We start from the raw sequence: 219,384 nt of genomic DNA on the forward strand, positions 1-219,384 counted from the left end.
GTCAACTTCGTGGCCTATCTGCTGGGGTTACTCCCGGGGGGTGGAAGCCGCTCGACAGCAGCGGCAACCCGCGATAGGGACTCGCAGTCGGCCCGGTAGGATCGTGCCCGGTGCACTAGAGAGTGAGAGGCGCCAAGCGACACCCCCCAGTGGTCACTGCCCCGGCGGCGGCAGCTGCAGCGGCGGCAACTGCTCGCATCCCAGCCCCGGCTCGGGTTACCCCCCTCCTCCTCCAGCATCTCGGGCCAGACCGGGGAAAGCCTTGTTGAAGTTTGCGGCAAGTACTTCCCCGGTGCGCAAAAGTAGGGGTCTGGAAACGCGCGGAGACCGGCCTCCTTTCCCGCGGGTCCACCTCGGAGCCTGACCCTCCAGGTATCGCTCTCTTCTGGGACGTTACTTGGAGGCTAACTGCGCTATTGGAACAGATTTTGTTTCTCGGCTGGCGCTGGGTGAACGCCGGGCAGAAAGGGCTGTGCTGCAAGTCTCAGGATCCCGGGACCTGGGTAAGAGTTGGGCAAACTCACTTCTGGCACCTCCTGGACCTTGGCCGGACGCTGGCTGGTTTGTTACGGGTTGGGGGCTTATTTTCCTTTCGTCCGGAGACCCGGGTGTCGCGTGAGCTGGGGCGGGATGGGCTCAGTCTGTGTTGTTTACTTTGTCTCAAAGGTTTATTGTTACTGTTTACATTTGGTCTTGTTATTTGGGGATATAGGAACTTCCTGGAGTATTTTTTCCTGCAGAGACACCCCGATTACGCATTTTGTTTTGCATAATTACTGCCCTTGCATTGCCTTTTCTGTGTTGGTTCTCTGTTGACGAGAGTCAGAGCTGGATGTAGGGAGGTTCTGAGGGTGGAATCAGACTGGGAAGGAAAAGGAGTTTCAGCGGGACCCTTTCTTCACACCAGCTTCCCTTCTCTGGGACCTTTACTTATTTTCCAAACTTTTCTTTCTCCAGTACTTGATATTCACATTGGGCAGACAGGCTTGGGATGCTCCCTCTTCCTGCCTTCTCAGCGTCCTTTAGGGGTGTGAGGATCACAGTCTTAGACCAGACTTAGACTTAGACTTAGACCAGAGAGGTCTCTTCCTTCTTGGCATGGCTGGCTGCTCGGGGAATGTTGACAGGGGCGGTTCTTCAGACACAGAAAGATCTATCCTGGGGTAGTCCTGTAAAGAACTTGGACTTTGAGGCCTGATTTAAGGGAAACACATTGTCTTTGTAGTTCTTTCTGGAATTAAGGATGGTACTACGGAGTAAGTGAGGTGTAGTGATTTATCTGATGTCCCTTTAGATAATATCCTCATAGAAGGACCCAAATTCTTTAGGGGAAAGTTAAAGTTGGGGATTTTATTAGCCAAAAAGTTCTCAGGCAGTAAAATCCACGCAGAATGACTCTCCTTGTTGGCTCTTCTTGCCTCTCTCCTTTACATCTGGATCTCACATTGTGTATGGTCCTTCTCAACTGAAAATACCTCATTCCTTATGGATGAAAAGATAAGGATCCAGTCTTTTTATCCAAAAGTGTCATCTTCCTGACATGACTGCTCCAAGGGCTCAGCTTGCAGGGTACTTTTAGTTTAGCTGCTCTGAGATCAAAGAGTTTAGTAGAGGGTGAGTTTTGGGATCAGGAAACCTGAGGTTTGCTCTCAACCCTGCCACTTTCCAGTTGTGGGGTTTGGGGCAAGTTACTTAATCTCTCTTGTCTTCGTCTATAAAATCTGAATACTAACAATAATCCTTACACCAGAGGATTGTTAAAAGGATTTGACGAGTCAGTGCCCATGGAGTGCTAAAAGCCTGGCAGATAATTAGTTATGATGATGGTGTGGATACAGCTAACATTACTAACCTTCGTATCGCCATAATATAGCTGAGTGTTAGCTATTGTTTGTATTGGGGTGAGCTGTGAAGGCTGTGTTCGTGCGGGCTTCACAACCAACACGAGACGTAGTGCCAAATTTAACTCACACATGATCTTTGTATTGCTTTCTGCTGGGAGCCTTTCAGAGGAAAGAAAGGTGCATGTGGCAGGGCTGGGATTTTAGAGGAGAGGTCATGGTCAGGGGCCAAGGGGTGCTTGGGACAGGCTGGCAGGTGGGAAATCTACTGTCTTTTACACACTGCGCACTGCCTTAGAAACTCCTTGCATTAATATACCTCCTTTAACCTATTTCTTAGAGGTCATTCATTTGTTCAATAAATATTTATTAAGTGTCTGTTACATTTCCAGCGCTGGTCTGTGTTCCATATTATTTAAGTTCGTTGGCTTCATTTTAAAAATGCATGAGTATTTGCCTTGTGTCTCCCCTTCCTCCCACGTTATGCATTTGAGGGCATCATGTGACACTAGCTCTCCACAAATTAAATCCCAAATACTTTTTAGCTGTAATGATTTCAAGATCTGTTAAAATGAAGAGGATGTATCACTGAGGAATTGAACAAAATATTCAGTATAACCTCCAGCAGGTTACTTCTCTCATCAGCCTCCTCTTATGTAAATTTGTGTTGGGAGGCAGAGAAGGAGCTGGCTAATCTCCAGGGCTGCTTCTGTCTCTTCGGTCCTTAGATTAGCTGCTTTACCTCATTGGTCGTTTCTTTGAACCTCCTTTTTGTCTTTTAACATTTGTCTTAGGTGCATAAACTATGTCACTTCCATCGTTGCAGGCCAAGGGAGTAATGGGGTTGATAATTATTATTATTATTATTTTTTTACAAATAGTTTATTGTCAAATTAGTTTCCACATAACACTCAGTGCTCATCCCCACAAGTGCCCTCCTCCATGCCCATCCCTCCTCTCCCCCACATCCATCAGGCCTCAGTTTTTGTCAGCATTCAAGAGTCTCTCATGGTTTGCCTCTCTCCCTTTCCCCCACCATTTCCGCCCTTCTTCTCCCCCTTCTTCCTCCGTCCAGTTCCTCCTAATCCTCCTATACGGGCAAACATATGATATTTGTCCTTCTCTGCCTGACTTATTTCGCTCAGCATAACACCCTCAAGGTCCATCCATGTTGCTACACATGGCCAGATTTCGTTGTTTCTCATTCTCATGTAGTATTCCATGGTATAGATAAACCACATCTTCTTGATCCACTCATCTGTTGATGGACACTTAGGCTCTTTCCATGTTTTAGCTATTGTGGAGAGTGCTGCTATGAACCTTGGGGTACATGTGCTCCTATGCATGGGGTTGATAATTATTAAAGAGGAAAAGTATTCAGCTCTGCGCTCATATCCTCAGTTATTCTCAGCTTTAGTTAGACGGGGCTATGAGAAATGGCCAAAATTTCCCCATTTTGACCTATAGAAAATGGCAATTTCATACTGTTCAACCTAGTATAAATCCCAGCCCCCTCCACTTTGATCCACATGCAATAAGTCTTGGGAGATATGTGAAAAGTCTGCAGTTTTACAAGTTCCCTATGGCAAACCCAAGTCACATGCTCGTGTAGCCGCTGTGAGTATACCTTCTTGTGATTGTCTGCCCTGTCTAGTAGCATATTTCTAAAATACAAATCCGATCATGTCATTACCTTGTTTAAAAGCCTTTGGGAGCTCTCCATATGGAGAGCATCAGTGCCCCCAGGTGCTTAGTCAAAATGCAGGTTTCAGTGCTTCACGCCAGATGCGAGGGCCAGACATCTACATTTGAGCAGATCTCTAAAGGAATCTCGTGGAGGTGACCTAAGATCACAGTTGGACCAACCCCAGTGTCTAGCATAATACCTAGTATCTTTAACATGATACGCAAGAGCAACGTAGCACATTTTCTGTTTGCCTGTTCTCCTGGCCTCCTGCCCCACTAGTCTGGATCTTGTTCCTTTAAAAGAGACATTGCCTGCTCTTACTTCTCTGTACCCTAGCTGTGTACGCTGTTCTCTCTGCCAGAAATGTCTCTGTTCCTCTTTTGAGTCCAATCCCCTTACTACTCAGGTATCCTCTAAGATACAGTTCAAATAAGACTCTCCCTCTGATGCTTTTCCTAATTGTCTCTCATAAACTTGGCCATATCTCTTATGATTCCCAGTCTACTGTGTGGATAGCTTTGATGTGGCATCTCTCATATTGTGTCAGATGTATTTGTTCCTTGGATGTGTGTCCAAGTGATTGGTGCGTATACCATTCCTTATTTTAAGCCTCTATCTACATGGCTGCCATATAAGAGTTACGTAATAAATGCCCAAGGAATGTGGGGGAAGATGGAATGAATAAATGCTAGGTAACATTCCTTAAGCACACAAAGTGTTCGGGATAGTCACTATGTACGTACTAAGGGCTGTGGAGAAGCCAGGCAAGAACTTACAATTTGGCTAGACATAGTGTGCCGAGTTGGTAACCTAGAGTGGTAAATGGGCAAGACAGAATATCCTGAGACTTATGGAACACTAGATGCCATCGCGTTGATGATACGTGTTCAACACTATGGCAGAACTAGGATACAAGACCTGAGGGTTATTTATACCTGTGGGATGGTTTTGGTTGTGAATGACAGTGTTGGGGCCCTGGAAAAGCCAGTGCCAGTAAAACAAAGCACTTTTGCCCTGTGCTTGTCAATTTATACATCCCTTTGTATTTGTTTTCATATTCAATCATAAATATGTGACCGCTTTAGTACTATTTTTTCCTACTTTAGTATAGGATGCATTCCTAAAAATAGGTCCAAAGATTGATGGTGCAAAAGCCTACTTTTTTTCCTAATGTTTTATTTATTTTTGAGACAGAGAGAGACAGAGCATTCAAGGGGGAGGGGCAGAGAGACAGGGAGATACAGAATGTGAAGCAGGCTCCAGGCTCTGAGCTGTCATCACAGAGCCCAACGCGGGGCTCAAACCCACATCGTGAGATCATGGCCTGAGCTGAAGTCGGAGGCTTAACCAACTGAGCCACTCAGGTGCCCCCAAAGCCTATCTTTTTTAAGGGATGCTGGTCCTAGGAGCCACATAAATTACAAAATGTTTAATTATAGTTAGCCATTTACACACTCATTCAGGGTTTACTCCTTTTCTTAATTTATCTTTCTTTAAACAGTCTATAATTTTGATATTTCCCTTCCCATTTGAGCAACAGTTGATCTGTAAAAGTTCAACAAATGTCTTGATTCAGGTGAAAGATTGGCCATCTTTTTGCATGTCTAATAACTTCAGTTTTTGGCTCACTTATATTAATTTTCATGAGACAAAAACTTCTTTTTATTACTGTAGGTTTTTAATTGTTTCATTTCTCACTCATTTTTTAAAAATTTTTCAAAATGTTTTATTATTTAATTTTGAGAGAGAGAGACAGAGAGACAGAGCATAAGTAGGGGAGGGGCACAGAGAGAGGCAGATACAGAATCCAAAGTGGGCTCCAGGCTCTGAGCCGTCAGCCCAGAGCCCGATGCGGGGCTCAAACTCACGAACCGTGAGCTCATGACCTGAGCCGAAGTCAGACGCTCAACTGACTGAGCCACCCAGGTGCCCCATCTCACTCATTTTTTGTAATAATTGAAATAGGCAATAACATACGAATGGGTGAACAAGCATTGCAGGGTAATGACAAAGATGGTAATGTTGCAGAAACAAAAATTTTTGCTCATGGGCAGCTTCACCAAAAGATGAACCACAAAAAGTGTTCATTCATACGCTGATACGTTCAAATTCTGGTGACTTTGGGCAGCATCAGCTCATGGAGTACAAACATCCAGATTGTTTGGACTTCAAACAAAGCAGTATTAAGAACTGCTTGCCTCAGTTTCTCAAGGATGTGCACCCAATGTTCTGTGTTAAAAATTAGCTCAGTTTTTAGAATCAACTACAATTCACTGAATTTTGTTGATTTGTCTTCTTTTTCAATGCCATTTCCAAAATGAACTCTTTCTACCTTAGTTTAAGCTGGAGTCTGCATGTGCTTCTGTGAGTCTCTTACCTAGTCTCTTAATCTCTCCATTCATTCATTCACCCATTCATTCTCTCTGAATATCCCAAGATTTGGTATTTATCTCTAGACTCTCTTTTCTTTACAATTTAAGATTATTTTTCACAGTGATCATTCTCTTTTAAAGATAGTTATTGCAGAAGATTAACTTATAGCACTTAATGCGAGGATTTCTCACGCAATGAGGAAAAAAAGTACCAACCAGTGTTGTTTTACTTTATACACCTTTATTTGCAAAGCTATAGGTTGTCATGTGGATGTCATTTGATAATACATTTGATAATGCATACACTGCTGTTAGCCGGTCCGGAAAGTGTGAATGGGATCATCTATCCTGTTACGCCCATCACGATCATCTAGTGATTTCCTCTCGTTTCATTTGTAGTGATTTATGCTATTAGATAAAGAAACTATGTAAAGCATTTTAACCACCTCAGTTTCCGACTCAGAGGGCAATAAATTGTACCCTTCCCCCACTTCTGAGACAAAGAAAACAGTATTTCAGCATGGGAATCTCATCTTCATAGGGACATGTGCAGGATATTAACATCTGTTAAAAACATCTTATCTTTGAGAGCAAAGAGGCCCCCACCCTGGAAGTGACTGAGTCCCTTGTCATGAGCATCCTGGCCGATCTGATTGAGTTACACGCATGTGCTTAGTTCTCACACCTCGCCACAGGTGATTGTCCCACTCTGTACCATATAAATACCTTCTGGTAAAGAAGCATGTTTGTCTCCTTTAAAAAAAATTTTTTTTAATGCTTAACTGAAAACCAAAACACAAACTTAACATGTTCCTCCAGGAGCAACACAGAAGTTTAAAAATCTTCATTTGGGGCCCAGGGGGTTAATTTTGCCATCAGAATGAAAAATTTTATTTTATTTTATTTATTTTTTTTAATGTTTTATTTATTTCTGAGAGAGAGAGAGAGAGAGAGAGACAGCATGAACAGGGGAGGGTCAGAGAGAGAGGGAGACACAGAATCTGAAACAGGCTCCAGGGTCTGAGCTGTCAGCACAGAGCTCTATGCAGGGCTCAAACCCACGAACCGTGAGATCACGACCTGAGCCAAAGTCGGACACTCAACCAACTGAGCCACCCAGGAAAAATTTTAAATACCTACCTCCATTGATATGTTCAGAACGGTAATTTATTTATTTATTTATTTATTTATTTATTTTGGACAAAGAATTAATGACAAGATATTTTTGCATTCTTTAAAAAAGAAGTTGGTTTGAGTTTCATTTTTGCCCATCAGATATTTATCAGGTGTATAGGGCAAAGGGATCATTGTTATGTGGAATTACTGAGATACTTGCCTTAAGAAAAATAAAGATTAAAAGAATACAACTGACGGGGTAAGGGTGGGTGTCGTAAGGGCCAGTAGGCCGTTCTGAGAGCTTCTCAGAGAGTTCATTCTAGAGAGAGGGTTCAGTGTGCTCACCGAAATTTTCATGGCACCATGGGGCTTCAAAGAGAGAAGATTCGAGTGTGCATGCACATTTTAGATAAGGAAACTCAGCCAATATGTGGCTGTGGGCATTGCTAGATGTTTCAAGGAATAGTGGCTCAACCGTTCCACAGAAGTGGTGAGTTAACACACTGGAGACCCTAGGACCAGGTCTGCCTGCCCCCACAACACGATGGACGTGAGAGAAGCCCTGGCATTTCACTGCTACTATTTCATTATATAAACCAGATGTGGTTTGGGACACCTATCGGGATTCACATAAAACTGGAACCCCCATTCCATGAGAAGGTGTGAAACGAGGAAACTGTTAATTCATTCAACAACTACAGGGCTTCTTGGGGGTGGCCGTGGGGTCAGGGGCCATGTTTCTTCAAGCATCCTCTGATTGTGAATTCATATTTTCCCTTAAGATCTTCATTTTAGGGATTATTTTGCCACACTGCTGTGCTGTCTCTTTTCACGTGAAGTTGTCACTTCCTATTTCTTAAACTTTGCAGTGTCATCCAACATGTACTTTTGAGTAGCTGATCTTTAAGGCTTGGGACTGCAGAGGAAGTTAATCTCTTAAAACTTAAAGCTATTAAACCATTAATTCATTAGTTATTGTTAATGATTATATATTAATTATATCCTTTCATATATTTTTATTGGTTGCTATTATTAAATTATCAAACCATTCATTATTATTAACTATCATATATTAATTATAATTATTCCATATGTTATTATTGGTTACTATTAATTATTAAATCATTTAAAACTGAACATAAACCGGTTTTGTTTTAAAAGCCATTTGTCCCCAGTGCCCCTGGAACTTTCTTCTGGTCCATCTTTCGCTGAAGGCTCCAGCCTCATTTAGATGGCTGCTGTGTTTTCCTTCAACTTTTGTGCTCCTTGATGACCCTACCTCCAAATTCCTATTACCTTCTGACCAGCTGTTTTCTTTTCATTTCCAGTCTTACTCTCCACGTTCCTTGGTACCCCGATCATTCTCACCTATCTTCTCTTGGTGATTCCCTGCACTGAGATTTGGTACCCATGGTATAGAGTGTCTGCCATTCAGTATAGCTCCATCTCCTGTGCCTCCCTTGAGCAGAGAGGAGTGCACACTCAGCTCATTAGAGAGGGTAGCAGAGCTCATGGCCTCTGTGCAGCCTGTTTTCAAACAGAGGCCTGAAAATCACTGGCAGATACCAGCCGCCCTTCTAATGATCTGAACCCTGTTGGTGTGTTGTAGGGCCCAGGGATGTATATTTTTGACAGGATATTTTGTTACAGGTGGTCCCGGATGCACTACAATCTTTATCAGGGCTCTTTTGCTCCATTCAGAAGGCACAGCTTTTTTCTTTTTCTTCTTTTTGTAAAAAATATTTTAGTGACTTGGTCAGAGGGGGTCAGGGAGAATAGCTAGTCTGTGAGAACCCGTGCCTCTCCCTCTCGGCTTGGAGGGACAATGGCTGTAACACTACACTGTTCATGTGACAGCCAGAGAAAGGGGCCCATTGTTCCGGGATTGGCTGATGTTACATTCTGCTCCGGCCAGCCATCCAACTGAGCTTGGTAGCCCCAAGGAAACAGACACACTTGAATCGGAGGGACAAAGAAAGGAGGTCAAGGCCTTTCACAGTTAAACTACTTGCAGCAATGTGTCAGAGGTAGGATTTGGGAAGGAAGAAAGTAATTCTGTAGAAGCATCATTAATCTGGTTTGGACGCATGAGATGTGGCGTTAGGGAGACACAAGTCTGTTAGAACTCCCAGTTGATCTTTGGCCAATGAAGAACTGGCCATATTCTGAATACGTTCCACTGACTTACCTTATTGCAGGATTTTATTATTGATATGAAACATAAAAGAGATCTCTCTCTATCCATGACAGGTACAGGCACATTTCTCTGCCTCTTTTCCCTAGGCTCATCAAAGACAGGTATTTCATCTGAACATCCACTTAAATCAAGGCCTATGACCTCAAAGAACGATTCTCTGTTCAGTGGTATGGTTCCTGTGTATATGATGATATGTTCATAATCCTTCCGAATCTAGATTCAGATAATAAATTTTGAAGCCGAGAAGGTTTTTCTCTGATTGAAATACAGTTAAATCCATTAGAAAGTTATTGATGTGTTTGGACAGTTATGATGTCGGGGTATTCCCTATAATTTAGATACCACCCCTCACCCCCGACTTCCATACTGGATTCTAGCCCCGGAGGGAAAGGCTTGTAAACTTCCTGTAAAGACCTAATTCAGAGCTCAACAATTGGCTACATTCTTTGTGTCCGAAAATTCAAATTCAAGGTCATAGCCTCAGCATAGGTCACAGACTTTTCGCACAGGATTGTTCTTTTAGCCTGATTACTCCCTTTATGAAAAAGTATGTCATTCATTCAGCCTTTGCTTCTGAGGTTCCTTCAAAGGGAAACTTAGTCCCTAGTTCCTGTGGATATTTGTAGGAGGCTATTTTTTTTTCTTTTTTCTTTTTTCCTTCCTTTCTCTTTTTCTCTTTCTTTCATCCTCTCCTTCTCTCTCTCTCTCTCTCTCTCTCTCTCTTCCTTCCTTCCTTCAGCACAGAATACAGCCTTGAGTTAGGTAAAATGAGGAAAGCCTTCTCTGGATGTAGTGAGCTGTGGAGAGCCCTTTCACAAAGAGTGTTCAGGCAGCTGGTACTCATTGGCCAGTGGGAATCCTTTTGTCTCTGAGATAAGAGGTTTCCTGACTGGGAAGATTAGGCTTAAGGAGGTCTGTACCCAGGAGAGGGCAATATATGCTTTTCTTGAGGTCACTTGGAGCTCTTTGTAATTAAGTCTGTCATTGTACCTTGATGATAGACTATCATTGGAAATCCATTAAAGAAGGAGAAGCAAGTGGATTGTAGAGAGGCAAATGGCTTTATTTTCTTCATTATATTTCCATCCCCTCTTCTCTTGCAATTTGTTTATACTTTGCTAAGTGGATATTTGGTTTTACCAGTGATGTAGGTACCTTTGAAGTGGAGAAGGTGAAGGGAAGACTGTTCTTTGCAGGTGCCAAAAGATTGTGTTAAACACGCTCCTGATTAGGTAATTAATTTTCACTTCATTGTCATTAAGCCTGTTCATTTGGCTCCATTCCTGTGACTTGGAGAGGTTCACTCCTCGGTGCTATGAGGGATGACTGTGCTCTACTTGAAGTTCTGTGTTGATGCAGCTTTTGTTGAAAAAATAGGGAAGTGATATGTTGTCTTCTGTTGTGGTTTATGTACCAAATGGCATATTTTTGTACTAACTGCTTTTTTGGGCATCGGATGCTTGCTGGGACTTCATTTTGTGTCAAACTTAAAACCCTAGCTGAGGACGGCTTCTGAGATGCTGACACTGTTCTGTTTAATCTCGGTGTTGGTCATGTGAGTGTGTTCATTTTGTGAAAATGTATTGTGCTATTCAATTCTATTTGTATCCTTAATACAAATTTTTTTATACTTCAATAAATAGTTCAAAAAATTTAAAGCATAGTATTTCATATAGAATTAAGGCTATGGCAGTGATAGAAAACAGCAAACTTTGGGAACCCCAGCTGGCATATAATTTGGATCCTGGTGGAGCTAGGAGGGCCTGGAGCTTTAAATATCCACTTGCCTTTCTTTCCATGGTTGGTAGAGCTCTGTGTCAGAAAGCAATGTACCAGCACCAACAGAGTTGACTGTATGACTTTTCTAGGCAGAAAATCCAGTGCCTAGGAAGTCAACAGTGTTAGCAGAGCCCACTCTTTAGAATATAAAACATAAGCAACCCTTCTCGATTGGCCAACTAGCAAATCTCAATCCCATTATCCACCCTTCTCCTTCATTGTAATCTGTCAGGAAAATCAGACCAAGACTATAGATTGTGTATTTTTTTCTGAGTTTTAGATGACATCTTTCCTCAAGTCTAATATTGGAATTTTTTTTTTCTTCCGCATTTTGCTAACAGGGACAAAATGATAGGAGGTCTGAGGTCTTGGGTTCCTTTCTCTCATTTATTTCAGCCATCATTTCCTGAACTCCATGAGCAATACCTCTGAATGTCAAGCATCCCCATAGATGCTTTGGCACAAGAGTGGCCTGTGGTCCTATTTCTGTCCAGAGGACATCAGTTATCACCAGTGAGGGGCATCTCACCTGTAGAACATTCTACCTTGCTGTTACAATGTGGAGCTAGTCAACTGAAACAGAGAAGACAGGAGTGTTTTGTTTTTTGTGGAGTTTTTATTTTTGAAGGAGAATTTGAAATGGTTCTAGCATATCCATTTCTGTACACCTCTTTTAGGTATTGGGCTTAAAGGTTAACTGGTGACTTACACAACCACATGTGATTAAAATCGTGAATTAAGAGACAAGATTTCGATGGTCTGGGGCTATGGGTGGCCTTGTCATTTACTGTATGAAATGTGACAACCTGGTTCAGGATCCCATCTCTACCCCCTTGGACGTTTATGACCTTGGGCAGGCTGTTTTCGCTCTCCAGATCTCATTCCATCTCCCAGGAAATGCTAGCAGTATGTACTTCAAGAGTACATTTAGCACAGGGGTAGGTATGTAGTAAGCTTACCCCTGTGCTAAATGTAATTAATTAACAGGAATAAGGTTTGCTTATGCCTTTTATAAAAGAATCATCCAAATGTTTAAGTCAGATCCTGTTAATTGAATATAGAAGTTAGACACAAAACATAAGCTATAAGAAATTTAAAATATTCTGGAATAAAACAATAGTTAAATTTACTCATGAGCATGAATGTTTTTAATGAAGATAATAATGTACTAAAAGAAAAGTTTGATATCTACTATAGAATCAGGATGAGGCTTTTAGTTAATTTGTTCTTTGTTCTTTCCTAGTAAGTTATCAGCAGAATAGAAGTGTTCCAACCAAAGCTTATCCACAAATGTTTATAGCAGCGTTGTTCACAATAACCACAAGGTGAAAACAACCCAAATTCCCACTACTGACTGGAGAGCGGGTGAACAAAATGTCATAGATCCATACAATGGAATATTACTCAATCATTAAGAGGAATGAAATATGTTACATGTCATCAAGGACATGGGTGAACCTTGAAAACATAATGCTAAGTGAAAGACACCAGACGCAAATGACCACATGTCACATGTATAATCCCATATATATGAAGTGTCCAGAATTGGAAAACCCATAGAGACAGAAAGTAGGTTAGTGGTTGCACGGGCCAGGAGAGGAGGAAGCAGGGAGTGGTTGTGTCACAGGTAAGGGCTTTCCTTCTGGGGTGATGTAGAAGTTCTGGAACTAGGTAATGGTGATGGCTATGCAGTGTGGTTAAAATGAGGTCTTTTATGTCATATGAATTTTATCTCAGTGACATTTTTTCAACCTTTATTTAAAACAAACCCCACATCAGTAGATGTCGTGCATTTAATGTCTTTATTTATTTTTGAGAGAGAGAGTGAGCAAGCAGAGGAGGGACAGACAGAGGTAGACCCACAATCCAAAGCAGGCTCCAGGCTCTGAGCTGTTAGCACAGAGCCTGACACTGAGCTTGAACCCAGGAACTGTGAGATCATGACCTGAGCTGAAGTCTGACACTTAACCGACTGAGCCACCTACGTGCCCCAGATGTTGTACATTCAGATGAGACGTATTCTGCATCAATCGGTCAATCTCTATTCTTGATGTGTCTGTTATAAGCCAAGCCTTTACTGTATGTTGGGGAGAACACCAAAAATGACAAGGCATGGCCCTTGCCTTCTGTTTGTGGAGACAGGAAAGGATGAGGAAGCAGGTGATATGTTCTAGATGAATCCATCTCAGGAGGGGGAAATATCACTGTGAATCTGAAGATGAGAGAAGGGTTTTTGGAAGAGATTGGGCATTGAAAGATAAGTGAGCTTCATATAATTGGAGAAGAGGGATAGAATACCACAGTTGGTAGAATTGCATGAGGCCCAGCCGAGAGGGAGCAGGGGCAGGGGCCGGGGCAGGCAGCAGTGACCAGAGCAGAGTATTTTTATAATGGACTATCAGTGCATGAGGCTGGAAGGGTAGGGTGGAGCCAAGTTGGAAAATCTTTGAAAGCGTTTAAGTTCACCAGGGTGTGGGTAGTGAAAGATTGCCCTTGATGATAGGAGTAGAAAATCTGATAAAAATGGGGAAGGCAGTGAGAATATTGCAGTGATTTCACTGAATTTAACATAATCTGTTATTTGTTTATTCAGTAAATATTTACTGAGCACCTGTTACATTCCATGTGATTTACTGTGGTAGAGATGGGATGATACCTAAGATAAATGAAGTTCCTGCCCTTTTAGATTTGCATTCTAGTGTACGCTTCAAGCACTGACTGCTAGGTCCAGTGGACAAATGTATTTGAAAAGTTAAGCCCCAGGTATGCCATGATGTAGTGGTTTAGAGTGTGGGTTCTAGAACCAGACTTCCTGGATTTAAATCCTAGTTTGTCCCAGTGTTTACTAAATGTATGACCCTAAGCCAGTCACTTCAGACTTCAGTTGTTTGTTTGTTTGTTTTTTAATTTAAATTTTAGTTAGTTAACATACAATGCAGTATTGGTTTCAGGAGTAGAACTCATTGATTCATCACTTACATACAGCACTCAGTGCTCCTCATAACAAAAGCCCTCCTTAGTGCCCATCACCCTAATACTCATCCCCACCCACCTCCCTCCACCAACCCAGAATCTCTTGTGGTTTGTTTCTTTCTCTTGTCTTCCCCACTCCCACCTTCCTATATGCTCATCGGTCTTCTTTCTTAAATTCCACATATGAGTACAATCATATGGTATCTGTCTTTCTCTGACATTTCGCTTAGCATAATACATTCTAGCTCCATCACCGTCATTGCAAATGGCATGATTTCATTCTTTTTGATCGCTGAGTAATATTCCTGTGTGTGTGTGTGTGTGTGTGTGTGTGTGTGTGTGTACACCACATCTTCTTTATCTATTTATCAGTCATTGGACATATGGGCTCTCTCCACAGTTTGGCTATTGTTGATAATGCCGCTATAAACATTGGGGTGCATGTACCCCTTTGGATCTGTATTTTTATATCCTTTGGCTAAATACCTAATAGTGCAATTGCTGGATTATAGGGCAGTTCTCTTTTTAGGCTTAAATTTTTTTTAAGTGTTTATTTATTTTTGAGAGAGAGAATTAGAGCCTGAGCAGGGAGGGGCAGAGAGAGAGGGAGATACAGAATCCAAAGCAGCCTCAAGGCTCTGAGTGTCAGCACAGAGCCTGACGCAGGGCTCAAACTCAGAAGCCATGACATCATGACCTGAGCCAAAGTCAGATGCTTAACTGACTTAGCCAGCCAGGCACCCATACTTTTAGTTTGTTGAGAAACCTCCATACTGTTCTCCAGAGTGGCTGCACCTGTTTGCATTCCCACCAGCAGTGTAAGAGGGTTCACCTTTCTCCACATTCTCACTGACACCCATTTTTTCTTGTGTTGGTGATTTTAGCCAGTCTGAGAGGTGTGAGGTGATATCTCATCATGGTTTTGATTTGTATTTCCGACGATGAGTGAGGTTGAACATCTTTTCATGTGTCTGTTAGCCATCTGGATGTCTTCTTTGGCTAAGTGTCTATTCATCAGACTTCAGTTTCTTTTTCAGTTAAACGGGGGTAATAATAGACCTGTTATGCAGATTAATTGAGATAATAAATGGAAAGGACACTATCTGGCATACAGTAAATGCTCAGTAAGTTTTATTTGCTTATTTGTATCTGATTAAGTTCTACTCAAGGATTTGTTGTGGTCACTTCTCTTTTCAACACACTGAAGCTCTTGCAGAAACCTGTGTGATGTGGTGTGCCTCAGGTCTCAGGTGTTTAATATGCCATGTTATTTTGGATGTTGAACTTGTGAATTTAATTAGCATACAAACTCTGCTTGCTTTCTTCAGGAGAACAACAAAGTTGCTCTCTCTGACAAACTACAGTCCTGTTCTTGGCTTGGGCACAAGCTTCCATATAATGCTCCTCCTGCATTATGAATCAAGAAGTCTTTATAAACACATGGGGAGGTACTGCCCTGTCAGCACTGGGAGTAGGTGACGAAGAACATGTTTGATCCTCCAGACCTTAGCGTCTCAAGTCTCCCTTTGGAGACACAGCACACTTTGAATTTAATTTATGTGTGTTACCTCATCACAAGTGCTCCAGAGCACCTCGAATCTCTGTGCCTCTGTGTCTCTTTTTCTGAAGCAGAGTGAAATAGCCAACCACCTCCCAGAGGCACTGTTTTGGAATGTGTCTGGAAGGAATCCCTGGAGCTAGTGAGAAGAGACTGTATAAACTTTGCGGGCCCTTCTACTTCTAAAATAAATGGATTCCAGAACCTAAGCTCCTTGACCTGTATTATTACCTTTCAGCCCCTAATGGTCAAGTATAGTGCTATGGAGAGAATTGTATCTCTCATAAGTCATATGTGGAAGCCCTATCCTTCAATGTGACCATATTTCGAGATAAGGGCCCATGAGGAAGTGACAAAGGTTAAGTGGGGTCATAATGTGGGGTCCTAATTCAATAGAGCTGATGGTCTTTTAAGAAGAGGAAGAGACACCAGAGCACTCTCTTTCCATGGTGCACAAACACAGTGAGGAGACCATCTGTGAGTCAGGAGGGGGGCTCTCACCAGAAATTGAATTGGTCAGCACTTTGTTCTCGGATTTCCCAGCCGGCACAACTGTGAGAAATAAATTTCGGTTAAGTCACCCAGTCTGTGGTATTTCATTATGGCAGTCTGAGTAGACCAGGACATCCTCACTTTTTCTATTTTCTTCTTAAAAAAAAGAAATAGGAGCACCTGGGTGGCTAAGTCAGTTAAGCATTCGGCTTCAGCTCAGGCCACGATCTCATGGTTTGTGAGTTCAAGCACCGCATTGGGGTCTCTGTTGTCAGTGCAGAGCCTTCTTTGGATCCTATGTGTTCTTCTTTCTCTGACCCTTCCCTATCCATCCTCTTTCTCTCTCTCTCAAAAATAAAATAAACATTTAAAAAAATAAAAAAAATAGTCTAAAAACTTAAATCTTTATGGACTGGACCAATGTCAAGATTATTCAGAACTATAGGAATGTAAGAATCACATGAAAAAGCGAACCTGACTCACAGTCCTAATTTTCACTCAAATGGATAATCTTGACTTTGCCACCTGCCACAAACCACCAAAGGCCACAAGGTAGCGTCACTGCTTGATTCAAACTTCCTGGACATTCTATCTTTCCTCTACTGGAGGCACGTATAAGTGTTGAAAGAGCCAACAGAAAGTGCATACCATTGTCAGGAGGGCAGAAGATAAGGGAAGACACTGCACAGCTTCTCTTTGTATTTTCAGGGTTTAGACACTTGACCCCCTAGCTGTTCTTTCTGGGGATGCAGCAGGACTGAAGTGGACAGAATGTGAGGGAGGGTGAATAATGGCCATACCAGCAAGGCTGCATCTCACCTCAGCCAGGAGAGGCCAGGGGGTTCCTCACACCACAGAGGAGAGGTCCTCCAGGAAGGGCAATGACTACATTTGAGCCCAGCCATGGATGGATTCAGGTGCAGAGGCTTCCTCAGGAGAGCTGGCCAGATGGTCTACTTTTATTGTGGTGAAGACCAGCCTGGAGCAAAGGCACTTTTCTTCCGCCGTTCAAAAGCAAAAACAAAAAAGCTGATGATGTGGAGCTCTGCCAAGCTGCGACTGGGGGGGACAAATCCTTGCGTTTCTTTCAGGGCAGTATGTAAATGATGCTTTGTAGTTTTGTTTGTGCAGCCACCAGGGACCATTCAGAGGGCCTTCCCGTAGCCCGTCACTTCTGTAGTTTGTTTATGATCGTGATCATATCCCATGGGCCAACCCTCTAGGTCCCATTGTCACCTCCCAGCAAACATGTCTTTGGTTGAGGATGTTGTGTTGTGATGCAATCCAGAGATCCTCTGAAAGTGATCCCCTAAATTTGCTTTTAGAATTTCAAACACGTGCTTATGTGTAGCCCTCTCCCTCGAGGACCAAACACTGATCTTTCTGAATTTGTCCAGAGTTCAGCTGTGACAGACTCAGAGATGTTAACTCTCTATCCAAGAAGGATTGCTTGTAGCTTGACCTAAGGGAACTCCTGTCTAGCCAGAGAGTTTGGAAGAGCATTTGCTTTCTTGGCCAGGTTGTAACTGTTTGTAAAAATGCAACCATGAAATTAGGGTCCAGTGGCACATAGATTCATTCACTGGCACTTAAGGGAGACCACAGTGTTTTTGTGTGTTAGGGACTGACGTGTCCTCTGTCTTTCCTTTGATGGTGGCTGTGTCAGGCTCTACTGCTGAGCAGGATGGCAACGGAGGCCTGACAGGCAGACTTTCAGAACAAAGTGTCAGTGAGTAAAAGGACTGTGGAAGCCGTGAAAATTTTGTCACTGACTTCTAAGAACTGGTTCTTTGACACAAAAGCAGCTTTCCAATCTCTGGCTAGGAGTTGGATCCATCACAAGGAAGATGCCGGGCAGAGCAAACTCCCTTCGGTGTATGCCAGGAACCGTGGTGCCGTATGTTCCGTGGGGATGTGGGGAGGTGACCGGGCTCCTTCCTGGCTCTGGCCACTGTGCCCACAAAGAAGAAGCCACGTGTAGGGGCTGTCCCACCCATCCTTTTTGGCCCAGGGGTTGTTGACAGCTGAGCAGCTAGGGAAAGTGAAGATGCTTATGGGCTGTCAGTGTCAGGCTTCAGAATCATCACTGAAGAGCATATGGAAGGGGGAAAAAAAGAGAGAGAGGGAAGCAAACCGTAAGAGACCCTTAACAATAGAGAATAAACTGAGGGTTGATGGCGGGAAGTGCGTGGGGGATGGGCTAAGTGAGCAATGGGCATTGAGGAGGGCACTTGTTGGGATGAGCACTGGGGGTTGTATGAAAGTGATGAATCACTGATTATACTCCTGAAATCAATACTACATAGTATGTTAACTAACTAGAATTTATTTATTAAAAAATTTTTAAATATTTATTTTGAGAGAGAGAGAGGGAGAGACAGAGTGTGAGCAGGGGAGGGGCAGAGAAAGAGGGAGATACAGAATCTGAAGCAGGCTCCAGGCTCTGAGCGATCAGCACAGAGCCCAATGTGGAGCTCGAACTCATGAACTGTGAGATCAGAACCTGAGCCAAAGTCAGAGGCTTAACCGACGGAGCCACCCAGGCTCCCCTAACTAATTAGAATTTAGATAAAAATTTGGAAGAAAAAAATGTGACTTCTCAGAATACAAAAAATAAAATAAAAATAAAAAAAAAATAAAGAGTCATCACTGAAGGCTCAGTGGTGAACCCATGGTTAGAAGGCAAGAAGTCCAAATGAAGCAAAATGACTTAAGGAGAGATTGACTTTTGGGAAGTTTCACTCCATTGATTCCCTTCAAGCTTCACCTTCAGTGTGCTTTATCCTGAGTTATGAGAGGTGGTGGAATCACCCAAGGCCTAAATTCTAGCACGATTCATGAGTGTAGCTGCTCACTTTTAGAACTGTATCAATTCGAGGTAATTTTTGGAGTTTTCGAATCCTAGTGACAGTGAAAAGCATTAAGAGTGATGCAGATGTTAAGGTTCATGTCGCTAATCCATTAAATTTTTAATTCTTTTGGCATGCCCTGCAGTGAAACAAATAAATGTTTCTTGAGTGAGGGAGCCTGCTTTCTCCCCCTAGAACTCTATTAGGTAGCCCTGAGGGGTGGAAACAGTATCATGTTTAGTGACTAGAGGTCTCATCTTGAGATCTAGCTCCCTTTGTTTGGTATTCAGCAGCTAAAAAACTCTTTTGTGAGTGTCGCCTTATTTATAAGATGAGGAGGTTAAAAAGGCCTGTTCCAACCACATGAACTTGGCTAGGAAGCCCCTGGGACCATGCCTGGAGTGTGAGTGTGCCACTGAGTGGGCAGGTGAGAGTCGGGTAGGTGAGTGATGCAGGTAGGCTGGGTCCAAGGACCCAGGAGAGGGTCCTTGGTTTCGTGCAGGATGGAAATCAAACGCAAGCCAGAGAAAATGGAAACAGTTTGTTGAATAGTGTAAGTGATGGAGAATAGTAGATGGGATGTCTGGGAGGCTCAGAAAGGAAAGGAGAATGAGTCTCATCATTGCTTGGGGTTAGGGGTTTATCTTAGAAAAGACTCTAGGATACTCCAGGAACCCCCAGTAGGGCCCAGGCAAAGATGAGTGTCAGGTGAACAACAGGTGTGATTCCATAAGTTACCAAGAGTAGGGGTATTGATCCCCGCATCCGCCAAGGTTCCTTTGCAGCTCATGTCCTAGAACATGTGTGGGATCTGGCTTTTAGGTGTTAGCAGGTGTTTGGGGCCTGGGAGAAAACTCAGAGAATGATTAACCTGCTTGCTTCCCCCTTGAAATGTGAACGTGGCTTCTTTGGGCTATTCAAAGGCAAACTAGGGGTCATAAGTGAATGGGGCCTAGCAGAAAAACAGTGAGATGGAGCTTTTCTAACATGGAGTCCCTTCCGTTTCCATCCTTCACGAAGGCTCACTGCCCACTGCCCCTAGAGAAGAGCGACAGCTCCGCCCGAGCGGCCGTCTGGCGTGACTGCAGAGCTAGACACCAAATGGAGGAAGCACAACTGTGTGACAGAAAGGGCTTACCCTTTCTGCTCCCTTCTATGGACTCAGAAGCTGAGTATGAATTTCAGGACAGCTGTTTTCCTGGGGGGCTCTTTCTGTGTTGCCTCATGCCTAGAACACAGCCTCCCGCTGACATGTGGGATGCATTCCTCTTAAAGCATAACTTTAGTTAAGTCTCCAAATGTAGCTAACCTCAGACCAAGTCCAAACCTTCTCCTGTCCATGATGGATACATTTTCTTCCATTTCATCATGATAGATCTTTGGGAACACGTAAAAATGAATTGTTCTCTCTCTTTTTAAAACTTACACACCAATTTAAAAAAAAGAAAGAAAGAAAGAAAAGAATTGGTTAGCTTTTAAACATTGCACGTAGTCTCATATCTGCTCCCGTTCCCCAAGAGACCTCCTGTTTACAGAGGGAGTTAAACCCCGGTTCTGCCCCCCTGGGTAATAGAGGACCAGGGCTCTCTAATCCATGCCACATGCGGTGACCTGAATGGACCCTGGAGGACAACAGAGGTCTTGCTGTCTCCTCACAGAGCAGTTGCTCAGAAGCTGTGGTACAGCTGTGGCCTGCTCTGTGGGTAAGTGCAGCGGGCCTTGAGCTCTTAATCTCTCAACCCCGTATAGGTATTATAAATAACAACTGGTCCGAGGCAGTACCTGCCAGGGGGGATTGAGATCTGCATTCTGGACTCGAGAAGGCTTGTTTTCTGTCATCGTAACTTCACTGGCAATTAGAGGGGTGGGAGAATCAACCCCAAAAGCGAAGCAATTTTGTCATGACCCAGAAAATCCAAGGTGAGGAACTGAGGACAGAAATTGAGGAAGGCAAGCTCTTCCCAAGCCTCACATGCCTTAGCACTTCTCTTAGTAAGAAACACACCCAAGTCCAGATCTCAAAGGGCATTCGTTCCAAGTTAAACAACTGAGTCGGAGTTCAGGCCAGCAAGTAGCAAGAGCACCTGACATGTCATGGTGGCTTTGAAATGTTTGATGCCCTTTGGTTTCCATTTGCTTAACGTTGAGAGACAGTCAGATGGCTCTGTTTTGGTTTCCGTGGACGGGTTCTGGAGGAATTTTCATCTGTTTTACAGCTCTCAAGGAGAGCCGAGACGTGACATTCTGGCCCGGGAGGAGGCAGTGATGGGTCTGAGGCTGACAAAGGACCACACTGTTGTTCTTCCACTTGCTGACATTTGACCAGATTACAGGTCCATGGTGCGCCAGGGAAGAATGTATGAATGTTTTTTTTAACCATGCAGATGGGTCATAAAAAGAAGCAAACAGGAGTCCCCTACCTCTTGGGCAGACATCTGTTACCCCTCAGAAGTTGGTATACTCTAGATATTTCTTTTTTTTTTTTTTTATAGCGGTAGAATAACATTTAACAATATTTAAGTGTGGAGTTCTGCGGCATTAAGTACATTCACACTGCTGTGCAGCCATCACACCCCCTCCCATTCCCCCCACCCCGTCGCCAGAACTTTTCCATGTTCCCAAACAGAAATTCTGTATCATTAAACGGCAACTCTCCATTCTCCTTTGCCCCCTGCCTCTGGCAACCACCCTTTCTGACTCTATGAATCTGACCACTCTGGATACCTCCCAGAAGTAGAATCCTACAACATTTGTCATTTTGACTGACTGACCTAGTTCACTTAGCTTAATGTCTTCAAGGTCGATCCCTGTTGCGGCATGTGTCACAATTTCCTTCTTAAAATTTTAAGGCTCAGTTATACTGCATTCCATGTGTATATCGCATTTTGTTTATCCATGTGTCCGTTAATAGACGTTGGTGTCATTCCTCCTTTGGGGGTATTAGGAATAATGCTGTCGTGAACCTTAATTGTACGAATCTGTTCAAGTCCTTGCTTCAGTTCATTCTGAATATAGACCCAGAAGTAGAACCACTGCATCATGTGGGAATTTCCTGTTTTACATTTTTGGGCAACTGCCATACTGGTTTCCACAGAAGCTGCAGCATTTTATTATGTTTCCCCAGCAAAGCGCAGGATTCCGATTTCTCTACATCCTCACCAACATTTGTCCTTTTGGGGATTTTGTTTATTTTGGGTTTTGATAATAGCCATATTAATGGGAGCACAGGGCTATCTCCTTGTGGTTTCGATTTACATTTCCCTGATGATTAGTGATGTGGAACGTGTTTTCCTGGGCGTTCTGGCCATTACTATGTCTTCTTTAAAGAAATATCTGTTCAAGTCCTTTACCCATTTTTTAGTTAGGTTGTTGATTTTATTGCCGTCGAGTGTTGGTTTCCTTTTAATTTTCTGGATTTTTATCAGATTTATGATTTGAAAATATTTTCCCCCAGGATGTGGGTTGCCTCTTCACTCTGTTGATGGTATCCTTTGATACACAGTGATACACAGTGGCTTTTATTTTTATGAAGTCTGATGTATCTGTTTTTTTCTTTGGTTGCTTATGCTTTTGGCCCAGGAGGAGGCGGTGATGGGTCTGGGGCTGACAAAGGACCACACTGTTGTTCTTCCACTTCCACAAGGATATCCAAGAGATCCTTGCCAGTTTAGTTTTAAATATTTCAGTGTATAGCTCCTTTCTCTTTAATATCACAAAAACCATTCCGTGTATAATTTCGGAATTGGTTGACTTCGCTTTTGCGATGCTCTACCCATCTCTCTTCTCTTCTCAAGGGATCACAAAGGCTCATTTGTGGATAAAGAAAAAGGAGAGAATGATGGAAAGGCTTAGTTTGAAAAGAGCCTCAATCATGTATATTATACAGGCTGAGAAGAGAAATGCCAGATTTAAGAAGTCTGGGGAATATGAGAGGGCCCTTTGGTGATCATGACCGGCAGGAAGTGTATGACACCAAACTTGACTGCCATTTGTCTAGAAGGGTGAAATCTATTTCCTGAAGCTCTTTTTTTCCCTCTGCAGGCTGGGAAGATTGTTGAAAGGTGGGTAGACCTTAGGGGCAAACCTCTAGGGAGCTGACGTCTAATCTCTGTTCCAAAGACTGAAAGAGTTGTTCCATATACATTTCCTGAAGTGTATGGATAATGGTTTTTATAAAAGTTCATTCCTTTTTAGAAATCACCATATATTCCTTTTATTTTTATTAAATGCTGGTAAGACTCTTCTAAGAGCCCAGAAAATCCTTTACCTGTCATCTAATTTCCCATACTTTACTCATTATTTGTGGATTATCTTCTGTGCGCTAATCACCATTAACAGTAGCCACACACCCAAAATGCCATGGATATAGCTTGGGATAAAAGAGCAATTGATGAGTACATCATAAATTTATACACTCTCATCTTCAAGGAGCAAATTACATACAGAGAATACCTCCAGGGCTTTCTTCTTTTCGCTTGATTGTTCCAGAAGAATGTATTTACAAGGTATATATGTTTTAGCATTTCCTCCTGATGTATGTAGCAACCGTCTGTCACAACTTCCATAGCATTGGCTATTGTTTACTTTGGACAACCAGCGTTAGGTGATATTTGTGATTCCCTGCCTGGCGTGTGTTCATGTATGAGGTTGCTGTGACTTTCCTGCTCATAGTGTAGGACCTTGGTCGGGTCTGAAGAGTGGTTTTCTGGGCCAATGATTGTCAGTATGTTGCTGCTGCCTACATAGTAACTTGAGCTGTGTGCGTGTCGGGATTTTTGCATCTTGAAAAAGTTGGTGGCATACTTGATAAAGGCAACCCTTGTCTAATGAATTGCACTTTAGTTAGCGTATCCACACTTGTCTCTATGCTTGAAGGTCTCAGTGATTCGCTGTGAGGGGGACAAGGAATGATGGCAGGAAGTTTCTCTAATATGCATGTTACAGAATGAGGGTTAAATTCCCGAAATCAAATTCGGCGGTTTCTTCCTAGAGTCCGGGATCCTGAGAAACCAGCTTCTTGGGGTTGCATGTTAGCTCCACTTTTTAATGTCATAATTACCTCAGAAGCTGGAAAATGCTCTACACCTGCAGCATTGGAAGTCCTCATTTTAATGTCTGCCAGCAGGCATCTCAACAAAATCCCAGGTTGGCCCTTGGTCTCCCTGCCGCCTCGTTCCTTTGCTTCCTCGTGGTGCCTTCCTGGGCGTGTGTCACCCACTGTGGGGAAGTGTGGGGGAGTCCTGAGGAGGAGGAGAAGCAGAAGTCAGATCAGGCCAACTCAGGCCAGCAGCCATCTTAACTGGCATCAGGAAAAAGTGGTTTCAGCTGGCACGGGCGCTTGTGTGCTCCGGGCTTTGCTTGTTTGCCATGGAAATCCTGGTTGTAACAGAGAGCGATGCCATTCAGGCAGCGAGCGGGAAGCTGCTTTTATGGGGAGGCTCTTTTGGCACCGTGTCCGACATACACTCCAGTCAATCACGGTAAAGTGCCTAATAACAGATGTGGTAATTAAGCCTGAAGAACTCCGTCTCTATTTTTTCGTCTTTATTGCAGGGAACAACAAAGTGCCTCATTAAATCTCCAATCGTGCTGATTTTTGAATTGCGCACACCGATATTGTCCAAAATGTCATCTCTGCAAGGGCTTTCTTCCAAAGTCCTTATCGGCCCAGTGTACTGTGGGGAAAGGGTGGCCCGGGGTGGAGAGGGGGGGTAGGGAGGGGGACAGTTCTGCTGTGCTTTGCACTCCAGTTCCAAAGCATATGAAGATTCCGGGGGTACGGTCAGATTCCTATAAGTACCTTCCATGTAAACAGTTTTAGCTTCTACATGCTTGTGTGAATATAAAATGCCCCCTGCTTCTATTAGGCTCCAATTATACTGCTTATAGCAAGAAATTAACTTCGGTTTTCAATCTTCGAAAGGTTTCAGATAACCTGAAACCATGGTAAATTACCATATTTTAATAGGATAAATTATCTTGGAAAAAAATGTAATTACATCTGAAAAGGTCTGTCTTTGATTGTGGCGGTTTCTAAGTCTTCATTAAGGCTGTTTTTCCTTCTTTCTTTTTTAACGATGAACGTAAGTCTGGCTCATCATTAAAGAAAATGAATCTGAGAATTTAATGACTTGGGACAGGCAGAAAAAGTATGTGTCCTTGACAGGAAGAGAACATGGCTCGGAACTTTCTCTTGAGCTCCACTGACTAGTTCAGGGCTGGTTCTGTGTAATTGTGTTGCTCTTGGGAAAGAGCTAAGTGCTCCTCCCATTTCTGACATGGCTCAATTGGATAGTGTAGATTTGGAAGCTGCATTTATTTCACGGAGATATTTTTTTGTTTCCAGTCCATGGTGCCTATAGGCATAGAGATTTGTGTAGACATTTGTTTTAAACATTTTGAAAAGGCTCTAGTCCCCATTTTATGAAATTATTCATTTCGTTGTCTCATGATGCATGATTTTGAGTTTTTCAAGGTATTTCCACAAGGATTTCTAGTTGACTGTATTCTTAAGTTTAGCTTTTAATCTGACCCACGTGAAGCAGGTAATTCGTAGAGCATATTCAAGATGTAAACTCAATTCTTATATTAGTGAAACATAAACTTGACCTGCTTGTCTGATTAGCCCTGAATGAGTAATTTGAACGTACTTAATATTGTATATACACATTCGTCTAAAGGCATTACCACCCTTAATGTTACTCCGTATTTGTTGACTCATCTGACACCCAATATTTATAATTCACTTTTAACCACCTTTATCCATTTAGTCAACATTTTCCATCATTGATGTCAAGCAGATTTCTTGCCAAATATGAAAGCAGGCATGCTTAGACTCAGATTTTTACCGTGTGAAAATTTGTCTTAAGAACAAATGGGGTGTGTGGGTGGCTCAGTCAGTTTGAGCCTTCAACTCCAGCTCAGGTCATGATCTCACAGTTCACGAGGTTGAGCCCTGCGTTGGGCTCTGTGCTGACAACTCAGAGCCTGGAGCTTGCTTCGGATTCTGTGTCTCCCTCTCTCTCTGCCCCTCCCCCGCTCCTGCTCTGTCTCTCTCTCAAAAATAAATAATCATTAAAAACATTTTTTTAAAAAAAGGAAACAAAGATACAGTGGGAAAGTCCCATGGTTCAAGCAGAGACACTGTAGTCAGGATTATTCAGCTGCAGGATGAGCAAAGGCTTTCTTTAAATAAGATTCAGATTGGTTTTCTTATATTTTTCCTAAGAACGGCAAGATCTTCTGGGATAATACAGCTTATGCTTTAATTCTAGTTCTTTTTTTTTTTAAATTTTTTAATGTTTATTTATTTTTGACAGAGACAGAGAGACAGAGACAGAGAGACAGAGAGAGACAGAGCGTGAGTGAGGGACGGGCAGAGAGCGTGGGAGACACAGAATCTGAAGCAGGCTCGGGGCTCTGAGCTGCCAGCACAGAGCCTGATGTGGGGCTCCAACTCATGAACCGTGAGATCATGACCTGAGCTGAAGTTGGACGCTTACCTGATTGAGCCACCCAGGCATCTCAGTTCTAGTTCTATTGTTGGGCAAATATTCTATAAATTAACGATGAAGTGGAAACTTAGCCAACCAAGAGTCACTCTGGGTGAAAGCACCACCTGGTGGAATAGATCACATCAGGAATGCTTTCTTAAAGTTACTGGGGCTCCCAAATGATGCATTTGTTTTCCCCAGTATGGATGCCGTCCTCAGTTATTAATGTCCCACCTTAAGCCTCTGGACTCATGTCAACTACTTATGATTCACAGGGTGCAATCCCCTGCTTGCCCTTCAACCTCTTAGATCACTGCCCAGGATGATGTGAATGTCATATGCCCCATAGCCTTGAGTTTTGTTCTAGCTCAGTTAACAACCATTTATGGAGCCTCTGTTATATTCTTACAGATGTGAAGAGAAGCGGTAATCAGGGAGGAGGGCAGTGGAAGACAAGAGCAAGACATGGCTCTGCTTTCAAGGAGTTTATAGTCTAGTTGAGGAGTTAAGTCAAAAGATGACATGCAGCCTCGGGTAACATACACGTTATCAGATGAAGGATGTGCAGAGTTGGTCCCATCAGAGGTTTCTATGCAGTTTTTCATGAAAAGACTGAAGAAAATTTTTACTGAGGTCCTAGCACATCATTAACTAGATATTTATGAGAGAATAAATTATTGCAGAGAGCGGAATAAATTGGCAGGAAGCTTATGTAATGGTTTGAATTTCAAGCACTTAGTGAGGCTTACGTGTTGACCCAAGGGAACTAGAGACATGAATCATAGACCCTTGAAAATTAGTGGGGCAAGAAAAATATAATCTGTGCAGGAAAGCATTTCCATCCTCCACAGATTCTCCAATTGAGATGGTTTTTATGGATAGTTTAAATCCATTCGATTTTATTTTCCCATTTTAAATGAAATGATTAGAATGTTCAAAACCTTGAACAAATGACAGTGATACAGTTTATACGAACTGGTTTTTCATAAGAAGGAAATGGAAGCATTCAGTGTGATAGAGTCAACTTAAACTTGAATGCTTTCTGCTACCTGTAGTTTCTATTATTTATGATAAGGTGAAGATATTGCCATTAGAGATTTGGAAATTTAAAAAAAAAGAGTCAAGAGGGATTTATAATAAAAGCAAAAGGGAAATGACCTTTTTATTTTTTTAACCTTTATTCATTTTTGAGACACAGACTGTGGGGTTAGGGGTGGGGGAGGGGTAAAGAGAGAGAGAGACACAGAATCTGAAGCAGGCTCCAGGCTCTGAGCTGTCAGTACTGAACCCGACGCAGGGCTTGAACCCACGAACCGTGAGATCATGACCTGAACCAAAGTCAGTGCTTAACTAACTGAGCCACCCAGGCACCCCAAGGGAAATGACCTTTTTAAAAGAGCAAGAATAGAAGAAGGGAAGACATTAAACAAAATGTCCTAAATTGGGCCTGCGGCCCTCCAGAGTTCAGAGCTCATGGCTTCTTCGGTTCAAATAGCCCTTAAAGAGTTATCAAAGTCTGCTCAAGAGTGGAGGTGTTATTCATCGTGAAACCTGTAATTATTTTAATATTAATGTTATGAATAATTAATATAATTTTTAATACGAATATGTACTATTTAATATTAATGTGTGCTATTTAATGTTAATGTCATTTATTTATTTATTCTTACCATTATACTTGGCATGCATTTATGCCCACCTGTGGCATCAATACCCTTGCCTTATTTAGGTAATGTACAAACACTAATATACTTTTGGGGTCCAGTAAAATGTTCTTTTACTCTTAGTCACACTGTGACCTTTACCAAAGACCTTACTTAGTTGCTTCTCAAAATTAAGCCTTAAAATTACACAAACCCCTTTCTTTTCCTTTTTGCCTATATTTCAAGCATATATTTTAAATCACCTTATAATATATTTCCCTTTTCTAGATTATATTTGTATTACACTTCATGAACACATTGAAACAGGGCAGTCCTTTAGTTACTTACTGTGGGGTATAATACTCTGCTAATTATTGGGGAGTCATTGAAGGATAGTCCCAGGCTTTGTTTTTCAAGTCAAGTTTGCTGAGATGGGTCCCCATACCAGCATATACAGTGCACCCTAGGAATTGCGCTTTTCCACCAGGGGGACTCAAGTGTTCTTAGCATAGTAACAAGTTGCCACTGAGAGGTTGGTTCCATTGTTGCTTTGCCCCTGACTCCTGGACCTTCTACTGTCACTCCTATTGCCTGACTCCCAGCCTTTCCTGGACCATCCCTTTGCTGCTCCCAGTCGATGCTCATGGTCACTTCATTTTGCCCATAGCTGAGAGGAATTCCAGGTCCAGAAGAATCATGACTAAATGCAGCCATGTTTGAGCAGGGCCACTTACTGAGAATAAAGGAATGCCAATGAAAATAAAGTCTTAAATGTTTTTTGTGTTTGTTTTTTTCCTGAGAGAGAGAAAGTACGCATGAGCTGGGGAGGGGCAGAGAGAGAGGGAGAGAATCTTAAGCAGGCTCCATGCAATGCAGAACCCCACGGGGGATTCAATCCCACCACTCTGGAATCACAAGCTGAGTCAAAATCAAGAGTTGGATATGCACCTTACTGAGCCACCCAGGTGCCCCAAAAGCCTTAATATTTTATTTTTAATTTTTAAATTTTTTAAATTTTTTAAAATTAAAAAAAATTATTTAGTTTTGAGAGAGAGAGACAGAATGTGAGTGAGTGAGGGGCAGAGAGAGAGGAAGACGCAGGATCTGAAGCAGACCCCAGGCTCTAAGCTGTCAGCACAGAGCCCATTGTGGGGCTCAAACTCACTAACCACCAGACCATGGCCCAAGCCAAAGTCGAACACTTAACTGACTGAGTCCTCCAGGTGCCCAATTTTTTTTTTTAAAGTTTATTTATTTTTTAGAGAGAGAGACTGAGTGTGAGCAGGGGATGGGCAGAGAAAGAGGGAGACACAGAATCCGAAGCAGGCTCCAGGCTCTGAGCTGTCAGCACAGATCCCAACGGGGAGCTCAAACTCATGAACCACGAGATCATGATCTGAGCCAAAGTCGAACCCTTAACCAACTGAGCTACCTAGGCGCCCCAAGCCATAACTTTTTATTATTTAAAAAAATTTTTTAATGTTTTTTTAATTTATTTCTGAGAGAGAGAGAGAGACCGTGTGAGCAGGGAAGGGTCAGAGAGAGAGCGAGATACAGAATCTGAAGCAGGCTCCAGGCTCTGAGCTGTCAGCACAGAGCCCGACACGGGGCTTGAACCCATGAACCGTGAGATCATGACCTGAGCCGAAGTTGGACGCTTAAACGACTGAGCCACTCAGGTGCCCCTGCCTCAACTTTTTAAATGAATTTACAGAATAACTGATAATAAAGCCCTTGAAAGTGTCCATAGAATTTTCTTAAGAAAAAAACCCAGTTTTTTCTCTAATTGAACCAAATAATTTTCTAGCAAAACTTTCATTATTTTTCTGTATTTACAATCACCAGTATTGTAATCATCTAGTTTCAACTCCGGGATTTTCCTTTCAGTTTACCAATTCTGAACCTTGCTAGACTCAAGAGAGGTCTTACTGGGGGCACCTGGGTGGCTCAGTCTGTTAAGCATCCAACTTCAGCTCAGGTCATGATCACGGTTTGTGGGTTCGAGCCCCAAGTCTGGCTCTGTGCTAACAACTCAGAGCCTGGAGCCTGCTTCAGATTCTGTGTCTCTCTCTCTTTCTGCCCCCGTCCCCCCCCCCCCGCTCACACTCTGTCTCTCTCTCTCTCTCAAAATGAATAAACATTAAAAAAAATAAGAGAGGTCTTACTAGACCCAAGCTTTGTGTCTTTAATTCTTTGTTCAAATCTACATACTTAACTCCTCTCTAGTCTTAAAATTCATTCATTTCTTCATTCATCATTCATTTCTTCAGCCATTTATTTGCCCTCTTCTCTGCTAGGTGCTGTTCTAGGTGCCAAGGATAACAGAGAAAACCAAAAAGCATCATTGCACTGAAGAAATTGGGAGTTGTCTATTTTTCTTCAATCTTTTTGCAACAGCCATTAGCAAAACTTTTTTGAGGCTTATGTTTAATTTGCTCCCTCAATGCACAGATTAAGTAGACATAATTCATTGTGAGCTCCTCCTCCTTGAAATGAAAAGTATCATTCACAAGTTGCCTTGGACATTTCATCAATATTTATGTTAAACTTTTGTAAGAACCCTAGGACCAATAATTTGTATATTTATATTCTATTAAGACTGGCATCAGCCACGGGAAAAAAAATGTAATTGCATCTTGATTATCTTGGTGTGCAGCAATTCATAATATTGTGCAAGACAAACTGACAGGATCTTAAATTTGGGGCCAATATTAGCCTAAGGCGAAGCTACTTATGAAATAGCTCTGTGACCTTGGTCATACCCTGAATTTCACTGGGCCACAGCATCACCATTTGTAAAATTAAAAGTATTAGACCAGCTTCCCTTCCTGCTAAAGGCTATGTTCACACAAAACCCAGTGACTCTTAGGCATTCTGGAAATTTGTAAGAAAGACAAATGAAAAATACAGCTCTCTTTTTCAAGTTTGCTTGCCATTCAAGCTGTTTCCTGGCTGATATTTGTGTAGGGAAATAAAGCAGAGAAAGAATGAATGATGCAGCAGTGATCAAAGTCTGATGCCAAGCTAAACTAAAATTTACCTCTGTTGCTATGCTTTCCTGTCCCCATGGCTTGAGGATCCTGAATTACCATAAAAATGGCAGAGAAGACACATGCAGGGAAATCAGAAGAGAGAATTATGGATAATGTGAATGAAGGAAGTAGGATGGAGAATGGCCCTTAATTTCCTATCAATATGAGATTGTTCTCGAACCATTATTCAGGGTCAGACAGGGTCACTTTTTGAATAAAAGATCTGTGTAGATACCACAGGAAGTGGTGTTGCTACTTCAGCATGTGGCACTTTATCTACTAAAACAAAGCCCTATTTTAAGAGTCATAAAGTTGGGGTTTGGGTTGTGGCTTCTCATATTTGCATATACATGCAATTGGTAAGGAAGCGGAGGTGGGAGGGAAGACTGCCCAAGGATTTTGTCCTTAATGTCCTGGCCAAACCCAATTTTGAATAATTACGTCCTTCCGCCTCCTTACATTTCTTCAGCAGTTTCTTCACATTCTGCCTGAAATCTTCAAAGCTTTTGACCATGTGGGCTGAAAACCAAAAGGATGAAAGTGTCCAGACTCCTTTGTGGCCATGCCTGCTGCAAGAGATGTCTGTGGTCACTCTGCATCCTGGTCTGGATTTGTGGTTCAGAACTGAGTAACCCTTGGCAGTTGAGTCCCAATGTTACTGAATATTTGAAACATCTGTACACTGTAAATGTGGAAATACCTTTCATACTTTCCAATTCAGGTTCTCAGTTTTGACCAGGAAATAGCTTAGTCACTTGGAGAATCTAGCTTTTAATGAATTTACATCTCAAGAAGCATTTCTTGTTCGTTATACAGATGGAGTGTTATGGTAGAAAGACTATGGCTTGCTCACTGGGCAAAGATTTGACTGAAAGTAAAAGCCCTGAGGTCTAGGTTCCATTGTTAGACGGCTCACAAACTAGCTCTGTGATGTAGCTGAGTCACCATGACTTGGGACTCCAGTTATTTTTTCATAAAAACAAAAGGATTTCGGGGCACCTGGGTGGCTTAGTAGGTTAAGCGTCTGACTTTGACTCAGGTCATGATCTCCTAGTTCATGAGTTTGAGCCCTGCGTTGGGCTCTGTGGAGACAGCTCAGAGCCTGGAGCCTGCTTTGGATTCTGTCTTCCTCTTGCCATGCCCCCCCCCCCCCCCCCCCACACACACTCTCTCTGTCTCTCTCTCTGTCTCTCTCTCTCTCTCAAAAATAAAACATTAAAAAATGAAAGGATTTTGATTGGATACCATCAAGCCCATAAACTCCAACTTTCTGTTCTGTTTTTTGATTAAAGCTCTTTGGAGCCCAAGATAATGCATAGTGCCTTGGAAACTTTTTGGAGCCAAATAAGTGTTACAAGCATGTTATGAAGTATTTAAAAAAACAGAGGAATGGTGTGTGTGTGTGTGTGTGTGTGTGTGTGTGTGTGTGTTGGCCTTAATAAAATCTGGAAAGATACATTTGATAGGAAAATTTTCTAAAATCTTGGTTCAATGGAAATTCTTTCCTTCAAAGGGTCTTGGTTCCTCTGGGTTTGCTTATTTAAGAAATAGCCACTGAGGTGCCTACATGGCTCAGGTGGTTGTGTCCAGCTCTTGATTTTGACTCAGGTCATGATCCCAGGGTCGTGGGATTGAGCCCCACATTGGGCTCTGCACTGAGCATGGAGCCTGCTTGGGATTTTGTCTCTCTCTCTCTTCCCCCTCCCCCATTGGCATGTGTTCTTTCTCTAAGATAAAGTTAAATTAAAGTAAACTAAATTAAATTAAAATTAATTTAATTTAATTTAAAAGAAGTAAACTTTAGGTAAAGAAAGGCTCAACTCAGATTGCTCAGTTATGCTCTAATAGTAAGAATCTCAGAAATTGAGGGTTTGAGTAATGACCCACAGTTGGGAGACCTGGTGACATATGGGTGGCCCTTGCTTGTCATGTCAATGATGGGGGCAGAATGGGATTGTCATCCTTCCTACAATAGCAGATAGCAGTATGTACCACTGAAAAGGACCTTCCTGAGAGAGGGACCATGCAAACACTTAGGCTTCCCATTTTTATTCCTGTCCTCCCCCAGCCCTCATATGCAAGGAAAGACTTAAGATTTTGATGATCCTCAAGTATCCTGCTGCATGTCAGAGAGTTTCCCACTGGTACTTTGCCAGGGGATTGGTCAAAACTGTCCAATCAGCTTCCTTAGGTAAAAGAAAAAAAATGGCAAAAAAAAAAAAAAAAAAAATGGCAGTAGGCCTCCCTTTCTTCCTGGGCTGATCAAGTTCTATTTCCTAGTTGTTTCTTCTCAAACCCATTCATTCTTTGCCTGAGGTCTCATGAAGCATTCAAATATTTCACCTTGAGTCAATCTTAATCCGTGATATGCAGCACCATTCCTGACGTGGGTCTAAAATTCCCCTTCACTCACTCACTTTTCCACTCTGTGTTCCGGACAGTGGTGCCCATTCGCCTTTCCCTCTGGGAAGTTTCTTTCTCTGCCATTGCCCCTTGTGGTTCCTCTGGGGACAACCTCCCCTGGGGACAACCATCTACCCAGCAAAATCTTCAACGTGCTAATTCCTATGCCTACTCCCTAGGCGGGAATACTTTCTGAATGCCCATACTTATTTAGTAACCCCCTACGACTCTAATCACATTTTACATTGCCTTGTCACTACCATACACACGATGCTACTCTCATGTTCAGTTGTAAACTCTTTGAGGGCAAAGATAACCTTTGCCGATGTTTGCTGATTGAAAGAACAATTGTTCATTTGAAATTTTAAAAAATTTCTGTGTGACAGATTGTTAAAATAATTAGATGACAGTTGATGAAAATTGAATCAGGTCTCTGGATTAGATAGTAGTATTGCATCAATGCTAAATTTTTTTTTAGATAATTGTAATTATATATGTAAATGTCCTTGTTCTGGAAATGTACCTTGGTGTATTTAGAGGTATAGAGGCATGATTATATCTAAATTACTCTCAAATAGTTGAATGTATGTGTGTGTGTGTGTGTGTGTGTGTGTGTAGGTAGGTAGTTATAAAGTAAATGTGGCAAAGTGTTAGCAGCTGGTGAGTCTGGGTGAAGGGCATTCTTTGTTCTATTTCTGGAACCTTTAAATAAATATGAAATTATTTCAAAATAAAGAGTTCAAAAACAAAACCATAATTAAATTTGATTTTGTATATAAATTTTATTTAGATATATTATCAGAGATAAAGAAAATGACTTCAGATGCAGGTAAGTAAAAGGAACATTTATTTGTAGATAAAAAAGTATATTTTATATTTTATAAGGTACAGAGCACACGATGAGCTCTCCAGATTATCGTGGGGAAGGTCGGTTCCCCTGGATAGTCAAATGCTAACGATCAAGGATAAGTGGCACTATAATGTAGGACCATGCTTTGTGTGGAAAAGCAGCATATACACCTCAAAACACAGGCATTGTGAGGTCATGTCTATCAGCAAAATAACTGAAACTGTAATTAGAAGATGATGGACTCCTGCCGGGAGTCATAATGCAGGGAAAAGATCTCAAAATCTTCACAGGTGGTTTCTGCTGTGCGTTTCTGCTACTGAAGATGCCAACAACACTGTGAGCATTATTGAGAACCTTTTGGGGCTCCAACAAAATATTTTTGGTATAGATGTATTAAAATACAGACTCACGGGCTATCGATTGCTATGTAACAAATTACCTCAACATTTAGTGGCTTAGAACAGCAAACATTCATTACTTCATTTTCTCTGTGTCAGGAATTTGGGAAGAGCTTAGCTGGTCTCTCTGGCTCAGGGTCTCATGAGGTTGTAGTCAGTATGTCCGCGGGGGCTCTAATCACCTGAAGGCTAGACTGGGGCTGGAGAGCCCACTTGTATGGCTGCTGGTAGGAAGCCTCCATTCTTCACTTCGCTCCTTGAGTGTCCAAATGGCATGGCCGCTGGCTTCCTGCAGAATGGTGATCCAGAAACAAGCTGGAGACTGCAGACCCCCTGATGACTTATGTTTAGAAGTAATACTCTGTCGTTTTTGCAATATCCTATTGATGACACAGTGTATTCATTGAGAGATGGGCTTACACGAGGCAGGGATCATTGGAGGTCATCCTAGAGGTTGGCTAAAACACTAAGGTAATTAGGGCTGCCAGAGCATAGTTGTTGAAAAAGGAAAGAAAGCAAGGGTCAATTTTATAAAAGGGATAAAAGGAAAATAGGGCTTTTTTTTTTTTTTTTTTTTTTTGGTGGACAAGCCAAAAAAATTAGGACTCCGGATTGAGAAGAATGAGTGGGAATGTTATTGAAGAATATTAAATCGTGAGAAGTTTGGGGAAATCAGGATGATTTTATCCACTGAAGCCTGGAATGAGAAGGGGTGTTTGAAGTTTCTTTTTCTAATAATAAAAGAGAGGTATTGTTTCCCCCAATACGAGATGAGTAGACCGAACCAAGAAAATAAAACTGTGATTCATAATGGTTTAAAACCTCAACAGCTGTCCTTAATATCGACCCTATTTACTATTATTTCTCTCAGTCCTGCCAAATCTTTCTTTCACTGGTTTTACTCCCATACTTCCCACCCCCCACAGGCAGTTTCGCCCCATACCTGAATGCACTAACTTCCGCCCACTTTCTTTGCCTCCAGTGTCTGTTCCCTTACTGAATTTCCCTCGCCCTCTCTGTGTTAATCTCCCAAACACCTCTTTCATTAAATAATACACTCTGCTCAAAGACTTAAGTATATCCCCCTGCAGTCAGGGTAAAAGCATATGAACTCAGAAGCCTGGTGCTCAAGAGCCTTCAATATCGAGCTCTCTCTGCCTGTCTCCCACGGCTTCTCATGATTCCTTGTAAGATCTCTTGCTCTCCACCCTCAAAGCTTGGCTCCCACTTCTCCCTTGGCTTCATGACCTGTTGCCATTGGTTTTCATTTACTCAAGGCTCCTTTTAACCCAGATGTGATGCTATCACCAGATCACAGATGTGGTCATCATCAGCCAGACTGGTTCACATCTCTGCTGTTTTCGTTGTCTGATTTCCAGTGAAACATTCAATCTCAGCCAATGAGATTACATATGTGAGGTGCAAGGCATGAGGTTGATACTCAGTGATTTCTGGTTCATTTTCTTTTGAATGCTTCTGTTCAAGTTTGACGTCTTTCATGAAACTTTATTGGTCAGATTGATTTTTCCCTCCTGTTAAAACTCTGGCAGTTTATTTCTGTGTTGACTCACTTGGCAAAAATTGATATTTTATTTAGAACTTTTCTCCCTGGCAGATTTTGACCTGTTGAGGGCAGAGACATGCCTTATAAGTCATAGTGGTCCCCACGGTTGTTTGAATTTAGATCCTTCATGAGTATTGTTTGTGGGTTTTTTCCCATATGCTGGACTGGGATTCCTAGAGATGCTGTGGAGTACTTCCCAGAGTTGAGGACAAGTGGGTGACCAGGGCCTCTCCTGAACTACCCCTTAATGCCACCTAGACAACACCTATGGGTTGGGCTGGTTAAGTAGATGAGGCTGTACCTCTGTGTTCCCACAATAGCTTCTTCCGGTCTTAACCATGCCTGCATGGTGCTGTATTGAAATGGTCCATTTGTGGTCATTCTCCCTATGGCTAGTGACCTTCCTCGGGATAGCCCAGTGCCTGGCATCCTCAGTGCTTTGCCCAGTTTTTGTTTAATGTGAAGTGTCCAAGGAATGTCAGAACTGGTATTAAACACTCACTACATGCTAAATTTTAGGGATTTTTTTGGTTGTTTATGAAACCATGATAAGTTTATAAAATAGGAACTGATTAATTTATTTGACGTTAATGGCGACATTCATTTAACTTTTTTTTTTTAATGTTTTATTTATTTCTGAGACAGAGATACAGCATGAGTGGGGTGGGGGGTTCAGAGAGAGAGGGAGACACAGAATCTGAAACAGTCTCCAGGCTCTGAGCTAGCTGTCAGCACAGAGGCCAACATGGGACTCAAACCCATGAACTGCGAGATCATGACCTGAGCCAAAGTCAGAGGCTCAACCACCTGAGCCACCCAGGCATCCCTCATTTAACTTGTATTCCTAGAGTCTTCCAAAGAGTGCTGTGTGACTGCCAACATAAGATGATTTCATTTGACACAGAAGAATATCTCTGTTGTGCTGTTTGATGTGAGCAAAATGACATGAGAGCCTACACACACGAAATGTATATAGTACTTGTATTGCTTCAGATGAAGGGTTATGCTTGGTTAAAGTAATACACTACTAGAATAACTAGCTTTGGACTGTGAAAATGGAAATCACAATAGTGCCTCCTGGATCCTTTTTATCTGCAAAGTAGTGTTTCTGTGGAAATTTTTATTAGGACAACCAGTAAGAGTTATGTTAATTTTTTTTTTTTTTAAGTAAGCTCTATGCCCAATGTGGGGCTTGAACTCACAACCTGAGGTCAAGAGTCACATGAATAAGTGTTACACTTTTGACATCTTTGATGCCCCAGAGCTGAGCTTTGGTACTCTATACATAGGCATGAAGCTCCAGGAAGAACACAGGAGGCTACCTTCTGCCCCACCTGGGTGGCCTTTCTGAAGAAAAGCTAGTATATTCTTTATTAAATAACATGATGGAGTGAATAAAATAGGTGGCTTTTGATACCCAGAGAGGGGTGGGGATTGTGGAAATGTATCTGTCCTCTCTATCTTTTTTTTAAAGTTCATTTCTTTACTTTGAGAAAGAGAGAATGTGAGTGGGGGTGGGGGTGTGTGTGCAGAGAAAGTGGGGGAGAGAGAGGGAGAGAGAGAATCCCAGTTAGGCTCTGCACTGAGCTGTGCCTGGGAAATGCGGCTGTGCTTAATCAAAAATTTTCAGGGGCACCTGGGTGGCTCGGTCAGTTTAAGCTTCTGACTCTTGGTCTCAGCTCAGGTCATGATCTCACAGTTGAGGAGTTTCAGTCCCGCATGGGGCTTTGTGTTGGCAGTGCGGAGCCTGCTTGGGATTCTCTCTCTTTCTTTCTCTCTCTGCCCCTCCCCTGGTCGTGCTCTCTGTCTCTCCCTCAAAATACAGAAATAAACTTTAAAAAATAAAATAAAAATAAATAAATAGAAATTTATTTTCACTTAGAAAACTGTGAGATGGTTTTAGGAAAATGATCTTGAAAAAAAAAAACTGGGTGAGGGCACCAAAGTTATTTCTATGTGTGCACTTACTGATTCTAGGAAGGAAGTAGATTTTAGAACCAGAAAGGATTGTCTGGAGTCATTTATCCCTCTGTTGCTGCAAAAATAAATTAGCGAGTCAACGCCCCGTTATTTAGCACTCCCTAATACACTGATAAGGAAATGATTCCCTATCATCAGAACCTGGATTCTTCCATTGTGAGGACTGTATTCAACCTGATTATTGAGGTTTTTCTGAGAGTCAGCAAAGCCTACCTTCCTAGCAGGCATCAAGAGTTAATTCTGCCTGCTGTGTTTCTTTTTTCTAATAGGAGCACTTTAGCAATGCTAATCAGTTGTACTGATTTTCTGTTTTGATTTTTCCATAATAATTAAGTGAATGATATCGAATGCAATCAAGTTTGGCACTAGGGGGTTCATGCAAATGACTTCTTTCTTTCTTTCTTTCTTTCTTTCTTTCTTTCTTTCTTTCTTCCTTTCTTCCTTTCTTTCTTTTTTCTTTCATTTTGTTAAATGGAACCATAAGGAAAGTTATCTGAAGTGGGTGGGGGGTAGCATAACCCTTTATTTAGAGTTTTAAATATTTTCCAAATGTCTATTTTAAGGAAGCAAATCACTGTGTTACCTTTCTTTTTCAATTGAAATAATGCTATTTATTAAAGATTCTGTTTTGTTTTCATTTGTGCTCCAAGGTGGAAGATTATCTTGTAAGACAAGATGGCACAGCTTGAAGGAGAGAGATGAGGGAAAAAATGTATTGAACTTTCTTCCTTCGGGGTAGATAATGAAAGAAAAAGGGTACCCACATTTGCTCATCAAAACCTATAGAAGAAAAGAGAAATTAGGGAAAATGTTTACATAATGCCTCTTCACTTATTTGGATTGCCTCTCAGTACCTTGATTTTACTTTATCTTACCTTATTTTATTTTTAAAATATTTCTTTATTTTTGAGAGAGAAAGAGCAGGGGAGGGGCAGAGAGAGAGAGGGAGACATGGAATCCCAAAGAGGCTCTGCACTGTCAGTGCAGAACCCAAAATGGGACTTGAACTCAGAAACCATGAGACCATGATCTGAGTCAAGAGCAGAGGCTTAACCTGCTGGGCCACCCAGGTTCCCTTGCCTTTTGATGCCTTTATTCAACAAGAGAGAACAAAAAGAAGGAGCATCTATGTTTCTGAATATAGTGAAATGCTGCATTTCTGTAGTTTTTTACAGCTCATTGGCATATTTGTGAAATCTCCTCTCCCCTCACCATATAAAACATTTGAATTATTTTCTAAATGGTTTTAGCCTATATATGTGTTTGCATGATTCCTGCATCTTGATCTAGTGATTCTTTATGTTTTTGATGTTTTATACTTAATGTAGATTATTCTAGAATGCAGTTAATTTTTTAATTTTAATTCAGAAAATCCTTTGGGAATGCGACAAGCTGGCATATATATATACATTTTAAAAATGCACTTATATTTTCCTTTCTGGAAATGCCACCAGCAACTTTCAGCGCAGTTAGATTTTTCCCTATGCCAAATTTCAAAAGCAAAGGGAGGTGACCAAATTTTGCTTTTGTTTTTTTTTTCACTGCCATCCCTATAGAGAGGTCAAAGCCTTCACAGAGCCACACATCAAGTGCAAAGCAAGAAGGGCTACCAAAAGATTAGTGTTAACATTGTTACGTTGAAGAAAACACACAGCCTTTCTCTTTTTCTTGGCAGTTTGATTCACTGCTTGCAGCAATTTCTAACTTTACAGACTAAACACTTCTAATTGGGAAATGGATGGTTTGAGTCTAAGATGGTGACTCAGGATGTAATAAACTTTCCAATTTGGGGTAATTGTTGGTAAGTAGATGGCCAATTACTGCTGACTAGCAAACGTTTTTATCTTTGAGGAAAGAATGAAAGTTAATATACATACTTCACACTTCATTGAAACAAAACACTTATCCTGACATAGATAAAGCAATGAGACAAAGAGATATTTGCCATGCTTATCTGTTACAACTAAGTATCTTAAAGGTTTTTGGTTTTTGAGGAGTGAGGAAAACATTAGCAGTATATTGCCTGTCTTTAACTGTGAGATGGGATAATAAAAACACCACTTCTTGGGTAAATTACTGTGGGGGGGGAGGGGAGCTGGACGGATATGCACATCAAATGTTCAAGACCATGTCTGGGCACAGAGCGCTTGGTCAGGAAATGTGAGCTATTATTGCCTGTCATCATTATCACTTTTATCCATTCCTGTTAAGTGGAATAGCTTCTTTAGATGCATAATGTTCAGCTTCGGATTTTACAACTTCATGACAAACACCAATAATTTGAATTAATTCATAAGCCCTATTTTGGCTACCCATTTATGCTTTCTGTGTTAAAATACATTTTGTGATGTTCAAAACTCCCCTTTTTAAAGATATCACAGCCTCTTGTAGTGGCTTATAGTATCTTTAAATGATTCTACAAATTCATGATATTATTTCCTTATAACCAGTGTTTTCTTTAGTTTTAGCTTTTGTCCGCTTAGAGATATGTGACTTGTCACAAGAGACTTAATATCCTTAGAAACAGTCTTGCTTTGAAGGATTGAGTACTTTGTCACTTGATCTGTTCTCTTGAATTTGAAGGATAAACTATTTCCTATGACTGGGTTTTTGCTGGTATTGTTATTTACGCTTTTTGAAGATAAACTTACTCCTTTTTAAAAGTAATCTCTATACCCACTGTGGGGCTTGAACTCACAACCCTGAGGTTGAGTCACATGTTCCACCAACTGAACCAGGCAGACTCCCTGATAAACTTACCTTTTTAAACCCGCAAGGTTATTGTTGAATAAATTTTGTTCCCATTTGATTCCACACTGTGATGTGGAAAGTTAGTATAGCTTCTCAAAATGCCAGCTCTCTCCCGGAAAGTAACTGCTTTGGTCCCATAATCTGGCTTATTGTTACTAGTTTCTCTAGTTTACCAACAGGCCACTTAATACTGGTTCTCTTTTTAATTAGTATTAGGTTCCACTATTTATGTCTATTTTTCTAATGCTTATTTATTTATTTTGAGAGAGAAAGAGAGTGGGCAGGGAGGCTAGGGGCAGAGAGAGAGGATCCCAAGCTGGCTCTGCACTGTCAGCACAGAGTCTGATGTGGGACTCGATCTCACGAACTGCAAGACCATGACCTGATGTGTAATGTAGTCAGACACCTAACCAGCTGAACCACCATGTTTATTTTTATAATGATTCTTTAAAATCATTTTATATAAATGTGACAATTAAACATTTCCTTCTTACTAAGTGATAAGTTCCTAGAGGTAAGGAGATGGGTTTGAGTTCTAGGTACAGGCCATACTTGGTGTTACACACCCGAGCTGATGAGTACCTGGCACATAGTAGGTTCAGTAAATGCCTGCAGATGACTCCATTTGAGTATCTCATGCATGGGAACCTTAAACTTGGCGTATTTGAAACTGAACTAAAGCTTCTTCCTTCCAGAAGGGGAGGGTGTCTGTGCCTCCCATCTTAATGAAGAGCATGCCATTGACCCATGGAGCTATCCCAGGGGCCACTCCTTTCTTTTACTCCCAAATTCAGTCACCACGTTCAATGGATTCCAAGTCCTAAAAGTCTCTCAGTTTCACTCAGTTCCCTGCAAGAGCTGTGTTATTGCTAGTGAAGTTCACGTACTTTGCAATGGTGTATAAAACCCATTGTGATATGCTCTGTCTCTTTCTTGGCTAAATTAAACTGAACTTCCTAAAATGTGTCTGACCCTCCATTACTTCCAGTTCTCTCTGCATGGAACATTCTCCTTCCTCTTGATATCTCCTTTGCTCAGCCTGCTTTGCAAATATGTTGTTATTTGCTCTCCATTATGTTCCTTCTTCTTCTCAATAATGCCAGGATGGTTTTCTCCAACACCCACCTCTAAACAGCTTTAAACCTTTTTCTCTACACCTGTGAAGAGCCCTCTGTAAGGTGGGAATAGCTGGTTTTGTTTTGGTTGACCAAATGGGAAAACTGAAGCACTAAGTATAAGAGTTGTACATCATGATTATTAAATTATAAATGTCTCACTGGCCAGGGACAGAAACCATATCTGTATTTGATGTCCATTTTTTGCATGGTGCCTAGGATAGAGCAGACGTTCAGTGTGCGTTGAATGAATTATTGAATGAATCTCCATTTGGGCCCGAGGTTCCTCTCTCTTGACTCAGTGGAGCTTCTGTTTCATTGTTTATCCTCTGGGACAAATGAGGCCAGAGTCCTCTGTGAGCCCTCTTCTTCCAGAAGGAAAATGTGTCTGGTGAGAGAGCCTGGAAGCCTGCGTTGTTCTGAGTTGTTCGGGTAGATTCCTTTAAGGTCGGCTGGCGTGGATGAGAAGGGCTTTTGTTGTGGTGGCAATTAATGATGATTTGCACATTTTAGTAATTTACAAGATGGTGACCACCCTGCACAACACAAGAAATACCTCTCTCTTGGACCATGAAATCTGGTGACCTGTCTATTTAAACACATGGCTTGTTAGGCGTAGTTCATCCATAGTGACAACTGGATCCGAATGGTTGCTACCGAAAAGAATTATGTTTGGGTCATTTTAATGCGTCTCTAATTTGGAGGGGTTTTTTTTCCTTGTAGGTAGTTCTTCAGAAAAAATGGTGATTTCTTTGAACTCATGCCTGAGCTTCATTTGTTTATTGCTCTGCCTCTGGAGCAGGATGGCATCCTCGCTGAATCTTGAAGACCCTAATGTGTGTAGCCACTGGGAAAGGTAAGAATTTTGAAAGTAGTCTGAGAACTAATTTCTGATAAGGTTTTTTTTATATACTATCATTAGCAGTCTGATCTCTGAAATTAGGTTTCAGAAGAGGTGATGAAATTAGTTTTATGTAAAAATCAGTAGTTATAGTAATATATTAGATGGTGTTATTCACCTTGGTCTTCTGGAATATAAAGTGAAAGAAAACTTGATCTACAGATTTTAACACAGGAGCAATTGTATAATGTATGGAAAATATTACTCGCTCCCAAAAGATGATCTCCCAAACATCTTCTCCTTGCTCTAAGTCTATTTGCAGTAATCTCGGGGAGCTAGACTTATGCACAAGGAACCAATGTGTGAGCAGTGAAAGGCAGGATGAAATACTGTCCTGAAGTGTTGGAACGTATGGCATTAGAAAATTGGCCATTCTGTGGCCTGAAAAGGGAAACAAAGTTTCTGGAGGAACAGGCCAGGCTGAGATGGCCTCAAAGACTTGAGTAAGACAAGTGGATGGCGGTGATGGGGTGCAGTTCTAGGAATGGAAGGGAGCCTGAAACAGGGCTGCCCAGACTGCTGAGGGCCTTGAGCAAAAGACTAGGGGTAGTATGGTACCGCAGGGGGCATGATTGAATAGATTATAGCAAAGCAGAGGATGTGATTTGTGGATTAGGGCACTTTGCAGTAAGAAATACAGAGGAAGCACAGCACAACAGGTCATTGTCAGAAATCCTTCAGTCCGTTTTGGAACACACAAAGAATACAAACCATCCAGTGGTATTATAGTTCAGTCAAATGTAGTCTACGCCACTCTCCTGTGCTACCTGCCTTCCTAAGAAAGCATCTTTGTCTAAAAGTAGCACTGCACGTATCAGTTTTTCAAAGCGAAGGTGGCATCATTCTAGTATGCTCCAGTACTCAAGAGTAATGGGTATTTTGGATAGCTGCACATGCAATTTCATCAAACTGTCAATCTCTTGACCCCATTATCCTCGGCACTGCCAGTGGCACACCACAGGGCACACATTCCAGTCACCAGGTAAACACCAGTGCCACACTGTATGTTAACGGATTTGAATTTAAATAACACATGAAAAATAAATAAATACATGAAAAAAAATGAGCACAGGTCAGAAGCTTCCAAGCATAGCATTTGGGGTATTGGAGGGGCACACTGGTTCCTCATTCACAGCATTATTTTTCATTGAAGGTTTCCCCATCTCTATTAGCTCGATTACCATCAAGGTAACAAAAGCGTATCTCCCTGATCCATCAGTGGAGTTACATACCATTATGAAACTTTCAGCTGCAGAGGAAATAATGTGTACTTAATAACATTCTATGTATATGTGGTATTAACTATATTCCATAGAACTGAGGGGCAAGGACCCCCTATTCATTATCCTTATAATTGTCACAGCTCCTCCCGTAAGCATTTTGCTTACAAAGTGCATAGTAAACATCCATAAATGCAAAAAATAATGAGTCTGTGGATATAAGAATAGGTACATATCACATTTAAAATGGGAGCGGCCTTTGGCGGTTGAATTAGTGCGAGGATGCAAGCTTTGGAATAGAAGCAAAAAATCAAATTCGTAATATGCTGTGAAATAGGAATGGACACATCTTAATACATTGATTGTAGGATGTGAAGGAGGCAGGAAATGGGAGATTTACAACCTGCCTGTGAAAGAGTGGAGGGGTCATTGGTCATGTGAAAAAAATAAAAGGAAGAGACTTGATCTGAGAGGGAAGGGATTAGTGTGGTTTTGCCATGTTGTGTTCTTAAGATCGGTTTGAGGTGTGGGCCTGGCTGCATTTGGGAGTGCGGGCCTGGGGGTCTCCAGCATGATGAGGTTGAACAGGTGGGCTCTCTGAGGGAAAGGCTATGAAGAGAAGAGAACCAAGACTGAGGCACCCCAGCACCCACTCATACATGCACATTTTGCCCCGATTCCTTGTTCAATGGTTTGATGAAACCTGACAACACATAATTGTGTGATTTGACTGCCATTGATAATCCCCAGCTTCTAGAACACTGCCTTGCTCAGGGCTCGTGCTCAGGAGATAAGTGTTGATTGAGTACGCTCGCCTTCTGACAAGGAATGCAAGGACTGAATGTGGATGGGGAATTCGGTGGGGGAATGGGGAAAGGGGAGAGACAGACACACATCAAGGGGCACATTGGTTCTCTAAACCTAATGCAATCCCACTGTTGAAGAAGTGATTAGAGTAACCTCTAAAATATTAACTAAGGAGGAAGGCACATGAGGTGAAAAAGTAGGGAAATGATGGAGAGTTATTTCCCCTCAACTGTGTTTTGTTTCCTACGACCTATTAAAGGATGGACAGCCATAATCTTCTTATTGACACATTTCCCATTTTAAGGCTAGATGATGATTCTTTGAAGAAAGGTAAAAGAAAGTGGAATTGTCTGTCAAGAATGGAGACAGGAATGTACATTAAAATGGTCAAATGAAAGTGTGGGTGATGCCTTGTTCTGTATTTTCAAACACTTTCAGGCAGGGGTGCCTGGGTGCCTCACTGGGTTAAGCGTCTGGCTCTGTGCTGATGGTGCGGAGCCTGCTTGGGATTTTGTCTGTCTCTCACTCTCTCTCTCTGTCTCTTTGTCTCTCTCAAAAATGCATAAATAAACATTTAAAAAAAGTGAAATAGGGCTTGAATTGAAATGGGGAGAGAAAGATGAGTTTCAAGGACAGAATTCTTGGTAGTAGGGCCGAGTGGGAGCACATGAGAGCACATGAGCACTATCTGGGAGCCTGTCAGAAATGCAGACAGTCAGGCCCCGCCCCAGGCCTGCTGAATCATTTGTTTTCAGATAAAAGTAGGCCCCATTTTATTATTTATTTATTTATTTTAACTTTTTAAATGTTTCCTCGTTTATTTATTTATTTATTTTTGAGAGAGAAAGACTGAGCCTGAGCATGGGAGGGGCAGAGAGAGAGAGGGAGATACAGGATCTGAAGCAGGCTCCAGGCTTGAGCCGTCAGCACAGAGCCCGACGCGGGGCTGGAACTCACAGACCGTGAGATCATGACCTGAGCGGAAATCGGACACTTAATGGACTGAGCCACCCAGGTGCCCCAAAGTAGGCGTCATTTTAATACAGCAATTGTGGTTCTCAGAAGTTGTACATAAAGTGAAATTAAAGAAAGTTAAATCATGTAGAATATACAAGGGGTGCTTGTTATTAAAGGAAGCCTGCACAGCATCCTTGTGGAAACTGATTATTCTGTGAATTATCTGTTGCTTCGCCACATTTCCTTTCCCTGTTCGTGACTGAAGTGTTTGCATCTATTAGGCCTTCCACTAAGGAAGGCACAAGTGAAGAGAAGTCGTTCTTTGTCCGTCCCCGTGGGGGTGGAACACAGAAGTGGTAGTAATTGCAGTAGTCCTGAAGCGAGCAGAGATAAGAAATGATAGTTCTTACCATATCTGATTAAAGTAACAAGATAATTTTGGCAGATAAAATGTAATTAACCACTTTGGAATGCATCCAAGTGATGATGGCTTCCCCCCCACCCCTGCCCCATTCTTTGACCTTAAATTAAATCTTCCTGCGGTTTCTTCCCAGATGATACTTAATAGGTTAAAATCACGGTGATGGTATGTTTTCAGGGTATTTGAGAAGATTAAACAAACAGGCAGTAGATGTAGACTTATACACTGCAGGGGGAAAATAGTGTAGAATTGAGATCAAATTCCATTGATACCGCAATCTGGCGTTCCGTGTCTGCTTTAGAAGCTTTAGATGTTCTAATGACATCTGAGAGGTGGCATGGGACAGGATGGTGTCTGCGGTCCTGGGTGTTAGTGCTGAGTCTAGACTGACCGCTAGCACAGGGAGCTCAGTGCTGCTCGTTTGTGATAAAAACATGATTGGGGGCACCTGGGTGGCTCAGTCGGTTCTAAGCGGCTGACTTCGGCTCAGGTCATGATGTCACAGTTTGTGAGTTGGAGCCCCGCGTTGGGCTCTGTGCTGATAGCTCAGAACCTGGAACCTGCTTTGAATTCTGTGTCTCCCTCTCTCTCTGCCCCTCCCCCGCCCTCTCTTTTTCAAAAAAACACGATTGAACTGGACAGTCAAGAAAGTTCTTCCCACCCGGACTCTAAGAGCAGCTGCTTGTCTGTGTACTGCCGACGTGAGCACATAAGAGCAGCTGCTGGGGCACCTGGGCACTCCATCATTTGAGTGTCATTTGAGTGTCTAACTCTTGGATCAGGTCGTGATCCCAGGGTAGTGGGATTGAGCCCCTCGTTGGGCTCCATGCTGAGTGTGGAGCCTGCTTGGGATTCTCTCTCTCCTTCCCTCTGCCCCTCTCCCCCACTTGTACATGTGCTGTCTCTCTCTCTCTCTCTCTTTCTCTCTCTCTCAAGAATTTTTAAAAAATTAAAACAAAAAAGAGCAGCTGCTGATGACCATGGAGATGTGGACTGTTAGCAGAGGCTCTGATTAAGTTCAGTCAGGAGCCCGGAAGCCCTAATAAAGACCCAGAGCAGTCTGGCCCGTTCTCAGAGATCTTTCCCCTCACGATGCAAGCACACAGCTTCCACAAGCTCTTGAAAAGTGACAAGTTAATTGCTCAACCATAGGTGGGTATTGAGCAAATTTACGGAGTATTTGGCCATCATAATTTGAAGACTATTTACTACAATATGCTTATAATATACTCAAGTTTAAAAGTAGTTTTCAAAATTGTGTGCATCGTGTGATTATAATAATGTAAAAACCAAAAAACTGACTAAAATGAAAAATGAAAAACCCCTGGAGACTATAAAAATATTCACTATATGCTATTGGTGGTTACGTAAGAGAGAATTATCTCGTTAAAATGTTGTTCTCCAGGATTTATAGTGTGATTATAATGCCATTAAAAATAGGAAGAAAAGGGGCGCCTGGGTAGCTCAGTCAGTTAAGCGTCCGACTTTGGCTCAGGTCGTGATCTCACGGTTCGTGGGTTTGAGCCCCACATCGGGCTCTGTGCTGACAGCTAGCTCAAAGCCTGGAGCCTGTTTCAGATCCCGTGTCTCCTTCTCTCTCTGACCTTCCCCTGCTCATGCTATTTCTCTCTCAGAAATAAATACAACATTAAAAAAAAATAGGAAAGAAAAGAGAGGAAGATTGTATAGAAAAGAGGAAGAATGCATAAAAACCACCAGAAAAGAAATTTGGTGCAAAAAGGCTTTGAGCCCTTCTCTCAAAGACTTAAATAACTAGAAGCCTGTTTCTGATCATTGTGCAAAGTAGTTTGTTTCCAGTCCATTCTGAACTGAGTTTGAGCCTCCCAATAATTTTAATAAGAAGAGTCAAGGTGGAAGAGAAAGGCTCACAGCATAGTCAATTTTGTCTTCTGTTTTCCCCAAACTGTACGTATTTCTCCATTAAAGGTATATTGTGTTATTTTTAGCATTACTTCCTAGCCTCTCTTGAGCTGAAGTTAGACCCTTAATCGACTGAGCCACCTAGGTGCCCCTCTTTGTGGGTGGGAGCTGCAGAGAAGGTGTTCAATAACTGTTCATTGAATTGGAATCCTAAATGGTTTGATGTCCCTTTTATGGAGAAGAGCTTTTTTATATCCTGTAACCACAGAAGCATCCTGCAAATGTGTGCTGTTGGTGAGGGACAAGAGGCCAGAGAGCAAACTCACGTCCTGCATTTCTCTCATGTAAACAGTCTTACGGGCTGCTGGAAATCAGTGAAAGCATGTCTAATGACTGCCCATGGAGTCCGTTCTGCCGTCCGCATCAAAAGGGATATATTTGGCTGGGATCCCTTTGTTGCTTATCACTTCTTGCTCTCGAAGACATCCAGACCTTAACATCCTAACACGGCCTTTGAAATTTTATGGGAATAACGCATCAAGTGTAGTTCCAACAAAGCAATTTAGTTCAGTTAAGTTAGTGCTGTAGAGCCTGGGAGATTATTTTTGTCACCCAACTGGGATCGATTTCGAGTGGCTTCTTTTTTACTCCTTTAGCGGAGGACAGTGTTTTGTTCATGGGTAATACAGGACTGCACCTGGATGGTAGTCTCATACACAGAAGATGTTCCTTCACTTTGCTCTCCACTGAAAATGGAGTGGAGAAATAAAGATGCAGACCTCAAGGTTCAGTTATTTACAAGCAGCTCAAGAGGCAGGAAGAAAATTGGCGAGGTCTTGGAATTTGCATTAACGTGAACCTCAAAACAGTGCTGAGGTCAGAAGACATTAATAGCTTACTGTGATATTTCATACCAAGAAACTTTATATATGTTTTCAAACATTTATTTATTTATTTATTTTGAGAGAGAGCATGAGAGAGGGAAGGGACAGAGGGCTAGGGAGAGAGAGACTCCCAAGCAGACTCTGTGCTGTCAGCACAGAACAGGATATGGGGCTCCATCTCACGAAATGTGAGATAACCACCTGAGCCAAAATTAAGGGTTAGACGCTTAACTAACTGAGCCACCCAGGCACCCACCCCAAGAACCTTTATATTTTAACAGAGGCCTCTTTTCCTTTAAAGGAGTTATATCACAGATGTTGGCATTTGCATACTGTATGATCATCTGAACCAGTTCTTGCTGGTAGCCTCAGGTGGCATATGGTAGATAAGAAAATAGTCACCTAAAAATATATGTTAGAAATTTGTAATCTCATGTGGAAGGGATCTTCAAGACTACTTCTGAGTCCTTGGTTTTAAAATGTGTTTATCAAAACCCAGGAAAAGAAGGTTATCTGCTGATGCCTGTCTAGTTTCATTTTTTTTTATTTAAAAAATTTTTTAACGTTTTTTATTTATTTCGGAGAGAGAGAGAGAGAGAGTGCGAGAAGGGGCGGGTCAGAGAGAGAGGGAGACACAGAATCCGAAACAGGCTCCAGGCTCTGAGCTAGCTGTCAGCACAGAGCCCAAAGCGGGGCTTGAACCCACAAACTGTGAGATTATCACCTGAGCTGAAGTCGGCCGCCCAACTGACTGAGCCACCCAGGCACCTGACTATCTAGTTTCTTATGGTTAGATCAGGATAACCCTATCTTCTGCTAATTCAATGATCTGTTCAGTAACGCCTGTTGCATCTGCCTAAGATTTGTGGAGGAGCCTTAAATTTACCTAGAAATCAAGTTGCAGTAGCCCAAAGAATGAAATACACAAAAGTGTGAAGAGTATGATTATTTTATGGACTTCCTATTGAAGCCTAAGTATGTAATGGCTAACAGAGGCTGGATGGAGAAGGAAATCTCAAGGTTGGAGAGGTCAGCACCACAGAGCTTTTCAGCTAAGAAGTTTCTGCCCTATATCTAACCTGAATTATTTTTTTAAAAATGTTTATTTATTTATTTTTGAGAGAGAGAGAGTGAGTAGGGGGAGGAGCAGAGAGAGAGAGAGAGAGGGAGATAAAGAATCCAAGCAGGCTTGGTGATGTCAGCACAGAGCCTGATGTAGGGCTCAGTCTCTCAAAAACTGTGGGATCATGACCTGAGCCAAAGTCAAGAGTTGAATGTTTAACCAACTGAGCCACCCAGGCACCCCTAACCTGAATTCTTTATGCTGACATTTCAACCTCATTCCTCTGTACCTTCTCTAATAGATAGCTAGACTAGAGAAGTCTAGTCTCTACCCAGGAATGAAGTTGGTCCATTGATTTGCTGCAAGTGCATCTGTAATTGTGGCCCATTTTGTTTGCTCGGGTGGATTAAAGATTTTAGTGAAAGTCTTTGAGACTGTAAAAGAGAAGAGGATTAACTTGATCAGACAAGAGGATTCTCCAGGTTCTCCTCAAGGCATGGATCCTTGAGCCATGTAATAGATTGCATGAAGAAATTTGACATTGAACGTTGAATGCTCTTTATGTTTTATAGACGTTTTCCACCTGCATTCTGAAGCTCTTAGGATTGCATGCTTTTACTTTAACAAGAAGCTGTTAGTGAAAATGTATTGGAAACCAGGCTAAGTAGCAGCAGGCTGTGGATATGTATATTTCAAGCTGATTGTTTCAGGTGTATGTTTAGAACCTAGCTTAGAGACTTCTTTGTAATTTTTGTTTAGAGGTTGCATATATTCTTCCACTGCCTGAAAAGTAGGGCACGAACACAGAACCAAATTAATTCAAGTTCCAACCTGAGAAATATGTTCTTTTTGATTTTCCAGAATCAGCACCAAAATGTACTATTAATAATATTCACATTGTCTCTTAGCTTACTATTTGCATGCAGACTTCTATCAAAAACTGCCTTGTATAAAATCTGGGTTAACCCTGGACACCTGGGATGAGGGGATGTCATTAAATACAGAAGCGCACAGTGATAATGCTTTCAAGTTAAGGGTTATCAGAGTTCATGATGAGTAGTAAAGAGAATTCTTTTATGAAATTTAGAACATGAACTCTTCTCTTTTAAATATATTATTAATATTGGTCCTTTTTGTGTTCTGGGTCAAAGGAAAACATGGAGATTCTCTGTTGAAAGTCAGCATAGAATTGCAAATGGAGAGAATTTAGTCTATGATGTGTGTATATACACAGTATATCATTAACGTAAGCATAAGAACTACTAATTCCTAACCTTTCTTCTTCTTTTCAGCTACTCAGTGACTGTGCAAGAGTCATACCCACATCCCTTCGATCAAATTTACTACACCAGCTGCACTGACATTCTGAACTGGTTTAAATGTACACGGCACAGGTAATCAAAGCTCAGATCTATTTATGAAGTTTGGGTAACTGGGAAGTACTTTACTCCAGAGACAATAAATAGATGAGAAGATGTATTTGGTTCATCTAGTGAATAGTTACTGAGTGCTTGCTATTGTCCTAGCCTTGTTCCAAACCATAGGAGAAACAGACAAGCAAAAAGCTTGTCCATGCTCTTGATGAGGTTACAGGGATAGTGTCTCCTGGTTACCATCATTTGGTTAGCAAGAATTCATGCAGCTTTGTGTGGTGTGTAAATGGGGGAGATGCTCTTAATTATGGACATCAAGGAATTCATATTCCAGCATATGTTCTACTTGAATATCTGACTCAATTTAGTCTAATTTAAATTTGAACATTTTCTTCCCTATGAATGTGAAAACAGAGAAGAAAAATATCTTAAATATGAATGTTATGATGGAAGGGAACTGTGATGCCTTACTTTTATTGGTAAAATTCTTACCACGGTGTGACTCATGGGTCTAATGTGACACCTGTTGATTTATACTGTTCTAAATGTTATGCTCAATGTTATTTCTTCAAATAACATTGCTTTCCTCAACCACTCTGTCTAAACAAGTATTCTTTTCCTGTTAGGCTCTCTTCTCTTACTCAGGTCTTATTTTTCATCACACCATATAATCATCACCAGTCATGATATTACCTGTTTATTTGTTTAATGTATCTGCACATAAATTCTATAGGTCTGTCTTCCCCAGTAGAGTGTAAGTTCCTTGAGGGCAAGCTTTATATTGTTTTGTTCGCTGTGAACTATTTCCCCAGTGCCTAGAGCAGTGCTTGGAACGTAGTAAGTGCTCAGTGAACATGTGTTGTATAAATGAATCAGTGAATGAATGAAGCTTTAGTTAAATGTGAGGGTCCTTTGACTATATACTTCTATTTTATAGTGGAATGAGATTGTGTTGTCTGATTTTTCAAGGAATTCTCTGAATTCTTCCTTTAAAACGTATGTGAATGGTAACTAGATCAGTGTCATATCTGAAATTAAATTATACTCTCTGAGCTGTCTCAAGATCAGTGAAATAGGAAAGTCATAAAGCTTCTGATCCCTTGAAATAAGTATAGGTTGACTTAAATGGAGCTATCTCAAGGTTGGTGAAATAGGAAAGTCATAAAACTTCTGATCCTTTGAAATAAAGTAAAGGTTGACTTAAGTGGGCAATTTTAATATGTTTTTAGCAAATTGACAAACCGTGATATCATGACTTGAGCTGAAGTTAGACCCTTAATCGACTGAGCCACCTATGTGCCCCTCCATATTTCTTCTTAACTGTTTTAGATACTTTGCCATTCATGCCTTTATTATATTTAATAGTTCTTTGGTATTACAATAAAAATTCTTGATTTCTAATCAACTTGTCAGTCAAAAGAAGTAACAGTGTGATTTCTCCCTCTGTGTAGAATCAGTTATCGGACAGCCTATCGACATGGGGAGAAAACTATGTATAGGCGCAAGTCTCAGTGTTGTCCTGGATTTTATGAAAGCCGAGAAATGTGTGTCCGTAAGTAAGACCTTTATCCCTTTGTGGGTCACTTATTTTTCCCAGTGCTGGTTTGCATCTGTTAATGGCAGCCACGATGGCGGCCTGGGGAGATGGGGCAGCTTGGCCATTCCCTTTCCCTCTTGGTGGCTGCCTTCCTGGTCTGTGGAATGAGGGATGCATTGCTCTGTTCCTTTGTCCTATCAAGAATCTGCAAATGAATGTCACTTGAGGAGAAAACAGATGTTATAGAAGGATGATTGAAGGCCGGACATAGCAGTGTTAATTACACTTTTGCAATAAATGTCTCTTTGGAAATTGGACAAGGAGTCACTAAACTTGGGTCACAGAAGGGAAGAGGGGCATGGCTTTCCCCCAGCAGCTGACTGGAGTCCCAAGCAAGTCAGCTTCTGAGAGGCCAGTGTGTTCTTTTCTTGTGCCCAGAAAGATGAAGGCTTACACAAAGTAAAGGAGTTTTCACACTAAACAGTGACTCTAAGTCTGGGTCACAAAGTAGACCTTCTTCTTTCATTGGCATTTTCTCTCTCCTCTCCCCAGCTCACCAGTTCATTCTGAAATGTCTTGAGGCAAGTTTGATATTTTATGATATACTTCAGAAAATCCTAGAATATAATGTGGGATGCAGATTGCAAATTGAGGTTTTTCACTACTGGGTTTAGGATATAAAGAAGAGATCACTAAAAAGGGTTTTATTCAAATATTTTGGTGTCGGAGGCCACGCCGGCTCCGACAGGTCCAGGGGTCCCTGAAGGATGGACGGTGTCGGCGAAAGAGAATGAGAGAGCCCCGAGATTCTTTCTGATCACCAGGCAGGCATCTCTGTCCTGTCGGTTTTGGTGTCTTTATTTAAAGGTTCAACAACCATATGAGGTCAGAGAAAAGGAATTTCTTACAATGAGAGGTCTTTTGTGATATCAATTGCAGAATTATCCCAGTCATGGTGAATTTACAACCAAGGAAATAACAGGATGCTCTTAGTGAAAGACAGGATAACATATAGGTTAGGTTGTATATAGATAAGCTAGGAGTCATTCTGTCTGGCTCTCAAGAGGATGAATGTTTCTGAATTGGTTTGTGTGTGGAAGTCCTCATGGGGGCCCTAAATGTGTCCATCTTGGCACCTGGGTTTATGTTTTAGCTACTCTTATCAATCCTCATCCCAGTTGCCAGTGTAAGGGAGGGTGTTTGTGGAATGCAGGCCCCGAGGAAGGGACTGCCATACATCACCAATTAGTAAGTTATGTTCTGTACTTATCTGTACTTTAACTATAAATTAGGCTCTTCTGATATGGGACCAGGCTCAATAGTAACTCTTGTGTTCTTAACCCTCTTTATTATCTAAGTCTTGGATCTGCAAGGCCCATAGGAAGAACCTTTTGACAATGATCCACAGAGCTCTTATCTAAAATCTCTTTTGTAAAGGCAGGAATATGCTTTTCCTATGAGATAACTGTGTTCAGAATATGGGTTTGATATGGAATATTGTGAGGCCTGGTCAATACCAGCAGGCTCATTTCCAACATGAGCCAGTAGTAGCAGAAGGAGATATTAGTCTTCATTTCTCATGGCAGAAGCTGTGCAAACATTGCCATTTCCTTGCTGTGACTGCCATCCAGAGAGGCCGGTGCGGCTCCCGGCTTTTGGCTCAACACATAACTAGAGGGGCCACTTTGCTTTCTGAGTTGAGACACTGGTATTGAGTTGGAGTTGACTAGAGAGAGACAAGGTTCTGCTCTAACTTGATGACATCAGGATCAATTGAACACCTCTCAGCGTGAATCTGCAGGGCTGGGTAATAGCACTGGGTGGCCTCAGATCAGCCCTTGATACCTCTTTGAGACTCCTTTGCTCTTGAGTGGAGAGAAGAGTTAAATGAATATGTGTATGGGTCCTCTTCCTTCCAGTAACTGGATTCTATTCTCTATATGAACAGCACCAGTTCCCCAACTTGGACTTAGAACCAGGGCTTTTTGTGATAATAAATGTCCACTGAAAAAATTAGAAAATAGAACAAAACAAAACAAAAGGAAACTACATTGTGAATATGTTCCCTGGTCAGTAAATGTACTTTTGTAGCATTTTGCAAATGTCATTGTGTGATTGCATGTAGATAATTAACCAATTTCACCTGCTGAATATTTGTGCAGTTTCCGTATTTTACCCATTATGACCTGCTCTAGAAGGCATCGTCATGGTTAAATCTTTGTTCATACCCTTAATTTAGTAGGTAAGGATAAATTCCTAGAAGTAAAATTGCTGGGTCAGAAGTATACACATATTTTTAAGATGTTTGGTGTATTTCTGCTTTATTCTCCCACCTTCAGTATTTGAGAATGCTTTTTGCTTATACCGTGTGCCAAATTTCTCTTTGCTGATTTTTTTCCTAATTTGCATGTCTCTGATTAATAATGATGCCAAATAAGAAAAATTACATGTTTATAATCAAACATCTTAGAGAATAATCATGAATGGGTGTCTGTGGCCCAGGCTGATGAGAATTTTCAAAGCAAAACCCTTAGTGCACACCCAGGCAGAACGGGCGTGGACTCTGGCTGACTGGGCTGGCCACTTCCCAGAGACCTCTGGGTGATATTATCTTGGTGCCCTTGCCGGGGCTCAATGTACAGGAACAGTTGTCACTATAGTAAGAGTGGTTGTGTCTCCCAGGATTCTGTTCTATTAACCAGGTCACAAAAATTATATATAAGGTCAGGATGCTCTTTTCATTAAGTTACGCAGAGCCTGGAAAGATGCTTGGGCAGTCTTCTGTCATACCTTCTTTCCTTGAAGGCCTTACAAAGGAAGCTCGATTTTACTGGCAAGCTGGTGGGAGGAGCGTGGATCCAAGCAAGGTCAGTTAGGGTTTCGGTGCTTCATGGTCCCAGCCTTCCAGAACCCAATGCCTCTGTCATTTCATTCAGTAACCGCAGCCCATCTCAGGACGCTGGGCAGTTCTAGCACCATCACGCCTGATTATCATAATGATAAAAATAACTTTTCCTTTATCTCACACTAGGCAGGTTGCAAGGTGTCTCCTGACAGCTTGCTTTCGCATTTGCCTCTAAAACTCTTCTTTTCCTAAGCCTTCCTCTCTGACCAGCTGCCCCTGGAGACTGAAACATTTTTCCTTTAGATATGTTAATGTATGTAATCAGCTTACTGTCTCCTCTCAGAGGCCTGGGAGCTATTTGGTCTCTTTAAAGGTATTTTGCATCTCTCCACTCTGATGTCTTGATTTCATAGCTTAACCCCAGAGGATGATCAAGCTTCCCTTGCTTCCATGTTCTTGGAGACGCCTCCAGTCAATCTTCTCTCCTCTCAACAGCTGGCACCAGTGAGGCACCCTTGTGGATAGAGAAGGAAGAGAGAACGCTGGATTCTTGGTTCTGCTCTCATAGTCTCGTGTTCAGTTAGTTTTTGCTGCCAGGCACATAGCATAGTCACCATTGTTAACTGTTTCTAGTTACCAGAAGGAATTGAAACACAGGAATTCGTTATCATTTTAGTTTAATTTTTGGTAGTAAGTTTTCCTAGAAGGCAACAAAAAAAGATGGTTTCATGCAAATACATACCCATATTTGAACAAAGTATCCTTTAATTAACTGGACTAGATCTTTCTGGAGAGCAAGCAAGTTCCATCCTATTTTTACTACCCCTGCTTAATCCTGCCAAAGATGTTGCATTTCCTCTAGACTCAGATTGTGCAGAGGCTGCTGGTCCACAGAGCACACTTTGAGTCACCAGGGTCTATGTCCAGAAGACAGATTATGTCATCAGGCAGGAAGAACCAAAATGGAGAACGTAGGGAATAGCATTGGAATCTGGGTGGGAAAAAGAATGTTTGGACAATTTTCCATGAAGAAAATATTACCAGACCTGAAGATGTCTGTGATTTCTTGAGGAGGTTTTAACCCATTCCTAAAAATAATCAAACTTTTAAGTGTATTCATCTTTCAGGGTTACTATTCTTGTCTAATGTTGTGTTTAATTACTTTTTATATGGAGAAATTCAAATAGTAATGAAGAAAGGCCAGGGGAATGAAATTGATTTAGTGTGTGTGTGTGTGTGTGTGTGTGTGTGTGTGTGTACAGTTATATGTGTATATATGTATATAACGTGTGTACCTATATGTGTATATGTGTGTATACGTGTGTGTATATATGTTTTTTGTTATTTATTTTTAAAAGTTTTTTTTTTGAGTATAGTAGACACACACTGTTACATTAGTTCCTGTTGTGATTCATGTATACTTCAACTTCTCTACATGTTATGTTATGCTCACCACAAGTATAGCTCCATATAATAGCTATAACACAATTATAGTGCCATTGATTGCATTCCCTATGCTGTGGATTTTATTCTTGTGACTCATTCATTGCATAATAGGAAGCCTATATTTTGCACTCCCCTTCACCTATTTTGCCCACCCTTCTACCCTCCTCCCTCTGGCCACCGTCACTTTGTTCTCTGTATTTATAGGTCTGATTTTGTTTTTTTAATTTATTTAATCATCTGTTTTTTAAATTCCACACATGAGTGAAATCATATGGTATTTGTCTTTCTCTGTCTAACGTATTTAGGATAGTATTCACCAGGTCCATCCATGTTGTCATAAATGGCAAAATCTCGCCCTTTTCTTTGTATGATACTCCAGTGTGTGTGTGTGTGTGTGTGTGAGTGGGGAAAGGGCAGAGAGTGAAGGAGAGAAAGAGAAACAATCCCAAGCAGTCTCTGTGCTGTCAGTGCAGAGCCTAAAGCGGGGCTCCGTTCTACCAATTACGAGATCATGACAGGAGGCAAAATCAAGAGTTGGATGCTCAAATGACTGAGCTGCCCAAGATTTCATTCTTTTCATTGTGTATATATACCACATTTCCTTTATTCATATATCCATTAATGGACACTAAGGTTGTTTCTCTCTTGGCTATTGTAAATAATGCTGCTATATACATAGGGGTATAGATAGGTTTTGAGTTAGTGTTTCTGTTGCCCTCAGATAAATACCCATAAGTAGGATTGCTGAATCATTTGGTAGTTCTTTGTTTATTTATTTATTTATTTATTTATTTTAATGTTTATTTATGAGAGAAAGACAGAGAGACAGAGAGACAGAATGTCAGCGGCAGAGGGGCAGAGAGGGAGACACAGAATCCAAAGCTAGGCTCCAAGCTGTCAGCACGGAGCCCGATGTTGGATTCAAACCCACAAATCCAATGATCATGATCTGAGCCAAAGTCAGACATTTAGCTGACTAAGCCACCCAGGTGCCCCTTGGCAGTTCTATTTTTAATTTTGTGAGGAACCTCCATTCTGTTTTTCATAGTGGCTGTACCAATTTATGTTCCTACCAACAGTGCACATGGGCTCCCTTTTCTCCACGTCCTTACCTACACTTATTATTTCTTGTCTTTTTGATAATAGCCATTTTAACAGGTGTAGATGATATCTCATTGTGGTTTTGATTTGTATATCCGCAGTGATGAATGCTGATGAGCACTTTGGCTATTGTATGTCTTCTTTGGAAAAATGTCTGTTCAGATCATCTGCCCATTTTTTAATTAATTTTTTTTCTTCCTCTTGAGTTGTGTGAGTTTTTTTAATATATTTGGGATATTAACTCCTTATTAGATATATGATTTGCAAGTTTTTTTTAATTGGTAGGTTGCTCTTCATTTTCTTCATGATTTCCTTTGAAGTGCAAAGGATTTTTAGTTTGATGGAATCCTACTTGTTTATTTTAGTTTCTTTTGCCTTTGTTTTTGATGTCATATCCAAAAACTTATCACTAAGATTGATGTTAAGAAGCTTATTGCCAATGTTTTCTTCTAGGAATTTTATGCTTTCAGGTCTTATGTCAAGTCTTTGACCCAAATTAAGTTTATTTCTGTGTGTAATGAAAGACAATTGTCCATTTTCATTCTTTTGCCTGGGGCTGCCCAGTGTTCCCAGTACTGTTTATTGAAGAAAATGTCTTTTCTCCATTGTATATTTGTGGCTCCTTTGCCATAAATTAATTGACCATTTATGAGTCATTTTATTTCTGGGTTCTCTATTCTGCTCCATTGATTTCTGTGTCTGTTTTTATGCCAATATCAAACTGCTTTGATTACTATAGTTTGAAATCAGGAAGTGTGATGCCTCCAGCTTTGTTCTGTTTCTCAAGATTGTTTTGGCTATTTGGGCTCTCTTGTCATTTCACACAAATTTTTGGATTCTTTGTTCTATTTCTGTGAACAACATCATTGGAATTTTGATAGAGATTGTATTGAATCTGTAGGTGGCTTTGGGTAGTATGGACGTTTTAACAATATTAATTTTTCGATTCCATAGCATGGAATAGCTGATATATTGAACTTGTAAGTCTAAAAACCTGTTTGATATGCTAAATTCAGCTTATAGATGTTTTATTCATCAGTCTAACTCTAATAGGCACACTGAAGGGCCTCTAATGTTTTACAAATTTAAACACCATCAAGTTTTCAAAATGGAATTTATGCTTTAAAATGGAATAAGCACTATAGATTTTGATTATCTGACACATTTCCATATTAAATTCAAAATATTCACAAGGCTGAAAGATAGTTACCCTCTAAGAAAATAATTATATCATCTCACATTTTTGCTTTACTGTAAAAAATTTGGTGGTCTCTTTTCAGTTTGCTAAAGTTTTTTTTTTTTTTTTAAGTTTATTTATTTATGAGAGAGGGAGAGAAAAAGAGAGCATGCATGCACAATTGGGGGAGGGGCAGAGAGCTAGGGAGAGAGAGAGATCCCAAATGGGCTTCTTGCTAACAGTGTGGACTATGCAGGGCTTAGACTCACGAACTGTGAGATCATGATCTCAGCTGAAATCAAGAGTCAGATGTTTGACTGACTGAGCCATCCAGACCCCCCACCCCCACCCCCGGTTTGCTGAAGTTTTAATTAATTAGTTTGTCTCAATTGTAATAAAGAATATATAACATTAAATTTGCCATCTTAATAAGTGTACTATTTAATGGTGTTAAGTGTATTTACTTTATTGTGCAACAGATCCCTAGAACTTTTTCATTGTTTAAAATGGAAACTCTGTACTTATTAAATCTTAATTCCCCCCTCTTCCCTTACTCCAGCCCTTGGCCATTACCTTTTAACTTCTATTTCCTGTTTCCGGGATTTTGACTACTTTAGGGACTTCATATGAGTGGAATCATACAATATTTGTCCTTTTATGACAATCTTATTTCACTTAGTACAGTGTCCTCGAGTTTCATCCATGTTGAACTTTTGCTAGAAATTCTTCTTTTAAGCCTTCAGATTATTCCTTCGTATTGTTTTCAGAAGTTTTTACAATATCAGGGAACGTGGTCCTTTATTAGTACTTTGATGGAACATACTGTTTCTGTTGTGTATTCTAGATGTTGCCTTCTGTATCCCTGACATCTGAGACCTATTATGTGTTAGTCCTGTTTTTCAGGTTAGGTTAGAACCACCAACCCAGTTGGTGACCCCATTGGATTGAATATGACATACGTTTTAGTCACTAAAATATGTAAATGTATTTTTTTTTTGCCTAACTTTACTGTGGTAATTGCTATAATTATGTATTCTTTTCAAGTGAGTCTTATATTTTATGACTCACATCTCTTATAAATAGGAAAATGATATCTCATTGAATTTTGCAAATCTCATGGTTGGAATGTGAAATCATAACTTCTAAGGTCATCTTGTTCGCTCTCCTCCACCTTGCCTTGATACAGGTCCCATGTATAGTTTGAAGTTACAAGAGTGACAGTTGTGTGGCTCTTCTCTAAGATGTGAGTTTCCTCTATAGGATCAGCAGTTTCCAGATACTTCCCATCTTCCATCTTGTCAAACACCCCACCCCTGTATATATTCCATATAGCTTTCTAATTTAGAATTTTGATCTTGTTCCTAAAATGAAAAGATGCACGATACAAACTAGCTTTAATGTCGTGTGTTCAAAGATTATAAGTTAACAGCCGTTTCTCCCTCATGGCTTTGTCTCCCTCACATTTCTTTCCTTCCTTCCTTCCTACCTACCTACTGCCTACCTGTTCACCCATCCAGTTATTGGACACTTAAACAGTTTAGTGTATACAGTGAGCATCATTTTATATCTCTCTTTACACGTGTGAGTGATTCATAAGATAAATTAAATGGGATTTCTGGAACAAAGGGCATGAACTTTGTATCAGTAAGGATTAGGTTCAGCTATGAGATATAAGTTTGTTTCTTTCTCACCTACGAGCCCAGATTTGGGTAACCCATTAAGGGACCCAGGCAATTTCCACCTACCAGGCAATTTCTGCTCTACCATCTCTAGAGTGCAGCCTTCATCTTCATGTGCCATTACTGATCTCCACGTATCAATCTTGTTCCCAAGCAATGGATGGAAGCGGCAAGAATAAGAGGCAAATGGTAATGCCAGCTGTTTTTTAAAGGGAAGTTCTTGGAAGTGATCACATTCTGTTTTCACTTTGGCCAGAATTTAGTCAGAGGCCTTACTAACTTATAAGAGCATCTTAATTCTGGATGATCAAGGGCCTGTCTGGTAAAAAAAATCTATTTTTATGGGAAGGAAATAATGGATATTAGAAGACAGGTGCCATCTGAGCTATATTTTAAGACTTTTTGATATAGATTGCCAAATTACTGTCAAGCAGGTTGGACCAACTTGATTGCCCACTAGAAGTGTGTGAAGGTGCCCTCTTCTCCATACCTTCACCAGAGCTAGGTATTACTATTGCTTCCAACCATATGGGGGGCGGGGCGGGGGGGGAATGGGAATTTGCTTTACTTTGCATTCCCTTAATTACTAGTGATGGTGTTCTCTTCAGAAGCATATATTTATTAGCCATTTGTATTTTGGCTTCAAGGACCAGAACAGTCTGGGAATTACAGTGAGACTTCTTTGTTCTTCAGAGAGCCACAGAAATGCTGATTAGAAGCAAGAGGTGGCAGTGGAGAAAAAAAAGGGAGACAGTGGGAGACTGCAATTGAATAGCAAATGCCAAGGTCAAACTCATAGAAGACTCAGGCCCTTCAGAGCTGGGGTCCATTCCCTCCTCACCCCAAAGTTCTGAGTCCCCCTCCCCCAAGACCTCAATTGTTTGCAGCTCTGGGGATGGTGTAGAACCAGGTGGCCTCTCACCTTCTCCCACGGCTCCCCAGCATGCACACCGAGGAGAGAGGAATATTCTGTGGTCTCATGGCAGCGGGAAGCTGTGAGCGTGCGCTGGTCCATGGAAGGGAGCTGAGATCCAGACTCATGATCTTCACGGCACTGCAGTTGCGGAGTAAATGAATGTTGGCGGCAGCCCGAAGGGCCTAACCATTATTTACAACATTAGAACTGCAGGAAGGTGCATTTGGGGTATGCACAGCTGATTTCCAAACACATGTTTGAAACCTGACCCCTTAGCAAGTAGGAATCTCTTATTGATTTAGTTTCACGGGACTAGGAAAAGCTCGCAAGAAAAGCAACGGCAGAGTGGGAAGTTAGCACCTCTCCCTCTGTGGGCAGGGTTGCTCAATCCCGAGACAAGCCTGGCCATATATTCTCATCCGATGCCCGGGGTCTCACCTTGATTGGAGGCAGAGAAGGCAGGTGTGAGCCAGGCTGCATGTGGCACAATCATGAATAGACAAACGACATGACCAGGGGTCCCTTCTCCTGTCTAGCTCTCCTTCTTTTTTTTTTTAAGCACTTTTTTTAAGTTTATTTATTTTTGAGAGGGAGGAGGGACAGAGAGAAAGGGAGAGAGGATCCCAAGCAAGCTCCACACCATCAGCGTGGAGTTTGATGAGGGGCTCAATCTCACAGACTGTGAGATCATGACCTGAGCTGAAACCCAGAGCTGGACGCTTAACCGGCTGAGCCACCCAGGTGCCCCTGGCTCCCATCCTTTTGGCCCACGTGCCCAACCTTCTGCTGGATGCTGCTGCAAAGGAAAAAGACCATTCTGGTAAATGTTTCCTTTGCAGTAGACTTAACTCTGTTTTCCTATTTTTGTTAGCTAGGGAAGGTCAAATGCTAACTTCAGATTAAAGCTGTCATTGCAGGCGGTGATGCTTGGGAGCAACACAGTGAAAGAGATTTGCGGACTGGGTCACCCACTCTATTGCCTTGTAGGCCAGCCCTGATGGTGGAAGATCAGTTCCCATGGATGTGCCCTGGCTGTCTTTGGCATTCATTAAGAGAACTCTGGAACTGTAAACAAGAAGCCTTAACTCCCACACACTGAACTGTATATGATTTCCTGTTCTTAGCAGAGACGAGTGTGACAATTGATTTCCATAGCAGTGAATGAATATTCACAGCTGATTTTTAACTTGGCCAATTTTATGAAAAACAGAACTGGTTATAGGGAAATAAGGAGCTAGAACTGGGGTGGCTGTTTGTATAAAAAATAATTCTTTCAAATGAACTTACTCTTCTTTGAATGTCACGCTTCAGTAAGCAACGGGTTTTAAGTTCAGATTTTGGGTTAAGGGCTTAGAGACATCTGTAGCTTGCCTAACCAGGACTATTCTTCCAGGAGAGAGATAGGCCACATAGGTGATGCTTTAAGGGGCACCTGTAGAACCCATACATTTCCCTCTATTTTTTTTTTATGTCCTAGAATATTATGTTAAACTGGTAATAACAAAAGGCTTCCCTTTTGGGAGAGAGGGCACCATCTCTTAGAAGTAGCTATGTGGAACGTTGTGTTAGGAAGGATTCTGAGGCCCTGTTTGTGCTGAGAGAACAGAGGGACTCATTAGTGATGTCTGTCACTGTTATTAGGTGGCCCTAGTGCTTCAATTTAACAATCCCTCTAGTAGACTCTGTGCGGCACCCTGTGGCATTTTGGACCTCTTGAATCATGGAGGTATCAGTTGAGGTTCCCGAATCATGCAGCTGGCCATCAACTCCTGTTATACTCAGCTTCTCCACTTAAGTATGAAGTCATATGTACTTGTTCCTGCTATTGTCCCCAGGAGAAATGAGCTTTCTCTTTCTGAGCTGGAATATTCATGATTATAGTGTCAGCAATTTTATTTAGGGAATTGGAACAGATACTCAACAGCCACATTTTGCCTCCATGTCAGGCATAGGAGGGTCTAGTGGGAGGGGCATTGCAGGCTAGGGCAAAGTGTCCTAATGGGCAAGCGTTTTGGAAATAGTGGCACTGCAAGGACTCATTTCCCTCACCTGGAGATTATGGAAGAACACATTAAATTCTTTATTCCAGCTTCGGGTCATTTTGGTCTTTTGCTGCTAAAAAGTTTGGGGCTCAGATTTTTCAAGATGACAAGTGCTAGGGTCCATGGCAAGGTGCCTTATTTGGGCAGTGAAGTTTCCATCTTTGGCAGTGGGCTGTTTATTGATGATCTGGGCATCCCTGGGGGATTTAGGGGAGCACAGTAAGAGTTTAAGGAGTGGGGGACACCTCTCTGAAGCTGAAGGCAATCTGAGCCTTCTGCTCTGGATTTGTTTGACTCTCACAGGCTTGATTAATAATAGAGTTGTGATCTTGTCAAATATTTCCCAACAACTGCGGTGGGTAGACTCTTGAGCAGACCCTTTTGAGTCCGGATTAAAGTGAGACAATCCTGTTGGGCGAGCCAAGGAGACCCTGAGCTGACAGCAATCAGATGGTATGTTTCTAAGTATACCTACTCATGATGCCCTTTCTGCCACTGGCAGTGGATTTTTTCATGTTTCCATAGGGACCCTGTATTCTGTTGCTATGGAGCCCGACTTGGTTTGGAGGAACCTATCAGTAAATACTGGGAAAGGCCCTTTGTCCACATGTTTCACCAGCAGAAATTCCAATTTTCCCACACATCTATTGGAATCGAAACTTCAGGTTTCCAGTTTTGGTCTTTGGTCTTAGCTAGTGCTGAAAATAGGAAATCTGAGAAACAATGCAGACAATCTTTGTTGATTTCTTGTCGGTCAATATTTGCTCACTAGTTAGAAACTATGAATATAATAATGGATTGAAGATAGCTTGAGTTTAAACAGATGGAAATCATGTCTGCTGCCCCCCTTTTTTTTTCCCCTTAAGAAATCCTGACTTTAGAGTCCCATGGAGGGAAGCAATGAAAAAATCTTTGCCTTATCTCTAGAAAATGAGTTCCTGCAATTTTACTCTTTGCAAGACAGGTGGAATTCTTACAGGTCTAATAATTTACACAGCCTCCTTACAGGGGTAGATAATAGCTAATAGAACAGCTCAGAATGGAAAAGCAATTTTTGTTGTACTACAGTTTAAATCTTTTTACAGCAAAGTAATTTAAAAATAATGGATAAAACACATTTTGATTTCAGTGACCAACCACAAAACATTGACCTGGCCAGGTGGTGACAGAACTTTCATTTTTTGGTCTATGATGGTGACTGCCAGCACTTTTACAGATAATCCAGCGGTAAACCTCCTACATCCCTCTGGGCCACACACGCAGCTGCTAAAGGAGAGGGAGACAGGCAAGGATACAAGCAGGGCTGCATGGACGCTATTCTGTCTTGAAGCTGCAGCAATGTCCCAAGGTTTTTCCTGAAGAATAATTCTAAAAGGGCTGGAAATCAGCTAGACCTCCAAGAGAAACACTCTGTAGAAACAGTCTTCTGAGTCCACCTGGGTGGCTCAGTTATTTGAGCATGACACTCTTGATTTCTACTCAGGTCATGATCTCACAGTTTGTGGGATCAAGCCCTGAATTGGGCTCTGTGATGACAGTGTGGAGCCTGCTTGGGATTCTCCCTCTCCCTCTCTCTCTCTCTCTCTCTTTCTCTCTCTCTCTCTCTCTCCCTATCCCTCCCCTGCTCATGCTCTTTCTCTCTCTCTTCCTCAAAAAAAAAAAAAAAAAAATCATTAAAAAAAGAAGAAAAGCCAGCCATCTTCTTACTCAGACCACAGAGGATAGCATGATTTGAAGGTGGGCCTCCCTGGCCATCGAGGCACATTGGAGGGGCAAAGCTGTTATGGCAAGTCTAAAAATATGGCACCCAAACTGATGTTTAAGCTCAAAAACAACTAGGTTAGTCTATTGTATTTGGCATGTAATTGAGGGACAAAAAAGGAAATATGCCACCTCAAATGAAATCAATCTGTCAATCCAAGAAGAATAGATTTCTGGAAACTTGGACCCTGTGCATTATCTGTAGTTTTATGTCTCTGGTGTGGGCTACTGAGTATCTATCCTGTAGAATTCACTCTTGCGTCACCCAGTAAGATTGGGAACTGCCTTGTGTTTAATCCCCTTTCTCAAAGATTTATGGTAGTCTGGTAAAGGCTCTGGAAATGCTTGGAGTAAAGATGTGTCTCAGATTTATTTGGTCATAGAATTCCACCCCCGACCCTTTTCAACCCCAAGAACATGATAGAACTGATAGCTCTCAGACTCTACTTATTTGAGGAGTAATGCTTTAAGGGACTTGGTTTTCTTTTCTATAACTCTAGACTGGTAATTCTAATTATTTAACTTTACCAGAGACCCTTTGGATCTTTAATTTCTTGAGTCTTCTACCCAGATTTGTTGGGATATAATTGACATATAACATGTAAGTTTAAGTTGTACAACATGATAATTTGACATACTTACATATATTGCAAAATGATTACAATAAGGTTAGTTAGCACTTCCGTCATCTTTCATGATTACCATTTCTTGTTTGTGGTGAGAAGATTGAAGATATACTCTTCCTAGTAAATTTCGGTATCTAATAAAGTATTATTAACTATAGTTGACATGCGGTACATTAGAACCCCAGAACTTATTCATCTTATTACTATAAGCTTGTACCCTTTGCCAAAATTCTTCCCATTTCCCCTCCCTTTCTAGCACCTGAACCACTGTTCTGTTTCTTGCTGGGAGCCGCACTGGCCCCTATGGATGGCAGTCACAGCAAGGAAATGGCAGTGTTTGCACAGCTACCACCATGAGAAATGAAAACTGNTATAAAAAATATATATAAATATATATAAATAAATATATGCATATATATTATATATATATATATCACATTTTCTTTATCCATTCATCAGCCAAAGGACATGTACATTGTTTCCCTATCTTGGCTATTATGAATACTGCTGCAGTGAACACGGGAGGGTAGATCCCCTTGAGACCTGATTTCATTTCGTTTGGATATGTACCCAGAAGTGAGATTGCTGGATCATATGGCATTTCTATTTTTGATCTTTTGAGGAGCTTCCATACTGTTTTCCATAGTGTTTGTATCAACTTACACTCCCACCAACAGTGCCCAAGGGTTCCCTCTTCTCTACGTCCTCACCAACACGTCCCCCTTGTCTTTCTGATGAGTACCATCCTAGCAGGTGTGAGGGAATATGAGGATGTCTCTTTTGGAAAAAAATGTCTGTTCAGGTTCTCTTTTTTAATGGGATCGTTTGGTTTTTGGATATTAACCACTTATCAGACATAAGATTTGCAAATATCTTCTTCCATGCTATAGGTTGACTTTTCACTTTGTCGATTGTTACTTTTTCTGTGCAGAGGCTGTTTAGTATGACTTAATCCCACTTAATTATTTTTCCTGTCATTGCTTGTGCTTTCAGTGTCCTATCAAAACAATCGTGGCCAAGACCAATGTAAAGGCACCTTTCCCCTCGGCTTTCTTTTAGGAGTTTTATGGTTTCAGGTTTTATATTTAAAATTATTTTTAATGTTTATTTATTTTTGAGAAAGAGTGAGTGAGCAGAGGAGGGGCAGAGAGAGAGGGAAACAGAAAATCTGAAGTAGGCTCTGTACTGTCAGCACAAAGCCTGACGTGGGGCTTGAACCCAGGAACCGTGAGATCATGACCTGAACCAAAGTCAGATGCTCAACCGACTGAGCCACCCAGGTGCCTCAGGTTTTATATTTAAGTCTTTAATCCATTTTGAGGTTAATTGTTTTAGTGTAAGATGGGGCTCCAATTTCATTCTTCTGCATGTGATTGTCTAGTTTCCTTAGTATCATTTATTGAAGAGACTATCCTTTCCCCATTGAGAATTCTTGGATCTCTCATCAAATATTAGTGGACCCTCTATGCCATGGCTTACTTATGAACTTTTAATTCTGTTGCTACAGTCCGTGTGCCAGTGCCAGACTGTTTGGTTATGGTAGCTATGCAATATAGTTTGCAATCAGGAAGCATGATGCCTCCAGGTTTGTTTTTCTCTTTTAAGATTACATTGGCTATTCAGTGTGTTGTGTGGGTTTTTGTTTGGCTGTTTGTTTCTAGGTAGGTTTCACCCACAGTGCAGAGTCCAATGCGGGGCTTGAAATCATGACCCTGAGAGCAAGGTCTGAGCTGAGATCAAGAGTCAATCACTTAACTGCCTGAGCCAGCCAGGTGCCCTGTTTTGTGGTTTTATAAAAAATTTAGGATTGTTGTTTTTATTTCTGTGAAAAAATGCTATTAGAATGTTGTAGGGATAGCACTGGATGGGCTTTGGGTACTATGAACATTTTAACAATATTAATACTTTCATCTTTCCATTTATTGGTATCTTCTAAAAATTTTTTCATCAAAGTTTTGTATTCGGTATACAAAAGTTTCACTTCCTTGGTTAAATTTATTCTTAAGTATTCTATTGTTTTTGATGCTGTTGTAAATGGAACTGTTTTATTTATTTCTTTTTCAGATATTTCATCATTACCGTGTAAAACTGAAACAGATTTCTTTTTGCTGATTTTGTATCCTGTAACTTTACCAACTTTGTTGATTAGTTCTAACTGGTTTTGTTGGAGTCTTTAGAATTTTCTATCTATAAGATTATATTATCGACCAACAGAGACAATTTCACTTTTTCCTTCCCAGTATCAATGCTTACCAGATTGCTCTGGATGGGACTTCCAGGACTAAGTTGAAAGAAAGTGGTGAAGGTGGACATTTTTGTCTTATTCCTGATCTTAGAGGAAGAACTTTCACTTTTTACCAATGAGTATGATGCTAGTGGTAGGCATGTCATGTATGCCTTTGTTACATTGACCTACAGTCCTTATGTACCACATTTGTTGAGAGTTTATATCATGAAAGGATGAATATTTTGTCAAATGCTCTCTCTACATCTACTGAGATAATCACTTACCTGGCCTTTCATTGGATTAATGTAATGTATTACATATTTTTATGTTGAACCATCTTTGCATCTCAAGAATAAATCCCTCTTGCACAGTGTGTATGATCCTTTCAATGTGTTGCTGAATCTGCTTTGCCAATATTTTGCTGAGAACTTTCACTTCTATATTCACCAAGGATATTGACCTATAAAAATTTACTTGTCCTACAGTGTTATTATCTGGTTTTAGTATCAGGATAATGCTGGCTTTGTAAAGTGAGTTTGGGAGTGTTTCCTACAGTTTTGGAGAAGAGTTTGGGAAAAATTGGCACAAATTCTTCTTTTGCTGTCCGGAAATTCACCAGGGCAACCTTCTGGTCCTGGGCTTTTCTTTGTTGGAAAGTTTTCTATCTCCTTACCATAATTGGTTTGTTGAGATTTTCTAATTCTTTATGATTCACTCTTGGTAGGTTTTATCTATACATTTCTTCTAAGTTCTCCAATTGGCTGATCTATCATTATTCATAGTATTGTCTTTAAATCTTTTTTTATCTCATTGTTACCTGTTGTATCATCTCCTCCTTCATTTCTAATTTTATTTATTTTTCAATAGGTAGACTAACTAAAGATTTGTCAGATTTGGTAATCTTTTCAAAAGATGGTCCATTTTATTGTTTTTTTGATCTCTATTTCTCTTATTTATGTTTTGATATTTGTCATTTCCTTCCTTGTGTTAACTTTGGGCTCAGTTGGCTCTTTTTTCTTTTTTTTTTTTTTCTGGTTCCTTGATGTGTAGGAACCTTCCTCTTGTCTTTTGAGACTTTCTATTAATGAAGATTATTACTATGAACTTCCCTCTTAGAACATCTTTTCCTATATTCCATAAGTTTTGGTATGTTGTGTTTCCTTTGTTGTTTGTTCCAAGAAATTGTTAACTTTTAAATTTATTTGACACCTTTAGAAGTACATTGTTATATTTCCACATATCTGTGAATTTTCTACTTTTCCTCCTGTTAGTGATTTCTATTTTCAACCAATTGTGGTTGGAAAAGATGCTTGATATGATTCCAGTCTTCTTGTCTTATAACCTATCATATGATATCCTGAGGAATGTTCCATATACAGTTGACAAGAATAAGGATTCTGCTGCTTTTGGATCAAGTATTTCTTATATGTCTAAAATAAGGTTCAAGTCCAACATCTCCTTATTGTTTTTCAGAGTGTGAATGATCTATCCATTGTTTAAAGTAGGATTTTGAAGTCCTCTCCTATTAATATATTATTGTGTATTTTTCCCTTCAGACCTGTTGGTATATGATTAATATGTTTAAGTGCTCCTATTTTGGGTGCATATATATTTACGATTGTTTTATCATCTTGATGAATTCACCCCTTTAACATTATATGGTAATCTTCTTTGTCTCTTGTTACCATTTTTGGCTTCCAAACTATTTTCTCAGGTACAAGCATAGGTATGTTTTCTTTTGGTTTCTGCTTGGCTGGAATATCTTTTCATACTTTCACTTTGAGCTTGTATGTATGCTTAAAGCTGAAGTGAGTCTGTTCTGAGCAGCATATAGTTTGATCTCCCTCCTCCTCCTCCTCCTTCTTCTTCATCATCAATCCAACTATGCTGTACCTTTTGATTGGAGAATTTATCCATTTACATTTAGAGGACTTTTCACTAGGTAAGGACTTAATAATGCCATCTTATTGTTCTGATTATTTGGTAGTTCCCTTCTCCCTTTCTCCCTCTATTGCTGCCTTCCTTTGTGAATTGAAACTTTTCTGTAGTGGTGTCTATCATTTAATTCCCTTATCTTTTGTGTGTCTACTGTAGGTTTTTGCTTTATGATTGCCATGAGGCCTATATAAAAATAGATATAATAATCTATTATATGTTGATAGTGACTTAACAAAACTCTACTCTTTCTTTCCCCTTCTTTTATGTTTTTGGTTAGTTTATTTACTTACTTTGACAAAGAGAGAGGGAGAGAGAGAGCAAGAATGTATGAGCAGGGGAGGGGCAGAGAGAGAGAGGGAGTATAGCTTGTTATTTTGATGCATTCACATATTGTAATATGATTGCCAATGTAGTGATATTTATCATATTAGATAATTATAGTACAATATTGTTTTCTATATTCATTATAATGTTTATTAGATCTCAATGACTTATTTATTACTTTTTGCAAGTTTGTACCCTTTTTTTTAAAGTTTTTTATTTATTTTAAGAGAGAGAGAGAGAGAGTGCAATTTGGGGATGAGCAGAAAGAGAGAAGGAGAGAGAGAGAATCCCAAGCAGGCTCTGCACTGTCAGAGTGGAGCCTGATGCAGGGCTGGAACTGACAAACATGAGATGAAGTCAGATGCTTAACCAACTGAGCCACCCAGGCACCCCACAAGTTTGTACACTTAAACACAATTGCTCTCATTCCCTGGTAACTACCATTTACTTCTCTTTTATATAAGTTTAGCTTTAATAGATTCTACATACGAGTGATATCATACAGAACTTGTCTTTGTTTTTCTGACTTACTTGCTTAATAATGTGCTCAATGTCCACCTGTGTTGTTGCAAATGGGAGAGTATCTTCCTTTTTTGTGGCTAAATAATGTTCCATCTTGCATATATATCACATCTTTCTTATTTATTCATCAAAATGTTGATGGGCATTTGGGTTGTTTCCATAGGTCGACTGTTGTGAGTAATGCTGCATTAAATCTGGGAGTGCATATACCTTTAAAAAATCCTGTTTATATTATTCTGTGACTGTATAGTTACATTTACCAGTATGTTGTATATTTTCATATTTTTCATGCTACTAAATAGCATCCTTTTATTTCAACTTGGAGATCTCCTTTTAACGTTTCTAAATGCTCCTTCAGCTTTTGTTTGTCTGGGAAAGTCTTTAACTCTCCTTCATTGTGAAGAACAACTCTGCTGGGTAGAGAATTCTTATCTACCAGGGTTTTTTTCCCCCTCTTTCAGAACTTTGGATAGATCCTTCCAATCTCTCCTGACCCATAAGGTTTTAGATGAGAAATCCACTCATAGTCTTATGGGGGTCTCCTTATAAATTACAAGCTTCTTCTTTCTCACTGCTTTTAAGGTTCTCTCTTTGTCTTTTTTTTTTTTTTGACATTTTTATTATACTGTGTCTTGGAGATGATATCTTTGAGTTTGTTTGATGACTAATGAGCTTTATGATCTTCAGTATCCAAATCTCTTCTCAGATTTTAGGTATTCTCAGCCATTATTTCTTTAAATAAACTTTCTGCATCTTTCTCCATCTCTTTTTTTTTTTTAGGGATTCCAGTACTTAACAGAGTGCTTTTTTAATGGTGGCCTGTAGAACATGTAGTTTTTCTTCATTTTTTTTCTTCACTTTTTTCCATTCTTTTGTATGACTGGAAAATGTCAAAATATCTATTTCCTATTTCACCGATTCTTTTCTTTTGCCTGATCTATTCTTCTCTTGATGCCCTCTTGCATTTTTTTATTTACTTCTTTGTTTTCTTCAAATTGAGAAGATCTGTTTAGTTATTTTTAGTTATTTTCTTTATGTATTGTTTTCCTAATCTTATTGAATTGCTCTTCTTTTCTTCTTGTAACTAACTGAGCTTCCTTACCAGATATTTTGAATTCTTTATTGAGTAAACCACAGCTCTCCATGTCTTTGAGGTTAGTTATTGGAGTATTTGTGTGTTACTTTGGTGGTGTCCTGTTTTCTTGATATTTACTGTTCCTTGCAGTCTTTTGTTCCTGTTATCTTCACATTTGTAGTAGCACTTATCTTCTCCAGTCTTTACTAACTACTTTAGAAGAGCAATGTGTTCTATTAGCTTTGCTAGGGATTCTGAGGCTTTCTCAGTCCCTCTATTGATTTGCCTGCTTCTCTCTTCTTGCTCCCTCTTGTGGCAGAATTCTTTAAAAACTTCTTTTAACATTTATTTATTCTTGAGAGACAGAGACAGCACAAGTCAGGGAAGGGGAGAGAGAGAGAGAGAGAGAGAGAGAATCCAAAGCAGGCTCCAGGCTCTAAGCTGTCAGCACAGAGCTCGAGGCGGGGCTCAAACCCACGAATTGTGAGATCATGACCTGGGCTGAAGTTGGACACTTAACCGAATAAGCCACTCAGGCACCCTCTTGTGACAGAGTTCTTAAACTTCTATGCCTTCTGTTCTGGAACACACTGGGTCAGGAGCTGACAGCCTTTCTTGTGCTTTCCTAAGGGCAGAGCTAAAGGTCAAGTTTATAGTCTCTCCTTGGCCCACAGATTTGGGCTTACTTTCTGCACGTTGTCACTAGCCGTCTGGCAAGGCTCATTCTTACCACTTTTGGGACCATGCACAGAGAGATGGACACAGAGTTTGTGTGTGTGTGTGTGAGGGTGGTGGTGGTGGTGGTTTGAGGTGCATGGAATGTTGGGAGTGTTCTTGGGCCAGTGCGGAGAATCCACAGGCTGGGAATTTCCAGGGGCTCATGGGTGGGCTTCTTGGTGGACTCTGAAGCACAGGTATAGGAGCCACATTGCTTTAATGCTCTCCAGGATACCTGTCTGCTGCTCTCCCAGCCTTTTCCCTGTCCCCAGTCTCGTAGCTCACAACTCTATATTCTTCATGTGTCAAGGGAGAAATGGGCCTCTTTGACAAAGTTCTACACAGTTGGGGGAGCTGTGCCCTCACTCACACATTCTCACTTTCCCTAGCATGAGAAATCACAGGCTAAGAAGGGCTCTCTTGGCACTGAGCTGCACTGCCCTGGGGGAGGGGGCATGAGTAAAATCTAACTATTTCTCTTATCCTCTCCATTGTGTCCACAATTTTCTTTTTTGCTCCAGTGATGTGCTGGAGCTTCCCTATTGCAAATCTGGTCTTCCACAAAGACTCTCTCTTCCATGGGTGATTGTTTAAGACAGTGTTTTTCAGGAGCTCCTGGACCATGGCCAAGGTGGACTGGAGACAGGTCATGGGCCACTGAAGGGTCCACAGCTGGGGCTGAGGTCTGTATGTCTCTTATCTGATGCTTGGGTAGGCACTCTCCTTCCGGGCCCTTTGAAGTATGTTGCTGAATCCCACAGCTCCCATGAAGGCACTTTTGTCCGTGGATGGGTGCCAAATTGTTGTTGAGGGGCAGTGCTGTGATGGATGTCTTTTTCAGGCATATTGCTGATGTCACTCCTCTTTGATTTCCTTTAAGGGTAAGGATGATATCTGTTTTAACAAATCAAGAAAGGAAAATATTTAGTCGAGTCATGACAGGATGAAGCAGACATTCTTCCCTTCACAATGGCATGTAAAATGGACCTATTTACTGGCTTCATCAACTGGGCCAGCATTGGCGGGGCTTCCCCTCCAAGCTTTGAACCGTATTAACAGAGATATTTCACGGCCAACAGTTTTTCACCAAACATAAAGGCATCAATGAGTATGCATATGAAGCTGATCTTGATATTAAATTCAAGACAGCTATATAAATGATAGATTTGATCCAAGGGCAAAAAAACTAAAACAAAACAAAAGGACAGTTAAGTTTAAAATGCCATCTGTTAAAGAGCTTAAAAGCTGTTTATTCTGAATACTTTAGGGCCATCACTGATCTTTTCATAAAGCAGTCCAATAGTCTATGCCAGAAGTGGCAGACTAGCAGGCTGGATGATTTGGTGTATAATCGTGTTTTGTTTGGTACACAGAGTGTCTTACTCTTTTAAAAAAAATATTACTTATTTATTTTGAGAGAGAGAGAGAGTGCTCGCCAGCAAACTATGAGCATGAGCAGGGGAGAAGCAGAGAGGGAGAAAGAGAGAGAATCCCAATCAGGCTCCACACTGACAGAGCTGGTTCAATCTCATGACTGTGAGATCATGACATGAGCCCAAAACAAGAGTCAGATCCTTAACTGAACCACCTAGGTGCCCTGGGTGTCTTACATTAAAAAAAAATTTTGACATAAGACTTTCCTCTTCCATGAAGAAACCAGGCAATTATTAGCATTGGCTTGTGGCAGAAGACTAGAGACACTGAAAGGGAATTGCCCCTTTATTTATTTTTAATAGAGATATAATTAACATATACCACTGTATTAGTTTCTGGTGTAAAACACCATGATTCATGTGTTGCTAAAGGATCACCACAATGTCTAGTTAACATACATCAGCACATGTGCTCGTTTCAACAGCACATACACTAAAATGTCCATCACCACACATAGTTGTAAACTATTTTCTTATGATGAGAGCTTGTAAGATCTACTCTTACCAGCTTTCAAACAGGCAATGCAGTTATTAATATAGCCACTTATTTTATAATGGGAAGTTTGTTGCTTTTGATCCCCTGGAGCTGCCCCTTTTAATTGTTTTTAATGTTTATTTACTTTTGAGAAACAGTGAGAGAGAGTGTGTGAGCAGGGGAGGGGCAGAGAGAGAGAGCGAGACACAGATTCCCAAGCAAGCTCCAGGCTCTGAGTTGTCAGTGCATAGTGTGACACAGGTCTTGAACCCATGAACCATGAGCCACAGTCTGACGCTTAACCAATTGAGCCACCCAGGCTCTGGAGCTGCCCTCTTTCGGGTAAATAAGTGCTCTCTGAGTTTTCTCAGGCCTCACCTGAACTGCTCACTCTGCTCATTGATCCCACCTGGCTCCTAGAGGCGTTTGAGTTTGTGATTCCTGATTTCCATGGAACATTTTATTAGCAAATGTCCTGCTGCCCATTTTTCTCTCAGACCCTTGATCTTCCTCTCTTTGAAGAAATTCTACCATTTAATTTATATATTGGGCTTCAGTCTTCAATACTGAAAGGCAAAGAGCCCTGAGGAGGAAATAATCTTGGCTGCTGTTATTAATCATTGATCTTTCACTCTGAGTACTCCATTTATTATCAAGCTAGTGGAGACAGGGCTATAGAAAGAACATAAGGGCACCAAAATCCAAAAGGAAATGTCCAGGGATCACCACCAAGGAGGAGGCAGGGGTGAGGACACCGAATGGGAAAAGCATAGCTCTGACACCCATTACCCTCTCAACTTCCCCTAGAGCTGGCCTTTATTATTAACATGTGATTCAGATGTACTGGTTAACCGGAAGCAGAGTGTCTGAAAACAAGTGTCTCTGAGATGAAATAGGGTGGACTGGGGGAAATGCCATGTGGTGGAAAACATGCTGTGGGAAGGAGTATTTGTGAAAGAATTCCAGGGCTCCATAGAGAGTGGCCGAACCACGAGGAATGCCTTTCTAAAAACAGGGGAGCCTGGGATGGCACTTCCTGTAGAATCATCATGCTTTCCTCACAGACATAAACATGACAAGACCAGGAGGGAAATGATTTATCACAAACGGAGGTGCTTTCCTTCTGGTTTCTTCTCTACACTGCGTGCTGATGATTTTGAAATCCTTCTCAAATTCAATCAGTTTAGAGTTGTCTCATCAAACTGACTGTAGACTGAGTCGTTACAGATGCGTGCTTCAGAAAATTAGAGTTTATTCCAGCGCTTATTAACTTTTTAAAACTATGGTCCATTAGGATCATGTTACTTATATGACTTAAATCTAATTTAACCTAAAGAGACAATGGCAGAATCATGGCCAAAATAGATAATGCCTGTATATGTGTGGAATTAAGCTAAAAACTCTTCCCATTTTCAAATAAATGAATAGGATTATGCGCTCTACAGATGGTATTTCAGTCCCTTGTGTAGGATTCATTACAAGAATCTGTTTCTGCATAAACTTCTTTTTTTCTGTCTAAGTCATTCACATTGTAGAGGAAAATTTTAGTATAATATTGCCTGTGAGTTTCTAATATGAGCATTTCCCCAAATAAATATTTCCTGGAAGCTTCTAAAGCCGGTACCTTCCTAAGTATTTACAGAGCCCGTCCATCAATGACCATCGTTTCTTACTGAAATTGTAACATGTGTAAAGTATTTTAGTGTTACTTGAGAGTTTTTACATCTTCTCTCTTGAATAGAGAGAAGTCTCTTTGTCCTTCTTTGGAAGTTCTCCTCACACTCTTCGATTGTTTTTTAACAGCCTTACTGAGGCAAACTTTACATAAAATAACTGTACAAATTTAAGTGTACCAGTTGATAGTTACTGGTCTGTATTTCATGTATGTAACCGTGAAACCATCCATGTCAGTCCTGATAGTGAACGTAGTCATCACATACAAACACTTCCTCACATGCCTTTGTAATTCCTTCCATCCACTCCGACGTGCTCCCCACTTCTTCAGGTCCCCACTGATCTGCTTCTGTCCCTCTCGATTAGTTTGTATTTTCTAGACACTTCTATAGATAGAATCATATAGTATGTTCTGTTTTATGCCAAATCTCTCCTTTTTTTAAAATGTTTTATTTATTTCTGAGAGAGAAAGAGAGAGAGAGAGAGAGAGACAGTGTGAGCAGGGGAGAGTCAGAGAGAGAGGGAGACACAGAATCTGAAACAGGCTCCAGGCTCTGGGCTGGCTGTTAGCACAGAGCCTCATGTGGGGCTTGAACCCACAAACTGCGAGATCATGACCTGAGCCGAAGTCAGACGCCCAACCAACTGAGCCACCCAGGCGCCCCATGCCCAATCTCTTTCACTCAGCATAGGCCATATGGGACTCGTCCATATTGTTGTACCATTAGCTCATTCCATTTTGCTGAGTAATATTCCATTATATGGATAGCCCACCATTTATTTATCCTTCCATGTAATTGTGGACCATTTTGGGCAATTACAAATAAAGCTGCTCTGAGTAGTCATGTAGGTTCTTGGTATGGATGGACATATACGTTTAGTTCTCTTGTCTCAAACCTAGGAGTGGAGTGAGTCCACCATTTGGCGCTTATACACAATGTTCAGAGATGCTCTCTTATTAACAGCTGGAAACTGCAAACAGTCCAAACATCTATAATACAGTAATATTTTTATTATATTAGTAGGAGGTTTTTCATATTTGCCCTTTATCAGGTGGAAGAAGCTTCTTTTTGTTCCCAGTTCACAGAAATTTTTATCAGAAATGGATATTGGATTTTGCCAAATGCTTTTTCAGCCTTCTTTGAAATAATCATTATCTATTTTTTTTTTAATTGAGGAACTTACTCACCTGAAAGATCTCCCAACAGGGTACTATATTAGTTAGAAATCATGTTTGGCTACAATAAATAGATACCTGAAAAATAGAAACAGGTACATACTAGGGGTTATGTAATGAAAAGTCCAGAAGTTGTTGGTTTGTGACATACATTCATGCGCTCACGGAATTCACACTAAAGGTTTCCACAGTTCTCTGGGTCCTTCCTTCAAGTTTATGATGGTATTTGCAGATTCAACCATTTTGTCCACACACTAGGCATCGAAATGGAGAAAGAGAAGGAGAATTATATTTACCAAGTAAGTCTGTCCCCCATACGGTTTTCCTCCTGCATGCTTCAATCCAGAAAGAGAGCTGGGAAATGTCGTTTTTTGCTGGTTACCTTATTTTTCTTGGTGAGAGTGGGATTCTGTTAATTAGGATGGAAAGAAGGATGGACATTAGGTATACACTTAGCAACGTTTGCCAAAGATGCTGCTAGCAAACCCTCTTTTTTTTTTAGTTTTTTTTTTTTTATTTCTAGGAGAGAGAGAGAGAGAGACAGCGTGAGCAGGGGCGGGTCAGAGAGAGAGGGAGTCACAGACTCTGAAACAGGCTCCAGGCTCTGAGCTGGCAGTCAGCACAGAGCCTGACGCGGGGCTCGAACCCACGAACCGCGAGATCATGACCTAAGCGAAAGTCAGAGCTTAACCGACTAAGCCACCCAGGCGCCCCTAGCAAACCCTCTTTGTACTTGTGCTTAAGGGCTATAAAAGCCCTATTTAGGAATGGAGGGAAAGGAATTTGACATAAGTATTTTTTATTACATTGACTCAATGCAGATTTCTAAGTTCCTGTGTTCTCTCCCTTTCGATGACTGATCGGCCATCTCTGTAAGTCATATATGCACCACTGGTGGCTGGGGAGCAAGAGCTCTGACCCCAAGTCATGGGTGTGACAACTTTGGGGATAGAGTGGAAGGAGAAGGGAAAAGGAAACAGCTGCTGTTGGCCACTCTTTCCTGCAGCTGTATTATAAAGGTGTCCACTTCCTCTCTTCAGATGTTCCTTCATGAGAGCTTCCTTCTCACTCCAGTTGCAATGAAGCGCTCCCTTCCTGCACTCCTGCAGTATGTTCTGTTACTGAGATATAATTCTTATACCTTACAATTCATCCATTTAAATTGTACAATGTAGTGGTTCTTAGTATGTTCAGAGTTGTGCGACCAATACAGAATGAATTTTAGAACATCTTCATCACCTCGGAAAACCCCTGCACCTGTTAGCCATCACTCCACATTCACACCTAGTCCTGCCCAGTCCTAGACGACTAATGCATTCCCTGTCTTTGTAGATTTGCCCCTTGGACATTTCATAGAAATGGAATCCTTGGATAAGCTCTCACAGTATTTTGCTCATACCGCTACATTCTGCTCTACGTCTATGGATTGAGGAGCTTGTATTTGACTTCCTCTGCAGAGTGAGAGTCCCTTGTCTGCCATCTCTGCATCTACAGTAGCGCCTAGCAATGTGCCTGTTACATCAGTAAATAGTAAATGGAAGGAAAGAGACTTCCCTTTCTTTTTATAAACAAATACAGTAGGATAGGCTGCAGTGTAAGTTTGGAAATATTCAAGTAAGATTATTCCTGTCTGTACCTGAGCACTATAATAGTGATTAGATTTTTGTAATGGCTGTGTATAATTGGCTCCCAGCGAAAGTACAGCATGGATAAAGTTTATTTTAGAAGTCAGCTCCTTGCTTTCTTCCTCTTCGTTTGAATCTTCTAACTTATGACCCCTAGCTATCTAGTTCACCTGCCCTAGTATCTGACCCAGCATAACACCTATGATTATTTTCACTTCTTCCCCCCACCCCACTACTTAAAATCCATCATAGGTTTTGGTCTCCTGCAGGTCAGGTACAAAAATTTAATCCTTCCTTCTGCCTCTAACACCAGCTATGAATGTTGAAAAATACCATCCCATATTCCTAGTCTTGGCTTCTGTGTCTGAAAAAAATGTGGCAATTGTGTTTGGTAAAGGGAACTTTAACTCTAAAAATTATGTGTTCCTCTATAGCAACTCAGAATAAATGAGTGAAAGCAAGATTTTGACCTGTGTTACTAATTCAGAATGCCAGAATAAAAGGAATTCCTGCAGAGAGATGAGTTATTTGGAAGGCTTGTGTTTCTATTGGACAGTTATTTTCAAAAGATACTTTGATCATGTAAACATTTTTCAAATTAACTTAACGTGAACTGATATTATATTATATCCATTAGAACAACTGTATGCACTGTATTTAGAGAGATAATTGTTTTATAAAGGAATCTTTAGTCTGCCCACTTTTTTTTTCTTTTTTTTTTTTTTGCCCTACCTTAGGTGTAAATCCAAAGTGAAATGTATGTGACAGAAGAGAAACTATTGAGTATCGTTAGCGGCTCTTGTTATTAAAGCCAAGTATTTACAAGTGAAAGAAATGACGTCTGTGGCACTGGTAATGGGGCTTAAGTGGATTTAGGAACTAAGGCTGAAATAGGAGCCTAATTAGAGAAGATCTTAAGGTCATCATGTCAGTCCTCACCTGTCCGTCAGGCAGACAGACTGTCCACAGCTTTCACTTCAAAGATGTGGCATGTTCTTCTCATCAGTGTCTCTTGCCTGTTATTTCTTGAGGGAGGAGATGCCTTGGCTAACCCCTTGCAAGTGATGTGTCTACAGCAGTGCTTAGTGTGGGTCCAGATGTTCTATTTATATCTGGTCTCTAAAAAATACTACTACATCTCAGAATATGAAATCTGATGATTTTCTTCAAGGGAGAAGGGGACATTAAATCATATGGAATAGTTTGTCTTTGCTAGCATTTTCCTGATTTGAAAAATAAGAAGAAAGGATATGTACAGGGAATAAGATGACTGTTTTCCTTTGATACGAGAGCCACACTGATGGGTCCTTAGTATCTATTCTTTTTTTTTTAGGTGCCTATTCTTGAAATCTAAGTGATTAAACATTTGTTAAGGGGAACCCCTCTGTTTCCTTTTCTATTTCTACTTCACTTTGGGATTTTAAAAAAGTTTTTTTAATGTTTATTTATTTTTGAGAGAGAGACACAGAGACAGATCATGAACGGGGGAGGGGCAGAGAGAGGGAGACACAGAATCCGAAGCAGACTCCAGGCTCTGAGCTATCAGCACAGAGCCCTATGCGGGGCTCGAACACACAAACCGTGAGATCATGACCTGAGCTGAATTTGGACGTTTAACCAACTGAGCCACCCAGGTGCCTGCCGTGGGATTTTCTTCAAGACAAATCAACATCTTTATCCCAGTTTGGTTTCTCATCTGAAGTTTGTTAGCTATGGAAGCTCAGTCCCCAGAGGGGCTGGCATCCGAAGCTAACTGAAGAAAGATGAGACAGGGTAGGGATCGATGTCAGCTGATGTCCTTGGGCCAGGGTCTGTCAGCATATATGCCACAGTGAGTGTTCCTGCAACTTGGCAAATTGGGAGCATAGAGTTGTATAGGTTACTCTCTTCTCTTCTGATGTCTCCTTTTGCTTCTGCTGGCCTAGCTGTTTCCTGATGAAGGTTATTGCTAGATGTGGAGAGTCCAGAGCTGGTGGGATAAGAGCATGGAACACAGATGGCACTTGCGTGACAGAGTCTGATGCTGTGTGAGGATTCTGCACTCTGGCAGTAGAATTTGTGTTCCCTCCTTTTGGAATCCATACCAACAATACTCCGCATTACCTAGATAATTACTTGACTTGAGGCTTCACTGCTCAGTGGTGATTCCATTGGCTTTAGCTTTAATTAAAACAAAATCATTAGGAAAGCAGATTCCCCCTTCCAGTTTCTCATTAATTTACGGGTGAATTGGTTTGCTGCTAACTATCTATTGACATCTTGCTCCAGACTTTGGCCAAATGTTAGTTCAAGGCTTTTATAAAAATAATCTAAATTTTGACATTACCATCACAGGATTTTTGTTTTTATCTGCTGTAACTGACTGGATTCTTGGTGTTCATTTCATAAAACACAAAGTTTGTCCCATCAGGAATCAAACAGGAGAGCATTCATATTCATTACTCAGTGATCTTAAAAATGTGGAATTTGAGGATATGGGCAACACTTGTTTTCCTCACCCCCATATCCAATTTCTGTGTTTTCTTTTAAATGCACAGTATCAGGTAGCTCTTCTTTCATATGACAGGCAACTAGTATCTGGTCTTTAAAATTTCTTGAGATATGCAAGTGGCATGTTGAATCGTTTTAGTATCTTGAATAAGGAGAAATTGATAAATTTGGGTATGAAGACTTAGGTTTGCAGTATGTTGCAGACAGGGATGTCACGAGTGCATAAGACAAATGAGATAAAGCACTTTCATGTTTACACAGTACAGGGGGTGCCAGCGCTCTATGTGAGGTGGGTGTGTCCTGCGGCACACATGCCGCCATATACCATAGTGTGATCTAGCATCCAGCACATGTCACCTGTACAGTTAGCCTGAGCCTTTTGTGGAGTTTCATTGCCCCTTGCATACTGCAGTTATGGCGGTTTGCTGGCTTGTATGAGCATATCTACATTTTAAAGAACAGTACAGGGCTGTGACCTTACAAATGAACGGCGCATGTACAATATCAAACACGTGCATAGAGATGGCAGGAGACGCTGAGCCCTGAGGTTGGCACATATGGACTTAACCAGGCAGTATGAGGCAACATATGATAGAGCCAGCGTGTTCATACGTTACAGGCTGGTTTTGCTTTTAATTACAACTAAATATGCGATTGTCTGAATCAAGTATTGGGGAGGTGCTAAGCATCTCCTTGGAATGCTAATGTTACTATCTCTACTCAGGCCCAAAGTCCCAGGCTCACTTGACCTGGCTTCCCTCCCTGCATGGCCTGGATACTAAACAATTATTCTGGTGAAGGAAGTGAGTCTTTCATTCTTCAAGTTTATGGTCACATTATTCCCTTGTGGTATCCTCTACCTGATGGTTTGTTGTGATAATTCTCCATGTTTCTTTAGAATATTCCCAGCTAATCCTCAGAATAAAGTCCTAACACCTGACTTTGGTGTTGATGGTCTTCATCTTCCAAAGCTACTGCTCCAAACGTTGCACCCAAACAGGTCTTCTCACTTCCATTTGATTTCTTTCTACCCCTTGTTTTTGCTTTCTCTTCATCTAAAATGCCTTCCCCTATATCTCTGCATGCCTAAATTTTTTTGATAAAGATCATAGGAGTGATTAACATTTTTTGATCAAGAAAATATATAATATATCAAATATACACAAATATATACACATATGTACATATACACTATATATCAGTGTATGCACAGTATATATACACAATATAGACTATACACATAATAGTGCCTAAATCATATAAAAATATTTAATGACATGGAAAGATTTGACCTGTATATTAGTGGAAAGGAAAATTGAAAAATATTATGATTCTTTTTTTCCTTGAGGAGAAAATATATAGGGAAAATTTCCTGAAGGGTTCTCCATACACAGAAATGTTTCCAGTTGATGGAGCCATAGGTAGGTTTACTTAGCTTATTGGTATTTTATATTTACACAGTAAATCTGTTTTACTTTTGCAATAAGATGCGAGTTAATAAAACTTCTCTGTAAAGCATAGGATACCTTATCCCATCCCATCCTTACATAAATTTCCGAGTATCTGAACCCCAAACTACACCATGTTGTTCTCACAATTACTCATGTATCCAGGCATTCTAAAGACTGTTTAATCAAAGTGAGTGGCACTAACATTGAAGGTAATGTTTATGTGCAGCACAGCATATAGTTGATGTTCTTTTCTCCTGGGCTACAGACCTTTGCTTTGGGAATCATCAGTCTACCTGTCTGCTCATGTTGGCAGAGACAACCCTTACTTCCGTGGGTGGGGACACACCTAAGACATTCACTAACGAAACAGAGATGGAGATTTACCGTTGCCTAAAGACCTCGGTGACATTTTTTGAATATTTTTGTCAGTAGGAAAAGGGCATCTTGTTCTGCTATGTCATAGTGGTGAGTAACATACGCCCAAAGAAATTTGACTTTGGTTTTCAGGGACAATATTAGGTAAAGGGAATACCCTGGGGTCTACTCTGTCACTCTGGAGTCCCAGCATCTCGCTTTGGGTTTTTTTTTTTTTTTTCCTGTACCCACATAGGCTCCTCCTGAAACAAAGAAGATATATTTGATAGTCATTGATAATTTTTTAAAAAAATGTGGGCGAGGCCATTTTCCTTGCAACTTCTTTCCTAACTTAGCGTGAAGTAGAATGGAATCGTCGAAATGAAGGAATTTACTTGGAGATATCAAAATCCGAAGGGGAATTGTTTGGTTGCACGGTGGACCATGACAGGGCCAAGGAATGGACTGAAGGAAATTATCAAGCATGCATGTTGTTTTCAAGTGATACTTGAGACTGGGATGTGAAACAGCTGTGTTGTTGGGTTGGGTTTTTTTTTTTTTTCTTGTGCCAACTTTCCTTGTTTGATTGATTTTCTCTCTGACAGCCCACTGTGCTGATAAATGTGTCCACGGTCGCTGCATTGCTCCGAACACCTGTCAGTGTGAGCCAGGCTGGGGTGGGACCAACTGCTCCAGTGGTAAGTTCCCACCTGTTCTTGTCCGTCTCGGCGTGTTTTTGCTGTACGCGCCCCCTTGTCTGCAGATTATCCCGAACCATGGGTTTCCCTGTTGTTGCCCATGCAGAGTGCGGTGTGGATTCCCAGTCTAACTCATGAATACAGTTCCTTGTAAATCAGTGTATGTGTTCTGTTCAGAACTGTTGTTAATCGAGGATCAAGAAAGGTACTTAGAAAGATGTCAGTAGTCTGATGCTGACACTTCTGTAAATCTGAATGTGTTCCAGAGTAAGGTCCAGAATTTAGGCTCCTTGGTTCGGTAAAGCCATTGCGGTGACCTAACTATTGTGTCCTGACTGCTGTTTTTGCATGTTGATTTGTCGAGGTTACTTCTGTGGTGATTAAAGTTTATCACTCGTTGCCTTTAACTCAGAAGTGAAATTGATATTTTCAATGCTTAGTATATTTATTTGCCTCTGGTTTCTGAGATGCAAATAATGAGTACTCTCTCAGAAAACGTTGGGGAGGAATATTAGTCGTAACTGAAAATTCACGCACATTTTGGTATTAAATCAAATGGTAACATGGTATATAATTTGTCTCCATTATGTTAGAATTATAATTCTAGCTATAATTCGGACTATAAACAGCTTGCACTTAAAACCTCATATTCTTTATTAAGAGGATTAAGCAGTGGAATGTCGTGTAATACAGTTGCTTTTCTAAATTTCACAGTTAAAACTTCGGTTTTCTGGCTAGCTTGTTGCTGCGCGTGTAATTGTGGATACTTCCTGTCTCTTCATACTCCCTTTTGCTTTGAAAAACGTGAGGGGGAATCAAAGTGCAACTGAATTCTAATGCCCAAAGTGTTACGTTTAGAGAAAGGAAAGACTAGTTTTAAATATTAGCAGGCTCAGACGACAACACAAATTCAGCCTCATTTCTACCATACTACTTTCTGAAACTAGTTCGAAGGGATTTCAAGTCGTCTGGATAAAGTGGTTTTAAGAGTTATTACTTGCTTATATTTGGAGTCAGGGAGATTGCTGTTTATCTTGTTGGAACTACTTGTTTTAGACTTGTGATGTCTTGGCTGTCCCCAAAACAGCATCTCCAGGGCTAGTCCCTTGTGCTGCCTGTGCACAGAACATTCTGTGTGAAAGAGCCTTTTTATTGTATCTTCAACAGGGAGTGTGTGTGTGTGTGTGTGTGTGTGTGCGCGCGCGTGTGTCTTTCTGCCCCTGAAAGCCTTCCAATTCCAATGGATAACTGTCTTGCAGGGTTTTGTTTTGCTTCTGCTGGAGATCAGGAGGAAAGTGGGCATTTTGTTCACATGCCGTGGAGGCAAATGTTTGGGATGTGGGATTTGGCTCACAGCCATTTTTCTGGCCGACTGACCTCAAATGCAATGTCGCTTTCATTAACTTTTCCAGCTTAAAAATCAGTTGTGCCTACACATTTTGAAGGAAAATAACATTATGATATCAACTAGTGGCAATGAAAAGAGTGGATGTATTTGAAAAGTGAGATTTGTTCCTAATTCCTGGGCAAGTATGTTGCAGTGGCTATTCAGAGTTAGTTTCTGAAGAACTGGGGCCTGTCGCAAGCTGAGAGATCCAGACTGATTAGCGTTTCTGTGAAGACAAAAGGCTATATGAGTTTCAGACTTTCCAGAACTGATTTAGGCCCTCTAGAAAACAAACTGTTGCCTTATTTTGGAGGTTAGGCTTTCTAAAAGATCACTTGTTGCTTTCTTTTAGAGTTTACTGATTTTTGAATGAAGCTTCTAGAATTCTTAGGACACATATTCTTTCCGTCCTAGAATATTATGTTGATGCAATACGTAGGCTATTCTTTACAACAAAAGTATAAATAAACACAGACAGCTATTTGAAGTCTTCAAAGGTGCTCTTAGAAAAACATTTCTGACAACTTTTTTAAACACATAAGAAAATGCTGTTCTGAGCTGGAGCACTGAGTCTTGTTACCTGGGTTTTGTCTGCAGCAGTGCCTCTAATATCACTTGTTAGAAGGTGTATAATTTAATTACTCTAGGCCAAATAATTCTTGAAACAAAATGCATGTTGGAGTAATCTACTAAGTAGCACAGTTTAAATGACTTCATTTCCAAGGATTCTATTTCTCTGTCCCCTCCTCTATGGTTATTGTTAATGAATACATTGGATGATATCTGTTAGATCCATAGAACGATTGCCTTGGTAATCAGGCTAGCTGCTTGCATCCATCAGGGTCCAATCCGGAGACAGAAAGGACGATAATTTTTTTAAGGCAAACTTTTTATTTTGGAACAGTTTTAGATTTATGGAAAAGTTGCAAAGATGTAGACAGTTACCATATACCTGTATCCAGGTTTCCCTCTTGTTAATATCTTACCATTAGTTTGCCAAACTGAGAAATTGACAGGTATCCCTTGGACAGGGATGTTTATTAAGCATTATTAGCTAAAACAGGGGACTGGAGTAATGAAGAATTGGCTAGTAGAATTAATAGCACTTGAAAGAACACAGGAATAGCAGATTTAAGGAGCAGCCACTACTTCTTGGCTGAGAAAGGATGTCCAAAAGGAATCCCCACTAGGGCTGTGATCCAGATGTTCTTAGAAAAGGTACACCACAGCTGACTGAATGGCAAGAGGCTGTACTATTCCAGCAGAACTTGATGGACGTCTGCCCTCTGGAATTTGCTAGAGATCTGCAACACAGGATGTTTGGAAAAGCTGTTCATGGAGAAGTGTCTTAGCAGAAGTGCTCTGCTACAGAAAAGCCCCAGAGGGAGGCCAGCGGAAGTTGCTGGCTGATGGGTGCTGCTAGCCACTATTCTTCGCTTTCCTGCTAGTGTAGGAGCTGGGTACTGGGCAGCTGACCATGCTACGGGAGCTTGGAGCTGGGCTAGAGAAGCTGGCTGTGTTGCAGAAACTGGGCGCTGTGCAAGATGTAAGTGCTACGGAGCCAGATGCTGGGGGAAGTCCCTCCCACTCTGCTTGCTTGGCAGGAGCGGGGTGCTGGACAAGCCACCTGCCCTACGGGAGTCAGTTGAGCCAGCACGCTGGAACCGCCAAAGAAAACTTTCTTCCTGCAGTGTCTCTCTAGCGCCCTCTACAGACTACTTAACGTTTGGCCAGTTGGCAAAGTAAAAATACTATTTAAAGGGCCCATATCATTTTTGGTAGAGTACATGTTAATGAATAAACTTAGCCCCGAGAGTCAATAAAGTGATAATTACTGTTACATCCAGTCCTTTGGTTGCTGAGCTCTCTCTGCCCATGTGTGGACACATGTGCATTCTTGTACATTAACAAAACAACAACGCTCTGTTTCTACCTAATAAGTTACAGCTATCCATCTTACAAGCAAACAACATTCTCACTCTATTTCCAACGTGAAGAGATACAAGATCCAACAGTTACATAGCCATTATGGATGACATGAATTTTTCCTCAAATCCAGTCACAGTTCCCCTGAGTATTGTGTTACCTGGACTAAAATGGACTTAGAATAGCTTGTATATAAAATAAGATAGGAAAGAGAGGGGGAAAAAAGAAAATGGCACCTACACACAAAGACATACATAGAACATATAGAGAATACTTGCTGTCATTTGTCACAAGGCTGTAACTGTACATGTGGCTTCCCTTTTCCACTTCTCATTCAGTATTCTCTCCCCGCCCCCCTGCCCCCCCACATCTCAGCTGCTTGGGGTTCTTTTTTTTTTTAAAAAAAATTTAATGTTTATTTATATTTGAGGGAGACAGAGACAGAGCGTGAGCAGGGGAGGGGCAGAGAGAGAGGGAGACACAGAATCCAAAGTAGGCTCCCGGCTCTGAGCTGTCAGCACAGAGCTTGATGTGGGACTTGAACCCATGAACCATGAGATCATGGCCTGAGCCAAAGTTGGACGCTTAACCAACTGAGCCACCCAGATGCCCCTGCTTGGGGTTCTTTACCTGGTGCAGTGACTTCAACCTTCAGCCACTCCCCCCCCCACAAAGGATCTGAATTCTCACTTGTCCTGCCCTTTTAAATTTATTTTTTTGAAAATTTAAAAAAATATTTAAATATTTTTGAGAAAGAGAGAGAGACAGAGTGTGAGCAGGGGAGGGGCAGAGAGAGAGGGAGACAGAATGTGAAGAAGACTCCAGGCTCTGAGCTAGCTGTCAGCACAGAGCCTGGAGCAGGGCTCAAACCCATGAACTGTGAGATCATGACCTGAGCCGAGTTCAGATGCTCTACCGACCGACTGAGTCATCCAGGCGCCCCTATTTTTTTTTTTTTTTTTGGTTGATGTTTTCTGTTGACCTTTACTTCTGGGCATGGAAGTACTTCTTAGAAACCCACACAATCTCTAGGCTTCCAGACATAGTTCTCCTTTTTTCCTATTGTGCAACCCAATTTTTGCCTGATAATCGGGATCATTCACTCCAGCCTAAAATGACCAGACAGCAATAAATCAATACCTGTCACACACAGCTATGTGTATGTGCGTGTGTGTGTGTGTGTGTGTGTGTTTTCTTCACTAATGTACATGGGAGAATAAGGAACATACAGGTACCTTCATGGGTACAGGTTTACAAAGACCTCCCTTGGAGATTTAATCTGACTATTTACCTTGTCCGTGCAGGCACAGATTCCTCTGTGTGTGATATACAGTCAGTCTTCCTGAGTCTCAATGTATTCTCTGTATAAAAAACCAGGTGTGTCAGAAGACTGCACAAAGTTTGTTCCCCTAGAGTGAAATCATGATTTATTTGACTGAACTCAGACATATTACTTCTTTTAAAATTTGATTAAATGATTTAAAAAAAAACCCTTATTCATATTTTGCTTTTATTGGCAGCCTAATGCGTACCCTAGCCTCTGTGACATTAATCTAGCCTACCTCCATCTCTCCCTTCCCTCGTCTTCTCTCCTCTCTCTGTTCCTCCCCCCACCATCCATCTCTCCATCCCTTCATCAATCTTCCATTCCTCTTCCTCCTTCAGGACATGAAAAACAACTCCTAGAAGGCAGGCGCTGCGAGTTATTAATCTCGTTAGCCTCCATTGTGCTTGGCATGTGGTTGGAGCAGAGTGAATGGTTGTTCTACTTAATTAGATTGAATGAGCTGTATGATTCTGTGAAGGTCATTCGCGTGTTCACGGTGTGAACTTTCACTGAGTGATGGCTGTGTGCAAGGAACTGTGTTGCATTGTGGGGATAAGGAAGCATATGGGGAGCCGTTGCTGGTCTTACAGAGCTCGCAGCTTTGAGGCCGGTAGACAGAATTGCAAATGGCTGATGTTGAGCAAAAGAACAGTCTCAGCAGAAGAGATGGATGGAAAAAGCCAAAAATGGAGCTGGGTATGAGAGTGAGAATCGGGTATGACATGAAGAGGAAAGAGTGGCTGGCAGGGATTTCAAGAGGTTTCTAGAATCAGGATGCTAGTGGGCAAAGGTGGGGAGAGCTTGAGAAAGTTCATATCTGATGACCTTTCTTCTCTGGGCAAACTGGGAGCAGAGACAATCTGCTGATGGGAAAGGGTGCAGGGGCTGGGTCATGTTGATGATGATGACAACAGTAAACATTCTGCTTTTTTGAGCCCTTAGTATGCGTGCAGCATTCCTGTAAGGGCGTTACAGGAGTGACATTTAATACTCATGGCAGACAGTGACATGGGTACCATTCTTGTTCCTATTCTACTGATGAAGAAATGGAGGTGCCGAACAGCCAAATGACTTGTCTGAGTTTAAACATCTGTGGCTTATGGTGGAGTTTAAACATAGTTTAAACATCTATGGTGGAGGCATACTCACATCCCCCTCATAGCCAGCCTTTTTAACCACAAGGGTACAGTGCCTTGTGAAATTGTAAAAGAGGTTTGGTCAGGTGTCAAAGGTCCATGGCCCTGAGGGAAATGAGAACAGGAGGCAGGGGCTGACAGTACCAGACAAATGTGAAAATAGGCATCCTGAGGGGCACCTGAGTGGCTCAGTTGGTTAAGCATCTGACTTTGGCTCAGATCATGATCTTGCGGTTTGTGAGTTCGAGCTCCATGTTGGACTCTGTGCTGACAGCTCAGAGCCCGGAGCCTGCTTCGGATTCTGTGTCTCCCTCTCTCTCTGCCCCTCCCCTGTTCATGCTCTGTCTGTCTGTCTGTCTCTGTGTCTCTCAAAAATAAATAAACATTAAAAAATTTTTTAAAAAGAAAGAAAAGAAGCATCCTGAGAGATGTCAAGGGTACACTCTCAGAGATGATGAATTTTAAATGACACCAGTTCGGATGGACTCATTTTGAATTTTTTAATTTCCTCACTTATAATATTAGGAATGTTGGGCAGATTATATTTATGATCCCTTTCCATCCTGTGATTCTATGTGTGGATTCCTCTAACATATACATATATGCAATCCCTGAGATCTTTCTTTGTGTTGGAAGCCCTTTAAACCTTTTGCACGAGTAGCAGTAACACATTTGTTCTCTCAATCTATATAATCCTCTTTAGGATTTTCTAAATGTCTATAGAGAAATGTATTTCTCCTCTGGCTATAGGGCTCTTCCAGTATGCAAGGGAGAGCCCTAAATCTACCAGCAGCCAGCAAATAGCATTCAAGAGCTTGTTCCACAGGCTTTTGACATGAGTACCAAGTAGACGCAAACATGGAAATTAATTTTGGTTTAGAAATTCGAAACTGGGACTTATTTAGCCACCAGTAGTGTTTCTGGTTTAATGTACTTGGAAGTAGTAAAAATATGCCTGGGAGGCAGGACTAGCTCAAACACTTTCAGGTACAACATTAGGAACACTGATAACCTTTTACATAAAGCAGGCATGCTGGGCAGCAGTGAGTAAGTAATAAGACTTTGCCTGCAGGGTATTCCAATCGGGGAATCCATTTGAAGGGTAGTACAAGCCAGAAATCGTGAGACACAAAAAGCTGGCTTATTCCCCAGCAAGGTCTGCTGCAGAGCTCTATCGACTGGACACAATAGTCAGATCGATGGTGTCTGGAAGAGAAGACACTCAGAATCTAGTCCTCACAGTGAGTCGTTAACATGCCCAATCGTGCTGTCAGAAGTACTTAAGAAAGCGGGCTGATGAAGCAGCAGGAATAAGAGTAGGTATTTTGGGTTCACTGGCGTGGGGGCAGGGCATTGATGGCAGGTAGAAAGGACAGAGCTGGGAATGGTTCGTTAGACCCGCCTGAAGGCACTTTTGCTGATGGACTACCCATATCTTTTGATAGAGGTCATGAACACAAAATGCAGATTTTTGCCTTTCTGAAGGAGTCTGAAAACTGGGCTTTTCTTGGTTTGTCTCTGGAGGGTCAGAGACTCTCCCTCACCTGCTCCCCCTAAACCCTGTGTTGGAGCTGAACTGCCGGAGTCCTAGATGCTCTCCTCTTGGTGCCGTTTCTGGACCTCACGGTCCTCATGCTTAAATAAGGATGGGAATGTCTAACCTCATATGTTCTTGAGGATTAGATGACACCATAGCTGTTCGGTGCTCAGCACTGTACCTGCCTTGGTAAGTGGTACTCACTTGCAGTTCTTTGTGTGACAGACAAGGCTTCCCCCAGACTTCAGTGTGTGGACAGAACAGTGGATGGAGACGCTCGTTGTGGACATCTTGCTTAGTCCTGGGGGCCACCTACTTCCTTGGCAGAAGCCTCTCTCTGCCGACAGTCGCTTGGCGGAAGGTCCCCCAGACAGAGCCCTGGTGCAGTTTTCTGCATTATTCTCAACTTCCGACCATGGACGTCCTCACCAGATGAATTCATGTCTGGTTTATATTTTGGCGTAGTGAGAACACTGTAGATGTTTACATTACTTGTGCTAGTCGGTTCACATGCAGTGGCTGGAAAGACCAGGCTTGGCTGTTATGTTACTTAACTCCATTCCACATCATGTATTCATTTGTGTCCTTTTTCTTTCCTTTCCTTTTTTTTTTTTTTTTTTTGACTTTGTTTAATATCCCTCTACATCTACTTATCAGAAAATCTTGGTTTAACCTCAAAATATAACAAAATCTAAACTTTGTTATTAACATTTTTTAATGTTTATTTTTGAGAGAGAGAGAGTGAGCGAGTGCAAGCAGGGAAGGGACAGTATGCAAGCAGGGAAGTGGGAGACACAGATATGAAGCAGGCTCCAGGCTCTGAGCTGTCAGCATAGACCCTGATACAGAGCTCAAGGCAGGGCTTGAACCCACAGAGCCAAAGTCAGATGCTTAACCAACTGAGCCACCCAGGCCCTCCTAAGCCTTTTTCACCATTTCAAGTGCTCTCTCTCCAATCCATGCCACCACCATCTTTTAATCGGTGCTCACGATAGTCTCCTTGAAGCTACATCTAATTGGGCCCTGCTGGGGTCAGGTCTCTGTAGTGAGATCAGAATGAACTTGTAAAACTGTTCTGTCAAACAGAACTCCCCAGTATTTCCCATGATAGAATCATCTTCAAAGCTCTTTTAGACCTGTCCCACTCTATGTCACACTTTTGCTCTGGGTATCACACTGCTCAGCCTCTCCCTTCCTCTCATGGGACACACTGGTTTCAAAAAAATTTTTTTTCTAATTTTTTAATTTTTGACAGTGTGAGTAGGGGAGGGGCAGAGAGAGAGGGAGACACAGAATCTGAAGCAGTCTCCTGGCTCTGAGCAGTCACCACAGATCCTGACTTAGTGCTTGAACCCATGGATGGCAAGATCATGACCTGAGCTGGAGTTGGATGCTTAACCAACTGAGCCACCCAGGCGCTCCCACACTGGTTTCATTTCTGCCTTTGCACTTGATCTTCCTTCAGCCTGGAATGTTCTTCTCCCTAGATCTTTACATGGCTGGCTTCTTTAGGCCAATCAGGTCTCAGTTTTCTCCAACCTTTGTATATAAAGAGTATTCACCATTATTCTTGATCATATCTCCTTTTTTAAAATTCTTTTATGGAATTGTTTGAAAGTATTTTGTTTTCTTTTGTTTGGGGACTGTCTTTCCTTCTAGGATGTAGGCCCAATAAAATATTGTGTGTTGTTTTCACTATTTCTAGCTAATTTACTCACTTCATGTCCAGCACCATGCTGGGCACACAGTAATGCTCAATATATATTTGTGAAAGGAAGGAATAAAGACACAAATGTTCCAGAAAGAATAATGGAGTAAAAAATGAGACATGAGAGATGAATAAGATTTTGACTCCTTGTTCAAGGAGCTTTCACTTTAATAGGAATTGGAAGTATGTGCACAAATATATAAGCACAATATCCAGAGAGTTTAAGAAGGAAGTAATCACAGGTCTTCTAGAGAAAGGGTATCACCCTATGAAGTGTTCTTCCCTTCAGTGGCCTTGAGATAGCTTGGGCTCCTGTGGCTCCTGGGTTGACCTTGGCTGTGTGTAGAGGGGGCCCATTCTTCCTTGGTAACTTTAGTAGAAGATTCCTTGTCGGTAAACAGGCAGCTGCAATGAAATCATAGAAGCCAGGTGATGTGCTAGATGTGGGTTCCATGAACCATGAGGCAATGCGGATGTGGGAGCTCCCTGCCCTCAAGGGAGGGAATGTTGTAGTGTGAACATCAAGGTCATTACTTGTAGAGGGGTGAGGCTTCTGACACAGTGGCCTCAAGACTAAGACAAGTATTTGAAAGCCAGCCCTCATTTCAATGGGAAATGCTGAATGGTTCTGCCATCTAAACTTCTGTGTATTACTTTTCAAAGTGGGGATTTTGTGCGACAACGTGGAACTTAGTTAAATGTGTACCACAGTGGAGTATAAGCAGGAAGAAATTAGGCAAAGACATTCAGACTACAAATTATTTCAGATCACATAGCAATTGTTTTCTGACAGCACAAATGTGTTTCCTGGCTATTCTGCTGAGAGTGGAATAATGATATGTATTAGACGGTCCCAGAGCCTCATTTGTCATTATACCTGTAAAATTCGGGTGTACTCGCCTGATTGTTAGCACAATTGTGTGCACAACTGTTAGCACACCCAATTTTAGTAGAGCTACATAAATGTTGTCTTATGGAGTTTTGTTGTTAATTGGGTAAAATTAAATGCTGTGATATATTATGTAGTCCAGTATCTTTCACAATTATATATGATTTCTTATTGTTTGTGATTGTATCAGAGAATTTTTTTAAACACTTGAAAGTTTCTTCAAGACAAACAAGAAAAAGGGCCCATCACTGTGTTTTTCCTTCTTTTGTCAAAATTATCTTTTAATTCATTGACTTCATTGATTTTTAAGTTTGACCATTTGTACCTAAATACTAGAGCAAATTAATCATGTTTGCCATGTTTAAAACGAAAAAAGCAAAGAAAGTAGGGGCTCCTGGCTGGCTCAGTTGGTTGAGTGTCAGACTCTTGATTTCAGCTCAGGTCATAATCCCAGGATTGTGAGATCATGCAGAGCGTGGAGCCTGCTTAAGATTTTCTCTCTCCCTCTCTCTCTCTTTCTCTGTCCCTCTTCTCCATGCTCTCTCTCAAAAATACATATTTTTAAAAAGCTTAGAAAGCAATGACATGATAAAGACAATTCCAATAGACTAAAATAGAAGAGATTGCAAGAGCACCCTAGCTCTTGAATCATAGATAATAAGATCATCTTAAACTTCCATGAAAGCCTAAATGTTATACTACTCACAAAACTAGTGAAAGTAACTTCCAAAGAAAGTTTAAATTTTGATGCAACTGCTTTGAACTGGATATTAGTATCTAACTGTGAAGTTTTGTTCATCCACTGAAGAAAAGCAGTCCCTTAAGAAAAAAAAAAAAGAACCTTATGTTGTAAAATTATTATTATGTAAATCAGATTTACCCATGTTATCAATTAATTCCTAGAACAATTAGACCACATAAAAGTTAAAAACTTATTCAAGACAAAATGTCTTAAGTAAAGTTAAAGAGAAACAAGGATGGGAAAAGATTTTTGCAGTGTATAAAACGAATGATTCGTAAATGGAATTCATGAAGAATTCCCATAAGTCAATAAGAAAAACCTGTCAACTTTAGAATAGGCATCACAGTAAGATAAGTTAGAGACCAGGAAACCTGATTGGCTAATAAGCATATGAGAATATGCTTCTCTTTGTAATAATCAGTGAAGTGCATAGTAAATGAACAAGATGTCATTTTTTGCCATCAGATTGGCAAAAGTTAAGTGTGCCAGCACCGCGTGTTGGCAAGGATGTGAAAGGAAGATTCCATATATTGCTCTCATGAGGCTAAATTGGCGGAGTAACTTTAGAGAGCAATTTGTCTGTCTCTAGAAGTAAAATTCTAATTTGTGTATACCATATGATCCAGTAACTTTACTTCTTCTTTATAATTTGTCTACAGACCTACAAAAACCTTTGCTTTGCTTAAACTGCAGGAATCTATTTGCAACTTTGTAACAGTGAACATTTGGCAACAACTGACAATGGCCATGAATAGGGGGAAACAGAAGTTTATTAGAGGCTGTTAATATAGAGGAATGGTGCATAGCCATTCATTCCCATAAACTGATATATAGTCTTCCACTGTGCTAGCAGGGGTAGTGACATTAATAGATCTCAATACCATCATACAGGGTGGAAAAAGCAAGATGCACCAGTGATATATACATTTCATGTAAAACTTGTGAATACATGAAATGATACAATGTATTATTTCTGGACACACAGACAGACTAGAAGGATGCACCTTACAATCATGAGGTTACCTCGGAAGCAAGAGGCACGGAGAGACCTGGGAACCGGGCACAGAGGAGTCAAAGGGGACTTTATCTGTAATGTTTTATTTCTTGCATCAAATGATGAAGCAAAGGGAATGTAGTGTTCACAACTGTTAATTGTAGGTTGTGGTACATAGGCCTTTGTTATAGTATTACTTATAGTCTCCCCTAGCTAAAAAAAAAATTTTTTTCAAGAGAACTGTATTATATTTTCCAGACCATCCAGGGAGCATTGAGGGCTTGGTGTCTGGTTTCCCCACTGTGGGATTTTAAGCAAACACTTAAGGCTTCCACCCTTTGGCTCTCACATCCAGAATGAAGAGTATTAGTACTTGCATGGTGGCGGTCCCGAGTACTTACCCTTTGGTGCTCCCCTGAAGCCACACCTCGCTTGGAAGCCTTCTCCCCATCCGATCGCAGTACACACATAACACAGATCCTCTGTGTTCCTCGAGCATCCTGTGAACTGTAACACCTAGCATGCTGCTTTGCCATGAGTCTCACTGGGGACCCTCCTCTTCCAGCAGATAAAGAAATCTTGCTGTAGAACGTGCCAGGCTGGATCAAGTAGTGCATGCTCCTCAAGAAACAGAAAGTAGTAGCCATAAGAGATACTTAATACATTTTTCATGAAAAAAAAAATACATGAACAAAAGAAAAAATATGGCAGGACTTTATAAAGCAAGACACCCTGTAATGGTTCCTGAGGTTTTTATTATTCTTTTGACTTGAGTGGATCAGTGTAATCCCCATAAATCCTTCACGTAAGCCCAGCCTACCATTTATATCCTTGAGATTTTCCTGCACCGTGAACAGGTCATCAGTACATTCTCACTGAGAAGACATCAACGTTTATGTTTAGACACATTAAAGAATAAACGTTTCACGCCCTTTTTTTCTGCTTCACAATTTGAGCTAAGCATTCACTGCAGTTCTAAAATGATATTTCATGCTTTGAAAATTCATTTAACAAACAGTTTTTTTAAAAAAGGAGAATAAAGGTTTTCTCTCAGCCACTGAACAATATTAATATCAACGGCACTGGGGGGGTTGTCCGCAGTGATCGTTGGCTCTCTGTCAGCTCTCCAGTGGGTTTTTTGACATGTGAAGGACATGAGGTTTTAGTGCTTTCAGAGGCTCTGGAAAATACATTTTTATTGTTCTTCTTCATGGATGGAGAAGCTTTACAAAGTTGTTTTATTTTTAAAGCACTTGATGTTTTGAATGAGGATCTTTTCTTCTACATTAACAAAGGGAATGACATACCATAGCCTTGTTAGCCTGAAGCGAAGGGAATGAAATCACACGGAGATAAAAGAACTTGAGGGAACCAGAGCTTAGGAAGAAAGGGTGTATATTTCAATAAGAACCATGTTTTTCTATCCTCTGAGACAGTGGAAGATTATTTTGGTCGCTTCTGAAACTCTGTAGAGCAGTTTTCCTGAAAGCAACTTACTTGTGCTTTGTCTGTGTATATTAGAATGTGAAGGGCTGATTTTTCTTCCTGTTAATTTGTCTCGTAGTCACAGATTGTCCCATGTTTAAAGTCAACAGTGAATATTACAGCAAAACGCCATTCAAAAATATATTTTCAAGTCAGCATGGCTGACTGATGTATCCTAAAAGATGCTTGACATTTAAATGTTAAGGGCACTTAGTGTTAGTTTCTTCAATCAGCGACCCTGGTGAGGGTAGTTATATTATAAGCTGACATCACTTTCCCAACGATAAAGCTGAGTTCCAAGATTCCATGTATGATCCCACTGCAGTGTCTGGGACAGATGTATCCACAGCCTTCCTGAACACCATGTGATTCTACAATTTAACTTCTTAGATGCTAGAAGTCTTACCCAAGACAAATAAAAACAAAATAAAGCAACAACACGACGCAGACTGCTCATTTCATCTAGGATTTGTTTAGACCTAACACAAGTACACGGAATTGGCCAATTCTGTTGTTCTCTGTAATCTAGAGCCAGATGGTTTAGAAAAGCATCTTGAAGTTCAGTGGGTTTCAAGGCTGCTTGTGTTGTCTTAGTGGGCATAGATAGGCCAAGGCAAGATCAAGTCGGTGGATCTGGTGCCTGTTAACATGCAAGATTCTCCAGATTTTATTTATGACCTCCTCTTTCTTTATGCGAAGGGGAAGATTACTAAGGAGTTCATATGTTTCTTTCTCAATTCCTCCATTTACATTTCTGGGCTCCAAGTCCCAGCCTACCCCTCTGGGCACATTGATCATCAGCAAGCAGGAAATTTCTAAATCCAGTTTTTATTTGGCAGTTAAAAATAGGATGTCACCTAGCACTGGGTTTCACTATATGCCTGAGCTTTTCCAATGGGCTTTATGAAAATGGTCAAAAGGGATGATACCAGACCTTGTTTTTTACTTTGGGGAGTTTGTGGGCAATTTGTTTTTGAAATTCACATTGGGAGAGCCAAGTTGTACTTTTTGTCATGAATGATTCATGCAAGACAAACAATACGAACCAACGACAGGCCTGTTATTCTAGCTTTGTGTACAGCTGGAGGATGTTTTTCTAGGATGTTTATCCCCCCCCCCTGAGGTGGGATATTCCAATGTACTGACCATGGAATAAAATTTTTGCTCTATGAGATCCATGCTGTGTCACACATACCAAAGGTATGTTTTGTATAATTAGTATGTTCCACCAGTCCTTGTGACAGAGAGAGAGTTAAGTATAACAAAGTTTGGGAACTTGCTCAAGGTTCCATGGCTATGAAGTGACAGTAGCTCAGCTCGGGTCCAGGTCCGTCTGATTCTGAATGATGTGCCCTTCCTCGAGCCAGCTAGTGATTGATGACGTTTGTAACAAGGTGAACTGGATGGTAAACATTACTCCTTAATCTAAGGGAAAAATGATTTCATCCTTCCCTTGTTTTGTTGTTGTTGTTGAGGAATGTTGTGGCTGGGGCAATGTATTAATGTGCCCTTGTTCTTTTCTCCAAAGCATCTCTCAGTTTGGCATTTCTGTGTATCTCTCATTGTGCTCCTTTCTTTTATTCTTTCTCTACACAAAGACACGAGATCTACTAAATTAGCAGCTCTTTGAAGAATGTTCCTGATGCCTCATTTTTGTCAATACATGGGTGCCTGTGGACATGTTGAGACATTCCGCATAACACTTTAAAGCCTGGCAAATATCATTTTTAGGCAAAAAAAGTATTTTTCAAACATCTATGAGGTGTGTTTGTCTTAGACTGTTCCCCTTGGAAAATCAGGGAGGGATAAGCACTCATGGCAGATTTTGTAATTGTTTGACATCACTTGCTTGGAATGGTCTGCATGGGGTGCGGCCAGATCACAGCTTTGAAGGCGTTGATGAGTTGGGCTGCATCCTTGCTATTGCCACTTAATTGCTAAGTGACCAAGCAAATGATCATCTGAGTCCATTTTGCACACAAAATGTTGGAATAATTATACCTATGTCATTGAGTTATTGTGATATTTGAAAAAAATAGCTGCATAAGGCTGACACATGTTTGAAACTTGATGTATCTTACAACCCCTTCATTCTCTTCCCATCCTTTGAAGGGGAAATGGGACTGAGGGTTTAATGTGGATCAGGAGAGGGACGCCTGGGTGGCTCAGTCGGTTAAGCGTCTGACTCTTAGTTTCGACTCAGGTCATGATCTCACAGTTGGTGAGTTTGAGCCCTGCATTGGGCTCTATGCTGACAGCAAGGAGCCTGCTTGGGATTCTCTCTCTCCCTCTCTCTCTGTCCCTCCCCAGTTTGCTCTCTCTTTCTCTCAAAAACTAAGCAAGCATAAAAAAAATGTTTTTAAGTGGGTCAGAAGAGGAGAATGTTCCCAGACATTAGTAAAGCTGGTTTTACTGATTTGTCTCCTTGTGAAAGGTAAAATGCTCTACATTCATGATCATTTTCATTCACTCACCAAACAGACCTTGAGTGCTGGCCGTGTGCCACGTGGGCCTAGTTGTCAGTTTGTTGTACTCCTAAAGCGAATGACATCAACACTGTTTTCACAGTGAGCTTAGCGGTTTTTTTGTTTGCATAGAATCATTATCAACTTACAGAAGCTCTTCAGGTCTGACATCTCATTCATTATATTTTCACTTAAAGAAATGCCCCATGTTCTCATGACTGAGGTAATTTCCTATTTTCAGTGTACCTAAGTATTGAATCATTGGCTGACCCTATGGGCTGGCTCAGTGCCAGGTCTTACCATTTGCTGCTCTGCCTTCATGGATCATATTTGGTGAGATTGTAGGATATTATGTTTAACCAAAGTATATAATTTCAGTCCTTCAAGAGGAAGATGGCTGCATGAAAGGTGCTTGGACTTCTGTTTGCAGGAAATCTGGGGTTTGAATACTGATGTTACTACTTACCAGCCTGGTGTTTTGGGATATTTTACCTACGTAGTCTCATCCCAAATATCCTCTGTGTTTTAAGGTGATAACAATACCCACCTTGTAATTGTTCTAAGGACTAGAACGTGGTGTCTGAAGCATGGGGCACAGAATCTGGAACAATACAAATGCTGAGCAGATTGAACCATTTAGAAGTCATTTTTTGTTTGCTTTTCTTGTACTGCCAAAAGGATGTACAATGATTGCAGAAAATTTAGAAAAGGTGGTTCATCTAAATGAACAAAGGAAATATCAAGCATATCCTTAACACCCACAGATCCCCAATGGTGCCATTTGACCATAGAGCCTTTCAATATCTATCTCTCTAGATCCATCTGTCTGTCTGTCTGTCTGTCTTTCTGTTTTTGCCATGTTCCTTCTTCTCCCTGCTTCCCCAGATATTAGGTTCTGCGATATACAATTGCTGATATTTGGCCTTTTGTGACCTAAACTAACAACAGTTTCATCTAGTTCATTCTAATACATTGCTAAAATTAGATTAAGTGGTACCAATCATTTTAATCTACTTGTTACAATGAAGATATTGCTAATATTTTTCAAGGTCGTTAAATATTCTTCTGTAATGTCACTTTCAGATGATACATAATATTCCGTTGTGTGATTATACCCATCTCTTTTCGCCAATCCTCCATTACTAGAAAATTAGATTGTTTTCAATGTTTTGTTACTATAAACAGTGGTAGGATAAACACGACAGCATTGGAGGGAGTGAAGTGTCGTGGTTTAAAATGCAGACTAAAGGCAGAAGGTCTGTATTTCCCTTGTACCTTCCTGCCCGTGTCCCTTTAGCAAGTCATCTGGATCTCAGTTTCTTCTTCCGCAAAATGGGGACAGCTTCCAGACAGGACCTCCTTCATAGGGCCATTGTGAGAGTCCATCTGTCTCAAGTGCTGAAGAGAGTGTCTTCACAGACACACTGTAAATATTACTAATGGACTAACTACTGTGAATTGTTCCTGTCATTATACACATGTTTATTTCTTTTGGAAAAAAAATCTCAAAAGAGGAATTTATGACTGAAGAGCTTTCGATACATGATTCTAGATTAAGGCCTAAAACAGATGTGGTAATCTGCTCTCCCACAGAAGTGCGTAAAAGCACTGGTTTTCATCAAAAGGGAGGTGTGATCGCCATCACTCTACATATCAGACCCATCATTGCTGTGACCCCACTCATGACTGAGGGTGCACAGTTTTTCATGGCTTACTATCCCTAAAGTTAGAATGCTTCCAACCATCAAGGTCAAGCGGGGAACTGCCATGACATGCCAGTGTGGAACCTTCTGTTGACAACTCTTGAGATCAAGAAAGGCAGTCGTGTGTCTTAGCACTGTGAAATTCAGTCTTATTTGATAGAGAATAGGCAAACATATATAAAAATGGTGATCTGAGTGCGAGATGAGGGTCATGGAAAATATATATGGATGTCTTCATCAGAGAGCATCTCAGATTAGGTCTGAAAAATTGTACCTGAAGGACAGAGATTTCCAGGCTGAGCTTGGAAGATTGGGAAGGGCTGATGGAAGGAGAGGACATGCCTAACACCTCTCCACATCTACTTATTTCTATACCTCCTTCTTTTGTTGTGTACAGGAAGATGATAGTGGCCATGATGTGATAGAAGGAGGCATTCATGGACGGTTGCTATTTAAAAGCCTGTGACTGTCGCATGCATCATTCTCTCTGCAGCTCCCCTCCCTTTCCAGTCCCCCGTCTTTCTCTGTACAAATCCTCCACCCTTAACCTAAATAGGGTACCCTCTGCCTTTAGGTCTCAGCTTAGACATTAGTTTCCCAACTCAACAACACTGGTTCAAGGTCATTCCTGTGTTCTCTGTTGTACCTTGTACCTCCTCCTACTGCTTATCACAGGGTATTTTATTGTCGAATAACTTGATGCACCTGCTGATAACCCGTAAGCTTCTGGAAGCATGCGTTCTACCATTCTCCTTTGAATTCTAAGCCTAGTATGGCTTAGAATTATGGGTGGCACATACCAGGTACCTGATAGGTGTAAACTGAGTGAATTTCAGTACCCAGCCCATGGATGTAACCTGCGGTTACTGGTGTCATTGGAAGTTACAGGCATAAGGGCTCCAGAGTGAGTCCGTTATCTTGCAAGGATGTAGTGCTCCGTTAGCTGTCACTAAGGGTTGTAGCATGGATGGTATACTTCTGATATTACACAGTAGTTTAAGCTTCCTTTTATTTTCAGCTTCTTGTGAGAGCTTGTTAGAGCATGCTGTCCATGCTGCCTGAGACCCTCGTTAAGCTTGCCCTGAAACTGGGGTGCCTGGTTGGCTTAGTCGGTTAAGCGTCTGACTTTCACTTAGGTCATGATCTCGCGGTTCGTGGGTTCGAGCCCCACGTCAGGCTCTGTGCTGACTGCCAGCTCAGAGCCTGGAGCCTGTTTCAGAGTCTGTGTCTCCCTCTCTCTCTGACCCTCCCCTGCTCACGCTGTCTCTCTCTCTCCTAGAAATAAAAACATCAAAAAAAAAAAATTTAGAAAAAAAGCTTGCCCTGAAACAGCTGCATGAATCTGGGTGCACACCATCTGGAGCCCATTTCTAGCTGCTAGCACAGTAGCAGATGAAACCAGGAGTACCTGGGTGGCTCAGTCGGTTAGGTGTCCAGCTTGGGCTCAGGTCATGACCTTTTGGTTCATGGGTTTGAGCCCCGCATTGGGCTCTGGGCTAACAGCTCAGAGCCTGGACCCTGCTTCAGATTCTGTATCTCCCTTTCTCTCTGCCCCTCCCCTGCTCATACTCTGTCCCTGTCTCTCTCTCTCTCAAAAATAAATGAACATTAAAAAAAGAGAGATGAAATGAGAAGGTGAAAATTAGTCCTCCCTCCCTTCAAAGCATCAGGGTTCTTTTCGGTATAATCTGAAACAAAAGTTGGTTCATCTGTCTTTTCCTATTAGAATATTCTAGCTATTGCCATCTTAATGTAACCACATTTTTTTAAAGGTTGTCAGTGGCAGTAACCAACCTAGTCACTTTTTCTTTAGGAGTGAAATGCTTGCCCCTTGAGATTAGAGTGAGGTGTTAAGTGAAAGACTTGACGTGATTTGAGTCCGGTGTCTCCAAACTGCCTTTCCAAACACAGTACTCGAATTCAGGATAATCGGTCAAGCTTGGCGCTCATAAGGAGCAAGTTCTGCCTCTTGTCTAGCTAGTCAACATACCCGTGTATTTGTAGTAATCGGGGAAGAAAGCTGGCTTTTGTGTGATAAGCTGTAAAAATGGATGTGTTACAATAGTTGAAGATGACAAATGAAGAATGGAAAGGAAGTCACAGTGATGCCTAAATTCAAGCCTGGCTTCTGTGTCCCACTTAGTCTGTTTCCTGCTTATTAGTATGCTTCTGTATGTGGAGATACCCCCCCACCCCCCAGCATAGCTTATGTTGGCGCCCAGTATTCACATGGTGAGGCCCATGTATCAATGGCCTGTTAGGGAAACACAGCCCCAAAGGGAGAAGCTGTCACTTCAAAGCATGCCACAGTGCTTAGATATAGCCAGGAAATTAACCATGTCGGCATGATAATATTTCCTTAAAAGCCTGAAACCCTTTCTTTGATGCTGATAGTTATCAATTTCTGCTATGAACCTGTTTCTATCATGAGGAGGTGTCTTAAGGGTTTTTTTTATTTGTTTGTTGTTGTTTTGCATTTATCTAACCCCAAGGAAATAGGATTGGTCTCTGCCTGACTGCTCTTCTAGAGAGAAATCGTTGGATGGGTTGTGGAAGTAAAGCACAAGGGAGAAGAGAGAGGTTCTGTCCCCTCAGGACCTTGACTTCTTTCTTCCTACTCTTCTCCTGATGTTGTAAAACATATTCTATAAAATGTATGTGCTCCAGCACACCCTTATCCCTCTGTCACAGTGGGGAGAAAGAACACCACCCCATCATGGTTTTTTCTTTCTAAATGCTTCCGACACAATCAGGTTGTCCTTATCAAGGTAGTATTATTAGATAAAATTGTGTTTTGGGTTGATCACTTAATCCCCCATGATACATTAAGAAAAAAATGAATATTTAATTTAACATATGTGGCTCCCAGAAGTTGAGAGGGATATGGAAACTTTGGAGACGGTTGAGCAAAGAAAGTGAATGAAATTGAATAGCTTTTTAAAAAATAAGTAAAAGTATTGAGGGTTGTAGTTCATCTAGCAAGAAGTGGGATCAAGGATACCTTCAGATTTTGGGAATAAGATCATTTATAATACAGAGAATGGCGATGAACCGAATCGGCTGGTTCAGATCATAGGATAAGGGATTTGGCTTATGTGGAATGAGGATGCTCTTTACTCGTAGGCTTGATGAACCAGGGAACAAGTTACAAAGGACTCTGCAACTTAGCTGAAAAACAGATATATTTTTTTCTACCTGGATACCTGAGGGGGTTTAAAGAAACATACTGTGTTTTGTTTTTTTTTTTTTAAATATAGCTCCTGGATTGAAAGAGTTATAACTGAACAAAAAAATTCTTTGTCCATACCCATAGGCAATAAAAGAAACAACTGTATGAATAACAATGAGGCTTAAATCTGGGAACTACTACCTAATCTTACTCTGTGAAAGATGATTTTGAGTTCTTAGGTAATTGCTTTCTTGATCTGCTTTAGATTCAATAATCCTCTCATTGTTTTTAATTGCATTAAAGTATGTTTATTAAGGTACTAATGAGAATGAAGCCATACTGATTAGAAACAAAATTATTCATGTAAACCTTTTGATGTTATAAAATGAAAGGTAAATTCTAACATTGGAAGGTGAATCCTGTACGTTTCGTAAGTTATTTGCTGTGTGCCTAGTTTGTTTCGTTTTCCAATCGTTGATTGTAGATCTATTAAACTTACAAAATTTTTATGAAGTGAAACTGTTTTTTAAGTCATAAAAGCAGTTTATCCTAAGAGCTTGAGGTAGGGTGCCTCTTCCCTAGTGATTTTTATAGCATCTAATTAATAAATAAATGCACAGCTGGGTAGGCAATGCATATTAAGAGTTAGTTTTGCTTATCATCCCCCTTTACAATTTGTAGAAGGTTCGGGATTGAGGATTTTTTTCTTTCCTGCTCCCCTATTCCTGCTCATCAACCTGAATTGCAGCTACTCTTCCTTTCCTTTGGAACTATACTTTTAAATCTATTTCCCCAATGCTCTGTTTTGTTACTGTCTTTCCTGGTTTCTTGTGCCTGTTGTCGTTTTCTTTGCCGTCCATGTTCAGTTTCATGAACTTTTTAAAGAAGTTTACTTTTTAAATAAGTCAGTGAATTTATTTTTTTAATGTTTATTTTTGAGAGAGAGAACGAGACGGGGTATGGGTGGGGGAGGGGCAGAGAGCAAGAAAGAGAGGGAGACACAGAATCCAAAGCAGGCTCCAGGCTCTGAGCCGTCAGCACAGAGCCTGATGCAGGGCTCAAACTCACTGGCTGTGAGCTCGTGACCTGAGCCAAGTCGGATGCTCAACTAATTGAGCCACCCAGGCACCCCAATAAGTCAGCGAATTTAAATGTTGGGATCAATTATTTTCTCTCTTTTCTGATTACCTCCCAATCCATACATCTTGTGACTGACACCTTGAAAGCAGATCAGCAGTTTTCTTTTGGATTGCTCCAGCCTAGGCCTATAGAGGGGGTGGGTCCACCCCACAGGAGCTCTGCCTGTGGGACCCCTCTTGGTTTCCAAGATCACTGCCTAGGGCAGGCGTCTGAACTTCTCTTACTTCCTGATTCCCTACCATTCTTCTTGCCCCATCTCCTTGCCTCTTGTGAGCTCCTTCCTGCTCCTTCCTCAGACTGTAGCTAGATGACCTTTCTAGGACACAAATCTGCATTGTCTCTAATTGTTCAAAATCCTTACAACCAATCCCTTGTTCTCCAGATGCAGTCCGGTTCCTTGGTGTGCATTAAAGCCCTTCCATGGGCTGACCCTTCCCCTCTGGGTAGCCAGCCTCCTCTCCTCCCGGTACTACTTACATCTGCCCTAGCCAATTACTTTAGCCCCTCAAAGGTGACACTCCAGGTGCAGGAAACAGGCTAAGCAAAGCCACGAAGCTGGAAAATGTAGCACCGCTTGAGTAATGGAGTGATTGGGAATGGTCCACCTAGTACTGATCACATTTATGAAGCACTGCTGTGGGTTGGTGCGAGAGCCCCCATGTCCAGCTAAGAAACGGCAGTAAGGGGTCACGAAGCCATCTCATCGAGGGGAGAGGAAAGCTGGTTCTGAAGAGCTTGCCGTTACCCACGTCCATACTCTGACGCCCTCCATTGTTTTCCCCCTTCAGCCTGTGATGGTGATCACTGGGGGCCCCACTGCAGCAGCCGGTGCCAGTGCAAAAACAGGGCTCTGTGCAACCCCATCACGGGGGCTTGCCACTGCGCCGCAGGTTTCCGGGGCTGGCGCTGCGAGCAGCGCTGTGAGCAGGGCACCTACGGTAATGACTGTCGCCAGAGATGCCAGTGTCAGAATGGAGCCACTTGTGACCACGTCACGGGGGAATGTCGCTGTCCGCCGGGATACACGGGAGCCTTGTAAGTGACACAGGGTTGTGTGATGTGGCGGAGTCCGCTCCCCTTCCCCATTCGTGCTGCTGCCACCGTGTCTTCCCTTGCCTCTGTTTCTCTTGCTGCCTGAAGTCACTGAGAGGGCGAGGCCCCAGGCGCAGAGGGGGGAGATCAGCAGTGGCGGCCGCTAGATGCTCCGGCTGTTTAACTCTTTGACATCAGACCCCAGCCATAGTCTAAGGGCTGACTTCCATGCTGTCCATCTGGCAGGGCAGAGACAGAGAGGACTGGGAAGTTGTATCGGGTGGTAACATTTGGGATTGTTGGGGCAGCTTTGAGGATCTGTTTCGATCCCTCCCCCCCACCCAAGTGCATTTTTTTTACACTGCCCATAGGTAATGGTCCATACTGTTCTGCTTTGCATGGTAACTAATTAGCTGGAAAAAGCTGGGTGGGTTCAGTGCCCTAGAAAAGAGGAAAAGAAGAAGATGTTAGAAATAGTCCATGATAAAAGCTTAAGTGGGTCATTTAATGCCTCTGGATACATATATTGCTTTGTGAACAGAAAATAAATGTATCACATCCATGCAGGATATGTGGGTGTGGATAGTTCCATTCTTTCTGGATAAAATTCGAGCATCTTAACCTCCACTACTTTCTTTATTTTGTGTGTGAAGGACATTCTTCAGTTGGCTTGTATGAGCAAACAGAATAAGAGGCGGAATTTGGCAAAAAAAAAAAAAAAGTAGGAAATAGAAAAATCTCATTCTCTAACTGGGAAAATTACACTTGTAAATCACAGAACTAAAGCTTGAAAAAATGTGGCTGATTAGGTAAATACTTCCTACCAACAGTATTAACAGCTATAAAGTAGAGCTAAAGAAAAAACTGCATTAGCCTCGAAAGCCCTGCTTTTGGAAGAATGAATGATCATCTCAAACTCCTTAATTGTTAATATTGCTTTTATGGGTTTTTATCAAGGCCGCAATTGAATAGGGCTTTGGAAAACTTGGACCAATTTTACAGGAGAGCAGCCAAGACAAAGGCTTAGAGAAGGTTCGTTCATAGAAAATGGGGTGGGGGTTAAAGGCATAGAAAATGATCAGTTTCAAGGAGAGGTTGCTGGAGATTGATTATGAAGAATATGTGCACCAAGTAGGGGGTGTGCAAATGTTTCAGTCTCCTTTGAGGTTGGAACAAACACACAAACAAAAGCAGATAAATTAGTTTCATTAGAAAATACCCCCAAAGAAAGGAAAGGCCTAGGTGACCCCTCAGCGACCTTTCCAGCCAATAGGGTTAATGCTTTGATGCTAATGAAATGAAGAATTTTGAACCGAGAAAGCTTGTCTGTTTAAGGTTCCTGGGTGCTGTTGTGTCTGTGAACCTGAGGGTCATGTGGTTGGGTCAATAATGGTATCTTTTGTCACACATCAATTCCTTAGCTGTGAGGATCTTTGTCCCCCTGGCAAGCATGGCCCACAGTGTGAGCAGAGATGCCCCTGCCAAAATGGAGGAGTATGTCATCACGTGACCGGAGAATGCTCTTGCCCTTCTGGCTGGCTGGTAAGCTCCCTTTCTCCCCTCCCCCATCCCAAAGTGCACAAGGAAGACTTTAGCACAAAGGAAAGTTACATTGATGGTTAAAGGTTGCAAAATTGGAAATACCTGAGCATTTTCAAAGCTGGAACTCTTCAGTCCATTTTCAGGCAGAAGGTGATTAAATCTCAAAGTGCACTAAGGGTCCTTGTTGGAAAATATAGTGGCCACCTGTCCTGCATTTTTCCTTAGGATAAAAAAAGGGGGAAATATCTCATCGCATCTCATGTATGACAGACAATGCTTTTAAACACTGGGAGAGTCTAAATATAGGCATATCTCAGAGACACTTTGGGTCTGGTTCTAGACCACAGCGATAAAGTGAATTCCACAAAAAAGTAAGTCAAATGAATTTTTTGGTTTCCTATAATACATGAAAGTTGTTTTATACTATGCTGTAGTCTATTAAGAGTGCAATGGTATTTATTATGCCTAAAAAAAAACCCAACATACGTACCAAAGCAATTACATTAGTAACATCAGAGATCACTGACCACAGATCACCATAACAAACATAGAAATAAAGAAAATTTTTCAGAAATAATGCAAGAATTACCAAGATATGACTCAGATACATGAAAGGAATAAATATTGTTAGAAAAATGGTGCCAGGGGCTCCTGAGTGTCTCAGTCAGTTAAGCGCCTGACTTCGGCTCAAGTCATAAAATGGTTTGTGAATCCAAGCCCCACATCAGGCTCTCTGCTATCAGCACAGAGCCTGCTTCAGATCCTCAGTCCCTGCTTCTCTCTGACCCCTCCCTTTTCTCTCATGTGCTCACACCCTCTCTCTCTCTCAAAAATAAATAAGCATTAAAAAAAAAAAAAGAAAAAATGGCTCCAATGTGGGGGAAAAATGAGCACCTGGCTGGCTTAGTAGAGCATGCTACTCTTGATCTCAGGGTTGTGAGTTCAAGCCCCATGTTGGGCATAGAGCCTACGTAAAAAAAAAAAAAAAAAGAACAAGAAAAGAAAAGGAAAAAAATGGTAGCAATGAACGTGCTGAATGCACGATTGTCACAAACCTTCATTTTGTTTAAAAAACAAAACACACAGTGTATCTGTGAAGCACAGTAGAGCAAAACAAGTCAGTAATTGCTTTTATAATCAAGTTCCATGGATCACTATTGTTCTTTGAGAATATTATTCTCAACAGAGTAAGTATTATGTGAAAAAGTGATCTGGTCATATAAATGTGAGACACATTGAGGTGAACCAGGCTTACTAAGGTGTGGCAGAGTTTCTTCAAGTCTTTTGGGTGAAGATCCAAGAGGAAGCTGTAACTCAACACACTTCCCAAACTTTGACCACATTACACTTTCTCCATGTGGTATCTCATGGGCTTAGTGGTATGTGCCATTGTGACATACTCAGTGTCAAAGCTGGTTTGCTGACTAGATTTCTGTGAAACCTGGGTGTGATATGGTCATTACCTGCATTGGTTTGTGTGTACATCTGCTTGAAGGCACAAGAGTGAATGACCATGGTCTGTCTCCCTCAATAACAAACAAAAATGAAGAGAGCAATTCACTTCACTGTCCCGTTCTGTCACCAGGAGCTGTGGTGAAACTAGGTGTGTAGGATCATAAGAAATTTCTTAATTACCAAATCCAGTGATAACCTTTCTGTGCTCATTCTGCTGGACGTCACCAAAGCTTCTAACCGTCTTGCTCATCCGCCTCCCTTTTTCTCCATTTCTTTGCTAACCCTTCCCCCACTTCTCTTACTGAAGATCTCTTTTCCTAATCCCCTTCTTCTCCACACCACTTTATTACAGTATTTACTAGGTTTCAGTCTTATCCTTCTTCTCTTTTCTCACTATAAGTCTCTGGAAATCACACCCAGATCCATGGCTGACCCAAAGATCAGTCAGCTACTGTTTTTTTTTTTTCTTCCATATCTTGACTTTTCTTCTGAGTCCAGACATGTATTTGTCACTGTCCTATTAAACACCCCAACCTAGATGATCTATTAGACATGAAGCCACCATCTACTTCTAGTAGGCTACACCCAAGCTGGAGCCTTAGGATCCAGGCATGGAATAGAATTGGTCTGCTAATGCCCTTGTTGCAGTCCTGAAGCAAAGGAGAACTGCACTTCACTTCCCAGTGAGAATCATGGGAAGTAAGGGAGAGTTCAAGATGTGAGCACCATGAGGACAAGTGGAAAAGAAATGCCAGACCATTCAGAGTCAGAGTAGGCAGACAAGATGAGGTCTGGTTCTAGAGTCAGAGCCTGGAGAAACCCCTTAAAGCAATGGAGTCAGAGTGAGGGGCCTTTTACTGAGTGCCTGATGATGGGGTGAACAGGGGAGCTAATGAGAAGTAGTGAACTGGCTCAAGCAACATCAAAGTCAGTGTTAATGAAATCAAACTTGTCATGCACCCAAGTCTTTCTTAATGTTACTCCTTTTCTGCTTTTTAAAAATCTTAGTTAAAACCAGCATTCTTTCTTATTGCCCAAGGGAGAAATCCTGCATTATCTTTGACTCCTTCCCTTCTTCATTTCTTATAAGCAGTCTTTTGTCATTGTTGGCCATTGCTTGGTCCTTGGCAAAAGAAGGATTTTGTTGGGGCAGCAGAGTATCCAGAAGGCCCCATGGTCTTTGGATGAAGAGTTATAGGCATTCTGCTCTAGGACTGTTGTAAAGACATGGTCTGTAGAGTTGCCTCTTCTTGAAATTGAAACTTTCTTCTTGGTTGGGGTGGTTATGACATGAGACAGTGACAACCACAGGCTTGGACTATGGGTCCCAGTAACTGGGTGGATGGATCCTCCCTCTCACCAGTATGTCTGTACTCTGGAGCTGCTACCTTGGTAGAAGTTTCTTACTGAATGCTTTGGGTCATTTCTCAATCTGTGTAGCTGACCTTCTAACTTATACTTCTCTCTACAATATTTTGGGTTTTTTTTTAATGTTTTTTTTATTTATTTCTAGGAGAGAGAGAGAGAGAGAGAGACAGCGTGAGCAGGGGAGGGTCAGAGAGAGAGGGAGTCACAGACTCTGAAACAGGCTCCAGGCTCTGAGCTGGCAGTCAGCACAGAGCCCGACGCGGGGCTCGAACCCACGAACCGCGAGATCATGACCTAAGCGAAAGTCGGACGCTTAACCGACTAAGCCACCCAGGCGCCCCTACAATATTTTATTTGTGCTATTACTGTAGGTGCTCTTCAAAGATGGACATATATACCTTTTATACATATACACATATGCGTTTGAACGCATAAGAACAATGTCTTACTTTCAGCTATTCGCTCTCATTAATCTTTACTCATAAACAATATTTCACCAACATCTCTGAAGCTGATGTGCGACCATTACAAGATGTGGGTGGGGCCAGTCCCTGGGAGAATGAGAATTTTCACCAGGATTCCTGCTTACTACAGTCTGACTCTTGGCACATTGTTTTCTCAGTCATGTTGTTATGGTGTGCTAGAATGCAAGGATTAGAGCTAGTTTTTCATTTGTACCCCTCATCACATTGTGAACTAATTAAAGGTTGTGACCTTATCACTTTGATTCTCAGAGCTTAACTCTATGTCTGATGCATAGATGATTCTCAGTGAGGCATTGATCTGAATCATCTCTCAAAGGCATTTCAGTTCCAGGGGTCTGTGGAAGAACTTTCCCTGTTTTTAGATAGCTAGAAACCACCAGAGGAGACTTAATTAGCACACCAACTGCCTTTGTGGGTAGCCAGGAGTTAGAGGAAATGTATTTTCTTATGCTATCCAGAATAAACATTTACAAAACCATCTGGTGTTCACTAGCCTCCAATTTCAGAGTGCCCACAGTCTGCCTTTTTTTAGGGAGAAGGAGGACAAAGCAACAGCTTGCAACAGTTAAAAAAAATAGTTTAAAAATCCCTGTTATTTGGGATATGTTGTTTGCTCTAACAATAACTCCAATAAACAGATGATAAGCTACAAGCCCAAGTTATATGGCCAAGTGAAGCAGAAAACAGGAGAGTATTTCATTGACTTATTGGTACTTATTCATGTAAAACAGAGGATTGGGATAAATATAATGACAGGACCCGACAAGATGGACAGCCTCTAGGGTGAGGAGACATGTCCAAGTTACTCTCTTGATTTTTCTTCCCAGGAAATAAGCTTTCTTATTGATCTTGGCCCACCGATGTTTGTTCAACACACTGAAAATAAAAGTGTGTTTCTCCTCTAATAAAATGTCTAAGTTCATTCTTGTAGAACTACTTCTTAGGCAATGTGACTGTTAATCCAGGTACACAAAATTTCCATCTCATGTTACATTGTACCTTGTAAGAAATAAAGCCAATGATAATGTGTGTTTTCCTTAGAACATATGGTAAAGCATTTGGATTTCCCATTTGTACCAGATGTTGTATTCATGTAATGGATGTTCAGTAAGTATTGTTGACTTATTGTACATGTACAACACAAGGAAGAACGCTTAGGAGGATTGATAAATTCCTTAGGTTACCGTAATAATTTCATGTAGCTTTCATGAAGTTATTTCATCTTAAACCTTAGGTTTTTAATATGTGTATTTATGAAGATTATTCTTCCCTTTTTAAAAAAAATTATTTATTTTGAGAGAGAGTGCGTGAGCAGGGGAGGAGCATATAAAGGGAGAGAGAGAATCCCTTGCAGGCTCCATGCTGTCAGTGCAGAGCCCAATGCAGGGCTTAAACCAACGAACCATGAGATCATGACCTGAGCTGAAATCAAGAAACTTAACCGACTGAGCCACCCAAGTGTCCCTGTTCGGCCATCTTTGAACGTATCTTGAGATCTAGGCTTACCAGTACATAAGTGTATTTAAAATTTCTAACATTTTTCAGATGATGAACAGAGTATTCTAAAACCCCCTTCATCTAATTATCTCGCAGCTCTGTTCCCCTATCTCCTTCTCTCTTTGTTTCCTCTCCCCCTCCCCGCCCCTTTAGCCCTTCCCTGGCTTCCCTGGCTGGAGGCCCATGTAATTTTCCAAATCTCTTTGAATACAGGGCACAGTGTGTGGTCAGCCATGCCCTGAAGGTCGCTTTGGAAAGAACTGTTCACAAGAATGTCAGTGCCATAATGGAGGGACGTGTGACGTTGCCACAGGCCAATGTCATTGCAGCCCAGGATACACAGGGGAACGGTAAGGGATAGTCTTATCTTTCTCTGACTCTTCATAATGGTGTGAAAGGAAAGCTTGAGGAACCCAGGGAACACCTTTGCTACCACACGTCTCTGGCTATTCTACAATATTCCAGAGGCATCTGTAGGGTACCAATGTGTTTGTCAGATTCTTTCCCAACTCAGTGAGTAGAAACCAAATCCTAGACAGTAATGGTGAATTGAAGATAGATAGCAATAAAACAGATAAGTAAAATCCCAGCTATTCAGAACCCATGATAAATGTGTCATGCTCAACAGCTGAGTGGCTGGACAGCCACTTCAAACACCAAAACTTTTTACATTTTAAATTTGTTTTGATGATTTATTACAAAATTGGATGTGTATCTGTTTAGCTTTAAAAAGTGTGCTGGGCATAAAATTACCTTCTTATGATTCAGTATTCCATTAAGAATACTAGTCATTTCCAAAATATAAGAGACTCTTAAATATGGAGAACAAAACAGAGGGTTACTGGAGGGTTTGTAGGAGGGGGAATGGGCTAAATGGGTAAGAGGCAGTAAGGAATCTACTCCTGAAATCATTGTTGCACCATATGCTAACTAACTTGGGTATAATTTTTTTATGTACATTTTAAAAAAAGAAAGAAAATATCACCTATGTCCAAAAAGGTAGAAAGAAGTATGAGCATGTTAAAGAGATCTATGGAATAAATATTTTTTCATGTTAAAAATCTAAAAAAATAGAAATGAATAAACTTAGAAAAAATAATACCAGTCATTTCTCCATGCCATAGTGACCAAGTAAGATCCAACGGGCGTTCTGAGACTCTAAGAGTGAATGAATGGCCATGTTCACCAGGCTCTTTCATCCTCTGTCCTGTTTTGTATTAGATAGTAAAGTGTTACCCTAGATGGCTTTGCACACCTTCCTCCTTCTAATTTGCTCATTCTTCTCTTACATCCTGAAAGACCAGATAACCAAGCTTATTGGATATGTGATTACAATTAGAGAAAAAAGACTTGAGAGGAGATTATAATGGCCCACAACAAATATTTTTGGAACCCGTGTCCTTAGAAATATCCTTATTGCTAATGTTCAAATAATAATTTTACTTTCCTCTGGGGCTGTTATCAGTATTCAATAAGTACACTTAAGTGGTTAGAACATGTGGAAGCTTACAAATATTAGCTCTTATTATAGTTGAGTGATTTCTCTGAACTGTATAAATACTAGTGATTGTCAATTTGAGTGATGTCTGGGGACCAAATAAAAATTAGCTATCATTATCTTTTGATGATATCTGTGACCTAAGAATTTCTTCAACCTTCTTCCCTCATTATTTTTTTTCCCAAAAGGCTGATCTAAGTTTTTGACTTCTAATAAGATACTATAGTGTGGTCCTTCCCTCCCCTCCTCGCAACTTAGAATTTGCACTTTCTTATTAAACTTATTTCTAAGTATTTTGTATTTTTTGGACAATCCCATTTCAGGTTCGAATTGGCTGTTTCGGGATAAAGACAAGCTTGATTTTGAGTGTTTTTATTTAGTCTCTCTACCAAAATTTTTAATTAATTCAAATGTTACTTAGCAAACACCAAAGTTATTTTATCACCTATAAAAAAGATATTTGTCTATACTTTTCAACATTTATAAGGATTGTTTCATTTTCTTGAAATAATTGCATTAATTGAAACCTCTAAATCAGTGTTGACAAACAGAGGTAACGTTAGGAATTCCTGTCTTGTTCCTAATTTTATTGCAAATCACATCAGTATAGTTTCATGTTTGTTACTGGCTTTTAGTAAAATTTTGCATGCTTGAGTGTTGGTTTAATGCCTGTTTTTATTAGGAACTTTTGTTAGTATTATCTATTTAACTTCTTTAAAGTTTAATAAAGGCTTTTGTTAATGTAATTATGTATTTTACCTTTTTTTAATTTTACCTTTATTTTTTGATGTTGCAAATTATTGACATCTTTCAGAGCATGGTTTTTAGAATATGTAATTGGGCTTCTCAAAAAGTTTTTGTGACCTACATTCTGGCTTATGGTTGTATTTTGGATAGATGAGGTTAAGAGCTTTGCCTAATATTTTAGGGCACTAAAGCAATCAAATACAGACCTTTGAAAAACTCAGGGCTTTGGGGGCACTGACCCCCTTTTTCAGTTGAAAAATTATATATAACTTTTGACTCCCTCAATACTTAACCTAATAGCCTGCTGTTTAGGAAGCTTTGTTGATAATATAAACAGTTGATTGGCACATATTTTGTATGTTATATGTATTACTATACTCTTATAGTAAAGTGAGCTAGAGAAAAGAAAATGTTGAGAAAATTCTAAGTAAAAGAAAATATATTTATAGTACTGTGCTGTATTTATTTTTAAAAATCTGCATACAAGCAACTTGTACATTCTAAACCCATGTTATTTGAGGATCAGCTGTATGATTGTTTTTCTTGTCCTCAAATCGGAGGCAGCACAAAACAACAAACATAAAAGGCAAATTTTTAAGGCAGACTTAGACCCATCTTAGTTAGAATGCGGGGGAGGGGGAATAACCACTAATTTCCAGGTGAATTTTAGATTAAGGCAAAGAAGGCAACGAGCCAAAGAAAGACAAGGAAGGTGAAGAGGGAACATCTTCTTGAGTTGTTGTTCTGATGACTATGATTTTCCTGGTGAACTGACCACAGGGTTTCTGTTTTTAATTATACCATCCCCATCTGGGTTCTGGGCGCGCACACACACACACACACACACACACACACACACACACTTGTCACCACCATAGGGGAAAATGAGTGACTATGGGGCAGTTTGTGGTGACAGCAGCTTTGAGGGCCTGGAGTCTTGGCATTTCCCTTTTTTGACAAGTCAGCACAACTTGATCCCTGAGGTTAGACCAGAGAGCTGCCGCCTGGGGGAGCAGGTACTACCGCTGGTAGCTTCCTGCAAAGGGTTCCCAGGATGTTGGGATGCGCTCCCAGCCTGAGTAGAAGCAGAACAAACAAAACAGACACCTTGTAGGCAGGCGGAGTGGCTCATGGGATGCCCAGATAATAGTCCTTGGGGCTTGTGGACAGGTCAGGAGGACATTGTGGTGAGGAACTGTAATGCGGCACAGCCAGGCAAGAGGAAAGATACATATCTCCCTTACATCCCCAAAAGGGAGATAAGTCTGTTTGACAAAGACTTTCAAGTCCACTAAACTGAAAGGTATAAGCCACGTGATGATTGCTTTTATTTTCCAGATAGAACATGTCTACTTCTAGAAAGATATCCTACCATCTGATGGTTTCCAGATTCTCACAGAAATTCTTCTGAAGGGGGATCAAAGAGTGTTCTTAATGCTAATGGGTCGCCATGGAATTGCTCAGGCCTTTGGGATCCTTTCATGTAACTGGTGCTGTGTAAGAACTGCATGGAGAGACCTGTGTCTCAGTTACACTCTCTGTTAAGGGGAAGTCAGGAGTGTCTAGCCATACCTGTGTTCCCTATTAATGTGCAAGTGAAGAAGGAATGTGGATCAAAGGAGGTGAAGTCAGAAATTACAGACAGGAATTGGGGGTATCTCTAGGATTGAGGGAAAGTTGGCTGTTTTCCTGCACTTTTTCTATTTCACCCAGAGCTGTAGTTCCAGATGCTCGAAAGGCAGGCAGCTGATCCCTCAATCCCAGGTTTAGTGAGGAATGCGATTTTCACACCAAATCGTGGTTTGGCCCAATTATTCCGAGCACTCTAGGGAGGGACCTGATCAAAAAGACCAGGGAGAAAGTTGCTGCTGCCCCTTACATGCTAACTCACTTCCTTTTCCATCCATTTGTAAGAAGATGCCATATAATAATCAAAATGGTATTAAAACAAGTCTGTGACCCTCATTGGTTTGACAATTGGTGTCATATTTTATTATCTCTACTTAAAGCTTATCCATTTTTTCCCAATTTCCCAGAGCATTATTCAAAACCAAAAATGAAAAAAATATATAAACTCCAAATTTCTATATTTCTATTGTGGCCAGTATTTATTGCTATGTCTTTATCAGCCTCTCTGCCATCTCTCCTATGAAAATCTATTACCTCTTTTACTAATTCCTAAGATAGCTTTTTCTTTTTTTAGTTGTTCTGCCTGAGACCACAAAAAACAACCTTAGGGCATGAAATTCATTGAGAATGATGCTTCTTTTAGATAAAGGGGCCAAAAAGGGAGATAGGTCTGGTTGACAAAGACTTTTTTTTTAACTCTGCTAACCTGAAAGGTATAAGCTACTTCATGACTGCTTTTATTTCCAACATGGAAAATGTCTACTTCTAGAAAGATACCCTACCACTTTGGTTTGGTAGATGGATATAGACATAAGTATTATTAACAGGATTCTCTTACAAGTGCAACAGTGATGAAAAAGAAAGGAGACTATGAAACGAGGTTTACATAATAGCTACTTTAGTAAGTAAAATTCAAATGGCTTTTTGCCATTTATAATACAAACTAGTGCTGTGTTTTATTATAGGTTAGAAAGGTAATTATGGCCCAGGACCAGCTATTGTGGATTTTGTTTTCCCAAAGAAAAGGAAGTCTCTGCCAAGATAGGATGAAATACACACACTGGTTCCCTGTCATTTGGCAGTGGACGTTTTTTTCAGGCTTCCGATCTATACTCAGTTCACCCACTTTTAGAGCTAAGTTTTTTACTAAGTTAGAATCATGGATCCCAAAGCTCCACATTTGCGTTTGTTTTCAAATCCATGTAAGAGAGAGAAAGCAATGTTATTTTACCTTGTTTATCCTTATCTTTTTGGTACTCAATTGCCGAAAAATCTGGACATATTGCAAAGCTGTCTTACCATCCTTTAGCTGAGCCGCGACGAGGCCAATTTATTTTACCTCAGGATTTCTTTCTCTAGAGTTTACATCTTTAAGGAATCAACTAAGTGACTTGGCTTATTAAAGCTTCTTACAAGTTAAAAATAGAGTACCCTTTAAAAATACTCTGGTCTAAAAATAGGTGTACTCCTGGGTAACCTTAAAACACACATCTGATTTTATGCTAAATGACAGTTACTACAGGACTTTGCCAATGATTTGTTGAGCAGTTGATCTGAAGATTTTGCCTGTTGACAAACATACCTAACGAAGTCTTGAGAGTCAGGTGAAACTAAGTTTACAGGAGGCCTCTTTCCTTTTCTCTGTCTCATGAAATATATGCTAGAGCCGGACCTGACCAGAAAAGTGTCAAAGGGATCTGGAGATTTATCTTCTACTCTTAAATAGAATCCCAGCCAGTCTTGGTATTGTTACTCATCATACCCCATAAAATTTATGCAAAGCCTTGTGGGAAATGTTTGCTTTTCAGCCCCTTTGCCAGTGCCTTTAGGTATCCTTGAATTCATTATTATGCACTTACTGTTTGCATTATATCTGATCTTAAAAAAAACTGCAGTGCTGACCTACATTTTTGACCTTAGTCCTGGCATGACATGAGAGCCTCCTGTAAAGTGTCTGCTGCTCTCTGCCAAGTGTACCCGACTGACGGCCGGTGCTCAGCTAGACGAGACCCCATCTCTTTCTCCCTTGGCAAGAAGTGCTCCTTCTGTTCCAGAAGGCTCCATGAAGTCACCCTGCCAGGTCCCAAAGAAGCCTGGCTGCCTGGACAACTGGTCATGCATTCTATGGAGCAATGATAATTTTCTCTTCTCTGCTATACTCCCTTCTGGCAACTTAGCTTCCCGCCCGATCCAACTTATTCAGAGCCTGTCCTTCCTCCGGGACCAGACTCTAATGTTATTTTTCCAAAGATGATATCAATTTTTGAGACCTGATATTTTTTCCTTGCTATTTGTCAGCCCTTCTTACAGAGGACAATACCCCACTTTACAAAAAATCTGTGCTGGGAAGCTCCACGGGTCTCTAAATCTCCTGGCAAGAGTTCCCCAGGTGGAATCAAGGAAACCTGACTGCAATAGCTCTGACTTCCCCTGATCTAAAGAGGACTGTATTTATTAAAGGCATAACTTTCTAAATGAGCAGCAATTATCTCCATTTGGCTTTGAAAAGAGCAGACACATGGCTCAGATTGAATATTGAGGCCACCATGAAAGCCAAGAGAATTTACATGGTTTGCAATATGCTACCAAGTTTTATCTTTAAAATAGAGAGAGCGGATATTTTAATATTTTATTTTCCTAATTTGGGCAATTACTCTTCTCCTTTTTTTTGGTATGTCCTCTAGTGCTGTATCTATACCTGTATCTATGTCTGTTTAGCAAGCCCTCGGTAAAAAACATTCTTCCTGTGCCAAGTTCATAATTTTATTTTGCTTTTGTGTTTATTTTTTCCTTTGAAACGGTCATACTGCTGTTAATATTATCTGTAGCCAGACTAACTCAGCTTATTGCTTTTATACCTGTAATGGGACTGTTGCAAAACAAAATATACCAAATGCGAAAAGCAGTTTCAGTTTGTCCATCACAAAGCCTATCAGAATGGACTGTTTATTTTTACACGGCACTGACTCATCCGTCTTCTGCTCCCCCTCCTGCTTGACAGGTGCCAGGACGAGTGTCCTGTTGGCACGTATGGAGTTCGCTGTGCGGAGGCCTGCCGGTGTGTCAACGGAGGGAAATGTTACCACGTGAGCGGTTCGTGCCTCTGCGAAGCAGGCTTTGCTGGCGAGCATTGCGAGGCGCGCCTGTGTCCAGAAGGGCTGTATGGCATCAAATGTGACAAGCGGTGTCCCTGCCACCTGGACAACACTCATAGGTGAGGCTGAGCCACCCCTGGAAGGATGTGTCCTATTAAAGGTTGAACTGCAGTGTCCCCTGTTTGGAAGGAGAGACTGACAGAGAGATGCCCACCCTGAGACCCTTCGCGCCTCTGTGTCATCCTGCGGAGGAACCGCTAAGTCAGTGGAAGAGTTCTTTACTTTGTGGGTGACAGTCCAGGTCAGAAGTGCTCGAACTGGTAGATGTTCTTGGCTGGATGTCCGATTCTATCCTCCATTAATGGCCATTGCCAAAAATTAAATTCGCTGAGGTTAGTAGAACGTTTCCCTCAGAGAAGGATTCTGTGACATTCCCTTAGAAGCACAGATGCAGTGAGAGACATGAGTGAAGCCCAGGGTAGTACGTAAAATATCACGAAAATGGTTCTCACTGCAGCATCTTGGACTTGACAGCACATCTGTGTAGAGAGGAAGTATCACCGGTGGAAGTTCCATAAAAGTGTTTCACATATGGCTGTCACATGTGAAATATGTTTTCAGAACTGATTACTCTGACACGGGACTCACAGGGGTCTTTTAGCTCAAAAATCTCTCGAAGAATTTCAGAACAGGAAACCACGATCCCACCCACCCTAGTGTTCATCACCTGCCCCTGAAAATGTCTTTCCACCCCCTTTCTTCCTCTCCCTCCCCCAAGGACCACATACTTATCACTTAGAATTCTGGGTCTCCTTTGCAGACTGCTGGAAAACTTGGGTCTGACAAAAATGTAGCACAGTATACAGCAATTCAAATGTTACAAGAATTACTTATTTGTATTCAGCACAGCTGTGACTTCATTTATGCTCCAGAAAGGTAGCTTGTGGCCACCTCAAATCTCAAATGCACAAAAGGTAAATGTAGAAGCCTGTGGTTGGTCTCTTCTTTAAATCATTGTTAGGAAGAAAAAAGTAGACTTTATATTATGAGAGAGAGAGAGGGAGGGAGAGGGAGGGAGAGGGAGAGAGAGAGAGAGAATGCTTGGAATACATTTTAGTGGGACATATCAAAGAAGTGCATCGTTATGTATGTCAAGCAACTTTGCAAGCTGCTTTAATCAGCTTTGGTTTTCTTCATTTGAAAATGTTGCCAATCTTAACATGACAAGGTTAAATAAACATGTGGGGAGTGAAAATGAATAATTTCTGCAGGATATTGTTTTCCAATTCGCCAGTGTTTAAGGAGCAGGCAGGATTAGGGATAAGTCATATGTATGGCCACCTTTCCTGTGGTGTAGGAGGCTTGTCCCAGCAAAAGGAAGCCTTGCGTACTGACAACTAAGAATTTTTTAATATCAGAGTGCTATTTCATTGTATGCAGCCTGACATTAAAAAGATTGGTAGTGTTATGCATAGCATAAGCATAGCTGTGCTATTGGAAGAATTGGAGAAGCAGAGAGAATGTTGGTTTTGTCAGAACTGGATACCATGTTAGTAGTGGCATGGTCTATTTGGACGGTTACTTGACTGGCATCAGGACCCTAGTAATTGTGACATAGGTCACATGTACCTAAGCATGTGTGCTTTACCAAAGATGTACGTGAAATTATTTGACAATCACATAGATCAAAGGAACACTAGAATCCGTCTGACAATGTATAACAGATAATCAGATTAAAAACAATTGGCCTATGGAGTGCTTCCCTAAATGCTATTTTTAAAAATTACCTTTTGCAAATTTCTTTTAAAGCCAGTTGAATGTTGATGGTGTGACTCCGTCTTGTTGAATTCACAGTGGAAACCGCCCATCTGTGTACCTTAAATGTCGATGTAAAATTCCCGGAAACACAAGATTCCTTTGAACCAAGAGGCATAAAGTCTTTGTATTAACTGAAAATCTAGCTTGTTCATTTTACCATATAAATTTTTTTTCTTTGAGAGACGGGGCACCTGGGTGGCTCAGTCAGTTAAGCATTCAACTTCAGCTCAGGTCATGATCTCACGATTCGTGGGTTCGAGCCCCGCGTCAGGCTCTGTGCTGACAGCTAGCTCAGAGCCTTGAGCCTGTTTCAGATTCTGTGTCTCCCTCTCTCTCAAACCCTCCCCTGCTCACTCTGTGTTTTCTCTCTAAGAAATAAATAAAAGACATAAAAAAATTTAAAAAAATCTTTTCAGAGAGAGAGAGAGAGAGAGTGCTAGTGGGGGAGAGGGGCAGGAAGAGAGGGAGAATCCCAAGCAGGCTCCATGCTCAGCATGGAGTTCGATGTAGGGCTCCAACTCACAACCTGAATGCATGGAAATCAAGAGTCCGACACTTAACTGACTGAGCCACCCAGGTGCCCCTCATTTTACCATTTAATCAAGCAAGTGGAGCTCACATAATTCATGATGTATATTTATCCTAAACTTTTCATTTTAATTACTGAAATACTCTTTCAGTACTACAGTACTGAATACTAATTCAGGACTAATACATGCTAATTACATACTATTACATATTCTAATTACATACATAATCACATGCGATTAGTTTATATTGTCTTTAGGTAAACGTCGAGTTATATGAATATATGTATTAACACGTATTGCATTCACATATCTGGGTAGGGATTTGCATCAGTTAGCTTTTACTGTATTAAAAAAAGAACTACAGCAAACTTAGTGGTGTCAAAGAATGATTCTTTATTAGCAGCTGATATTTTCTCTTTTTTAATGTTTATTTATTTACTTTGAGGGACAGAACACACGTGTGTGCATAGCGGTGGGGCAGAGAGAATCCCAAGCAGACTCCGTGCTGTCAGTGCAGAGCCTGATGCGGGGCTGAGTTCCACAGCTCTGGGATGAGAAGCTGAGCTGAAATCAGGACTCAGACACTTAATTGACTGAGCCATTCAGGCACCCTAGCAGTTGATTTTTAGCTTGACTATTTGAGCTGGGCTCACCTTGCTGATTCTTGTGCTTTTCTCCTGGGGTTCAGCTGGCAGATCAGCTAGCGGTTGATGGGTCCTAGAAATCCTCCCTCACTTGTCTCGCGTTTGGCTGGTTGATGGGTGCCTGAATTTGTAGCCATTATTATTTTCACAGTCTATCATAGGGTTGAAACTAATTTAAATATATTTACAAGTGACGTTACTGTCTTCAGTTATAGCACTATTGTAGAGCCTTAAGATACGTTCACTGTGACCTGGCCTTTTCAGGTGAAAACTAACTTTTATGGTGAAACTGCTTTTGAATCAGAAAATAAAATTTGAGATTTATTAAGATTGCACATGGGGTATGTATATTAGCTCTTACTAATAAGGACTTTTAATAGCTGTGGGCAATCAGGATGTGCCTATTTGCAAATGCCACATAATTGTCATTACATTTGAGCATTAATAACATCTAAGGGAATGAATAAAAGGAAATTCGATGACTCCGTTTTAACCAATATCGGATACTTGTAATAGTTTGCTCTTAAATTGAAAATTTTACTAGAGTATTTATATCTAGTTAGATGTGTATGAAATGATAGGTATTCCTATACACGTATAACCCTATCTTCATATACACAAGGCAGTCTGTTCTTTAGAAAGAAAATGGATAGTAGTGTATTACCCTTCAACCTCCAGTCTGCTGCTTTAACATCAACACGTAAATCTCATTACCAATTAAGCTGCTTGCATGAGAACCCATCAAATGCCTCCAAAGTGCCCAGCTTCCTACATCTAATTACAAATTGCAGAATACTAATTTCGGTGTCAATCAATCTGAGAACCAGCGTGCTGCACTAATACTCACTGGGGGGCATTGAATATCAATTTCTGGGTCTGCCTGTAGCTTAGTTCAATTCTCTGTCCCCAGAGAGTCTGTTTCGTTTAACATTTATGTCTATACCATGAATATGATTTTCCTCTTTTCAGTGTAAAGTAATGGTTTCTACTAAAAGATGTCCTTTTTTGTCACAATATGTTGAAATAACGTCAACGACTTCAACCAATCCATGGCTTGAAATATTTCTTTTCCTTTTCTCAACTGTTGGAACTTTCTGAAGTTTTAATTTAAATCCGTCCCTGCTTTTGCACAGTCCAGACTTTTATGACTCCTGCTGACCTGATCTGTGCTAAATCCTAAATTTTAGCCATTTTTTTTCCATCCCTGGCTCTCCTAACAGGTTGCTATCCAACTTTTTCTTTGCTGTAAAAACAAATAAATCTGGGTTTTGTTCTGATTCTGCTTCTACCTGTGTTGGGCTTTGAATAAATTACTCTTTCCAGGTCCCCAATGCCTTAGTTATAACGTGGGTTCATACCCAACACGCAGAGTAGTTTGTGAGGATTAAAGGAAATAATGCTCATGGATTGACGTTAACACACATCCAGTGCTCAGTGAATGCTAGCTGCTAGCCTGTGCACTGACTTACAGTACCATCATAAATGTCACGTGAGTGAGTATTCCCTGCAATTCATGGTGGTTCCCTTTCAGCCACAACTTTGATGTTTTAAAAACTAATTCTAGGGCGAATCTTGCCTTTCAGTGCAGGTGTACAGATTATCATTCAGCACTGGTGGATGACTCAGAGGTATGGGAGAAGCAGATCCATGAGGGAAAGCAAGACTTCAGAGTCAAATCCCACTACCCCTCAGCCAAGCCATTTTCACTCACTCAATCAGTATTGCTATGTGCCCACGGTGGGCCGGGGACAGGTAATTAAACATGCTTAATTCTTGCCCTCAGAGAACCCCAGGTCTAGAAGGGAAGGAAGACATGGGTCAAATGGAGAGGGCCAGGCAGTGAAAGGGGAAACTGTATTCTAGGCATATGTAATAAATAGCCCATTTGATGGCTTTACATTGGCAACTCTCAATGCTTTTATTGACAATGAGGAATCCATTGCAGTTAAGTGTAGTAATAAAAAGACAATAATGACTAAAGAAGAGTTTGGGGAAGTAGGCAGAGGCCAGATAGCAATGACCTGTGGGCTGTATTTAGGGTCATCTTATTTCTAGGGTCACAGGGACTGTTTGGATTAGGGTCTGTTCTCCTCATGTAATTATGAATAACTCCCTCTTCTCTCTTGAAAATGTCCTGGTCAAGTAGCATGGTGACAGGGAGGATGGAGAGATGAGGGTGGAGGCAGGGTATTAGGTTTCTAGTGATGAAGTAGATAAGGGAAATGAAGAAGGAGTTACCAGTAATAACTCTGAGGTTTCTGGTGGGTTTTTTTTTTTAAATTTTTAATGTTTTATTTATTTCTGAGAGAGAGAAAGACAGCATGAGCAGGGGAGGGTCAGAGAGAGAGGGAGATACAGAATCTGAAACAGGCTCCAGGCTCTGAGCTAGCTGTCAGCAAAGAGCCCGATGCGGGGCTCGAACCCACGAACCATGAGATCTTGACCTGAGCCGAAGTCGGACGTTTAACAGACTGAGCCACCCAGGCGCCCCTGAGGTTTCTGCTTTAACCAACTGACTGGCTGGTGGTAGTCATTGCTCCAGTGAGGTGATTGAGAGTAAACCCTGGGAAATGAAGACAGGGAAGAACGAAGACTCAGTATTTGACATGCTAAGTTTGAGATGAAGGCACCTGGTGTTTACTGAAAGATAAGGAGCAGATAAGTCCATCTGAGTAGGTCTAAGTAAGTAGACTTGAGACTCAAACCCTTGCCTTTTTTTTTCTTAATGTTTATTTATTTTGAGAGAGACAGTGTGAGTAGGGGAGGGGCAGAGAGAGAGGGAGACACAGAATCCAAAATAAGCTCCAGGTTCTGAGCTGTCAGCACAGAGCCCGATGTGAGGCTCGAACCCATGAACTGTGAGATCATGACCTGAGCTGAAGTTGGACGCTTAACCGACTGAGCCACCCAGGCGCCCATCAAACCCTTGCCTTTTAAATTCGAACCTTCTGTACCCAAGAACCCATGTTCAATGCAAAGTGATACTTGGGTATTTCTTCATAGCATGTTCCCTGAGTTTGACGGATGCCTAGGCCTTTGCTTGTGGACACTTAGTTGCAGCAGAGGAACAAAGCATCCAACCCACAAGGTTGTGGCTGAGGCTCTTGCTGGACAGATTGGGACGTCAGGCCCAAGAGATTACGTGCTTTCACTAAGGTACTCAGGTAGTGGGAGAGCTGGAGTTACATCTCAGCCTTCCCCTCCCCCAGCAAATCATTCTTTCTCAGAGCAGAAAATCTATGGGTTGCCTTCAGATGAGAGTCACTTACCAAATGTCTGGCTGAGACAGTGGATTCTGTTGTTGGCTCTCTTTAGTGGGAGGCGTTTATCTCCACTGGGGGAGGAAGACCGTCTTTAACAGTCTTCCGATTGTGACTGGCGCTGGTTTGATTGTTGAGATTCTCCTGTGGTGAGAAGCACATGTGTTTTGCGTGCCACAGAGTGCCCTATTGTGTCAGCCTCCCCAACGCATGCCTCTCGGCACAGCTGATGTGTCCATCTGCTCTGGAGTGACAGCTGGCTGCCTGGCCTGACAAAGCAGCTGCTGCTTCAGGTAGAGACAGCTGCACCACCACCAGGTATGGGGAAATGAGAGAGGAATCAGGCAGAGAAGGTCTCTGCTTTTGGAGCCCTTTGGCCATCACCCTGGTTCACTGATTTGATATTGTTCACTGGATGGAATAGTTCTTGAAGCCTCTTCATCTAGTTGATCTCTCGCTGAATTAGTGCTTTCAGTTTATGAAAATCACAGTGAGTTCCAGACAAAAGGATGTGGTTGTGATCGCCTTCCTGTTAGAGCATGATGCTGATTTCACGCAACATTTCTGTGGTACCAATCGGGTTTCGGCCAATTAATTAAATCATAGCAAGCCTGGGAATGAAATTTAAATTACTGTGCATGGAATCACCCACCCCTGCATTGCTTATGGCTAAAGCGCCATTTGCATGGGCCTTGGGTGTCATGTTTACCCGGGAGTGACTTTCTCCTTTCATCCGTGTCTCTCAGCTGTCACCCCATGTCTGGAGAGTGTGCCTGCAAGCCAGGCTGGTCGGGACTCTACTGTAATGAAACATGTTCTCCTGGATTCTTCGGGGAAGCTTGCCAACAGATCTGCAGCTGCCATAATGGGGCTGACTGTGACAGTGTGACTGGGAAGTGCACCTGTGCCCCGGGATTCAAAGTGAGTGGCTCTGGAGGAAGGAGCCGAGGGGTCCAATGTGGAGCATCTTGATACCACACACCATATGTGACCTTTTCAGACTTACAAAGGTGCTCAGATCGGTCACATCATTAACAAGAAAGAGTGTAAAGAGAGAGGTATTGATAAGAAACATAAGTCATTCCCTTAGAATAATGACAGGAAAGCAGGTAAAACTATAAATGTGCATCGATATTAATTATTTACTTAATATATGTCATGTCATTTAATTATTCCTTACATAATTATTTTTTTCCTTGCATAATTCTTTTACTACATTAGACAGGAAACAAAGAAATGACTTTTCCAAGTAGGATATACATTATTATTAACGGTTTTTGTCTTAACTTTGTGCAATTTGAAGGCACATAATGTATCAAGTTAGTATTTATTGTGTATTTGCATGTGATGCTTAGCTGTTTCAGTGCTTTTGGCAAACTTGACCTTGCACGTATGCCTGTGTGCCAGTGTGGCAGAATTTTGCCTACTTTCTAGGAATTTTTTTTTTTTTACATTTATTTATTTTTGAGACACAGAGTGAGACAGAACGTGAGCGGGAGAGGGGCAAAGAGAGAAGTTGACACAGAATCCGAAACAGGCTCCAGGCTCTGAGCTAGCTGTCAGCACAGAGCCCAATGTGGGGCTCGAACCCACGAACCGTGAGATCATGACCTGAGCCGAAGTTGGACAATTAACCGACTGAGCCACCCAGGCGCCCCTAGTTTCTAGGGTTTCTTAACGATGCATTAGGAATCTTTGTTTTAAAGGAAAATGGTCTTGAGTATTTTCTCCCCTTTGAAGGAGGACAGTATTAACCAATGAAGATGTTGATGATTCTTCTAGACCACATAACATGGAGTGAGTAGTTGATAAAGCCTCAGTGTTGAGAGGATCTTTACAGGCTTTTCTAACCGATGTCAGTATTCTTTGGGGGAAGCCCTTGAACTGGCCTTGTGTTAAATCTCTTCTGTTTTGAAAGGAGATGCCCTCTGGTCATCCCTGATAGCCCATTTCTGTGTTTTAGGCTTATTGTCAGGTGATAAATTGAATCATGCCATAGGTGGAGGGTGTTTTTTGTTGCTTTGCTTCACCCGCTAATCATATTACACATTATACAAAGAAGTATAGAATGCTATGCCATTTAATGTATAATTTATATTTATGTGTATTTATTTATTGACTGTAATTTGTAGTTTATTGTAATTGTTCTATACCTGCTCTTCGGAGCCAGGACAAAGGGTTTTGCTTTGGCTAGGAAGGGAAGCTAATGAAGGCAGCAGGCTTTTTTGAGCCCCATTTAATAACTGTATCCTCAACGGGCAAGCTGGCATTGCCCTTGAAGCTTTAAAATGTGCATACTGGTGACAGTTAGCAACTTTAAAAAATACAAGTCTTAAAATTAGAGAGGGAATATAACGAGCGTTGCCAAGATGTATTCTCGTTTATTTGTGCTGGCTTTATTCCATTCAGTAAAATTACATCCATTTTCCTCTCTGTGCCTGTCTAGGGAATTGACTGCTCTATCCCGTGCCCACTGGGAACCTATGGGATCAACTGCTCCTCTCTCTGTGGCTGTAAGAACGATGCTGTCTGCTCACCTGTGGATGGGTCTTGTACTTGCAAGGCAGGTAAGTGGGTGAATGAGTCTTTGATCCTCATCCTGTTACCTCCAAAAGTCACAGGGAAGAAACCTTGACTTGGGTTCTAGCTCCAGCTGTGCCAACCTTGAGCATCTGAAGTCAGCCAGCCCCTTGTCCAGGGCAGACGCTCTTGCGTCTGTGAGCCAAGGGAAGGGCTTCACATAGCATCTCCGAGGTTGCCACCAGCTCCACCAGTCTGGGAGTGTCTGTGCTTTGGGTAAAAGTAAGCAAGTAGACATGTATCTGCGCCCCTAGGTTGATGGGCCTGGAGTCCCAACAAGCAGCCAAGCTCCAATTTTATGCGAGGGCCAAAATGTGTCTGCCTGTAGCTGCTGCAACAGCCAGACTCCTGGGTCCTCACTCTTCATGGTGAACGGCATTTGCTTTAAAGATGAGGTTGCTCTTTCAAACACTAACCTTCCTTCACCCTCCCACGTAAAGATTTCACTTTCTCAGCTGGACAGACACTCAGCGTTGTGCATGACGCACCCCTGTGCTTTAGAGGCGCACCCGCTCTGTCCCTTCTCCTGGTAGCCCCATGGTGCTCGTCGGTGTTGGCATCCTTGACCAGTCATATGGCACAGGTGGATTCTGGGTACCGTGGTCATTGCTGATGGAGGCTGTATGTGGCCGGGCAGCTGCTCTCTGTGCCGGGGACCCCGCTGTGCGCCTCCAACATGTTTCTAAAGGGAAACTTTGGCTTGGAGAGGTGCGGTGACGCTCCCTGCTGCCCGCGTGTGCTCCATGCTCTGGCGTTCTTGTCCTGGCAGGCTGGCACGGGGTGGACTGCTCCATCAGCTGTCCCAGCGGTACGTGGGGCTTCAGCTGTAACTTAACCTGCCAGTGCCTCAACGGCGGAGCCTGCAACACCCTGGACGGCACGTGCACGTGTGCACCTGGATGGCGCGGGGAAAAATGTGACCTTCCCTGCCAGGTACGACTGAACCAGCCGGGGGGCCTGCGGGGAGCTGAGGCAGAGCGTCCGCTCACTGTTGCAGTTTTCCAACGTGCCAGTGGGAACCCAAGGGAACTGTTAGAAGAACTGAGGCCTTTGGACGCAAATGGGACATACGACTGGCAAAGGGGTAGACGTGGAAATCGGTTAGGTAGCTCTGTGAGAATCACTCCCTTCTTTTCCTTTGCCTCTGCCCCCATTCCCAGCCCCGACCCGCTCCCCTTTCTGTTTTCCCCCTTCTTATACACCCATTTTGTCGTGGCAGCCAGTCAACGGCATTTGTCAAACACCCAGCGTATACCTGTCAGCTCCCCAAATATTGTGTTTCCATTGTCATGGAAATCCCCCCGTCTCTGCGGTGGAAAGTGGCAGAGGATTGAAAGGGGTGGTGACCGGCGTCATAGAAATGCCCATCAGGATAGTGAAAGGTTTAGAAACGGCCGTCTGCTAACACAAGCACGTCCAGAGTCACAAAAAGCTCCAAAGATTTCCCTCGTTCAATGCTGACTCGACTCCCTTGACCTACTGTAGAGGTACTCATAGTCAGAAATCCCATACCGTGTCTACCACAGGCAGACAGAGGCTGCAAACGCGACACGCGTTCCGCAGTAAACATGCTGATTTCTCTTTCTTCCTCTGAAGCCCTTGGCCCGTTTCTTTGCCCTCTTTTTCATTATTCTTTCTTCCTATCTCATTTTTTCCCCCTCCTGAGTCATTAAGCATTTTCTCAGTGATGTGTGTTTTCTGCCCCCGGGAATGATCTCGAGATGACACTGTGGCCCCTCCCCTGAAGTGGGCCCCTCCGCTGGGAGCGGCTCTTCCCCTGGGCTTCCCCCTCATTAAGGACAACCCGCTTCCCAGCTAGAGAGCGTCCCTGCCTGGGCTATTCCATACCCTCCAACCCCTCGGACAAAGTGAAGTTATCTTCGCTGCCTCTCACCCACCAGTGAACAAATTATCGGTGCTCTGAGATGGGCTTGAGGAGCACCTTTTACTCCCACTCTGGTTACAGACAAAGCGAAGCCCCTGGCACAATCTTGTCTTTTTTCCAAACAATATATTAGATGCATTAGAAAATTCAGTGAAGCCTGATAATGGTTTAAGTGGCTCAATGGTAGCAAAGCTAAATGCCGTGGGGCCCCAGCAAACCTCAGTGGGACCTAATTTTTATTTTAGTAAGTTCTAGACAAATTATTCTGCTGCCAAACACCCAAAGCCTATTTTATGCTGGTTCTCAGGTTCTTTGCCCTTGGTAATGAAGCCCCTGAAGGTTTATAGTAACCTTCCTCTGTTCATCGGGATCTGGCCTGAAAGGACAAGGCTTGTATATGCAAAGCTCCTCCCATGGGCTAAATGATCACATTCACAAAGAGTTTTGTTTCTCTTGGACCTAAACTGATGCGCATGTGAAAACAGTAAGGCCTGGGAACGGACCAGAGAGCAGTATGTGCCAACAAGTACCCCAGCCTTCTGGTGGGCCAAATCAGAATACTCATGTTGTTTAGACTTCTTCAAGGAGAGGAGGATATTAAGTAAGAAAAGTAACAGGAGATTTTCATTTCTCCTCACAGTTCTTTGTAGCGCCTTGGCAGTTTGTGAAATGAACTTAATTCAACTAGCACAATGATTTTCTTTTAATTTTATTTATTTTTAAATGTTTATTTATTTTGAGGGGTAGTGTGTGTGCGTGCAAGCAGGGGAGAGGTAGAGAGAGAGGGGTTGAGAGAGAGAGGGAGAGAGAGAGAGAGAGAGAGAGAGAATCCCAAGCAGGCTCCATGGTGCCAGCACAGAGCCTGATGTGGGGCTCAAACTTACGACTTGTGAGATCATGACCTGTGCTGAAACTGAGTCGGACGTCTAACTGACTAAGCCACCCAGGACCCCCAATTTCCTTTTAATTTTAGAGCTTCTTTATGTGAGTCAGGGTCCCCCCTTTCCACTATCGAGTAGCATGCCTTATAAGGGGCCCTGAACTACTTTATAAAAATCTTTAGGAGCAAAAGAAAATTGTTTTAAAAAAATTTTTAATGTTTATTTATTTTTGAGGGAGCGACAGAACATGAATGGGGGAGGGGCATAGAGGGAGGGAGACACAGAATCTAAAGCAGCCTCCAGGCTCTGAGTTGTCTGCACAGAGCCCGTCGTGGGGCTCAAACTCATGGGCTGTGAGATCATGACTTGAGCTGAAGGCAGGTGCTTCACCAACTGAGCCACCCAGGTTCCCCAAAAGAAAATACTTTTATGATGGGCATGGAGGAGGACACTTGTGGGGATGAGCACTGAGTGTTATGTGGAAACTGATTTGACAATAAACTATTTGTAACAAAAAAAAAAAAAAAAAACACTTTTATGAGTGGTGGCTTAGGATAAGATAAAGAGACTCTCTTAATGAATTACCATATTCACATATATTTGCATATGTGCCTAATCAGCCTAGTGGCACAGTTGGTTTCACCATTGATAGGACCGACCATCATGTTAGACACAAACTATAGTTTGAGTGATTTAAAAACACTGCCACCTCCACTGGGGGGTCTGAGAAGACATGGAAAGAGGTGATTATAATGCATGTTGCTGAGAGGTATTTGAGAAAGGAGGTCCTGGATCTGAAGTTGCTGAGTGAGGTCCCTGTTGTCTCTCCTTGTGGATTTCCATGACCTCATTGCCGTCTCCCACGCAGGATGGCACGTATGGGCTGAACTGTGCGGAACGCTGTGACTGCAGCCATGCGGACGGCTGCCACTCCACCACGGGCCACTGTCGCTGCCTCCCTGGATGGTCAGGTGAGCCCAGGACCACTACTTAAATCGGGAAACATACCAGTTAACACCTGGCGTTCTTCCTTGCTACTTTGCAGAAATGCACACAGGTTAACTTTTTAGAGAAGAAAAAAGAGTAAAGCCTCCAGTAAACTGCCATGTTTTTACCCAAGAAGGACAAATTAATCTGTTATCTGGGAATGACTTCTTTTTTTTATAAATGTTTTATTTTTGGGAGAGAAAGAGAGAGAGGAGGGGGAGGGGCAGGAAAAGATGGCGACAGAGGATCCGAAGCAGGCTTCAGGCTCTGTGCTGACCGCAGAGAGCCCAACACGGGGCTCAAACTCCCAAACCATGAGATCATGACCTGAGCTGAACTCAGACGCTTAACCGACTGAGCCACGCAGGCACCCCGAATGAATTCTTGTTGAAACATAGAGGAGCAGTTCTCTTGAGCCTCAATGGAAGATCCAACTGTCACAATTTAGACCAGCAAGAGGGGGAAAATGTTTTTTGCTATGAAGGGTTTACCAAGGCTTCTGTGGTATTTTTGAGCCTTGAGGAAGGATTATTGAAATCAACCACAAGAATATAACTAAGTTCACCTTGGTGAGGCAAAAGTGTTAAATATTAATATTAATGTGGTTAATATGCAAGTATTAAAATATTCATTGCTAGACACAAAAGCTTTAAAACTATTTCTTATGACAATACTAAGTCATAAAAATTCCTTATACTATTGAGTGCCAGTTTTGTAACCACAAGGTCGAAGTTTCTCCTTATTAATATGGCTTCATGGTTCCAGCCAGGAAGTTTATCAAACTAATGATGGTGTTGGAAGAAGAAGAATGTTTTTGCTCATGATCAACAGACTTGGGAGAGGGTACTAAATGTCCAAGCAAACCGAGATCCTGCTTTTCTGTTTCTTCCATCAAGTCAAGCCTATTTTGTAAAACAAAAATGAAAACAAAACTCTAAAATATGAATAGAATTTTAAAAGCTTATCTAGCAAAATTACAAATGGGAGTGCACCAAGAAAAGTGTTGAATGTTGGGGTGAATGGACTGGGTATATTTGTGAGCATTTCTTCTGAAAGTAAAATAAAATGTTGATTGCTAATGTGACAGTGGAGAGTGAAGTACTGGGTAACTGGGGACCAGAGGTAGGTAAGTGAACCAAAACTCTCTTTTAAAATTCTCACTCGAAGTCGTGTGTGTGTGTGTGTGTGTGTGTGTGTGTGTGTGTGTGTGTGTATCTATATGTGTTGTACTTGTATCTAAATATATTGGTGTCTGGGGCGCCTGGTTGGCTCAGTCGGTTGAGCGTCCTACTTTGGCTCAGGTCATGATCTCACAGTTCGTGGGTTCGAGCCCTGCATCAGGCTCTGTGCTGACAGCTAGCTCAGAGCCTGGGGCCTGTTTCAGATTCTGTGTCTCTCTCTCTCTGACCCTCCCCTGCTCTTACGCTGTCTCTCTCTCTCTCTCTCTCTCAGAAATAAATAAAACATTAAAAAAAATTTTTAAGTTTAAGTTGAAAACATTAAAAAAGAAAATTTTAAAAAAGCAAATAAATATATTTGTGTCTATATTTAGAGAAGAGAGGGAGATTTGTGGGGCAGAACTGTCTCCCTATTGGTGATGCTTCAGTACTTTCCAACATAGTTTTTTAACTTCTCTGCTAAAAGAGAAATTGGTAGTCATATGCCAGGTGTCCTCATTAGTGATGGTTCATGTTTTGAGAAGGAGGAGTGTCTTATGCCTCGATACCAGAGATGTGACATTTAGAAATTATGGAGTTAGAAGGGTCTTACCTTTTAGCAAAAATGCATAAAAGGAGGAACAGAAAAATAACAAGTAGTCCTTATTGAATGGTTTACTGCAGGCTCACAGCAGCTCTGTGAGGTAGGAAATATGTTTCTGTCCTTTTACAGACAAAGAAACTGAGGCACCAAGAAGCTGAGTGGCTTGATCAAGGCTGCAGGGGCAGTAAATGTGAGAGAGGGGATTTGCACCATTGCTCCCCCACTGCCTCTCCAGCTCTCTTAATTACTGAGCCCTCTGATATACACAGACTTCTTCCAGAAAGTTCTGGGCACGGGGCAGTTAGGCTGAGATTAATTCAGAGCCTGGATGAGAACTTCTGAAAATTTTATGACAGGACCTGGTGATAAATGCTGATAAGCAGCAACCTCTTTCTGTGTGTGTGTGTGTGTGTGTGTGTGTGTGTGTGTGTGTGTACATAGGGAGAGAGAGAAGATGTATATATGAAGAGGTTGCTATTTATTACCTCTATATACATATAGGGAGAGAGAGAGAGGGAGGCAGAGGCAGAGACAGAAAGATATACCGTAGACTTCACCTATTTAAATTGTATAATTCAGTGGTTTTTCATATATTCAAAGAGTTGTACAACCATCATCATGATCATTTTTAGATTTTTGTCAGTTCTTAAAGAAACCCCATTGATACTTATTAGAAGTCATTCTCCATTTACCCCCAACTCACCACTAGACAACCTGTCCCCCTTCTCTACATCCTGGGAGACCACTGATTTTCTGTCTCTATAGGTTTGCCTTTTCTGCTATTGTATGGATTCATGCAATATGTGGTCTTTGGTGACTGGCTTCCCTCTCTTGGCTGTTTTCAAGGTTCATTAATTTTGGAACAGATATCATTCTTTCATTCCTTTTGAGTGCTGGCTAATAGTCCATGGTACGGGTAGACCACATTTTATTTGCACATTCATAAGTGATGGACATTTGGGTTTTTCCACTGTCTGGCTCTTTTGGATAATGCTGTTATGAACGTAGTACAAGTTTTGTGTGGATGTGTTTAGAGTTGGTATATATTTAGGGGTCAGATTGCTGGGTTGTGTGATAATGCTAAGTTAAACTTTTGAGGAATTGCTACATTGGTTTTCAAAGAAGCTGCACTATTTTACCTTCCCACCAGTAATGTAAGAGGCTTCTGTATACTCACCAAAACATTTTATTATCTGTCTTTTTGATTATAGCCATCCGAGTGCCGTGAAATGTTATTTCGTTGAGTTTTTGATTTGCATTTTCCTAATAAGTGATGATGTTAAGCATCTTTGGATTTCGTTTTGGCCACCTGTATATCATATTTGTAAAAGTGTCTATTCAGATCCTTTGCTTATTTTTTAATTGGGTCATTTGTCTTTTTGTAACTGAGTTGTAATATTTCTTTATATATTTTATCTGCATATTTCCCATCAGATTTGCAATTATTTCCTCTCATTCTGCATGTTACTTTTTCACTTTCTTCATGGTGTCTGTTTCCATAGAAAAGTTTTTATTTGATGATGTTCAGCTTGTTTGTTTTTTTCTTTTGTTGCTTGTGCTTTTGGTGTCAAATGTAAGAAATAATCATCTAGTCCAGGTCACAAAGATTTGTGCCTGTGTATAAACATTTCAGAGCTTTAGCTTTTACATTTAGGTCTTTGATCCATTTTGAGTTTGTTTGTATATATGGCTTGAGGTAAGGGCTGAACCTCCTCCTTTTGCTTCCTGATGTCTAATTGTTCCAGCATTGTGTATTGAGAAGATCATTCTTCTTCTGCTTCACCCTCACCATCTTGATACCCTTATCAAACATCAGTATTTATGTCTGGACTCTCACTTCTATTCCATTGATACATATGTCTATCCTTCTGCCAGTACCATGTTGTTTTGATTATTATAACTTTGTAGAAAGTTTCAAAATGCGGGAAGTGTGAGTCCTCCAACTTTGGCCTTCTTTTTCAAGATTGCGTTGGGCTATGCTGGGTCCTTTGAACTTCTCTATGAATTTTAGGGCCAGCATGTCAATTCCTGTGGAGGAACAAGGTTGATTTAATGAAGACTGAGTTTATAGATCAATGTGAGGAGTATTACCAACTTGACAGTACATATCTTCACATCCTTGAACAGAGAGTGTCGCCAGTAACCTCTTCACCGGCGTTTCTCAGTCCTTTGGAATTTGTTGAGAGCTACTGTGGCTTCTGACGGGAGTAAACTGAGATGAACTGTCATAGGCCTGATTTGTAGTGTCTGGGAGCCACCTTGGAAAACAGACCAAGGCTGGCATAATTGACTTTTTCTGTCAGAAGGAGTTACCCACAGACCCAAGGACTCCCTCACCTTCTAGTTTCTCCTTGACTTGCAAAAGCTAAGATAACTCTGACTTCACAGTGTGAAATCCCACCTCCCCATGTTTCTGTGGAGCTTCACTTACTCAGTGCTACAACTACATTGCTCTAGGGAATAAACCAGATTTTGTGACTTCCCTAGGGTTCTTGACATTCTCCAATAGAATGACCAGTACCAAGTTCTCTGTGACCACAATGAGGTCACGTAGCATTTTGAACCCCCTGGCAAATTCAGACCTTTTCTAACAGAGAGGTCCCGTCATCTGGTTTGGACCATGCTCCACCAAATACACTTTTGTTTTATGACTGTAGAGGAAGAGTGAGGTGTTCCTGAACACACCGGTCCCTGCTCAAGTATCTACCTGCTTTGATGATTTAGAGCCAGACTGTGAAAGGCATACTCTAGTCTATATGAAAAAAGCAGGAGATATGATTTGGCCTGAAGCCAGCCAGAAAATGTGTTTGTTACATTCCACAGTCTGGGTCATGGGGTAAGACAAATGATCCCATCTGGCCTTAGACCTATGGAGCTCCTGTGGGAATGCAGCGACGTTGTCACACAGCATAATCTTGTAATACTCTGTCCATCTGTGGCTGGTTGCCCCACTGTCTCTTTGCCTCATGGCCCCAGTGTCTCATTTCTCTGGATCTTCTGTGTAAGTTGTTGATCCGTGAGGATCTATGACTGCTCTGAGACTTTTTTTTTAAAGAGAAGTCATCCCACATATTCCCAAAACACATTCGTATAAGCAAACGTACATAGGGGAAAAGAAGGTTACTCAGACTCTGGAAAGCACCCTCCAGTTACACCAAGAATTGCTTTATTTTCCCAAAGGGAAGGAAGAGTAGACTCTGTGTTATTTACATAGAATACCATTTCTAGGTAGACCCAGAATTATTTTCTCAACAAACGTGCTTTTGAGTAAGTACCTCAAAAGAATGTTTCTGAACATAAAGAATGCCTTGCTTTTCATTTGGATTCCAGATGCAGGGTGAGATAAACAACATGAGCCTAGGTAAGTAAATGATTCAGGTTCCTCTTCTCCCTGTTGCCAAGATTGCTTTAGATGTGATATTGAGTCACTGGACAAGGCAGTCATGTGTGGATTAATAGTGGGGCTTCAATGCAGTTAACACAGGGACCTAGGGTCTTCCCCTGACCAAGTCAAGAAGAAGACAAAGTCACCAACAGTGCCTGGGTCACTGAGGACATCGTGGGGAGTTGCTCATCAGTCCTCTGTGTTTCAAGCCAGAGATAAGGCTTTCGAGAGCTTTATCCCTCTTTCTGAAGAAACTGACACACCTAAATTGAGGAAATAAGATGTTAACCTAAGGAAATCTACTTGCCTTCTCGCAGTAGGGTCCATCCACCAATCCTCATGACTTTGCCCTCATTTTTAATGTTTGATTGGCTTTTTCTCTTAAAGGAACTCACACTCTATCATTGATATTTCCATTTTACCTGGTTATAAAAAAAGGTTTTCAAGAATGTACTGCCATACAGATTACCCAAAGCAAAAGCTGCATCTGACATCCCACATACTATTTCCAAGAGAAATGTACCATTAAAAAAAGAAAAGCACTTTTGTTATGTGTAGTTATTTAAAACCTTAATATATGGATATTTTTATCCCATTGACTACTTTACCAAAAAGAGGGAGATTGTAGTAAAAAAAAAAATGGGGAAAATGAAACACTATCCAAAACATGGGCTGTGTCCTGGGCTCCTTCTCCCATACCTCTACACACACACACACACACACACACACACACACACACACACACACTGCTATAAAGTGAGATTGGCTTTTCAAATAATTATTCTCAAGTTCCAGATGTCAATGAAATGTAATTAGTTGTGTGTGTGTGTGTGTGTGTGTATATGTTTATATAGTTCCAGAGTAGTAAAGTAATACGCTTTATAAAGTATTTTCCTTTCTGCACCGACTTCAGTCAGCCAGAACACCTCTTTCCTGAGTATTATAGCCAATCAAGATTTCGTTCCAGCTCTGTGGGAACATATGCTGTCCCCAGCCTGGTTCCCATCTCTGGCTAAGATCACTGTCACCTGGGAACTTTTTAACTTGTGTATCCCCTGTCCCCACCTCACACCTACTGAATGACGATCTGGAGGGTGAGTGAGGAGGGCGGAGCCACTGCCAGCCCATAAAACACCTTTTGCACAAATTTGGAGAAGGTTTGGAAATCCTTCAGGATGTAGTTCTTGGCAGGTGGAGGGCAAGTGGGATTTCTGCCCTCACTTAGCCCTGTGGCCAGAGGCTCTTGTGAAGTGTACAGCCTGCACAACCTTACTTCGTGGCCTCATTTGTCATCTCACAAGTGGGGCACCTGGGTGGCCCAGTTGGTTATGCATCCGACTTTTGATCCCACCTCAGGTCTTGAGCTTAGGGTTGTGAGTTCATGCTCTGTGTTGGACTCTGCACTGGGTGTGAAGCCTACTTTAAAAAAAGTTGCACCAGTGGCCCATGCAGTGACAGTTACCAGTCTGTAGAGTGGCCTCTGCCATGCATTTTTACTTTCACTATAGAAGAGGTGAGGGTCCCAGGAAGCATTTCTGTGACAGAAGCCTCATAACCAGTGACAAAAGGCTTAGGGATGCGTTCAAACCGGAAAAAAAAAGTTAAATGCTAAACTAAGAGAAAAGAGATTAAGACTAAGACGCCAGATCAACCTCTAGAAGTTGTGAGAAAGAGAGAGGGACTGGCACCACGTAGGAGGGTGAGGAGGGGCACAGGGAACAGGGAGAGAGGTGGGGTGCTTATCGGAGCCCAGCCAGGAGTGGGGGCATTAGAAAGAGGAAAAATCCTGCAGGCACATTTAGGAGAAGAGTCCAGCTTTAATGCTCTCCCCAGCAAGCACAAGTAGGCACTCTCAGCCCCTCTCCAGGAGGACCACCCCTTCTGTGAGTTTCCCCAAACACTTAAGTTTGACCAGATGAGTCTGTGAACTGCTACGTTAGCTACTGATCTGTCCCAAAGTGATCTCTCCTGTGGCTTTAGTGATGCCTGAGTTATAATAAGTCGGGGGGAGTGGGAACCTACGTTTCTTTATGCAGTGACATAAAAGTGCAAGTTCAAGTGCAAATGAGCTTTAATTAACATGCATGCATCCAATCAAGCAGGGTATTAAAGGGTGGACAGTATTTATCCAGCATTTATGTCTGTCTATGTAGTTTTGTGGGGAGTCCTATAAAAGCAGAATGTAGGGTCTCTGGGCTGAGAGTGGAGAAGGAAGAGGCTTGCCTTCCCCAAAGAAAGGCTGCAGAAAAAAACAGAGCTCCGAGGGCCCTCCATCTACCTACAGTCTGTTCTGTTTACTTTTATCCAGGTCCAGCCTGACGTAGGTCATGCTCTCTGGTGTTTTTGACTTGCAGCTGCAAATGCACACATTGATGATTTGTACGACTTATCAGTACATCTTTTTCAACTTGGTCATCTCTGTAAAGCAGATCCTTTTATAATCCATCTTTAAAAGTCATAGTATCCAAAAGACAGATTTGACTTAACAACCACGTGTTGATGGTCTCCAAGTTGCATGCAGTCATGGTGCTGGGTGCTGGGAGCATGAAGGGGAAGCGTTGCCAGCTCCTGGCCTGCAGAAATTCACGTCCTCTCAGGGCAGACCCTGCGTGGGCAAGGTGGACATGCCTGTGAATAATGTCTCTACACCACCAGTAAGCCTGCACTTAGTTAGCGAGAGGATTTAGAAAAACAGAAAAAGTGTTATGACTCTATACTGTGGCTCTCCTCTTCTATAGTCATGAAGCCCAATTATTATTAACAAATCTCTATCTTCCCTCTAATAGATGTTTAATAGCTTGTTGCTCAGGAACCAGACATCGAATTGAAACATGTCCCTCGCTCACTAATGCCCCAAAGAGTGCAGCAGTACTGGCCTCAGGAATACGCACAATTAGCAAGACGAGGCGTTTGGGTTCTATCTCTGAGAGGGAGAAGTAATGACACCCCAGATGATTTATTTTACCGCATTCATGCAATCACAAATGCCTAGTGAATGCTGGTTTCACACTGAGGCTGCTGGCATAATGCATCAGGCATGAAATGCACGAACATTTCTTTAGAGCTGCTTAGCTGAAGTTTATCACGATCATTCAGCCATTGCCTAGCAACTTGGGAAGGCTATCAAAGAGTTCTTTGTCCTCATTCCTGGCAAAAACAGTCCCTCACAGATCGCCTTATCAGCATTAGAACGTTTATCAGGGGAAAAAATGCTTCCATTGAAGTGGAGATCTTTGCAAATTTAAAGATCCCCCCTTCCCATTTTGTCCCCTCTTCCAAATGCGTTAGGGAGTTGTTTCCTGAAGTAATTCCTATTAGAGCCTGTATCTCTTCTTTGATAAACATCCCAAAAGAATTTCCTCAAGGTGCCTCCATAATTCTTTGATTGCCTTGTAATCTGGGCTTGCATTAAAAACCACAGACCTGAGCTGATGAAGGTATATCTTCTCAAAAATCAGCAAGCCGGACATTGCCATCACCTTCAGTGGGAAAGGTCACCACTTTAGGCATACAAAATATAAATATGCTGTGTTTACTGGTCTGCACGTGCCTCTCATCACTTGTTTAGAGAAAGAAAGAATTATATGGTTGCTCCTCCCAGCTGGAAATGGTTCTGAATATCATGTTGGAAAGAGAGACTTTGCTTCTTGATTCATTCAACAAATCTTTAACAACCTCCATGTGCTGGACACTGTGGTGAACAAAAACACCCACCATCTCTTTTTTCTGGAGCTGCTAGAATTCATTCATTTCCCTGTGCAGACTATAGGGCCGGGAGGAGCCAGTGCAGGCATAGATCTTTCATCTCCATTCTCTCATGCATTTCTGTGGGATATATTCTCCCCTGACTCCCAACTGCCCATTGACTTAGTTTAAAACCTTGTCATGTTTATGTGTTTATTTTACCTGGATAACCCCAGACGGCCACCTGACAGTCTTGTTTCTTCCAGACTCGTCATCCTCAAACTGTCTTCTGCCCTCCTGCAAACCACGAATTCAGTTATGTGCTTCTCCTGCTTAATTGTCCATTTGGTCCTTGTCAACCCCAAGGGGGAAGCTCACGCTCCACAGTGTGGTGTTCTTGGCTTTGTGTATGTGACCACCGCCTGGCTGCCCCAATACCTCTCCTGTTCGTCCCACCCAAGTTTCAGCTGCCTCAATTTCCACACGCTTCTTTGGGCTTCTGAGCCTTGCACCCACCATTCCATTAGCTTCGAACCCTTCTCCACCTTCACAAGCTCTCTCCTTTTCTGACTGTGATCCCAAGGCAGATTTATGTGTGTCTGTTCTGGAGCCATTATCATTCTAGAGTTGAAGTTCTTTATTAGAGATCTTATCATCAGCAAGCCAAGAGCCAATGGATCCCTTGAGTGTTGATTAAGTTGAATTCTCTTGTCTGTCTGTGATGCAAAAGGAAACAGAAAAATGTCTTGTAGGACTCCAGCAAAGTTTGCAAAGATCGGGATGAGATCAATGGGAATAATTCAGGAATAACACACACACACACACACACACACACACACACACACACACACACACAGGTTAAAGCAAACTTATAATTCCCTATCCTGAAAAAAGTTTTACTGAAGGGTTAGCCTTACATAGAGGTCACATCAGTAGCCATATACCTAGTGTGACATAGAGAAGCACTTACCCAGGTAACCCTTCTGTGAGCCTCACTGCCTGATATTTCACAATTAGAGATTTATTTCTTGGGCTTCTCACATGTATATTCTCTTAAAATATTAGTATTCTATAGAGAAGGGAACAACTCAACAGTAATCAATTTACCTTACCTTTTCCTGACTATAAGATGAAAGGAAAGATAATAGAAGGGCACAGAGTTCTGATGGGGAGAAGCAGCAATAGGAGAAAATAGGACAGGAAGAGGGAAAAATGCAGCTTCATGCTTTTTTCTAGAATTACCCCCTGAGGCATACTTTATGTTTGTCTACAAATAGATTAGGCATTAATTTCTGAAAAATGATGACTCATTTTACTGTTGACAGAGAAAAAAAAAAGCGAGTGAATTTTTAGAGGAAGTTTGTCATAGAATTACCATAACTTACTTTCAAAGGAAAGAATTATTTGCAATCCTGAAATAAAAGATTTTTAAAAGTAAGCTTGGTTCTGCTATAATATGCTTCTATGATTAGAGACAGAAGATTTGATAGATGATCTCTAAAATTCCCTGCGATTCTCTGGAAATGAAATCACGGGTAAATCATATGAAACAAGTGTATCATTGTAATGGATCTCCTTGCTATATCGTGGGCCTTGTTACTCTATGAAAATTACCTCGATAAAGTTGATTATGACAGATGGCTATGCTATCCAGCTGGATAAACCTATTAGGGAAGAGGACTCAGATATGAAATAAAGGATCACTTTATTCATATTTGTCAGTCTGCGCTGGGGTCAGTTTTCTTAACATGCTCTGATTGAGAATGTGCTAAGTCACATATAAATTATGATACTCTATAATGTAAAAAAGCAGCAGATAATGTTGACCTAAAGTGTACTCCATTCTGACTTAGCTGCATTAACTCAATGTGATGGAGAGATTTGGCAAGTAGCTGAGGAACCAAATCACCATAAAAGCTAAAACCCCCGTTCCTCAAGCTCCCACCTCACAAAAATGTGCCAAAAATGAGGACTAATTTTCAGGATGATTCTCAGCTTCCACTTCTCCAAAGTCCTTACTGGGATTTGCATGGGTGGCTCCAGACCAAAATGGCCAGATTTGTCTGAATATCTGTCAGGCAAGAGTCTCCATCTTAGCTGCCATTACATAAGCCCTAGCCCCTGGTCAGAGCTCAGGACCTGAAATTTGAAAAGAGAGTGAAGCCTGTAACAGATTACCCTTGTTGGTACTTCCTGGAAGTTCACAAAACAAACTTTTAAGTGGTTTACTCCTTTAATAAACGCTCTGCCTCATGTGCTGTGAGCCCAAACACCAGACACAACTCTCTAGCTGGTGAATCACATTTGGTAAGCATAGCATTTTGTAACTCTGCCTCAGCTTTTCAAAAGAGATTTGAAAAGAAAAAGAAAAGATAGGATGTGTCTGAACTCAAGAAACAAAAATGACAGGAGGCCAAAATTCCATATTTTATTCTATAGGGAAGATACTTAAACCCCAATCTGCTTCCAACAGGTCTGATCTCCTTCTTCAGCCCACAGTGCAAGCTAAAATAATAGTCTTTTGTTGGTTCAATCTAGGCACAATGAAGTCTGTAAGCTTTCATGCCTACTTAACAGCCTTTACCATGTGGGGGATTTTCAGAAGGGGGAGCACGGGAAAAGTCAAAAGTGGAGTTATGGCTCAGCAGAAATGACGGTACCGGTTAGCGATGTTCATCTTATGGTTTGGGGCTGCCTCTGTTTTAAGGTTTGGGCCACGGTAATTTTTCTTCTCATCAGTTGCGAAGCAAAAACTGTAATACAAAACACGGCTTTCTCAGCCTCCTTGGTGCCGGGTGGTGACAGCATTCTGGAATCCCTAAGTGCGTGCGTGCTTGTTCTTAACTGCGTTTTCACTTGGTCTGAAGCCAGTAGTCGCCAGCTCACTACTAATTATAACTCATTGCTTCTCAATGCAAAGAGCAGGTCTTTGAGTCGTGGGGGGGCGGGAGAGGGGTGGTAATCCTGACTTACGAGAAAGAGGCTCCTCTTGTATTTCAGATACAAACTTCCCAAAGAGTCTTCTATTTACCTCAAATAAAACCTGGTTTTATTTTTATTTTTGTGACTCTGCTTTTCCTCTTGTGTTTTCCTTAGGCATTTGTTCATTCATGAGCAACTCTAGAGTGTCTGTCTCTGGGGTGAGAGCTAAACACCTACATATAGTATCCTAATAATCAATAACTTAGACAACAGCTGTAAATAAGATCAGTTGTGATATTCTGCCCTTGCCTGCCCAGTGCCAGATTAAATTCTTAAAGAGGAATTTAGTGGCCCAGATTAGCGTATCTTTCCATCCTGTACAATGTAGCATCGACATGTTTTTTCTTTATTTCTTTTTTAAATTTTTAAATGTTTATTTTTGAGAGAGAGAGAGAGAGAGAAGGAGCTGGGGAGGGGCAGAGAGAGAGGGAGGCACAAAATCCAAAGCAGGCTCCAAGGTCCGAGCTGTCAGCACAAAGCCCAGCGTGGGGCTCAAAGCCACAAACCCCGAGCTCATGCCCTGATCCGAAGTCAGACACTCAACCAACTGAGCCACCCAGGCACCCCTATCATCAAAGTGTTTTTAAGATGGTGTTTGCTCCCGGGGGAGAGTTTTCTTTACGTAAAACAATTTAACCACTTTTTACTTGTCTTTTCTTTTTTACAGCTTTGTTTGCTTTTCTGTAAAGATAAAGGATGGGGGAAGAAGGAAGTTGCTTAGGGCTTGCTGATAAAAGTATTTTTGATAAATTTTGCCTTTAATAGACAGAGCCCTTGGGCTTCCCATTTGCTTTGTCCTTCTAAAAAAGAAAAATCACTAACTTGACATTAAATTATGTATATATAAAAAAGAAAAATCAGTATAACAAAGGTGTTTTATTCTTGCTCTTTTAAGACTTGGTAGAAAATGTCCTGGGATTTTTAATGTTATGATGATACGATACATGATTACCCAGCATATGATGATGTACTGATGTCTGTAAGTGAATTCTGTAAGTGAACCTTATGCCCTCCCGCTCGTGGATAACCCAACTCGATACCGTGGCCTTCCTCTTCCTCTCCCTCCTCCTCATCTGAGACTTTGTGTCCCAGAGGCGCCAGCCCCCACTGCCTCTTACTCAGCCTTGCCCGTGTGCGTTATTTCAGGTGTCCACTGTGACAGCGTGTGTGCGGAGGGCCGCTGGGGCCCCAACTGCTCTCTGCCCTGCTACTGCAAAAACGGGGCTTCATGCTCCCCGGATGATGGCATCTGTGAGTGTGCACCGGGGTTCCGAGGCACCACGTGTCAGAGAAGTAAGTGTCTCGTTAGGTGGAAATGTCTGCCTTCCCTGCTCAGTTACCACGTGCAGATTTATTGTCTCTGTCCCGCACCTCAGTTCCTGGTGCTGTTCTGTTGCAGTGGAGTGGGGAGGAGACTCTAATAGGTCTTCCCGTCGCTTGGGGAGCTGTCCTTGATAGCACTGCCCGAGAGCTTTATTCGTTTCAACCTTCAGGACGAGCCTAACAGATGGGGCTTTAGCCTTTCCTTCCCCATAATGATTTCAATGCCTCATTGGCATCATCGTCAGGATATGTTTCTTGATCCTGCCTTAAATCTTGCAAATGGTGTTCCAGAAATCCATTGACCTGTAAATATTTGATTCAGCAATTTTGGCATTGGCCTTACCTCAATTACCAGAAGTCAACATCAGCCAAGCCTTGCGGCAAGTCATACGTCTTGCTAGTAGTCTCACAGCCAGTGCTGTGGGGGAAATGGAATTGCAGAGTTAAAAATGGGGGCTGTTGACATTGGTTAATGGGATTTTTAAGAGAAAAAGGGATCCATAAGATTTTACTAAATCTTTTAGTAAATGTAATCAAGAAAAGAATATATGGCTCTAAGATACATTATCCTAATTTTTAGATTACTTTTTTTTTTTCAGTAAAAGCTGTATGCATTTGTCCAAGTAATATCTTGAGAACCTAATTATGTAGCATTTTGCTTGCTCACTTCTCAATCATAGTCATTAATCTGGACCATGCTGAGGAGGAACAATCTTTTAATTCTGACCATAGATCTATTTATTGCCAGTAATGACTCTTAAAGAAAAAAGGATCAAGACATGGCTTTAGAGTATTTATTTGGCCTTATTCGATTTTAGAATTTTATTTCCTTTCGTTTTATTTGTTCAACAAAAATTCTTCAGGCCCCTGTTCTGTGCCGTGCCTCAAGTTAATTGGGACCATAAATGAGAAAATAAAGAGGACTGAGACATTTGCCTGCCCTCCAGCAATTCAGTTTAGTGATTTCTTTTCATTATTAAAGAGTACCCTTCTTCCTTTGGTGCCTGTTTTAGACTTGGAAAATTCTCAGTATCGTTAAATAAAAAAAACTTTTTTTGCCCCAAACTTCCACCTAGATCCCAATGCAGAATTTGAGAGGAAGACGTCTCAGGAAAGATAACTGTCGATTTCCATTCTATTTTCAGTCTGTTCCCCCGGTTTTTATGGGCATCGCTGCAGCCAGACATGTCCGCAGTGTGTGCACAGCAGCGGGCCCTGTCACCACATCACGGGCCTGTGCGACTGTCTGCCTGGCTTCACAGGTGCCCTCTGCAATGAAGGTAACTAAGGCACACAGTGCTTGCGGGAGGTGTGCGGTGATGGGCAGACCCCATGCAGTGTGTTCTCAGGCTTCCTCTCGGGCTTCACCGAGGACATGTTTTCAGCCACCAGCTCTCGATGCCTTCTGGTGTGCCTTTCTGCAGCTTCTGCAGAGATGACGAGGAGCCTTGGAAAAGCGGGCTTGCCTCTGCAGCAGAACCTCTCTGTTCTCTGAGCTGTGCTGCTCTTCGGTTTTAATTGGAAACAGCCTCTCATGAAAAATCAATATAAGGAAGGGTTTGGACTCCCTGAGCGAGAAGCCATGAAGTCAGATTTCTAGAAATGTGATGATGTCTCCTGGTTTGTGATGCCTTAATGAGAATTTTTGGCTTCATGTGTTTCTAAAAATGAGCCCATTCAAGTCAACGGGTGCTGCTGAGTGGAGGCAGCTACTAAACGGGCAGCTGGGCTGCTGGGCTGGTGGCTTTAAAAGCTGTTTTCTGTCCAAGATGCTAGAGTTCCATGCGATGAGATGTAACTGTGCGTTACTGACCTACAACTTATTCACAGTGTGTCCGAGCGGCAGATTTGGGAAAAACTGTGCAGGAGTTTGTACCTGTACCAACAATGGAACCTGTAACCCCATTGACAGATCTTGTCAGTGTTACCCGGGTTGGATTGGCAGCGACTGCTCTCAACGTAAGTCTTAGTTAGGAACAACCATTGATATTCATTGGTTTTCAAATTCTTTATGATTGAAGTAAGAGTGTTGCTATAATCAAGAAATAATATATGTATAATTATAATATGCATTACTCTAATTTTTAAATGGCTTTCCCCCATTGAGAGTTCTATGCAATGTTCCTATGTGAAATCCAAATAATATCTTGGAAAAAACCTAAATGGGTAGCATTTTGCTGATTCACTTTTCACTAACTCTTAATCGGTAAAATGAGGGTATTGGACTCGGGAAATCCATTCTAGGTTTAATTTCAGACCTTGAATGTCAGCTGTCATTTTTCCCTTGTTCTTGGGCAAAATATGCAATTTCAGGAGAATTTTTTTTCTATTTTTTTCTTACTTCAGACTTACTATCTTTATTGAGCCATATTCCCTACTGGGTAACCAAATTGTAGACGGCCCTCCTTTCTTTTCCTCCAGTTTTATTGAGAAGTAATTAGCATGCATCACTGTATACTCTTAAGGTGTATGGCATAATGGTTTGATCTCTTTTTGTTTGGAAATGATCACCTGGTTCTGCTAACATCCATCTTCCCATGTAGATACAGTGGTGATCCTCATTTTAAGCAAGTTTATTCTTTAAAAAATTTTTTTAATGTTTATTTATTTTTGGGAGAGAGAGAGAGACAGAGTGCAAGTTGGGGAGGAGCAGAGAGAGAGGGAGACACAGAATCTGAAGCAGGCTTCAGGCTCTGAGCTGTCAGCACAGAGCCTGACATGGGGCTTGAAACCACGAACTGTGAGATCATGACATGAGCTAAAGTTGGACACTTAAGCATTAGCATAAGTGAAAAGGTTTTTTTTGTGTTTTTTTGCGTGTTTGTTTTTTGTAAATCAAATAATTTTACCCCATAATATTACATTATTTCACAGATACTTTATCTGAAGCTCTTATTGCTCTTAAATGGGCAGTGACCCTCCAATAATTTCCTTTTATTATTTTTTGCTTCATCCCACTAAGAGTTTTCATGAGTAAACCAGTTCTTCTTCTTCTTTTTTTAATGTTTTATTTATTTCTGAGAGAGAGAGAGAGAGAGAGAGAGACAGCGTGAGCAGGGGAGGGTCAGAGAGAGGGGGAGACACAGAATCTGAAACAGGCTCCAGGCTCTGAGCTGTTAGCACAGAGCCCAACATGGAGCTTGAACCCACGAACCATGAGATCGTGACCTGAGCTGAAGTTGGACACTTAACCGACTGAGCCACCCAGGTGCCCTGAGTAAACCACTTCTTAGGTATAATTTAAACAAGTTTCTAGAGACAACTCCGGAGCAGAATGACAAGTGTATGAATTACATGACACCAGATCCCTTAGTTTTTCTTGAGTCCTATCATTTTGCCCATCTTATCTCTGCTTAAATGTCCTCTCCTCAGGGAAGCCTTCCCTGAAGGAGCAGCCTTGGTCATTCATGTCCCCCGTTGCCCTGTTTTATTTTTCCTCGTAGTACTTACTGTTTTTTCATTTGGCTGGCTGGTAGGTTGTTTGGTTTGCCTGCCCGCCTCTCTTGCTAAAATAGAATAAAATCCGGGATTGCAGGTGTCTTGCTCTCCAGGTCTTCTGCAAGGTGAGCAAACATTTCTAATAAAAGTGTAACTTGACAAACGAGCAATGTCTTGCAATTCAAGTAGCGCACGATGCCAAATGTCACACGACCACAACGTAGCCAATGGTTCTTGAAATGCTCCTTCATATACAGGTGCTTTGGACTACAAGCATGTTTCTGGAATGAATTATGCTTGCAAACCAAGGTTTTACTGTATAAGGTTTCAAAGGGTGGTCAGGACCTTGTCTGGTCCTCTGCTGTCTCTTCTGTGTCTACAACAGTGCTGGGCACATAGGAGCTCAATGTGAATCTAGAAACTGGAGATGATTTTTGTGCTGCCTGCCTCGCTCTGCAGGCTGTCCGTGAATACAGTGGCAGTAATGATGGTTGCTGTTGCGGTCAGCACTGCCATCTGGGTATTCGTCAGAATGGGAGCACCGTGCTTTTAGTCCTGATGCACGCCGCTAACCTTCCATTTGCAAGGAGGTGGGCAGGAGGACAGAGGTCCCTCTGCTGGGCGCTGGTCCCCGGGCTCTAACAAAACTCTCCATGTGTGCTGTGGTTTCAGCTTGTCCACCTGCCCACTGGGGCCCAAACTGCATCCACACGTGCAACTGTCACAACGGGGCCTTCTGCAGCGCCTATGATGGGGAATGTAAATGCACTCCTGGCTGGACGGGGCTGTACTGCACTCAGAGTAAGTGACGAGCCTTCCAGGCTCACCAAGGGGAGCCACACCCAAGGGGGACCAAGCCTCGCCCTTTGCATGCACAAGCCAAGCTCACCCAGGGTTCCTGGCATTGGAGTGTTGTTTCATCTCCCCCGGGACCACTAGATGTCCAACTGTCTCTGGGTGGTTATGAGCCGTCACGTTCCAAGTTTTCTGCCTGTATGTCATAGCAGGACACTGAGGTAGTGCGGGGCTGTGTGTGACGGGGTGCCTCACTCTCCTTTGACCAGACCCTGTTTAAATGCACCAAACTCCCTATCATTTATATAAACATGTATCTGTGTACAGATATACATACACGCTTTTGTAGTATGATTCCTTTTTTTAATGTTTTTATTTATTTTTGAGAGAGAGAGCATGTGAGTGGGGTGGGACAGAGAGAGAGGGGCTCCGTGCTGACAGCAGAGAGCCCCATGTGCGGCTTGAACCCACAATCCGTGAGCTCACTTAACTGACTGAGTCACCCAGGTGCCCCTGTGATTCCTTTTATATGAAGATCAAGAACAAATGAATAGCTCTGTTAGGATTATTGATAAGGAAGGTGCATGGAGGGTGATGAAAATGTTGTATATAATTGTTCAAACTGGGGTGAGGATTACATGGATGTACACCCTGTCATTTATTCCAATAGCTCAACGGTGGGGATAAGTGACTGTGACTGGAAAGGTGGCGAAGATGACAAGTGTCGCTCCCCAATGTCACGTGTGCTCCTAGAGAAGAGTGTGTTCCGTGGTTCTCAAACTCGAGTGAGCGTCAGTCACCCAGGTGGCGAGATAAACACAGACGGCTGGCCCTGCTCCCAGACTGTGTGATTCACTGGGTCTGGGGCGGGACCTGCGAATTCACATTGCGGACAACTTTCCGCATGGTGATGCCAGTTTGGGATCATGCTTTAAGAACCACTCATTCTTTTTTCCATTTTATATCCCATAGTGTCCCGACCATTTCTTCTTCTGGGAGGTTTCTACCATCATAGCCTATGATGTGCAAAACTGTCCACAGCTCAGCACGGTCAGGGAAAAAAGATGCTTCCCTATCCTCTTGCTTTCAAATGAGTCAACGAGACAGCAGGGGAAGACACGAATGATGGTTATCAATAATAATATATCATTGTTTTAAGCTGATTTATTTATTTTGAGAAAGAGAGAGAGCACAAGCAGAGGAAGGACAGAGAGAGAGGGAGAGGGAGACCACCAAGCAGCTCCATGCTCCGGGCTGAGCCCGACACCAGGCTCGATCCTATGACTGAGATCATGACTTGAGCCAAAATCGAGAGAGTTGGACGCTTGACCGACTGAGCCCTCATGTGCCCCAATAATATATAATTTATCCTGTTTTAATCTTAATATGTACGTTTAAATCCTAGAAATGAGCTGAGAAAGAAAAGTAGGTCAGAAGTTAGGCAATTCTTGGAGTGCCTGGCTGGCTCAGTCATTAAAGCATGTGACTCTTGATCTCAGAGTCTTCAGTTCAAGCCCAATGTTGGGTGTAGAGATCACTTAAAAACAAAATCTTAAAATAAAAATTAGGTGGGCACCTGGGTAGCTCAGTCAGTTAAGCATTCGACTTCGGCTCAATTCATGATCTTGTGGTTCAAGAGTTCAAGCCCTGCGTGGGGTTCTGTGCTGACAGCTCAGAGTTGGGAGGCCACTTTGGATTCTGTGTCTCCCCCTCTCTCTGCCCCTTCCCTTTTCTCTCTCTCTCTTTCAACAATAAATAAACATTAAAAAATTTTTTAATAAAAAAATTGGGCAACTCTTGTTTAACACTATTTAGAAAACCTAGAGAATAGGTTAAGCAAGTGTTTTGAAACTTTCTGGAGGCAGGTGTAGACCTTGAGCCATTATTCAAAAGGGTGCATTGGTAGGTAGAGAGCTTGTCTCTGGCATATGCTGCTAAGATTGTATATATAGAGAGCCCTTTAGAGAAAATTACTTATATATTATTATTTATCATTGTAAAATTAGGGTCTACTTTAATGAGTGGACCTTTTCAAATGGGCAGAGCATAAGAAAGTGGGAAGAACATGGGGTGTGGAGCCAGACTTGCCGGCATTTATCTCGTGGTCTTGCCAGCCTGCCATTTGCTGGCTATGTGACTTAGGGTGCTCGGGGCTGAGCTCCCAGCTATAGGTAGGAACACCCGTCTCTGTGTCTGTGTTACGGTGAAGATTCAATGAGAGGACGCACGGAAAGCACCTGGCATCGATTAGGTGCTAAATAAATACGTGGCAATGGCAGCTGTTATTGCATGCTGGCATTTGTGCTCTGCTTCTCTTTCTGGGAAGCTGAACTTTTGTTAAAACCTCTATTAGAAAAAGAGAAAATAAAAATCCACATGGGACACTTAGAAATAGCTGTACAAACAGCCTGTATTGAAGTTTGCCTTATGCCAGAGAGCCCACACCCTTGCAGGGCAGCTGCTGGTCCCACACAGGCTTGTGCATGTCCTCAGCCAAGAGATCTGGGTCCAGAAAATTGTACAGAAGTGTTAGGTTTATTACTTTTTAAAAATAAAGTACCTATGAAGTATAGATGTTTTGTGTGTGTGTGTGTGTGTGTGTGTGTGTGTGTGTGTGTGTGTGAGTTTAGCATTCTACTACACATCTTTGGTGAAGGAGATGTAATCTAAGTTAGTGACAGATACAGTGGACAGGGCTAGTCGCAGACTCAGAGACGTTCTGTGCTATAAGTAAAAGCATACGGGTAATTTTAGTACATAATACTCATTTCCGTCCATGGCATTTGGGTTCAGGAGTCTAGCAGTTCGGTGACAGAATGCAAGGAAATGCCCCCATACTTCCGTGGGGCTCGTGGCATGCTTTGTGAGAAGACAGGAGCCTTGTCTCCAGGAGTACCAGTCACGGTGAAAACGGCTCATGAATTAGGACCTCCTTGCAAGAGCCCCATCTTGGGACTTCAAAGAAGCCTTTGTGATAAGCTGAGATCCGCGTTACTGTCTTTATTCGCTCTCCAGCGGCCAAGCATCCTTCAGGTTTAAACACAAACAGTGGGAAACGAGAGCTGTGTTTTTCCCCGGCAGCCTCCTGACTCTGCTGTCTTTCCCTCCTGCACAGGATGTCCTCTGGGGTTTTACGGAAAGGACTGTGCGCTGATATGCCAGTGTCAAAATGGAGCTGACTGTGACCACATCTCCGGGCAGTGTACGTGCCGCACTGGGTTCATGGGGAAGCACTGTGAACAGAGTAAGTATGAGAGTGTGACATGTGTAGGTGGCATTTTCCCCGAGAGTCCGTTTTCCTACATATGTGAACATATTAAGGCAGAACCTGCAACTTTTCAGTTGTTTGAACCGATGGCTGGTCACTTACCAGCACTGTTGACCGTGACCCACCCAGAGACCTGGCCACCTTGGGGTCCTTGCTGGCTGTCTTTTCCCCAAACCTTCTGGGTAAGTAATCAGCACTCTGGGTGGAGGGGGTGTGGCCCCAAGGAGGAAGACAGAATTCAAGTTTTCCATCTGTTCACCCTGGCTCTCTCTAACTCTGCTGCTTATTTTTGGAACGTGGCTGCTCAAAGGCTTTACGAGCCAGTCGGGTTTTCTTCGCGGCAGAGGCAGAGCCGGGTCACACCCTGGAGAGTGCCTTCTCTGGGGCCAGGCTAAGTGCACAAAAGGCAGGTGGGCTCCCAGCGCCCCTGAGGCTGTGTAACGTGGTCCATGCAAACGTCGCCCCCCTTCCGACAACCTTTGCTAGGTAGTACTTTTCTCCGGTTTCCCCTAGCAACTGCGCATCTCGGGCTTTACAGCCTTCCAGACAATATGTTGCCTTCGAATTTTTGTTGTAAAATTCCCATTCTCGAAGAATATGCTCTGTTGGAATTACGCAGCCTTGTTTTACCATTTCCACGCCTACGGCTTTGCGTCCGCAGGGTTATAAGACAGTTCGTTTCAGACCAAGTATTTCAAAGTAGTCTATTGTTCCTTCCCTCTGTGACTTTCATTCAATATTCAGGATGAATAAATAGGGTCTTAGAGCTGTATGGGGCTCACTCTTTTATCAGAGGACAGGAGAGGGGCAGGAGCGTTCTTGCTTACCAGAGGGGGCGCTCATGGCAAGGACGCTTGCAAAGATTACAAGGCTGTGGGAGCACTGTGGCCCAGGAGGCAGGTCAGCATGACAGGACTTTGGCAATAAACCATCGCCTTCCCTCCACCCCAGCAGCCCCTCACAGCACACCCCTGGACCAGCCAGGTTGTCTCAGTCTTGTGTGCTAAACCCTTGAAATAATGTTTGCGTATCTTCCTTTCTAGTAAATACAACAGGAGTGACCTCCAGGAATCAGGCTGGAAGTAGATGGCCCAGTTTGAATTTTTTACTGCAATTCACTTCATCCTGAAACATGTACCGAGTCATACAGTTTCCCGCATACACATATATGTAAATAATGTGTGTGTGTGTCTGTGTGTAAATGTCTAAACATATGTGCACATACACAAAATCAGAACTGGCTCTAAGCTGACTTTCACTTGAATGCCAGACCAGTTATGGTCTTATTAAATAAAAGCTGCTTAAGTGCTTCCGTGATTACTTTGAACATCAAATTAAAGTAACCCTATTTTTGGAAACCTCCTGATGCTCATTTGTAAACAGAAACACTGTGACAGAGGATTGCAATAATAACAGTACATTGCCCCCTGCTGCTCACTTTATAAAAAACATCAGTATTTGGTGATGAGTTTTGGATTTGACATGACTCCACTCTTCTTTGAAATTCATACTCAACTCTTATGAAGAGCGCATCATAAAAATCTCACTATTTTAGTCTCTCAGGCTTCAACCTGCACGTCCAAATTTCAGGCCACTCTATGGCAAATGAAGTTCTTACCCAGAAAACGAACAAAACTTGCCCTTCCCTTGTCCCTGGTCCCAGCTAATCCGAGTCGGAATGTGCCGTTTGGAAGATCTTTGACTCTTCAGTAAAACGCTCATGTTCTCAAGGATGCATCTCTTGTTTATACTCCTCAGTCTTTTGTCTCACGGTTTTGCCTGGTGGGGTCATCTCAGCTTGACCCTGCTGATCATCTTCGTCAGTTCCGTTGGGTTCTACAGACTCTCAACTTACCTATCAGGGAAGTGGGTACATAGAAGCTGCCAGAGTCAGGAGCTGCACCAAGGAGCTCCGTCTCTGGCCTTGTGCCACATGGCCCTGATTCCCCTGAGACAGAATTCTGGCCAGCTCTAGGACTTCCTGGGTGGTTCTCCCTGCATGAGGATCCCCTGGAAGGGCTGCACTTGGATATACAGGTTCATATCGTAAGAGACAGCCTTGCCCCAGATCTCCGAGGCTGGATGACTTACATTGGACTTTCATCTCCGTCTCAGAGTGCCCTGCAGGAACATATGGCTATGGCTGTCGCCAGATATGTGACTGCCTGAACAACTCCACCTGCGACCATATCACTGGGACCTGTTACTGCAGCCCAGGCTGGAAAGGAGCACGATGTGATCAAGGTAAGGACACTAGTGAGTGATCTTACCACCTCAAATTGTGGAACCTCCACGTTCCAGGCAAGAGTCAGTACTTGCACCTGCTCTGCAAGGTATAGCTGGTTATTTAGTTGCCAGATGGATGCCTTGTTGTTGCTGTCCTACGGGTGAGGAAGGTAAAGCTCAGAGAGGGTGAGTAATTCGCCCAGAGTGCTATGGCTAATCTGTAATGCATGGCTATATGTATATGTATGTCGGGGCTTAGATGCCGGGTGTGTCGGATTCCAAAGCTTATGAATTTCCCGCTGTGCCTACGAATGTTTTTATAGATGTAACTACAATAAAACTTGACTGAGATATAAGTAACCTATAAAAAGCAATGCATGTATACCATTATACTATCTGAATATACACACACATGCATGTATATACATACATATACAAGACGTATGTACACCATAAAGTATATAACCTGATACAATCTGATAGACATATATACCGGTGAACCACAACCACAATAAAGATCATGAATACATGCATGCACCCCCCATGTTACCTCATGCCCTTCTCTGCCACCACTGCCCCCGTGGCCTCCGGCAATCACTCATCTAATTTCTGTAATGACAGATGCATTTGTATGGCTTAGGGTTTTGTGTAAATAGAATCACTCTGTACCCTTTTTGTCTGCTTTTGTTTGCTCAGCATAATGATTCTGAGATCGAACCATGTTGCTGAATAAATCCATACTTCAGTTCTTTTTATTGCTAAGTAGTATTCCTTTGCATGGATATATAGTCATTTGTTTACTGATTCACCTATACGTGGAGATTTAGATTGTTTCCAGTTTTTGCTGTTATAGATAAAGCTATTATGAACAATAGTGTATCGAGTCTCTGTATGGATATATACTTCCATTTCTCTTGAGTAAATTTAAAGGAGTTATCCTTGGAATGAAAATTATTCTTAGAAATGTTGAGGATGAGGGTGCCTATGCGGCTTAGTTGGTTAAGCATCTGACTCTTGATTTGGGGTCGGGTCATGATCGAGTTCTTGAGATCGAGCCCCACATTGAGCTCCATGCTGGATGGGGATCCTGCTTAAGATTCTCTCTTTGCTCCTCTCTCCTGTTTGTACATGTTTGGGGGGGAGGGGGCAAACCTGTGTACACACTCTCAAAAAGATTTTTAAAAAGAGAAATACTGAGATGCCTGGGTGGCTCAGTTGATTAAGTGACTTCCACTCAGGTCATGATCTCGTGGTTCGTGGATTCAAGCCCTGCGTCAGGCTCTGTGCTGATAGCAGCCTGGAGCCTGCTTCGGATTCTCTCTCTGCCCTTCCCTCTCTTGTTCTCTGTCTCTCCCTCTCTCAAAACTGAATAAACATTAAAAAAAAAAAAAAGTGCTGAGGATAGACATAGACATAAAATTAGGTTAGGCAATTGAGACATGTAGCAGTTAGCCCTTCATAAGCTTACTGCTGCATAATAAATAAAGCCTGGTTTAAAAAAAAAACAGATAAATCGTTACCACTAGTGAATTCCTGCTCTAGTCTAAGCATTTAATCTGAAGTGTGTGAGACTTTCCTTAACCCTACTGTGGAGTCTTAGGGTTCAGGAAATCCGGTCTCATTTTTGAGGCTTAGCGCAGCCATTTTCTGGGCACAGACAAGCCAACAGCATCTGTAAATGAAGAATGTTTGTGTTTCCTTCCTGCTGTTTCCAAAAGTTTCTGAATTAATATTTCACAAACTGAGACACTCAGCCACTGGAACGGTGGGACAATTTTGTAAATAGAGTGTGAACATTTATCTGGCACGCTGTCGTCCTTACCCAGATCTCTTCCTTTCCTTCGGCCAGCTGGTGTTATAATCGTCGGCAACCTGAACAGCTTGAGCAGAACCAGCACGGCTCTCCCCGCGGATTCCTACCAGATTGGGGCCATCGTCGGCATCATCATCCTGGTGCTGGTTGTTCTCTTCCTCCTGGCGTTGTTTGTTATCTACAGACAGAAGCAGAAGGGAAAAGAATCGAGCATGCCAGCAGTTACCTACACCCCTGCTCTGAGGGTCATGAATGCAGACTATGCCATTTCAGGTGAGACGGGTCCCTGGAGCCATGCTACTCCACGGAAAGTAAGATTTCATCCTGGGTCTTTGCAGCTGGGTGTTTGGCTGCTATTTCTAAACTAAATGTGTAACATTCCTTTTTATTTTTAATGTTTTTTAAACAATTTATTTCTGAGAGAAAGAGAGAGAGAGCAGGGGAGGGTTTTCTGAGGGAGAGAGAGGGAGAATCTGAAGCAGGCTCCAGGCTCCAGGCTCCGAGCTGTCAGCACAGAGGCTGACACGGGGCTCGAACCCACGAACTGTGAGATTATGACCTGAGCTGAAGTTGGGTGCTTAACTGACTGAGCCACCCAGGTATACCGGAGGTTGCTTTAGACTTAGGGAATTTCAGCCTGGTGGAAGCTTTACTGGACATCTAAGTTTTTGTCGTATGTCAGGGATAGGAAGTGGAGAGAAGGAGGTGCCCATAATTTTGGCAAAGTCATGGAGCAGGTCAGGTATCATGACCAGATCTTCTGTCTCTGGCCTTGGGTTCTTAACATGGTGCCTTCTAACCTGTTGCTGGGCTCATACAAATCATTAAGTGCATGGCAACCAAGTTACATAAGAAACAGTTTTGTGGTATTAGCAAAAACCAAAGTCGTTCATTAAGAAAACTCTTTAGAATCTTCCTGTCACACGTCTCCATAAAGGTAGATTTTTATGTGACCCACTCATCCATCAGAAGTAACCGTGTAAACTTGACCACTTAATAATTTATTATTTTGGGCAATCATTGCACGGTTTCAGGTGGGTTACATATTTATAAATACACTGATTCTGAGGGGAATACACAAAACAGCTGATTTACTCAATAGTGCATTTCCAGCACAGAATATTATGACAAGAGCTTAACTGTCTTTAAAAAAAAGTAGAAAGTTACAACGGAAGTAGTTTCAAAGCAGTGGCTTTCCAGGTGCATAAGTCTCAAAGCAAAGAAGACTTGTGTGAGGACACTTTTTCAGGAGGCAGGTAGGAAGGCAGACACCTGCTGCTGCTAGAAGCTTTGCTGAGTATGCTGGGTAGGAGGGGATTCCGCCCAGCCTGTGATTTGGAAGTGGTACCAACATTCATTCTTGTTATTTTGCTTCCCTTTTATCCATACCGATTTAGGAAAGCCTGTCGCCTCAACCATTTCCTTGTCTTCTTACAGAAACCCTTCCCCACAGCAACGGTGGAAATGCTAACAGTCATTACTTCACCAACCCCAGCTACCACACACTTACCCAGTGCGCCACGTCCCCACACGTCAACAACAGAGACAGGATGACCATCGCGAAGGTGAGCGAAAATGGCTCCGAGTCGCTGAAGGTGGGTCGGGGAGAGAGGAAAGGAACAGGTCTGCCAGATGCGGTTCTAGGTTCTTGATACCTCTTACCTCGTTGGTTCTTCCCAGCAGTCTTGGAGATGTATATTAGAATCTCAAGTTCACTGGCGAAAAACACAAGCAATGGGGAATTTAAGTCACTTCAAAACACAGCTCCCTGGTTAGGGAGGCAGCTGCAGGGCGAGTCATGACTCCTCGTCTCCTTGTCTCCAATTTGCACCGTTTCCGTTGCACCTCTTTGGAAGAACGTTTCTAATGTTGCATGAGGCTGTACCAGGATGTCTCAGGGCAGACGTTAGCAGACTCCATCCTGGTTCTTTGCTTTTGTCTTTTCTGACCACCTCTCTTCTAGTGCCCTTTGAGGGCCACCTGCACTTTCCTAACAAAAACAACTACGTGTATTTATTTGGGTTTGACCACATGAAATTGCTTTTTTTGTGGGTCACCAATGGTCAAATAGAAACTATGTGCCAAGCATGTCTAGTCATTTTCCAAACATGAATATATTTAGTCTTCATACCAATCCTATGACTCAAGAGCGATTGTGATCCTGATTTTATATAGACGTACAATGAGGTTGGGCACCGAGGCTACTCCCTTCAGATCGCTCAGTGCACCCCCAGTCTCTTCTAGATTGCTCCGAAATCCCAAACATTTCTACCTTCCAAGAGCCCCAAATTATATTTCCAGCCTCCACTGTCTTTTAAAAATATTTATTTATTTTGTGAGAGAAAGAGAGAGAGAGAGGGAAAGAGAGAGAGCAGGGGGGAGGCAGAGAGAGAAGGAGTGAGAGCATTCCAAGCAGTCTCCAAGCAGTCAGGGCAGAGCCTGTCACAGGGCTTGCTCTCACAAACTGTGAGATGATGACCCAAGCCCAAATCAAGGGTTGGGATGTTTAACTGACTGAGCCACCCAGGTGCTTCTCCATTCTCGATTGTCTAATTCCAGCTCTCTGCTAGAAGAAAACCAAGGTAGTTAAATTAATTCAGCTGCAATTAAATTAATGCATCTGGCTTTTAATTATGGTGCCTAATAGTTAAATAGCACTTCACATTCCTGGGAGACTCCCATGTTCATCATTCCGTGTGTTCTCCTGTGTTTTCAAGGAAGGAGGCAAAGTATATAATCGTATCCTTGTGTTTATAGCTAAGAAAACTGCTCAGAGTCCCTGGTGACTCAGACAGAATCAGGCAGTGTTTGACGGAAGAGTTCAAACCAAGAATTTAGTGTTTTCAATTCAAAGCATTATATATATTAGCCCAAATAAAGTCTAATGGGCACAGAGTTACTCAGTGAAATGAAGCATCTGAGGCTGCAGGGGTATAGCTGGGGCCAAGGGCACAGCCCTGCCGCCTTCTGCGGCCAGGCCAGTGGTCACTTCTGCCCCTCTGCGGGTCCTCATTGAAGAAGCAGCCCTCCATTCCTGCCATGGACGTGCTTTCCCCAGATCGGTAACGCTGTGCTGGACCCTGTATTCTCTTTTGACATATTTTACGGTTTATGTTTCTAACAGTCAAAGAACAATCAGCTGTTTGTGAATCTGAAAAATGTGAATCCCGGGAAGAGGGGCCCCATGGCGGACTGCACGGGGACGCTGCCCGCGGACTGGAAACATGGCGGCTACCTCAATGAGCTTGGCAAGTTCTCCCCATGTCCGCCCTTACCCAGCCCCTTCATCTTTCAGTTGCCTTGGATAGTCACAGATTTATGATCTGCCAAAGCGACCTATTGGAAACGTGCTTGAAGAAACAGAATGAGAGAATTATACCGCATGCCTCTATGGGGCCTATTACTGTCCTGGTGCTTTATTCATCCAACAAACACTCCTTAAGGTCCTGGTATGTGCCAGGAATTGATAAAAAGAGGCAAGAATCTCCGGCTGCATGTAGCTCCCATTCTAATTCCACATATATTAACTTACATCACTCTGACTGGTGCTCTGATAAGGACATACTGTTATCATCACCATCTGATCCATGTTAGAGTTGAGAAACTGGAGTTACAAAGAGGATAAGTAACTTGAGAAAAGTCTCAAAACCTATTAAATGGTGGAGCTGGGATTTGAGTCCTGTCAGGTGGTACCAGGATATGTGTTCCTCGTTGCTCTCTCTCACTATGGGGCAGCCGCACTTGAGAACCCCTTCCCTTTAGGTGAAGAAAGGAAGCTATTTAAGGAATACAGCAAGTCACTGCTTCTCAAGCATTTTGGAATAGGGGCCCTGCATACCTTTAAAAGTTAGCAAGAACCCCAAAGAGTTTCTTTCAATATGAGTTATACCTTTTGATATTCAACATATCACAAATTAAACTGAGACCATTTAAAATACTTATTCATTACTTTGTTTATAATAAATGTAATCTCATTTCATGACCACATAAGACATTTTTATGAAAAAATAGCTACATTTTCGAAAACAAAAGCAAAGGAGTGAGGAGAGTGGCACTGTTCTATGTTTTTTATAAATCTCTTTAACATCTGGCTCAATAGAGGATAGATTCTCATATCTGCTTCTGCATTCAGTCAGTGGTGATCCCACACTTGGTGCAGCTCTTGAAAAACCACCATGCATTTGATAGCGAACGGGAGAGAAACAGGAAAATAATGTCATTGTGCTATTATGATAGTACTTTTGATCTCATGGCCCCCCTGAAAAGGGGGTAGGGCTTCCGAGCCCACTCTTAAAGAGCCGCCGTGATACCCCAATGAGAGGATAACACCATTGCCCGTGTGCTGCGCCTGATTTTCAAGACGGTGCTTGATGATACCATAACGGATGTGTGCACTGCCTCGTGGGTAATGAACCCTTTCTTTTGTATTTATTTGATGGCGGGGCTGCCAGAAAACCCAGTTAAATCTGAATTTCAGGGAGGCAACAAATACTATCAGCATAAATATATCCCAATGTTGCCTGGGGCATAGTTACCCTAAAGATTATTTGTTGTTTCTCTGAAATTCATATGTAACTAACTGTCCTTCCTGTGTTTCTATTTGCTCTGACAACACCACTGGGTGGTCTTTTCCATGAAACTTGTTTTACAGAGCAATAAACTGGGCATCAAAGAGAGGTTAACTCCCTCATCATCTACGATTTCATAGAGGAATGGGGTAAAGCCAGGTCTCAAAGCTGGTCTTCCAGCTACTCCTCCCCTGTTCTTTCTGTGAAGCCCTTATGTGTTGTCACCTGAGCTGGATGTAGGAACCAATCCTATTACCATCGAAATGCAAATGCTAAAGTAGGGAAATGAGTACATATTCTTCACTTTTATTTGCATTGTACACGAACATCATCATGTAGCCGTGTATTTCTGAACACAGTCAAATTATTTATATACCACATTCACCCTATATGTATTGGTCAAATCAGTTAACATCAGAAAGATTTTTGTTTTGTTTTTTTGGTAATGTTTATTTCTGAGAGAGAGACAGACAGACAGACGAATACAGAGTGTGCGTGGGGTAGAGAGAGAGAGAGAGAGAGGGAGACCCAGAATCCGAAGCAGGCTCCAGGCTCTGAGCTGTCAGCCCAGAGCCTGACATGGGGCTCCAGTTCACCAGCCATGAGATCATGACCTGAGCTGAAGTCGGGCACTTAACTGCCTGAGCCACCCAGGCATCCTGAAACTTGAAACTTGAAACACCATTCATTTGTATGGCGCCTCACAATTTACGAGCCCTTTGCATATGCTCCAATTCACTTAATGATCACATACATCCTGTAAAGTTTGCAAGGCAGGTTTTGTTTTCCTCCTTTGAGAGACAAGGAAGTTGACACAGAGAGAGTTGAACATCTTGCCCAAGTCATGTGGTGGACAAGTGCTGAAAGGCAAGTCCTTTGTCTCACTTCTAGCCCTTGCTTTGTCCTCTCCATGGTACAACCTTGAACAAGTGTACTGATCCATCCATGTCTCATTCTCTGCCTTTACTGATTAACTTTTCCCAAGTCACTATAAATGAGCAGGAGAATGATCAGAACGATACATAAATATATATGTATTTTAAATTCTAAGCACTGAAGACACCAGACATCAGTGATATGGTACAAAGATTTGAAAAGCAGCAGCTTGGTTACTTCCTGCAGTGGGGAGATAGTAGGTGCTCAGCCAGCTTCCTCCATGACCTTGGAATATTAAATGGCTTTTCTCTTATTTCCAGATCTCACTGGTCGTTTTCTTTTCTTCTTTATCACAGGAGCTTTTGGACTCGACAGAAGTTATATGGGAAAATCTCTGAAAGGTATGGTGTAAATTTAAGGAAGAAGTCCATTTATCAGAATCCTAATTTTTTAAAAATTTATCTCAGAGACTGAAATAATTTCCTAAACAAGCAAGAGTGGCAGTTAAGAGAAAATGTAGGGTTGTTAGTGTGGTTAATTACTCCATCAAACAACACAAACACATTTGACTGAGATCAAAAGCATGAGCATAGGTGGATGATGTGAGGGAATATGTCTGGGGGAACAAAGGTTTCAGTTTGCTGGGAAAACACTCATATTTCCTTAAAAAGATGTATGACTTCTGGGGAGAGAGAAATGCAAAAAAAGCAAACAGCTGGGAAAATAAGAAGAGCTCCGTATGATTACATGAATAACTTCATGTGCCCAGTACTCAGGTTTTACGAGGAATCCTCATGTCACAAACACCTCCCTCACCGTGATGATAGAACTTTCTTGTGCTCCCAGGGCATTCAGCAGGTGGTTTCTTGATTCAAACCTTTGGGAATTCAGACTATTAGTAAATTAAAATGGAATTAATTTTGAGTGTGAAAATCAAAATTAAGTCAAGTCCACAATGTTTACATTGATACTCACCTTAGAGAGGAGCTAAAATTACTCTATAGCTGAGTCATTTTATAGCAGATTCTCTCCAAAATAAGTGAAGAATGTATGGTATTGTTGGCGTACATAATTATAGAAAACTAGCTACAAAGAAAAAGAAGTAATCTGTCCAGGTAAATTATCACGGGGAAAAAAATAATGTCGTCCATGATTTGCTTTTCTCCCCTATCTGTTTTCACAGATTTGGGAAAGAATTCTGAATATAATTCAAGTAACTGCTCCCTAAGCAGTTCTGAAAACCCATATGCCACTATTAAAGACCCACCTGTACTCATCCCCAAAAACTCAGAGTGTGGCTATGTGGAGATGAAGTCACCGGCGCGGAGAGATTCCCCATATGCAGAGATCAATAACTCAACGTCAGCTAACAAGAATGTCTATGAAGTTGGTGAGTTCCCCTAAGCAAAGAAAGAACCTCACATAGGAATGTTTTTGAAATAATTTTACAGTCTTTGAGAGTACAATAACAGCTCCTATAAACATATTCGAAACAGTGGTCATATTTTCAGTGCCAACCTGTGTTTACGTTGATCATATTAATTGGTGTCAAGTAAATTTTTAAGGGAAAATACCATGTAGAAAATTTAAAGTAAATGTTGCTATCTCTCACCTGGTCATCCATCTCTTGTTTTGTAACCATAGTGACTGTTTGAGCACCCGTGTGGAATAGCATATGTATCCCATTAGCTGTTATGTCGAGTTAGCCAACACAAGTTGGTCAGGTGGATGAAACAGGTGATTGCATATCCTGATTGTATTCATCACGTTCATGCTTCTCACAGGATGGAACACTTTATGTTTAAGTTTGTCTAGTATATTGCTAATATTCTCAGATGTGAACCTGATGGAAATTAATAAGAATTCAAGTTAAAATTAGAGTTGTTTTGATTGCCCCTTACACACATCATTTGGGGAAAGTTGTACCAGAAATACGTACCAGAAGTATGATTGAGTAGGTATAGTAGGGCTATGTATTTTAATTTTTCTCTCTATCTCCTTCTCAATGTTTATGATTTAAACTTTAGACACTTTTTTTTTGCTACTCATAAGTGAAGTTGCTAATTTAACTCTAGTCACTAGTAATTTACGCCATAGACATGTCACTGAAAAGATAAACAACAATTTGTAAAGAATTAAGGCAGCCTTCTTACAGTGGAAGTTGTGGTGACCCAAATTTATTATTAAAAAGTCGGTAACGGCTCCCCTTTGAGCTGTCCTATAAATCCACCACTTTAACATGTGAGCTGAACTGAGAGCCTGGGTCTTGAGTCCTAAAATGAACTTGTTAAGTGAACTGAGTTAACCTAGAAGGACCTTAGCCTCTGGACCTGTGGAGTAAGGGGTTTGGACTAGATAATCTCCAAGGTGTTTTTCAGACAATGATTCATATCCAGGGTTTCTGTGTATTCCCTGGACATCTTCATCCAAACCAGTGGTGTGCAAGAACACCGTCGTGTGCCTCAGCCGTTGTTAGCAACTGCACTGTAGCCACCTCCAAGTGATTATAAGAGCATCATCTGTTCCATTAAATAATGTTTCTTTCTATTTTTATAAATGCCCCTGTTGTATGTTTGAGGTTTGCAAGAAATGCCATACTCTCTTCTATCTAAATTTTCCACTGCTGACGAATTCATGTGTCCCTGGTTGTCACAGAGCCCACAGTGAGTGTTGTCCAAGGAATATTCAGCAATAATGGGCATCTCACCCAGGATCCATACGACCTCCCAAAGAACAGTCACATCCCTTGCCATTATGACCTGCTGCCAGTCCGAGACAGTCCCTCCTCCCCCAAGCGAGAAGATGGCGGCGGCGGCAGCAGCAGCAGCAGCAGCAGCAGCAGCAGCAGCAGTGAATGACACCACAGGTCTGCTCTGTAGCCGCTGGAACTGTTTCCAGAACTGCAGTTTGGTTCTTCTCCATCTTCAAGTTCGCCACCTTACAGGAATGTTCGTCGGCTTAGTAGGCTACTATTGGACATAAACCAGAAAGCCCAAAGCTGAGGCTGGCTGATCATAGGTCCTTCTTGTACTCGTGGCTCAGAAGGAGGTATCAGTGAGACTTCCTATTCTTCTTAGTTTTAGAACTGCGCTCATGAAGCATGACTTCCTATCAGATCTTGGCTAAAAGCATGAACTTGCAGAAGTCCTTGAGAGGGAGTCATGGGCTGTGGTGACATTGGTTTTGGTTGAACATTTAAAATCTAAGTGTTTTCTTTCTCATTTGCATTGCAGACCTGTACCTAGGATGGTGCAGTTTATCATAAAATCTGGTGTGAATCGCTAAACATGTAGAAGCAAAGGGGAGGATTATTTAGTCCGTACATTTATTATTATTATTTTTTGTACCTGGATTTAGAATTATAGGGATAATATGAACCCAGAAAGAAATGTTCTGTCGAGTGGCATACCTGGATAGACTTTGAATAAACTCTAGAATTGGTTAGGAAGTTTAAATATGAAAACTTTAGGCTTTTTTTAGGATAAAGAAATGAAAAATTAGAATTATTTAGCTACAGTAGAATTATTCCAGACATCAGCATCCAGATGTGGCAGGCAGAGGTTAATCTTCTTTGACCCTTGGCCCACTTTAGATCCATGACATCATTCTGATCCTTGTCCCCATCATACATATTCACCATGTAAGGGCCATGACATATCAATAATTATTTCACAAATATAGAAATGAGATAGTTTTATTTTTGACAGACTGGATTGAATGAGTGTATGATGATTGGAAGAGGTTGTAACTTTTAAGTATAAGAAGACGTTTTGGTTTTGTAAACCATTAGTGACACATGCTGTAATATAGAAATAGTGGAAAGTTTTGATTAATTTTTCCCTAGAAGTGGCCGAAATATTTTTGTGCATATTTGAGAAAAGGGCACTTTCCTTTTATTAATTGCTGATTTAGAGAAACTATGCTTAAGCTGGTCTTTTGCATTGCTAATATGACATGTACCCTGTTTTTCATTAATTTGTATTTCCATTTTTAAGTTGTATATTCTATGTTTTGTAGTGCTTGGATTGTTAATGAAAAAAATTATGTTATATGTTCTTTGTTTCTTGTATCATTGCCGCTTATCTTTTTGCTTGATAAAACTGCATTGTTCTTTGTTTCCTTTTGGAGGGAGGAGATGAAAATATATAAATCCAATCTATTAAAATTGGTCATTACTAAAATTGTAAAGTAACCGTAGGTGAATGGCTCATACTTGAAGTAGAGAAGCTTCTTAATATTCCAAAATGGAGCTCCTTTTGATTTGTGAGTTCTCAGTCTTGCTTAAAGCAGGGAGAAGGGAGCAAGGAACCTTCGGTGATGGAGCATGTGCTACAGGCTGTTCTTACTGAAGACCTTCATTCGGGTGACCACATACTTAATCATCCAAACTCGGACCCTTTTGAGCATAGATGAGGGCATTATTAATAATTAACCTGCAATGGGCTTAAATCTAGACCGTCCCAGGTAACCCAGAATGGACACTCATCCTGTGCATACCTATCATGCAATAACATTTTCCACTTCCAAGTAGCTGTCTCCAGAGAATGCCAGTATAAAGGAAGAAAGCTGCTTTCTCTGTCCCCTTCCTGAGCAAGCGGAAGGGCTCAAAAGCTGCACGAGGAAGCAACTGCATGAGAAAAAAACAGGGGTTGTGAATCTTTAAAGACATGAAACCCTATGTGGTGTGCTGCCTTGGTGAGTCAGTTACCATATATATATTGTGTCTCCTTTCTCCCAGTGGCATATGTAAGGCATGGTCCCTGGCAGTTATGGAGTTGGGGTCTCCAGTCATTTCACGTGTCACACCTGCACCCGGGGTGGTGGTTTGGTCAGGGAGATGTTAGAACAAACACACCTGCAGCATTCACTCCTTTGGTGGCTTGCCTGTGTCTTGCAGAGAACCCCAAAGTTAATTCAAGGAAACACAGAATTGCCTGGACCACACCTTAGAAACAATTGATTTTTTTCCCAAGAGTTAACCTTTGGCTGACCCTTGACTGTAGGGAGAAGGCATCGAATTGAGACACTTGTGGCTCGGTAGCCACAAAAAGTCTTTTTTGGTAAGAATCTTTTTCCCCTTCTTTTTAAAGCATTATCTCTTCATTGTTTCATGATACCCTGAGTTAAAAAAAATGAAAACAACTTCCTTTTTCTCATTCCACTATATATTTCAAGACAGAAAAAAAGCACAACCCAACCCTGAAATCTTCATGTACAAAGGCAACAGCATCTCCCGCAGAAAGCCTGGGCGGCAGATGCCGACCCTGACGGGGCTCTGCCGTCCATCCCTGTGTATTCTTTCTGGCACTGAATTGCTCGGAGTTGCTGTCCTGACTCATCAGAGGTGAATTTACTCACCAGGGATATTTTACTCACTCGAGATATTTTAAATATCCGAACACGTACAGCGTTCTGGATATTGTAAAACTACATGCTGTATTTGAGAAGTCTGGTTAAGAAGTCAGAACTTCCTCGATATTTTAATCGATTTATATTGATTTGGTAAAGAGAGAATTACTTTTCTCAGAATGAAAGTTAAAAGACAAAAGGACCCAACAAGTTTTTAGTTTCCCTGAAATTATCACTTTCAGACTCTCCCAGATATATCAAATGTAATTTAATGGTGATGTAATTCATCATACGCAGTGAATCTGTTCTCATGACCTTTGAATTCATTCATTTGGGACCATAAAATTAATTTCTTCCCTATATCCTACAGTGGTCAGAGCAGTGAATGAGCTTGGCAATACCAAGGAAAAGCCGTTCACGTGGGAATGTCAGCCAAACTATTCTATTCCTAGAGGTTGATGTATCAGAAAATTTATAAACTATTCGTATTTTGTATAAAAACATCAAAATTGGCCCAATTAATATCTTACGTAGTTGCTTCATTATGGAGACTTTGTTATTTATAGGTAATTATATGATAAGGAATATTTCATAGTTCTTTACAACACTTGATATAAATTCTTCTCACATGCTATAGTAGTTATGCTAAGAAAGAGCTTAATGTGTTCAGCATTTTCTCTATGGCAAATTACACGCACCAATTTTGGGAAGAACAGTATACAATTTTATAAGGTAGTTGTAACCTCCCAGCCGATTCCATTAACACAACTACCGTGTGTTGTGAGAAATGCAAACAACTTTATGAAAATGTGGACATCCAAAGAGCCACAGCAGTACTTGACAATTATTGGGGATTTTTAAACCATGTATATTGAAAAAGTTGCACAAGAGTATTAGCCTACCCTTTAGAATTCGTATCAATATTAGAAGTCCAGTTACCACTAATAGATATTTTGGTCTTAAAGGCTTTATGTCACTCAAGTGCAGATAGATGTTCAAGTGTGAGTCACATGCTGCAGATGAGTGCTTATTTCTTAACTAAAGATGTGCAGCAAACTCCCCTTTAAGGGTCTTCCTACTAGTGGTGACCTAACAGTAGGTCTGTTTGTTTTCATTCTGTATTTAGTCCAGGCTTCCTTTTGATATGAACAAATCGCAACATATATTTTTAAAAGGCAAAAAATCCAAATACGCAAGAATTCTCTTGATTGTAGCAAACAAAAATGCTTTCAGTGTTAAAATATCTCTATTTTCCAAAGATGGTAAACTTCGGTCAGTATTAGTCTACATTGTCATTTATATCACCAAACGAATTTATAGATTAATGCAATAAACTTTCTAATAAAAAGAACTTTAGTGTTTACTTCTATGTCTGATTCTATTGTTAATGACAAGAATAAAAGAAACTATGATCTTACGGGAAAAATTAATATTTTTTTCATGTGTGGCACCATTGCCCTTGATATAAACATGTAAAGACAATTGCCCTTCATTATATTTAACTGCTTGTATATCTGCTTTCCCTTCAGATTACTTTTTCTTTAAGGACAGGGGCAACAATTTGTTCATAATTTGGATTCTCAGAACCCAGGTTAGTGGCTGAAAGTCAGGTCTTCTGTAAACAGCGTTAGGTCATCTTATGTGAATTTGTTTCTTAACTCTCAGGAGCTTGTTAATTCCTTCTTTTATAATTAGAACACTTTTGGAGCATCCACTTTATAGCACTCTGTTCTAGGGATCAAATATGAATAAAACATTGCCGCTTCTCTCACTTGCTGTTTATTTACTGAGGGCCTGAGTGCCAAGCGCAGTTGGGGATGCAGAAAAAAATGAAACATGAGCTATTTTAAAGTAGCTCATTATTTAATTAGGCAAATAAATCATCTTACTAGCCGCATGACTTTGGTAAGTTACTTAACTTCTCGGGGCCTCTGTTCCTACATCATAATATGTTGGAAATCATAGTACCTATTTCATAGGAGCTTTGTGAGAAGTTAATAACTTTATGCATACACAACACTTCGGTGCCCGACACATAGTAGACAGCTGGTAAATGTTAGCTGTCATTACTATTATGAAAAATTAGCTAATAACCTGAGCCGTTTTACACCAACCAGATGAGTGATGAGGCTGGTAAATCAGGAGTGAGCACTTAATGAATATTGTAAAAGCTACATATTTGTGTGACCTTATCCTGATCTATTTTATTTTTGTACTATCACAAAATTCCATATACCTATTATTACTAGAGTGGTAATTTAGGAGAGCGATAATAGGATGATTTCATCCTCCAGCACCTAAGAATGGAGAATGCTTTGAAAATGTGTGGACGTGGGTTTCTGGGAAGATGGTGACCTGGCTTCACATTCCTATCCTGGAGAATACAGCCATTCTGCAGAAGTCAGGAGCTGATTTTGGCACCCTGAAGAGGTTCCACACAGTGAGATGTCAAGTTCTTGAAAGAAGGTGCAAATGGCGGGGCAGGAGCTGTGGGGGGCAAAATGTAAATGGGAGTTCCTGGAATTGATGGGAATGGACTATGGAGGGGGTATATGAGGAAGGCCAGCTGACCTGGGGGAAGGAAAGATACTCTCTGCTGTTCGCATGATGCAGCTGTGAGGAGGGCTAACTGTCCCTACCCTATGGCATCTCTGGAGGTGTGGTTTCCATGTTAGGCTAAGGTCAGCCTATCCCTACTCGGACTTGTGACCTGAGATGCCTTCACAAGGGGATCATGGGAATCACTGGCATCCCACTGAAGAAAAATCCCTACCCTGGCTATCAGCACACAAAAAAAGAACCAGAGAGATGCAGAGGTGTTGAAAACCAGCACGCTCTCGCGTGAAGAGGCAGAGAAACAATGCAACCACATGATAGGAACATTGCCGCTCAGATCGATGGAAAGAGGCTGATGTGGAAAACTACAGTAAACCTCTGTTAGAGAGGTGGAGCTAATGTGGAAAATGGAGGAAAGCCTGGATAAAATATGATATAAACTCTTATAGGGATGTAATTAGAGGACCAGAGAGAGTTTCCTGGAACTGAAAACAGGAATGTCCCAATTTAAAAATTCGACAGAGGAATACAAAAACAGAAAGAGGTCGGTAACTGCTAAAGCTGAATTCATGTCTCAGAGAATGAAATGCAGCCAAGAGAAAATTCCAGAAATGGCAATCATGGGTGAGCAAAACAGGAAAGCTCATCCAGGAGACCCAATGTTGAAACAGTTGCTAGTACAGAAGGGGAAAAAAAGGTGCCATGGAGGAATGGTAATCAAGGAAGTGATCAAGGAAAACTTCCGCAACCTATATGCTTCCATAATGTGAATCTTTCAGATCTTTAGATCTCTCTTTCAGTTGTGAAAGGACCTAGTGGGCTGATGAAACAGAATTAATGAAAAATACATACATATGGGGGGAGAGAGATCCTGGTGACATTCCCAGACTCTAAGGCTAGAAGAACAAACTTAAAATGGCACAAGCAGGAATCGCAGATGGCTCTCAAGGACAGGATAATAAGGTTGGACAGATAAAGTGTCTGGTGGGAGCATGAATGGGGAGGGGGCGAAGGCAGGAAAGAGCAGGGAAAGGGTGATATAGCTGCCTCCTATTCTCCCACTGCAGCCTCAGCTGCCCATCTTAGCAGGAAAAGTGTGGTTACTGGCCAGCAGATTGTTGACCAGCCTGCATTCCATATTGCTCGAGACCTCTGACCCGACTAGCATGGACCCAGAAGAGACAGGGCAACAGGAAAAGAAAAAGGAGCTTGTGTGATAGACTGGCACAGGATATGCTAGAAATGCTGAAGTACCAGTTTATCCTCCTTCGTTGAATTTGCTTTCAAGGAATCACCAGAAGTATGATCAGGAAGAAAACCGGAAGCCTTGCATGGCTGTTGGCTTCTGGAATGCTGTTCTTCCCCTATGTCAGTGCCCTGGATTTCTTTAATGATGATAAAGCAATAGAAAAATCCACATATGCCGCAAAGTGGCCAGTTTTCCATGGTACATTTCATTATTAGCCTAGGATTAAGACACTTATGGAACATGCGATCTTTAAATACCTAAGAGCAGATTTCTTGTAACCTCTACTAAATACAACACAAAACAGAATATACCGCTTAACTAACACCTGAGCTTTTATTTTAGATCCATCTTGACATTGGGACATTAGGGAGAACAGATAGGAAGAGGGTCCTCTCTGAGGTTCCAGCCATGATCAGCAACTTGAGATACAGCTTCCCAAGTGTTTAGAATAGAACTTTAGGGGCGCCTGGGTGGCTTAGTCGGTTAAGCGTCCGACTTTCGCTTAGGTCATGATCTCACAGTTCGTGGGTTCGAGCCCCGCGTCGGGCTCTGTGCTGACTGCCAGCTCAGAGCCTGGAGCCTGCTTCAGTCTGTGACTCCCTCTCTCTGACCCTCCCCTGCTCACGCTGTCTCTCTCTCTCTCTCTCTCTCTCCTAGAAATAAAAAAAATAAAAAATAAAAACATTAAAAAAACAAAAAAAGAACTTTAGATGCCATACTGAAATTAAGGTAAAGAATTTAGTGAGTGTAGGTGAAAGCCAACGTATATTGACACAGTAGTCATTATATATCCCAGGCGGGTTTGGAGGCTTCAGGCCTGAGTTCTAACAAGCATGACCCACCACAGAGGGTTACGAAGAAAGCAGAGCTAGTATTCGTCATCATGTTCCGATGATTGGAGTCATGTTGTAAAATTGATTTTATAGTTAATGGGAAAGGGATCATCTTTCTTATCACTGGTTTCATATAGATGGCTGGTATACCTGGCTTGACAATAGTATGATATTTTTATATGATTTATAATAAGTTAGTCAATATATCAAAGCCAAAATGATGAATTATTTTGCTTCAGAGTAAATATCTAAATCCTGTGTGTAACATAAGAAAGTTTTAGTTCTTTCGGGGGCCCCTTATATTTTGTATATGAACTACACTATCATCCTTATTATCCAAAATGGATGGAATTTAATAATTTAAGATAATCATGTTAAATTTACACATCTACATATGCAAGAACTTTTTATTTTACACCCTTTTGATAACTTGAGGAAACATAAAAAGAATAATTTGTCTTTAAAGAAAAAAAAGTAAAGCTTTTCAAAAACCCCTATGGTCTTGCTTACATATTCATGGGATTCTAGTTATTATTCTCTTTAATAATTTACTATTATCCCCCAAAATATTGCAGAAATTTTTTATAACAATTGCTCTTGGAATAAAGAAACTAGAATAAACCATTCTGCTTTAAAGCATTTATTTGTAATATCTGTTAGCTCTTGAACAGGTGGTAGAGAATGAGGCCAATATCAAATGGAGGTTGTGTTAGTTATATGCAATTATTCTTAGCCAGAGGGAGCTAGAATAGTTGGAATCAAATTTGTAGTCTTCATCAGGAAAGCTCTACTGTTGGCTGTTGCTCAATCATTACTTCTTGAGAAAGGCCTTTCCTAACCCCTTGTGTGGGAAAAAAAAAAAAACCCCATCATCCTATATCCTACTACCCTGGTTAATTGCCTTCATTGAGGCTTGGTCTCTGAAGTTAAATATTATTCAATCTGTTTATTTATTCCTTGATTGTTTGTATTTTCAGATAGAACATAAGCTCTGTGAGGGCAAGATCTTTTCTGAATGGTTCACTGCTGTGTCACCAGAACACTAATGTCTGGCGCATGACACGGGTACAAGAGAGACCGATAGATTGAACGAATGAATGTTGGCTTCTGCTTACTTTGGCCTTGCGGCTTTGGCTGTGCTCTTCCTCAGCATTCGGCTTAGGTGACTTGGAGATGTTGCTCTTATCATCCCATCCTACAATTGCAGTCATTCATGATGACAGCTGTAAGTTCAGGAAGCTGGTAATCTGAAAGGATGTAGGACAACGAGACCCTGACCACCTAGCAAAATATTTTCTTACTTTATTTCAAAGCTCAAGTCAGGTCTTTGATATTTTTACCCACAAAGCTGACAGTACCAGCTACAGTGATTTTGGATGCCAAGAGCACTTCTGTTGTGTTTTTGAATAGATGTTATAGGGGAGTGGGTTTTAATTAGACATGTGATAATTGACGTCTCCCACAGTTTGCTTCTCGTGAGCCCCGTATTACAGCCATGTTATACTGTTTGCTGGTCTCCAGTGTCCTCCCCAGCTCCCACCATCTACTTCCCTGCACTTTGCCATCTCTCTCTCTCTCTCTCTCTCTCTCTCTCTCTCTCTGTCCCGATGACTACCTCCACACCATCTGCCCTCAGGCCATGCTTCTGACAGGCTGCTCTCTCACGGGGATTGAGGGCAGGAGGGCAACTAAAGTAAGCCTTTTTCCTGTGAAAGGAGGGAGGCACTTTTGGCTCAAAGAATCCCCATTGGCCTGACTTAAACTTTCTTACATTTCTGCTTGCATTGCAGACTGTTCCTTCACTCTCTCCTTCACAAGACCAGACTTGAATCAGACTAAAGAGAATATATGACCCAGGGGTTTCTACATAAAAACTTGCCTTGTGAAATTTGCTCTGTGGAAACATCTGTATGGTCTGCTCTATGGGAGCACTCTGATACTCTTATTTAAAATTCATGGCTCCCTTCTTTCTTTGGTCTCAGCCTGGTGACCCCAGCAGAGTGCTCTCTGAAGCCAGCTCTCTGAGAAAATTAAAAGGCATTGATTCATAGCATTTTTCTATTTCTATGGTGTAAACACTCCCACCATGGCCAACTTGAAAGTACCAACATGGCGTCACAGAATGTAGAATTAGGAAAAGACGCTCATTATCATACAATCACATAGTATTTCCACAATACAAGCATGATAGATGTAAATGACCTCAAGATCACACCTAATGCAGAAGGTAGTAAAATAATTAACATTGCCGAGTTTCGAGTAGTTTTACTTCTAAAAATATAAAGTATTGAGTTGTAGGTTTATATACTTCAATTTTAATAATGGCTGGGTTTAACAGCTGTCTCACAGAATTCCTAAAAACTCAATAACTGGCTCTCACAAGCCTGTGCGAACTGCTTCAGCACATCATTACCACAACCCTCATTTCCCCATTGCCCAAGCAAGGGGTCCACAAACTCAAGCCAAAACACTGACGCCAGCACATACAACGTAGGGGCTGCAAGACAGGAGGTCAGTGCACATTTTCCCCCCATTTTCATTTCTCATCTGGAAAAACTGAAGTCCAGAATGTTTATATACTCAAGTAAGCACTGTTTACTGAAAATGTCATAAGGCAGACTCCTTCGAACACACATATTTCTGTTGCGTGTTCATTGTATTAGAAAAAGACAATAGGAACTGGATTCCCTCTTTCTTAGGAGATTTTTAGACTAGTTATTTGGCTGTGAAAGAGTCCTCATCTTGGGATTTCTGGGAAGCACTAAATTGGAAGGTGACCTTAATCAAGGGTCCTAGGCTCCATATAATATACGAACCCATAGCATGAGGATCTACTTACGAATTGCCACTTAGGAAAAAGGCACTGAGGCCCAAAGCTATTCATCACCATTGTTTATAGCTATGCACAGACAGGCTTCTTTACCCCTCTAGGTGGGTAGTAGAATCCACATGAGAGTTTTGGATGCACAGCGAACTATCAGAGACCAGGAGAAATGGATGACTATGTTATAAGAACTGGATTGACTGTTTTCTTCATATTGCACTAGTTTTAAAAAGATTCACTTTAACGCTTCTGCTCCCTAAGTACCTAGGGACTGATACATAGCAGTTGGTGGCCTTTATGCTTGAATTGTGGCTGCAAATGAAATTTTTAAAATGTCCCGAATATTTTATGTGTACTACACATAGATTTTATTTCTGGCAGAAAACAAACTAGAGTTGAGTCACTTGACAAAGATGATTTCAAAACAGCAGGATGAGAGGCAAGGTTTTTTGTGCTTGCCTGAGAGGTTGAGCTCCAGGAGAATGTATTATTTAAAGAGTGGAGAAAAAGAGGTGGGAAAGCTTGGGGAAAAAAAAGATGCAGAGGCTCAAAATATTGCTATTTTCCCCCATGGAGAAAAGTAGGAGGTGATTGGCAGTGAACACCGTCAAGCCTGCAATGAGGAACCATGTGGCCCAATTAATTACTAGAAAATGCCCTTTTGATTATTAAGAGTGCCCATTCCCTTAGTAAGACATGTGATTCTTCCAGGAGCTCAGCACCTAGCATGTATAAAATGGGTTTCCATTAAATGATTTTGACTGAATGAACAAACAAACACAAGAACATTGTGTACTTCATTAGAGGCTGTAGACACTTTTAAAGCAACAGTCAGTCTTAAATATCACACACAGCACAAAACCATGGTGCTATTAAACAAAAGCTCAGTGTCTCAGCACAATGTACTAAAACATGTCATGTCGGCTACATATTACATGACATAAGACACTAATAATACAACATCTTTTTGACTGCTACTGGGGCTATAAGACTGACTTAACCCAAGGCAGCCTCTCTTCGAATGATCTTGTCACCACCCAAGGTGATTACTTCAAGGAAAACATTTGCTTGGGTGTTTACATCCTGAATGACTCATTTTTTTCCTCCAAAACTAGACTCACCACTTTATAGTCAGAGCTCTTAGACTGTTAGAATTTGGCTCAGTTTGGCTCAGAGGCTAAGGGAAAACAAGTTCTCCCAGGAAAACCTCAGAGGAATCTGAGGAAACCACCAATGGCCTTGAGAGGCAGTGAGGGCACAGCCCTTTATCCAGTGACAGAGCTGGCTAGTGACTCTTACAGGTGTGATCAACTCGCACCCAAATCCTCTGGTCGTGGTGGATTTCTTCTTGATATTTTGACTCAGCTGTTCACAGCATCTTGCTACTTAAATGATGCAGAAGTGGAAAGACTTGCTTGTGCACAGCCATTGCTTTGTTGATCAGGGAAGAAGGCCTTTCGCTTTCCTAAGTACAACGTGAAGGTGTTGATTTGATTTCTGTCTGCTGGTCTGTGGGGGTCACCTCACCCTTCCTTGAACGCTCCCACTTTCCCCACAATCCCACCGTCTACAGACCACACACCATCTCTTCCCAGTAACATTGCTCGTTGATGCAAGGAACACTTTGCTATTATTTTTAAGGAATTCTGATCTCAGTTTTATGGTTAGTCCCAGTTATGATTTGTCTCCATACTTACATATTTTACCTTCTCTCTTTATACCATACTATCTTACATTTTTTAATGTTTATTTATTTTTGAGAGAGACAGAGACAGAGTGTGAGCAGGGGAGGGACGGGAGTGGGGGAGGGAGACACAGAATCCAAACCAGGCTCCAGGATCTGAGCTGTCAGCACAGACCCTGACCCAGGGCTCAGATTCAAGAACCGTAAGATCATGATCCTACTGAAGCTGAAGTCAGAAGCTGAAGTCAGAAGCTTAACCTACTGAGCCACCCAGGTGTTGCCTACCATACTATCTTCATTGCCTATGTTTGCAGTGCTATGGAAGTGGTTATTATGACTCCACATTCTGTCTAGGATCGAGAGGAACATACTCTAAATCAATATCATGTGAGAATTACAGAAACAAGAGGGAATATGGAGTTGGCAGGGTGGGTGACAGATTTCCAGTTGTGTTACCTTAGCATGTTCATCACAGCTTTTTAAAAGTTCTGATCTGGTAATTCCATCATTTGTGCCATATCTGACTCTAGTTCTGATGCTCTCTCCATCTTTTCAAGCTTTGTGTTTGCTTTCTACTATGCCCTATAATGTTTTCCTTGAAAGGTGATGTGATGTATTAGGTAAAAGGAACTAGGGTAATGTAGTGGTGAATGTGGGGGAGGGAAGCGTTCTGTGGTCCGGTTATTGATCTCAGCTTTTCAGGAGCCCGTGTCCTTGGGCTGTGATCTTCACAGGTGCTTCTTGTTTTTTTTTGCCCCTTCTCTGCGGTGGGATAGGATGGCTAGAGGGAGTGGAGATGGTATGTCCCTCCCCCCAAGTCAGGTAGCCTCTGATGAAAGCCCAGCAGGTTAGGCTCTGGTTAACAAGTTTCCACACACGTTCCGGCAAAGTTTCTGCTCTGGTAAGTTGTGATTTGCTTTCTCCACCTGTATAGTCAGCCTGGGGTGCAGTGGTTTGCTCTGTGACCTCACTTCTCTGACGGATCTAAGAAGAGTTGACTTTTCAGTGTATTCCTCTTTGTAGTGGTTATTAGGGTGGAGCAGTGATTTCAAAGCTCCTTACATGTTGGACTCAAAACTGGAGGTCTGAACTCTCATTTTTATGTCAAGGAAATGATGACTCTTGAAAATTATGAGTGAGATATTGCATTGCAGAATAAGTATCAGATTCTTTCTTTTCACTTAAGCAAAAGACCTTTACTCCTCGGTTCAAAACCACACTCAGGCTCAACAACTGATGAATTGATTAAAAAAAAAAAAGGTGATTATATATAATGGAATACACTGGGTGATCAAAACGAATGCAATCTTGCCATTTGCAACAACGTGGAGGGACTGGAGGGTAGTGTGCTAAGCAGAGTAAGTCAGTCAGAGAAAGACAAATACCATAGGATTTCACTTATGTGTGGAATTTAAGAAACAAAACAGATGAACATAGGGGAGGGGAAGGAAAAATGAGATACAAACGGAGAGGGAGGCAAATGATAAGAGACTCTTAAATACAGAGAACAAACTGAGGGTCACTGGTGGGGAGGTAGTTGGGGGGATGGGCTAAATGGGTGACAGGCATGAAGGAAGACGCTTGTTGGGATGAGCACTGAGTGTTGTATGTAAGTCATGAACCCCTGGGTTCTACTTCTGAAACCAATACTATACTATGTGTTAACTTGAATTTAAATAAGTAAACTTTAAAAGTTAATTTAAAAAAATACTCAGAAGGGCCTACTTTGTATTGCTGGAAATATTCACTGATTAGCATTTCAGCTGATGTCTTTTAATAATAGAAGACACGTGCATTTCGAAAGTTCAAGTTTTGTTTATATCACGTTTTTTCCCCACATGTATGGTACAGTGTGCAATATATTGTTGAGTAAAAAGAAAGTACCCTTGCCCTGGGGGAGCTTCCAGTCCAAACTGAACTCTCACCTGTTCGTGTACGTGATGACGAAGCCGCGAGGAAAAGTATGAATACCTTTCATTGGTACTTGTAGTCTTAGAATCCATAAAAAGTTCTAAAATGTTAAAAGGAAACTATGCATCTTCAGAATAACAATAGTCATTAAAGCAAAGGTAAGCAGGCATTTTTTTCACTTCTTGTGTCTGCTGCTTATTCCCTTGAAAGAATCTAAAGTTCATTCAGACTGCCCAATTCTGTGTTTTTTTTTTTTGGTTTTTTTTTTTTCTGCTTTTCTCATCCGAACGTGTATGGATGCATGGCTGAATGTCAAGACATTGCTGGACAACGAATCACCTTCTATTTTAAGCAGTAAATGACATCATTTATCTCTGATCAAAGCACCCAAATAGTTCCTTAAATTGTTAAGACAGACTCAAAAGAAATAGGGGTTGGGTGTTGCTGGTAACTTTTTATTTCGCTGCAATTATTTTCAGATACCTTGTTCAGTGGTCTTATGACTTTTCAATACATGGTATCATCTCTGCTCCTGCTATTAGAGAATGTTTTGCCCAGATTCCTCATCATATGTGATCCATCCTAAGTTTTTTTTTTTTTTTTTAAGTATTTCCATGGCTTAAATGGAAGTGGAGCATGGTCATTTATCACTTTTGAAAGCTAAAGATTTTTTCACCGTCTTTCAGCACATCAATGAGGTGGGGCTAGGCTTTGAAACAAGCAGTCCACAGCTCAGAGCTCACACTCAAGTGTGATGCATTATCAAGTCTGCAGAGATAGAACACCCCCATGGCTTTGCTGTTTTGTTTTGTTTTGTTTTGTTTTGTTTTTCTTAGCTTCATAAAGCTTCTCTGAGGCAGATAATATGAAATGCCCCAAGTCCAAGTTTATGATCACTTGACATTTTCCACAGAGGGCTTTGAGTTCTCCTAGGTGAAAGCTTCAATCAGAAATCAAATGAGATCCACAAGAAGTAGAATTTTGCTTTAGTACACAGTAAGGAAAGAGTGGGAATTCTTCCAAGTTTGGAATGAGGCATCTAAGCCCCTGCCATGGATTTGTATTCAGTCAGAGAATCAGAAAACTCTGCATGAATAAGCAACCCAATTTGAAAAGGTACCCCATGAACATCTAAAGAGTGTTCTCGAACCTACCAAACATTCACATGTGTAGACATCTACATCAGAGGTGTGTCAGAGAGGTAAATGCCAGTTGGCCTTGAGCCTCAGTTCAGGTCAATTCTGGCTTAGCTACAAGCATGTACATCTGAACTGGAATGAATTATAAAGAGCAGCTTGGATCCGAAGAGTTTCTTAGATGTCTGGCTTTGTGATGTTTGCAAATTTTTTTAACTTAAAATGTCAGTAATGAATATTTTATTCTTTCAGAGTCCTGAGTGCTAATATAATTAATAATGGATTATTTTTTTATTGTGTACAATACATCGGGACAAATTTCCAATTTCATTATAATGTTTCATCAGGTGTACACGGATACACTTTTTTTGATGGCTTTTATATGCTACAGGTTTAGCTATGAAGAAATAATTTAGATATGCTGATAAAATCTTTTTTTCTCCCAAATTCTTTTAATTAAGGTATAATTGGAATTTAACATTGTATTAGTTTCAGGTGTACAACATAATGACCCATTATTTGTGTATGTTGTGAAATGATCACTACAAGTCTCATTAACATCCATCACATGTTTTACAATACTCTTAAGATCTACTCTCTTAACAACTTTCAAATATACAACAATATTATTAACTATAGTCATCATGCTGTACATTAAATCCCCATCACTCATTTATTTTTATAACTGGAAGTTTGTACCTTTTCACCCACTTCTGGGAACCACCAATCTGATATCTGTATTTATGAGCTTTTTTTTTTTTTTTTTAAAACCCAGGTGGGGGTGGGTAGATTCCACATATAAGTGAGATCATATGGTTTGGTTTTTGTTTTTTTCTTTCTGACTTATGTCACTTAGTATAATGAGACTTCTTTACAAATGACAAGATTCCTTTTTTTAATGACTGGGTAATAATCCATTGTGAACATACATTACATTTTTTTATCCATTTGTTTATCAATTGACACCTAGATTGTTTCCATGTTTTGGCTATGGTAAGTAATGCTGCACTGAACATGGGGTACATACTTCTCTTTTTAATGTTTTGAGTAAGCTCAGTATTCTTTTCCTAGTGGTTGTGCCTATTTATATTCCCACTAACTGCACAAGGGCTCCTTTTTCTCCATATCTTTACCAACATTTATTATCTTTTTTTGATAATAGCCATTCGTGCAGATGGGAGATGATATCTCAATATGGTTTTGGTTTGTATTTTCGTGATGATTTGTGATGTTGAACATCTTTCCGTGTGCCTGTTGACCATTTAAATGCCATCTTTGGGAAAATGTCCATTGAGGTCCTCTGTCCATTTATTTAAACAAGCGTGTTTGTTTTTTGCTTTTGAGTTGTATGAGTTCTTGATATATTTTGGGTATTAACATCTTGTCAAATATATTATTTGAAGATATTCTGTTTGGCAAGTTGCCTTTTCATTTTGTTATGCTGGCCTTGTTTTACAGAAGCATGTTAGTCTGATGGACTTCCATTTGTTTGTTTTTGGTTTTGTTGCCTTGGCTTTTGTCTTGCCTTTTTATAAAACACAAAACATTGTTGCCAAAACCCATGTCAAGAGCAGCTTTTTACCTGTGTCTTCTTTTAGGAGTTTTATGGTATCAGGTCTCAGATTCATGTCTTGAATCCATGTTGAGTTAATTTTTGCATATGGTATAACAAAGTGGTCCAGTTTCATTCTTCTCCGTGTGTCTGTCCAGGTTTCCTGACACCATTTGTTAAAGAGGCTGTCTTGTCCCTGCTGTATATTCTTGGCTCCTTTGTTGTAAATTAATTGATCATATGTGGTTTATTTGTGGCCTCTCTATTCAGTTGCATGAATCTATGTGTCTGTTTTTAATGCCACAGAACAACCACATTGTTTTGATGACTATAGCATTGTAACATAGTTTGAAATCAGCACATGTAATGCTTCCAGCTTTGTTCTTTCTCAAGATTGCTTTGGATATTCAGAGTTTCTGGGAGTTGCATATGAATTTTAGGATTGTTGCTTCTATTTCTGTGAAAAATGCCATTGGAATTTTGATAGGGATTGCATCAAATCTATAGATTGTTGAGTCTGAAGAGTTTCTCAGCTGTCTGCCCTTGTGATGCGTGGAATTAACGTTTCAGAATAGAATATAAATGTTATAAACCACAACAATAGAGAAGTAGCGATATGACTAACACAAACTGATGACATGATAAGGAAGAGATGAGACAAATTTAAGTATGTTGACTGACACCTCTTTCACAGTGGGGGGGTGTTAAAAGATACTATCTCCTAATGATAGCTCAAGAAAAGAATATTGTAACATGTTAGAGATATAACTGACAAGAACTAAAAATAATGGGCAAAAATCAGATGGTGCAGTTGGGGGAATGCCTCCTCTCCATGGAGGATGAAAGGTAGTATATCAATTCTTCATTTTCATAGTGGGAAGCTAATAGATGCTGCCTCAAGGGGACAAATCAGGGAATACAGATTTAAGTAAATTATATCTGAGTATAAAGATCACAGCTCAGTGGAGGAGGGGGAACACAAATTCCCATTTACTAGAAGAAAAACAAAGACACACAAAACTAAACGAAACACATTCTATACAGCAAAAGACGAACATCTAAAGAATTATTAAACATAGGACATGTAAAACAAAATGTGATGAGAAAGACTGAGCATATCATAAACAAATGTAAACAGTATAAAATATTGAATATAAAACTAAGACTACACAAAAGTAAAACCCAGCTGTGTTTGATATACATAATTCACTTTGACAATAAGTATCTCCAAAATGTCACAGGGAAAACGATGAGCAAAATATATCAAGAAAAATTACAAAAATCAGGAATTTTAGTGTTAATATCACAAAATGCTTAGCTTAGGGTAGTAAGCATTAAATGAGATAAGAAAGACAATTTATAGGGGTGCCTGGATGGTTCAGTTGGTTAACCATCCAACTTCAGCTCAGGTCATGATCTCATGGTTCATGAGTTCGAGCCGCAGTTAGGGATCTGTACTGACAGTATGGAGCTTGTCTGAGATTGATATTCATTCTCTCTCTCTCCCCCCCTCCTTCCCCCTCCCTGACTCATGCACATGTGTATGCTTTCTCTCTCTGTCTCTCAAAATAAATAAACTTTAACAGGAAAGACAAATTTATAGCAACAAGTGCTTTAACAAACTGTCAGCATATGCACAATCAGAAGTCATAAATCAAAATGACAAAAATAAGAGAAGAAAAAGGGAAAAACACAATAGTAGTAGGGGACTTTATTCTTCCAGTCAGTCTGTGACAAACCAAATAGACAAATAGGTGAGGGTAGAAAAGAACTTAATAAGTAAGAAAATACATTGAGCTTGATACATTGAACTCTATACTCTAAAAGCAGACAACACACCTGAAATTCTGTCCCTGCAATATTTTATAAAACAATTGACTATCATGCTATAAAATGTTTTATAACAGATAAATGGAATATATACATATGCTGTGGTCTGAATGTTCGTGTCCCACCAAAACTTGTGTGTTGAAGCCCTGATTCCCAAAATGATAGTATTTAGAGGTGGGGCCTTTGGCGCTAAGTCATGAGCGAGGAGCCCTCAGGAATGGGACAAGTGCCCTTGTAAGGAGAGACACAAGAGAAGTGGCTTTTCTCCCCACAATGGAAGGATACACCAACCAGTCGACCAGGCAGACTAGGAAGGCGGCTCTCCCCAGCTACCAACTCACTACCTTGATCCTCGACTTCTCAGCCTACAGAACAGTGAGGAATAAATTCAAGTTGTCTAAACCACCCAGTCTGTGCTATTTCTATTCTAGCACCCCAGGCTGACTAAGACAACATATTTTTAAATGTTCACATTTACCCATAATTTTTAAAAACACAAATTTAGACAAGATGCCATGTTTCATTTATCGCATTGGAAAAGGTCATCGTGTTTAGTGGTACGTGGCACGAAAATATGGGCAGAGAGACTATCATATGCTGTTGGATTTTAGAAATCTAATATGAAGGTATACTCAGATATGTGCTCAAAGGAACCCGGGGGGGGATGTTTATTGAGGTTCTGCTTATAACAAAAACAAATGATACAAACGTCTATTCATAAGAGAGCAGTTGAATAAGTCTGTAATATCCAGAAAAAGCAATGTCCTGCTGCTATTCAGAAGGAAGAGGTTAATCATAGGGTCATGTGAAAAGCTTTATGAAAAATACTGTTAAAGAGAAAAAAATAATGCTCAGAATAGGTTTTATAACCATGCTGTTTTGTTACAGACATGTGTGCACACAGAAAATCTCTTGAGGGGCGTGTGCAGACAAACCAGTCGTGGTTAGGAAAGTTCCTTTTCATTGTACAGACTTCTATACTGATTTTTTAAAAGGCCATATCCAAAGAGCAGGTTTGCAAAATTAAACAATAGAAGAAATGAGAGGGATATCATCGTGCCCACGAGGAGGGTATAGGCTAACGAAGGAGAGAGACATTGGCTTTAAAATTACAAGAGAGAGTGAATGGTGACAAAATAGGCTCGTGCAGATGGAGCTGAGGAAGCACCTAACTGCAGTAGCCACTTTCTTTAAAAAAGTAGGAGAGGGGCGCCTGGGTGGCTTAGTCGNATAGTACCCCCTCCTTTTTTTCTTCTTATATTGTTTGCATCCAGCTTCTTTGGAAAACAGTCCGCATTTGCCAGTCTGACACATGGAATTCTCTTGTGCCAGGATGGCCAGGTTCTCATGAACAGAGGAAGCAAATGTGAACAAAACCCAAGAGGAATTATTCCTAAATAGGACATGGCATTCTCGCCATTGGGAAGGAGTGTCCTTCGACACCGTCTTCTCTGATTATCATTCCCCATTCTTTCCTTTTGTTTCTAGGCATCCTGCAGACAGGGTTGAGAATCATGGTTTGCTGCTATCAATAAGTAAAGTTTGTCCCACTTCGGTCATAGACTGTTTTGTATTGTAAGTGAATTCTTCCATCCAGGGACGTGGCCCAGCCCAATGGCTTTCTATCCTCTGTGGCACTGGCTTTGCCGGCATGTGACACAATGTCATGGCAGTCAAGCTGAAGGCCATTTGCGCTGTGTGACATGCCCCCTTGCTTTGTGCATTTCCAGGGGCTTTGATGATGTGGTCCATTGTTAGAAACAAGGGACCACTTCATCTTGACATAGACAAAAGGAGTGAATTACTGAAACGCTTGAAGGAGTTAAGTTTCTCACAATAAACAAATAGTCTGAGAAGCAGTGGCAGCAATATAACCCATTAGAAACACGTTGAGCTTTGGGCTGCTGTTCATTGTCTGTTGGAGTTCAGAATTCCATGCTTGGGGGAGGGAAAAAAAAAAAAGGAATGTTTAAATGTATGAAACACTGTAGTTATGATAAAGGTGGAAGAACTGTGTTTGTAGGCCCCCATTTGATAGATTTCCCTCAGAAGTTTTAGAAATGTCATGTAGAACTTTGAGGCCTTTACTTCTGAAATGTACTTGGAACTCCAAAGTCATTGCCTTTCTGCATTGTCGTAAGAAGATGCTCAGTTGGTTTTTTATCTCTGCGTGTCTCTGTTTCTTTCTGGCATTCTTAGAACTGTTTGAAAACGGAGATACTTTCGACACCACAGCTTCCCTCAACTGTTACTAAGAAAACTAATTTGATGACGAATGTAGTAAAAATAAACAGGAGAAATATCTCTTTTCTTTTAAATGATTTCTCCCATGACCCCTTTAGGCTTTATAGTGAAGAAAAGTGGAAAAAATGTATGGCAGGCAATTCATAATGTTTCACTATGATTTAACCACCAGTTTGCCACAGAAGCCAAAGGGGAAAGGGAAACAAAGTAAACAAGGATTTACAAATCTTATGAATGAAGATAAGAATTGTATCAGCATTACGTTCCACATTTGAAAAGGAAGTGTCCCTTAAAACGAAGGTTGTAAAAATGACAAACCTAATTGCGAATCATTCATTATCCCACAATTTAGGTTTGTTACTGATTTTTTTCTAATATCAGGAAACTCCTATTTCTGCGTGAAACCTCAGCCCCTTCTGTATTCCACTGCAGATGAAGTTTAGATGGTGTTAACAGACCAAGTTATTGTAGTTTCTGAGAAGGTAGACTCAAACAGTACAAAGGATGTAATTGTTAAAGATAAATGTTAACTTCATTTACATTAAGAATTTAGTTTAGGGGCACTTGGGTGGCTCAGTGGTTTAAGCGTCCAAGTTCACCTCAGGTCATGATCTTGCTGTCTGTGAGTTCAAGCCTCACATCAGGCTCTGTGTCCACAGCTGGGAGCCTGGAGCCTGCTTCGGATTCTGTGTCTCCCTCGCTCTCTCTTCCCATCCCCCGCTCATGCTCTGTCTCTTTCTTTTCTCTCAAAAACGAATAAATGTTTTTAAAAAAAAAGAATTTAGTTTAATTCAATCTCAGATTCTGAGATTTTTTTTAACCCCTCTCTCCAGAAAAAAAATGGTTTTATGCTGATATTGAATTCTTGTTTCATTTGAAAGCATTTACTGATGCTGATTTTCTTCTATCTGTATTATACATCCGGTGAATTCTCTATTACCAAATAATGATACAGATTGGATTTCCCTTGCCAAGCTATGTACTGATTCTTTCTATGATGGACTGGTGTCTTCATAAAATGAAAGATCATTTTAATGCTGGCTTCAGTAAGATAGCCTGGGGCGCACTGGCCCCTCCTGATGACAGGATGCTCTTTAAAGCCAAATGGAAATGGATTTCAGAACATCTTGTATTTGTGATTATTGGTACCACTGCTTCTTTCTATCAGTCCAGGTAATGAGCGCTAAATGTACTTTGCCTTCAGTGCATCAAAAGTAATTTGATGGTTTACAGCAGGATTTTGGCCAAGTTTCCTTGGTTTCTGTTGCTACCCAACCATTAATCTATGCTCTCTGACAAATGTTTAGCTCAGGATGAGTTTGCTACCTTTTTGTTGGAAGCACTTCGTATTCCCAGTACTTAACCCGTTGCCTGGCCACTAGTACATGCCTTCTCCCTGTAGCTACCACAGACATGATGGGTGTTGCTCCAAGCCCTACTTGTAATAGCTCATTTAATACTCATAACAGGGAGGATTAGTGGTAAGAAATATTATCTCCATTTTATGGATAATACAGCAGAGAGTTTCAATCATGGTTCAAGGTTATGTAATTAGAAAGGCACACCCAGGTAGTCTGGCTCAGGATCCTGTGTGAGTTTTTTTTTTTTTTAAGATTATTTATTTACTTTGAGAGAGAGAGGGAAAGAGACAGAGACAACATGAGTTGGGGAGGGGCAGAGAGAGAGAAGATCCTAAACAGGCTCTGCACTGTCAGCACAGAGCCCAATGTGGAGCTCAAACTCACAAACTACAAGGTCATGACCCGAGCTGAAATCCAGGGTCGGACACTCAACCAGCTGAGCCAGTGGGGTGCCCCCAGGCCCTGTGTTCTTAACCACTGAGCTATGCATACTCAAGCAATAATCATTTCACAGAACTAATTTCGTTGAGTCCCTTCACAGATTCCAGGACTAAAATGCTGGAAAGGGGATGAAGAAACTTGCATTAACAGTGAAATCTGATAACTCACCAGATGGGACAGCTAGACTGTACTTTCACGCACCTTCCCAGTTATTTTATGCTCCTTCCAATACCAAGGAAATGTTTCCTCTGTATGTATATGACATACTTGCCGTTTTTAATTCTCCCAGAACTTCATATGCAATGTAGGTTTGCTATTTTCATCATTAAGTTTATTTCTCTTTAAATGAAAGATTCATTTTAATTAACGTGCACATCACGTCCTCTCCAAATGTTCTTCACTGCATTTCTAGGAAATCATAAAAGTAGACCCTTTCAGATGTTGTCCTTGATTCAGCAAGCACTGACGCAGTGTGGAATAAAACATGTTTTACATGTATATAATTCACTAAAATTAATAAAGCCCTTTTATTTAAACAGTTTTTATGTTATCCCCTGTAATTCTGCAAAGTCGAGTGGGTGCGATAATTCATATTATAGATAAGTAAAAGGAAGTTAAGGCACTTAGGTAAGTAACACTCAGGTGGCATTTTTTCCCACTCCACTGTGCTTATAGATAGTACTGTGTTACACGTTTGGCTGTGGCTACATGTCCTTTCCCTCAAAATTCAAGGTAATCCAGTAGCTCTTAGTGAATGGGACATGGCTCTCCATAAGGCAAATATTAAAGAATGTAGTATGGTTGTGCAGAGAAGAGAGTGATTATTTCTGGCTGAGGGAGTAGGGTATGGGAAGCCACTTTTAATGTATTTTTAATGTAAATATATCACTGATGTTGCAAAAGGAAAAAAAAATGGAGGGGAGACCAGGCAGTCTTCCCAATGTTAGAACAAAAGAATGATTTGCAAGGCAAAGCCTCCTGCTGTGGTCAGGAGGCTGGGTATCAGACCCACAGTTAGGTTTTAGATACCCTGAAGCTCAAGATTTAATATCCACACAGAAGCCAAAGTCAGAGCTTTGATCTCCCGTGAAAATAAGACCTGGAACTCTCCATGCACATAAGAAGGGCTGCTCCTGTCACAGAAGGAAGCTAAAAAAACTACATCTTCAGGATCAAGGATGGGAAAGAATTTGCTAAGCAATGCATCGGGGGAAAAAATCTCCAGAAAAAAATTCATCTGGTAAAATAATCATCAAGATGAAAATTTGATACTAAACCATTCCTAGGCCAGTGATGACCCTGTGGGATCAGATATTGTAAAAATTAATACCATTTGGGGATGTCATTTCTACAACCCAGGTCACACTTAGGATTATCAAAAAGATAAAATAACTCCTGGTAAAGATGAGCTCACAATCAGTACTAGAAAACATAAGGAAATGATATATCCTGAGTGAAAATCAATAAGCACAGTAAACAGAAGAGTAACACCTCCAAGAATTTGAGATAATAAAGCAATCTGAGAGAGCAAAGTAATTTTTTTTATTAAGTAGAGGGATAAACAAAGGGATGGAATCCATACAGAAGAGCCAAGATGTCAAGACAAAAGAACGAGCAGATTTCAGAAAGAGTGAAATGAAATTTCTAGAGATGACACATAGTGTCCTTGAACTTGTCAGGGTTAAAGAGTAGATTTTGCACAGGTGAGCAAGGAATCTGTGGCAGTCATGATGTTGTGCCACTCAGATCTGGGGNATGTTCGTTCATGCTGAGGATGTGCTTCCAAAGCTTGGTTACAACTGGGACTTGAGTGTACTAGGGAAACTGAGGCAGACCTTGTCCTTTGATTCTCAAGACTCCCCGGAATGAGTGACTTCATGCCCAGGCTTCCCCCTGGTCTGACTGAAACTTTCTTAGGCTGTGTAAGACCCTGGTTACCTAACATTGTCCCCTTCCCTCCCGCCTTCCCAGGGATCAGACCTGCACCATGGTCTGCACACACCATCCTCCAGCTTCTCCCTTTCTTCTTCATCATCACTGTCCTCAGGAAATGTCTCATACTCTAATCCCACCATGATGGCTCTTTCTCAGGGGACCCAAGCGAATGCAGAACAAGATCTGAAATACAAATTAGAGAATAATCATCTAGAACACAAAACCACAAAACTGTCATCTGAAACTGAGGGCAAGACATATTTTACTCGTAGGCCCGTGCTAATGTAGTTCAGAAATAATACTAATTTTAAAAAAAGAACCCAAAAGGAAAGAAAGGGCGCTAGAATCAATCAATAGCGATAAAATGTGGATTTTTTTTTTAAAGTAGGCTCCACACCCAACATGGGGCTTGAATTCACAACCGTGGGTTAAAGAGTCACATGTTTATTGGCTTTGGGTGCTCCCAAAGGTAAAACATTGTACACAAACAAGACTTTTTATTCATACAGTCTTGCAAATGTAGTTCAGGAGTAAAAATTATGAGGAATCGACCCTATAATCAATGGTGATAAAATGTGGATTTTTAAAAATGTTTATATTTGAGACAGAGAGAGAGACACACACAGTATGAGTGGGGGAGGGGCAGAGAGAGAAGGAGACACAGAACTTGAGGGAGGCTCCAGACTCTGAGCTGTCAGCACAGAGCCCAAAGCAGGGCTCAGACTCAAGAGCCATGAGATCATGACCTGAGCTGAAGTCAGACGCTTAACAAACTGAGCTACCCAGGCATCTCAAAATGGGGATATTTTAAAATGTACAATTAAGTATAAAAACAGCCACAAAATGATATAGTGAGTGTGACTTTTAATACTAGGCCCTAATAGCTTGGGAGGTGGGCAAATAAGTACAGTTAAATCATTCTTTGGACGTTTTATTATCCAGGAAGAGAATAGATCTATTTGAATAAATTTATCCTTTCTAAGTCAAGTAGGCCTATAAAAGTAAAGACAGGACTTCTTACAAACCTGCCAGTTTGTACTTATGTGTTAAGCACCACTTATTCCCCAAATCCCATCAAAATGGCAATAAATGTGTAAGAAAGAAATAAGCCCACAAGAAAAAAGAAAACGGGATGACAGCACGTAGCTTGTGTTTAAGGGGGAAAAATGGCAGCATAAAGTTTATGAAGTAGAAGAATGGAGTAGAGCAGGGAAAATGAACATTCTGAAGCCTGTAAGAAACAATCTGACTCAGGCCACAGCATCAGGAAAGGCCACAGCAGTGAAGGCAACGGGTTTTGCTGAAGTTGGGGTTGGAGGACGGGTAACAGAGGAGGACTGATTGAAAAACAGCATGAGGGGCACCTGGATGGCTCAGTCGTCAAGCCTCCAACGTTAGCTCAGGTCGTGATCTTGGGTTCATGAGTTCAAGCCCCGTGTCGGGCTCTGTGCTGACAGCTCAGAGCCTGGAGCCTGTTTCAGATTCTGTGTCTCCCTCTCTCTCTGCTCCTCCCCTGCTCACACTCTGCCTCTCTCAAGATAAATAAACCTTTAAAAACCATAAAAATAAAAAGGAAAAGCAACATGAAAAGGGTCAGAACCTCAAACCGCCTCTCTGCTGCAATAAGGAGACTACGCTTCCCTCACTGCAGCAGAAACCAGAGTCTTTTCTGTAGTCTTTTCTAGTTCCAGGGTTGTGGGTGCTGCGTGTATCTGAGAGCAGAGGTGAGATGCTAAATGAGAGGCAGTTCAGTAAAGTTGTGTAAGCTTCTCTCCGGCACTCAGAATGTTTTAGGTCAGGCTGACACTGTCAGATAGAAGAGACAAAGCCTCCTCTTTGATGGAACAAACCAACCTCAAAAGAACAAAACAAAAACAAAACAAAACTGCATCCTCTNTTCTTAAGTATGAATAGTCGACTCATGATTGCTACACATGAAAGGGAAACCATCACAAAAAGGGAAAAATAAAAATAATGGAACAAAGAGGAAAAGAGGAGCTTGGAAGATAAAGCAAATAAGTCTGCGTAACCATGATTAATATTCTGTGAAAGGCAAAAGTTACTATACACTTGAAGTGAAAAATTAGAGGATGAAAAAGCTTTCGGAAAGGAAAAGCAGGAACACAAAAACAAAAAATTCAATAGAAGAGTTGGAATACAAAGTTAAAAAGCATATTCCAGAAAGTAGATTGGCAATAGGAGAGAAAAGATAAGAAAATTAAAGGACAATTCAAGAGCTCTACTATCCAAATAACAGCGGGGTTAGAAAGAGAGAACAGAAAACCCGTAAAAGGAAAATATCAAAGACATGATACAGAAAACTTTGAGGGGAGAAAGGTCATGGAAGGTAGATTGGAAACACCCCAGTGAGAGCACAGTAGAATGAATGGAGAAAAAAAGTGGTTTTTTAAAGATTTTTTAAAGTTTATTATTTGATAGAGACAGAGTACAAGTGAGGGGAAGGGTAGAGAGGGGGAGGGGGAAAGGAAGGAGAGAGAGAGAGAGAGAGAGAGAGAGAGAATCCCAGGCAGGCTCCACACCACCAGCACAGAGCCTGACGAGGGGCTCCAACCCAAAAACTTTGAGATTATGACCTGAGCTGAAACCTGGTGTCAGATGCTCAACCGACTGAGCTACCCAGGTGCCCCAGAAAAAATAGTTAATTATTAAGCACATCACTATGAAATATCGGAACACTATATTAAGAGACCAAGGTTTCCAGGAGAAATCACAGAATCAGAGAGAACGGCATTGCACTTTCCAACAGAAATATTAGAAGACAAGATGCAATGAGAAAATGCCCTTGAGATTCCAAGGGATAATGATGTTCAATTTAGAATTTCATACCTTTTATATCTGGCCAAATAATCAAATATCATAGTGGGATAAAATATATATATTCCAGACATGCGGGTTCAGAGAAAAATTTGCCTTCTGGGCACCTCCTTGGTAAGTAATCTACAGAAAGATGTAGTCTCTCAAAACAAGTGAGTAAACTAAGAAATAAGTCATGAGGTCTAGGGGAACGAAAGACAATATAAAAATACAAGGATAGAAGGGCGTGTGGGTGGCTCAGTCGGTTAAGCGTCCACCTCTTGGTTTCTTCTCAGGTCATGATCTCACGGAGTTCATGAGTTTGAAACAGTCCTTGGACTCTGTGCTGACAGTACAGAGCCTGCTAGGGATTCTCTTTATCCCTGTCCCTGTTCCTTCCCTGCTCAGAGAGAGAGAAAGAGAGAGGGAGAGAGCGCTCTCAAAAATAAATAAAAAACTTTAAAAATATCAGGACGGGGTGCCTGCATGGCTTAGTTAAGTGTCCAACTCTTGATTTCGGCTCAGGTGATGATCCCAGGGTGCTGGGATTGAGCCTCATGTTGGGCTCTGCCCTGAGCATGGATGCTGCTTAAGATTCTCTCTCCCTCTCTTTCTGCTCCTCCCCTGTCTGTACACCCACATATGTACCTGCTCTCTCTCAAAAAATAAAAATAAATGTAAAACCAGGATAATTCAAAAGAGAAAAATCCTAGGAAAATAGCCTTAGCAGTAACTCAGTAGATAGTGTCTACAAATTAAAAGTAGCATAACAAATGTTATTGAGAGATACAGCCATGATTAGAAGAGTTAAAAGTGTTCAAAGGGGTTGCTTCTGGGGAGTGGGATTTAAGAATAGGAAGGCTGAGCCTACTCCTTTAGGTAATAAGCCTTAAACATAAGAGCTCTGGGTTTTAAATTTCTTATTTTAAGAAATTTAACTTTTTCAATTAAGCATACCCACAAAGTATAGCAATAAGGTCAGTGTGGGGGGCAGCCAGTGAAGTGGAAAAAGGTTATGAAACCCCTTATTGATCCAATTGAAAGAAAAGGAAAAAGCTTTAAAAATTGTAAAAATAAGGGGTGACTGGGTGGCTCTGTCGGCTAAGCATCTTACTTTGGCTCAGGTCATGATCTCACGGTTCATGAGTTCTAGCCCCGCATCAGGCTCTGTGGTGACAGCTAGCCTGGAGCCTGGACCTGTTGCAGATCCTGTGTCTCCCTCTCTCTCTGACCCTCCCCTGTTCATGCTGCCTCTCTCTCTTAGAAATAAATAAAACATAAAAAAAATTTTAATTGTAGAAATAAAAGTACAAAGTAAGATTATAGAAGTAAATCTAAAATATAAATAAAAATAAAATAGACTTGTCAGATAAAAGTCAAAGGGTCTTAAATGAGATAATAAAATCCAGCTCTATGCTATTTAAAAGACATTGTTAGAGCATAGTGGTGCAGGAACGTAGACATTGCAAAGAGGGGAAAAGATACAGCAAACAAATACCATAGAAAAGTTGCCTAGTGTAATGTCCAACCATATAGACTGTAAGGTAAAAGATTTATTAGGGATGCCAAGTTTTAGATATAGATAAAATACTGTAGCTAGAAACCATAATTCTGAATCCTTGAGAGCCTAGGTTTATAAAGAAATTTATAAAGAAAAACTTGAAAGAATTTCAAGGAAAGGTGAAAAATGTCTAAGTTGGGAAAAGTACAACATGTTTGAAAGCATATTTAACAGTCTTCAGTGAATATAAATGAGTGTGTGTGTGTGTGTGTGTGTGTATGTGTAGATTGTGTATGTAGAAATAAATATAGGTATAGATATGGATAAAGATACAGATATATTTGTTTGTGTCTTTATATACAATGTATTAAACTGTCAAAGTGGCTGTTGTAATGTGCAAGGAGAAACCAGCTAATCTTTCCACCTCTAAGGACTTTCTTCTAAATGTAACCTTGACAAGTTTAGCTCTTCTAGTTCCTTAAAAAATATCTAGTCTAGTCCATTATGACCAAATCCACAGTCTTACCCAATTGTAGATGATTCTTTTTAGCTCAGCAGTCATGGGTTCAAAAGCCTACGTGGGGAAGTAGGATGTGATTGTTGGCTTGTACATGCCCTTCTTCACTTCCTAGATGTGTTTTTAGCCACCGGGGAAGAGAAGGGGGTGCATAAAAAAGGGATTAAGGAAAGAACAACCTTGCAAAGCTCAACAGAATTAAGGTCTGGGACGAAGCTATGTCCTGTCTGCCACCCCCAAATTTCTGTCTCTTTCTTTTAAGAGGCACTTCTATGAGATTTTTTTTTAAATAAACAACCTTATTTATTTTATTATTTTTTAATTTTGTACGTAGAAAGAGACTGCCTGAGCAAGGGAGAGGGGCAGAGGGAGAGAGAGAGAGAATCCCAAGCAGGCTCCAAGCCCAGCACGGATCCATTGTGGAACTCATCCCATGACTCTGGGATCATGATCTGAGCCGAAATTAAGAGTCAGACCTCAACTGACTGAGCCACCCAGGTGCTCCTTGAGACAACTTTATTAATGGCAGCTTCTAAATCCCCTGCCTGGCCATTAGCTTCCAATGGTTCACCCTTCTGTCATAGTCACCTCACCTCCACCCCCGCACCCCCAGTCATGCTGTTGGGGGTGTCTCCCTCTCAAGCATCCATTGGATCTTGAAAGAACTGTGCATCTGCTTCTACCTTAATAGCCGGTGAAAGTATATCACATCTTTGGACAGACTGCTTTAGCCAGACCCTCACCTTTTCAATACAGACTCACAGATCACGTACTAATTACCGTGTCCCCAAATTCTAGGGAGCATCTACCTATCTAACTCTCTGATCAGTTCTTTGAAATGTGCACCTTGATTAAAATGAGAGTGGCATTAGCACCAGGTCTGGAGGGAGAGGAGAAACTCTGAGGCTCTCCTACTCTCTCAAAAGAAATATATCCTTTCTGACCTTTCATCATTACATAACCAATCCCCTAGGCTAGTCTCATACTATCTATAAGTGAGTGATAACCTACAGGTAGTGAACCTAATTTCTCCTTCTCTTAGAATGCCTAACAAGGATGTATATGGACCAGCTACCTGACTTCACCTGAAACACCAAGACAACAAAAGAAGTCACATCTTGGGGTGTCTGAGTGGGAGACACTTGGTTAAGTGTCTTAATCTTGATTTTGGCTCAGATCATGCATGATCTCACAGTTTGTGAGTTTAAGCCCTGCATTGGGCTCTTCACTGACAGTGAGGAGCCTGCTTGGGCTCCCCTCTATCCTTCTTTCTCTCTGTCCCTCCCCTGTTCTCTCTCTTGCTCAAAAATAAATAAAACCTAGAAAAAAAGTCATATCTTGTTTCACGTACACAAACCAACCTGCACCCAAAATATAAATCCTTAACACACACACACACACACACACACACACACACACACACGCTGGAAGTCTCAACATTGAATGTGAAAGAACTGTCATGATATAGACGATGTTCTTGTGTCTCAATACAATAGAATTAGAGATCAATCAATAAAAAAGATGAACAAAATCGTCATGTATAGGAAAATATAAGACACAATTCTAAGTGAGTCATTGTCAAAGAAGAATAATGAAATCAGAAAAAAAATTATGAAGAAAATTCCTGTGTATCAAAATTTGTGTATTATAATCTAATTTAAAGAAAAATGTAAATATGTATATATCCTATATATAAATATATAGAAAAAATTTACCTGTATAAAGATTTTAATCTTTACTAAATGGCCAGTAGGATGTTGCTTATAGATTTTATTATGTCATTGATATACTCTATGTTTTTTTAAAATGATTCATTCTTTTTCATTTTAATATTTGAGGTTCTTTAAAATTATTTCTTTTTTTAATTTTATTTTTAATTTTTAAGTAATGTCTACACCCAACCTGGGGCTTGAACTCATAACCCTGAGATCAAGAGTCACATGTTCCACTGAGTAAACCAGCTGGGCACCCTCAAAGTTATTTTTTATCTTTGCATGGCTAACATGGTAGCAAATAAATTAATTTTTTAAACACTGTGATACTGAGATAATATTTTTATATTATTACATAAATAGTTCCTTAACAGCAACTTAATTTCTTTAACCAAGTAGACATATGAAGGCACATTTCCTGCATTTCATTTGACCTTTTAAACAGTCTAGGAAAATTCAGGCTTTTAAAGATCTGAAAGATCCGATGTTGAAAGATCAGAAATTAAAAAACAAACAAGCCTGGAGCTCCCTCTTCTGGCCCAGGGAGAATATTCCCAGAAACAGTGAGACAAATCAAGTAATAAATCTCACATAAGATTTACATAAAACTTGAAGAATTTGGATGGCTGCTTTGCTTTAAGAGTCGTGTCTGCAGTGGCAAAGAATTGATGTGCACCCTTTGATGCTGTGGAACTAGCCTCCTCTTTTCACTTATGTTACTTAGGAGAGAAACATTGTTTCGCCCCCTAGTGGATATTTATAAAGATGACACAAACATGTTTTCAAACTAGGGGTTAAGTTATTAAAATTACAGAATTTAGAAAGCACTGGATGGAGCTCTCAATACTATTTAGTCCAGTCCGTCACTTTGTGGTTGAGGAAATGGAACAAGCTTACTTATGACAGGAAGAGAGTGTCTTCTCTATGTGCATATGTTGATGAATACTCATTGTTAAACACTACGTGCATCTCAATTCTGCTAGGTTTTTTTTTTAATTTGCACACGTTTCATGAATAAATGAGTTAAAATTGTCTTTTAATGTTCTTAAAGGGTGCGTAATTATAGGTAAACTGTCATGATCTCATTCAGTGCAAATCATCAGCTATCTATTGAGTGCCCTGACCTTTGAGTTACAAAAATAAAGCAAAATCCCTATTCTGATGGAGTTTATAGTTTAGTAGAGAGAGGGATTCTTCAAAAAAAAAACATGAAAGCTGAGAGGGTGATGAAAAATGCTATTTTATAGTGAATGTTTCTGCGGTCAGCTGTGCTTCCTTTATCAAGAACTTGATCATACCAAGAGATTATGAGAGCACAGTCTGGATCCAGAAACCTTGGTTGAAGCCTGGGTGCCAACTGTACATGCTTATTATGCTGGGAAATTTAGTCTCTCTCTGCCTCAGTTACCCCTGCTGTAGAATGGGGATGATAATAATAATATCTACTTCAGAGAATTATTATGACAGGAATGTAGTTTTGGTAAAATGCTTGGATCAGCAACTGGGAAATAGTAAGTATAAAAGAAATAAAGGTACATTGTAGCTATCATGAAATCATGAAGCACAGTGCTCACAAGGGGCACCTGGGTGACTGAGTCCATTAAGCCGCTGACTCTTGGCTTCGGCTCAGGTCATGATCTCACAGTTCATGGGTTCGAGCTCCTCATTGGGCTTGGGATTCTCTCTCTTCCTCTCTCTCTGCCCCTCCTTTGCTCACTAACTCTCTCTCTCTCTCTCTCTCTCTCTCTCAAAAAACAATAAACTTAAAAAATATGTATATGAAGAGTGTTCATGAGCTCATGTTCATACACAAAATCTATTAGGCTGGAATCAGGACAGAAAAATATGTACATATTCAAGGTGGCATGTATTGCATGTATAAAAAGAAATTGACATGAAATATTTAAAGCTTTGAAAGAGAATCCCACAATGTAGATNAACTCTCTCTCTCTCTCTCAAAAAACAATAAACTTAAAAAATATGTATGTATATGAAGAGTGTTCATGAGCTCATCAGCATACACAAAATCTATTAGGCTGGAATCAGGACAGAAAAATATGTACATATTCAAGGTGGCATGTATTGCATGTATAAAAAGAAATTGACATGAAATATTTAAAGCTTTGAAAGAGAATCCCACAATGTAGATTTCTGTTTCTATGGATTTCTGTATTACCTTCAAAAACGAAAGAAAGGGGTGCCTGGGTGGTTCAGTCAGTTAAGCGTCTGACTTTGGCTCAGGTCATGATCTCACAGTTCGTGGGTTCGAGCCCTGCATCGGGCTCTGTGCTGACAGCTCAGAGCCTGGAGCCTGCTTCAGATTCTGTGTCTCCCTCTCTCTCTGACCCTCCCCTGCTCAGGCTGTCTGTCTGTCTGTCTCTCTCTCTCTCTCAGAAATAAATAAAACATTGAAACAGGTGAAAGAGAAATAAAGATTTTCTCAAAGATCAAAAATTGAGGGAATTTGTTAACTGTAGGCTTGCGTAGCAGGAAATGTTATAAGAAATTCTTCAGAAAGAAAGAAACAGTGCTTGCTTGCTCTGTCTCTCAAAATAAATCAATAAACTTAAAAAAAAATAGGAGAATATATAAGCAGGCATCCATACAATGGGATATTATTCAGTGATAAAAAGAAAAGAGCCATTGAGCCAGGAAAAGACCAGGAAAAATTGAAATGCACGCTACTAAGTAAAAAAACAAAACAACAAAACAAAACAAAAAAACAGTCTGAAAAGATTAACTACTGCCTGACTATATGACATTTTGGAAAAGGCAAAACTATGGAGACATTAAAAAGATGAGTCGGTTANAAAAAAATTTTTTAAAGATGAGTGGTGCCAGGGGTTCAGGATGATGGGTGAATAGGGGGAACATTGGGGATCTTTAGGGAAGTGAAACTATATCATCAATATTGGTTCATCAGTGAAATGAATATACTACATTAATGCAAGATGTTAACATGTGAGAAACTTTGGTTATGGGGCGGTATATGGGAACTCTGTAATTTTCACTCAATTTTACCGTAAAGTTAAAACTGCTCTAAAATACAGACTATTAATTAAAAAGGAAAAGAGAGAGTTTTGAAATCTGACAAAAATTTGAGTCCCACCACTTAACATTTGTGTGGGCTTTGGCTTTTATATTTTCTCATGAGAATATGAACATAATAACATTACCTCTTAGAATTATTTGGAGTTTGATTGAGCTAACATAGGAAAATCTCTTGAGAGAGCCTGTTACACCATAGGCACTCCACATTTCTTTTTTATTATTTTTATTAAAATTTCTTTAAGGTTTCTTTATTTTTGAGAGAGAGGGGGGTATGCATGAGCACGGGAGGAGCAGAGAAAGAGGGAGAAACAGAGTCTGAAGCAGGCTCCAGGCTCTGAGCTGTCAGCACAGAGCCCAATGCAGGGCTTGACCCCACAAACAATGAGATCATGACCTGAGCTGAAGTCGGACGCTTAACCCACTGAGCCACTCAGATACCCCACTAGCATTCCTTTTCTTTGTGCATATTGGGACTTGATAGTAAATGTTGGAGGGCAGGATGGGGCAAGAACTTGTGAGGAGGAATGCACCGTCAAAAGTATAGTTGTCAGTGCAGGAGATGACCTAACAGGAAGATCAACCTTTGCCATTACAAAGAAGCAAAGCCCAAACTCCCTCTTAATCTTCAGGCACTGCATTAGGCTTTATAGCAAGAAGCTTCCTCTCTTCTGTTGATGGTAGCAGCCAAACCCCCATGTTCAGAACATGAACTTGACTTCACTGACCTGCTTCACAGTCTCCAACTTTACAAACTTTAAAGAGTACTTCATTTTCATGCATAGTCTTAAAAGGAAAGTTCCTTTTCTTTTGCTTCTCCAAACTTAACTGAAACTATTGCTTTCCTGAGTGCCTCCTCGCTCCTCTTTCTCCAGATTTCTGAAACTATAAGATCTCAGAATTGCCAACAGCTACTGATGTTTGCATTGGCCCTGTCAGATTTTCTGCTGCAGGGATTGGGTTTCTGGCTTGTTCTAATCTCTGGTTTTGCCTCTCAGATGAGGTAAGGGGTTGAGGTGGGAGATATGGCCTGGTAGATAGAGAAGGCTCTTGGGGATTGTACTGCAAATCCAGTAACAGAGGTGTTTAGTTTAAAACCATGAGGGTTGGGGCACCTGGATGACTCAGTCAGTTAAGCGTCCAGCTTCAGCTCAGGTCATGAATTCACAGTCTGGGAGTTCGAGCCCTGCATCGGGCTCTAGGCTGACAGCTCAGAGCCTAGAGCCTGCTTCAGATTCTGTGTCTCCCTCTCTCTCTGCCCCTCTCCTGCTTGTTCTCTGTCTCTCGAAAATAAATAAACATGAAAAAAAATTTTAAAGTAAAAAAATTAAAAAAAAATTAAAACATGAGGGTAGATAGTACCAAAAATAGTCACCTGAAATGGGTGGGTAGCAGTAAGGAAAGGCCATGGGAATATCTTGGTTTCCTCTTCCATAGATACTATATTGCATAAAGTAGTAACTATGAAGGTAATAATTAGAACAAAAACATGAACTTTCTAAATTATCAGCTAATACACACATACAATACGTTATGGAAAATACAACAAAATACTATAAAAATATAACAGAAAAACATGTCAGATAAAAACTAAACGTATGTGTCATATAAATAAAAGTAAGCTGAGCAACTCCTCGTTGAAAGAAAAAATAAAAGTTTTAATCATAAAGCAAGACGTAATTTTATTTCCAAATTCAAGAGATATACCTAAAGTAAAAAAGCTCCTAAAAATTGAAAAGCAAAGGATGAGCAAAGGCCTGTCAGGCAAATGTGAAGAAGATAAGAAGGGCACATCCACTTTGATGATCTCACCATTACGGATACCTATGAATCACATAACCTGGTGGCAGTGTAATTAAAGGAAAGATTACAGGAAACCTAAGAGGAAATAGGAGATTTCCATTCCCGCATCTCAGTTCATGACATAGCTAGTGAAGAAGAAATGTTTGTCGACAGAACGTATAAATAATGAAAGTCATAGGTATAATTGCTTTGCATGGAGTGAAGTTTTCATGCCTTCACGTTATTTTCACGCATCCAGAAAATATTTGGAGATAATGGACCACCTTGTAGCACACAAGCAAAATCTTGATCTACTTAAGAAAATTAGATGATAGAAATAAATAAGTGCAAATATGGTAAGGGATGAGTAAATAGAAGCAAATCGCTTCATTGACTATTGGAAACAAGCCAGTTCTATAAAGTGAATCCTTACAAAATGGATGCTATAAATAAATAGCCTTCCTATATAGAAGTACTAATCAGAAAATGCAAGAGAAGAAAAGACTACAGTGACAATGGCAAAAAAATGGTAAAATACCCAAGAAAAGGTTAAATACTAAATTTTTATATTCTGTAAAAAAAAAAATCAAACACTACTGGGGCATATAAAAAGACTGATGGATAGGAAGACAAAGCATAATAAAAATGTCAATTTTCTCTAACTCAATCTATTTATATAATAGGATTCCAATGAAAATGTCATCTGAGTTTTATTTTAACATAGATGAATTGGTTGTTAAAGTTAATAACTGACTCTCTGTAGAGTCCTTTCTATATGGGCACACACACATATGTACCACCCCACAAAGTCAAAACCCAAGTTACAAAATATTTGCAATAGGTATTTCATAAATAGGGCTAATTTTTTATTGCATAAAAGCCTCCCATAAACTATGTTTAAAAATCAATAATATAACAGAAGATAGAGATCACTTCAAAAGAAATACAAATGACTCTTTATTACGTATAGTGTTCAGTCTCACTCTTCATAAGACCAATGCAGAGGGATATCTTTTCCACTTGCAAATCAGCAGTCAAATATTTGATAACAAACTACATTTGGAGAAGAAAGAGAAAAGCCGGCTCCTACTTAACTGGTGGGAGTAGAAACTAACACATTCTCAATGGAGAGCAATTTGGGAGTATTTATCAAAATTCCACAAGAAATATCACTTGATCAAGTAATTCTACATAGGGGAATTCATTCAACAGTGATGTTCATATGTGTGTAAAATGACACATATCTAAGTAGAATCAATACAGATTTGCTGGTATCGGCAAATATTGGCAAATCCTAAAATATTGGAATCAACTATGTTCAGCAATTGGTGCAAGAAATCATTGACAATGTATCCATTGAATGGAAACTCAGGTAGCTCTTTTAAAGGAAGTAGCTGTAAATACAGTGATAGGGATTGAGCTCCAAGATATATGTATGTGTGTGTGAGAGTAGGTGTGTGTGTAGAGAGAGGCAGTATTTTATACACACATACACCCTGAGCACTAAGGTATAATACGGTATATCTGGCATCTTTCCAGTTGTGTAAAAAACACCAGAGAATGCATATGCATATATATGTGGCTCTGAGATTGAGAGTAGTGGTTGAGGAGGGGAACCATGAGGTTGGACAATAGGCTTGTGAGAGAAACTTGTCACTACACACCTTTCTTTACCTTTGATTTAAAAAAAAATTTTTTTAATGTTTTATTTCTTTCTGAGAGAGAGAGACAGCATGAGCAGGGGAGGGTCAGAGAGAGAGGGAGACACAAAATCGGAAACAGGTTCCAGGCTCTGAGCTGGCAGTCAGCACAGAGGCCGACACAGGGCTCGAACTCACGAACCGTGAGATCGTGACCTGAGCCAAAGTCGGATGCTTAACCGACTGAGCCACCCGTGTGCCCCTGTACCTTTGATTTTTGCACTGTGTCCCTATGTTATCTATGAAAAATGCCAAATCAAATAAAACTTTTTAAAAGTGCTTAGCACATAAAACAGAGCAATCTGAATTTGTGCTTACTAAACAAGGAAGACCTGTGCTTGCTATCCAGTCTCTGGAAAGAGCAAACTGCAGACTTAGGCAGGGTCAGCATTTGAGCACGTGCCCACCATGCCACTGCTACCATCTTAGCCCTGGCATCATCATGGCTCCCTTGGAAATCTCCCAAGATTCCTTTGTGCCCACAGAGCTTCACCGTGGTCTCCAAGGCAGTAAGAAGCTTTAGCAGGTCTGGGGCTTGATGAATATGGTTGGTGGAGGAGACAGAGCTGTCACATTTCTGAGTCCTGGATAATAGTGATATTATTCAATTGAATTTCAATGAAATTGAAAACGCAAAATTTTTAAATGGCTTCATGGATAAGAGGATGAGTTTATTTCTTACCTGGTTGAGCGTGAGAAGGGGGTGAGCTTTCTAGGTGGTTAGACGTCGTAGAGAAGAATCAGAGACAGACATGCGGAACTGAGGACTTCTCTTAAAGCTCTTGGAGTAGATTCTTCGCCTTGTCTGTACGCGGGGAATGTCCACTGGGACTGAGAGTCGAGAAAAGTTGAGATGCTTTGATGTGGGAGCATCTGTAGAGGAAGATGAGGGAGTGAGGGCCCGGGGGTGGGACGCAGTGACTCCTGAGAGCCAGAGAGTGAAGATGTGTCAGCTGTGTGCTGCTTGCTGCCTGTGTCCGTAGGAGGACTGTGAGGCAAGTCCCTCTGGTGGCTCTCGCAAGGGCGGGTCTGGGAAGAGGAGGGACAAAATGCGACAAAGCCGGAGTTTAAACCTTTGTTCAATGACTCCCTGCAGGATCTCCATGTGAAGTAGGTTTTTCTCAAATGAGGGGACAGGAGGACTGAAAGAAAAGAATAAAGTTAGTGAGAGGAAAGAAGTAGTCAGAGGGAGTAAGAGACACGATTAGTGCAGCATCATGGATCCAGGGGAAGAGAGCGTCTCAAAAAGGAATGGCCCCTTCCATAAAAGTAATGGCCCATGGTCAGTCTGAAGAGCAAACCCACCGAGATCTACCTCATTGTTCTTGTCGTTCCTCTTGTCCCCAAAGCTGTATGAACAAGGTAAGGTGCTTTCCACAGCGCCGTGTAGTTATTGTCCCAAAGTTTATGTTCTCCCTGTCATTGTGCGCTTAGCTGTCAGGAGACCCTCAGTCTTCCTCATTCTGTTTTTGTGTTTGGGATGCATTTCTTTCCTACTGACTGGGATCTCTTTTAGGGCAGGAATTAGTTCATGATATTTCTGGCCCGTGGCTTCCAGCATAGTGTTTCAGTCAGTAAACATTGCTTGAGTGAATATTTGAGAATATTTCCAGGAATTGTGACATCCAAAGAGTTAAGCCTCGGACAATGCCACAGGCCTACGCTTACAGCTGGTGTCAGGAATCTTACTGGCCTCCCTTCTCGAATCACATTTCAGAGCCCACTTGGAACAGACCCACACAAATAAAATGCATTTTATGTGTGTGAAGTAAACAAAGAACTTGATCTTTGTGAAAATATTTTTAATTTGGGGAGCCTGGGTGCCTCAGTCAGTGAAGCAGCCAACTCTTGGTTGGTTTCAACTCAAGTCGTGATCTCGCAGTTCATGAGTTTGAGCCCAGCATTGGGCTCTGTGCTGAGGGCGTGGAGCCTGCTTGGCATTCTCTCTCTCCCCCTCTCTCTCTGCCCCGACCCTGCTCACTCTCAAAAATAAATAAATAAACATTAAAAAAAATAAAAAGAGTGATTAAAATTTTTTTTCTTAATTTGATGGTATCAAAATTATGAGATTTTAGAAAAGAATGAGAGCATCCTGCAGCATTAGCTTCCTGGCCCTCAGTACATTCGCTTCTTTATTCATTCACTTCACAGATGTTTGAGAGTGAGGAGACAGTGGTGAACAAAACAGAGAAAGTTATTCTTGAGTTCCTAGATATTTGTATATTTAAAAAATTTTAAGTTTATTTATTTATTGAGAGAGAGAGAGAGAGAGAGAGAGAGAAAGCACAAGCAGGGGAGGGGAAGAGACAGAATCTGAAGTAGACTCCAGGCTCTGAGCTGTCAGCACAGAGCCCAACATGGGGCTTGAACCTATATACTGTGAGATCATGACCTGAGCCTCTAAGTCGGACTCTTAACCGACTGAGCCCCCCAGGTGCCCTGATATTTACATTTATAATGCAGAGCATGAACTGGAAGCAAAGAAGTATCCCTGCTTATATGGTAACATCAGAAAGTGCTAAGTGTTAGGAAGAAAAAGAAAGCCAGGGGTTGAGCAAAGGCCTCTCTGGGACTCACAGGACATGAGGAAGTCAACCAGTGTTCAGGAGGGAGCAGACGCAAAGGGCCCAAGGTGTGAGGGGGTGGATGCACTCGAGAAACACCCCGGGGTCAGTCCAGGAACAGCGAGATGGACAGGTGCCAGGGGCTTGATCTGCAGGTCTGGCACAGAGCTCTGTGGGAAAGTTCTGTAGCAGCGGGAGCGGGGGGAGGGGGGGGCCCTCAGGGTGCTAGTGAAGACTTCCAACTGCGAGATGATGAAGTCGGGGCTAAGGTGACAGCAGCAGGGTGGATGAGCTGTGATCAAATCCTGACTAAGGATGCATTAGAGGACTGGATGCAGAGTGTGAAAGGGAGTGAGAGGTCCAGGAGTTTTTCACAGTGATGGTGTTTTTGAAAACATACTTTGTATTTCCCAACAACTTTAGATTCACAGAAAGATTTTTTAATTAAAAAAATTTTTTTTAAATTTTTGAGCTAGAGAGAGAAACAGAGAGAGAGCAGGGGAGGCTCAGAGAGAGACACACACACAGAATCTGAAGCAGGCTTCAGGCTCTGAGCTGCCAGCACAGAGCCCAGTGCGGGGCCTTAGCCCACTAACCACAAGATCATGACTTGAGCCGAAGTTGGACACTTAACCAACTGAGTCACCCAGGAGCCCCATAGAAAGATTTTTTAATATATTTTTTAAAGTTTATTTATTTTTATAGAGAAAGGGTGCAAGCAGGGGAGAAGCAGAGAGAAGGGGGGAGAGAGAGAGAGAGAGAGAGAGAGAGAGAGAGAGAGAGAGAGAATCCCAAGCAGGCTCCTCACTGTCAGAGTGAGCCCCATGTGGGCTTGAACTCCCACATCATGAGATCATGACCTGAGCTCAAATCAAGAGCTGGACGCTTAACTGACTGAGCCACTCAGGCACCCCTAGATTCACAGAAAGACGGAGAAGAGAGTACAGAGAGTTCCCTTATACCCCACACCTAGTTTCCTCTCTTAGTAACATCTTACATTAGTATGGCACCTTTGTTACAATGAATGTACTGCTGTCGTTCTACTATTAACTAAAGTCTATATTTGCATTCAGATTTCCTTAGTTTTTACGTGAGATAAAAACCAGGATCTCAACCAGGATACCACTGAGAGACTGAATGTACCCATGGACAATGGCCAGACCATATATAAGAATAGAGACCTCTGACCCTGTCTCTACCTGCCGAGGAAGCCAAACCACAATCCTTGTAGCAATCAGCCCCACATGGTCAGAGTTCGATTAATAATTGACAGTTTCTAATTTAGGACCAATCAGAGAAAGCCAGATGTGCAGCACTAACCATCACACAGAACGCTGTGCGTCTAGTGAGCTACAGCTTCCTCTTGCCGACAGCCTGTAATGAGGGTGTCCCTGTAGCCTTTCCCTTCTTTTCACACTCAAAGCTTTCCCAGCCTGCTGCCTCCCTTTGAGTCTGTGCCAAACATTGGTGGTGGTGGTTGCCTCCCCTTCAAGGTCTGAATAGAGAAGTTTTTCTTGCTCTTATTTGGGTGGCATTTGTTTTCACACCACATTGCGTTTCATAATCTTGTCTCCGTAGACTCCCCTTGGATGCGACAGTTTTTCAGACTTTCCTTACTGTGGATGATATTGACAGTTCGGAGAATTACCGGTTAGATATGTAGAATTCATCTTTGTTCTCAGGATTAACCCAGGCTTATGGGTTTGGGAGAGGAAGTGCCTTTTTCCTCACAGCATATGAAGTGAGAAGTCTATCAACATGACTTATCACTGTGGATGTTGACTTTCCTTTTTTTTTTTTTTTTTTTTTTTTACCAAAGCAATTGGAAAACCAGAGATTCCATTTTTTGGCCAGGGGAGCACAAATGGAACAGCGTTTAGTTTTGCTTTGTTTTAATTTTTTTAATGTTTATTTATTTTGAGAGAGAGAGACAGACAGACAGAGCCTGAGTGGGGGAGGGACAGAGAGAGGGAGACATGGAATCTGAAGCAGACTCCAGGCTCCGAGCTGTCAGCACAGAGCCCCATGTGGGGTTTGAACTGACAAATGGCGAGATCATGCCCTGAGCCAAAGTCAGATGCTCAACCGACTGAGTCACTCAGGTGCCTTTGTTTTGTTTTTAAACATTAAGTGTTTTAATTAGCCTCCTGACTAGACATCGAAGTAATGCTATTGAAGAGGTGTAGAGTTTAGATATGATGTTATGGTTAGACATATAAATGTGGGAATCATTAGAATATAAATGTTGAAAGCAATGAATGGCCAGCAGGTGGCAGGGAGGTCTGTGGAAGCTTGGGGAAAGAGACCCAAGGACTGAGTGCCGGATCATTTCACCAGGAATTTTTACTTCAAATAAGAATAGTTTTTCTTGGTGGCTCAGTCGGTTGAGCCCCCAACTTCGGCTCAGGTCATGATCTCACGGTTTGTGGTTTCAAGCTCCGCATCGGGCTCTGTGCTGACAGCTAGCTAGGAGCCTGGAGCCTGTTTCAGATTCTGTATCTCCCTCTCTCTCTGACCCTCCCCTGTTCGTGCTCTCTCTCTCTCTCTCAGAAATAAATAAAGCATAAAAAATTTTAAGAAAAAGAATAGTTTTTCTTTTCTTATTTTCACGTTAGAAAGTTTTGCCTCCTTTTACATTGCTACTAAGTGAAATGCTTCTAATATCTTGTCATTAAGTATGATATTTGCCATGTTATTCTGCAGATGCCTTTTATCACATAAAACATTTTTCTGAAATGGAATGACCCTTCTATTCCTGGGGTGAAAAATACACCCTTAATCATAATGTCTATCATCCTCATGCTCATCCAGTCCTCAGTTCCATGTTTTAAGATTTCATCTAGGATTTTCCATCTGTGTTGGTATGTACAAATGGGTTAGCATTTCCTTTTCTTGTCTCGTTAGGAAGCCAACCATAATTAATATCACTGCAGAAATCCCTCAGCAAGGCTTCATTTGTCAGGGGAGGAAATTAAAGCTCAGAGAAGATAACCTCAGAGCTGCATTGCTAATTAGTGATTGTACTAGATTCCTTATCCAGTATGTGTTCCACCTTCCCCGCATGACCTGCTCACAAGCAGTTCTGTGACACACAGAGGGAAGGACACCCAATGGCCATTCACATGCAGTTGTGCTTATATGCGAATTACATGGATGAGATCTATTCATCTCCTAGGCTCTCTTCCCCAAATTTCACTTCCAGGCCTCAGAGATGTGCTGAATTGCCATAGAATGGATGCAACTAGTGAGATTTAAATATTCATTGAAAATGAAGATGCTTGTAAGAACATTCATGTTGTGTCTCCTACTCTTTTTCTAAAGTGTGATACAAACACCTAGAGGAAAAAAAACTGAATTCGAAGACTCTGAGAAACATTACTATAAGATATAAATATTTAAGAGTCATTTTGCACTGGGAGCTGTAGGTTCAAGTAGTGCAAATTTTTGACTTTGTAAAAACATGAAAGTCTAGGAAAACATCTTTGTAAGATGTTCCTGCATATTAACAGTACTTCCTTGGCCGGAGGACTCACTCTTGTTGCCTGGTTCCTTTTTCAAAGTAAAATCAAAGTTGCCAAAGGAGGCATATTGTTCTCTTTCCTACAAGATTATTTTTAGTGAAATCATACCAAAGGGAAGTAAAAGGGTCATGAGGACTTTTTGCGACGTGTATACTACACCTCTGTCTTCATTGGAAATTCCAATCAACACAATAAAATGTTCATAGAGTACAATTTCGAATGTATTGAGATTCTAAAAACATAGTTACTACTGTCAAGGAACTCCTATGTCAACAAGGACTATAGACGTGTACAACCAACAAAGATGCAATGTGACATGTTTTACAATGGAAGTAAACTTTGATCAGATCCTTCAAAAATAAGGCATACCTATTAGCAGAAGATGGAAAGAGGAAAAAAGCATTTCAGGTAGCGGGCTTATAGAAGCAAAGGCAGATGATTTCCAGAAGGCTGATGTATGCAGCTAACAGCTGGGAATTACGGAGGAAGATGCAGGAAGAGGAAAGGATCTAGAAAGTGAGGGTTAAGTTTAATTTTTAAGATTTTTTTTCATTCGGACAATGAGGAATTATAGATTTTTTTAAGTTTATTTCTTTATTTTGAGAGAGAATGAATTCATGCGAGTAGAAGAGAGGCAGAGAGAGAGGGAGAGAGAGAATTCCAAGTAGGCTCCATGCTGTCAGTGCAGAGTTTGACTGAGCCTGCATCCCACCAACTGTGAGATTATGACCTGAGCCAAAATCACAAGTCGGACACTTAAGTGACTGAATCAGCCAGGTGCCCCAGAATGTTTCTATAAATATATATATTTTATAAAGATAAGTTCTTCTTTGTAGCAAATAGAAATGGACTGTGGCTACAGTGATTACACGTGTGTGGTTGAGAGGCAAGTATTGAAATTTTCATACTGTAGCTCATGTGTAAGAAGAGAAACTTTTTTTTTTTTTAAGAAGAGTAACTTCTTAATATCTCTGTAACTAGAATGACCATAAGACATATTGTCCAAACTGGAAGACTTTTGAGAACAAAAGGTGGGAACTTTTAGTAATTATACTAGGACAGTGTTCCTAAATTGGGAGAGTCCTGGGCATATTGAGAGGCAGGGCCACCCTATTTATAACTAAAGGAAATTTTTAGTTGACAGCAAACAAACAAATACAATTTGGAAATGTACAACTCAGGCTCATCTGAGTAAAATTCTTTTTGATTTAAAAGTCGTCGTCAGAGGACTATTTAGATAATATCGTAGTTAAAGAGCTAACACTTATCTAGAGAATGTTATGTCAGTCTCTGTTCACACCAGCACTTCACACATACTGAGTCATTTAATGCTCAGGTAAAACACGAGGTAGGTGTTAATATATTCTCATTTTATGGGTGAAGAAATCAAGGCAGGGCTTACGTGACATGCCCATGGCTAGTTATTGACATCGCAGGTGCTGGAGCCAGGATTCAAATCCAGGTTGTCTATACCAAGAACTATGTCCCAATCTATACCACATTGCCTTGCAGACTCTCAGTCACACCTTGCTTAACTCCTCAGTTTGAATTCCAGATAAACAATGCGTAATCATGCAGTCCAAGCATGTCCCAGGCAATGTTTGGATCAATACTTCTCTTTCCTAGTTGCTGAAGAAACTTCAGATTTGCTGAAGAAACTTCTGTTTGCTTGGGTGTGGGTCCCTGGTCTCTATGTGCTGGCCGGTACCCTTGATGCATATGCTAATGTGTCCTTCGTGGTCTTAGCCTTCATGGAGCATTTGCTCAGTCCAGCCCATGGGATCTCTGACCAGGTTCAGTTCTGCCTTCAGTCCTGGTTATGCTGCAGATGCCCAGAGTTCCAGCCTCCTTTCCTTCCTACCACAAAATACAGGCTTTAGGGGTGCCTGGGGGGGTCAGTCAGTTAAGCGTCCGACTTCGGCTCAGGTCATGATCTCACAGTTTGTGGGTTTGAGACCCACGTCGGGGTCTGTGCTGACAGCTCAGAGCCTAGAGCCTTTTTCATATTCTGCCTGCCTGTCTCTATCTCTGCCGTTGCCCTGCTTACACTCTGTCTCTGTCTGTCTCTCAAAAATAGTAAATAAACATTAAAAAAACAAAATACATGCTTTAATATCCATATAAATATTATACATTTTATAGACTATTTTAAGAATATTTAAGCAGAGACTCTGACGTGAGCTGAAAAACTTCAACTCGTGTCGGAAATAGTTCTGTTTGCCCGTGTGTGATAAAATCAAGTTTCCACTATAACACTGTATCTCTCATTATGGCTGAAAAATGGACTCTCTTATATTTATGAGAGGCCTCCTAGAAGGAAGAACTTGGTGCTATCTGTTAGTAGTAACTCAATAAACTAAGCAGATCTTTGTTCTGTCATTAGGCTGCCATTTTCTATCAGTGCCCCTCATTGCCCTCTATCTAGGAACACATTTACTGGCACCCCAAAGCAGGCCAGCTGTTGTGGTACAGCTAAAGAATTCTGGGTTTCAAGTCCAGGTCTACCCACAATTCTCAGAGTTTTCTTACTTCTAATATTGGAACAATAATATTACCTGCCACACAACCTTCTTTTGAAGTTTAAATGGAAAGTGGGAAGTAAAACGTAAAATGTTTTAAATGCAAGTCAGGGTCATAATCTTATTTGGTTGATTCCTGTCTGTCATGGCCCATGTAGTGAGCAGAGTAGTGGCCTCCCTGAAAGATGGGTGTATCTGGAACTTGTGACTGGGAGTTTATTTGGGAATTGGATGTAGACCCCCCTCCAAGGATCTTGAGATGACATCACCCTGGATTTAGGATGGGCCCTCAGTGCAATGGGAGGCATGCTCAGGAAAGGTAGAGGGGGGTTTGAGACACAGAGACACCAGACAGAAGGCCATGCAAAGGTAAGTAGAGCCTGACGTTGTGCTGGTACATGTCCAGGAACATCTAGGTCCACCAGAAACTAGACACACATGGAAGGGTTCTCTCCCAGAGCCTTTGGAGAGTCCTTGCTGACCTTTGATTTTGGACTTCTGGCCTCCAGAACTGGGAGAGAAAAAAAATGTTTGTTGTTTTTATCTAACCAGTTGTGGTGGTTTGTTGGGCAGTCTTAGGAAACTGGTAACAGCTCATATCCAATCCATCAGTAAACCATAACAACTCAACCTTCAAAATAGACCATGCATCACTGGGCCCTGCCCAATTAGCCATACAAGCCAACTCACATGCTATTATTGGCCACCCTGCGTTCATCCTTGTTGCCCCTACAGTCACAGCAAGCAGAGTGATTTAACCCTCAAGTCAAATCTGGTGAGTCCTCTGCTCAAAAACCTTCCACTCCTCATTTCTCCCAGAATATAACCCAAAAGCCTTTCCAGAGCCTACAGGGCTGGATACAATTGGGCCCTGCTATCTCTCTGGCCTCATTTCTACCTCCCAGTTCCAGTTTCCTTGTTCTGGAAAGGTGCTAAGCACTCTCACTGAGAGCCTTTGCGTGCCCTTCCTTCCATCCAGGTAACTGCAGGCCTGCTTCCTTACAGGTCTCTGCTCAAACCCCATCTCCTCAGAGAAGCTTTGTTCATTCATCCTAAGTGATCATTTACCGTCTATAACATATTGCTTTATTGATTTTCTTCAAAGCGCCCATCATGGTCTCTTTTCTGTTCATGGCGTCTGTGTCCCATGAAAATGAAGTGTCAGGACCTTGCCTGTCTTGTTCATTCTACATTTCTAGCACTCATGCTCAGTACGTTGCAGCCACTAATGACTATTTGTTGAATGAATGAAGAAGCAGACTAACCTTAGAGCCCTTAAGGGTTTCAACCAAACAGGACGGAGATGGTAACTACTTTCAGCCCCACCCCAAACAGCACTTTTAGAAGAGTAACCTAGATACCTACCTACACACATTCTCTGTGGATAGGACAAGAGTCACCACCAGAAGGAACAGCCCATCATAGTGGCAAAGCATGATCTGAAGTTAGGGCATAGTTAAATACCATTAACTCTGTAGTGAGGCATTTTATAGTGCTCATGGCTGTCAAGTCCAGGAGGTCTATTAATGTGAAATCCATAAATGGGTTCCTAAAGGAACTTGGAAACAGCAAAAACAAATTTTCATGTGTTTAACACTTAGTTTAAAAAGTGCTTTCATACATCTCGTTTGGACTGTTACCTGCCTTTGTTAGAGATGGCAGATGATACTATTCTCAGCTTACAGATGGAAATAGGGAGACAGGAAGAGGCTGAGTGACCCGTACAAGGACACAGCTGCACCACTGGCATTAGGGTAGTCTCGGCCCCAAACCCAGACTCCTGATTTCAAATCCCTTATTTTCGTCTATTGAATGACACTTGCTTATTTATTTAATGTACATTATTGAGCCAAAACTGTTTCAAGTACTGTTTTAAGTGACGCACATAAGGTTAAGAAATTTGATAATCTTTAAAAATAAAAAATAATTACGGGTACTGTGGTTGAGGAGAAAATAAGAGTAGCTGCTACCTTTTACCCACCCTCTATTTCTTTGTCCAGATGCAACCAACCGCTGTTATCTGGAAATCTTTGCAAACATGCAAGTCCCCTGTTTGTGAAGCCTGGTCCTGCCTGCAGCTGGGGCCTTGACTGGCCCTTCTCCATCCCGTGGGGAGCCACGGCACAGGATAAAGGGAGCTACACCTGGTAACGAAGGTGCCGTTGTCGCGTGTGAGGTGGTGGAGTGGAAAGCATGAGCGAGCTACAGAAAGAATGTTTCTGGAGGGGACTAGAGCCGGTCTCGTCTCGGGCGGCAGCAGCACCTCAGGTCGGAGGTGCTCAGACGGGTTTGACCTGAGTCTTCGGGCTCGGAGGGGGGCGGGGCCCGGCCAAGAGCGACCAGGNTCTTCGTGGTCATCTCCGAGCCTTGCCCTTAGCTCTCGGAGCTTCACGTCCCCGCGCTTTTCAACTGCCACGCAGACGCTCCTTCGGGCCCCCAGGTGAGCGTCAGCTTGGCAGTGACGCGGGTGTTTGCGGGCGGCGGGGTGAGATGCGAGCGCCAACGGGCGCAGCCCCTGCCAGGTGGGCGGGCCGGCGCCCAGGGATGGTTTGGGTCGCGTCGGAGCCTCGGTGTCGTCGAGTCCGGGCGTGGGCTGTGCGAGCGTGCTTGGCCAGGCTGGCAGTCTCCCCCGCGCTCAGCCCTGTTGGGTGCGTGTTGTGGGTCCGGTTCTGGCCCTTTGCTCCAGAGCGCGGACCCAGACTGGCGCCCCGGACCGTTTGGCTCCGCCTTTCAGAGCGCTGGCTGTCGCGCGGGACCGGCGGCAGGCGCCCGCTGACCTTAGCCCGGCCCAGCCCAGCCTGGAGACGTGGCAGAGCCTGCGGGGAGACCGCTGCCTCCAGGAACAGGATTTCGGCCGTCCCGGCCTTCTCCCAGCTCTTGGGTGCACACACTGGGCACGGCCTTGGGAAGTAGCTGGTTTTTCCTAGGTTCCCCCAGCCGGGTCGAGCCGCTCTCGAGACGGTGTGCAGTTGCATTCTGCTGTCTCTTTGTTCCTTCCCTTCCCGGGGCCGGCTTCAGGCAGGTTAGCAGGAAAGGAAAGCTCCTATCCTAGATTGGCAGAATTATATATCCATTTCTGTCATTCAAAGTAGGTACTTTGAGAGGCAACGGGTACTTTCCCGCGAAAGTGACACATTTTGACAGTCCAGGCTTTCCCCCTTTGCAGCCATTATTTCATTCATTTAACGTTCATAGAAGTTTATTTTGGCATCAGAACTGAGAATGCAAAGACAAAACTCACTTCCTGCTTTGGCACTGTTTTGTCTGTTAGTGGAGACAGTGTTTTGCACTAGTAGAATATGAATAATAATTGTTTTTGATCCTTTTGCATTCATCAAAGCTGCATTAGTCCATTTCTTTTTGTTTTTGTTTATTTCTGAGAGAGAGAGACAGCGTGAGCAGGGGAGAGTCAGAGAGAGAGGGAGATACAGAATCCGAAGACAAGTTCCAGGCTCTGAGCTGTCAGCACAGACCCCGACCCGGGGCTCGAACCCACGAACCGTGAGATCATGACCTAAGCTGCAGTCGGACGCTTAACGGACTGAGCCACCCAGGCGCCCCTCCATTTCTTTTATTGTATCCTAATAAGTAGGCATTCCCTTTTTTAACAGAAAAATCCTATAGGAAGCAAATTGGAAGAGGAGGGTCTGGCCAAAGACTGAGGGCTCAATTTTCTAAGCCATTTTTTATCAATTTCTTAAATGTTCATACATTAAGAATACTTTTTATGCTGAGACTTCTGCACTAAAACCTTTATCATTTGACATTTCACTGTGACTGCAATAGCTTTTCTTTAGTAGAAGGTTTAATGTTTATGCACACAGCATTTATCCAACATCATCATTAAGCTGTTTCTTAAATAGAGTATCTAATAAAGACTGAAAAAAATTGACGCTTTATTTTGGGTTATAGGTTGTTTTCACTGCATAGCTTATTTTGCTAACACATCCGTTAATTTTACAGATCAAGATTATCTTAAACTTGACTTCCACCAGCCAATGGAAGGATTTAGCAGCACCTGTAGGAGGAAACTGAATTACCAATAGAAAATGGGGCGATGAAAAGAGGTAGCCTTCACAGGGAGCAATAAAGTCCCCACAAGGACATTTGTGTTCAAGGTTATTGCCCTTGGGTGTATAGGTACTGAATGAAAGGATTTTACCTCCCTGATCCCTGTTCTTTCTTGATGACATAGATGTTTCTTTTACGTTCATAACCAAACTTTTTGAAAGTGTTTTGTGTTTCTGCCTCACCTTCTACTCCTTAGACTGGTTGAAACTGCCTTCTAGCCCCACTCTTTCCATGGAAACAGCTCTCACTGCGCTCATATCTTAGTTTCGGAAATACATGGAATTTTTCAAATATCATTGTTTGGCATTTCCACAGCATTTGATACCACTGCCTCTTCCCGCTGTGAAACTCTTCTTTGGCATTTGGCCACCACAGTCTCCTGGTTTTCTTCTTTTAGTTCATCTCCCACTTCTCATTAAGCTCATCTTTCTGCCAGACTATTTTTCAAGGGTTGATTGAGTTATCTTCTCTTTTCATTTGGTATTCTCCTTTTAGGTAACCTCATCCCAGTAAACATGACTTTAGAGGCTATCAGTAAACTGAAGAAATCCACACCCACACTTACTCTGAAACTGCAGACCAAGTCAGATATCTCTACTTGGGTGTTTCAAGGAGCTTAAACTCAACATGTCCAATATTAAACAGTGTGTAATGCCCCCTTCCCCAAAAAGAAGACCTCAAACACCTTGACCTCTTCCTGCATTCCTGTCTTCGTGAACGGTGTAGACATCTGTGCAGTTGTGCAAATCGTGCCTCTTCCTGTCACTACATCCATGTCCAGTCCTTGAGTCTACCTCCTGTCCTCTTCTCCTGTACTTGAGAGCCGCTTGTCTAGAGTGTTATATGAATTCTATCCTTCTTAATAGTCTTTCTGCCTTTACTCTGACTGCCCTGTGTCTCCATCTGCGTACTGTGGTCAAGGGAATGTTTTCATGTTTGGAACACAAATGTGAATTGGCAAAAGCTGGAATTACTTAGATTAGCTTTCAGCAGACCAGTAGCTAACTGTGGCACATCTATGAGATGGAATACTATTCAGCAGTTAAAAATACCCAACCAGTGACAGATCCAACAGCTTGGATGGATCTCAAGACCATTGTGCTGAGTGAAAGAAAAAGCTGATCTCAAAATATTACATGCTGTATGATTCTATTTAGGTAACATTTCATGAAATGAGAAAATGATAGTGAATAAATAGTCACTTGCCACGGCTTATGGTTAGTAGAAGGATGTGCAAGGGAGCACTGTGAGGGAGTTTCTTCAGGGTAATAGAACAGTTCTGTAACCTGCTTGTTGTGTTGGTTACATGAGTCTTTGCAGATGATGAAATTTCATAGAATTACATACACACAGACATACACCCATGTGAAAACAGGTGAAAATCCAAATAAAATCTGTAGTTACTCGTATTGCACCAGTGTTAATTTCCTGGGTTCCCCAGGTTGTCTGGTCTATTTTGCATCTTTCTGTGAATCTAAAATTTCTCAAAAAAAATTTTTTAAGGCTTATTTAGTTTTGAAAGAGAGGCAGAGAGAGAAACAGAGCATGAGTGGGAGAGGGGCAGAGAGTGAGGGAGACACAGAATCCAAAGAAGATCCAGGCTCTGAGCTGTGACCACAGAGCCTGATGCGGGGCTCGAACCCACGAACTGTGTGATCATGACCTGAGCCAAAGTTGGACGCTTAACCTATGGAGCTACCCAGGCGCCTCTAAAATTTCTTTTAAAAAGTTAAGACAGAAGACAAATATTTCATCTCCAGCTTGAGTGCTGTATGGTGCTTTTGTCTTCTTGAAAAACCCAACTCCTTGACCTGGTGTAAAGTTCACCATGGTGTGGGCTCTTGCCTGTGTCTCCAGTCTTAATTCTTCTTTTCTGTTTGGTGCACATGGGTTTTCTTGAATGTGTCTTGTCCCCTCTCCCCCCCCAGGGCTTGTTTACCTCCTCCTGGTATTTTTACTTTGTCTGGGACCTCCTCTACTTAATTCTTTTCCCTTGCTTAATTCTATACATCTTTCAGATCTCTGCTTATATGATTTCCTTTCCTCCATTTCAACTCAAAATTGTATTCCTCTCAAGGCTGTGTTCTTACCCACCGAGCACATAATTCAGTTCATTGCCCATGGGTGGTATTATTGAGTTGTCTCACACTGGACTGTACGTATCCTGTTTGTTTCTGCATATATTGTATGCACACAGGTCCCGGTACAGTGCTTGGCACTGTTGACTTTAAATATTTGTTAAATAAGTAAAAACATCAAAAGCAAATTCCGAAGTTTTATTTGGAAGTTTTGATTTTATATTTGAGACAGGCTTGAAAATTTTTCATTTTTGAGGAAATTTCATATTTTGTAGTTCATTATTATCTTAGGACCATATAACACTTTTGCTGAAGTTAGTGTTTCCAGTACATGAGACATATCACTTAGCAGTTACTATGATTTAACATGTGAACTAGAGATACTGGGAATGGAGCACATTTTGAGTTTATTTTCATGTTAACAGAAATAGCCCACATATAATACTTTATGGGGAGAGAAGTAATATTAATAATACTTAATAATAGGGGCACCTGGGTGGCTTAGTCATTAAGTGTCTGACTCTCGATTTCGGCTCAGGTCATGATCTCAGGGCTGTGAGAGCGAGCCCTGTGTCGGGCTCCACGCTAGGTGTGGAGCCTGCTTAAGTTTCTCTCCCCTCCCTCTTCAAAATACTTAGTAATACTTAATGACTAATGATTCATTTTTACTTTAAATGTAACAGTAACTGGAATCTAGATATCAATCTTATATACATTCATGTGAGAAAATTATATTGGTAATTTACTATTTGAAGTTTATGGATAATTAGTTAACTTCAAATTATTTCCTAGTTACCAAATATGTGTATGGGATATCTCATATGTGCATATTAAACATAGTCACAGACTATTTTCCTAGGAATTTGGACAGATCCTTTATGTAGAAGTAAATGGCATTATAAATAGCAAAGACAGATCTCTGTCTCTTGATTATTTTCTATAATCATTCTCTAGAAATACACATGATTACTGTGCAGTATTTATTACATTTTTATACCTTTGCAGTAAACTGTAACTGAAGAAAAATGATGGAAGAGAGTGGAATAGAGACCACCCCGCCGGGGACCCCTCCGCCACATCCT

At 41.4% G+C, this 219,384-nt stretch overlaps 2 protein-coding genes across 2 annotated transcripts in view; both read left to right on the forward strand.

The window, feature by feature from the left end:
- Positions 1-42,833: 42,833 nt before the first annotated feature.
- On the forward strand, positions 42,834-167,551 carry MEGF10 (multiple EGF like domains 10). The gene is made up of 24 exons (XM_077768911.1): positions 42,834-42,949; positions 51,520-51,621; positions 53,052-53,152; positions 84,818-84,910; positions 107,307-107,553; positions 108,972-109,092; positions 114,111-114,247; positions 120,773-120,985; positions 127,865-128,039; positions 129,565-129,685; positions 130,468-130,631; positions 133,333-133,435; positions 146,410-146,556; positions 147,732-147,866; positions 148,417-148,545; positions 150,697-150,825; positions 153,935-154,063; positions 156,203-156,331; positions 158,163-158,399; positions 159,564-159,691; positions 161,251-161,374; positions 163,927-163,971; positions 164,754-164,960; positions 166,226-167,551. Exons 1-24 carry the CDS (start codon positions 42,834-42,836, stop codon positions 166,426-166,428), a joined length of 3,435 nt encoding a protein of 1,144 aa, XP_077625037.1. The 3' UTR covers positions 166,429-167,551.
- Positions 167,552-214,498: 46,947 nt separating this feature from the next.
- Positions 214,499-219,384, forward strand: part of PRRC1 (proline rich coiled-coil 1) — a 37,594-nt gene continuing 32,708 nt past the window's right edge. The window contains exons 1-2 of the mRNA XM_077768578.1: positions 214,499-214,593; positions 219,308-219,379. Of these exons, the coding sequence (XP_077624704.1) occupies positions 219,328-219,379 (52 nt within the window). The 5' untranslated portion in view covers positions 214,499-214,593; positions 219,308-219,327. The remainder of the gene's footprint in view (positions 214,594-219,307; positions 219,380-219,384) is intronic.

This window comes from Crocuta crocuta, unplaced genomic scaffold (genome assembly GCF_008692635.1).
Source record: "Crocuta crocuta isolate KB4526 unplaced genomic scaffold, BGI_CrCroc_1.0 scaffold64, whole genome shotgun sequence".
Lineage (NCBI taxonomy): Eukaryota > Metazoa > Chordata > Mammalia > Carnivora > Hyaenidae > Crocuta > Crocuta crocuta.

What these genes read in the sequence shown, in the direction of transcription:
- MEGF10 (XM_077768911.1), top strand. Translation starts at nt 42,834, where the DNA reads ATGGTGATTTCTTTGAACTCATGCCTGAGCTTCATTTGTTTATTGCTC. An exon ending in GGGGAAGCACTGTGAACAGA is followed by an intron (nt 154,064 to 156,202) that starts GTAAGTATGAGA and finishes TCTCCGTCTCAG; the next exon opens with AGTGCCCTGCAGGAACATAT. An exon ending in CAAGAATGTCTATGAAGTTG is followed by an intron (nt 164,961 to 166,225) that starts GTGAGTTCCCCT and finishes TGGTTGTCACAG; the next exon opens with AGCCCACAGTGAGTGTTGTC.